The sequence below is a fragment of the Eptesicus fuscus genome, chromosome 13 (genome assembly GCF_027574615.1).
Source record: "Eptesicus fuscus isolate TK198812 chromosome 13, DD_ASM_mEF_20220401, whole genome shotgun sequence".
Classification (NCBI taxonomy): domain Eukaryota; kingdom Metazoa; phylum Chordata; class Mammalia; order Chiroptera; family Vespertilionidae; genus Eptesicus; species Eptesicus fuscus.
In genome coordinates, this window is record NC_072485.1 from 5,820,237 (window position 1) to 6,099,256 (window position 279,020).

The following is a 279,020-nucleotide window of genomic DNA, read 5'->3' on the forward strand; positions in this document are numbered from 1 at the left end:
ACAGAATTATTAGGTATTTTCAAAGGCCCAGATAACTTCTCCCTGGAAGTGTGGTTTTCTCCAGCATGTTAAAAGTCTGAGTGCAGGAGAGGTGAAGATAATGGATTGATGCGATGTTGGGATTTTCCTGAGTGAGTGGAACAGAAGGTAAATGGCCAACAAAGGTATAAGAGACAGTGTCTATTTAATTATTCAAAATGCATTCATTGAGCACCTATTATGTAAGGTAATATGTTAAAGTTTAGGAGCATAGACTCTCCAGCCAAACTGCCTACATTCGAAATATAGCTCCACCACTTATAGATATGTCTTTGGAAAAGTTATTTATTTATGGCCTCCATTTTTTATCTGGGACTCATGTGGATAATAAGCTGTCCTCACAGAGTTATTGAGAGGATTACTTCAAAGAAAGATTTTAGAACAGAAATGTCATTTATGGCCATTGTGGAGTAACAAAGACTGGGATTGCCTTTCACCATAAACAACTGTAAACCTGAACAAAGAGTATGACACAGCTGTTTCTGGGTATGGGACCACAGGCGGTGCACTGCAGTCTCCGAGAGAAGGAAACACATAAAGCAAGTGCAGCATTCACTCGCTGAAGACAGCTTCCCGATTACAGCATAGGTAGGTGGAGCCCAGGAAGAGTCCAGCAATCCCACTGAGCTGAGAAAACAAAGACCAGAGTTTGGAGCTATGAAAGCAAATGGAACTCATGGGGTTGGCTGCAGGGAGGAGGGAGTCATATAGTGGGGACCCCAAAAGCCTATGTGGACGTACATTCATTTTCTAGGGCTGCTGTAGCGAAGTACCACAAACTGGGTGGCTTAAATAACAGAAGTATATTCTGTCACAGTTCTGGAGGCTGGAAGTCTGAGATCAAGGTATCAGCAGGGTTGGTTTGTTTTGAGAGCTGGGAGGAAGAATCTGTTCCATGCCTCTTCCCTGGCATTTGGTGGTTTGCTGTCAATCTTTGACATTCCTTTGCTTGTAGATGTATCACCTTGATCTCTCCCTTCATCTTCACATGGCTTTCTCTCTGTGTACATGTGTTTGGGTCCAATTTTCCCTGTTTGTAAGGACACAAGTTATACTGGTTTAGGTTAGCTGAATGACCTAATTTTATTATAAAGACCCAATTTCCATATAAAGGTCATATTTTGAAGTATTGGGGATTAATACTTCAAAATATATTGAAGGGGGAACACAATTTAACCCATAACAGAAGTTTCCTATTGGTGTTTGGTCAAGAACTGGATTGTATAGGTACAGTCTCAACCTTGTAAGATATTGGTTGCTGGCAGAATGGAAATACTAGAGGTCGCCCAGTGCCAAGAGTCCCTTCCAGCCAAAGCAGAGAAATCTTATTGGCACAGCACATATTATCTCAGCATTAAGCTGAGAAACCAGAAAAGTTAGGCTTTGGGAAGAAGGATCATGTCCTAGATCAGTGGTCAGCAAACTGCGGCTCACGAGCCACATGGGGCTCGTGAGCCGCGGTTTGCCGCTCTGTTGACTAATGAGTTTGCCGACCACTGCGTAAGGCATTACCCTTATCCAGAAGTTTTGACTTCAGGTTAAATACATTAGTACATTATTAAAATGTTTTTTAAGTGTTTTTCCCTAAGGCAGTGGTCGGCAAACTCATTAGTCAACAGAGCGGCAAACCGCAGCTAGCGAGCAGCGTGTGGCTCACGAGCCGCAGTTTGCCGACCACTGTCCTAGATAAAGGCTACTTTAGACTCATCCTAAAGAAGCCTAAAACCGAGATTCCAAAATGGTGGTTACACTGTAAGTGGAAGCTACACTGACATGCTCCCAGGACCAAACTGGAAATACAACTAAAATAAAGAAGAACCACTCCGAAAAACCAACTGAAGACTAGCTGGAGAGAACCCTGATAACCAGGGATGCAAAGTGGAGACCACATAGAGACTGGTAGGCAGTGCAGAAGCACGAGAGGGCTGGCTGGGCTCCCATAGTCAGCAGATAAAGTTCTGGATGGATATCTCAGCCATGGGTCTTCCCACTGAGAACTCTGGGGTCTTACTAAACCCCAATCCGGGCTCCCCATCCCAGAGCACCAGAACTGAGAAAGGTGCACACATAACATCTGGCTGTGAAAAGCAGCAGGGTTGTTGTCTGCAAGCAAGAGGTGAATGGAAATGCAGGCACCCTGTTAAAAGGCCAATTCACAAAATTTGATATGCAGCCACTCATCTTGGGCTCTGGCAGAGGGAGGGCAGAGTGGACTGGAACTGTGTGAGCAGAAGCCATGATTGGGGGGTCTGGGGTTAGAGTTTGGAGGGCAGCCACCCTCGTTTCCTGTGCTGAGCCACTCCCTCATTCTGTGGAGAAAATCTTTCTCTGGTGGCAAAACTTTGCTATCCAGATGGTTTTTGCCTGGGAGGAAGGCAGTTGTCCCACCCTATTGGAAGACCTCTCACCCTACCCTGTGGTCGATAGCCTGAGGCTATTCAATTCTGAGTGTCAATGGGACTACAGCAGAGGCAGGTCTCTGGAGGCTTTGAGTCTTTGCCTAATATAATCTTGGGAATAGGGCTAGAAAAAGCAGACCCTGGTACACATCTTGGTCCTTTCCCCAAGTCCCAGCAGAGGGAGCCACAAGCTGTGGATTGCTGATAGCTCCAAACAGGGCACTCAGGGCCAGTAGCAAACAGCATCTGACATTGTTCTGCACTAGAGATTGGGAGTCAAAGGATATCTACCTAAAACACAGACACAAACCCAATCAGGCAGCCAAAACTGGGAGACAAAGAAACAAGGCCCAATGGAAAGAACAAGAGAATTATCCAGAAGGAGAGATAAATGAAATGGAAATAAGAAAATTTATCAGACATAGAGTTAGAATAATGGCAAAGATGCTCAACAGCATGAGAAAAGATATAGTAACTATGAAGAATGACATGGCACTAATAAAGAGCATAGTGGAAGGAATATACCAAAGATTAGTGGAAGCCAAGGATTGGATCAGTGAATTAGAAGACAGGGTACAAAAAACATCACTCTATCAGAGAATAAAAAGAAACAACAGAAAGACAGCTTAAGGGAGATGTAGTACAACATGAAAAGTAACAATATTCACATAATTGGTGTGCCAGAAGGGGAAGAAAGTGAGCAAGGGATAGAGAATGTGTTTGAAGAAATAGTGGCAAAAAACTTCCCTAACCTGGAAGTAAAAAGTCATACAAATTCAAGAGGCACAGAGAATCCCAAGCAAGAAGAGCCCAAACAGGCCCATGCCCAGACACATCATAATTTAAATGCCAAAAATTAAAGACAAAGAGAGAATCTTAACCTTTTGCACTCGGATGTCGAGTGTGACTCGACATGGTTAGCATCGGTAGCAGCTTGTATGTCGAATTGTATTGAATGTATCAATAATTTGAAATATAAAAAAATTCAAATAAATAAGTTTGTATGAAAAGAAACTCCAGTTTTTTATTCTACTGCCGTGCTTTGTAAAATCTGGGGTATTTAAAAAAGTAAATCCCGAGTAGAATAAAGGAATCGAGAAAAAAGCAAGCGAGTGCAAAGGGTTAAAGGCAGCTAGAGAAAAGCAATTTGTTACATAAAAAGGAGCTCCCATAAGGCTCTCAGCTGATTTCTCATCAGAAACTCTACAGGCCAGAAGGGAATGGCATGAAGTATTCAAGGTAATAAAAAGCAAGGATCTGAAAACAAGATTACTATATCCATAATTCAAAATAGATGGTGAAATAAAGAGCTTCCCAGACAAAACAGGCTAAAAGAGTTTATCACCACCAAACCAGGACTGCAAGAAAAGCTAAAGGGACTGCTGTAATAAGAAGAATAAATATATATAGAGAGAAACCTAGGCATACAGAATTAAAATGGCAATAAATAAGTACTTATCAATAATAACCTTAAATGTAAATGGATTAAATGGTCCAATCAAAAGACAGGGTAGCTAAATGGATAAGAAAACATGACCCAACTATATGTTGTCTATAAGAGACCCACCTCAGAATAAAAGACTCACAGAGGATGAGAGTGAAGGGATGAAAAAAAATTTGCCATGCAAATGGAAACAAAAATAAGCTGGGATAGTCCTAACCAGTTTGGCTCAGTGGATAGAGCGTCGGCCTGTGGACTGAAAGGTCCCAGGTTCGATTCCGGTCAAGGGCATGTACCTTGATTGCGGGCACATCCCCAGTGGGAGGTGTGCAGGAGGCAGCTGATCGATGTTTCTCTCTCATCGATGTTTCTAACTCTCCATCCCTCTCCCTTCCTCTCTGTAAAAAACAATAAAATATATTTTAAAAAAATAAGCTGGGTTAACAATATTCATATCTGACAAAATAGACTTCAAAATGAAGGCCATTACAAAAGACAATAAAGGTCACTACATAATACTAAAGGTAACAATCCAACAAGAGGCAATAACTCTGGTAAACATATATGCACCCAAATGTATAGGAGCATCTAAATGTATAAGGAAACTTCTAGAGGACTTTAAGGGAAAAATTGACAGTAATACAGTCATAGTATGGGACTTTAACACCCTGCTGACTTCATTGGATACATCTTCCAGACAAAAAATAACAAGGAAATAGAGACTCTAAACAATACACTAGATCAGATGGATTTAATTGATATTTATAGAACATTTCACCCCAAAGCTGCAGAATATACATTCTTCTCAAGTGCACTTGGGTCATTCTCAAAGATAGACCACATGTTAGGACACAAAACAAGTCTCTACAAATTCAAGAAAATTGAAATCATATCAAGCAATTTCTCAGATCACAATGGAATGAAATTATAAATCAACTGCAGCAATACCACTCAAAAACACTCATAAACATGGAGGCAAAATAGCACATTAATAAACAATGAATGGGTTAGGACAGTGGTCGGCAAACTGCGGTTTGCGAGCCACATGCAGCTCGCGAGCCGCGGTTTGCCGCTCTGTTGACTAATGAGTTTGCCGACCACTGGGTTTGGAGATCAAGAAAGAAATAAAAAATTTTCTAGAAACAAATGAAAATGGACACACCACAACTCAAAATCTCTGGGACACAGCAAAAGCAGTCCTGAGAGAAAAGTTCATAGCACTATAGGCCTACCTCAAAAAACCAAGAAAAATTTATAATAAACTATTTAATCCTACAACTTAAATAGTTAAAAGGATAACAAAAAGAAAAGCCCAGAGTAAATAGAAGGAAGGAAATAATAAAGATTAGAAGAGAAATAAATTAGAGGCTAAAAAAAAAAATACAAAAAAATCAATGAAATCAAGAGTTGGTTCTTTGAAAAGATAAATAAGATTGATGAACTACTGGCCAGACTCATCAAGAAACAAAGAGAGAGGACCCAAATAAATAAAATCAGAAAGAAAAGCAGTGAAGTAACAACTGACACCACAGAAATACAAAGGATTGTAAGAAAATACTATGAACAACAATATGCCAACAAGCTGGACAATGTAGATGAAATGGAAAAATTCCTTTAAAAATACAATCTTTCAAAACGAAATCAGGAAGAATCAGAAAACTTGAATAGGCCAATAACAAATGACAAAATAGAAGTAGTAATAAAAAAACTCCTGGCAAACAACAGTCCTGGTCCAGACAGCTTCACAGTGCAGTTTTACCAAACCTGGAAACAACAACTAACACCTATCCTCCTCAAATGATTCCAAAAATCCAAGAGGAGGGAACACCTCCAAGCACTTTTTATGAGGCCAGCATTATCCTAATTCCAAAACCAGATAAGAATACTACAAAGAAAGAGAACTACAGGCCAATATCCCTGATGAACATAGATGCTAAAATCCTCAACAAAATATTAGCAAATCGCATCCAGAAATATATTAAAAAGATCATACACCATGACCAAGTGGGATTTATTCCAGGGATACAAGGCTGGTACAATATTCACAAATCAATAAACATGATACATCACAGAAACAAACTGAAATACGAAAATCACCTGATCATATCAATAGATGCAGAAAAAGCATTTGACAAAATACAATGCCCATTTTTATTTAAAAAAAAACACCTCTCAGCAAAGTAGGAAAGAGGGATCATATCTCAACATGATAAAGGCCATACATGACAAAACTACTGTGAACATCATATTTAGTTTCTATGCGCAGAACTAAAAGCATTTCCCCTAAGAAAAGGAACAAGACAGGGATGTCTGCTTTTTCACCACTCTTATTCAACATAGTACTGGAAGTCCTAGCCATAGTGATCAGACACAAAGAAGAAATAAAAGGCATCCAAATTGGAAATGAGGAAGTAAAACTCTCATTTGCAGATGACATGATATTGTACAAAGAAAACCCTAAACATTCCATCAAAAACTACTAGATTTAATAAAGGAATTCGACAATGTAGCAGGATATAAAACTAATACTCAGAAATCAATGTTCTTTTTATAATCAATAATGAATTCCCAGAAAGAGAAACTAAACAAACAATCCTATATACCACTGCAACAACAAAAATTAAGATACTTAGAAATAAACTTAATCAAGGAGGTAAAAGTCTTATACTCAGAAAACTACAGGGTGTTGAAGAAAGAGATAGAGGAAGATATAAACAAATGGAAGAATATACCGTGTTCACAGATTGGTAAAATTAACATCATTAAAATGTCCATACTACCCATAGCAATCTACAGGTTCAATGCAATCCCTATTAAAATTCCAACAGCATATTTCACAGAACTAGAAAAGATATGCCAAAAATTTATATGGAACCCAAAAAGACCCTAAATAGCAGCAGCAATGTTGAGAAAAAAGAACAAAGTTGGAGGATTCACAATTTCAAATATCAAGCTATACTCCAAAGCCACTGTAATCAAAAAACAACCCTGGCACTGGCACAAGAACAGGCACGTAGACCAATGAAACAGCAGAGACCCCAGAAATGGACCCAAGCCATTACTCTCAATTAATATTTGACAAAGGAGGCAAGAACATAAAATGGAGTCAAGACAGTCTCTTCAATAAATGGTGTTGGAAAAATTGGAAAGATACATGCAAAAAAAATGAAACTAAACTACCAACTTACACCATACACAAGAATAAACTCAAAATGAATAAAAGCCTTAAATGTAAGCTGTGAAACCATAAAAATCCTAGAAGAAACCATAGGCAGCAAAATCTCAAACATCTCTTGTAGCAATATGTTTATGGATACATCTCCTAGGGCAAAGGAAACTAAGGAGAAAATAAATAAACGGGACTACATCAAAATAAAAACTTCTGCACAGCAAAAGAAACCATCAACAAAATGAAAAGTGAGCCCACTGTATTGGAGAACATATTTGACAATGACATATCTGATAAAGGGTTAACATCCAAAATATATAAGGAACTCATACAAGTTAACAAAAGGAAGACAATCCAATTAAAAAATGGGTCACTTCTCCAAAAAATAGACACTTCTCCAAAGCAAACATACAGAAGCCAAGAGGCATATGAAAAAATGCTCAAAGTCACTGATCATCAAAGAGGTGCAAATTAAAACAGCAATGAGGTATCATCTCACACCTGTCAGAATGGCGTACCATCAACAACTCAACAAATGACAAGTGCTGGTGAAGATGCGGAGAAAAGGGAACCCTAGTGCACTGCTGGTGGGAATGCAGACTGGTGCAGCTATTATGAAAAACAGTATGGAGTTTCCTCAAAAAATTAAATATGGAACTGCCATTTGACCCAGTGATCCCACTCCTAGGAATATATCCTAAGAAACCCAAAACACCAATCAGAAAGAATGTATGCACACCTATGTTCATAGCAGCACAATTTACAATAGCTAAGATCTGGAAACAGTCCAAGTAAGTGCCCATCAGTAGAAGAGTGGATAAAAAAGCTGTGGTACATTTATACCATGGAATACTATGCAGAAGTAAAAAGAAGGAGGGACCTGGATAGTATTATGAAATAAGTGGATAGATGGGACAACTTCAACCAAGGAACTTGTATGGATATATGCATAACTCATGGATACAGACAATAGGGTGGTGAAGGCCTGGGGTGGGGGACATGGCCGGGCTATGAGGGACCAATGGGAGAAAATAGGGAACATATATAATACTTTCAACAACAAAGATTTAATTAAAGAAGAAGAAGAAGAAGAAGAAGAAGAAGAAGAAGAAGAAGAAGAAGAAGAAGAAGAAGAAGAAGAAGAAGAAGAAGCCTAAAACCAAGCCTTGACAGGGGCAAGGAAACCCTGTGATAGATTAATTGACTGCCAAAACAAAACAAAACACTCTTTAAAGGAAAGCAACACGATCCAGACTCCTTTTGATACGCCACTCACAATATCTAGCCTACAATAAAAAATTACTGAGCCCTAACCAGTTTGGCTCAGTGGATAGAGTGTTGGCCTTTGGACTGAAGGTCCCAGGTTTGATTCCAGTCAAGGGCATGTACCTTGGTTGCAGGCACATCCCCAATAGGGGGTGTGCAGGAGGCAGCTGATCGATGTTTCTCATCAATGTTTCTAACTCTCTATCCCTCTCCCTTCGTCTCTGTAAAAAAAATCAATAAAATATATTCTTAAAAAAATTACTGAATATTCCAAGAAGCAGGAAAATGTTACCCATAAAAAAAAGTTATCAACAGAAACAGACTCTGAGCTCATCTAGATGTTGAAATTAGCAGACTAGGACCTTTTTTATTTATTTATTGCCATTTTATTGTTTATATTATCTACACTAATAAAAGAGAAACATGCAAATTGACTGTACTTTCACAACACCCACAAGCCAATCAGGAGTGAGTATGCAAATAAACCAAACAAAGATGGCGGGTAAATTTGCATACACAGGCACCAAGCAGCCGGGAGTGGGGCGGGACACTTGGGTCATCACCATGGCGACAACACAGACATTCTGCACCACCCCAGCTGCTCCAGGCCTCTGGGCAGCGTGGGAAGGCAGGAAGGCGGGTCCAGGCTGAAGCAAAAAGGCTGCTCCAGCCGGAGCAAAGGCGGTGCTTGGAGCCAGGGGAAGGAAGGCCCATTCTTGCACGAATCTTTGTGCATCGGGCCTCTTGTGTGTGTGTGTGTGTGTGTGTGTGTGTGTGTGTGTACACACACACACAAGAGGCCCGGTGCACAAAATTCGTGCACGGGGGTGGGGTGTCCCTCAGCCCAGCCTGCACCCTCTCCAATCTGGGACCCCTTGAGGGATGTCTGACTGCCCGTTTAGGCCCGATCCTACCAAACGGGCAGTTGGACATCCCTCTCACAATCCAGGACTGCTGGCTCCCAACTGCTCGCCTGCCTGCCTTCCTGATTGTCCCTCACTGCTTCTGCCTGCCAGCCTGATCACCCCCTATCCACTCCCCTGCCAGCCTGTTTGCCCCTAACTGCCCTCCCCTGCAGGCCTGGGTCCCCCCAACTTCCCTTCCCTGTAGGCCCGGTCGCCCCCAACTTCCCTCCTCTGCTGGCCTAGTCACCCTAACTGCCCTCCCCTGCAGGTTTGATTGCCCCCAACTGCCCTCCCCTGCTGGCCTGATTGCCCACAACTGTCCTCCCTTGCAGGCCTAGTCCTTTTCAACTGCCCTCCCCTGCAGGCCATCTTGAGGTGGCCATCTTGTTTCCACATGGGGGCAGCCATCTTTGACCACATGGGGGCAGCCATCTTGTGTGTTGGAGTGTTGGTCAATTTGCATATTACTCTTTCATTAGATAGGGTAGAGGCCTGGTGCACAGGTGGGGGCCAGCTGGTTTGCCCTGAAGGGTGTCCCGGATCAGGGGGGGTTCCCTTGGGGTGTGGGGCTGCCTGGGCGAGGGGCCTGTGTTGGTTTGCAGGCCGGCTCCACCCCCCAGTGACCCAAGTGGAGGCCCTGGGATCTGGGATTTATTTATCTTCTATAATTGAAACTTTGTAGCCTTGAGTGGAGGCCAAGGCAGGCCAGGGCTGCGGAAGCTTGGCTTCCTCCATTGCTGGGGGCAACTCAAGCCTCCTGCTCTCTCCAGCTCTGTGGCTCCTGCCATTTTTGTTGGGATTTATTTATCTTCTATAATTGAAACTTTGTAGCCTTGAGTGGAGGTGGGCCTGGTCATGGTGTGTGGAAAGCTTGGATTCCTCCATTGCTGGGGAAACCCAAGCCTCCTGCTCACTCCGTGGCTGCAGCCATCTTGGTAGGGTTAATTTGAATACTCACTCCTGATTGGCTGGTGTGGTGGCTTGTGGGTGTAGTGGAGTGATGGTTAATTTGCATATTACTCTTTTATTAGATAGGATATATATATCCTATACTAATCCTATATCCTATACTAATATATATGTCCTATATCCTATACTATATCCTATATCCTATACTAATATATATGTATTAGTCCTCACTAATAATCCTATATCCTATACTAATATATATGTATTAGTCCTCACCTAAGAATATTTTTCCCATTAGTTTTTAGAGAGTGGAAGGTATGGGGAGAGACACACAGAGAGAGAAACATTGATGTGAGAGAGACACATCATTTAGTTGCCTCCTTCACACACACCATTAATATTTTTCAATAGAGCTTATTGTTCATAATTTTGATCTTTGTTTTTCTCCTTCTCCTTCTCCTTCTTTTTCTTCTTCTCCTTCTTCTTCTTGTTCTTCTTCTTCAAGAAGACCCTTCAACATTTCATGTAATACTGGTTTGGTGGTAATGAATTCCTTTAGCTTTTTCTTATCTGTGAAGCTCTTTATCTGAACTTCAATTCTAAATTATAGCTTTGCTGGGTAAAGTAATCTTGGTTGTAGATCCTTGCTTTTCATCACTGAATATTTATCTGGCCTGCAAAGTTTCTGTTGAGAAATCACCTAACAATTGTATGGGCACTCCCTTGTAGGTAACTACCTGCTTTTCTCTTGCTGCTTTTAATGTTCTGTCTTTGACTTTATCCCTTGGCATTTTAATCATGATGGGTCTTGGTGTGGGCCTCTTTGGGTTCCAACTGTTTGGGATTCTCTGCACTTCCTGGACTTGTATGTCTATTTCTTTCACCAGGTAGGGAATAGGTTTTCAAGTTCATGCTTCCTCTCTTCTCCTTCTGGCACACTTGAAGTTGTCCAGAGGTTCCTTATACTATCTTCATAGTTCTGGATTATTTTGTCTTTTTGGTCTTCTGGTTGGATGTTTTTTGCTACCTCATATTCCAAATCACTGATTTGATTCTCAGCATCCTCTACTCTACTATTGATTACCTGCAAATTATTTTTCATTTCAGTTAGTATATCCTGCATTTCTGACTGGTCCTTTTGCATGTCTTTGGTGGTCTTACTGGTACTAAGTTCATTGAAATTCTCACTAAGTTCTTTGAAGCTCTCATTAAGTTCCTTGAGCAAACATATAACCATTGTTTTCAACTCTGTATCTAATAGTTTGCTTGATTTCATTTAATTTAGTTCTTTTTCTGGAGATTTCTTCTGTTCATTCATTTGTGACATGTGTCTTTGTCTCTGCATTTTGGCTGTTTCCCTATTTGTTTCTATGTATTAGGTAGAACTGCTATATCTTGGAATGGTAGAGTGGCCTTGTGTAGTAGGTGTCCTGTAGGGCCCAGTGGATTGACCTCTCTGGTCACCTGAGCTGGGCACCCCTGTGTGGGCTGTGTGCACTGCCTTGTAGTTGAGCCTTGATTGTTGTTGGCCTCACTGGGAGGAAATGACCTCCAGGCCAGTTGGCTATGAGGACCAGCTGTGACTACAGTGGAAGAGTTGTTGTGCAGGAGCTGACCCAATGGAGCAGAACTTGCTTCAGTGCGGCTTTGGTGCTCACTGAGTCTGCCCCTTGAGTGTGTCGCTCATGGATGTGTAGAATTGTAATCTGGCATGGTCCAAAACTGTCTTCCAGGTGCACTGGCTCTGGGGCCTTGGGAATATGCAAAGCCAGCCACTGCCTGTGCCCTGCCTGGGGCCACCCAGTACCAGCTACAGAGATATCTACAGATGGCTGCTACTTGTTTTGGACTTGGAGATGCCCAGGAGAGGCCAAGCTGTGAACCTTGGCAAAATGCTGCTAGTACTGGGCCTAGGGCCACGTATTGAGAGGTATGGGGGATGCTGACACCAGTTGCTGCTTATTTGAGAGATTTTAGAAAAGTCTGAAGCCTGAGCCAGGATAGGCCATTCATATGGAAAAGCCATGACAAACAGCTTGGGTGGGGCTGCAAATTGGGTGGGGCAGGTCTCAGAGAATCACCAGGGTGGGGTGACAGTGTAGACCCTGTTGATGGAGACTCAGATATGGCTGCCAGTCAGTTCTATTGAGGGGAGGTCCCAGCACTTCTATCTGGGAGAAAGCTGCCCCTGAATTCTTGCCCTGAAGCCAGACAACTTAGTTCTTCCTTGTATGTCTCTGGATCCTTTCAAACTGCTGCCTCAGCGGTGGAGCTCAGAGGGAGTGAGTTCAAGTAAGTTTGTGTGCAGGCCCTTTAAGGGGAATTTCCTGGGACTCCAGCAGCCTCTGTGTCACTCAGCCACAATCCCCACTGGTTTTTATAGCCCAGAGTTATGGAGACTTCTCTCCCTGGCACTGGAACCCTGGGCTGACAGTTCTGGAGTGGGGCTGGGACCCCTTGTTTTTCACAGGAGGCCTCCTCAGCAGACTAGAAGATATCTCTCCAGATTAAAAACACGACCCATGTGGTGTCAGACCAGCCTAGTCCAAGCCCCTGCCCCTCTTACTAGTCTCAATTTTGCTTTCTTCTTTACTTCTCTAGTTGTAGGACTTCCATTCAGCCAGATGTCAGGTGGTTCTGAATGATAGTCGTTCTGTATTTTAGTTGTAATTTTGATGTGGTTGTGGGAGGATGTGAGTACCAGCATTTACTTATGCTGCCTCAGCAGACTAGGACTTTAAAGCAGTTATACTAAGTATGTGCGAGTTAAAGAAAAATATATTAACAAAAATTTTTAATTGATTTTAGAGAGAAAAAGAGGGAGAGAAAGAGAGAGAGAGAAGAGAGAGAGAGAGAGAGAGAGAGAGATTTGTTGTTCTACTTATTTATGCATTCATTGTTTGATTTTTCTATGTGCCCTGACCAGGTATTAAACCCACAACCTGGGCTACCTGGCCTGGGCCAATAAATATATATATTTTTAATGAGCAGCAAACAGAAAATTTTAACAGAAAAATGAAAACTATTTTTAAAAGGAAATTCTAGACTGAAAAAACAATGTCTGAAGTGAAGAACTCACTGGATGTTTTTTACAGCTGATTGCAGATGGAAGAAGTAAGGGTCCATGAATTGAAGACAAAACCATAAAAATTATCCAATCTGAAGAACAGATATAAAAAGGATTGAAACAAAATAAACAGAACTTCAGTAACCTGTGGGAAAATATAAAGCTGTCTAACATATATGTAATTAGAATCTCTGAAGGAAAGGAGGGAGAGAATTGAGTAGAAAGAATTAAATGAAGATGAAATGGTCAAAACTTTCCCAAATTTGGTGAAACATATCAACCTACAGATCTGGTAAGCTTACAGACCAGGGCACATACCCAGGTTTTGGGTTCAATTCCTGGCTGGGACTTGAACTTCCTCAAGCAAAAAAAGTCACACCTAGGCACATCATAGTCAAACTTCTGAAAATTATGAAATCATCCAGAGAAAAATGACATATTACAGACATGAGAATAATGACACAAATAATGGCTGTGCTCTCATCAGGAACAGTGGAGGCCAGGAGATAAAGGATGACATCCCTAAGGTTCTATACAAACAAAGTAACTGTCAACCCAGAATTCCATATCCAGCAAAAATACCCTTTGTTAATGTGCCCTGACCGGGAATCAAACCAGCGACCTCTTCATGCTGCGGACAACACCCAACCAAGTGAGCTACATTGGCCAGGGCTCAAGCATATTTTTAAAGAAGTAAAATAAAACTCCATGACTTGTGGTGCACAGTTGGTCTGGGAACCATGGTAAGTACAGTGTATGAGGATTGACCTTCTCCTAACAAACTTCAGAGGTAGCAAGAGAAAGAGGGAATTTTGTGAAGACGTGGGAGGGTTGTACAGATGTTCTGCCCACTGGGAGGAGACTGGCAAGTGACTAAAACAAAAGAAACAATGAGCTAATTTAAAGGTTCCTTTCAACTGTCATATCAGAGACCCTATGAGGGGTCCCTCCCCACTGCTCTCATCACTCCTGTGCCTCAAGAAGTCAGTAATGTCGCCACCCTAATGCCTGAAGCAGCATCAACCAAATGACTCTACTCAAGTGGTCTCTTCAGACCGTTTCCTCCTTTTCATCCCCACTGCCCAGTCTCATTTTAGGCCCTCATCATCTCAGCTGAATAGTTCATAATAATCACCCCCTCCTTCAACAAGTCAACAGCTTGGGGAAGGAGACTTAAGAGAAATAACAGATGCAGTGTGTAGACTTGGTCTGGCTTCTAATTCAAACAAATCAACCAGGAAAATCTGAGTATGGTTGTGATGATATTAAGGGGTCATTGCTTATTCTGAAAAATGTATGAGTGCCATGAAGTTATAGAAACATTCATTTAAAATGCACATATGAAAGTATGGATGGCACGAGGCCTGGGATTTCTTTAAAATATTTCAACAAAAACAAAGAAAAGAGAAATGAAAGAAAAAGAAGGAAGAAAAGAAAGAATAGATGAAGCAAGTGTGGCAAAATCTTGATAATGTTGAATCTGAGTGATAGATTTTTATGAGGAGTTTATCATATTCTTTTTTTTTCAAGAAAAATGATTTTAAATAGAATAATGTTACATGCAATAAACATTAATATTTCAAGTATCATATTCTACTTTTGTGTATCTTTGAAATTTTTTATTTCAAAAACTTTCCAAAGAACTAAAGTTGTGCCGGGTACACGGCATTACACAAGTATCGGCACATTGTCATAATGACTGTGTAGCAAGTAACTGCCACCAAAGACTGTGCTCACAGACCAAAGGACTGTGCTCACAAAAGTTCCATGCATGGGGAACGGGACACAGGCCACCACAGGTACAAATAAAGAAGACAGAATCAGGTGGCAGTAAATGCTATGAAAAAATAAACGAGATGGGATGCCTGGGGGAGGCCATGTTTAAGTGGAGACTGAATTACACTGAGTGGCCAGATTATTATGATCTCTGAATGCATAATAATCTGGCCACTCAGTGTATATCCTATATAATAAAAGGCTAATATGCAAATTGTCCCCTTGACCAGGAGTTCGACCAGCAGGCAGGCTGGCCAACCACCCATGTCCCCTCCCCATGGCCAGGCTGGCTGGACCCCACCCATGCACGAATTCATGCACCTGGCTCCTAATACACACACACACACACACACACACACACACACACACACACACACACACACACTGAGTGGCCAGATTATTATGCATTCAGAGATCATAATAATCTGGCCACTCAGTGTATATGTGAAGGGGGATCCAGGCAAAGGTTTAGGGTCAGAGAGCTGTTGGCAGAGGGATCAGCACCTGCAAGGCCTGTCCTGTCTGGGAGCAGGTGGAAGGCAGAGGCTGGTACAGAGGCAGAAGTGGGAGCAAGGAGGTGGGTCAGAGACGTGGGCAGTGGCCACATTACTTAGGACATTGGCTGGCAGCAAGGAGTGCTTGGCTAGAAAAATGGAGTCCCAGGGTAGGCAGGAATAACACAGTTAGGAAAACTCTTGCAATAGCTTGAAAGGCAGACCAAGTGTCCACTGGGCCATAGCTCTATGAGAAACCGGGAAAGAACCAGAATGTCAGTGTATGTTGGTTGTTCTCCAGCGTCTGTGGGAAGATATTATTAGTAAGAGATGAACCCTGGCCGGGTAGCTCAGTTGGTTGGAGCGCTGCCCCGTACACCAAAAGGTCTCGGGTTCAATTCCCAGTCAGGGCACATACCCAGGTTTTGGGTTCAGTTCCCGCCGGGACATGTATGGGAGGCAACCGACCGAAGTTTCTCTCTCTCTCTCTTTCTTTCCCACTCTCTTTCTCTCCCTTCTTCTAAAATCAATTTTAAAAACTTTTCTTTTTAAAGAGATAAGTTCAGAGGGAAAATGACAAGTTTCCAAGAAGAAGTGAAAGAAAATAGGGGGAATCTAGACATTTGTGTTTCTGTGGATATAGGGAAGCTGACTGCTTCTGTGCCCTAAATTACAGGAAGTAAGACTGAAAAAGGCTCCAGGCAATATCCACAAAGGGATTCAGTCCTGTGGCAAACATCCAATTAAGAGAGTTGCCTTTCCTACGTAAGCTCCTTCAGATGGCCCCGAGGTAAGCAACAGGACGATGACAAGGAGGCTTGGATCTGAGGCAGAAAAAGTCGACAACAATAACAATAATAAAAGTAGGTCTGACAACTGTGTCCAGGAAGGAACTTCAGCTTTGGTGGAACGGATTGGAAGCAAATAGACCAAAAGGCTGTTTTAGAAGGAGGGAATTGCCAAAGGACCCATGCACATGGCTGAATAAAGCCTTGGGCTGTTGGAGCCTAAAGGCACACTCAGTACCCCCAACTTGCCCAGGTGGGAATCAGGCTAACGGTGGAAGCTGTGCAGTCCCAAGGGAGGCCCCACCCCCAGGATGTGGCCAGGATAGATGACAAGCAAGAAGCTATTTCCTAGGGACTGGAGCTGGGGACTTCAGAGGACAATAGATAAGAAATTCCTCCAAGACAGAAAGAGTCTGATTAAATTAGTTTCTCCACTACCATGCACAGGTCCTCACAAACACCTGAGGACCATCGTGTAGACTAGGGACTCTTCCATGTGCCCCATTCTTCCCATTGCCAGAGGGGGATTTTTATTGTAAAGGGAGCTTTAGCATATTGGATAGTGTCTCCCAAAAATTCATGTCGGCTGTAACCTCAGACTCTGACCTTACTGGGAATGGGGCCTTTGCAGGTGTGATTAAGGTAAGGACTAAGATGAGAGCATGCTGGATTGTGGTAGGCCCTTTATGAATGAGTGTCCTTAAAGAGACAGAAAACAACACACACAGACACGCAGGGAAGGCCAGGTAAAGGCAGAGACAGATGCTGCCACAGCAGGAAAGCCTGGAGCCACCAGGAGCTGGAAGAGACAAGAAAAAATCCTTACCGAGTCTCCAGAGGGAATGTGGTCCTACCAAACCTTGGTTTTGGATTTCTGGTTCCCACAACTGGAAAAGAATCAGTTTCTGCTTCAAGCCACCAACTAGTGGTAATTTGCCATGGCAGCCTTAAGAAACGATGCGGCGGGGTGCTGCCTCTTAAAGCCTCTGCCCGCCAACAATACACATGATTCCTGCTCACTGTGATTGTTAGAGAGCAGTCCCTGGCCACTCCTAACTGCAAGGAAAAGAATCTTAATTTGTCCCAAAGGAGAAGAGGAAAGCACTGCAGAAAGACGTTTTGTGAAATGGTTCACCGTTGCATAGCACGGGCCGTCAATCATTTCAGTCGTTTACCCAGTGGATGGGGGCGAGGGTGCAGATAACTTGCTCTTAGTTCACAGAGCTGATGGGGGACTGCACATCACCCGGACGGCCTACATTTTGGAACGGCTGCAATGACAGGGTAGAGTTTGGGTTGGTTCTCTTTGGGAGTAGGCGTGTTCTGTGTACCAGAAGAAGAGTGTTAACAAGTATCTGGTGGCTAGAAGGACAGATTGTGGCAGGAACTGCTAGCTCTTTACCAAAAGTCACTATCTCCATCCTCTGAACATAGCTGGAATACATTTCCCAGCCTCCCTTGCAGTTAGGCGTGGCCACGTGACTAAGTACAGTCCAATGCAGTGATGGCGAACCTATGACACACGTGTCAGCACTGACACACGTAGCCATTTCTGATGACACGCGGCCACATGCCGAGGATGAAACATTTGCTGCTCCTGAGGATGAAACATTTGCGACTAGAGTCTTAGAGTTAGTTTTTTTCCTCAAAGTGACACACCACCCGAGTTATGCTCAGTTTTTTGGCGAAGTTTGACACACCAAGCTCAAAAGGTTGCCCATCACTGGTCCAATGGAATGAAAGCAGGAAAGATAATGTCATTACTGGCCCCCAGTTTTTAAAAAGCAGGCAAGCCCCCTTCAAACTCTCTCTCCCCTTCTTCTGGAGAGATGAAGACATGATGGCAAGGCCTCCAGGGATGGCAGAACCACGGGATGTAGGGAAGAGACACCTGCCGACCACACGCGCTCACCTCGGACAGTGAAAGGAGAAGAAAACGTCCATTACATCTGAGCCGCTGCCTATTTCGAATCTGTTTGTTCTAGCAGCTGGCATTATCCTGGGTGCCCAGTCCAAGTGACAGGCCTGGATATGTGTGGACAAGGCTTCTGATAAGGGCATGTTTCGTTGACAATGCCTGTTAGACCTTAAAATGCACGCGTCAACTAAGCAGCTGAGTCAGGAACTCGGTGGAAAACTCAAGGCTGGAGTAAAACATTGTGGCATCAGCACACAGTAAAAGCCACAGAAGTAGACGAGACACCAAAGCGGGGAGCAGGTAGACAGGGAAAGAGGGTCACAGACACGTTGAGAGATCATCGAAATAACATCCACAGCGCCAGCTGAGGAAGACGGAGGAGCCAGCCGGGGAGACTGGGCAGCAGCACATGGCCGGGAGACGCCAGGAGAGTAAGTATCTCCACAGGAGCCAGGTAGGCGGAAGCTGCTGGGAGATCCGGTGAGACAGCGAAGCCGCCAGTGTTCTGGAGGACGGAGCCAGGCCGAGCTTGACAAGACAGTTCCCATCGGGTAAAAGAGATAAAACTCGGGCCAGAAACTGCTGTAGGAACATGAAGAAGACGGTGCCAATCACAGCTCTGCCTAGAATTTTGCTGTTCCAAGGAGAAGGGTTTGGATGGTAACTAACGGGGGATGTGGGGGCCAGGGAAAGGTTTGTAAAATAGATGTTTGTATGCTGATGGGAATAATCAGGTTGAGAGGGAAAAACGGATGCAGCAGAGAGAAGAGAAAAGTGCAGAGCAAAGAGCTAAGACACAGAGGGTGAGACCCAGAGCCCAAGAGACCTTCACTAGGAGGAAGGCCACGGGATTCACCAGACACGTCCCCGCGGGTCTCACTTCCTGGGCTTGGTGCGGGCTGGGACGACAGATGGCCTCTGTTTCCGGAAGGCAGGCAGCGACCGGCTGCTGTTCTGTTGTCCTTGCTGCGCATTTTCATTTGTCGTCCTTGATACCAGAGAAAGTGACTTCCAGTGTCCCAGCCTGCTCTCAGCTGTGCTCTGGGGAATTAGGGAAAGGCTGAGGACCGGTGCTTGGGCTAGATCAGTGGTCGGCAAACTGCGGCTTGCGAGCCACATGCGGCTGGCGAGCCGCAGTTTGCCGCTCTGTTGACTAATGAGTTTGCTGACCTAGACTCTCGATTCCAATAATTACAGGCTGTTGTTGTTCCTTGTGATTAAGCCCCTATCCCACTGGTCGGCAAACTCATTAGTCAACAGAGTGGCAAACCGTGGCCCGCAGTTTGCCGACCACTGGGCTAGGATGTTAAGAAGGAATGTTAATTGGCAAGAGACTTCTGAGAATAAGGTGATTATCAGTCAAGTCAAATTTGTGAGGTCCAGCCCCTCCCACTCCCTACTCTGCTCCGGCCACCTCCTGACTTCCTCCCTTCCCGAAGGGCGTTTATCCGGGAAGGCCCTTTCCTTCCTCTGCCCATCAGATCAGCCTTCATTCATGCATTCCCCTTTCTCACCACCAGGTGTCACCAGAAGCCCACTCTAAGCAGCAGGCCGTGCTGCTCCAGGAGCGGCAGAGACTCACTGCTTTGTAAAGAAGCCCTAGCGGGTGATATGGAGCCAGAGGTACCCTTCGCTCTGAGGATCTTTACAGTTGGCAAGAGTCAGAATCTTAGACGTTCATTGTGGAGAAGGGCCTTCCAAACCATCGAGCTGCATCCATTTGAAATGGCTGGAGGTGCCAAGAGGCAAGAAGAGAGACAAAAATGATCCTTCCTAAGACCATTTCCAACCAAACAACCCTTAGACCCTATGCCCACGGGATGGGGAGTCCACTGTCTCCCGGAGAACTCAGGTGTTAGCTTGAGCATCCCGTGTGAGCGGCCGGAGTGGGGCTGTGGGGGGCTTGGGGACAGGCAGGAGGCTCGCTCCCTGCATGAGAAGGGTAGTTCTATTTTAGAGGCGGGAGCTGGCTTTACCAACCCTCCACTGTGGCTGTCCCAGGCTCGCAGACGTTTCTCAGGAGGAAAGAGATGCTCCATGGCCTCTGGTTCCTAGGGTCACCTCTCAGGCCCCCATGAGCCAGACTGGGGTGCTCTGTGTGACCCTTCGCCCATGGGCCTGCTTCTCTCCCAGTGGCAACACTTTCGAGGGGCTGGGTTCCATCTGAGGTTGGTCTTCTCACAGGAAGATGAGGCCCAGGGATCCCTGGGGTGCGGCCTGGCTGACAGCAACCTCCAACCCAGCCTTGGGGACCGGAGAAGCTGCATTTGACCAGGCCAGTTAGTCCGTGGGGGGGAAGGCGGGAGAAATGGGTCAGGATAGAAATAATAACTAACTCAGGAGAACTTCTAGAAAGTCCGACTGAACTAGCTGCCATGTAGTTTAAGGCGTTTCTTCCCCGGCATCAATCTGGACCACCTTCTCCTCTTACCCACCCGCCTGGTGCAGCAGGGACCCGAACGGAAGCTGGGCTTTCCCACTTCCAGACCCAGCTGAGTAGCAGAAGCACCACAGCCAGTGCCCACCAGGTGGCGACAGAGTCCCAGCGATGCCAGCAGAGGCCGCGTCCACTCCAGACCCCAGGTTCCCGGGTCCTGGCGGAGGGGCTCTTGCCTGGAAATAAGGGTCTAGGCCACCACCCCCTCTCCCTGGCCACCCCTGAGCCGGCCACCATTGGTAACTTTCATTTTTACAGCAGCGTGGTGTTTAGAAAGCCGATTCTTGTGCCTTATATTTCAGTGGGTGGATGTCCTGAGGGCAGAGGGCAGGCATTCCCGCACCCATTTTACAGTTGAGGAAATAGAACCTGAGAGCGACTCTGAGATGTAGTCAAGGCCACACGGTAAATGCAGAGCTGACCTCAGACCAAGGTCGTCTGGATTCTGAACCCCAGGTTTTCTCTGCCAGACCCCACTGCCCCCTTTTCCTTAGGAGTCACGCGTGCTATTTCCAATGGAGCAGAGCCTGGGTGCTTGACCCCATGGATCCATCCGTGCCACCCTTGATGGGGCCCATCTGGTCTTCAGAATGCGGCCACGCCCTCAGTGCAGGGCCCAGCTCTGCCATGGGGCATAGGACGCTGAGGAGGAGGCAGTGCCTGGTGTGGGCACGCATGTCCCCTGGAATAAGAGCACAGGAAGGACCCTATCGCCAGGAAGAGGGAGGTGGGGGTGTGGCTAAGGCTGGACTTGGGTCTGCCCTGGGAAAGGCTGCTGACCATGAAGGAAAGGCTCCAGTACCTGAGCTCCCAGCAAATTCTGGCAAGCATGTAAGCAAGGCAGACAAAGCTGGGAGATAGAGGTTTTGCTTCAACACAGGACCTCTTTCTGGCACAGAGTAGAAGCTATAAGAACATGCAGTGAGTGGCCAGATTATTATGATCTCTAAACGCATTATAATCTGGCCACTCAGTGTGTGTGTGTGTGTGTGTGTGTGTGTGTATGTATATATATATATATATATATATATATATATATAAATATATATAAATTAGAGGCCTGGTGCATGAATTTGTGCATGGGTGGGGTCTGGCCAGCCTAGCCAGGGGGAGGGGACATGGGCGGTTGGCCGGCCTGCCTGCTGGTCAAAATCCTGGTCGAGGGGACAATTTGCATATTAGCCTTTTATTATATAGGATATACACTGAGTGGCCAGATTATTATGCGTTCAGAGATCATAATAATCTGGCAGTCGGCAGACCTGGGTGGGTGGGGCCAGGAGAGGGGAGACAGCTCCTGGGCAGGCAGTGTGCAGAGAGGCCAGACAGAGCTGTTGAAATTCAGTCTGGGCTGCAAGTCTCACCGTCAGCACCAACAGCTCCGGAGTCCCAGCCCCAGCCTCCCAGGCTGTAAGAGGTGTCGGGTGCGCACCCCTCACAGAAGCTGTGGGCGCCGAAGGGCGCTGCGGAGTGTGCGCAGCTAGGTCATCCTGGCGGGCGGGCGGGCGAGCTAGCGAGGAGCCCCCTCCCTCTGGTCTGGAGTCCGTGTGGACAAAGGCAGTGATTTTCTCATTGTTGCCGGGCCCCAGGGACTCGGGGAGGGTGGCAGATTCGGGGGCTCTGTGCCAGGCTGCATCTCTGCACCCCATCTCCCTGGGGAGATGCAGAGGAACGGGGTGCAGCCAGCCGGCACACAGCCGGGAGCAGCTGAAGCAGCGGCTTTGCTATTCATGTAGTCGGTAAATAAGTAAAGGAGGGCTTAAGCTCCGTGCACTGCAGTCAGCTCAGAACCACAGGGCAATTAGCGCAGCGGGGCTGCGGCTGCCAGGCAGGTTGAAATGAGTGAGTTCACTTTCACTGAGGCAGCCCGGAGCGCAGAACACAGCCCCGAGGAGCCCGCCCTCCCGCAGCCCGGGAGGGCCACGGCCTGCGGGCGGGGATGGTGGGCCCAGAACTGCTGAGACCATCGTGGCAGGGGACCAGGTGTCCGCATGCACATGTGTGCGCATGCACACGTGCACACACACACACACACACACACACACACAGCGATGCCCAGGGAGCACCCTGCCTGCGATGAGCAGTGTCCTCTGCTGGCTGCTCCTCCCTTTGCACATGGCAAACGCCGTTCAGGTGTCTGTGCACTGACATGACACATGTGAGGGAAGCAGGAGTGCCTGCGCTGTGGCCTCTGCAGCCGGGGACGCGCATGCACAAGGCCTGGGTGGGCACGTCATGTACACGGAGTAACCCGTTTCACCATCCGTGGCAACTGCAACCTCAGCCCTGGATGCACGTTGCCTCTCTCCTTCCCTCCCTCTCCACCCCCTTCTTCCATTTGTGTATTCAACAAAGGGTCACTGGGTGTGTGCCACGCACCAGACAGCGTTAGGCTCTGGGCACAGGAAGACGTGTGAGACACAATGCTTGCCTGCAGGAAGCTTCAAGCCGGGCAGTGACAGCTCAGAAAGCAGGTGATTGCGGGTGCACAACGGCAGGTGCAGCCTGGAGGCACCATCCGGCTCAGGCCAGCCAAGGTTTCCTGAGAGAAAGGTGTGAGCTGCGACCGGAGTGATGAGACGCTGAGGTGGCCAGGCGGAAGGGAGGGGAGTGTGTGCTTTGGGGCCCTTCCCCCCAGAGGACACAGCGTGTGCAAGGCCCACGGGGGGCGGATCTCCGCGTCTTCAGAATCACCTGTGGTCCAGCTTCCGGAGCAGAGCAGGGGGTGGCCTCGGGCCATGCGGGTGACTCCGAGACAAGGCGGGACGGCGAGCACAGGGCCCTGTCACCACGGGCCTCGCCGGCCTCGTGAGGAGTTCAGATTCCATCCTGAGCCGTGAGGAGCCACCCGGGCCTTTAGCCCGAGGGCTGACAGGATGCGGTTTGCACTTCTGGAGGATCCCTCTGGCTGCTCAGAGGAAGCAGAGGTGGGGCCAGGGGCAGGCGGAGCAGTGTGGCCAGTGCTCCCGCCTGCTCTCCTCCTGGCGGGGGTCAGGGGAGCCTGGCAATGTAGGGCTGGATGGGGAAGGCCGCGGCCTTGGACGACGGCCACACCGTGCTCAGGCCTTCAGCAAGTCTGCTGGCTCCCGGCTTGGGCAGAGGGCAGCCCGCAGAGCGGCTGGAAGGAGGGCTGTTAAGGCCGACAGGATGCGACCCTAGGGCCCACCTGAACCCAATCAGCCTTGGCCAGAGGGACCTTGTGCGGAGGGGGCTCCCACGTAATATCCTTGGAGACACATTCAGGAGGAATGTGGCCCCTCCCCCAGCTGCCTGACCCCTCCTCTGACCCCAGCAGAGTGCCCTTCTGGCAAGTCCTGTCCGGGAGGAGGCTGCCCAGGGCTCGGGGCTGGGGCAGAGGGCAGCTGGGCCAGGGCTCCGGGGGAGGGGGAAGGATGGAGCGGGGCCACGGAGCGTTCTCAGGCCGGCCCCGCCGGGGCCCCTTTCTCTCCATGAGATCATATCTGGGTCAAAGAGCATGTAAAGCAGGCAGACCCTGGCAGCCACACAAAGCCCATTCAGCCAGGGCCTATTCACGCCCCTCCTCTCCCCCAGAGCCTGCACCGCAGCGACCCCAGCGCAGTGCCTAAGCCCCAGCTTTGATGTCCAAGAACAGAAAACGGCGATTAAATGTTGTTTTAAAGAGGCAGTGCTCACTCCCTCCCATCTGTCAGGAGAAAGCTGAGGCCTAAGTGGGGAGGAGTGTGGGGGAGGGACGGGAGCCTTCGGCGGGAGGGAGACCCCAGGAGGGGTGAGGCCTGGGGAGTGCCCAGGACCAGAGAAGAAAGGGATGGATGGATGGCTTGGAGGAGTGGAGACAGGGGCTCAAAATCTAACCCAATATATTCTTGGCAAAGGATTGTTTCCAAGATGAGAAATATGGGGAGAGGGAATGAATGTGAGACAGACACACAAAAGCAAAAACAGAAAAAGAACAACAAAAACACAAGGAGGAGTGGAGACAGAGAAGAAAGATGAGGTGAAAGGAAAAAAGAGAGATGAAGGGAAGGGAAGACGAGAGAGAGAGAGGAGCAGAGAGAAAAGAGAAGGAAGCAGACAGACAGACAAGCCACGGGCTGGAGGGCTGGAGGGCGCCCTGGGTGTTGTTCCTGGGAAGGGCATCCGGCCAGTGTGTTCTCAATTCGGTTCCCTCGGCCCCTCAGGGACAGAGGGGATGGGAGGCCCCTCTTCAAGTCCACGCCCAAGCAGGCAGGTGAGGCCCAGAGCAGGGCCCCTCACAGGCTTCGGTGCCGCAGGGTGCAGGGCGATGGCTCCCAGTGACCCCCCGTAATGCAGGTCAGGTGGGCAATGGTTCTCTGCATCCTGCCCCCCACCCCCCTTCCCCCGCCAAGGCCTGCAGCCATCTCCAGGTCAGGTGGGCCCCGAGCACTGGTTCCCCGCATCCTGCCCCCCGCCCCCCGCCCCCCGCCAAGGCCTGCAGCCATCTCCAGGTCAGGTGGGCCCCGAGCACTGGTTCCCCGAATCCCGCCCCCCTCGCCCCACCAAGGCCTGCAGCCATCTCCAGGTCAGGTGGGCCCCGAGCACTGGTTCCCCACCGGAAGGCGCTGTGTCCTGGGTTGCAGTGAGGAGATGGGTGACTTTGGTCGGAGCAGGGCAGGCGGAAGGCTTTGGGCGGAGGCACTGAGCCAGCAGGTCTAGGACTGGGCAGAACTGGCTTCCCAGCTCAACAACCGGGGCAAAGCTCCCAGCCCCAGGGAGGGGCAAGGAAGGCCTGGAGAGGACGCCTTGGCCCAGAGACAGGGAGAGGAGGCGGGAGGGTGCCCCCGAGTTTTGCGGGAATGCTTTATTTATTCTGCTGGTGGTGACGCTGGGCTTGCACCCCACCTCCCACCTGTGCCTTTCCCTCTGGTCCAATCTCCTTTCTCCATGGGGCTTGGCTGCGACAGACCCAGGGGCCTTAAAAATTGGGGGGCAGCTTCTTGCTGAGAAATTTCTGACGCTTGCTGAAGCTAAGACGTAAAAATGTCTCTCTTAGTAACAGCCCTGCCTCTGGAGTCCCCGAGAGACAAACCTAATTTGGTATCAGGAGATGTGGATGCAAGTTCTGACTCTGCTACTCATCAGCTGTGTGATCCGGAGCAAGCTCTGCCAGCACAGCCCACGGAGCCTCGGCGGGCGGCCGACCAGGCCAGCTCCCCGAGGGCAGGTGCACCGGCTTCCTGCAGCCCCCGGCCAGGCACCTCCCTCAGCCCCCGGCCAGGCACCTCCCTCTGCACCGGGCCAGGCGGCCAGGACTGCCGGCTGAAGGAACGATGAGCCCGTGCCTGCTTCACACGCGGCACCACGGGTCGTGATAGCACCGCGTGCCCGGTTTTCTTTACCGGTTAGAAAACCACGACATGGAGCGGTTCTGTGCCTGGTAAATGGGACATCGAACTGGCGCACGGATACGGCTGAATGTGGCGTCCAGAGCTCTCTCTTCCCTCCGCAGACGGAAATCTCAGTTCCTCTATGTCCCCCCCGCCCAAGAAAAGGCAGAGAAGACAAACCAGTTTTACAAACAGGGACACCTCATGCCAGAGACAACTGAATTAACTTTATTCTCTTCTAACTGCAGATTCAAGGTATACAACTGAACATTGCTATTTTTCTTATGAGACTTATAAATAAAAATACAAAAAAATGTTCACTACAAAAAAATCTACTGTTAGTAGGATGTAAAAAATATTCTCTTTGCTATAGAAGGCACAACTTCACTTAGTGACACATGGAGAGAGAAACCTGCAGCAGTAAATTCATTTTTTCCTTTAAATGTTGTCAGAACACTGGAATTACAGAGAAACGCATCCATCTACACGAAACGAAGGCAGAGGCGCAGAGCTCACCCAGGACCGCACAACTGGGAGGGGACGGCTTCGGGGCTGGGCAGATGGGACTGGCAAGCAAACCTGGGGTCACCAGGCTGGGGCAGGGGTGGGGGTGGGGGGGGGAAAGTGAAACAAACCAACAGAAATGAAAGGGGGTGGGGGGGGGGGAGAGGGACAGAGCAGCGGAAGGGAGAGAGAAGGAGAAAGAGAGATTTGTACAAAAAAGTAACCAGTATAATTGAAGAAACAAAATTGGGCAACCTCCTAAAATTAGGCTAAGAGGAGGTGCTGAGGTAGACATGAACTAGAACAGCAATTAATTAAAACACTATCTGTAACACAGAGCGATCGGACTGGCACTTGTGCTGTCACGACAAAAGACGAGCCACAAAAAACAAACAAACAAACAAAACGGAACACCCAGACCGAAGGCTGGGCTTTGCTTGGTCCAGCAGGGCCGGGGCCCCAGTGCTTTGCTTTACACACATATATGTATATATTTATATAGATTTATCTTTATATAGATGGGGCGGATGTCACGGCGCACCACCACGGCGCCGTCCCCTCACACAGATCATGCCTAACGCTAAGTGAACAAGTTCTAGGACACACGCCAGGGGCAGGTACCCTGTCTGCAAAGGGGGCACCCGGGACTCGGGGAGCAGGGCTGCTGGCTAACAGGGCAGTGGGGCCTGCACCCCTCTCCCCAGCCTACCTCCTGGCCCTCTCCTGGCTGGCTCTGCCTCCCCCCGCCCCCACACCCGCACCCACCCGTTTCCGTGAAGCGTTTGTCTGGCTGTTGAGCTCCCGCTGAATGTCCAGGCAGGCGCTGCCATGAAGCTCCCCAAAGGAGGAAACAGGAGGGGAGGGGAGAACAACGTACCACAGGCCTAGAACAACGAACGGACGGCTTCTTCTTTCTCCGCTTCCGTCTTACATCCCGTGCGCTCACTCCTGCTGGGCTGGCAGGGACCGGCCGCAGACCCGCCCCCCGCCGCTCACTCCCCTGAAGACGGGAGCCCAAAGGCCCGCTCCCTCCCGGGCCTCTGCCCACAGCCCCCGCACCAGCAGCACCCCGAAGGGTGCCACGCACCTTGCGAAAAACTGCAGCAGGTTGTTTTCCTTTTCTTTTTTTCTAAACATGGAAAACTGTTCAGGCACAAACATTCAACAAGCCCACATTGCATCCCTGGATTGTACTGAATCACTGGGTCCCCCAGCCTCCCTCCCCACCCCCGCACCCCAGGTCCACCTTCCTCACATCCGTGGCCTCCTCCAGAGCAGCAGTGATAGTTACTATTTATATCTCTCTTGCTATATATCTCTCTATATATATCTGTCTATCCTACACACGGAGGGTCTTAATGCTTCGAGCGAGTGAAGGAGGGACTGGGGAAGGAGCACGCGTGAGGGCACTGTCACTGGAAGCATCGGGGACACGCCTGCAGGAGTGAGCCCAGGGAAGGGACCGTGGCCAACCTGGACCCTGCAGACTGGAGAGCGTGAGACGCTGGACAAGGTGAGGCCACCGGCCACAGCCAAAGGCCGCAGGTGGCCAAGGGCCAGAGGGCAGAGAGAAGAGGGGAGTCAAGCCACTCAGACCTCACCTGGCGGGGAGCAGCCTCCTCCCGCCTAGTCTCCAAGCCCCCTCTATCCGACACAGCAAAACCTCCAGATGATTCCTGGCCCTCACCTTGCCCTTAGGCCTGGCCACGGCGGCCTTGGCAAGATCAGAATTCTCACCTTCGTGAGCAGGAAGCCGAACAGGAGGCACGCTGGCCTCTGTCCAGGGTGTCTGAGGCTTTGTGGGGGCCGAGGGGGAATAAAGCAAGCTACAGGTCTCCCACCCAGCGCCCTTCAGAAACTGCAGTCCGGGCCCCTCTCCCTGCCTCCCTACTGGGGTTCCCTGGGGCCCGAGGGGCACAGGTCCGACTTAGTACCGTGCAGTGCTGCGCCAGCAGACGCCACACTGCCTGACCTCACACCGCACACAAGCAGCACACGCGCACGCACACACACGCACACACACACACACAAAGGGACATTTTGGTGGTGGTGGTGGTGTTTTTTTTGTCTTTTTTTTTTTCCTATGCACATTACAAAAGGAAAGGGCAAGGGCCTGTAGAAGTGACGAAGGAACTAACGAACATTACAAAAATATTACCATTTGTAAGATTAGCTCCACCCTCTCAGCTTTTACGTAAAGGGAAGGAGACCCCGGCTGCTGGGCGGTGGGGCCAGTGAGAGTGTCAGCCAGGTCTACGGAATAGTTTGATTTCTTTTCCTTCCCCACCGAAGTTCAATGACATCTTGCTGTTAAAACACTGTCTCCTGGGACTGACAGATCCCGGGCCCAGCCAGTCCCCCTTTCTCCCCAGACTGGGGGAGGAAGCCATAGTGCACAACGAATTCCTACAGACGGCTCCTCCCCAGAGATTCCCTCTTCACATTATAAACACAACTGCTCTGGGCTTCAAGTTTAGCTTCTTCCTTCCCCAAGCACTAACTCATTATTATAATTGCAAAGTAGCATCCTCCCTATTTATCACCCCCAACCAACAGTCCAGCGACATGCCCCGCCCCCAACACTATACCCCCAACAGTTTTTAAGGCCTTCAAATTGGGTGGGCAAGACTGGAGGGATGGGGCCAAGGGACAGGGGTGGTCACAGCAGCACCCATCCCTCCGACTTCCCTATACTCCTCACAACGCTTCTCCCCCAACCGCTTCCCTAAACCACTTTTTAAAACCTAAGATAAAAACGCAGCCACGACTTTCTCAGAGAGAGAAAGGAAAGAAAATAACGTGGACAAATAAAGCATGAGATGAAACAGAGGGCCCATCCCACAGTGAACACAAACGCGGCCAATGCGCTTTCCTAAGCTCGGGCGGAGGCTGAGCAGGCAGCGCGCCGCAGGCCAGCAGGAGGGGACAAAGGAACGGGACGAACAGAAGAGGTAGCTTTCAGAAAACAACACCCCACCAGCGCAGCAGAGCCACGACTGGCGCATCCCTCGCAGCCAGGAAACAGACCGATTTTGGCAATGATAATGCACACAGAGGCGGGTCGCACACAGAGGTGGGTGGCACACAGAGGTGGGTCGCACCCAGAGGTGGGGTCGCACACAGAGGCGGGGTTGCGCAGATGCGAGGATCTGAGTAACACAAGCCCTCAGACCCAGCAAACTGTAAGAAAGGGGGGATTGTGTCCAGAGTGTTTTAGGCTGAACCGATGGGGGGCATGATGAGTTCATGCTGTGGGCAGAGCCAACAGTGACTCCAAAGGCCCCCAATACCCCTCCCCCTCCGCCCACCTTCCGGGGACCCAGCCCCCACACCCAGGTCCCGAGGACTCCATCCTTCTGCGCAGCTCCTTCCAGCTGGAAGATGGCTGCTCCGGGATGGGGGCCTTGGCCAGCTAACAGGTACTAAGCCAACTATTAATTTACACAAGAAACAGAAAAGGACTCCCTCCCCATTCTTCCAACCCCCAACCAAAAAGAGAGATGCAGGGGTTACAAAAGCTCACGAGGTCACAAAAAACTGAGGTAATTCAAGCACAGTGTGCTAACAGGGGAACCCGGACACACAAAAGAAGTAACACAAGGCCGAAGCGCTTTCAACAACTCCTCCTCTTCCTGCGGCCTGGCGGGGGTGGGGAGGGGGGGGGCCGGTGAGCCAGGAATTCTGTGCCCTCTCTGGACCTGGGGTTCCCACTGCGCTCACCAGGTCTGGGGTGTTTAAAAGGTCCCCAGAATGACTCAACAGCACCCCCCTTGGCCAGCACCCTGACTCCCGGCAGGTGCCCCCTTCTCCGGGGGAGGGCACACCTGGAGAAGGACATCCAGGGCCTCCCCCGGGACAGCAGCCCTCTCACGGATTCCTTCTCCCAGGGACTGAGGAGGGTGGCAGGGAACCCTGTCCGGGTATTGGGGGACCCATGTATTTGTATATATTTAGCTGTTTTTCCATCTGGGAGGCAAATCTCTCAGGACAGGGCTTTCTGAGGGTGGGTCTTCCCTTTGCTTTGTGTCCTCAGAGGCTAAGGGTGGGAGTGGGGCTCTGGGTTGGAGCTGGGGGTGGTAGTTGGAGGGGCGGGGAGGCTGGGCACTCCCTGAACTGGAGGAGAGGAGGCAGGGGGAGGCAGAGACCAGGAGCTGGGGGAGGGGCAAGAGCCTTGAGGCTCCTGAAGACGGAGAGGGACATGCAGATCAGCAGAGCAGAGGGAAGCAACAGGTGAAATGAGGGAGGGGAAGAGGCTCCCTTCCCCACCCCAATCTGCCCCCAGCAAACCAGCTGCCACTCTGAGTGTCAGCCAGCGCCCCAGTCCAGCCCCACCATCTGCAGCCCCCTGCCCCTGGCCCCCCAGAGCCTCCATCTTCTGAGAAGGCTGAGGATGGCAGGCAGAGACTGGCTCTGACCCGAACACCCTCACCTTCTTCCCAGACTCCATTTCTGGACATAAAAGAGGGTCTGAGCAGAACAAAGCCCCCTCCACCCCCACCCAAGAAATTAGGCCCACCTCCAGCCAGGAGAGGAGGGATGGCGGCCCGGGAAGGGGCCATGGCCGGGCATCCTGGTCACCTGGAGCCCCAGAGAGACCCCAAGGCCAGATCGCTACCAGGTTTCCTTTTTCTTCCTTTTTCCCTTATATATAGACATGTATTTTTTGCACAATCCTTCCTCGACTCCATCCTGCTCTAACTCCTCCTCTCGCTCCTGCTCCTCCGCCCCCGCCCGGCCTGGCTTCACACGTAGCACAGGTACAGGTACGTCTTCTCTATCCTCCAGTCGGGCGGGATCTCCTCGGGCTTGTGGCCCTTCATGTGCTTCTGCATGGAGGACAGGCTGGGGCAGTACTCGGTGCAGATGGTGCACTGGTAGGGCGAGGCACCGTTGTGCGTCCTCAGGTGCTTGATCATGGCCGAGTAGTCCCGGGAGCGCTGGTGGCACAGCTTGCACTCGAAGGGCTTCTCACCTGTGGAAGGAGGGCAGCGGGAGAGCTGTGAGCGCCTCCCCTGGGGCGCGCTGGGCCCTCGCCCACCCTGGTCACACTTCCCAGCACGGTGGGTGCACCTGGCATGGTGGCCCTCGTCACACATGGCAGCTGAGCGCCTGAAATATGCCAGTGCGACTGGGGCCTCGTCTTCATGGTATTTCCTGTCATTAATTGAACAGCTGCATGCAGCCAGCGGCGGCGGTATGCAGCACAACCCTAGTCCCTGGCCTTTCTCTTCTTCTCTCTTCAGAAGGAGGGACATGGGGGTCTGGAAAGGGGGCAGGGACGCCCAGAACTTCCTTGGGGATGGCCCTTCAGCAGTTCCTTCCAGGGGAGCGGGGCTACAGATGGTGGGGAGAAGGGGTGCGGTGAGATGAGGGACCTCGTCCTTCAAACATCTGCATCTGGGCTTGCATATCATCACAGGCTCTTAGAACCTGCACCGGCCCCCGCCTTCCCTCTGGGGCTGGAATGGGGGACAGGACGGCTTGAGGCCTCCTGTTGGAGTCCCCTGGAGCTGAGCTGAGGAGTGAGGGAACCTTGTTCCGATACAGTAATTAACTGGCCAGCCATCTCACTATCGATACTCCTCCATGCAGAGGGCCCAGCAGATAATGAAGTAATGAACAGCCGAAGTGATCTAACTATCGACCTGCTATTTACAATAGCCACTGCCAATGCATTTAATGATCCACCTGCCAGGCCACATCCCCGACAAGGGCTAAGGAGGCCCAGGCCCCTGGGGAATCTCTAGGTCACTCTAGTGGCCAGCAGCGAGCACTCCATCCTCGCCTGTGGCCAATGCAAGAAAGCAGAGCGATGACGACACGAGTCCTCTGCCTCCTGTCCCTCCGCCCTCCTCTGAACAGGGCAGCCACCTCCCCTCGTCACAGGAGGCTTCCCAGGTGGCGAGACTACTACCTTCCACTGCCTCTTCTCAGAGGAAGTCCTTCTGAGGAGCTACCTTCCCCCAACCAGTGGTGGGCTGGTGAAGGAACCTGCAACGAGCGGTTCCCTGCAGGCCTGGATGTGCAGCACTTGCCATGGCCACGCTGTGACTACTCCCACCATGGCCAAGGCGAAGCAGCAGCCCAGGTGACGCCACTGAACTTGCAGTTGGGAAGAGATGTGCAAACCGGGCTTCCACCAGCAGGCGCCCAGCACCCACTGCCCCAGCTGGCAGGCCTGGGCACCGGGCCGCTCCTGCCGGGCCGCCGATGGACCCCAGGGCAACGTGTAGCTCATGTTTCTATTATGTAAAAAGGAACATGAAGTCCCTTTGAAACGGCAAAACATCCCACACTTGGGTTTTTTAAATGTATCTGCTCCTCCAATCTCAGAACCTAACTGTAACTTAGGACTTCTCAACCCTCACCGTAACCTAACTCAATGCCCTCTCATTCCTACTCTGTCAAGTGAAAAACTACCCTAACCATCACTTTCAGCTACTTGGGGAAACCTAATTCGGGATTCACAGACAGACGTCATCCTGCGTGATCTGGGAGCCACTGGTTAGGGCTGCCGGGAGGGCCGGTCTGGGCTTCCTCAGAAGGACTTCCTCTGAGAAGAGGCAGTGGAAGGTAGTCTCGCCCCCTGGGAAGCCTCCTGTGACGAGGGGAGGTGGCTGCCCTGTTCAGAGGAGGGCGGAGGGACAGGAGGCAGAGGACTCGCGTCGTCATCGCTCTGCTTTCTTGCATTGGCCACAGGCGAGGATGGAGTGCTCGTTAGCAATGCCTGCCTCAGTCTTGCAAGGGGCAGTGGCACGCAGGTCAACACACAACCCTTAGCAGAACCTGCCCTACCCTTCCGTTCAGCCCTGGCTTCTCTGGGAGCCACCTGCCCGCCACCCCGCGCACGTTCCAGAGCCAGCTCAGGGCCGCTCTGGCCCTCGGTACCTGTGTGCACCCGGTAGTGCGTCTCCAGCTGGTGCTTGAGGCTGAACTTCTTGCCGCAGCCATTGCACTCGTAGGGCTTCTCGCCCGTGTGGATGCGCTTGTGGCTTTTGAGTGTGCTCTCATCCCGGAAGCAGCTGCCACAGAACTCACACTCGTACGGGTGGTCGCCTGCGGGGACAAGGGGCTGGTTCAGGGCTTTGCCTATCCCGGCCCCCGCTTTAGGGGACAGCAGGAGGATGAGTGCCTGCATTCACCACCTGCAAACACCACTGAAGGTCAGAACCCAACCTCGGCCGGCCCCCAGGGCATCAACAGGGAGCCCCCTTCACACACGTCTGTACCTTACTGTGGCCCAATGGTCACCCACAGGCCACGGGCCACACCCAGGAAGAGAGAGCCCATTTGCTTGAGATAAACAGCAGTCCCCAGAGAGCAGGCCCCCTCGAGGCTAGAGCAGGCGTGGGGGCTCCGAGACCTGGCCTTTCAGCTTCTCACGCTACCTTCCCGTCCTTTCCTCTAGGTCAGGGGCAAAAGCCGCTCCAGCCTGAGGACCTGCCCTTAAGAAATCCCTCCAATTTGGGAACAACGAGAACATTCTTCCAAAATGCCTTCTGCCCCTTCCCTCCTCCACAGTTTTACACAACCATTCTCTCCACTTGATTTTCTCTTCTCTCCCCAGCGAACTCCTAGTCACCCTTCAAAGCCCAGCTCAAAAATCACCTGTTTGGAAGCTTCTCTTCAGTCCCCTCTCCCCCACCCCCCCCCGCCCCCGGCAAAACGAGGTTACACTTTCTTCTCTGTCCCCAAAGAGAAAAAAAAGTCCAGCATTTTGTTCTTTAGCAGCAGTGGTATAGTTTTTATGGCACTTTCTGATGAAAATGGCCCACATTTTTGAGGGCTCACTACTGTATGAAAACTTCACATGGCTCATCTCACGTAATCACTGCAAGGACATTACAAGAAAGGTATTACTCTTATTCTCTTCTTACAGATGAGAAAACGGAGATGTTAGAGATGCTTAAGCATGGTCCTCAAGGTCAAAGAGCTGGTAAGTAGCTGCGTCAGGGGTCAGATTCTGGTCTGTTTTAGTCTGGACATGGGACATCTCAGATTGCTGACTGACCGGCTGTACTGACCCCCCGTCAGGCCCACCAGGCTTCTAAATGGAAGCGCGTCCAGGTAAAGGGGAGCTCCGTTCACCCTGGAGCCTCAGGACGCCTCTGAGGACGCCCCAGAGTGGGCCCTCGGAAACGCTGGGCGCAGGAACCGCGGGGAGAACTGCTTCTCCTCGCCTGGAGTCCACGCCCACAGCTTCCTTTCTGTGCACCCCAGGGTCCCCTGGAAGGTGAGAGGTTGGGGTGGGGTTGTGGGGGTTAACGACTTTTCGTTTTGTACCTGAAGTGGGGGCTCTGGGGCTGCAAGGTGAAGACTTCAGCTACTTATTTATTACAGGAGCGAAGGCACAGACAATAAAGATAGATTGATCACCCCAGACTTTGTTCATGAATATTTAAATATCGCTGATTCGTCTTGTCACTGTAATTACAATTTCTCTGGGCTGCATCTCCCACAACCACAGTTTATGGTAAAGAATGGCCCACTGTATTTCACTTGTCCCCCTGCAGATGTGCGGGGCTGCCAACCGTGTAATGTCCTCTGCATTTCATACATTTTCTTCAGCTGCTGAAGGTTTAAGTCATCCACAATGACCTACGTTTTTTCATTATCCCCATGTCAAACTGCGTGCGTGCCTGGGCATAAATTGTCCCTCTCGTTATAGACTCGCATGCCTGTGCCTTCACTTCCTCTTTAAAATTATATTTTACTCTCTTCCCTCTCTCCCCTCCTCCGGCCGCTACCCCAAGCTCCCCCGTCTTGAATGCTGGCCCCTGTACCCACATAAATTCTCATCGCTTCTGATGGCTCTGGAGGGTTTTTTAAGGCTCTATGGGGAGTGGATGCTGGGGTCTGCCCACTGGCGGGCTCTCTCATGGGTGAAAGATTTGCAAGAAGCCCCCAGGGCATAGAGGGGTGCGGGGGGGGGGGGGGGAGCAACTCCACCGAGGAGTCGGATTGGAAAAGCCCGAGCGGGCAGGTCCAGTGAGGCTCGCACACGCAGACCTGGGGGGTTCTCAGCACCTGCCTGCCGCCAGCCGCCAGCCGCCAGCCGCCAGCCCCATCTGACCCAAGGGGAGGGCCCGCCCACCCAGACCCTGGGCCTCCTTAGCTGGGTGAGGTCAGTCAGTGCCCGCGTGCCACTTTCTGTGCAGACGCTGCACACACAGCCCGTCTGACATCCAACTGCCCCTCCTTACCGAATCCGCAATGATTACGACTTTAATCAAGGATTCAGAATCCTCATCAAGATATAAATAAATAAATAAAGCCAGGGCCACGGGAGACTTCAGCCAGAGCTGGTAATTAAAACGTACACCACAGCCACCCGGCTGGGAAGCCAGCGTCTGCGCCTTCCCCTGCCGGGGGGCCCTACGCGTTTAAAGACACAGGGCGAAGAGAGAGAGGCTTGTTTGATCAGATTTTTATGAATTTAATTATGAAGTGGATCACATGTTAAATAAGCTTAAATAGGAAATCTCCAGAGGCAGCCAGGGAAAAGAATATGAAAAACTTAGAAGACACACACACACACACACACACACACACACACACACACACCTTTGGACACATGGCCTGGACCTGGTCCAAAATCCTTACCCTGAGAGTTAATTGTGTCAGTGTTGCCGTAATGTACACAAAACTGGCTGCACAACTCCAAATCCAATCTGTGGTATATGTTGATTAACTCTGTAGCCTCTTTAATGAGCTTGACATTAAGTACAGGACAAATGAGACTAATTAGGGCCCTCTCCGGCCTGCCCAGTGCACCTGTGACCCCCGCGGCCTGTCCTCACCTGCGGTTTCCCCGGCACCGGCAGGCCCGGCGTCATCCTCCCCATCCCAGCCCCAGCCCATCGGCTCCTCGGGCCCCTCCACGCAGCACAGCTGAGAGCTTATTATATGACGAGCCGCGTGAATCAGGGATCCATCAATGCCAAGAGCGCGGCTGGACTAACTTACCAAACACAGCTGCGGATGCTAAACACCAGGCCCCAGCAGCAAATGGGCCAAGAACAACGGAATATTAATGAGGCATTGTGTGGGGCGTGCTCCGCCTGTGTGTGGCTGTGTGTACCGGGCCTCGCTGGTGGCCATCACTGAGTCTGTGCGTGTGCACAGGCGGGGCTCATGGGCCATGCTTCCGAGATTAAGCAAGCGCTTCTCCCCAACGATGCCTCCTCCCCACAGGTCTGAGCCCCCAACGACACAGACGCCTGCGACAGCTGACAGCCGAGCTCTCTGAAGGGGCCTGAGCCGAGCAGGGCGTAACCCGGGTAGACCTAGCGGGGCTGGGTCCTTCAGTCCCAGGAGGCTCGTGGCTGAAGGTGACTGGCCATCTTGGAGAAGGCTGAACACGGGACCACAGTGGGGGTGGTGTTGACGGGAAGGTGCGTGGACCTGCGAGGGATGCTTACGAGGCGCTGCAGAGACAGTCCTGCCGGCATTCCTTCCGCCCGAGCCCTTCTCGCCAGGCCCCGCTCTCTGGGCCCTCCCCTGCCCCGTGCCAGCAATTCTAAAGCGTTCTCGGCAAATGTGGTGATGCTCGGGCCACATGCTCCCCTGAACAGAGTGGCATCCAGAAGCGAGAGCCCAGGCAGGCTCTTCGGTGAGCACGCCCACGGCTGGCAGGACAGGCTCCTCAGTCCACGGTAAAGAAAGCCCCTCCCTTGCTCCGCTGAGCCTGTCACCCGTGGAAGGCCTGGGCTGCACACGGAGTCCCGGAGCTGTGACAAGACTCGGGGGTGAGGAGAGAAAGTGCCCAACCACCTGTCTGTACACAGTTTCTGTGCCCTGTCCAACAGGCAGGAACGTACACCCTGTCACAAACCAGACAGAGAGCCCGCCTGCCTGTCGCCCTGGCCCCGCCCTCTCATCCCAAACCCAGCACAGAACACACCCAGCAGAGGCGTGGGCAGTCCTTTATCCAGGACAGTCAGCAGGGACCCGATTTTGTCTTAGAGAAAGGAAAGGATTTAGGTCATCCATCCCCTTACGATGGGATCCGGGCCGGTTGCAAGGAAGCAGATGCTCCTGACCCTCAGGGACCGAGCGTGCCACCCCCAAACCTACAGTGTGGTGGCACCTGGTCTAGCCTCGCTGGCGTCTGGAACCGGCTAAGCAGAGACATGTCATGGCTCATCGTTCACTCCCCTAAGCAAGGTGAAGGCCCCGGATAGAAATGGCTTCTGTTATTGTGGAGCAATTGGGACCACTTCTGCAACATTCCCCTCGGAGCCCAAGGCTGACTGGGGAACATGTGTCCATGGGGTGGGGGCCAGGGAGAGCGGAGGGGTGTGTGGTAGAGAGAACCAGAGACCAAGCAGGTAGGTTTTTCTCCAAATGTGTTTGGGTCCACCTGCCTCAGAATCCCTTGGGAATATTTATTAACAACGTTGAAGTCTTGCATCTCAGACCATATGCAACAAATCCAAGTTCCTGAGAGGGGGACCCAAGACTGCATCTCTCATGAGCACCCCTCCTGTTGAGCAAAGAGAGATGGAGAACTCCAGTTCCCCAAGGTGGATGGGAGAACCATCAACATTTACCTGCGCCGCCCAATCCTTGAGCCAAGAGCCGAGGGCTAATTCTGCCCAGCACCCCCACTTTGTGTGTTTGGAGGTAAATCCAGACGCTGGTTCCCAGAGACCCTGACCCGCCCATCACGCGCTGGCCTACCTGTGTGTGAGCGCAGGTGGCGCTTGAGGGCGGTGTGGCTGGGGAAGGTGCGGTTGCACTCGCTGCAGATGTAGCTGCGCACGCCCGCGTGGACCTCCATGTGCTGCTGGAGGGCGCTCTGCGCCTGGAAACGCTTCCCGCACAGCAGACAGAAGACAGCCATGTCTGTGCCTGCGGGAGACAGAGCCGGGAGAGCCTCAGGAAGCTGGAACGCAGGCCATTCTTTACCCATCCGGGCTAGCGCAAGGGCCCGCATCAGGACTGGTGCCCTCAAGCTCCCACTCTCGGGGCGAACCCAGAGGCGGCCCAGGACAACCAATGTGGACGGAGCACCCAGTATGCGATCCAGGGGGACCATGGTACCGCCCGGTACCACGAAACCCGAAGTCTAGTGGAGAAAGGGAAGCAGTGATAAAACACGTCACAGTAGCAAACGGGAGTCGGCAGCTGTACGCAGTGCTGTCGAAGGCACGGCACTAAAACCACATCCATCCGAGGGCCTTTGCGGAGTCTGGGGCAGGAGGTGGGATGTCAGGTGGCCTCTGTGAGGATAACAATAATGGCGATAACATCTGCCAGCCATTGTTCAGCTGTAACTAACTTAAAATCACATCACCAAACCGTAGGCGCTCCGTCCTCACCCTCCAGATGAGGAAAGCGAGAGCGAAGCGCTTGCCCAGGTTCCATGGAGTTCCTGAGCAGCGGAGCCGGTGCGCCCGGCGCCGGGCGGGGGTCCCCTTCCGATGCTGCTTCTACAGACCCGACGCTCCAGTCGTTAAAGCACGTATCTCAAGGGTCCATTTGCTCAACAAAGACTATTTCAGTGTCGTCTGCAAGCAGGACCCTCTTTTTGGCACTGGGGCTGTCACCGTGGGAAAGGATACAAGGCCCTGCTCTCATCACAGATGCTACCCGGCACACGGGGAGGGCGGAGACCATTCCCGGAGGACGGAACAGTAGCTGTGAACACTCCAGGCTGGAGAGAAGCACGCAGGCCGGAGGACCAGGCAGAAGAACGGGGCAGCTGGGAGGCAGGGACAGGGGAGGGAGCCGGAGCAGCAGGCAGGGCCAGGCCGTGTGGGGTCTTGAAAACCGTATTAAGAGCTTTAGGTTTCATCCCAAGACCAAAGGGCAATTTTCAAAGGATTTAAGCTAACGAGGAACATGAGATGTTCATTTAACCCAGTCCAGCCATCCTGTGCCGACCCGGGGCACAGCTAGGTAGGCACCCACGGTGCCCTCCAAGACTGGCCGCCACTTCCTGTGTGTCTGAGCCCCTGCCCAGGGCTGCTCTGAGCCACGGCCTCTCCGGGCGCAGCAGCCCCTGAGGAAGCTACGACCCCCGTCCGGGTCCTAACTGGTGGCTCGTTGCCCACCATTTTGGATTCTGTTTCCATAAGCACATGAGCCCCCCCAGCAAGCCCATCTGCTCGCCTCCCTCTGCTGGCATCTGGGCAGTATCCCCCGTGCCCAGCCCCGTGTGAGGGATAGAGCGGAAAAGGTGGGCAGGCCTGGCATCTGTCCGCCCAGCCCCAGGGGAGGAAGGGGCAGAGCGTTGGCTGCCAGGGGCCTGCTCAGTGTGGAATCGGGGCTCCTGGTGGGAAGTGGGGTGGGGAAGGGTCGCATAAAGAGCCTTGGCTGCCTCTCTGGTCCACCAATGGGAACGGCAAGCAGGAGGTCTGTTCTTGCCTCAGTCCCATTCGTGGCTGGTTTGGGGATGGATTAGTGGGAAGGCAAGACCTCTCACTCCCCATAGTCCTCCACCCCTCACAGCCGCCGGTGTAGACACTCAGAGACAGGCACCTGCAGCCATGCTCAAGTCATGCTGCGCTGCCTGCACCCAGGACCAGGCCAGGCTGAGCAGGGCGACAGCACCCAAGGGCAGGGACTTGCTCCCGGCCTCAACGAGCAGAGGGCAGGGAACTGATCGGGCACTGAGCAAGGCGCTTTATCTGTGCATCGTCTCATTAACACGCGCTGCTCTCCACGGCAGGCATTCGCATCCCTTTTCACAAATGGGAAAACAGAGACGAAATAACTTGCCTAAAGACACACAGTGAGCAAGAGGTAGAGCTGAGGTTTAAAAATGCCGAGGTCTGTCTGGTGTCAGAAACCACAGGGCTGGGCCCATGTCTACCTCTGGGGCTGCCACCTGTCTGCCTGGGCTTCTCCGGGAAGACAAAGCAACACCAGCAGCAGCCAGCGCCAGCCGCGGGTCCAGGAGCTCCATGCGCCCAGCAATGCTCAGGACCTGGGCGGGAGGGGTGGCTGGGGCCGAGTCACGGGCATGGCTCTCTGAAGGCTTCCGAACCCCGGCAGCAGCCAGATCCGAGAGGCAGGGGCACTCAGCTCCCTGATGGAGGGGGCGCACCAGGGGGAGGGCTGTCCATGCAGAAGCGGACCAGCGCTGGGTCCCCAGGGTCCAGTCCATCCTGGCCAGTGCACCCAGGAGTGGGGTCCATCCACATGTCCTGTGACACAGCAGCCCTGGCTGCTTCATCCCGAGGCCCCAACACCAGCAGCCCCTCTGCCCCCAACGTTGCCCACAGAGAACCCGATTAAACCAGATGTCAAACAACTGCTTCAAGTCAGTTAAGGTGGAGCCAGCCTGCGGGGTGAGCCATGCCCAGGTTTTCCCTCAGGCAGCCCCTGGAATCGCCAGGGTGGAGGAGCCTGGGTCAGAGGGAACACGAGGACATTCCCAGTGGGACACCCTGAGCCTAAAGCCGGGCTCAGAGGAGCTCCGAGGGCGGGCACCACCTGGCACGCAGCACTCTGCCCCTTCGGCCTTCCCGCGGCCTGGGAAGCTGCCCCACGATGCCACCCCTCCTTCTCGGGAGGTCTGAACCCGCCTGGGGTCCACCAAGCGGACAGAGAATGCTCCCAGGCGTAGACACTGTGACCAGGGAGATGCTGAGATCAACTAGAGAACGAGGCTTTGAGACGATCTGAGAGACGTTCTCAATGGCTCTGAACAATGAAGAGTACTGAGAAGTGAGGACTGGAGGTGGGGCACGGGACTCGGGCTAAGGAACACCACAAGCAAATCTCAGAGCAGGCGGGGACAGAGGACAGGCCCCGGGAGAGAAAAGCAGGGAAGGTTCCGGGGCCTGATGGCACAGGGCCGTACTGGGGGTGGGACAGATTAGACTTCATTCTGAGGCGACGCAGTGCCGCGAAGGCTGGGGGTGCTGGCATGATCCTTCTAGTAGGTGAGGGCAATTACCCCGGGGGCAGCCTGGGGACCAACAGCAGAGGCAGGTGGCTGGAGGCAGGGAGAGAGCTGATGCTTTTGTGACCCCACTAGAGAAGGGTGGGAACCAGACCAGGGCAGGGGCTGCAAGGACAGGAGTGGAAGAATGACACCCAGGAGGTGGCATGGCAGGACCTGGGGCCCGGGCTCAAGTCAGGAAGCACCGTGGTCACAGGTTTAACATTAGGCAGCCGCCACCCAGGAAGAAAACGCAGCAGAGTCCCTCCCAGGCCCCCCTCCCCGCAACCTTCCTGGGACATCCAGCAAGGCGCGGGGCTCCCTCTGGCCACTGACACACTGCTCTCGGCCCAGAGACACAGACCAGGAGGCTCTCAGGCCCCACGTCCACTCTCCCCAGCCTTGTGTCTGGACACCAACAGCTGAAAGAATGAAAAAATATTTTAAAAGAAAAAAGGAAAGGGCAGGGGAGATGTGGAGGAGACACCAGGAAAGCTGTCGGGGCAGCAAGTTAAAAATCGAGACCAGATCCGAGATATTAACCAATTTGCTATAGTTTCTGCCTAGCTGATTGTCCGCATGTATGATGAGTCAGGGCAGATTCTATTACACTGGGAGATTAGGCAAATAAATGCTGGCTTTTGGAAACACATTGAAATGTGGGACTATGAAAATAAAATTATCTAGAAAATTATATTAGCAATTCATTAGCTGCAGTGGGATGTACGGGGCGGGGGGGAGGGGTGGTTGGAGGGGGCAGCGTCAGAATACGGCTCCGGTCCACGCGGGAGACAAAGGGGGCACGGGCCTCCTGGCTCTGTCACATCCTTGCCCCGTACCCTCAGCAAGTCACTGCACTCCTCTGGGCCAGAGTGTGCCCATCCCCTTGCCCTACTGCCTGTGGTTGTTGAGAGCATCCAATGAGATGCCCGTGTGAAAAAGCTTTACAGCTATAAAGTGGTGGCAGCCGGTGCCAGCCCGGACGACGCCTCTGTCTGAATTAGCAAATTGTGTCTCTTGCTCTGGGCAGACACGGATCCTCGCTCGCCTGGGCGCACAGCTCCGCGAGCAAAGCGGGCTGGATTCCAGCTGCCGCCCCCTCAGCCCGGCGTCCTCAGGCCGCGGACCACCTGGCCACGGCTCACGGCAGCCTGCACAACACACAAGCCCAAGTTGCTTTATCGACTCCGGGCCGCTTCTTCCAGGAAGCTGACCCTGCAGAAGGCATCTTGGCTGAGCGGCACCATTCAGGACTCGGTGCCAAGAACATCTTCCTCTGAGCCCTGGCGCTTACAGCACGTAAAAACCCCGGGTCGCATTTATTTCTGACATGAGGCTCTGCCTGCTGGATTGTAAGCCCTCTAAAGCATGAACTATTCTCTTTATCTTTACAGAGCACAGGGCCTGGCAGGGAGCGGGCACTCACTGCGTGCCAGGAGCAGTACAGAGTGAGGAGCTGTGGGCAATCACAAAGGGCAGAGGGACGGGCGGGAAGCATGGCACAGAGGCAGCGGCTAGAGCTGGGGCAAGTGCAGACCCGCTGCCGAGAGCTTCCCGCCAGACCCTCCTTGAAGTGAGTAATGCAAATCGACCCACAGGCGCTGACTGACCTCTGTGGGCCCCTCATGTCTGTGTGGGTAGGACGCCCCAGTTCTGGCTCCCCGTCTGACTCTACTGCTCAGACCACAGAGGATGGGTTTTACACATCACACAGGAAGGCAGTGAGAAGCCCCTGGTTCCGGCCCAGGGGCGGCCCTCCCTGGCTCCGTGCGGCTGCTGCTGGGCCTCCCATCCTGGCTGAGGAAACAGCGTTCATAACTCGCCTGCCCTCTCCAGCACCACCCACACCGTGCTGTGACGAGGCAACTGACGGGCGCTTCTGAGCCCGCCAATCCTAGAAATGGGTTGTTTCCCATCAATCTGTAAATTTCCATGTAAATCAGATACGCGAGTTCGCCTCGGCCCAAGGAAACCATTTACCAGGTCAAACCATAGCACTTCCTGCCGGGACTCCAAGGCTGTCTGCCAGGAGGGAAGTAGGACGAGGAAGAGGGAATGGGTGAGGCAGGCTGAATCAGGGGGGCTCTAGGGGAGGTGGGCAGGGTCCGGCCAACGCCCGCCCCGTTTGCTTCAGTTCCAGCTCCACCTCCACGGGCAGCAAGCACAGCCAGCGTTGGCTGCACGGCGTGTACGGCTCACAGACTCGCAATTTAAAACGAGTTTAATTTTAGCAAAAAGATGGGAGAAAGCCAAGGCCAGGGTGGAACAGGAGGAGGAGGGGTGACATAGACCCAGGGTGCTTACTTCACCCAGGTGACGCCTGGGTCTGAAATTGTGAGACACAAACACCCTCGTGTTTATACACCTGTACGATTTCCATACCAATTAGCTCTCTCCCAGGAAGGAAGGAGCGGGAGCAGAGGCACACAGCTGGGGAGAGGCTCAGGTGCCTCACCTTCAGCAAGGCTCTTATTACCTCCAGCTATAAGCAGTTTCTTAATCAAAAGAGCAGAGGAATCTAAATATACTCCGGCTTTTTTTGGTAAGCTGGCAGTGACAGCGGCGTGTGCGTATGCCGGAGCGTGTGCCGGAGCGTGTGCGTGTCCATGCACATGGACCACGATGGGCTTCCACATCCGACCCCCGACCACCCCCACCAAAGGAAGAGCTGCTTCCCTGCCACCCCAGGAGCTTCTTCTCCCAGAGGAAGAAAGTATCAAATTTAGGGGTGTTGTGAAAGCCTCGATTCACATTGCCCCCGCTTCCCGCACTGTTGTTAAAGATGAAGTCAAGACAGAGGCATGTCCACTGTGCGGGGGAAAGAGACAGACACAGACAAGCAGCCTGGGGCTGACTCACACTGAAGGCAGGGAGGCTCTGTCTGCATCTCAAGAGGATGGGGAGGACTAGCGGTGTGTGTGGTGGGGGTGGGGGGCGGGGCGGGGAGGGCGGCAGGGAGGAGACAAAAGGAACCAAACACCCAGCCCATGACGCGGGCAGAGGCGCCTGCTGCTTTTGGCTCCCCTGTGCCATCACGTAGGGACTACGGAGAAAGGGCCAAGAGCGCCCCCTCTGGTTTCCTCTGGGGCGTAAGCTGCAGGACCATCTGGGACACGCTCCTGCGCGTCCTCAGCCAGCTAGCTGCGTGCAGCGAGGGCCCAGACTGCCCAGCCCAAGAAGGTGTCCTCCCACCGACCCCTGGAGTGACGGCTGCTGGAGTTCGAGCCAATCCCGCTGTCTCCTTTACTGCCCACCGCCTCCCTCCCGGGAGGGGCAGAGAGGCCGAGCAAACACCTTGGGAGCTTGCCTCCCACCAGCTTAGCTGTAAGCCTGTGCGCGGGTGCGTGTCTCCTGCACACTGTCACGTACTGCTGGGCACTTTCCCACACCCACCCTGACCTGGGCTCACACCTGCAGTACGGGTGTGCCCCTGACCGGGAATGGAACCCGAGACCTTTCGGTGTACAGGGTGACACCAACCAACGGAGCCACACTGGCCAGGGCTGCGGGCACGCTCAACCACGTGCTCAGTTACATCTTTCCAAACCAAGCCAAGAGCTAAAAACCTGAACATTTGTCCTTCTTGACAATTCCAGCCTTGTCGATGCCAGTCTCTTTACCCAACCCTCCCTCCCCCTTTCTCCTTTCATTCTATCTGCTTGGAATCTTGGAAGGCACCCTATACATGTACATAACCTTCTAGTTCCTCAAGGGAGAGGGGGTGGGAATGTTATGGTTTCCTAAGCAGAGAACTCTTAACGAACAGCCCAAAAGGGGAGGAGTTGGAGCAGCTGATTCAAATTTGTTTTAATACTAAGCCATGGAGGGATGTATGATTACGTCTCAAAGCACACACATGTAGGCATGTAGGCAGGCATGCACACACACCCGTGCATGCACACACACCCCTCAGTCTCTAGGGAATGTGGGCTCATCCTCAGGCAGCAGCTAGCACTGGCTCCCAGAGACTGCGTTTGTTCAGCGGCGAGCTGCAGGCCCCAGCACTTTCATTACTCGGCACCTCCAGCTACAGTAAACAAATCTGTCAGCTCGCCAGCTCATTACGGTGCGCCCGGACACGCGGGATTTATTGAGGCCTGCACAATAAAATAACATGAATGGATTTGCTAATTTTGTCAATCACTCCAACAAGCCAGCCAGGAGGGGCAGAAACTGGGGGAGGGGACAAGGAATGGGGTGGGAGTAAAGCAAAGGAGGTGAAAGGAGGGAAAGTGGAGTTTGGTTCGCAAGAGAGAGTCAACGGTGAAGATGGAGCCAGGTCTAGGCTCTGCTGCCTGGTTCAAGGCCATCTCCACCCACTTCCAGCCAGGACACCTTGCTCAGGGTGCAGGCACCGCTGGCCGCAAAGGGGCCGAGGGCAAGTTCAATTGGGAGATGCCACGCCCTGGCCTGGCTCCCGGCAGGCCTCACTGATGGGACAAACTCCTTGTTCCTCCTACTCTGTCTGGGTGAGGATTAAGAAATGGAGGGTGGGAGCCCCCCCCCCCCCCCCAGCCCCGAGGGGAGCAGCAGGTCCTCCACATGAGGAGAGACTAGCCCCTCTTGGCACCTCCCACAGCCCCTTCCGGACACATTCTAGAATGAATCCAAATTTCTACTACAAGAACAAGGAAGGAAAGGGAGTGCGCGCATGCGCGTGCATGTGTGTGTGTGTGTGTGTGTGTGTGTGTGTGTGTACGTGTGCGTGTGTTGGAGGGGCCGGGGTGGGAAGTAAATCCGGAGAAGTATGCAGGCCTATGGTCTGTAACTTTCAAAATGACAGCAGGACTGGGGCAAAGGTCACGAGGTCCCAGGCCTTAAGCACCTCCGCCAGCTGTGGCGGCGCGGCCAGGAGCCCGCAGGACGCCCGCCTGGATAAATCAGCGGCACGCAGCACCCGCTGGGGATGAGGACAATGGGCCCACTGGGGTTGGGAGGCAGGACAATGGGGCCCAGCCAGTGCGCAGGCCCGGAACAAATGTGCCCTGGCACCACGGGGCCCCCACTTGTGAAACTAATTGGCCCCCGGTTGAAAAACTGGACCAACTTCAGCAGGTCCTGGAGCAGAGGGCGCCCGCAGTCACCTAACCTGGGGGACCTGCCACAGCTGCCGCTCTCAGGTAACTCCCTGTGCGGAGGGGTCGGTGCCTTTGAGCCGAGGCCAGTCTGGGAGAAGACGGCTGGGGGGTGGGCATCCTGCTATATTGGGGGACCCACTTCTCCTCCCAAGATGGAGAGGAGAACTACCTTCCTCAGGGTCTCTACGCTGCTTGCTCTGCGGGAATCAAGTTCAGAGGAGAGAGACCAGTCTACTCTCTGGGTTCCCAAGCCAATGGGCTCTGCTTCCCTCATTTGGGGGAGGGGGGTGGGGAGGAGCAAACAGAGCTACAGTGGGTTCCTCCTCAGTGCCCCTCCCTGGTGTGTGCCCAGCTCCGCCTGCGGAGGGTGGAGGCCCACAGCCGGACTGTAAGGAACTGGGGTCCCTCGGTCTCAGACTCATCTGGCCCCCAGGCTTCTGGGCAAAGAACCCTGAGTGTGAGGTGGGCAGTCCGTCTGGCAGGTGAAAGTCAGCGAGGAAAGTCATCCCGCTGCTGTCCTCTTCCCCGTCCTTCCCCGTGACCTTTCACTACAGGCTCCAGCTGAAGGGGTGAGAAGAGTGGAAAGCACTGGAGTCTTCAGCTGGAGACCTGCCTTCGAGTCCTGGCTCAGTGACTAGCTTGCTGTGCATTCTTGGGCAGGTTACTAAACCTCTCTGAGCCTGTGTTTCCTTCACTGGAAAAATAAAGGGGAAGTAAATGCTTCTTAAAGGGCCTCCACCAGACACACTCCAGCAGCCAGTGGTTCTCGGCCTACTGAAGAGGACGCTGAAGACGGAAAGGTCCTTTCTCCCACTGAGAAGTCTGCCTCAACAGCCTTCCTTTAAAGGGATTCTCGAGGTTTCAGTGGGAGCCACCGTCTGGCTCCCAGAGGAGCCGTCATAGGCAAGGCGAAGGAAGACCGAGCTTCACTGAGCATCTGCTAGGGGCCAGTGGGGCCTCTCACTCCGACCCTTCTTGGCAGCCCTGTGAGACAGGTTTTGGGAAGATGGAGAAAGCAAGACTGACAGAACCTGCCATGCCCTCTCTCTCAAGGAACCACCTGTTACCTGCTAGTACCTCCAAGAACCGGCCATACACCCAGAAGGACAATCCTTGAGTCTCGGGGTCTGAGGGTACTTGCTAACCTCTCTGTGCAGGGGCAGGGCCTGGCCTGGCTGCTGGGGTGGGGATGGGGAGTAGGGGCTTTCTCTCTCATAGCCCCAACACTGGGGTGACAGACAGGACACCCAATGACCTGGCATAGAGAGTGAGCCGAGAACTGGCCCCTCTGAATCCAGTGTCAGGTCTTTAGCACAGTGCCCGGCGCTTAGTAGGCACTTGCGTTCTGAGCGGTGGGAGGGCACAGAGGGTCCCCCTGAAGGTGAGCTTCAATTTCCTTATTGGCACACTAAGTACCAGCAGGTCGCTTTCATCTCTGGTTCTGTGCACAGGGCGTTTTCTACAGACACTCGCTGTCTCGGTTCCAGGCACCCACAGTCAGCCTGAGGCCCCTGGGGAGGAACTGGGACCCAGAAGAGGAGTCTTTTGGGGGGACAATGAGGCTGTGGTCTTCTTTAAGATTTCTTGTAACCCCCAGTGTGTTCCCGGGACTGTGAGGTGAAGGCAGAGTGGGGCACATAGAAGAGAAGGGACAGATGAGGACAGACAGAGGCAAGACAAAGACCCCGAGACAGAACAGGGTGGGGAGGGGGTGGGGTTGGGGAGATGGAAATTCAAAATAAAATGAAATACTGATTTCAGAGCCACGTAAAGAGCTGGCAAACATTGGGCAATGAAAAGAAAACCTGCCCCCTATAAACATAACACAACCAAACGAAAAAACAGAGACGGGCGTATTCATTTTACTGACATTTTAATGGTTCCTCTCCTTCCCCCCCAGAAGATGATTACAAATTAAGCAGCATTTAAACGCTTTTTACTGTCAACAATTAAAAGCAGGGCGGTGAGCCTGAGAGTGTGGTGGCCATTCATTCCCACGGTAACCAGGCTATCAGAAGCACCGCCAACCTTCCTGTACTGTACCGCACACAATGGCCAAATGGGGAAAGTGCGCACTCTGCTAATTTTGCAGGACCTTCCGAGCAAATTAAAATATGAAAAGCTCCCGCACAAAGGTTGATACCAAGAGTGAGGGCAGGGCAGGTCAAGCTCACAGAGTTCAAGTCTTAGAAGCCCCGGCGTTTAAGCACAACCTGACCACACCTGTGTATGGAGAGGAGAGAAAGAAAAAGAGAGGGGGGGGGGGAGGAGAGAGCTCTAGGCCTGACCCCCAACCTCAAAACTGGCCAGGGAGTGGGGAGGAGGACAGACACACCGGCCGCCCCATCCTGGGCTTCACCTGGGGGCACCAGTCCAGCAACACCCACCCAGGTCCACCCTGCCAGTAGCTATTTCACGGCCTTCCTGCTGGGCCACAGGTAGAAGCCAGGTGGTTTTAATGTCCCTCTGCTCAGAGGAAAGGATTTCATTGTAGGGTGGACCAAAGGAACAAGTTTAATTTTTCAGAAATCAATTGTTTTTTTTCACTGTCTACACTGTCACTACCAATTCAAGCCCAAACCCTGCCCAATAGCACCAATCCTCACGTCCTTCTGAAAGAAAGATGTAAGAGCACCCAGTCCTGTTACATCCCAGTACATTTTACTGCTAGAACTTTCTGTTAGCCAGCCCAATATGGATTCTAAGGGCCCAAATCATCGCAGGTACCTTTTAGAACAATGGAATCATGAAATCTCACCCCCAGATAGAGGGGGGGAAAGGGACTGAAAAGGGAAAGGAGTGGAGGGGGTGCCTATGGGATGTAGCGACCAGTTTCCTTTCCAGGTCTTCAGAGGGGACGGTGGAAAGCGACAGAAGCGAGCTGGCTACCAGGTGGAGAGGGAGAGGCTGGGCTTAGAAGCGGCGGGTGCATTTCTGTGCCGTAAAGTTTAATATGCAGGAGGGACGACAGAGGAATAAAAGAGACACGTCCCCTTTAAAAGGAAATATAATTTACAGTGTGCAGCCAGGCGGCCCATAGTTTCAATCTCGTTTACTATAGAGAAAACTCTGCTAGCTGTTCTCTATCCCACAAATCCGATTTAATCAGACAAGCCAGCCAGCGTGGCTTGGAGTAAAAACGGATAATTAGTAAACAGAGAGCTACTCCAGTGCTTCATTGGCATTCGAGTTGGGCTACTGTGTCGCATTTAAAATGCAGTCTGATGAAGTTTACAAAATCAAACCATTTGTTACTCCTATTGAAGAGGCTTCAGGCCACTTGCAATTAAATTGGAATTAGTGCTCAGAATGAGACACAGCAAATTCATACTAAAAAGGGGTCTGACTTTGAGACATTCGACTTCAACAGTTTTCTGTGAGCGTGTGGGTGGGTGTTCCTAAAAGACTCCTTGCTCATCCTGACTCGGCAGGGCTCCCCGACTTGGTGAGCTTGGCCCCCACAACCTTCCACTCTCTGGGCTGGCTGTGGGGGAGGAGGCAGCGGGGAGGGGAGGCCAGCTGACTGGGGAGCCAGGCCTGCATCTCCCCGGGAAGAGACTGTACCCGGGAGAATGTGTTCCACAAAGGACCATATGGCTTCCTTCTGCATGGAGCCTTTGGACAAGGGGGTGGGAGGGGAGCGGGAAGCTGCCAGAAGGCACCCTTCCAGGGGGCACTGGCCCTGCCCCCCTCAGACAGCAGGCTGGCGGCTGGGGGAGAACAGGGGCACCTTCCCCCTGTCGGGGGTGGGGGCGGGGGTTCCTGCCATGCTCCTGCCTCCCCTCCCTCCACAGCCTGTGCACAGGGAGGGTTTGTGTCACCGCGTCCTACCCGCCAGGGCCCTCCTGGCCCCGCACGCTGTCCTCCCAGCAGAAAGGGTGGGCAAGCGCTGCCCTGGGGGACTTGTTAACCCAGAGTCCACACACCTCCCGCCTGCCCAGGGTCAGGATCCAGAACGGCGGTGAACTCGAAGGAGAAATCATCACATCTTCATTCCCACCCACCTCTAACCGAGATTTAGCCGTTTCTTCAATGGGGAATGAAAGCAACAAACCAGTCATACAGCCTGTACTTGTGACTTGGTCATCCATATTTTCATAATGCATTGGCAATGTTGCAAATTATCTCCAAATATTTATTCACACCACAGACATCCGAGGAGCTATTAACAGGGTCGCACATACTCATTACACATGGAAAGATATGTTGGTACCTGTAGTTAAGCTCTCCATTGCTGACCACAGGCCACAAACCCTGGTCCCCATGACACAGCCTGCTGCAAACCCCTGGCCTGGGGGCTGGGGGTGGGGGGTTCTTGTCTAATGGGTACAAAGTTTGGGAAGATAAAAAAAAGTTCTGTGGATGGACGGTGGTGAGAGTGACGTGATTGTACTTAATACTACTGAACTATACTCTTAAATATGGTAAAATTGTAAATTATATGATACATATATTTTACCAAATTAAATAAAAAAAAGGACTCCTTAGTCTGGTCAAAAGTTACTTGTTCCTCCCCCACCCCTCTGCTGCCCACAAGTGTGTAGACTGGAATCCTGTTTCATCCGTCTCAGCTGTTCGGCCTGCAGGGGGCAGCACTGAAGGCTGGGGCTCCCAGAAGCGGGCGGGGCTGTCCTGTGGCAGAGGCTGGGGGAAGTCCAGGCTCGCCTGGGATCTGAACCACCAGCCTCGGGAGGGAGAGGCGCTCGCTTGGAGGTCAGCGGTTATGGTCTGTCTCCTCCTCCTCCTTCAACATGAAAGCCACCTGAGAGCAGGGAACGCATTTCTTTCCTAAACCCCGTATCTCGTGGATCCGACAGGTGTTTGGTGAGTATTTGCCGGATGGAAGCAGCTCAAATGGGCAGATGAAGGACTCAATAAAGGGTTTTCTCTCTTTAGACCCCAATCTCATCTGTAACATAAAGAGGGGAGGCTCTGTGATCCTCTAAAACTCCCTCAGCCCTCAGGGGCTCGCCATGCTCTGCCGCTGCCACCCCTGTCCCCCAGAAGGAGACAGTGGGGGGGTGTACACAGGTGGGGGACAGGCTGACGAGGAATCCCGAGGGTGGGGCCATGTTCCTCAGCCAGGACTTGCCTGTGGACCTCAGGGGTGGCCACACTGGCTCATAGGCCTCATCCCTGCCACCCCGGAGGCTAAGCTGGGGGTGGTAGCGGGACGGGGACAGTGAACGTAGATGCGCTGAGCGCACAAGCAAGGAGAGGCGGCCACGTGACGCTTTCATGTGCGTCAGGCGGCCAGCAGTGACTTTTACCACCTGAAGAGAAACCTGCTCTTGGGCAGCGGGCAGAGGGAGGAATCTGAGGCAGATTAAAACCGAAGGGCACTCTGTCTACCAGCCTTTCCCATTTCCCCCAAATCTGAACCTTTCCCAGGGAAAGGAGGCGGGGCATCCGACAGGCATGGCCTGGGCCGCAAGGCCATGCAGGTGGGTGTGTGCCCTGACCACTGAAGGGCACTGGCCCTCCCCTCCATGCCTCACACGCACACACGTGCACACCCCCCCTTACATTCTCTAGGAAAGCATGAGAGAAGCCCCAGCCTCGGGTTCTAAAAAGGAAATAAGCTAAATGTCACTTAGTGGTTTGGGTTCTTCTTTCCGCCCATGTAGGTTTGGGTTCCTAAGTACCTCCCCTTTCAGTTCCTCCTCTGGAGTGTCTGGGCTGCAGCCAAGGTTGGCCCCAGAGCAGATGGGAAACCTTATGGTTCACTCTCTCATGCCACGTCCAGGCACCCCGCACCCTGGCCATAGACAGTAGCCAGAGGACATACCTCTGTTCTCTCTCCCCAAAACTAGCATCACTCGATTGCAGAACCTTCCGGTTCTGTTCTTCCCCTTCCACTGACCTCCATTCCTCTCTCAGGGGGGCAGTACTTTTACTTCCCTTGGGAGATAGTACAGGAATTGCTTGTAGCATCACTCCTCACTCACTCACTCATTTATGCACCTATCATTTCTTGAGTCCCAATTCTGTGCAGGCATCAAATGCCTTAAGAAGACACTTCTTCCCCCAGGAAGCTTATAGTTTAAAAAATATAGAGCAAAAAGCCAGGACTTCGAAGCCAGACAAAACTGGGTTCAGATCCTGGCTCTGCCATTTATTTACTAGCTACAGAACCAGATGCAAATTTCCTACTATTAGTCACAATATCCACCAGGCAAGGTTGCTGGGAAGATTATAGGTAATATATGAAAAGTGTCTACCACAGTGCCAGATGGCAGGGAATCGAGAAATGGCAGCCATTTTTAACTTTTTTCATCTCAGGACACACATAAACTAATTACTAAAATTCTGCGGCGCACCAAAAATTTTCTTTTTTGCTGATCTGACAAAAAAAGGTATAATTTTGATTTATTCACACCAGATGGCTATTGTAGTGTTGGCTGTTGTCATTTCTTTAAATCTGACAGTCTAAGGGAAAAGAGGTCAGTGCCCCTGACTAAATAGGGATTGCATGTTGTGAAGATTCTTGCGGCACACGGGCTGAAAATCGCTGATTCGGTGGAGGGGTTAGCCGTGGAGTCAGGCACGTAAGTAAGGGACCGTGGTACTTGAACGCAGGTGCCATGAACTAAACAGCCCCCTCCAGGAGGTGCTTCTAGAAACACTCCGGCCTTTCACCACCAGTAAGAGCAGCTCCTCCTCAGCATTAAATTTAAACCTCCTCCCCACCCAGTCCTCCCATCCAGTTACTCTCACAGAACCATTCCTGGATTTCCTAACATCCCTCGCAGGCCCTTCCTTCCCTTCCTTTCTCCATTCAGTCCACAGTTCAAGGCCCACGTTTCAACTGCCAGCTGCCGCCTTGCGGATTCCTGAACCTTCTTGCCCATTATCCTTCCAATGCTCCCATCCATCCTGCCAAACCCCAGCTTCCCACACATGTAGCCTCTGCTTCCCAAGCATGTATCCACTCCTCTGCCTTCCATGACCTCATTCCTGCTTCCATCATGCCTCCAAGACCACAGCTGTTTGCTCCGATAACCAGTGATGCCCATGTCACCAAAACCAATGAACATTTCCTAGTGTTCCTCTTGGAAGACTTAACAAAGCATTAGGCTTTTTCATTCTGAAACCTCTTCCTTTAGCTTCCATGACCCCATGGTCCTCTCTTTCCTCCAGGGACCGCTTCTCCTTCTCCGCTGTGGGTTGTGATTGTTCTGGGGGCGGGGGGAACGGGCAGAATATGTTGGGGTTCCTCTAAACTCTGTTCTAAGCTCTATTCTCTTTCTACACCCTCTTGTTTTGCAAACTCACCCACTTTCGGGGCTTCAAGGATCATTGATAAGCTGATGATTCTGAAACAAATACATCCAGCGAGTGTCTTCTGAATCCTACACATAACTGCACATCCACATGCCTCCTGACTCGCTCCTCACCGATGCACACACACATCATTGTGGCCATGGCAGGACTGCTCCTTATCTCAGCAGCGACAGTAAGAAAGCTCTGCCTCTCTTGTTCCCACTCCAGGAAAGAGTGCCTCCATCACCCAAATACCCAGGCAAGTGAAGGGGCCATCAGCTTGAGTCCTTTCTCCCTCACCCCTCAGAACAGATCACCCGATTTCTTCAGCTCGTAAATGTCTTGAATCCCTTCCACTTCTTCCCCATCCCCACCGCAACTACGCTGCTTCGAGCTACCATCACTTCCTACCTAGATCATGGCAATATTGTTCTAACTCATCTCCCCGCCTTCAGTTTAAACCCCTCCAGTCTATATTCACAACCAAATAGTAAAAGTCATTTTTCTAAAATATAATCTGATGCCACTCCCCTAAGCCTGTGCATGGCTCCCCACTGCCCTCAGGAAAAAGAACTACTTCCAGTGGCTGTCGGGCCTTTCGCAGCAAGGCCGCTTCCCTCTCCAGGCCCAGGTCTTGGCCCGCTCGCCCACTCCCGTTTTCAGTGCCATGACCTTGCCTTAATCTCTCCCAGCTCTAGCGTTCACCCATGCTGACCTCAGCCGCCATTCTTCCCTTTTTCTCCATGACACCGCACTCTGCACTTAGCAACTTTTTCTCATCCTTCAGATGACAACTTGGATGATACCACCTCCAGGAAGGCCTTCCATTCCCCGTCCAAGGCAGGGGCCTCCTGTGGGCTCTTGTCACATCCCACACCTCCAACACTTGTCCTGCGTGTGACTTTTCTACTTACGTGTGTGTCTCCCTGGAAGGCATAAGCCCCATGAGGACAGGGGTTCTGATTTGCTCACCATTGTATTCCCAGAGCCTAATATACTACTAGGTACATAATGGGTAGTCAATAAGTATTTCCTGAATGGATAAATAAGTAAATAAATAAATACTTTAAAAATAACCTATTAATACCTTTGGCAAGTTATGCTTTCTAGAGCCCAAGACATTAATATTTGACTCTTACTTACCAACTCTAAGTAAACACACCTCTTTCCTTCTCCAACCATCCACCACCAGCCCAGCTTCCCTGAGAGCAGCAGGCGACTGGGCCCACAGGTTCTTGTACCCTTACCACGCGGATTCCTGAACCTTCTTGCCCATTATCCTTACCACGCGTGACTGTGAGGTGTGCACCCATATCCGCACGCTCTAGAACCAGGGCGTAGCTCACCTGAGCTCAGTTCCTCCTCCCAACCTGGAAGTGCTGGCTCATGTGTGCGGAACCACCCAGACACGTCTCCGTGACCCACACCAACCGGAGGGCTTCAGAGTGCAGTCACCAAACATCACTCCGTGGCCACGCCGTGAGCCGGCGGCCAGCAAGCACCTACAGGCTGGTGCCCAAAGTCACACCTGGCCCCCTCCTGGCCACCGGCCGAACAGGGCCAGGCTGCAGGTGCCTCTGCGGCACACGTCCGACCCCGTTCTCCTCCAAGACCACAGCCAGCCCTCAGCTCTTCCTGCAGCGCCTCTGAGCTGCCCCCAGGCACACAGGCTGGCCCAGACCAGGGCCCTCTATGCCCGGGACATGGCTCCCTAAAAAACCACACTCTTGGTGGGCTTTCATCCCTTTCCAGGTAGCGATTATGTATAACAGACTACTCGGAGATTCAATGTCTACAGCAGATGGAAAACCTCTAAAACAGAGCTGCTTCTGGAAATGCCCAAAGCCACGTCACTAACATGCACGTAAATTGTGTCCTCCATCCATCCTGCGAGGAAAATAAGATTGCTTTTTCTTAAGGAGTTGAACAGGCTTTTGTAAGATTTGGGTCCAATGTTGTTCTCAGCCCTGGCCAGAGACCCTACCCAGTTCTCGCGGGTTTGGGGATGAACTGTCAGGGGTGAATGCAGTGCAAATGTGACAGGACCGGCAGCCCCAAACGTACTAGCTCCCATGCAAAGGCGTCCCCACCCTGCCCATGTCCATTTAGGTCCCTTCCTTTGTCCAAACACCAGGCTCACGCCTACTTCCCGATTCCCCATCTCCCAAGTCAAAGAACCTTTAAAAATGAGAAAGGTAAGCAGTGTCTTCTCAATCACCTTTATGCCTCTTTCCTAGCTTGCTTTTTGGAGGGGAGAGAGCCGTGATTTTTGTTTAGACGAGTACAAGGGGACATAGAGAATTAGAGAACATTGATAGTACTTCCTGTTCATTCCGGTTGGAGTAATTGGGTATTCTGTAGTGATTGGGGGATTTTGAAAAAAGTCAAGAAAGAAGTAGGAAATCTTCAAAATGTTCCTGTTTGAGCTCAGATGGAAGCACTGTGGAGTTTCTGAAGCCTCTAGAATCAGTGTCAACCAAAGGGAAGCAAGAAGGACCCTATCCTTGAGAAGGCGTCTCCCTCAGCACGGCTGCCACCACCCCTCCCCAGACCGGATGTTTCCTGAGTGTTTCCCATGCAGGGAGCATCAGCTACAACCTGCACACACAGCCTGTGGTCACGGCCACTTTTCATAACCTGAGTCTGCCCCGGCCCCAGTTCCTATTCTCCTCGGCTCCTCCATCCTCTGAGCACTCCCCAGGCCACAATTCCCCTCTCCCTCCTTCCCCTCTCCCTCTCCCTCCTCGTGTCACTCACTGCGGTTGTTTTTCTGGAACAATGTCTGTCCAGAGAAGACTGGTTTCCTCCTAATCCCAGCGTGGTCAGAGAACGCTAAGGCCACCTACCTCTTCGCCGGAGGGGCCAGGAGGACCGAGCATGAGGAAAGGCCATGAGGACAGAACAACCCCCAAGTCTCCCCACCGGGACGCTCACGCCTGGGTCTTCCGAAATTCAGGGAGGGCGGCAGAGGCCTTTGTTTAGTATGCACTTAATTTTAGAAAAATCAACTTATTATTATTATTATTATTATTTTAGTTTCACCCAGGGACATTTTCCCATTGTTTTTTAGAGAGAGTAGAAAGGGGGGGAGGAAAACATAGGTGTGAAAGAGACATATCAATCGCTGTTGTCTCCTGCACGTGCAACCCAAGCATGTGCCCTAGACCGGGAACCGAATCTATGACCCCTCAGTGTATGGGCCGGTGCTCGAACCACCGAGAAACACTGGCCAGAGCAAAATCAACTTATTTACTCTGAACAGCAGGGTCTGGCTTGATTCCCCTAAAGAAGCTCATGGTCCCAAGGATCAAGACCCAACAAGGCATCGGCAGCCGCGTACAGTCTGTGCAGAAAGGACAGGCCGTTCATATTAATTAACATCTTCACAGAAAGTAAACTGTCTCCAGGGAGGATCTGCGTGCTTGCTCTTATTTACTCAGGGAGCCTAAGTGGCTGCTGCGAAGCAAAAGGAAACCATGCAGCGCTGGACCGAGGGCGAGGAGAGAGGCCTGGGCCGCCCGCCGCCCGGCCGCCCTGCACGAAGGCTGCCCGGGCACTGTGACCATCACATCTGCGGTCCCAGGTGCACCGCAACCTGCACCCAGGGGACGGGGCTACCCCTGCCAGGGAACGCTGGAGAGGAAGCCTTGCACCACCCCAACTTTCTAAGTGGTTGTGGTGGGGGTCCCCGCCTCATCTCATTCGATCCTCCTAACTGTCCCCAGATGGGAACCCTCTGAGGAATACCTGGACTCGTAGTTGATTTACTTGTGTACTAATAAATTATTAGTTTAATGAATGAATGGGCGGTTACCACACGGCAATAAAAAATTAATATGTTGCTAGAGCTTTCCTCTCATTGATATTTACTAAATAAGCACCTTCAGGAACCGGCCGCTAAGCGGCATGGGGACCGGGGGTACACGGGTGACTCAGACAGGCACAGGCCCTGCCCTCCGAGCTTCCCACCCCTCGGAGGAGACGGACTTAAACAAGCGACTGCCTGTAAGAATCTCCAGCCCGAAGCTAAAGTAGAGAAGGGATGAGGCCTAAGCTTCCCCTCACAGCATAAACCCTCGTACACTCTTCTGGAAGAATGGGAGGCTATAAAATGGCATGTTTACACGCACGCACACGCCATCCCCGGTTCCAATCCACACAGGAGGGAGATGAAGGGCTGCCATCCGGGGCGGGGCCCTGGCTATGTCCCGTAGGACAGCGGGCAAGCAGTGGCTCCAACCTCCTTGTCCTGGAAGTCTCCTCCTGCCTGAGCTGATTTATTCCGAGGACCATCTGGGCACGGAGAACAATGCGCTCTCCTATCTGAATGACCGGCCGTATTAGTCATACCCTCTTAACGCGACCCCTCTGTCCCCTAATCTTCACACTTTCCTTCATTCCCTTTGACGGAGGCCACGACTGGCTTTCTCGCCTCTCCCTGGGCCGGAGAAGTTCGCCCGGGACAAAGAGCTCTGCCCCCGTGCCTGTGGGTCCAGCAGTCAAGCTGGGACAGGCGGCATGAAAGGGACTTGCGGCCCTCGACCCCCACCCCACCCCCACGGCCCTGACTGCCCTGGTTGGACCTGGGGATAAATCCCCCTGACATGCTCACCCCAGCTTCCAGGCCCCAAGCGGGTGGACTCGAGAATTAGCTTAAGACAGTTCACATCCCAAAAGCTCTCCCTGAACTGGCGACACTCCACGCGAGTAACCCCACCCTCGCTAGCACTTGTGCGGATGGCTCATACACCTCCACACCCCAATTCGCACCCGCCTCCCCGTCTTCCAGCTGTTTAACAACAGGAAGCCTCTTATCTGTTTCATTTTCAAGCCACAGTTCCTCCAGAGCAGGGAAGAAAAAGGAACTTCCACCTTTATCTCCCGCACGGCCTAGCATGTAGCTGGGCCCAGCGTCCCACTTGATTTTTGCAGGAGGAGTTAATGACCCAGGACAGAAACCTGGAATCTCTGGCTGCACTAGAGACCAGGATCCCGCTGCACCCACCGCCTGCACTCTCCCAAAAGGCCGGCTTTCTCGGGGGTGGGGAGGGGGATCTCCTGGATCTTTGCTCAGACCCCTCGTCCAGCATCATGCACCTGCTCTGGAAGTTCCTTTGTAGAATTTCACTCGGACGCTATAAGTGGCCGCTTATGTTGATGACCCTGGGGGTTTTGTTGCTGCTTTGTTTTTAATGCAAAACTACAAAGAGTGAAGAAAAGAGAGAATTCTGATCCATGGGGATGGACCAGTCTTCAACCCTTCCTTCCCCACCCAGGCTCCCAAGAGATGCACCCCCGTTGTCGCCACCATTCCAATGAGGTGGGTCTCAGTGCATCTGCCACTCTGCCCCAACCTACCGCACGTGTGTGTACACACACACACACACACACACACACACACACACACACACGGCTTTCACTTTATGCCTCGCCTCGTGCCAAGACAGAATTGATGGTGATGAGCGAAGGAGATGGGAAAAAACTCAAGCGGACGATTAGCTGTTAGGTTTATGGCAACAGGCAGCAAACATTCATTTCATGTTTTGCAGAATATAAAAGCGCTAAAACATTTTAATTTTAAATTCTTATCATTGAATTTACTGCTTTTCTCTCGCCATGATTTGTGTTGCTTTTTAATTTTTACAGTCTCCACAGAAGCCAGATGCGACTGCCTAAGGACAAAATAATAAAAGCCTACTGCAGCCATGAGTTACAAAACAAAAAAGAAACAGGCAGTTGACAGAAGTTAATATCTCAATTTAACAGCGCTGCTTTGCTAATGATCCTTTGATATGTGTTTATTTAGAAAGGTCTGATCTTGACCTTGAAGGCAAACTCAACCACAAAGTCTTTATGAGAAAAGAAAAAGACTTTATTTATAGATTGGCTTTATGTCAATCATTCTGGCAGCTGGTCCCAAAATGCCAGGCCCCTGGAAGAGGGCGCAGAGGAGGGTGGGGCACGAGTCCCGGATGAAGTGCTGGTGTGGGATCCGTGTGGGAGAGGGAGAGTGGAAGAAGGGCTTTTAGGGAAAGGGGCGTCAGAGAGGGGCAGGGTCCAGAGGCCCTGCTCTCTCTTCCTTTGGAGGAGCCGGTGTGCTTATACCCCCTCCAGAAAGTAAGGCGGAACCGGCGCGCTTACCCGCAGGAAGGAGACATGCATGCAAAGGGCTGGTGTGCGAGGCCACGGGGCCCGCGGGAAGTCACCTAGGCGTGTCTTTCAGGAAGGTCCTTCTCTAAGAACTTTCCGGAACTGCATGAACGACTGCCCATCCAGTCCCCGAGAAGCAGGAGGGTCGACTGGTAAGCCCTGAAGATCCCAGCAGTCCTGAGGTTGTTCCTTCACCTGCCAGTTCTTTCCTCCCACCCCAGCCCTGGCCTAGGGAGGTCCCTGGGGTTTGAGGCTGCCCAGAGCTGGGCCATCAGAGCACCTCTCGCCCCGCAGAGCCCCCACCTGTCTGAGGGCGTCCCTGCAGTAGGCCATACCTCAGGTTCTTTTGGAAAAGCCCTCTTCTCCGGAGGCCCAGACAGGCTGAGGCACGTCTCTGCTGAACAGGGCCCCACGTCCTCACAGCATCCTGCCCTCTCCGCTCCCACCCCATCTGTCCCGGGTGACCTCTATGCTCAGGGTCTCAGTGACCATTCCAAGGCTAACACCACACCTCCAGCCCAGACCAAATCCATAAGCCCAAGTGTCCCTGGATGTTCCACAGGCACCTTAAGCTCAATGTGTCCAAACCCAAAACCACATCTTCTGTTCCCAAACCTGCTCCCCTTCCTGGATCTTTGTCTGTTATTAGCACCCACATCCACTCTGTCGCCCAAGCCAGATGCCTGTGTCACCCCAGAGGCCCAGCTCCTCCTCCTCCTATTTCAATCCAGCTCATCTTTTATTATCCAAGTTCTCTCCCTTCCTCCTCATTCCAGAAAGGTGCTGCCGCGTCCAAGCCACCAGCGTCCTCACTGGGATTCCTGCGAGAGGCTCCCAGACACAGCCCAGCCCCTCAGGTGACCCGCACACAACCACCAGGGTGGCCGGTCAGAAACCGATCTGACCTTGTAACTGCCTTTCAAAGGCTTCTCAAGACTCCCCATCACTAAGAATGAAATCTAGGGGCCTTCCAATGGCCTAACAAGACTCTGTGGTCTGGGCCTGCCCACCCCTCCACCCTCATCCTCCGCATCTGCCTCAGATGTGATGCGTATGCCATCAGCACCGCTTCGAGCACACGGTTCCATTTCTGCTGCTGAGGTCTCCCACCATTTGGCTAGTTTCCGTTCTTCTTTAAAAACCTCATGTTGTCTTCTTCTCCAGGAGGCTCAGCGTTCCCTGGGTGTCTGCTATGTACCCCCTTCCTTTGGGTCCCCACATACCCTGTGGACAAATCTCACCACCACTGCACTCAGTACTGTACATTATAATCCCTGCCTATGTGTCTGTCTTCCCGACTCTGAGTCCCCTGAATCAAGATACCAGGATTCATTCATCTTTGTACGCCTGGCGTTTAAGCACCTAGCAGGCATGCAATGAATGTTGAGTGGATGAATGGCCAGTTATCTTGGTTCTTCTGAAAAGAATAGGAGTGGGGGTCATTTAGTGACATGCCAGCTCAGTGAGATTCGGATTTGGGGTGTGTGTGTGTGTGTGGGGGGGGAGGTTCTTATTCCCCTCCATCTCCAGCCTCTCGTAAGCCTAGGAAATGTGTGCGCTCCAGGCTGCCTTCAGTGTAGATATTTTGAGGCTGATAGCACCAAGTTTTGTCACGTTTTTCTGGGGCCCAAGGAGATTTTTCCAAACTAGCCGAGTCCCTCAGTCTCCAAATGCCAGGCTACACCAGCAGTCGTTCTCCCTGTCCCTGTCACCCAGCCGCCTCTGACCAAGCACAATGGCCACGTCAGAGCCCCTATCGACTAACAACAATTCATTAGCCGGGGAGGGTGGGACAAGGGAGAGGAAGGCCCGCCAGCCAGCCCAGCACAAGGCCAGCTGGGGCAACAAGAGTCCCAGCCCACCCCCAGCTCTGCTAGGAAGTGATGGCACCCACTCGGACACGTCTGCACTACCCCGACGACCCCTCCGCCAACGCTGCCTTTACAGGAGCAGGTGTGTTCGAGGGAGGAAGGGGCCTGGGAAGGGAGAGAATGGGGTGTCCACATCTCCTCTCCGCTCAGCAGCCCCATGCAAGGTTCAGGCCGGGCTGCAGGGCCTGTTCTTAGCAGAGGTAAACAGGGGGAGGGATGACAAGCGGATGCACAGCCTCATCCTGGCCTTCCTTCGCTGACACCCCCACACCCACCTGCTGCTCTGTTCAAGGGCTTCCCTCCGCCAAAGCCCCTCCACGTCCGGGCTGCTACGTGGGGGGGCACTGGCCCTGCCTCTGACTCCCAGGGGGGAGGAGCCAGCCTTTCTGAACCTGTATTCATGGATGATGCTTACGTTTTATGTCCATCTATTACTTTTAACATCTGCAATCACAAAGTCATTCAAATTCCACTTTTAAAAAATAAGACGACGAAAATCTGTAAAAGCAAAGGGTGCAAGGATGTTTACATGCTCAATAGCAGCAGCTCCAGAGCTGAAGGCTCCTGTCTCCGGGACAGCTTTGTATCAGCAATTCTCAGCAGCATCTAACCTGAGCTGCTTCTCTCTCTCTCTCTCCCCCCCTCTCTCTCTCTCTCTCTCGTTCACTCACTGACTCTTGTGGGGCACAGATAAAACGAGTTCCTTCTCACATCCCTGCACATCTTCCTCTGCATTCCTATTCTCTTCCCAGCACAGCCAGCAATGTCGAGGTGTGATTAGTTCCCCCCACAGATAGACTGAAATGAGCCCCGTGTCCTCCTCCCCGTTCTGGGGAGAGCTGGTCTGAGAGGTGAGTCCTTGGCATTCTGGTGGGCAGGCCAGGTGGCCCTCCCCCTAACCCCCAGAGGGAGGCCAGGACCTCCCTCCACCAGAGGAGACAGGAGAGGGGAGGCACTACGCCCGGGCTGCTCCTGAGGAACAAGACGGCAACTTTAAAACAAGTCTTCACCGCGGGCAGCCAGCGGCGGGCCGGACTGAGTTACGAGTCCTTTGTGTTGAACTACTACTAGTTATCAGGTAAGTCATAAAGATCATTCATAAAACTAGATTCACCACTTGTTTTTATAGCACTCATTAAGGGACATAAAAGACTGTTCTTTCCAGCATTTGGGTGCTGAATTATCAACTCAATGAGCTGGGCACGGTTAACATCTAGACCCAGAAATCCTTATATAAAGAGGCAGCTCCCGACCACAAGCAGAAAACCGAGGACACTCGGCCCTGGCGCTGCAGGTCCCTGGGCCACATGCTCGGCCTGCAGCCTCGCTCACTCCTGCGGTTCCTCCCTTTCAGCTGGGCCTTCTCCTCTGCTTCGGGAAAGGAAGTAGGGTTTGAAACCAGGGAAAAATAAAAGGCTTTGAAAACTTGGGCATGAAACCGAGCCTTCCCGTTTACTCTGGGGGAATAATAGCCATGGGACTGTTGCAAGGGCTAAACACAGCCTAAGGCACACACCTACTGAGGACCTGACACCTGGTCAGCACAAAACGAAGGGAGAGAGTTTTCAACATCCTTTTCCTCAAACTTACATTCATTTCAACCCCGTCTTCCCCACTAAACCTCCCCAGTAGCTAGACCAGCACTACGGGGACGTCTCATGTGTACTTGGCCCTGGGAATGCAGAGAGGAAGGAGGACCCGGGCCCTTACTGCGGCTTCCACATGTGAGACTCCACACTGTCCTCGTTAGCCTGTCCCTCCTCTGAATGCCTCCCCACGCGCCACCTCGGCTGCCACCTGGTGACACAGTGACCTTCTGCTGGCCGCCGGCTGGTTTACATGTGTCTCTGTGTGGCCCCCGCACGCTGACGTGAGGACAGTGGGAGAAGACCACAATGTGAGTGCTGGCATTACAAAGCCTGGGGTCCCAGCCCAGCTCTGAAACCTCGAGGCAGAGTGTAACACAGTTAAAGTGTGAGCTGTGCAACCGTTCACTGTGGCTCAAATCCAGCTGGGCCACTTACTACTGCTGTGTGACCTCAGGCAAGTTACGTAACTCCTCTGTGCTGGTTTCATCCTCTGCAAAACCATGATAATAGCAGTACCTATCTGATGGGGTTTTATGTGGATTCAAAGAGATTAACACTGCCTATCATAGGGAAATGTTCAGTACATATTAGCTATAATGGCTACACATACTCCATCTTCTTTATCTGGAACTAGAATGTTCACCTTGCAAAGCTGGTATACGGGCTAAGATGATCTCAGTGAGGCATGGGCGCAGTGCATAGCACTCAGCGAATTCTGTAAGAACTCAGCACACACAGGGCTCCCACTCATGAGCAAGAACCAGCTCTCACACAACTTCAGCATCTTCCTCACAGCGGTGCCCCGTCAGTCCAATGAGCATTCACTGGTTTAATGTGAAAGGCAAAGGAGGGCCCTAGCCGGTTTGGCTCAGTTGGATAGAGCATTGGCCTGCAGACTAAAGGGTCCCAGGTTCGATTCTTGCCAAGGGCACATGCCTGGGTTGTGGGCTCGATCCCCAGTGGGGGGGCGTGCTGGAGGCAGCCTATCAATCCCAATCAATGGTTCTCTCTCATCATTGATGCTTCTATCCTCTCTGAAATCAATAAAAATATATTAAAAAAAAAAAAAAGGCAAAGGAGGGGACAGAACGGAACTTAGGATTTCTAAACATATCCTTCAGGAGAGGATTCTTTGTTGTTGTTTTTTAATTTTATTTTTTAGTGGGAAGGTTGGGGAGGCCAAAATCAGGAATACAGGGAGCATGAGTTCCACGTGACTCCAGCAAATAAGTCTATCTAGGCAACTCTTTTCTCCTCCTGGTTTCCACCTGTTTGATGAGCTGAGCGCCAGGGCAGAGCCCCCATCCGGGTCTCACTTTGCTATCCTGGGGCACCACCCAGGGAGGAGGAGCCTCGGTGGGGTTTTCAAGGATAAACTCTCCCCGGTGGCAATGGGGGCGGTGGGGAGCAGCACTGAAGAATGAAGTGTCCTGGCCTGTCCCAGCTCTGGACTGTCCCCTACCGGTGACCAGAGAGAGGGCTCACCCTCAGCCACGACTGAGCCGCAGGAGGTAACTGAGTTAACTGTTCAGGACACCCAGACGCTCAGAGCGACGGGATTTGGGCATGGGGTACTGGTATTTCCTACAAGCAGAGGGCCTGAAGCCCCCTCTCTCTGTGGACGGGGGCACAGAGCAAGTCCCCTGGGACCCATGAGCTAGGACGGCCTGCTGGGGGCAGGGGGATGAGCTGGGTGGTCCCTCAGGAGTGGTTCCCAAGTCTCCAATACCTAGGGCCTAAAATCAACAACAGCCACAGCACGTTTATCTTCACTTGGGTCCTAGCCTTGGGACACAACTCAGTGTGCACGCCGGAGCACGAGAAGGCAGAGGAGGACGGATCCCGGCCCCGACTTGGCTGCCTGACTCCGGGACAGCCTCTTCGCCTGCTAGGGGCACGTTTCTTCATCTACAATAAGCAAGAGTTGGACCAGAGGGACCGAGGTCCCTTTCTGAATGTTATGTCTACACCCCCATGAAGGACAGCCTCTTTCCTCCCGCTCCCCCGAGCCGGGGCCACGCTCTGGCTCCGGGAGCTTTGAAGATGTCTGGGGAGGGGGGGAGACTCAACAAAAACCCTTCCACTCTTTTTCTGCAAGTCACTCCCAGCTTCTTGGGACACAAAAGTATCTGTTAAGGTAAGTTAAACCTCCTCAAGATGAATTTTCCTTCTACTTTTAATTAAAAGTTCTTTAGAATTAAAAGGACACTATTCAGAAAAGGTTGAAAAAAAATTTCATTGACACGCCCCCCACCCCTCCCTCTTTTCCCGAGGCAAAGAAAAAGCTGTTTTGTGCACAGCTCGCCCGTCCACACTGTACAAAAGGAGGTGGACTGGCGGCAAGACACATGAGATGACCCTTTGACCCTGAACCGCTGACAAGTCCTCAATGGCATAAATACCAGATAATCAATCACATGCCAGGAGGGCGCGTCCCCCTGCCCTGGCCAGGGCGGTTTACGAGAGATACACTGTAAATAGACACTGGCTTCTTAAGAGGCCCCAGGCATTCCAGGGTCGCCATAATCCTGGGGCTGGCCAGCCGGATCCTTGACCATCTCGCTTTACAGCTTTCATCGCGAGCTTATAAAGCGCTTCCCGCCCAGTCCCCACTGCAAGTCGGGCTCCTGGTAGGAAATGAAGCAGCGTTCCTCCCCCTCCCGCATCCACGAGGAGACTCCAAAAACGACTGCAAGGGAAGCTGGGGAAGGAAGGGGCAGGCGATGGGACAGGCCACCAACCAAGGCCCACGGGTGGGGTCTCGCAGGATGAATGCAAGAGGCAGGAGCCAGCCCGGACCTGGAGGGCGAGGAGAAACCAACAATGATGATACCGATGACCACGGTAATAATGACACGAGTAGCTAACAGGTGCTAAACACGGAGGAAGTGCCAAGTGCCCTTCTAAGCGCTTCATGTGTATCCTGATACCCATCCTCGGAAAGCACTCCAAGAGGTGGGCACCATTATTCTGAGGCCCATCTTACGGATGAGGAAGCTGCAGCTCAGGTTTCCAATGATCTGCCCGAGGGCAAAATGAGGAAACGACAGGGAGGATGGGATTTAAACCCAGAGAAATGACCCAGGTCCGGATACACCTCCACTCGACCCCCAACCTACAGATCCCTGCAGAGCAAACAGTGCTTTTGGGCCGCTCAGCAGCCGGGTGGAAGGAGGCATTAAAGGAACTTCTGATGAATAAATATCACTACAGCCTCTGAATAGACTCCAGTTTCCAACACAGCCAAGATCGAGGCTGGGTCAGAAGAGAGAGCGTTTTAAAATCCAGTCCATAAATTCCGGCCCCACTGCAGGGCCAGGTTCCGCCTCTGCCCCGGCCCACCTTGGACCCGCCTGCAGTCTCTTGGGCAGCAGCATGCTTCCGGACCCAGACTCTTACTCGGAAGAAGTTCACCAAGATGCTAAACCAGCCCCGGCCAACAGGGACATGGGGGCGGGGAGAGGAAGACAGAGCCTCTTGGTGACTAATTTTGACAATGCTTTTGTGTTGGGGTCAAAGGTTAAATATGGCCACACTAATCCGCTTCTTCCAGAATTAAAACACCAGGGAGACTTTCTGTAGCTTAGCAAGAGGGCTTTTGCCCGTCGCTGGGGAAATGGTACCGACCAGGTCCGCGAACCGGGGACTCCTGGCTGGAGACGCACCCTCGGTTCATCTGGACCGAACATCCCAGCTCCGGGCCTTGCCGTTCGAGTTATTTATTATGGGGGCCAGGGCAAAAGGAATGCCAAGTGGCACTTTAAAAATGTCAGAGTCCCTCCGTCACCTCTCACCCTCTTCTGAATAATGCTTCCTGAAATGCATTCGGAAACAGGAGGGCGAGGAGAATGCTTGGCAAGCCCACGCTCAGGAACAAGACGCAGCCTCGGCTCTGGGAGAAACAGGCCACACGTGTGCGCCACCGTGCAAGGTGCTGGCGTTCACAGCCGTTCAAGGCTTTACTGCGGTCCCATGCGGTCAGTGTAGGTTTTAACCCCATTCTACCGAAGGGCACTGAGCGTCTCACAGGGCAAGCGGCCTGTCCCAAGTCTCGCCCCTAACAAGTAGCAGCGCCAGGGCTGGCGATCGCCTCTGCTCCTGTGGCTGCAGGAGACAAGAGACAGGCATCCTCCCTGGAGACACACGGCTCCCAGGAGAACGTGAGACCCTCCCCAAGCTGGGAGGAACTCCAGGCCAGAAATGTGCCCCTGAACTCTTCCCGAGGCTGGCCCCTGGGGAGGGCGCGCTTCTGAGCTGACAGGTGAGAGGAGAGAACACTGGGGAAGTTGCCTGGGGGGCCGAGACTGAGGAGCCCCCTCCTGTCCTCCCACTCTGGCCCAGAGCTAATTTCCCTCCTCCCTCACCTCCCTCTCCCCTCCTGGCTGGGGGAACAGTCACCACCCCAAGGCAGAGAGAACTCCGGAGGGAGGCAGTTGCCTTGCAAGAAATGATTGTCCAAGTGTCAACAACCTGCTGCTTCCCAGAGCCCCGGGGTCAGAGGCCAGGAGGGCGCACAATGGCCTTCTGGAGCTGAAGGGTCCAGGGAGAGGGGCCCCTGGGGGGTCTCTGGAATGTGGAGGCTCTGAGTCCAAGCACCGGAGTCTCCTGTCTTGCCCTTTTATATCCTCCCTCCCTCCCTCCCTCCCTCCCTCCACAAAGCCAGGCACCACTAGCCCAGAAACAGGAACCCAAGAAAGGAAGGGGATTAGTAACACACAAAGGTTCCTTCTACAAGACGCGCAGAGCAAAGCATTCACCACCCCCACAAAGTAAGTGCACCCCAAAGCAGGAGAGACGAAGGTGAGAAGAAAGCTCTGTTTGAGCCTCCCCTTCGGCCTCCAAACCTCCCTGCCCACTGCCCCCATCAGGGCTGGGTACCTGCCTCCCTGCATGCTACCAGGGCACGCCTCTATCACAGCCCTCTTCCAAGCCCCGGGGGGGGGGGGGGGGGAGGCTATTTTGGATGCTGGCACCGATGCCCTCAGTGGGTGCTCTAATCCTCGCTGATGAATGAGGAAAGAGTGATCATCTAGGGCAGTGGTCGGCAAACTGCACCTCTCGAGCCACATGCGGCTCTTTGGCCCCTAGAGTGTGGCTCTTCCACAAAATACCACGGCCTGGGCGAGTCTATTTTGAAGAAGTGGTGTTAGAAGAAGTTTAAAAAATTTGACTCTCAAAAGAAATTTCCATCGTTGTACTGTTGATATTTGGCTCTGTTGACTAATGAGTTTGCCGACCACTGGTCTAGGGAATCTCTTCCTTCTGAAACCTTCTCTACACTAGAGGTTATGGAGGTGGAATGGCTTGCGGGTGGAGTCTGTCTCACTGTCCTACTCCGACCACATTTAGTCAAACATCCTAGGATACTGCTCCTCCAAACTTCTGCCCCTCAGTGACTGAACAGTTAACTACTGAATGGAACAGCCTGCTTCCGTTTCTTTTCTCTGTAATTAAAAATATGCTATAATGCTTTCATACAGCATTCCTTGTACGTGCAGGAGAGCACGGCAGGTGCAACAGGGGAAGCCAGAGAAGGGGAGGGCCTGAGAGGACAGGATGGGAGGCGGTGCAGAGGGCACAGGCTGGGGCCCTGGCCTAGTAGGGCATCCTGAAGCCACAGCCCTGAGGGTAGCAAGAGACATCGCAGTTATAACCACACCTCCAATGTGAATTGTACTTTACACCTTGCAAAGATGTTACTTCTGTCCAAGATCATTCTGGCCTCACACCCACCTTTGGGGTCTATAGATAAAGGGTGGTGCTCTAACGCTTCAGACAAGGAATGTGAACCTTGCAAATGTTGAGCGAGTTGTCCAAGACCACACAGCTGGCTAGTAAAGAGCAAAACTCAGAATTCAGACGAGAACAGATTCTACTTTCTGGCTTCCAACCAGGAAGCTCACTTTACTGCTTTTGGTTAAACACACAATAGGTACTGACTGAGTGACTATGTATCCTGACACAGCACAAGGGCTCAGGGACCAATGCTCTAGACCCAAAGTCATGGAGCAGCAAGATGGCCCCGTGCAGGAGACCAAAGGAGGAAACGCGTTCGCTGCTTAGTTGGGGGAAAAGTGTGACACACGGTCTTCTCTGCTCCAGCTGCTGTAACAAACACCATGATGGCTTCACCAACAGGCCTTTCTCTCTCCCAGTTCTGGGGGCTGGAAGTCTGAGATCCGGGGGCCAGCATGGTTGGGTTCTCGGTGAGGCTCTCCTCCTGGCTTGCCAGCAACCACGTTCCAGCTGTGCCTCGCATGGCAGAGAGAGCGCGCTTCAGGCTCTTCCTCTTCACATAAGGGCACTAATTCACTGAGAGGGCCCCCCGCCCCATGACCTCATCTCCATCTGCCTAAAGGCCTCACCCCTGCAAATCCATCCCATTGGAGGTTAGGGTTCAACATGAATCGAGGGGAGGAGGTGCAAACATCAGTCCGTCACGGAAACATCTGAGCTACGAATAGGGCAGGCAGACCAGACACGTGCGAGTGTGGGGTAGGGAAGATGTGGAGGAGACAACAGATAACAGTAGCAGAGAATGGGAAATTGTCCGTGGCTCTTTATGAACACACTGTAGGGGACGACAGAGGGAAGGCCCAACTCTGATTGTGACACCCTTTCGGGGCACACAGTGGTCTCCGATCTCCCCCATCCGGAAGTTCTCCCCTTGGCCAGGCGCCCTGGGGTCTCCCGGGAGCTGTGAAACACCACCTCTCACCTGGGGCCAGATTCTGACTTAACAGGTTTGGAGGGGGAGCCCTTGGTTGTGTTTTCAAAGCTCCCCCAAATGATTTCAATGTGCAGCTGGGGTAAGACAATGAGGGTATTTTGAAGGCTACGCATAGGAGAGGCAACATTGGGTGGGCACATAAGATGCCAGCGACATCTGTACTTAGAATCTAGGGCACGAGGCCAAGCACTCACCCTGCCTGGGCCCACTGAGTCGCATCCACCTCTCCACGCCACCCGGTCTGGTGGGAATGAGGCGGGAATTAAAGACAATGGGCATTGCACGGCACCAGCCTGGGGTCTTAAATGTCAAATAAACCTGTCATCTGGGGTCCTTTCCAGAGTCGGCTGCCTTCAGACCAAGGCTGCAGCCATCCAATGGCAGGTGCCCAGGTGATCGGCAGAGATGCCAGGTGGGCAAACGTGGGACCAGGGGTTTCGGGCGGCAGAAGGTAGGATCTCAGGTTGACAAAGGGACGTGTCCCACTACACACACTACACTAACCCCCAGCGCACGCCACGTTTGGCTGCCCTGTAGCATTACTTATCTTTTTAGGTACATGTGTGTTTTCCTCCCTAGCATTGGTTAGCAGTCTGAGGGCAGGATTTGGGTCTGATTTTCCTATTTTGAAATATTTCAGAGTGCTCAGAACAGCACGGCTGGTAGACAGAGGAGGTCTGAGGCGGTTGAGAGTGTCAGCATTGGGCTCGCTCTGGGCTCCTCAAGCCCTCAGGGGCCCTGGCGGCTCTCCCTGGGGGCGGACCCTGACTAACGGGTTGCCAAGGAGACCACAAGGGGACAGCATCTCCTACTCTGGAGATTTCCAGGAAAGATGAGGATTATTGTCTGGGGGACAGGCGGGCTGGTCCAAGACCAAGACTCCTGGGATCCAGTGCACAGTGTGTCTCTCGAACGTGCCGTGTGACTCTGGACAAGTCCCTGGACCTCGCTGAGGCTCAGGGTCACCCTCCCTGTGCCCTCTGCTCCAGCCGTGAAGTCGAGGAGCCTCCCCATGTTAGAAGCCTGGACCATGAGTTAGTCTTTCCCAACCTGGGCCTGGTATATGGACATGATCCTTCCAGGCTCTCCTTTTGGAAGGTGGATGAGGCAAGTCCTCTGAGTAGCACCAGGCCCCCTCCTGGCATGCAGGAGCATAAAACGGGAGCCCAAAAGTATTCCAGAACGAGAATGCAAGCTAGGGGGCCTGCTGAAGTCAGGCCCAGACCCCGCCTTCTGGAGCCACCTCTCTGGAGCCGGAGCCGGAGCCATTTCAAAATAGAAAAACACTCGGCACTCATTCATTTGTCAAAAACCTCAAGTGTGCGTCCCAGAGGAGAGAAGGCCCAGCGACTCCAGGGCCCAGGGGGCAGCTTTCAGATGCAAAGTCTCCCCCTTTTCAATTCCTGTAACTAAAATGAATATGGAAAAGATAATTACCTTTAAAACATACTTAATACTCCAACACATTATCTCTACCTGCAGAAAAAGAATGTTATCTGATGGGATCTTCCCCATAAGCTTAATCAAATTGCTATCTTAAAACTCTCTGGAGTCCTGTGAAACAGTAATAGAAAATTCGAGCCGGGGCTGGAACATGTTATATTTGTTTGGTTGAGGGGAATGAGCATCCCATCTGACAATGGGCACTTAGAGACAAAGCCATTTCCAATCTGAAATGGATCTTCTCCTAGTGGGGAGCAGGGAACATTGCGTCTGACCCAAACCTGCAACCCTCCGTGAAGTTACTTTTCCGACTGTTCAGAGAAGGAAATTCGGAAAGAAAAGCCCTTTCCTGACACCAGTTGGGGTGTCCTGCAGGAGAGCTCCCCTGAATGGGCCTGGGACACTTAACATGTGGAGACGCTTAACTTGGTACTTAACTCTGGGTTTTAACTTGGCAAGGACATCGATGGGCGCAGTGCCATTCCTTAACTTCGCAGAGGAGGTGAATTACCTGCCCAGGTCCTGCCCGGGCGAGTGGCCATTTGCAAGGCTAGAAAACCAAAGGGGAACAGCTTCTGTGAAGATGGAATGGGAGGACCGGGGACATTCCCAGCACCTCCAGTTTGCCTAGAATGGCCGAGTGAACGCTGCCTCTAGCGCGCCTGGCCAGCGCAGCTTGTCTTGTGGACAGAGCAGAGCAGTGGCAGGTCAGAGGTGGTATCGTGCTGCCTCTGTCAGTTTCCGCTCCTGCCTGCAGTCCCTGGAAGGTCCTTCAGACATGAGGCCTGGCCCCCGCAAAGCAAGGAGGGCAAAGGGGCGTCCCAGCACTCAAGCCAGCACTCGAGGCCTACAGAAAAAGGTGAACGGGGCTGGGGAGACTGCTTAGGAAACCACGAAAATACACCAGCAAGACCCAGGTTTGCTGGCACTCGAGGAACGGATTACGAAACACCTGAGTATTGTTTACGAAAAAACTGAAAAAGACGGTGGGACTTCAGGGGACACATTTCTTTTGTTTGCATATATTTTCTACGTTCTCTACACTAAACACATGTTACCTGGCTGAGTGATTCTTTTCTTAAAACCGGCCCAGGCTGTCCCGTCCTGCCTATGGCCAGAGCGCTCCGCCAGGCACGAGGAGGGCCGGCTTTTCTCCCTGAGACCTACACGGAAGGCAGCTCCCTGCCCCCTGGCTTTGCGGACGTCGGAGGCACATCCTTCTCCCATCGATGGTCCTGACCCGATTCTCTCCTCCTTCCCAGTTCTGAAAATGGAGGACGGGGGTACCTGAGCCACCCTACTTCTTGCAAGGACAGACTGGTTCCAAAGGCCCCACACTGGCTGGAAGGTCGCCCACCGGTATAGAAACCGCCCCCGTCCAGACAGACCTGTGGTGCAGCAGCATTAGGGTTAGGGCCAGGCTCGTGCTGAGTCTGTGAAATCCAACAAATACCTGGAATCTGTTTCTCCATTTTAGTTTAAATATAATTCACAAATCACAAAATCCACCTTTTTAAGTAAAAGTATATGGTTCAATGGCTTTGAATGTACTCACAAAGTTGTACAAACACCAGCAACACTATCTAACTCCAGAACATTTTCACCCCAAAAGAAACCACACGCATCCGTTGTCACTCTCCATTCTCCCCTTCCCTCCTCCCTAGCGACTACTAATGTGCTGCATCTCTAGAGGTTTGCCTACTCTGAACATCTCATACACATGGAATCATACGGTGCGTAGCCTTCTGTGCTCAGCTTCTTCCATGCTGGTTTCAACATTCGTCATGTTGTAATATGTATCGGTACTGAGCCCTTTTTATGGCTGAACTAGAGGCCCGGTGCATGACATTTGTGCACTGGGGGGGAGGGTCCCCTCAGCCCAGCCTGCGCCCTATTCACAGTCCGGGACCCCTCGGGGGATGTCCACCTGTGGGGAGTGGGCCTAAGCTGGCAGGCGGACATCCCTTGAGGGGTCCTTAGCACTGCTGCGGAGGCAGGCAAGGCTCCAGCCACCGCCACTGTGCTCGCCAGCCGTGAGCCCAGCTTCTAGCTGAGCGGTGCTCCCCGTGGTCAGTGCGTGTCATAGGGACCGGTCGTTCCACCGTTCGGTTGATTTGCATATTAGCCTAGCGTAATATTCCATTGTGTGGATAGACCACATTTGTTTATCTGTTCATCAGTTGATGGACATTTGAATAGTTTCTATTTTTTTTTTTTTTTTGTCTACTATGAACCTATGAACACTCAGGTATAAGTTTTTATGTATTAGTATGGTCTCAATTCTTTTGGGTTGAAAGTTGCTTTTTGAAAATAAAATCTTGTTATTAGGTTGTCATTTGTGTCTCACATTAAAGAAAAACACAGGGTATTTAACAAGGCTTAAAAAATCTGAGACTCCCAACTACTTGGGTTCCTGGTAACTGAGAGCTGCCTTCGTTGCACCCCTATCTCATACACATACGTGTACTGCAAAGTATTATTCTACCGCCAAGTTTCCTACTCCTCTGCCCCTCTACCCGGGCTCTACCGCATCCCCACCTTCCCCCACGGCCTCACCAGTCCTGTTCATCCCCTGAGCAGGAATCTGAGCTGCAGCATATGAAATATTTACGCTGCTTTTCTAAATATAAGCATATTTAGCTTACAGTCTATAAAATATTCACCTTGTTGCCCCTTACAGACCCAAACACCTGCATTATTTACAGTACAATCATGGAAACGGACTTGCGCATTTTCCCGTTCCTGTGTGTCCCTGGTGTGCACCAGCCGTGAGAAGCAATCAGTGAGTTCTCTTTGCCCAAGTCACAGAACAGGCCCTGGGACGCAGGAGAGAGCATGGTGTCCACAGCCAGGCAGACAGGCCGCAGCCACACCTGCCACCCACATGGGGCCAGGGGACATACACCACAGAATTTCTGGGGGGTCGTTTTAGATGTCAAGCTCCGTGACATTTAGCTGCTCCCAGAATTCCCCATTCTGAGGAGTGGGAGCTCACTGCTATTTACCCCGGGCCTGTCACCCATCCAGGTGTGACCTGTCCTCACTGAGGTGTAAGGACAGTCTCTGCTACGCACTCCCTCTGCCCGGCCCTTGGTGAGCTGGGACAGCTGCTGGGACCTGAGAGTGCTGGCACGGGCCCATTCCCAGGGCACCGAGTTCTCCCTCTGGCATTTACCTGTCCTCACAGTGGGGAAACTGAGGCATTTGCCAGTGTTTTGAGTCTCTAAAATGATGTGACAGAGATATTGATGTGCTGGATCTCTCTGAAAAGCGCTCTAGTTGCACTTGTAGCCTTTGTTTTAAAAAGTCCTTCTCCATGGAAAAAATGAGACTCAAGGGTGATATTTTTCTTATTTATAGTGTGAAGTTACTTTTTAAATTTATATAAATGATACGTGCCTGTAACTAATGATCATATAATAAATAAAAATAAATGTTTATTATATTTTGTTTTTTTTTTTAAATCCCACCAGAGAGTATTTTTTCCATTGATTTCTAGAGAGAATGAAAGGGAGGGAGGAGAGGGAGAAAGAGAAGCATCCATGTGAGAGAGACACATTGATTAGTTGCCTCCCGCAAGGGCTGGAGAACCTGCAACCTAGGTACGTGGCCTTGACCAGGAATCGAGCCCGAGACCCTTCGATCCGCGGGCTGACAGTCTAACCACTGAGCAAAACGGGCCAGGGCAATACTAATAATGATTATCCAGAAGTAGATAAAGCAAAGTAAAACCCTCTTTGCTCTGTAATTCCATTCTCTAAAGATAATCACTGTTAACAGATAGAGTCTTCCATAATCTTACAGGAAGGCTCCGTATTTCATATTAAATGGGATCACACTATATAACTGTTTCCTCTAACCAGCTTTTATCACCCAAACACCATGGGCATCTTTCTAACTCAGGTACCATAATCAACAGATTCCTTACCTTTGGACAGGTGGGCTGTTCTCCATGCGTTGTAATTACATGTCATGTTGTACTCAGCATCCCTAAGGGAAGCTAGAAAATTGGTCTTTGGTCCCTGAAGGCCAACGCTGGGAATGAGAGGGCCACCAAGGGTTCGGAGCACCTGCCGCACGGGCCCAGGGCTGGCACAGCTCTGCAGCGCACACCTTCACTCACTCAGACGCCCCCGTGCAACGCCAAGACTGAAACCAACCCTCACCTCCTGTGGTTTAACTCAGGAGGGGTTCCCTCCTCCTCACCTGCCCCCTCCCGCCACCCCCACCCCTCTGGTACCTCTACTTACCCTGCTTCTGTTTTGAGTCTCTAAAATGATGTGACAAGTTAATGATGGTGCAATTATCTAAATGTTTAACAGACATGTTATCTAAGTGAGTGGGAGCGAGATTCCATCCCGCCGACAATAAACATCAATGGCGGAGCAGAAAGCGATAGGCAAATTATAGCAAACCCTGCAATTTCAATGCCATTAAATTTGGAGGAATAACAGCCTTGAGGCCTGTAAACTCTGAATAAAATAGGCCCTTGTGTTTGTCCAACTATTAAATCAAAATGCTACCAACATCCTAGAAAAAACAAGGCGATTTATGGGTTTTCAAGTTTCGGTTACACATTGGTTTTTATTAACTCCTTTCTGTCACGGGGCAGCAGTGGTGTCTCGAGGGAGAAGGGGGGCAGCGGGGAGGAAGGGGCAGGAGCTGGAAGGCAGCAGAGAAGGGAGACAGGAGAGCTGCGGGGCTGGGTGTGGGCGCGGAGGGCTGAGTGGGCGCGGAGGGCTGAGTGGGTGGGGAGGGCGCAGAGGGCTGAGTGGGCGCGGAGGGCACAGAGAGCTCAGTGGGTGGGGAGGGCGCAGAGGGCTGAGTGGGCGCGGAGGGCTGAGTGGGCGGGGAGGGCGCGGAGAGCTGAGTGGGCGCGGAGAGCTGAGTGGGTGGGGAGGGCACGGAGAGCTGAGTGGGTGGGGAGGGCGCAGAGGGCTGAGTAGGCTGGCGTCCGGCCTGAGCACAGGCGGGAGCTGGAGCGAGGACGATGCTGCGAGGGAAGGAGCAGCTCTGCACAGCGAGGACACTGGGTACCCAGAAAGTCCCACTGGACTCACCACTGTCCCCAAACCGGGACCCCAGTCCTTCTGTGAGCCCCATGCCTGCCAGCCAGGCAGTGACCCGCCCTGGAGGTGCAGCGACAAGGGCTGCCTCAGACCGTCTCCAGCAGGCAGAAGTCTGGGCACAGTCCCAGCCCCAGGCAACAGTCCTCGGGTCACATTCTGTCATTCCCCTCAAATTCTAGACTAGGTTTAAAAGGCAAAAGACTGCCCGGCGGCGTGACTCAGTGGTTGAGCGTCAACCTAGGAACCAGGAGGTCACAGTTCAATTCCCGGTCAGGGCATGTGCCTGGGTTGGGGGCTCAATCCCCGACAGGGGGTGTGCAGCAGGCAGCCGATCCATGCTTCTCTCTCATATTGATGTTTCTCTCCCCCTTCCTCTCTGAAGTCAATAAAAATATATAAAAAATAAAAGGCAAAAGGTCATCTTTAGTCCCTTCGTCACTCACAGTGTGCACTTAAATTTTTACTGAAAAAGCTTCTAAATACAATGAAGCACATACTTACCTGCTGAGGAGGGACAGAGACGGAGACATTGAAAGGAATGACCGAGCAGCCGCACTGAAGGCAGGTGCGCTGCCTCCCAGCCACGGGGCTGAGCTCTGTCCACGCGTTATTTCACACAGTCCTTATGACGGCCCATATTGTTAACATGGCTTACAAATGTGAAAACCGAGGCTGAGAAAAATGCAGACCATCATACAAGGTCAGGATCTCAGGCTGTGCTTGGAACCGCAAAACCCCCAAACAGCACTTCCCCCTAATTCCTACACCCAACATTTGAGAGGCAGATAAACAAAGGGTTTTGTCCCACGTCATAAAGCAGGCCTGTGACAAGGCCAGGGTGAGAACTCGGTTCTCCTCTTCCTCCTACTGCATCATCGTTTCCCAACGCCGCGCTGCCCCCACGACCATGCTCCTGCCATTTCTGCCGCGAAGGGCGCTGGTGAGGATGCGGCTGCGGGACTCTGACCGCCCAGCACACGTCTGGCACTAAGCAGACACTCGTTTCTACGAGTGTGTGAGTTACAACCTCTTCTTAACCAAACCCGCCTGGGGCCAGTTTTCCTCCTCAGACCTCAAGATCAGCGACCCGCCGATGCCCAAAGCAGTGACGCGTCACATAAAAACCACTGGGGTGTGAACAGAGCAAGGAGGGTTTTTAGGACGGCCGAACTGTCCTGTAGGATGCAACTATGGCGGGTACAAGACGAAACCGTAATGTAAACTATTGACTTTGGGGGGAGGGGGGTGACGTGCCCCTCGGGGGAGGATGCTGATGGCGGGGAGGCTGGGCAGGAGTGGGGCGGGGGCCTGAGGCCTCGGCACCTTCCGCTCAGTTTTAGTTTCCCATACAGGAGCAAACTTAAAACTGCCCTAAAAATAGTTTATTCACTTCACAGCAGCACCAGGGCGCCATCCAGAAGGTGGCTAGAAGGGCCCGGGAGCCACTAGGGCGAACAGCAGAGAAGGTCTTGTCTGGGCCGGCAGGTGACAGCTGGCTGTCCTGCCCTAGCCCACAGCGGGCGGCTCAGCAGAGCCGAGCACCCCGTGCTGGGAAGGGAAAGTCTATATTAGGCAGGAAGCATGCCTTTATGGTCACAGCATCCATCGAGGTCACGACGGGTCTACGGCGCACACTGTTGGCAGCACATGACTCTCCTCCCCAAGCGCCTCTGACGTCCCGCGGCCGCCCGAGCTCCGGCTTTCTCAGGTTCGATTTCTTGGCGCACCACATGAAACGCTATACAAATCACCCTTGATATTTAGAAAAGTCAAACGCTATTATGTTTTCAATGAGGAGGTCACGCCGACCTGCATGGAGCCCACGTGTCTACGGATGACCTTGCCCTCCGGCACGGGCAGGGGAAGCCCGCCCTGCCTTTTTCTCCACGTAAAGTTTTAAGTAGATTAACTTGTTTCTCATCAGCTGGCCCCTCTCCCTTCCCCAGCTTCTCTGGGGCCGGGCACCAGGAGGCTGACCTTGGGAGGAGGGGCCAGAACAGTTGCTGGTTTTCCTACCGCTGTGGGACCGGGGCCAGCCGCCCTCGCTCAGTGCCAGGGCTGCCCCTCATGCCAGGGCCTGGGCAGGAGAGGAGCAGAGCTGGCAGCCACCCCGAGGGAAGGAATGCTACTGCTACCCTTCAGGTCCCCTCCCCGCCTGCTGCTCCTGCCGCCCCTCCCACGCTCACCTGCCACAGAAAGTCCTCCAGACAAGGACTTCACTTTCCACTCTGGACTTCGGAGCCAGAGACTGACCCCGAAGCTTTTCTGAAGCACCGTTAACATGTCAGGAGAGAGGGGGGGGGGGTAAGCAGGTAGCACACACAGAGTGGGGTGCCGCTCTGCTCCTTCCACGGGGTGGTCACACAGCTGTGGGGTGTGTGCCTCGCCGCCGCCTCCGTCCAATGCTGCGGGAAGGTGCCTCCTAGCCTCCCTCGCAGGGCAAGCGTGAGGGCCCTGGGCAGGCCTCCCTCCAGCCCCTGCTCCCTGCCCGAGGGCCGGCAGATCCCACAGCACAGCTGCTGGCCCTCGCCAGGTGTGTTAGCGGTTTCTGGTCTGCAGGACCCTCTTGCAGACAACATAGAGAGGGGAGAACCAGCATCTAAACATTTGCATCTGCCTGAATGGCTTCCTGTGTGACACAGGATTGTGGGAACTCAGCAACCTTTTCTAGGCCAGTAGAAGAAAGCCCTTACTTTGTAGTCAGGGTGGAGAGAATCTTGGACTGGAAGAACTCGTGGGTCCTAACTCTTGCTTGGCTTGTTTGTTCTTAACTGACCCCTTTTGCAAATATGGGCTTCTGAGCCCTGGCTCCCTAGGCTGTTGGCCGGGCAGAGTTGACCCCCTGGTCTGCACATTAGGTTCAATGCTCACACCCCATGGGGAGGGCTAACACGGGCTCTGGGGTGCAGGAGCCCGAGGCCCGCTTTCTAGCTCCCTCCTGGGCTGGCCTTCCTTAACATGTCCAGGTCTGTTTTCTGTAGCGAAGAATAGGGAGAAAAGAGTGTCTATGTTTTAGGGCTGCCGTGAGGCCTTAATAAATCTAACTCCTTAGTGTCCATGAGAGTACAGCTATGCACTATCTGTTCCCAAGGCAGGTTCACCCTGCACGTTCATTTCCCTCACCGCACTGTAACCCTCAGAAAGGCAGCTTTGTTCACCGTTAGGTATTGGGTTTACCAAGGCCCTTCACATAGTAGGTACTTTGAAACTTGGGAAGTAAGTGAATGAGAAATAACGAAATGAACCAGCTGCATAGAGTACTCTGATAGGCAGCAAATCCAGGTTACTAACTGCGGGCCAATGGGGCAAATGAGGGGCTGGAGGAGAGAGTGGTTTACTGTGTCCCCCTGAGGGGCTGGAGGAGAGAGTGGTTTATGGTCCCCCTGGGCACTCCACGCACCAGAGCCTTAAAATAAGAATCTGCTCTGTGAGACTGTTCAACATGTAGAAGAACTTCATTCTGCCCTCACCTCTCCCAACGGCACGTGGATGGGCCCGGTGGCTGTTAGGTCTGTGGGCACAGGGGACACGGCCCAGTCAGAGGACAAGTCATGGATCCAGGAGATCCCACCGATCCTGTTCCTCCACCGCCACTGCCACCAACCTGGCCCTTCACCGCTCCCGCCCGGTGGTGGGGAACGGGTGCCCTCCACGGCCGCCGATGGAGCATGATGATGATACCACCACACCAGTGTTTACTCCGCACCAGGCCTACACTGAACTGTCAAGTTAATCCTCACAATACGCCTTACAGGACAGACGCCATCATTGCCCACACGACGAAGAGGAAACCAGGGCTTAGAGAAGTTAAGCAACCTCCCCAAGATCATACACCGAGAAAGTGATGGGGCTAGCATTTGCCTAAATGAAGTACAGGCTCCCAAGTTCAGGCGTCACCATGCACAGAAGATCTGAACTTCACACTCTGACATCAGCTCCTGGGTCCCTCTTCCCTGAGGCCTGCCAGACAAACCTGCTCTGCCCTGTTAGGGCCCACACTTGTCCGGGAGCAAAGCGCTCTAGAGACCATCCAATCCACTCCCTTCCTTTGGGCAGGTCCATTGTCCCCCAGGAGCCGTGTGCACACCTGCCTCTCCTCCTCCATGGGCGCCGGCCCGGCCTACCACCAGCACTGGCCCATCTCCCCACGTTCAGGTCACAGGAAGGGTGGCTGCTCTGAGTCCCCTACATATGGATTAAAAGAGTTGAAGGCTCCTACAGGTCACCCCCAAGGCCTCCTTGCTGACCCCCCTCCCCCACCCCACAGGGCATGCTGAAGACTGCTCCAGCCCCTCACGTTCACTCAACTGCCTCTAATTCATGCCACCCAGTCCGTCTGCTGCCCCCAGGTCTGTTCAAGTCCCCCATGGGGATGTACAGTGGCCTAGACAACGTTATGATTTGTAAAAACCACTCCTCATTAGTTTGACTTTGAATAAAGAGGGTAATTATTTTTAAATTTATTAACTGCTGCCTGGCCAGAGAAGTTTCCAGATCAAATGACATGGAGAAGCTATTTCTGTGCAGTGATGCAGCAATTTATATTACTGATCGGTCATTAAAACCTCTGGCACAAACCCACTTGTGTTTCCTGAGCCAAGATAGTGTCCATGTGTCAAATTTCAAACCCAGAGTATAAATTAAGCCATTAATGGTATTTATCAGTTTATCTGCACTTAAAGAACTCCTTCCTAATTTAAGACCTTCCTGATATAGAATCTAAGTGGTGCGCTGGGCGTGTGTGTGTGCATGTGTGCGTGTGTGTATGTGCGTGCATGTGTGTGCGTGTATGTGTGCTTTCTCACTTTTTATTTTGCTGGAAAGTGTAAAAAAGTTCTGATGTGTGAATGAAGTACGAGCATCTCGGGAGCTGCGTAGCTGCTAATTCCTCGCTGCTCTGCCACCCAAACATTTTGGAAGCAGCAGTGTTTTGCAATATGTATTTGTCATAACATAAAAGGTGTAAAGTGATCTCTGTTTACCTCCTCCATGTCTTCCCTGTACCAAAACAGAAAACTGCAGTGTGGCAACAACGCTGAGCCCGCCCAACCACAGTGTGGCCTCCCAGGGCCCCAGCTGGAGCTCACCAAGACCTTGGAGGGAGGGGACAGGGTGGGTCACACACACCGTGACAGAGAGCCAGGCTCAGTGGCGTCAAAAGGGTCAGATGTGGCCCTGGCCGGTTTGGCTCAGTGGATAGTGTCGGCCCTCAGACTGAAGGGTCCTGGGTTCGATTCTGGTCAAGGGCACGTACCTTGGTTGCAGGCTCAATCTCTGGGGCCGCCTGCGGGATGCAACCAGTCGATACGTTTCTCTCTGTCTCTCCCTCTCCCTTCCACTCTCTCTAAATATCAATGGGAAAAAATATCCTCAGGTGAGGATTAACAACAACAACAAAAGGGTCAAAAGATGACAGTCTTTTGGCTAAAATGTAAAAGAAAATACTTTTTACTAAATTCACTTTCCAGTGTCAAGAATACCTGTACGGCCCACCATCACCCATCTGACACAATGCTACGCTAGCTCTGTGAACCCGCCACGGCGGCCTTAGGCAGGGAACTCCAGACCCAGTCTGTTGCAGGGAATCTGTATCCTCTCAGGAGGGGCACATGGGCATCAGGGTGCTGAAGATTCTTTTTTTTTTTTTAATCCTCACCCCAGGATAGTTTTCATTGATATTTTTAGAGAGAGTGGAAGAGGGAGGGAAAGACAGAGAGAAACATCGATGTGAGAGAAACATTGATTGGTTGCCTCCTGCACACACCCCAACCAAGGCCCGGGCCGGGGAGGAGCCTGCAACCGAGGTATGTGCCCTTGACGAAAATCGAACCCAGGACCCTTCGGTCTTCAGGCCGACGACACTCTATCCACTAAGCCAAACCGGCTAGGGCACGTTGAGGATTCTTAATCAAACGGATCAGAGATCAATGAGCTAAATGGTCTCTGACATGCTCTCTTTAAACAGTAAATCAATGTGCAGGCAGCTGAGGAGTCGTGGGAAGAGCACTGACGTTGGAGTTGGGTCAAGTTCCAGCTCTCCACCTCCTAGTGGGTGGCTTCTAGACCTTCGTTTTCTCATCTGTTAAATGGGTTTACTACAGGAAAGAGTTTTATAAACTAAGGTGTCAGAAGTATAAGGTGGCACTACCATTACTTTACTCTCCGGGGTCTCGATTCCTCCTCCTTTCCGGAGCTCTCTCCCTGCTCTCTTGTTGGCTCTCCACAGCCCGGGCACCCGCTGGCTTCCCCAGCACCCCTACCAGCATTCCTCACCATCAGGCCTCTCCCTGTGCTGGGGTCCCTTTTTGAGAACAGAGATGACAACCGGATTTTAAGTTGCGTTCGTCCAATGACTGGTTATAGAGAAGTCTGAAGCCGTGTGGGGGTTCCGTGGAAACGGCGCTAGAAGTGACACGCGAGCTCTGCCACGTGTCAGGAAGAGCCGCCTGGGTGCCAGCCCTCCGCTGAGGATAAGGCCGCTGTTGCACCTCTGCCCAGGAGAGCCCAGCCCGGTGGCACTAGGAGGCGCTCCTCTCCGCTGGGGGAGCGTGCCCACACTCACACCCCGGCGGGGAGGGCACCTTTCTCAGAGCACCCACCTCGGTCTCTCGTCCTTAGTCGGGATTCAACTGTTTTCCCCCTTCATGAGCTCCAAGCACTCAGCTTGGAGGAGAAGCAAAAGCAGGCTGAGTGGGCTGGGGTCATTAGTTAAAAACGGTTAAAATGACAAATTTATATTATAGCTGTTTTACCACTGCCTTAAAAATTAACAGAGTAATATACCAAAAACACTGAACTGTACACTTTAAACAGGTGAGCTGTACGGTGAGTTATATTTCAAGAAAGCTGTCGGGGGGCGGGGGGGGGGGAGGCAGGGAGGTGTCTGTGTTGGTCACCGTCAGGTCCCTAACGAGTGCCAGGCCAGAAGGTGCGGGGTCCGCTTGCGAACAGAGCCCCCTCTGCTGCCCCCGCGGGCCTGTGCCTCTTCCCCAGGCCTGGCGGAGCGGCAGCTTGCTCCCTGCTCGGCACACGAACCCGATGGACAGGATGCGCTGCCTGGCACACTGGCCCGCACGCAGCCTCCCAGCCCCAGAGCACGTCCAGAGCGGGATCCTCGGTGACGTGAGGACCAGAAACTGGCTGGGCCGGGGAGACCTGGGTCCTCCTCTGCCTTTCAAGATAAGCAGCTCTGGGACCCTGAGCAAAATCATCTGGTCCAGTCACTGTCTCCAACGGAGCCAGGCAGGCGCCGGAGGAGTCCTAGCCGGCCTAGAAGGCTCTCCTCCCGCTGCCACAGGCCAAGGCCCGTGGCACCAGCCCACGCAGGAGAGCAGACCTGGTGAGGAGGCAGGACGAGGACGTACTTGCAACAATAACTGTAACGGCAGCAGCTCACGGGGCTCCCCTCTTCCACTGCAGTCCCCCCACCCCCCTTTGGTGGCTCAGCCCTGAGTCCAAAGACGACTGCCATCGGCTCCTCTCCGTCTCCCTGCCTGCCATCCCTCCGAGAAGGGACTCTCGTCGTCCGCCCGGAACCTGGGCTGACCTGTGGCTGCTGTAATCACTAAACAAGGCGGAGCGATGCCATGTCTCCGCCCAGCTTTAGGGGGGCTGCCCGGCGCTGTCATGAAGTCCAGGCTGCTCGGCTCTGGAGGGCACATGGGGGAGCACCGAGAGCCTGCGAGGGGCTGAGGAGGCCACTGGACACCCAGGCCGGCCGAGTCTGCACAATACCCCAGGCAGACACTCCCTGACTGCAACCGCACGCGAGACCCCAGGTGAAAAGTGCCCGGCTGACCGCGGTCAACCCACAGAACTGCCCAAGATAAAAGATACTGTTGCTGTAATCAACTGCTGTACAGCAGCTGACAACGAAAACCCTCCTGTGGTCCCCATCGACCCAGGGGTGAGGGCTCTCCCAGACACATAAATCGAGTCATGCCACCCTCCCATTCTAGCCCTGTGGTGAGCTACTGTCCCCTTCTCTATATGTGTGTGTGCAGGTGCATGTGGTATGCGTGTATGCAGCGTTACCGAGATGTAATTCATGTACCACACAATGTACAATTCATGCTTTTAAAGCACAGCTAACCTTTGACCAATGGGGGATTAGGGGCGCTGACCTTCCATTGCAGTTGAAAATCCGTGTATAACTCTTGACTCCCCAAAACTTGGTTGTCCCTCAGAACCCACGATCCTTAAGTCCCCTATAAAGTGGCATAGATCAATGCCTACTGCCAGCCCTCCGTGTCCGCGGACTCCCAACCACAGAGCACAAACAGTACAGCTATTTCCTGAAAAAGATCGTGTGTGAGTGGACACGCAGTTCCAACCCATATTAAGAGTGACTGTATACAGTTCAATAGTTTCTAATACATTCAGAGTTGTGTAACCATCACAGTTTTAGAACATTTTCACTTGAAAAGGAACCCCCACTTCCTTTCTGTCTATGGACTTCCTGCCTCTTCTGGGTGTTTCACATAAATGAAATCGGACACCATGCGGCCTTTGTGTCTGGCTTCTTTCGCAGAGCGTGATGTTTTTAAGGTGCATCTGTGCTGTGGAATGCATCAGTACCTCGTTCCTTTTCATAGCCGAATAATACTCCATGGGATGTTCATCCATTCATCAGTGGGCCGACATGGGTTAGTGCTACCTTCTGACGACCATGAATAATGCTCTATAAACGTGTGCGTAAGTTCTTGTGTACCCGTGTGTGTTCGTTTCTCCTGGGTGCATCCCTAGGAGTGGCGCTGCCCTGTCATACGGTGGCTTTAACCTTTGGAGGAGCTACCAGGCGTTTCCCAAAGTGCCCGCACCATTCCGCACTCCCATCAGCAGCGTGGGGTTCTGACTTCTCCACATCCTCGCCAACCCTCCTCGCCGTCGTATTTTTGTTACAGCCACATCCTGCCCCGTGGGAAGCAGGACCTCGCTGAGATTTTGATCTGTACTTTCTGACGCTCACAGTGCTGAGCATCCCTCCCTGTGCTATCTATTTTTGGAGAAATGTCTATCAGATCCTTTGTCCATTTTTAATGTAGGTTATTTGTATTTTTATTACTGAGACATAGGAGTTCTTTATATTTTATAACTACAAGTCTCTGATCAGCTTGTGGTCTGCAAGCATTTGAAAGCTCTGTGCGGCTCCCTCCCTCCCTTTAGGACTCCGCTCAGATGCCACCTTCTCAGAGAGGCCTTCCCTGACCATTTGATTAAAACACCGCTTTCCCCCCATCACTCCCTACCTGTATCCTGCTTTATATGTTCTTACCGGCACTTATGATAACGTGGCAGGATATCAGACACCTATTTGCCTGTACGCTCGCCCTGTTAGGGTCACAGTTCCATGAGAAGCGCCGCCTGTCACCGATGTTACTATCCCTAAATGGCCCAACAGTGCCAGGAATGTTGTAGGGACGCAACACATACTTACTAAATTAAATACATCTACTACTATGTACTGAATGCTTACGAAGAGCCAAACATCCTGCAAAGCACCCCAAATAAAACATCTTATTTAATCCCTACAACTCTCTATGCTGTGAGGTAGGGACTATCATTACTCCACTTTCCTAACAGGTGAGGAAACCAAAATTGAGGGAATTTAAGTAACTTTCCCATGGTCCCGCAAACAGGAAGTGGCAGAGCTAAGAGGTTAGCTGGGTTTAATCCCAGGCGGTCTAAGCTGTACCACTCCCGTCCTCACTCAGGCAAGTCACCTTCTGTCCTCTGAGCCTCAGTTTCCTCATCTCTGACCTGGGAGTTGCCTCCAACCTTACACGTTTACTGAGAGACTGGCCAGGTGAGGTCAGGGACACTGAGACAGGTGCCTGGCACCTCAGGAGTGTCCAGTGAGCGGTAGGCACACCCACGATGAGGACAGTGCTGGTCACAGGGATGAGATGAGGCTGATGCTGTGAAATCAATGCTTCGAAGTCAAATAACGTGGAACAGTTGCTTGTTCACCCTGTGTGCAGACTGACTGCTTTCTTGTAGACCATGACTCTACCCTCGCAGACGGGGGACCAGCCACTGGGCCACGCAAGGGTGTCAGAGTTGGTCACGGGATAAAGGGTTTCCTGACCCTTCAGAGGAAGGGGATGCTTAGACAACATCACGGACTTTCAAAGATCCTGACAAGAGTACAAGAGGTCTCTGAGAAGACGGAGCTCAGTGGCCTGTTAGAGAGAGATTTGGGCCTAATCCAGGGCAATGCTCTTAGGGGGCAAAGTCACACCTGCCCAGCCACCCCCACCGGTCCCCAGGAGATGACTGGATATCGCCTTGCTGGAAGCGGGTGCGGCCGAGATGCCTTACCTCCATGTGCTATCACACGGTGGAGGAGCTGGAGAATGGGGATCGAAGTCGACTCACCTGTATGGGTCTGCCTGTGTGTCTCCAGGGCATCCTCCTTCGAGAACTGGGCACCGCACTGATCGCAGACAAAGGCTTTGGCGCCCGCTGAAAGAAAGGGGAAGCGGTTACTAATTTCCCAGAGTGACATTCCATTAGGAGGTGGGGTCCTGGGCCCAAACCGTGCAGGTGGACCTGGGGCAGGGGGTGAACACCTGTGACATGTCAGGGGGAATCCAAGGCCCTAGCAGCCAGCCTGGCTCAGCCCTCAAAGATGTAACCACCACCCACATGAACTCCAAGTACCCCGTCCAGGGCCCTCCCAGCGAGAAGAAGGAACAAAATCAGAATAACCAAGACAAACAGAGACGGGCTCCTGGTGAGAAGGGACTTGGGGGCTGCTCCAGGTGCGGATGGGGAGGAGTGAGTGGTGCATGCTCTGCTGCCTAGATTATACTTTAAGGGAATTACTGACATACCTCTACTTGGATAAACCCCTACCTCCGTGTGTCCAAAACTAAACCCACAGCTCCCCCAGCCACCTCCTGCAGCTGACCACTTAAAAACTGAATGACTCCCTAGTGTCTTCTGGGTAAAGTCCAACCGCCTCCTGATAGCTCACAAAGCGCTTCTTTTTTTTGTTTGTCTGTCTGTTAATCCTCACCCGGGACATCCTTCCCCTCGACTTTTTAGAGAGTGGAAGGCAAGGAAGGAGGAGGGGAGAGAGCAATGTTGATGTGAGAGAGACCCATCAATTGGTTGCCTTCCGCCCGTGCCCTGACCGGGGCCAGGATGGAATCCACAATCCAGGTACGTGCCCCTGACTGGGAATCAAACAAGGTGACCTTTCGGTGCTGGGGCCAGCGCTCTAACCACTGAGCAACCGGCCAGGGCACAAAGCACTTCTGGGTGTGCTTCGCTTTCCTGCTTCGTCTCTGCTTCCTCACTCTGCTCTCCAGGCTCCAGCCCGGCTGCAGGAGGAGCTGTGTCCTCCTCATCACACTGTCTCTGCACACCCTCTGCACCCCCGTCTCTGACATTCTCGCCCCTCGCCCTGGCCCCTCGGTACAGCGGTCTCTACTCCTCATTCACGCATCAGCTTCCCTACCCTTGTCCCCGTCTGGGGGAGGGAGCCCTTCTTTCTGCTCCGACGCACCCCGTACGGTCCAGTCCCATCTCGGGACACTTGCTCCCGAGGGAGGGAGCACGCACCTGCTCCGCCCCAGGGGGACCTATGCCTGTACATACTTGTGGAAGAAACTCATCAATTCAGTGCAATTCCATTTGGTAAACTTTTTTGGAACCACTATTCACAAGGCTCCAAGCGACCATGTCACAACGTCAAGTTAAACAGGACTTTTTACCGCTTGCTCATCGTCTTCAAGATGTTATCTCACCCAGGGAGCACCTGTGTGAGCCTTGGCCGTTTTCCCTCAAATGTCTGCTAGATGCCTCTTCTTCTGCCTGTCCATCATCTCTGTCCCAACCAGGCCCTTGTGGGGCCGTGCCCAGGACACCGAGGACTCAGGGTGGCCGCCACACCACCAGCGGCCCTCGGAGCCTACCAGCAGACGCAGGCCCCTTGAAGGTCACGTGACTCCTCACACTTCCTTGCTCAAGAAGATCCAGTGGCCCTCACTGATTCTCAATCCCTCTCCTCGGCTTCCCGGCCTCCGCAGGGAGCTGTCCTCACTGGCCCCTGTGCGCCACTCGACCCTCCCTGAGTCTGTGGGCTTGAGTGACGCCTGGTCTCACTCCTCGTCTATTCCAGGCCCTTTCTATTTTCAAAACTGGAGAATCACGCACCGAGCACCCCGGCCCTCGCTGCTCTGCCCTCCCCTGCCGCTGCCTTTGCTCCTCTCGGCATGACTTAGCAGCTCCCTAAGGGTGCCCGTGCTTCAGTTTTCTGTCGGGGTTGATAAGAGGCAGAATGCTGTAGCAGAAACAATCCAGTGCGTTTTCAAAGCATCTCAGATTTCCCGAGACTTTATCATACACTGCAGGGTGCTAAGTCCTTAGGACATACCATTTCAGTTGATCCTAAAAACCTTTTAAAGCGCATACCATTACTACCCCTTTAGCATCTGAGAACCTCAAGCTCGGCAGGGTAAGCAGCTGGCCCCGGGTCCCACAGGAGCAGCAGAGGTGGAGCCGAAGCTGGCAGCCCATGTCAGAGCCTCTGCTCTGCAGCCCAGTGCCCTCCAGCCTCCTGGTGCCACCTGCAGACATGCCTCCTGGGCAGGGAGGTGAGCTCTGGGCTGCCTTCTCTCAAATCAAAGAAGTGAAAATCCAACTTACCCCTTGACTATATCAAGGTTCTGTGTAAAATTCTATTTGGGGAAAAATGGTTCTACTGCTCTTTAAAAGTTGAAAACCAGGAGTATTAGCACACCCTTAAGGGCTAGAACTCAGAATGTAAGGTGTGCCTTCAGTCTTAAACTAAACACCAGTAACCGGTTCTCACCAGTGAAGGGGATAAGGAGCCTGAGGAGATCTGGACTGTCAGGCCCTATAGGGCGCTGACCTTCAGTAGGTGCTCAGGAAATATTAGTTGGCCGACAGAATGAGCGCGTGATAAAGTGCCCCAGGGGCGATACGAAGGAACTTTTCCTTCGGGGCTTTATAGCAAGCACTGCCATCTGTTCTAGGTGGCCGGAGCCGAGTTCTGCAGGAGGCAGGGAGAACAGCATGACCCCTCTGGCTTTCCCTTCAAGCTGGAGGGCATCCCTGGGCCCCAGGACCTAGGAGGGGCTTACAGAGCTTTGAAGAAAGCCAGGAAGCCTGATGTCCACCAGCCACCCTGTGTCACAGAGCTGGAGACACTGAGCCTGGAGATGCAGCGTGAGCCTCAGAGAGGAGACGGGCCAGAGCGGGAAGACCGGGGCGGGGCGGCCCCAGCCCTTCACCAAGAGAAGCTGCCCCAGCCCCAAATCGTTAGCCAGGATGGTTTTCCGTGGGTCTGTGAGGGATCTGATTTTAACTGTATTTCTTTCTTTGGTTCTAGCCGTTCTCATGGCTCCCGAGAGAAGGGGAAGGGGCCGGAGGAGGGAAGTGGGGACTAGAAAGAAAGGGCTCCCTGTGGGGCCGGGAAGCCCCAGGAAGCCAGAGCTCCGCTTCAAAGGGATGTGGTAGGAGGAGTTCCTAGAAGACAGCCCTGGATGTGGTGTCTGGGCTGCTTTACTGACCGAGAGAAGGGAAGGAGGCAGGTAGGACATCAAGGGCCGGATGTGTGCACCAGACAGTGCAGAGGAAGGCAGCACAACAGCGCTCGCTGCCGAGGCAGCCGCTGGCTTGGCTCAACCTGACCACAGCTGGCGTCCTGCGAGCCCCCCTCCACGCCTGTCTTGCTGGAGTCACAAAATTGAGCTGAGTGTGTGCAAGTTCCTGTCCGCAGCCACTCGGTCAGAGCCTTCCTCACACACGGAGGCCCTGGACATCAGCTCCCGTTCATCGAGCCCAGCACACCCCAACCCAGCGCCAACTCCCCCCAGGGTAGCCCAATAGCTCAGGCAGGCAGTCCCAGGACACACAGGCCAGCAGAGAGAGGCAGCAGCCCCCTCTCCCAGGGAGGCCTGCACCTTTAAATTGTCTCTGTAATGGCTGGCTCAGAGGCAGAAATATTTGGCATCCCTGAAATTAAAAGTGATAAATGTCCTCGGCAAGCGCTGATCGATAATAGAGGCCTCATCTGTTAATCAATAAGACAGTCTCTGCCTGTTCACTGTGCACATGCTGTTCGCTGCTGCCTTCCGTATGATGTCAGGTTTGCATTCAGAGCAACTCAAGTGTCTATGAACCACATGACAATTCCCAAAATGCATCACGGTGACATCACTCAGCCACTAGTGCACGGACACAGCCTCACTGGGAGGGTGCCGGGGGAAGGGAGGAGGTGGTGCCCGTGCCACACAGCGGGTTCATATGGACACATGAGCAGCATTCACCCCCACAGCACTGCCGGGGGCTCCTCCTGGAGCGGGAGAACTCCCGGGCACGGCTCGGGGATGGCCACTCCTGGCCACATCCTCCCTGTAAGCAGGGGATGTCCATTAAATCTATGCCAAAGGGGAACTGCAGTCAGGCACTCAGAGGCAAATCCCTGTCTGCAAGGAGCTTACATTCTAGAGAGGAAGGCACATTTTTTTATTTTAATTTTAATATACTTTATTGATTTTTTACAGAGAGGAAGGGAGAGGGACAGAGAGTTAGAAACATCAATGAGAGAGAAACATCGATCAGCTGCCTCCTGCACACCCCCTACTGGGGATGTGCCCGCAACCAAGGTACATGCCCTTGACCGGAATCAAACCTGGGACCCTTGAGTCCGCTCTATCCACTGAGCCAAACTGGTTAGGGCAAGGAAGGCACATTTTTTAAAGTAAAAGAAACATAACGTAGGTGGTGACGAGTGATAAAAAGAGAAATGAATTTAAGTGAAGAGGGGCTGAGAGTGCCGGGGTGCCACTTCACACGGCGTGGCCAGGGAAGAGCGCGTGGGAGCTGCCGGTGATGCAGAAGGGCAGGCAGGGGACACGGACGCACGCCACTACGTGGGAACCCCAGCACAGCACGGGGAGGGCGAGGAGGCCGCTGGTGGGAATGGAGCCGCTGGAGAGCGAGCGACGGGGTCAAGTCAGGGATGGGCTGCAGAGAGAGAAATTAAATAGCAAGGAGGGAGAAGCACAGGATGAGGTGGGCTAGACCCGGGCTCTCCGCCCTGGCAATCGCGGGTCTTAGTGAACTAAAGGAGATGACGGCACGTTCTGGGTGGGGAGGGCCGGGTCCCAGGCCCGGCTCAGCCGCACGCCGCTGTGGACACCACACTGGTCATCACACTTCAATGAAAGAGCTCCGTCTGTAAGATGGGATGGCCGTACCTGCCCGCCCCGCTCACAGCTGGTGTAAGGATGGGAGGAGATCACGGACATTAATAAACGTACCACGCGGTTCCTCCCCACGCACTCGCAGGTGTAAGAGCCCTGATGCCATTTCTACCCCAGGAAGCAGCAGTGTCTGGCTAAGAGCTCGGATTCGGGTCAGAGAGATCAGAGTTCAAATCCCAGCCAAGCTCATCACCAGTGTGACCCTCAGCAGGCGGCCTAACCTCCACGGGCTGTCGCCTCACCTGGGATGCGGGAGCAGCAGGAATCAGTCCCAGAGGGCAGTGCGAGGTGGGAAAGGGCCGGCCTGCCTGAGGGCAGAGGCGCAGAGCCAGGGGCAGCAGCCCCTCGGCACCGCCGGGGCCACGGCTCCTGGAAGAACGCCTGCGTGCAGAGCACGGCTGCTTCCCTGACGCGATGTACAGTTATCTGGGGGTCGTTCATCTTTTGTGAGGTGAGGCTCACATTTGTAAAGACATATTTCACTATAATCTCCCTCACACACCTTGTCCTCTGACTTAAAGGTGAGTGGCTGTCTTGTTGAGGGAGCAGGACTATCTGTCACAGGACCAACCTGCCTGCACTGGCAGCTCCTCAGCGCCGAGCCTGGGAGCCCCTCTGCCGCCTGCCTGCTGGGCTCCGCTCCATCCCCCGGCAGACGGCAAGCCCCGAGAGGCCTGGCCCATCTTGTTCGCTCTCTATCCCCCGTGCCCTGCTCCATGCCGGACGCAGTTTCTGTCCACTAAGTGCCTGATAAACCCTCAGCCAGGCTCCTGGGAGCAGAACTGATCTGGGAAGGGACAGTGGCCATTCCGGGCACTGCCAGGCTGTCCCCTAGGGGGTGGCAGAGTCCTTCTTCTACACACTCTCCTGGGTTCTCTGCTGCCCCCTTTTCACAGCTCACGGTCCACAGTCTCTGGCTGGAACCCAGGCCACTGAGGCGAGAAGAAAGGAGAGGCTCGGAAGTGGGGCCGTCTTCCTCCTCTGGAGCAAGATCTCCCTCTCATCAGCCCTCGGCCCCCCGCCCCGTTGCCCAGGACTCACGCCCTTGCAGCAAAGAAGCAACCCTCCCTCCAGTCCACGCAGGAGCCACCTGTCCAAGGAGCCCGCCTGCACCCAGAGTGGATCCTCTCCGGGCGGGCAGGGCGCTGCTGTGACCGCCACTCCCAGCCCCGGCGCCGAGTTTATCTGAGAGTCGGTGTTGCAGAAGAGGCAGGTGGCTCAGTTGGATGGAGTGTTGTTCTGAGCACCTAAAGGTTGCAGGTTCCATGCCCGGTCAGGGCATGTATGGGAGGCAACCGATCCAAGTTTCTCTCTTCCCCTCTCTCTCTCTAAAAATCAACAAAACATATCCTCGGGTGACTTTTAAAAAAGAGCCAGGCACCGCCTGACCAAGTGCATTTCCTAGGCCTCTTCGTCTCCCTCCTTCCTGATGCTTCCAGAAAGCTAGACGGGGGCTACAGGAAGGAGGGGGTTCAAGCAGGAGGAGGGGGTTCGAGCAGGTGAAGAGGAAGGAGGCGGTCGCTGCCGCCCACAGGGAGGCTGGAGCTGGTCTAAGGCCTCCTTGTGCGGCAGCCGCGTTCACGCCGGGCTAAGGATCACCCGACCCGCAGGAACCAGAGGGACATGCCAGGAAAGCACTCTCAGAGCCATAAAGCTTTCTCTAAATGGCCAGCATTCCAAGGGCAACAGAGCTGAAATCCAGCAGAAGGCGGGGCGTCGAGCTCCCCGCACTCCCTCCCCGCACACCTCTGGCCTCCCCCCTTCTTGGCAAAGGACAAGGGCCCTCCTCCTGCTTGCTTCCCCACCAGAACCGGGGTGGGGGGCGGGGGGAGGGGGTCCCCAAGCATCTAGGAAGGGAGAAGATGCTGAACGCAAGCAGATGTGGACCGCTGTCTCTCTATAATAAATAAGGCAGAAGCCAATGAGAGAAGAAAAAAGCTTGAAACCCCTCCCTCTCCACCCCCCCCCAATAAAAAGGGGCGGGGAACCAGTGAAAAAAACACCCGAGGTCTGCCAGCATCTAATGTTGAGTAATGTGTCCTTTTTCTTTTAATTCCTTGAGATTTTAAAATAAACATCTTGAATGTTCTGATGAGATATGCATGCCTGCTTACATAAGGAAGTACAGAGTGTACCAAAACAGCAGGCCCAAAAAAAGCATAAGCTGTCAGAACAATGAGTACAGAGCCGGGCACTCGGCGGCGGGCCGTGGCGTACAGTTTTATTTACAGTACCTCTTATCAGACAGAACACACGCTGGCTGCCAGCTCCAGCGAGGCCGGCACTGCGTGTTCTTTCACGCGGGGAGACGCGTGCCCCGGGAGGAGCTGGGAGGCATGCTCTCCCCGACACTCTCCTTTATCAGCCAAACAAAAACTGATTCGGAACCAGAGCCTCCGTAAGGTACACACATTCAGGGGACAGGGAGGAGGGAGGCAGGCGGGCAGAGGAGGGCTGAGTGGACAACAGCAGGCCCTGTCGATGGGCCCAGGACATGGATGACAACAGAGCGGGAGACAGGCCTGCGCCTGGCCTCGCTGCGGGACGGAGGGTGAAGGCGCTCAGGTGCAGGGCCTCCTCAGAGGCAGGACTGAGGAAGCCGCCTGGGCGGGCTCGGCCGGGCAGCAGAGATAGGGAGTCACCGGGGCGGCAGGCGGCAGGGTTTCAGATCTCTAGAATCGCATTCCCATCGGGGAACTGGTAAGTGGCTGGACACCTCACCCTGGGCGGAATGTCCATTCTGTAGAAGATAAGCCCTTGGAAAGGATCAAAAGACAACACCGAGGCAGCTCTAGTGCGAGAGAACATTCCTTACCCCCTAATAACGCTCGTTCTACCAGGAGGTTCCGTGCTGCCCTGGGGCCGCTGGTTTTCCCTGGGGTCCTGGGGTCCTGCTCTCCTGTCCCACAGAGAAAGCAGAGGTCCACCTTGTCCCTTATTCCTGCACTCAGTCCTCAGCCCGGAGAGCCTTGGGCGGCTCCTCTGTTCCCACTGCCAGCACCAGGTAACCCAATAGGCTCGGGGACACGGCCCTGCCAGCGCGCCCTCTCCAGCCGCACGCAGGAAGCTGCGAATCCTTCACTCCAACAAACCCGGGCTCAGGCCCTGGGTCTACCATTTCTACTACCGCCCTGGGCAAGCGAGTTCTCTTCTCTGGGCCTTTCTCACCTGTAAAACCGGCACACAGTAGGTATTTCCCAGGGCTGAGTAATGAGGAATTTCAATAGCACATGGGAAGTCCTTACCACCGCGCCCAGCACGCAATACTGCTCAGTAAGTGCTAGCTGTCAGGAAGATCATCATACCATTACTCTCTCCCCAGTGCCGATGCCTGAGACCCATGGCCATAAGTGCATGCCACAAACACAGCATGTAGAATATTCTTACCACCCCAGCCAAAGCACAAAGGGAAAAAGAGGGGAGGAAGGCCACCCACATGCTGGACACGTCTTCGGCAGGTTTTCTCCAGGGCGTGGAAGATCAAGAAAGGCAGATGACACTGACAACTGGCATCTCCAAGACACCTGTCCACAAACCAACAGTGCACAAGTAAAGACGGGCCCGCTCACCCTGCCCTGGGAGGAGATCAAAGACATGACACCGCTCCAGCCAGCACCCAACACTCATGGCCAAGTTCTGATGGCATTATCCTCCTCCTACTGAGATGAGTATAAACCTACCTCAGGTGAATTATGTTAAATACAATACAAGTAGGATGGTGAGTTTGTTGCAGTGAAAACAACAACATACAGCCCAGCCAGTGTGGCTCAGGTGGTTGGGTGTCGCCTCAGGCACCAGGAGGCTGCCAGTTTGATTCCCAGTCAGGGCGCATGCCCGGGTTTCAGGCTTCATCCCCAGTAGGGGCATGCAGGAGGCAGCGATTGATGTTTCTATCTCTCTCTCCCTCTCCCTTCCTTTCTCTGAAATCAATAAAAACAGTAAAGGCAGAGAGAGAGAGAGAGAACAACATACAAATCTTCCTGAGGCCTGAGCACTGATTTGGAGGGTCTCCTTACCACTGCCTATACCCATTTCTTCCCCAGCTACTTCCGTGACTGGCTAATCAGGGCACTGTGGTGATCAATGCCATGGAACAAAACCTCTTACAATGGGATGAGCCCTGCCATGACGGACTCGGCTGGCTCCCAGACACTCTGGCCAACTTGGAGACCTCCCCGAGAGGAAGTCCTACAGCGGCTTGGGCTTCTTCTGCCACGGGTGGTATGGCCCTGGCACCAGCTTTGTAGCCTCACGTCCCTCCTTAAAATGGGGTTATGAATCCTCAGACAGTTTAAACAAGAACCTACATGAAGTCCCCAGCACACACTGGGCGCCTGAATAGTGACTATGAAATCATTTCACTTCATCAAGTCGATGAGCTCTAGGCGACCAGCCTCCAGCCCGAGCCTTCAAGAACTCCAGCCCATAATATCCCTGCCCCACAGTTCCTGGGGAAAGGCCCACTCAGTGAGTAAACGGCCTAGGGAGGCAGGAGTGCCCGCTCCAGGGCTCCTGAGCCCGTGTTATTCAGCTGTTTGGGATGACAGAGGGGTCACCGTCAGAGGAGGGAGGCGGACACCTGGCTCAAGGAGGGCTCTGTTGCTCAGGAGCACCCAAGAGCTCCTGAAGCACCACAAGGCTCAGTGCCCCCCCACCCCCGCCCCTGCCCGTGTGTGGCCTTGGCTGAGTCACCTCTTCATCTCTAAATGACAAGTTTTAAGTCGGGACAACTCTAAAGAAAAGACGAATGGTGTTGTGTAAGAAGCAGCTGGAAGCAGGCGACAAAGACAGTAACAGTGGCTGTACAGGAGCTCAGGGGCTCACAACTGGGTGACGGGAAGGAGGTGGCTGGACTGCGGGGGCTGGGCTCCTGGTTCAGCCAGGGATTCCTCTCAGGCAGGCAGAGTGGAACAGCGAGTCCAGATGCTGGGGATCCTCAGCCAGATGAGCCACCCTGAGCCCAGGAGCCTGAGGCGGAGGCTGACCCTGAGTTCCAGGGAGCGGTGACAATCTCCGGTCTTCACAGCTTTGCTTTGTTTTAAAAAGGCAGCGCTTGGCATTTGAAAGGAGACGAGGTTAAAGGGCCATGATTTAGTGGGACATCCCCTCGACCCGCGGGCACCAACAATCCTCTTCCTCCAGGTCCCAACTTGGGGATTCTCAGGTGGAGGTTCAGCAGGTAGCAGTCTCAAAGCTGTTGGTACCTGAGCCTCTGGCCTCCTCCTCTCCACCTCACTCTCCCTGCTCCTTTCTCCCCAAGCACCTCCGAGTTCTCTGTCACAGGCCTTCCCTGGAATTGGGGGGCGGAGGCTCCCACATGAATATTGAACAGTGGAGAAAAGCAAAACCAGGCTGCTGGGCGGGGAGGGGCGGGGCAGGAGGGGGAAAGGCCAGAATCAAAACCCTGCCCACCCACACATTTCAAGCTCATGTCTGCCACTGCCTGGCCCCTAACATCCCCCAACCCACTTGCCCATTGTTTTCACTCGAGGCATCTTCTGAGGGAGGGGGCCAGCCCTTCCTCAGCCTACCTGCACTCTGGGCCCCCCTCTGTCCTGGCAGGAGCCTCCCTCCCCCTCCCCGCCCCCCTCCCCGGCTCACTAACCAAAAGTGTGCCAAGTCTTCTCCAAACACTGGGATCCCTTTGGGGTCCCTGTAGTGACAATTCCCCCCTCCCCTCTTCTCAGAACCTCCTGCTCTCTCCCGATTCCTAGCACATCTCTTTAATTCCACTTCCCACCATGGGTGTGTGTACTTTGTTTTCAAGTTGAATCACCATCGGTAACCGTATTTCTTTTTCATTTTTAAATGTTAGTTTTCAATTAATTGGACCTAATTTTATGTGAGTTTCAGGTGTGCAGCATGGTGGTTCGACGTTTATATAATTCACAGAGTGACCCCCGATTCTAGTATCCACATCACTTTTCAACAAGTGACCAGAAGCCAAGCGTTTCAGGGGCCTCAATGCTGTCGCACGTGTGATGACAGGGCACCTCCTGGAAACTGGGAGCAGGGGTCGGCGTGCCGTCTGTTGACCGTTCCTTTGGCTGGGAACAGACGGGACGGGAGCTCCTCTGCCAGCTCCCCCGGGAAGCCACACGCGGCCCCCTCCCAGACACCCAGGCCAGGCTGCTGGCAAAAGGCAGGGCTCTGTCAGCAGAGGAGCCTCGCAGTCAAGCCCATCCCTGGCTCTGATGTCAACAGATCCAAGATTTCAGCTCAGATACCCACCAGCTACATCAAGAGCATGAGCAATCTGACCTCTCTGAGCCTCGGTTTCCTCACCTGTGAAGAGGTAATGATACATTCCTCCTATCCTCCAAGTGGGACTTTGAAGTTGCACAACTCCAGGGAGCAGCACTCACTCAGAAACGAGGCCACAGGTTGCCGGGGGTTTAAACGAGGTGCCGCACATACACATGACGGTGCCTTACAATGGGAACTGGCACTTGGCAACTGCACCCTAACGCTTCCCTTCCGAGGGCCCTAGGGGTCCCACAGGGCTGCCCTGTGGTGAGGATCAATGCTGCTGCTGCTGTATCGATAGTAATAATATGAGTATTAATAGTATGTATTGAGCATTTATTATGAAATGAGAACTGCACTGCTTTACACGCGATATGCTATTTAATTCTCCCTTTAATTCTAAGGTTATGCCCATTTTATAGATGTGAAAATTGCTTTTGGAAAAGCTTGGTTCACTTGTCCAAGGAGTCATGGATAGTAAGAGTCAACAGTAAAGAAACCAACTTAAACAGGTGGTAGCAGGGAAAGCCCAGCTAACTAGAAGGCCCTTTAATTATATAAAAGGTTAAAGAGTAACAAGTTCATAGTAAGGGGAGTAGAAAAAGGTCCCAGAGGCAGTGTGCCCGCGTCCTCTGCTCTTCTCCACTCTCGGGCTCACTCCTTGGAGCTAGGGGAGCATTCCCCAGGCGCTGAGGCCACCCACCTCAGTGTGTACCCTCTTCTCTGAGCACTTCCCTATTCAGAACTCTCGCCTCTTGGTCCAGGAATATAGCATCACTGTCCATGAGAGAGGGTCTGAACTGGAAGCCAGCAGCACAGGGTCTAGATCTGGCTCTGCTGTGCCCTTTGGTGTCTTCCAGAATCCTGCTTTATTGGCCTCCATTTATCCATCTGTAAATTGGCCATCATTTTCCTAGCCACTTCCTACCACCTAAAGCTGTTATGGAGAGGAATGAGTTCCAGGACATGAAAACATGTAGGGCTTTACAGAAGAAAAGACACAGTCAATCTTCAAAACGGACTTACATCACTCTCAACAGTGGATAGATAATCCAAACAGAGAATCAATAAGTAAATAGCAGATCTGAACAACACTATAGATCAAATTAACCTAATAGACATAAATAGAACATTCTATCCAACAACAGCAGAATACACATTCTTCTCAAGCACACATGCAATATTTTCTAAGACAGACCCTATGTCAGGCCATAAAACAAGTCTCAACAAATTCAAGACTGAAATCATACCACGAATCTTCTCTGACCATGATGGCATGAAACTAGAAATCAATAAAAGGAAAACTGGAAAATTCACGAACACATGGAAATTACACAACACTCCTATGGACAACCAATGAATCAAAAAAGAAATTAGAAGGAAAAACAAAGTTTCTTGAAACAAACAAAACTAGAAAAGCAACACTGCAGCAAAATTATGGGATGCAGCAAAAGCAGTTCTAAGAGAAAAATTCATAGCAATACATGCATATATTAAGAAACAAGAAAGATCTCAAATAAACAACCTAACTCTATGCCTGAAGGAGCTAGAAAAAAAAAAATAACAAGCCGAAAGTTGGCAGAAGAAAGGCAGAAATAAATATCAGAGCAGAAATAAATGAAATACAGAATAGAAAAGATTAACCAAATTAAGAGTTGGGTCTTTGAACATAAACAAAATTGAAAAACCCTTAGCTAGACCAAGGAGAAAAGAGAGAAGACTCAAATCAACAAAATTATAAGTGAAAGAGGAGACATGACAACTAATAACACAGGAATGCAAGTGATCATAAGAGGGTACTGTAAGTAACTATATGCCAACATATTGAACAACCTAGGAGAAATGAAAAAATTCTTAGGAACATACAACTTACCAAGATTGAATCAGGAAGAAATAGAAAATCTGAATACACCAATTACTGTAAGCGGATTGAATCAATAATAAAAAAATCCCCCAATGAAGAAAAGTCCAGGACCAGATGGTTTCACTGGTGAATTTTACCAAACATTTAAAGAAAAATTAACACCACTCTTTATCAAACTTCCAAATATTTGAAGAGGACGAAAAATTCCAAAACCCATTTTACAAGGCCACTATTCTGATACCAAAGCCAGAAAAGGACACTACTAGAAAAGAAACTACTGGCCAATATCCCTGTTGATACAGATGCAAAATTTCTCAATGAAATACTAACAAACTGAATACCACAGCACATTACAAGGATCATTCGCCATCATCAAGTGAGATTTATTCCTGAGATGCAAGGATGATTCAACATATACAAATCAATAAATCTGATACATCAAATAAAGAATCATATGATCATCTTAACAGATGCAGAAAGAGCATTTGACAAATTCAACATCCATTCATGATGAAAACTCTTAACAAATTAGGCAAAGAAAGAACATATCTTAACACAATAAAGGCCATATATGATAAGCCCAAGCTAATATCATATCAACAGTGAAAGGTTGAAAGCTTTCCTTATAAGATCAGAAACAAGACAAGGGCACCCTCTCATCATTCCTATTCAACATAGAACTGGAAGCCCTAGCTAGAGCAATTAGTAGAGAAAAATAAAGGCTATCAGAAATGGAAAGAAAGAAGTAAAACTGGCTCTATTTGCAGATGACATATAAAACCAGTAAGATACTTAGACATAAATTTCACCAAGGAGGTGAAAGATCTATCCTGTAAAAAGTGTGAAACACTGACGAAAGAAACTCAAGACACAAATAAATGAAAAGATACCCTGTGTTCATGGATTGGAAGAATTATATTGCTAAAATGTCAATACTATCAAAGCCATCGAGAGATTCAATGCAATCCCTATCAAGATTCCAATGGCAATTTTCACAGTAGGAAAAAACACTCCTAAAATTTATATGGACCACAAAAGACCCTGAATAGCCAAAGAATTTCTGAAAAAGAGCAAAACAGGAGGCATTGCATTCCACAAAAAGACAAATAGATCATAAGAACAGAACTGAGAGCCCAGAAATAAACCCAGGCATATATGGTCAACTAGGATTTGACAAGGGAGCCAATAATACTCAATGGAAAAAAGACAGACTCGCCAATAAGTGGTGCTGAGATCATTGAATATTCACATGTGAAAAAAATGAAACCAGACTCCTGTCTTACACCATTCACAAAAATTAACTCAAAATAGATTAAAAACAAGAAAGACCTGAAACCACGTAAAAACAAAACAAAACAGGAATAAAGCTCCTTGACATGGGCCTTCGAAATAATTTTTTGATATGACACCTAAAGCACAAGCAAAAAAAAAAAAAAATCATAAACAAACACTTGGGACTACATCAAACTAAAAAACCTCTGTACAGCAAAAGAAACCAGCAACGAAGTGAAAAAAAACCTACAGAATGAAAAAAATTATTTGCACACCATAGCTCTGATAAGGGATTAATACCTAAAATATATAAAGAACTCATACAACTCAGTAGCCAAAACAACAAAAAAACTCCCAATTTAAAAATGGGCAAAGGATCTAAATGGACATTTTTCCAAAGAAGAGATATGAAAGGTCACAAGTACATGAAAAGATGTTCAACATCACTAATCATTATGGAAATGCAAATTAAAACCAGAATGAGGTATCGCCTCATGCCAGTTAGAATGGCCATCATCACAAAGATAAGAGGTAAAGATGCTGGCGCAGATGTGGAGAAAGGGACCTCCCTGGGCACCATTGATGGACTGTAACTTGGTGCAGCCCCTATGGAGAACAACAGTATGGAGGTTCCTCAAAAAATTAAAAATAGAACTACTATCTGACCCAGCGCTCCCACTCCTGGCGATATATCCAAAGGGAACAGAAGCACTAACTTAAAAGATATCTGCGCTCCCATGTTCACTGCAGCATTATTTACCACAGCCAAGAGATGGAAACAGCCTAAGTGTCCGCCAGTGAATGAGTGGATAAGTGAGGAGGCTGTGGTACACACACACACTTACACACATACACACACACAACACACACACACACACAAACACACACACTGGAAAAACCATCCAGCCATAAAAATAAGAAAATCCTATCATTCTCGACAACATGGATGGAACTTGAAGACATTATGACATGTGAAGCAAGTCAGGCAGAGAAAGACAAATGCTGTATGATCTCACTTCTATGTGGAATCTCGTATAAAAAGAGCTTAGACTTGTGGTTACCAGAGGCGGAGGGTGGGAGAGGAAGGTGGTCAAAAGGTACAAATTTCCAGTTATATGATAAATAAGTACGAGGGACGGCATGTACAACATAATGACTACAGTTAACACTGCTGTATGGTGTACAGGAAAGTTGTTGAGAGTTCTCGGCATAATAAGAAATTTATTTTATTTTCTTCTTCCATCTCTTTATATCGAACCTATATGAGATGACGGATGTTAGCTGAAGCTGTTGTGATAATCATTTTGCAACATATGTAAATCAAACCATCATGCTGGCCTGGCTAGTGGCTCAGCTGGTTGGAGCATCGTCCCATACACCGAAATGTTGTAGGTTCGATTCCTGGTTGGGGAGCATACGGGATCGATGTTTCTCTCTTACATCAATGTCTGTCGTTGCTCTCTCTTTTTTTCCTCTCGAGTGAGTATATATATATATATATATATATATCCTGCTGTATGCCTTAAACTTATCTTAAACTTATACCGTGACATTTGTCAATTATTTCTCAATAAAACTGGAAAAAATATACTTCTGAAGCAAAATACAATGAATTCTTTTTGCTCACACACATACAAAGACTGACTTATAACAAAACCCCAATTAAGAACACCCTTCCATGACTGGCTCTCCTCCTGAGCATTCTCCTTTTGACTTCTAAGCAAGCATCTGTCATAAAAAACAATCAACTGTATTCACTTAAAGTAGAAAAAATGGACCCTCATAATGATGAATGACAGCAGACTACAAAGACTGAAACAGACAAGGTTCTTGGTTGACCTTCAGTTAACCAAAAAGTCCCCTATTCCGCGCTCCTGGAGCATCCTAGCTACCCATGGGTTTGCAGAACAGATGCTCACCTGCCTTCCCCACCTCTCTCTGTAAATGCCCCTTATAACTGGCTTTTACCCACTGCCCAAATTGGACCCCTCTCCCCAAGAACACCAAGTAAATATAGTAACTTTGGGGCGAATATGTAAATTTTAGGCTGAGGTGTTCATCCTAGTCTATTGCGTTGTCAGTTACTTTAAATTCATTAATACACACACACACACACACACACACACACACACACACATATACACACCCTGGAGGTTTCTTCAAACTAAGGCAGAAGTGACCCATCCATAGCTTTCCCTGACACTCCATTCTTGATGACAGCTGTGAAAGACACCCGTCACCTGGCTCGCTGTCACATCGACCCATCACCCCACCTCCCTCAGACCCAGGGGACTGCCCCCTCCCTCCCCTCCTCAGTGGCACCTCAAGGCTTCGGACCGCTCCAGGCCTGCTGTGGCTTTCTGAAAACAGCATTTCTATTTTTAGCCCTTCTCAGCCCAATAATGCTCCCCACACCCATTCAGCTTAATCACTTTATTGAGGACAAGCAGCAGGCTCTGCAGCCTGGGTGCTTCTGATGTTAGGAAGTAGTAAAATGTTCAAACTGGTTAAAAATGACACTCATTGGCTTGCCTTTGGTGTTTCTGAAACCGTAATTGTGGCTCAGGCTGCGGATCTAAAGAACCTTGCAGGTTTCAGGGCCTCTCTTTCCTACCCCTGCACCGTAATTGAGGTGTTACATTACAACTACAGCACTGACATTTTCAGGCTCAAATTTCAGAAGCATTAAGGACTCCACACTTTTCAAAACAGAAATACTGCCTGTCACGTGTAATGCCCACTCTTAGCATGAACCATCCTGTCCTTGGAAAACAAAACAAAAACAACAAAAAAACTGATCTTTTCTGGCTGACCTCAAGCAAAAGACTTTCCCATGTTAAGCGTTATTCAAGTGCATCTAACAACTAAAATGACATTGGCTAGCTGTTCGGGAACAGGAAGGTTTGTCTGGTGTGATTACGGGACCTGAGAACAGGTGTGTGCAGAAAGTAGCCCGTGAGCAGGTCTTCTGCACGCACCCTTGAGGCAGAACTTCCAAAGCTTTCAGGTGAGTGTCTGCAAGTGTGTACTCTGCCTGAACTCTGCGGGGAGAGGGGGCTGCCTGCAAAGGGATGGGAGCAACTCTGCCTCGGGGCGAAGACCAAGGGCTTTGGAGGCAGGCAGCCCAACTCTGCCTCTTACTCGTTGAGGGATCTGGGCCAAGGAAACTCAGTTTCCTCATCTGTCAAATGGACACAATAACACCAACCTTACAGAGGTCTCGTGGGGATCAAATGAGACCGTGGGGCACAGCGGCTGGCACCTGTCGGCACTCAGCAGGTGTTAACTGCAGTTGTGATTGTTCTCTTTGGTCTTCCTTCTGCATGGAAGCCTTCTGAGGCAGAGAGTTTGGTCCTTGTGTCTTCAGCCTTACACATGAGACAAAAGAGGAATTTGCGGCGCGCGTGGCCAACCACAGCCAGTTGCGTGCAGCCTCGAGATGTCCTTGGACCTGGGGAGGGAGCTCCTATGGATTCAAAGTGGCTGATGGAGGCTGAAAGCAGAAGCTCTGAGGGGATGACTCCCCAGGTCCTTCCAGCTAAGCAGCAGGCCACAGCGGGTCCCAGGCCTGCGGACTCCCCTGCACGGAGCTCTTCCTCAGGCCTGGCCACTCCCTCTGGTCCTCTCCCGTCTCAGAGACGGTGCTCGGAGCACCTTCATAAACTCCCGCTCTGCGGAAGGCAGAGGCAGGACGCCTCATTAACTTCCCTAGCTAATTTTACAATTTAACCAAACACCACATTCCCGCCTCAATGCAGCCAGCCTCTGACTGTGACAAACTTTTATAGTTGTGAGATGGAGGTAGAAGATGGCCCGGCAGAGTCTTGAAGATGAAAGTGGGAGGTGGAGAAGATTAAAAAATAAAAGGGCCAAAACCAGCTCTCCGTGTGTTTCAGAGCAGAGTCCTGGCTGTGCAGGGCAGTGAGGAAGGAAGCTGTGTGGGGTGTGAGGCGGCAGAAGATGGAGTGCTCCCTGACAATGACTCCTCTTGTCCCCCGGGCCTGGGGCTATATCTGGAAGCACAGTTACATGCTGTCCTCAAGAGGCATGATTCAATGCTGACGGGCGGCAGGCCAGAGGCCAGGCAGGGCCACCCAGAGGACACGTTGGCTTGGCAAGTCCCTAGGGTCCCTGCCAGAGGGCGCTGAGAAGCCCTTGCCCAGCCCACTTAGCCCAGGACCTCCTCCCGACCCTCTCCCCATGGCAGGTTCAGGGTCCCATCTCCTGATTATATGCTTGTGTGGGAGGGGCGGGAGGAGGGTAGGAGGAGGATAGCATGTTTAAGAGAGTGTCACCATAAAGAATCCTCTGGGATAGAAAGGAGCCCCAGGAATTGTCTGGTCCCATTTTCAGGCCCACACCTCACCCACCCAGGACAGACAGATCCCCATGGAGACCGAGCGGGTGATTCTGGCCTTGTTACCTGTGGTCAGGCCTTGCTCTTAGTGTATTGGTCAAATATGATGACACTGGCCTGAGAGTCTCCCTGCCCCTGGTCAGTTGTCCCCAGGCTTCCAAAGGCCGCACCTGTCCCTCTCCATCCTATATTCCAGGGCGTCTGACTCTGGATTCCAAATCTCAATCAATGCAAACGCAGTCCAGCAGGGCTCTCCCAGATGGCTGGGCGGTTCCCATCAGGCCCTAACAGAGGGAGCAGGAGATCTGGGCTGTTCAGGCAGAAGGCCCTCATGGACAGCAGCCTCCTGAAAGGCCTGGTCTCTGGGCCTTTGTCCTGGGCTCATATTAACGAGACAACTGAGGAAGACTCCAGCAAATCCAGAGTTTCAGGGAGTTCTCTCTGTACCTGGAGTTACCTTGTTACTGCAAACGACGGTGGCCTTGCATAATTACTCCAGCAAAATGTTCATTGCAGCCGCCAATGAGCTCGCGGTGCTCAATTAGCTTGTAATAGTAAGAGCTGCGGAGGTTTCATCCAACTACCCCAGAAGACTTCTTATTCCAACTACCTAATGAAAAGTGTAGGAGACTTACTTTCATTTTTCTCTTCCCTGGCAAGTGAAAGAATCCCAATAAAAGTGTGTGTGTGTGGTGGGGGGGGGGGGGGGAGAGGGCGGGGAGAGCGCATGTTAACTATAGGGGAAAAGTCTACAAGACGCGTCCTTGTCAGGTTGAATCAAGGAGAGTCCAGGAAGGGAGCCCTAACTACGGAAGCACCCACCCCTCTCCCTGGCTTCCCAACCTACAGGGAAGGTCCTTCATGAAAGACAGACCCAAGGGCTCCATTCGTGTGGTCCAAGAACATGGGCCGGGGCCCTGGGTGTGTCAGCCCTCCTGCCAAGTCCCAGGCCTCAGCCTCACCAAGGCGCTGCCCTCAACCTGGCTTCGGGGAGCCCTGAGCACTCATGACATATCTTGGGGTTCATCGAGTCATGGATGAGAAAGGCTAATACTCTGGATCTACATCCAATTTTAAGCCTCACTTTCACAACTGTTGGTCTCGCGGACAGCTCACAGGGAAGGGCCAGCTGCGGGCCGCTGCTCACGCTCAGGCAGTGTTTCTGAACCTGCAGGCAAGGAGGGTCGGACCTCCTAGAGCTGAGGACTCAGACACTGGGCTCCGCGTGGGCCCTTTCCCACCACAAAGCCCCACCTGGACATTCTGGCCGGAAAGAGCCCATCAAAATCCCACGAAGCTCCCGGGCCTCATCACCCGCCCCGGAAGTTCCTCTCCCCTGTGAACCCTGCTGCGCTCACTCCTTCCCCTGTGAGGATGGTGAGCTCACCCAGCCTGGCCTGTTTCTCCCCTCACTGGGGGCTCACATCACCCGCTCAACCTGACCACAGCCCCCGGCAGGCGAGGGCCCTGGCTGGCCGCAGCCCGTCTGTCCTGCCTGGCTTTGCCTGCCACTGGCCCTCAGTTCATAGCTGCGAACTGATGAATTCATTCATGGACAGTTTTCCCCCAAGAGAGCCATGGAGTGACCCAGAACAGTCATCGAGGCTGCTCTGCTGCCTGACCTTCCCCATCTGCTCCCATTTGGTGGATGACTTGGTCCCCAGAGAAGGCTCCAGCATCCCCAGCACTTGTCTGGGAAGATGCGGTTGTTGGAGAACAGACATGTGAGCCTCATGCCAAGTGGCCCACCTTCACTGGGCAGCATCCACAAGGTCAGGAAGGCCGCGATCCTTCTGACGTGTCCCACTCAGAGGCACTGGAAGTCTTGGGAGCTAGTGACAATCCAAGTCGTCCCAGCGCCCACATTCCTGGGACACGGCAGCCCCTTTCCCTCTTTTTTTTTTTTTTTTTTTATTGTCAATGACAATTTACTTTCAGAGGGCCTGCACCCTTAAATCTGTCTCATTTTTTAAAAATTTCTTTATTGCCCTAACCGGTTTGGCTCAGTGGATAGAGCATCAGCCTGTGGACTGAAAGGTCCCGGGTTCGATTCCGGTCAAGGGCATGTACCTTGGTTGCGGGCACATCCCCAGTAGAAGGTGTGCAGGAGGCAGCTGGTCGATGTTTCTCTCTCATTGATGTTTCTAACTCTCTATTCCTCTCCCTTCCTCTCTCTGTAAAACATCAATAAAATTATTATAAAATAAATAAATAAATAAAAAAATAAAAATTTCTTTATTGATTAAGGTATCACATATTTGTCCTCATCCCCCATTCCCATCCCAAACCCCTCCCCACACATGCCCCCACCCCCCTGTTGTCCATGACCACTGGTTAGGCTTATATGCATACACACAAGTCCTTTGGTTGATCTCTCCCCCTTACCCCCACCCTCCACTACCTTCCCTCTGAGGTTTGACAGTCTGATCGATGCTTCCCTGTCTCCCTTTCCCTCTTGACTCAGCACCACAGCACAGACACCCCTTCCCCCCGGAGCAGAGCACCCAGCTGGGTCACCAGGCAGGAGGGACCACGGGCAGCATCTGGTCCTGCCCCTCCTCTCTCAGGGACAATGGTGGGGAGCAGGAGTGGGGAAAGGACACAGCCAAGCTCTTGCCAGGGTGAGAGGGCCAAACATTCACCCACAGACCCTCAAGCAAAGCTCCCAGAGCCCTACAAGGCGGAGGGGTGCACAATGACCATGATGGAGTGGTAAGTGAGCCCCTGGGACTCGGGCGGAGCAGGAGAGGCTAAAACGTATGCTCCTGCTCCTGGGGGGCCAGGGGCAATGCCCTGAGCATCAGCCGAGTGCTGTGCTGCCCCACCCGCCCCAGGACCTTCTCAGTTCTCCCTCCCTCAGCTCCCCAGTCTCTGAGACATTAGTTATCTCTCCATTAGGAAGAGCAAGCATTCGGGCCAGGTTCAGCAGTATGGCATACCAGACAAGCAAGAGTGTGGGGGCAGAGAGCCCTGGCTAGGAGCTTAAGGAAGCTTCAATTCCTTAAGTCCAGTGTCCTCACCTGCAAAATGAAATCAGCGTATCTGCCTCCTAAGGCCAATGTCAGATTAGGTTAGTTCAGACATGCGGAGCGCCAAGCACCGTGCCTGGAACACAGGAGGCATCTGGTAAATGTAAGGGCACCTCCCTCCTTCCCTATCCCTGCTGTCCACCCCGAGCCCTTCATTCCTTCCGCAGATATTCCCCGAGAGCCTGCTATGTGCGAGGCTGTGGGAACGCACCGGAGCACGCTGCCAGGAAGGCCCTGCCTCTGATCCTGGTCTTCTCGGCGGACTGCTGACGCCCGGGGCTGGAAGGAAGCAGGCTATCCACACACTCACCCACTCATCCACTAGTTTATTCAAAAAACGACTGAGTTATAACCACCTTGCAGGTTACTCTATTATGGGGGAGGTGGGAATAAGTCACGTGTTCTGCTTAGACCTAGCAGGCGAAAAAGGACAAGCAAATAAACAGCCATGACACAAAGAAGGTGACAGGTGCCGTAAGAGCAGGTAGATAAATGGCTATGAGCCATCAGCTGGGGGCGGCCTCTTTTTCTGCGCAGACAGATGCATCCATGGTGAGCCGGCCGACTTTAAAAAGAGAAAAAGAGCCCTCGCGGGCTGGCGCCCGCCCTAGCATGGGAATCAGGCGGGATCTACTTAGACCGACTAGAGGCACCTTTCCTGGCAGTTCCCCGAACTCGTGCTTCCTCGAGCTGATGGGGTAGCTGGGCAGAACCAATCCTGTCCAAGTCCTACAGATCGGATAAAAGAGGCCGGCATTCAAAGGGTCCGGTCCACACTGGGAGGAAGCGGGGCTGGTGGGGCAGAGGAGGAGGACTCTGGGAAAAATGGGAAACGCCCCGAAAAATGAATGAGGGCAACAAGCAAAGAAAATGTATGGTATGCGTCGTAGTTGCTTTACTAGCTAATTAATTCAGTAATTTCAAAAACAATTTTATTTATGTTCCATTTACCACATCAAAAGTAAAATAAAAAAAAATCGTACTGATGCTAAAATAATACCTCAAGGCATCTATTTATAATCGCTTTGAAAAAGGGGGTGGGGTGATAAAAAGCAGCCCTGGTTTCTATACAACCTCTCCCGGGCAGACCACCAACCCCAGAGAGAGGGGGAGCGGGCACAGCCAAGCCTCTCGGAGCGAGCGAGAGCCTTCCTGGCTGCTGAAAACCGAGCTTGTCAAAAAAAACAAATCCATAATGGCCCGAGGCTCCTCTCCAATCTATTTTCTGCTCAGCTGGTTTTAAATGAAGTTATTATGAGTCATTAAAACACCCGCAAGCCAGTGGAAGTCAGCCAATTACAATTTTAAATTTAGCCTGTTCTCTGCCCCATTCTCTTGTTTTCTTCCTTTGCCCACAGAATGCTGCTGCTGCTATTTCTTCCCTCCCTTCCTTTACCCAAAGTGGAAGAGACAGCTATGAAAACGCAGAGCACTGCACAGAACACAGGATCATTCATGGGAAACTCAAATCACTAAATAAAAAATGCAAAACTTCAGCCCCCTCCAGAGTCAACCTGTGTCCACCTCCGGGCACTGGACTCCCGGGAACTCCAGGCACAGCCCTAGAGGTCACGGGGCTATTTTTAAAATGAAAAGGTTCTTCTGTGGGGTCCTGTTGAAAACATTTCCCATCCATCACACAAAAATCAACATGTTCATGGTCGAATCCAATAAGGGGAATTGCACCTCCAATATCTGAGAATTAATAACAATGAAGTTGAAATTCAAAGGTAACATGGGCTTTGCAATCAAGCATGAATGTCGGTGGAAGTCGCTAGATATGATGAGCTCATTTAGTTTTAAATCTGCAAGGTAATGGTCTGTGCGGGGCCATTACCGCAAGGAACAATTCTGAGTACTTCATGTAAACGCTTCTTCACAATCTCTTTTTCTCATGCGTGCATACACCAACATGCACTCGCACTCACACGGCCGCCCCTCAGTTCTAGGAACATAAATCTCAGCTTTTCCGCATCTTCAGGGAGGAAGTAGCATCCTTCCCAAAGAAGTGTCCGATCCTGCTTCCTCCGCTGACTCATTAACGGATGAGTCTGAGTCTGGAAGCTCCGAAGAACAGACCCTTAGAAGTCTATGCATACTTCCCACCACCTCCAGGACTCCTCGCTCTCAGGGCTCCTCTCCAAGACACACACATGCAACCACATGCACACACACAGGCGTGCACGTGCGCACGCACACACATGCACACACCAGGAGACCAGTGCTCTGCCCCCATCAGACACAGCTCGACTGCCCACAGAGCCAGGCCAGGGGAGCACCTAGGAGAGGGATGGCTGTTGAGTCGGCTCATGGAGAGCCACTGAAGGCCAGTGTGGAGGCCTAGACGCTGCCATGTGTCTCTATCCGCCGGTGGCTCTGAGGTAGAGGGGGCCTCGGGTCTACCCATACCAGCCAGCTTTGCTGAGAAGAGTGCGTAAGACACAGGCTTCCAGGTCCACTGGGAGTCTCCCACAGCGGGTGGCTTGTCCTGGCCCCGGTAGAAAGCAGGCCTGAGGCCTGGGAACGGGCCTGCCCCACCCTCTGAGGGCCCTGCCGTGAGCAGATGCCCCACCACATCCTTATCCTTGACTCCCCACTCGGTTGCTGCAGCTGTGGGGCCTGCACTGGCGGCTCCTCAGGTGGCTCACAAAGGCCTGTTCTCCCTGAAGGTATCCCAGTTGGGGTTCAGGCCCCGCCCTTACACCAGCCCACTTCCTGGGAGGGGCTCTGACGCCGGATAGACACCTTCTTTTTTGAGAGAGGGCACCCGAAATTGTGTAAGTCTCTGAGCCGACCACAGTATGATGTGCCCAGAGCGCAAACACTTCAGTAAAGGGTACTCACTTAGTCAACAAAAACGTACCGAAGAGCCTCTGTGTGCCGGGCGCTGTGCCAGGCATGGCATGTGAAGGTGAAGAAAGCACGTGGCGCCAGCAGCCTCGGCACTCTGCTCGGGATAGACCTCCTCGAACAAGTGCCACAAGACGTGCTTTTTAGTAGCAAAGGCCGACAGGACCTTGCAGACCTGAATCCTGCTCATCCACATGACCACACATTCAGCTCAACTTAAGGAAACGAGGGGCCTCGAGCCAAGCCAGGGAGCCCCGCTCTGGGCCCTGAGAGGCAGGGGACAGAGCACACAGGCAGCAGGTGCTGCGAGCTCTCGGGGTGTTTGCTCAACAGTGCGCCCCCCCCCCAGGCATTCTGACATTTCGTTCCCCATCCCAATCCCCACCCAACTTCCCAGAGAAGAGTTTGAGAGGGGTGAGAGGGGAGAAGACCAACCGTGACGATGGAGACTAAGACGCATGAAGACCTAAGCAGGAGGGCGGGAAACACACAGGGGCGTAAGAAAAGGCCGAGGGTCACCAGAGAGGGGCGAAGGACAGGGCCGAAGAGCTGGGCTAGGTGACAGGAGAGAAGGACAAAGCTGAAAATGAGCCCCTGCCACCACAGAGCCCAGAGGGTACGGAGGATGACAGCCCGCCGGCAGCGCGGCGGCCCGTGGGTGGCTGGATCTGGTCTCTGGGGCACAGCCCTGCACCCTGGGGCCCAGGCACGGCCTGGTCAGGGGGCCGGTGCATGCGGGCTGAGGAGAGAAGAGGATGATCAGCAGAGAGTCGAGGTGGGTGCATGTCTGGGAAGCAAAAGGAAGGTGAAAGGCCCTGGAGGTAAGAAAATGACCTGCCTTTGGGCGGGTCCCACACAAACATCCCCACCTAGAGCCTCTGAAAACACAAGAGCAGCAAAGCGGCCAGAACTGGGGAGGATGGGGAGGCCAGTGCAGAGGAAAGGAGAGAGAGGAGAAGAAGCAGCAGCTACACGGAGCCAATCATTTCCTGATAATAATGTCATCATCCAGCTCCACAAAATCATATGGTGGAATGACAGGGGGTGAGGATAGAAGAATCAAAGGAGGAGAGAGGCGCGCACACACACAGAGGAAGACACACAGAGAAACAGAGAGGAAGGGAGACAGAGAGAAGAGAAGGTTATTACATAATTTCCACTTTCTTCCCTCCACCCTTAAAGTAATGTTCTATCAGAGAGACAGGCTCCTCTCCGAGGGGGGAAAATGACAAATCCAATCCAAAATTCAACAGCCTGTGTTCTGTTCGGAGAGCACACAGTGTACTGTACAGCCCATAAAACTCCAAACAGCCTCCAGACACTGCCGCAATCGTCCTCCATCAAAACACTTTGTCTTGCATACAAAAATAAGATCCAGCGCTGAACAGAATACGAAATCAGCCCATTACAGTACAGGGAGACTGCTACTTAGCAACGAGGGGGCTCTAAAGCCTCGATGCTCTACAGGAAGCAAAATCTGTCGAGCCTGTTGGGCAAATGATAAACATTAGCAGTATTAAAAAACACAAGAGCCATGTAAATGGATAGACATAATGCGGAAACGAATTTATAGAATAAATGGGGATGGGGGACTTGAGTGTAGGGGGAAAGGCTGGGATCCAGAGGGGCCGAGGCAACGAGCTTCCCAAACCCCTGCTAGGGCACCAGATGGAGGTAGAGACGTGTATTTGGGGGGGGGGGGCTATGTGAACCCCCTCTTCACACAGGGGCTGTATGGGAAGGGGTAGGAGGGAAGTGATGGAAACACTGTTTAATACAATGACCTGCCATGAACTTTCCAAACTTTCTCTGCTCAGCTGGCCTGACGGGAGTGGAATCTTCAGGGCGGGGGGGGGGGGGGGGGCGGGCACACACCTCCAGCAGAGAGGCAGGGGAGGGGCGCCTTCTACCCTGGGTGGGCATCACACCCAGCACCGGCACAGAACCTGTCCCTTGCTGTAAACAAAACCCCTGGCCAAGAAAGAAAAGTTAAAAAAATAAAAACCCAGATAACAAAACCAGCACCACCCCATCTGGGCTGGAAAAATCAGTGTATTTCATCAGGTAAAGGGGAAAACTACCCTGGCTGTGCACCAGCAGCAGGGGTCCGGATCCGAGCCAGAACAGGAGCGAAAAAGCAAAACCGCGGCCTCCTGGTCTCCATTTAGGTTCTGGAGGCAGAGACTGCGGAGGGAGGGGTGGGGGCGGCGAGCAGGGTGGGGGGAGGGGGGAGAATGTATTTTTCATCAGCCAGTGTATAATTTATAAACAGCATTAAACAGTTTTTGTTTTCCTTCTCCTCTCCCGCGGATGGGCTTGGACAGCAGTCAAGCCTGCATTAATTTCTGCTCTGGGTACAGTGTGTTCTTGGAGGCACATCTGCAAGCGATCATAAACTCTCTGGAATGCTGGCAGAACATCCAGACCTGCCGGCAGGCCAGTGACGACACCGCTCTGGGAAAAAGTTCGGGAAGCGGGCCAAAGTCAAAGCAGGGAGGGGAGAGGGAGAGCGCTCCATGCGAGCCCAGGAGAGTGGCTTTTCCTCGCCCGTGTCCCCTCGCCACACCTGGCATCCACACGGAACAAAGGGGAGGCGGTGGGGGCTCTGAGCCACGCACCGCACACTGGCCTTCTCTCCATCATGCCCAGCCCCCCATCGTGCCCCCTGAAGGCGTGCGGGGGAGTGAAAGGGCCTGAGGAAGGTCCCTCCTGGCTCCCTCCTGGCTCTGCCCTGAGGGGAAAGCTAACCAGAGGGAGCAGTGACAGTCACTGGACAGAGGGCCTGCCTGGACAGCCCCCAATCTCTCGCTCTCAGGAGACACCTCGTCTGGGAGAAGAGGTGAATGAGAGAGAAGCTGCAGGTCCTGAGAGCCTCCTGTGCACCCTAAGGGGCTTCTCCCAGTTCATCTCCTCACCCGCGCAGTCCCAGGGACTCCTCCAGCTATTCTGCCCCCCCCCCCACACACACACACCTTCCTTGACTTTGGGAAGAAGAACCCCGAACCCCAAATCTACGTGTTCCAAAAACAAGAAAAAAGGGAACAAGTGCAATCCACACATCTTTAACATTTTGTAATTTTCCTTCCGATCCGAACAGGGGAAAGCAATCTGGTTTTTGGCCCCAACCCCTACTGCCCCTTCCTGCCAGATGGATGGCCCAGGCCCCAGGTGATGTGCCCTGGCCACCCCACCCCACCCCACCCCACACTGCAGCTGGCATCCGACAGTCATCACCCAACTCCATATTCTTCTGTCCCAGTGGCTCTGACTATGGGAAGGGGGTATTAAGGGAGATTTCTCAATGGCCATGGCTGCTTACAGTGCCCGGAGAGGGGCACAGAGGAGTGGGCACAGGAACAGGCTCTGAGAGCACTGGGCTCTCAGGCAGGTGTGTGCCCCTCACCCGTGCAAGAGGCACCAGCCTCTCTCTACTCCAGCCATGTCCCCAGATAGCCTGCCAGTCATGCCATTTCTCCATGGGCTCGTATAAATCCTATACTCCTGCCTAGTCTACATCAAAAAGCCCGCAGTCCTTTCTATTCCGGGGCGGGGAGGGCGGCTTAATCCCTTATTCAGGCTTTCCAGGGATGCAGGTAAAATGCATATCGTTTGGCTACTCAAGGCCCTCCACAACCTTGCCCTATCCCTTCCTTCTCCCACCCCCACCACACAGCCTACACCCCAACTACATGCATATCACTCTGGGTGAGCTGGCCTTCCCCTACCAGCTCCTTTCAGAATCCCCTTCTCACCATCCATTAAGTTCTACCACCCTACAACCCCTCCGCCTCTGAATGCCGCCCAGAACTCTTCCTTTGCACACGCTCCCTTCTTTCCCCACCTAGAGTCAAACATCTCTCCTACTGGACGGAAGCTCCCTGAGGGCAGGGGTGCTGTGGCTTCTCCAGGGTCAAGTACATTTGCTAAGTAAATGTCCGCTGGCTCCAGAAATGAAGGGCACTCCCAGAATACAAGCAGGCCACAGAAATACGCAAACCTCTAAATAGTACACAGCCAAGTCAAAAATAGGGGCCGGCAGTTCTGGGTGTGCTCACTTGTAATCCACCAGGATGGTAAGCCAAGCTGTGGGAGATATTACCCAATAGGAAACCATACACTCGCGAATCGCAGAACCAACTGGAGTCACCGCCCGAGGCTGTGGCTTCGCATGGACACCCCAGAGCTAGGAATCACCTCTCAAGTGAGAACAAGGCGCGCCAAAGAGACAGCATCCACCCCTACCGCTCCCGCAGCCGTGGGGCAGCCACGTGTGAGGAAGGGGACTGCGGAGTGACCCTGGAACCCCAAGGGGCTGGGCTCCTCCCTGCTCACTGCCACCATCCTGTACCCAAGGTTCATGCTGTAGGAGGACCAGCTCCGCAAAGCCTGGGGGTGACCACTCTTCTGGCCCCAGCCTCTTTCCCAGTCCTCAAACCCTCCTGGAGCCCCCAAACTGTCTCTGAGAATTCGGGGCCTCGCCAGATCAGTCTCATTAGTTAATGAGTGAGGTTAATGTTGGTTAATTTAAACTTATTGTTATCATCAGGTACATCTTGTAAACACTTGACTAGTTAACACACTCAAATCGAAACCAAAGCTTCAATTAAACTGAGCATTCACTACTACCATTGAGGGTCTCAGAAAAGAAAAAAAGGAGGAGAGTGGAAGAGAGAGGAAGAGAAAGAAGGAATTGTCTCTAGGAAGGGCCTCCTACAGGGCAAACTTCTAATTAAACAAATTGTCAATTTCCACACAATGAAAACTGATTTAGGAATGTAAATTTAGCAGTCTAGTCACTGACAGACTCACACAGGCTGATTTCCGAGGCTCAGGAAATGGAGAGAAGAGGAGAGAAAGGGGGAAACGCTGAGGGATAAGCAAGCCAGAGCCATCAGCCTTCACAAATAACAGCTCCGCAGATTCCATGTGGGCTCGTCTCAAGCATGGGAGAAACTCTTGCCTTGCCTCCTCCTTCACCCCACCCCTTCCCGATTAGAAAAAAAAAAAAAAATTAATCGTGTATGATGACAAACTTGGCTCAGCACTCACTGTACACACTGTACCCACAAGGCTGGCTCCCAGCCAGGCCTGGCCCAGTGCCAGAGCTACAATAACAAACACCCCCATGCTAGCCAAGAGGGGGTGGGGACCGCTAGCACGCAGAGCAAGAGAGGGAGCGAGGGAGGGCATGCTGTTCTGCTCTGCTGAGCAGGAGACAACAACAGGAATGTGCCTGTGCGAGAGACAGCAATGACATTCAGGGGAAGCCAGGACGCCACGACCCCACCCGGGCCCCAGACTCGCTTCTCCATGACCTGGCCCTTTAAAAAAACCAGTCCCCAGGGTTCTGGAGCCCCAGCCAGCCCTGGGGCATCTTCTGCAAAATGGGTCTGCACTGCAGCCCCTCAGGGAACACGCTTGCTGTCAGCTTCCAGCATGGAGCCTTCAACACAGCGCAGCAAGAACATCTTGCACATCTCCTCTAAACATCACACGGCTCTGTTATCCAGCAACTAGAGCAGGAGCCAGGAGATGGAGACCCAGCGAGGGCCGCCAGGATCTGAGGGAGAGAACGCCTGGCACCCCCAGCCCAGCCCCCGCAACGCCAGGTCTCTGCCGTCACTGTTTCACGATTCAGGAAGTGGTCTTGCCTCACTAAGCCCTCGTTGCTTTTTATTTTCAAGGCATCCCTGCGAAGGGCGAGAGGTCTGTGGGTCAGAACTGTCTCCAAGCAGCTTACCGTCTGTTAGAGAAGCGGAGGGAAGGGCAGGCTACCTACGCTGAGCACCTGCCACGCGCCAGGCACAGCGCTAAGAATCTGATGTGAGCCGCAGCCTCTCCGAGGCAGGCGAATCCTCACCTGGCAGATGAGGACAGGGAGGCTCACAGAGCTTACATCCCCCACCCACGGGCCCCTGGTCAGGAGGTAGGTGCACAAATTCCTAACCCTGACTCCCAAGGAGAAGAGACAAGGCAAGTCCACAAATAGCCACGATCTGAAGAAGGAAGAATGTGCCCAAAGACGCTCCAGATAAAGACATGTCGCCCAGAAGAAGGCACAACTGTCCTGCTGGCGGTGGGAGGAGGCAAGGACGCCTTGCAGAAGGGGCCTGGAAGGTCTGGGAAGACGGGGCCGGTTATTCCACGCAGAGGGAGCGAGGAGTTTGCAGGTTGAGCAAACCCAGAGGTAAGAACAGCCTTGCTGGCAGGCAGCTCATGAAACCCACACTGAACCCCAAACAGCATGAAACGCTGACGGGAAGCAAGAAGATAGACGATGCAAGTAATAGAAACAGAACAAAAGGAGTCACGAGTGCCGAGCAGACGCTGAGTGCGGGGACACCTGGACTCGGGATGCCGGCCAGCATGGGACAGGCAGGCGGCACGAGGACGGTCAGGGAGCCGGGTGTGGGGTGGAAAGGCCGGACGGGAAGGAGGAAGGGGACACACAAAGACAGGCGGACGGAGGGGACATGCCAAGACAGACAGCCCCCTGGGTGTGGCCCGACCCCTGGATGTGGGAGAGGGAAGAGCAGGAAGCGAGAAGGGGTGAGGGCCCTTCAGGCAAGGCAGTGAGCCGAGGCACTGAAACCACCACGCGGCACCTGCACGACTGTCCGGGCGGGAGACGGAGTGAGGACAGGCCGCAGCCCGCCACCGACCGGAGCTCTGGGGTCCGCTGAGAGGAACACGCCCAGGTGACGTCACAGCGGCGGCAAAGAGGAAGGTGGAAGCAGAAGCAATCGCCATTCGTTACACAGCAACTGTATGCCAGGGAGCGAGCTACAGATGCCTTCCACATACCTCCCACCACCTCATACTGAAAGGAAGTATACGAGTGAGCAACACCTGCATTTACAGATGTGGAAACTGGGGCTCAGAAGGCCGATCTGCCCAAGGTCCCACAGTCAGCACACATCGCAGACAAGATGGAACCTACATCTGCCCAACCCAAAGCCCATGCTCATTTCACAGAGGCTAAGCTGGGGGGTCAGCCGCCGAAGCAATCTGGGGAAGAACCAGCAGACGCTGACAGCTGTTACGAGGGGAGAGCAGGACCAGATAAGAAGGTAGTCCCTTCCTCTCCCCCAAAATGAACTGCCGAAGCTGAAGGCAGGGAACGAGAAGGAAGCGTGCACAGGCCGGGCAGGGGACCGGGGCGGGGCGGCGTGGGGCCGGGCTCTGCAACTGAAGGGGTGACCCTGGGCCTCCAGCAGCACCAGGGGGGGCTGCTGTGTCCTTCCTCGCACCATGAACACCCAGCCCCCCCTGAGTCAGGGCTTCTCCCCTTTTTAAACCGAATGGGGCAGAGCAGCGTTGCCCAAACACGAGAAAAACTGCCGACCGCCGCCTAGGCGACCCCACTGGAACTGGGTAAAATTAACTTGCAAAACACAGCACGGCGTAACTAGCTTTGTGTTCCAACCTTTCTATATCTATTTAATTAAAGGCTCCTGTATAATGTGAACCCAATAGTCAGATTCATTAGAGAGCGAGAACCTAATTCCACAACTGTTTTGCTAATGAGGCCGCATTCTGCTGTGGGAGGGGGAGCACAGCGGCAGGATGGACTTTCTGCTCCATGAACCTGGAGGGAGCACCCACGGGACAAGGTGGAGCAGGGCCCGGCGGGACGTCCCTACCCTGAGTGGAGGCGAGAGGGCAGGCGGGGGCCGGCCGTGCGGGGAGGGGCAGTCGAGGCATCCGTGCCTACCTGAGTGAGCCAGTAAGTGCATTCTCAGTCGCAAACTATCCAGGAACCGCTTGCCGCAGAGCTCACACCCGTACGTCTTCATCCCGCTGTGCAGCTTCCTGTGGGAAAAGGAGAAGACAGGTTGCCGCTGCTCTGGCTGGACCGGAGGCCCTCCCTCGGGCAGGTGACAGGAGGAAGGAGGTGCGGGAGTGGGAGCCGGAGCTGGGCACTGATGGAGACAGGTTGCCTAAAGCGCCCCTTTTCCCTACGGACCCCTGCAAGGAAGCACCTGTTCCTGGTCTTGTCCGGGGCGGGGGGAAGGAGGGAGAGGAAAACAGGACCCCTCCTACTGCTCACTCACTGGCACATACACACACACACACACACAACAACACACACACACACAAAAAAAAAAAAAAACCACCCCAAAATCAGATCCAACTTCAGAGGGTGGAGGGAAAAAGCCCGGTACAGTCAGACAGACTGGGCCTCGGCCAGAGCACTGGACCCAGGAGGGCCAGACCTGCAGCCTGCCCCACTCCAGCTCCACTCCAGCGGATGCCGCAGGCAGTGAACGCGCTCCGTAGTGAGCTGTGTGGACACAAGATGCTTCTCTCTCCGGGCTTCCAGATGTTCTCAGAACCACGGCGGCTCCCCAACATGCATGCCTTCCCCTAAGCCCAGCTTTAGGTCTTCCCGCTAGTCTTGCTGCAGGGTGAGCCTGACAGAAAGAGAGGCTTCGAGAAACAGGGAACAGTCTATGAATGAAAGGTGGCCGTGGTCGTTTTTGGTTTTCCGAAGGACCGTCATACACGTTATCTCGTCGCACCATCGCTGCAGTTCTGAGAGGTGGGTTTGGCACATGGGATCGCCCAGGAGACAGAGGCCCTGTCAACAAGTGACCGCAGGCCCAGCTGACACGGTGCCCGGCCCCTTCTCCCGAACCCAGGGCCTTTCCCACCGGCCCCACTGCCCCATCAGGAGCCAGCAACGGAGCCACCACAACGCAGGGAAGCAGGCGGGCTAGTGGGAGCTGAGCACTGGGGAGGGTCCGGGCGCACACGGCTGGGCTCTGAGCGGCTGGCTGGTGTGTGGGCCATCTGGCCCAGACACGGACTTTCCTCCCACCCACACTCCTCAGGCCTTTCCACCTCGACCCACCTCTGCCCCTCACCTGCCCAGGGGCCTGGCCCCGAGGAAGAGGGTGGGCAGTGGCAGCCAAGGGCAGGAGCCAGGTTGGTGGGGCAGGCAGCAGGCATACAGGTCCCTTAGGAACAACACACTATTGCAGTCAGAATGCCGATGCGTTAAGGCCGTAGTGAAAGGCTGGAGAGAGAGCTGCTGGTACTGACACTAGATAAACGCGGGAGGCGAGGGAGTGTTATACACTCGAGCCAGCAGCGCACCGTCTGGGCCCAGATCATGGCAACTACACTAAGCCACCCTCTGCCATCGCCTTCCAAACCCCACAATGAGAACCAGCAGTGTGAGAACCCTGGGGCCCAGGTGAGCCTCCTCGGCGCAGTCCCGGCCTGAGGCACGTGGTGTCCAGGGTGCACGATCCCACAGCAGGCGCGCCCAGTCCCAAGCAGGGCTCTTTCTCAATCACAGCGCTGTTGCTGGCTTTCCCTTTACTCCTTGCCAAAGACAACAACTGATTTCTCAATCACACACACACACACACACACACACACACACACACACACACCCTTGTCCATGATAGTGCAGTGCACCCCACCCCCATGTTATCTTACTCCAGGCCGCGATGATCCGTCCCAATTGAGAAATAGTAACAGTACAGAACATTTTAACTGAACATTCTTGATGCTGAAAGTGCATTTCACAATGCTGGGCGCTGGGACATGTCTTAGCAGCATTCTGGGCAAAGCATGTTTTGGAACACAGTAGCCTAGCCCCCCTTATCCATGAGGGATATGTTTCAGGGATGCTGAAACCGATAGCACCAAACCCTGTATGTACTATGTTTTCTCTCCATACATACCTCCCTAGAATAAAGCTTAATTTATAAATGAGGCAAAGTAAGTGATTAACAACTATTAATAAAATAGAACAATTACAACAACATCTATCTATATAGTAGAGGAATATGCAAATTAGCCAGGAGGCCATAATGTCACAACCAAACAGTAGGGACCTGAGGCTGCATGGCGCCTGGCTTGGGTGAGGGACCTCAGGCCACGCCCCCTGCCCCGTGGGGCTTGATGGGGGACCTCAGGCCATGCCCCCCCTGCCCCAGTGCTGGGCTGGGGGACCTCAGGCCATGCCCCCCCACCTGGCAGGGCTTGACAGGGGAACTCAGGCTGCGCCGGGGCCCCGGTGGGGCTTGACGGGGGACCTGAGACTGCACCCCCCACCCAGCACCGGGCCAGGGGACCTGAGGGGCTTGACGGGTGGAGCTGGCCGGGTCTGGGTCTCACCCAGTGGGGGTGGGGCCAGCCAGGTCTGGGTCTCCTGCGTTTTCCAAGTGCGTGCGGGTGGTGGGCAGGGATTTGACTGTAGGTCCCGCAGTGCACCCCGGACTCTGACAGGAGGGAGATTTTCATATACATTTTACTAATTTTCTTTCATCTCTGACACTTCTATTATACAGAAAGGGCAAATAGCAATATTAAAATATTTCCTCTAATTAATTCCCTTTTAATGTGCACAAATTTCATGCACCGGGCCACTAGTACTATAATAAAAGTTATGGAAATGTGGTCTCACTTTTAAAATATCTCCCTATTCTCTACTCACCATTCTTCTGATGGTGAAAGGTGAGAAATCCCTATGTGGTAAGATGAAGTGAAGTCAACATTGTGACACAGTGTTAGGCTGCTGTTGACCTTCTGAACATACGTCAGAAGGAGGGTCACCTGCTTCAGGTGATCCTGGAGCACCCAGCCATGACGATGTGAATGGTTGGATGTCAGGAGCAGACAGTGTCAATGGCTGGAAAAACTTAGTATTTTAGGACCATGGTTGACTGTGGGTCCCTGAAACCGTGAATAAGGGGAGACCGCTGTACAGCTCCGGGCACACAAGTGTGTGCACGCACAAGGAGCACATGCATGCATGATGACTGAGTGTCCTGTTGTCTGCAGACATGACAGATATGTGCTTCTCTAACAGGCGGTCCCGGGAGTGGCCAAAGCTCTATTCACACGTGGTTCAGCAAGTGAACCTCTTGCCCATGTTCATGGTCAGGGTGGTGGCTGGCAGAGTAGGAGTTTCAGTCTTATGATGTTCGTCCTTCCCTTCACTGGTGATTTCCTAGTGCCCAGGGGTGCCCACTCCTCAGGACGTGGCTGTCAGGAGGAATGGGGAGGACAAGCACCATTCGGCTTTCTTTTCCCAAAAGGACTCTGGAGGACTGGTCTTCGGTTTCAGCAGCCACTACCGGGGTAAATGCCCTCTACCGGCCCTTGCACTCCCACCTCCTTTTCACACCAAGTTCTTCACCAAGATGAACACTTTCTGGGTAACCTCCTGCCTTTTTTCTAGATGAGAGTATCTGATGGGCAACTGGGGGCACTGGCTTTCTTGGCCAACTGCACTGGGGTGGTGCGAGAGGTGTCGTGCTCCAGCCTTCCACTGCCCCGCGAGCAGCCCCAAGACCTGGCTCCTTATCCCGACTCGGCCATTAAAGTGCTCTCTGACCTTGGACAAGTCATGCTACGGCAATCTCTGCAGTGTTATCACCTGTAAAGTGATGTGGGTGCTATCTAAGGTTCTGATATGAGCTTCCACCTGGAGCCAAACGTTTATTATTCAAAAGTCTTATCCACATCCTTGTTCCTAGCCTCCCCGGCCACTGTTTATTCTCTCAGAGCCACGCTTCCACGCGGGTGATGTCCCGTGACACCCACTAGTCAGAACAGGAGAGCCCAAGCAAAAATCGACACCCAATCTCAGAAATCTGTTCATTTAAAAACATTCTAATACAACACCTCCTTTCCTCACTTGTGGGCTACCTTTCGGTGAAAGTCTCTTCCAGAACTCATCACCAGCCTCTCTTCTGGTGCCAGCCTTCGGAGACTCAGGTGTCCTATCCTGTCCAATCCTTGGGGTAAGGACACCGGCCTGCACCTGACCCACTAACTCAGTGCCCCACACAGCTTACCAGAGGCGCCCATGTGACCCCACAGGAGTGTAAGAACAAAGGTCCTTCCCGCAGCAGAGTGACCAGGGCCAAGCACAGAGTCCAGAAGAGAGAAGGGACACCTCCCAGGCCTGGTCGCTCAGTGGAGCCCAGCACTGGTCTGCTCATAGCTTTCACTGTTGTTCAGACACCAGGGAAGACTGTGAGGAGGTGGAGCCTTCTCCTAATTCAGAGGAAAAGAACCTGGGTTCATTCAAGGGACTGGCGACTGACAGACTCCACGGCACAGGCTGCAGCATGGCCAGTGTGGAACTGGAATTCCAGCCGGCTTTGAAGTACAGGACACGTTTGTATGAGCTCACAGTCTGTCGCTCTTTAGACCACAACCTTCACTGCCATGACCACATTCGGCAACTGAAAAGCATTTTGATTAAAATGGAAATTCTGTCACCTCTTCCCACGCACACTCATATTTCCCCAGTCTGGTCCTGTCTTTTCACAAAGTCCAACTGCTCCTGGCCATTGGAAGTCATCAGGGAGGAAGGACAGCAGGGGACATCTTTCTGAATATTGCTTGGTTTTCACACTCCTCTGGGAAGCAACATTGCCCTGGCCGGTGTTCCCAGTGGTTAGAGCACCGGCCTGCACATGGAAGGGTCTTGGGTTCCTGCTCAAGGGCACGTACCTGGGTTGAGGTTCAATCCCTGGCCCCAGTTGGAGTGTGTGCAGGAGGCAACCAATCCATGTGTCTCTCTCTCACATCCACGTTTCTTTATTTCTCTCCGTCATGCGTGCACGATCTCTCTCTCTCTCTCCCTCTCTCTCTCTCTCTCTTCCTCCCTCTCTCTCTCTCCCTCCATCCCTCTCCCCCTCTTCTCCCCTTCCTCTTCTCTCCCCTTCCTCTTTCTTCTCCTCCCTTCTTTCTCTAAATATCAATGGGGAAAATATCCTCAGGTGAGGATTAACAAAACAAAACAGCAGCAGCAACACTGCTGAACACCATACTGAAAGCAGCCCCGCTCCAGGGGGCCCACGCACCTCCACTCCGTACTCAGTGCAGGATCATTCTCCCCCATACGCTCAGGTCCTCTCCATCCACTTTTGGGGAGCAGGCTCAAGTTCTCCTCACCCCTAGAACTTCCCCTTCCCAGACCATACCTGGCCCATCGGGTAAGCTCACCTTGAATTCAACAGATTTTCACTTGTATCCAGAAAGACCAAGAAAAAATGAACAGGTTTCTAGCTATTTGCTCAAGAGAACTGCATCTTTATGAGAAATTAAGTCTAAGCAAGTCTGAACCTTTTAACAAGTACCCAGAGAGAAAGGCTCATTCCTTCTCACAGACTCTCAACCACACCATTCTCACCCAGGGAGCAAGGCCACGCTCCCCCAAACCACTGCGTGCCATCGTGAGTCTGAAAATGTAGAGAGATTCCATCTGCTCTAACCTGCACGTGATATAACGGCAGAATATAATGTTGATGTACAGCCGGTGTAATGTTTATTTTTCCTTTTCTCAGAGGCCTAGTTGAGAAGGGATTGTCAGTTCTGCTAAAGAGGTTCCTCTGTCTAAGGTGGGGTCTAGGCACCCTCCTCTCATCCTGGCAACATCCCAAGTACAAGAGCTTCCTGGGCAGCCCCGCCGAGTGCTGGGCCCGTCCGGTGGCTCCTGAGGTCCACACAGGGAAGGCGATGGCTCTTCCATCGCTGCATGAAGCCTGAGCTTCAGACCTCCCCAGGCCACCTGCAACAGCAGCTCAGGGAGTGGCAGCAAGGAGACCCATCGTCACCCCTCGGCTCCAGGCACAGCTGCTCCCTAAGGGGTGCAGAAGGGGCTCGCCCATCTCTGTCCCCACAGCCAGGACCAGGGGGCAAGGCTAGGAGGACGAACAGCAGCACCTCGCACCTGAGAGCGCGGTTCAAGGCCCAGTGCCTCCAATGCTCCATTTCCCCCCAAGTTCCTCTGCCCAGAGACACTTACTAGTAGAGCAGACCAATGGGCAGGGGACGTTTAGGGGGGAAATTCGGTTCCAGTAACCCAAGGTGTGCTCCTGATCTCCTCCCAGGAGCTGAGGCTGTCTGAGTCCCGCGGGCAGACCAGCACGGAGATGCAGGAGCTGTCCCTGGGGGAAAGCAGTGGGAGGGAACCCGCAGCTGGACCACCCACCTTTAAATGAAGTAAAAATAAAAGAGTAAGGGCTTCGATAAGGACATGTTTTCCTTGTTCTCAGTTTAGCTGACTCCATCCCCTGGACCAGCACCCAGCTCCCTGGTCTGAGGGCTCCACGAGCGGAAGTCATCGGGGCCTGGGGCTGCTTTCTGGTCCCGGACCATCAACGTGACCTCGCAGTGCTTCTAGGGGAACTCAGCACAGACATGGACGAGACAGGACATTCTGTGAACCAGATCCAAACCCAAGTCTAGATGACCCTCTTTTTGACAAAGCCTGCTGCCGTCCTGGCCAGTTTTGCTCAGTGTTTAGAGTACTGGCCCGAGCACCGAAGGGTGCTGGGTTTGAATCCCGGTCAAGGGCACATATCTGGGTTGCAGGTTTGATCGCTGGCCTGGTCGAGGCACGTGCAGGAGGCAACCGATCAAGGTGTTTTTGTCACATCGATGTTTCTCTTTCTCTCTTTCTCCGCCTCCCTCTCTTCCACTCTCTCTCTCTCTAAAAATCAATGTGGGAAAAAACCCTCGGCTGAGGCTTAACAACAACAACAACAAAAATTCTGTTGCTGCCCACAGGGGAGCCTCCTGCTCCTCTCTGAGCAGGACCTGGCCGAGTGGCACTGACCTGCCGGGGCCCCTTCAAGGCGCACTGCCTCTTGAAATGCTCTCCATCTCCAAAGCGACCAGTGACTTCTAAACCCAGTGGGCAGAGAAGCTTCCCCCCCCGACCTCGCTCAGCTCTCCAAGCAGAAACAGAACTGAAAAGGGACGAACGGACATCCTTCAGCAATGGGCTTACACTTTCTCCCCAGGCCCTTACTTTCAAAAGATACCTTCAGTGTCTCTCTACCCTTAATTCAAATGGCGAGGGGGAGGCCAAAGAGTCCGTGACACTGGTTATGCCCAGTGCCATTCTCCTTCTGTGCTTTCTTGGAATATCAAGTCCATGACTCAAGACTAAGCCAATTATACATCCTTCCCAACTGTATGAATCTACATCTGCCTCCCAGCCCTCAGCACGCGCAGGCACACACGAGAGGCTGCTGCTGACACTGCTGTCACCCTCCCCAGGGCAAAGGCTGCCTGACCGAGGAAACGCTGCCTGGGACCAGAGCGGAGGCCTGCTACCTCCGGGAAGGACAGTGAAGGGATGGTTCTGATCTTGGCTGCAGAACGGGTCACCTTCATTTTCTCCAGGCGTAACGGAAATTATCCTTCCCCCCACTTTTCCCCGTATTGAGATTATAGTCATTATAAGCTACAAATGCTTAGCTGGTATTACCACAAATTATCCTTCTAGCAATAGAGTTTGCTGCTCCCTGACTTGTCAATATTAATAAACATTACCAAATGCTTTTACAACACAATTTATTTTTTAATATAGCTCTTTATGTATGCCATAAAGTAAATTTTACCAATAAAAAGGCAAGGATTTCAAGCAACGGATTAAAAAAAGCAATCAGGAACTGACAGTGATGGTTAACACTTTATGTGCTGCGGACTGGGGGCGGGGTGGGGGAAGACAGGCAAGCGCCGCTCTGCTGGCGTCCGGACCAGGGCAGCGATGGAAGACGTGGCTATGCGGTTGCTGTGGAGCCCGTTAAAGGACGGGGAGAGAATAGCAAAGAAGGCACTTTCTCAAGGGTCACCTAGAGTAAAGGCGTGACACTAACTGAAATACTGGGCGGAGGGCAGGAGACTCGGTGCTCACCCAGCTCGGCCATGACCAGCCAGTGACCTTGGTGAGGCCAGTCACCCCGTTCACCCCTTTGTGACACTGCAAGGGTTGGGTCCCTTCCAATCGGGTTATGACACAGAGAGGCTGTGGGGCGGACATGGGCCTGTGTGAGCCGGACCATAACCTCCCCCGTGAAGGAGCCAGCCAGAGCCATCCCCTCAGCCTCCGGCACCGAGTCCAGGACAGAGCGGCACTCGGTGCATTTTTGTTGAGTGAATGAGCCAACATGAACGGGAATCCGGAGGGAAAGATGCAGAGGTGAAAACGCCCACCCCCTCTACGCACACCAACACACAAACCCATCCCAGTACAATTACAGCAGTCCCCGTTGCCCCAGGGCCAAGGCCTCCACGGGTTCTTAGAACGAAAGCCGTGCGACCCGCCTTGGCCTGGGATCGAGGCCGACCTGGAGCTGCCCGAAGAGTGGCGGGAGCTGTCCCCAGCTTTGAAAATAGGAGGAAGGACAATGGCATTCCCCGCGGCCATGGCCACACCAAGTACAGTGCTTTCAGATAAGGCTGCCCGAGTGTTCAAATAAGATGGCAGGCGTGACAAAGGCCGGCTAATCTCCCCGCAGCAACTGCTCAAAGAAGGATCTTCAGGGCTGAGGAGCACCGGGAGGCCTGGGCTTCTGGCGGTGACGTAACTGGGCCTTTGTTTTAAAATGCCGAGCTCTCCTAAGTCATTTATTTGAAATATCTCTATCAACAAATTTCACCAAGAACAAAAGTTTTTCATTTGTGCGCTGGGCTTTAGGATGATCTTATCGCACACAGTCTCATACAGTCTCTTTCAACAAGGTTTTAGCGAGCTTATCTGCGAAGTTCCTGGTAGCCAAATATGATTGAAATGTTCTATTTATGCTCACTGGATTAAGGCGATGTTGCAAAAACTGCACAAAACCTGGCAGATGTAAGCAAGGTATTACAGCCTGGCCAGTTAAGATCTGAGGGAAAGGGATCAATACACACTTTTGTAGTTTTCTCTCTCTCTCTCTTTTTTTTTAAGAAACCAGAAAAGTTGTGCTTGTAGGGAAGGGAAGAGAAAAAATAGTAAAATGCCTCAAGATTTATAGCTTCTCAGAGCTTTTTCCAAACCCAAAACAGAGCACCATGATGCATGCTTGATGATGTCAGCCCAAGGGAAACAAAAATAAATTCAAAATTCTCTCTCCAGGCCCTAAAAGGCCGGGAAAGGGAAACGAACTATGGTTCATATTGATGAACGACATTTTTTGCTTTTTCTCTCTCACACCCATATGAGGCATCAAACCAGCACAAATAGTCAATTTCTGAGAAAACAGTTTTCAAAAAGCTACAGATTCCTCCTGTGCCTCCCTGTTCTGCCTGGAGTGAGGAGCGGCATCTCCTGGTTGTCGGGCTCGTCTTTGCGGGTTCTCATTCAGCCGGGAAGCCCTGATGCTACCTCACACCCCCCAGACCAGCCGGGTCCTCGGAGGCTGCTGAAGGTAACGGAGGCTCATTAAGGACCTAAGAAGGAAGTTCCTGTGATTAAACCCTCCTGAAAGCGTCCGCAATGCAGACTGCCTCATTCTTTCTACCTCTGTACATTGAAAATTACACTCCTTTCCTATGAAGAGTCTGAGCTGTAGAGCCACCATCCTAAACATCAGCTATGAACACACAATAAGAGGTTGGGCAGATTAACCTGTACGAACACCAAATCGCACAGTGGAAGTTGCCATTTTAGTAAAGGAAAAAGGCAAAAACCAAAGAGATCTGTCTCATTTCTTTGTGGTTATTATTTTTCTTTTAGCAACAATGCAAAATATAAATAAATCTAGTTCACCGAGGTTTTGTAATAATAATGCTCATACATCACATGTGCCGTTGAAAGGACGTCCTGAGGATCACAGCAACCTCCGTGTGGTGGGGGAAGAGAGTGCTGTCCCCATTTGGTGGATGAGGAAAACTGAGACTGACTTACTATCCCATGTAAGCAGGTGGAGTCTCCAGGCTTTTCGCCTCGGGATCCACATTCACATTTCCCCACCTGAGAGACTATGCACCCTGTCCATAATGTCCTCCCAGAGCTGCCGTCTAAAAGTCACAGGGAAACCATCAGCAAGAAAGATACACTGAGAGAGAGAGAGGACACACCTGATAGTCCCCTGGTCCCAACCAAAGAGAAGCAAAAACAGAGGAGCTAAGAAGACAGGCAAGCCCAATGATGGCACCCAGAGTCCACGGCCAGGCCGGGTCTCCAGGGGACTAGATAACCTCCTACAGGGAAGGCACACTGCCTCGTCCCCTACTGCCGTTTCCTCACTATCTATTAAGCCCCTACTGTGTGCCAGGCTCTGGGAAGCAGACTGCACTTGAACTGCAGTCTAAGTAGGTTCTACATCAACACTGTTCTCCATTATTGCACTTTATTGACTTCTCTTCTAACACAACGCAATGTACAGGTATATATTGCTGTTGTTTTTTACTAGTATTCTTTATCCCTGCTAGACTGCAACCTACATGAAGGCAGAAACTATCTTCTGTGCCCTCAGAGTCTGGAACAGTGCCTGGTATATGTATATATACACACACACATATATATATATACACACACGTACATATAATATATATGTATACATACGTATATATAATATATATGTATACATATATTATATATATAGCTTTTATCATTTTTTCTTTTTTTATTGTTTAAAATATTACAAATAGTAGTACATATGTCTCCTTTTTTTCCCCCCCAATTGACCTTCCCCCAGCCTCCCCTACCTCCCGGCACATGCCCTCACCCCCCTCCCAGTGTCTTGCGTCCATTGGTTATGCTTACATGCATGCATACAAGTCCTTCGGTTGATTTCTTACCTCCCCCCGCCCCCCAACCCTCCCCAGCCTTCCCACTCTCGTTTGACAGTCTGTTCGACGCTGCTCTGCCTCTGTATCTATTTTTGTTCATCAGTTTATAATGTTCTTTATTATCCATAAATGAGTGAGATCATGTGGTATTTTTCTTTCACTGCCTGGCTTATTTCACTTAGCATAATGCTCTCCAGTTCCATCCATGCTGTGTATTTTTAAGTAACAGGTTTACTGAGATACTATGCACATACCACAAAAGTCACCCTAGTGAAGTGTACACTCTGTGATTTTTAGTATTTTCACAGAGCTTTGTAACCATCACCCTTAGCTAATGTCAGAACACTTAGCAGTCACTCCCTACGCCTCTATCTCCCAGTCTCTGGCAACCACTGATCTGCCTCCCTCTGTGTATTTACCTGTTCTGAACATTTCATAGCAATGCAGTCATACAACACGTGGCCTTTTGTGCCTGCCTTCTTCCACTTAGCACGATGTCTTCAGAGTTCGGCCATGTTGTTTCCACCTTTTGGCAATTATGAATAATGTGGCTATGACCATGTGTGTACGAGTTTTACCCGTGGACGTATGCTTCACGTCCCCTGGGTATACGCCCAGGCGTAGTTGCTGGGTCAATGGTAACTCTGTACCTAACCTTTTAAGGAACTGCCAGGCTGTTTCCGAAGGCAGCTGCACCACTTTACATTCCCATCAGCCATGAGTGAGGGTCTGATTGCTCAATACATTTTCGGACTAAATGAATAAATGAATGAAGATTCTGCTGCTGGGAGAGCCCACAGAGAAGGGCATAAGTGTCCAAGGCTCCTCCGGTAAACTCGCATCTTCATCTGTAGACATGACATGCCACACTCGTGTTTAACAGAAACCCCCATGTTTAACAGAAGGCTATTTATATTTAGTTCATCCTAGAGAGGGAAGCAAATGAAAAATCAAGACAGGAAAATAAAACCCCAGACAGCTCCGAGTGGGCACTGCCTTCGCATGTAATTCCAAACCCCCACCCCACCCCATGTCCAGACTCTATAATGTAATGGCGCACAATCCTCAAGTAGATGGAGTTGAAAAATATGAGCAGGATCCCAGCTTCGGTGCAGCTGACTCTGATGTGGTCAGCAATGAGGGGAGCTTTATTTGACAGCCTTGCTTTTCTGACGGGAAGTTTGAAAGTATATTTAATGATACTTAAAATAAAAATACACAAATATCCCGGGCAAAGCCAAGGAGAGGGACCCACGGTGCTGAGACATGGGCCGGCCGAGAGCAAGGCTGGCTTCCGTCCTGAGCCCCTTCGAGTGGGCGGGTGTTCAGAGCAGGCTGTAGGGAAAATCGCGACTAGGGGTCCCCCAAACTTCTTTATCCCCCTCTTCTTTCTTTGTATAAAAAGGCCACCGTATTCCTTTCTGCACAGACTCCTTGCAAAGAACAAACAAACAAAGGCTGGGACAGAGCAAGGCCCCTCGCAAGCTGCGGGTAATTAAAACGGCCTGTAAATGCCCCAGCAGAAAGCACTTCAAAGAGACAGCAATTCCAGCGACGGCCAGGCCAGGCTCTGTGGTGTAAAAATTATGAGTTTTCCCAACGGGGAGCTTTGAAAAGGACAGGGGTTGGTGGCAAAGGGAGGCTGAGCCACACAGAGGAGGCTTACAATTGGTGTCCACACCCCATGTCCTGGGGACCGCGTGCGTGTGTTTGTGCGTGTGTGTGGCACGCAGGCGGGCAAAGAGAAAGAGGGGCAGCGTGCATGTGTTTGTGAGGGCACACATTTGTCAGCGCCAGAGGCTCCAAGCGTGCGGGCATGGAGATAAAAGGGAAAACAAAATAAAAGCAACAAATATGCATCCTCTCCCCCTGCTGGGCTGGCTTTCACGGGGGAAGGACCGGCTGGCAGCGGCTTGCGGGCTCCTCCAGCGCCTCACGTGCAAGCCTGGGAGCTGGCGGGCACGAGATGCCCGATTCCAGCTCCTCGGGCCCAGAACAGCCAGGCCCAGCGGCTCTCTGGATATGCTGGGACTTTCCGACTCAGAGACAAACCCGGCGATGGCACGCCGCAAGCTATGTTATCTTAAAGGGGAGGATGGAGAATAAAAGGAGATTCTTAACCTTGACTTTTGACAGCCTTCGTTAAACCCTCCGAGCTGCCTGCCTGGCACCCCTGCCCGCCCCCCAGGCCCCCCGGGACGCGATGACCAGGCCGTGGCACAGAGCTGATGCACAGAGAACAGAGTGGCAGCCTCGGAGCAGGGGGACTCTGGCCTCACTCTTACAATATATGATGCAGAAAACCCACCTGACACACATCAGTGATCACCTGACCGTACGCTGCACATCTTGTTAAAAGCCTATCAGTGGCGTATTTGTTCTGTATTCTCTCTGAAGGGACCGAATGCCCACAAGGGGACATTTTGCCAGGCAGGAGAGTCCATGGCATCGTTAGAGGCCTCCCCCGACCCCTCCGCTCCCAAAGCTAGTCTGCTTTAGCCCGTGGTGTGCGTTTGCTGCAGCGACGGCACGGGGGCTGCCTCTGCCTGCCTGTGTGTCTCTCCAACTCGATGGGAAACTACCTGAAGACGGAGCGCTTCCTCACTTCTGGGTCTCCAGCCTCGACAAGGCCATGTGGGTGCTCGAGACGTGCTGTGGGTGAGTGTGTAGCGTAGGAGTGTGCCTCTTGGCCACGCTGCAGGTAACAAGTCAGGACTGGATGGGGCATACAGCACAGTGCACCAGGCCCGGGCCCGGCTGTTCCTCCCCTCACCCTCACCCTCACCCTCACCAGGCAGCCAGCAGTGCCTGCGGCCCACAGCAGCCTCGGGGCCTGCCAGCAAGCCCAAGCTGGCCGGCCGGCCGAGGTGGCAAAGAAACCTCTGCGGGCCGCTGGCTTTATTTCCCCATAAACAAAACCCTGCTCTGCCTCCCTCGCAGCCGCACTCACTAACTCCTCCCTGACATCACTGGCTTTAAGCCTGCACATAAAAATGTCCTTTACTATTTTTATTTAATGAGCTTTCATTTTCCTCCCCTTCTTTGTAAATGAGAAAGGAAAGCCCACCTCCTAATGGGGATGGGGGAGAGGAAGCGAAGTGGGATCTTTTTAAAATGGGCCATAACTCCATGGAAAGCTTTCTCCCAGCCCACCCCCACCCTCTGCAAGTCCGCCCTCCTTCCCGCCCCCTCCCTTCTCACACTCAAAACAAGATGCATGGATTTTAGACATTTGATTACTTTTAAGTATATATTTTCTCCTCAAACAGACTAAATACAATGGTTAGGAAATGTGACAGAAAACTATTCGGAGCCATTTATTGCCTTAATACCCACCTTTGTCCAACAGGCAGTTTTGACAACAGCGATAAATTCCAAATTTATGTCAACAGAGCATATGTTGGACACCTCATTTCTGAGCTAAAGCGGCATGCTGCCTTATAAATCACCGTTCTGTTTGAAATGAAAGTAGATTACAGGCCTGTGTTATTGAGCAGTTACAGCTATAGCCATATAAATCAGAACTTTTAACTCTAGGCAATCCGTTGTGCAATTAACTAAAGGGTGCTTTGTCATTTCAAGGCTTCTGCACAGACTTGGCAGGGCTCAGAGCTACCGGCGAAGGGGGCGGGAAGGAAGGAGAAAAGTTTTTAGGCGACAGAAGGGTTCTCGATTGCAGCGTCCATCACACCCCACACAGCCTGCGGCCGAAGCAGCCGGACAAGAGCCTGGACTGTACCCTGGCAAAGGCCAGCTCTTCGTCAGCAACCGCCACAGAGACAACATCACGCCCAGCACGTGCCACCCAGTCACCTCCGCAAGCCCAAGTGCCTTCTCCTTCGTTAAGGAGGCATTTCCTGAGCACCAGCCACGTGCACAACATTGTCTCCGGCGCTAAGACGATGCCGGGGACACCGAGGTAGTAACAGTAATTCAAGCGACAGCATTAAGATGATGCTGAGAATGAAGAAGAACAAATGTGTACAAGACATAACGCCATGCGCCAGGCACTATGCGGTGCGTGTTCACGCGCTATCTCATCCGATCCTTGCAACGACCTTATGAGGCGGCGATTATTTTTATTTCTGTTTTGCTGAGGAAGACACTGAGGCAAAAAGGAAGTGAACAACTTGCTCAAGGTCATAGAGCTTGTAGGCGGCAGAGCCTGATACAAACCGAGTTAGTAGAGGAAAGAGTTGAAGAACTCAGACTGAGACCAGCCCTGATTGCAAATTCCAGGTTACAACGTACTAGCCTTAACACGCGGGGGTTATGTAAACCTCAGTTTTCTCATCTGTCAAGTGGGATCATAATATTGTTACCTCGGAAGGTAGAAAAAAGGCAGCACAATGTTAAGAACAACGTGTTAATAAACAATGAGCTAAATAAGGCTGCAGAAAAAGAAAGACAGACCCTGTCCCCTGGCCAGTCTACTAGTGTAACCTAGCTGGTGAGAAACAGAGGAAGAATCCTGAGAGGAGGATGGGGTGATGTGCCAAGTGTCAACAAATAACCAACACATGGGTGCTCAGGAGAGCAGCTGATCAACAGTGGGTGGGGTGGCTAGAGGTGGCTGGAGGCTGAGCGGTCCTTTTGGGGGCTGTGCAAACTCTGAAGGCCTCTATCGATTCACCCAGGTCAGGGGAGAATGTACGCCTTGGGTAAGGGAAAGAGTTCCCTGTGATGGAGGCATCGCACGAGCCAAGACTTGCCGTTAGGAGCGAGCAAGTCATTCCAGAGGAGACTGGCCTGGTTTATCCAGACTGGCCCGGGGGCAGCGTGGGTGGGGATACGCTTGCGGAGGCCTTAGCACGGCTGGGGTATGAGCGTCCTAAAGTGGAGGCTGACTTTGACCTCAGCGCTACTGTCCTTGAGCAGCCCCCCAGGTCCTCCCTGGAGCAATGGAGCTGCCTGGGAGTGGCCGGCTCCGTGTGGGCAGGGACCACTGAAGGAGAGGGACGGAGAGAAGTGTCCCCGGTCGTATTGAGGATGTGGACATTTCCACAGACAGCAGTTAGGTCGGCCTCCCAGACAAAATGCCAACATGATATCCTCGCCAGGCATCAGTGAGATACCTGTGCTTCCCAAAAGAAAAGAGACGGAAACCAACCACCTATCCTATCTGCTGCCCGGCACAGGTGCCTGGCTCTGTGGAGTAAGGGCCCAGGGGTGGGAAACCCTTCTGTTTGCTACCTGGCAGCAATCCACCCATCCAACAGGCCCCGCCCACTGGAGGACGCAGGTGGCAGCAAGGGCGTGCGGTGGCACTGCTTCCCTTAGTCACCTGGGGCGTGACGGCTGGGGGGCAGGATATCAGGGCCCCTTTCTCCCATGAGCTTAGGCAGATTGAGAACCAATTGTGTCTTTACTTGGCAAAGTGAAATATACAACGAAAGCAGAGGGCAACAACCCATCCCCGTAACTCTTGCCATCTGGCTGGAGAGAGAAGACAAAACACAAAGTCATACAAAGTAGTTCTCACTCATGTGCTCAAATGTCGGCCCGATTACAATCACCACACCCAGAAACTCAGAGGTCTCCCCGAGGAGGTGGCCTCCAGGCTGGGATCCCAGGACACCAAGGAAGCAGCAGGGAGAGAAGAGAAGACACGTCAGACGAGGGCGATGCAGGCCCGAGAGGAGCGTGGTTCCTGCGCGGGGAGCAGCCAGCCCAGAGCAGGGGAGCTGGAGCGGAGGCGGGTGCTGTGGAGCCACGTGCAATGACTTCAGACCAGCACGCTAGTGGGCACACACGCAGGCACAGAGGGCCGCTCAGGTGTGGGACAGAGGGAAGGGGACCCAAGGATGGTGGTGGCACCAGAGCAGAGTCGGGCACGCTCTAGAAGCCCTCATGCCCACCCCTCCTACAGGACATACGCCCTGAGGGACAGCTGGCCGTGGAGATGGGCCGGACACTTGCTCTCCGGCCTCCTCCGCCCTCCCATTCACGACAAGTGGATGCCTCACAGGGACATCAGGCCTTCCTGCCACCCTCTGCGTCTGGGCACTGGTCAGGGTGCTCTGTCCTGCCTCGTGGCTGGATGCCAATAAGGCAAGAAAACGCTGGACAGAAACCAGCCACCCTGCGAGTCTCCTGCTCACACACGTGGATGAGCGGGCACGTCCCCACCACACACCCTCCATCACCATCTGGCTGAGCAAACTGCCGGTGTCTGAGGAAAAAGGGGGGGAAGAGAACGTCTTACAGATATTTGTTTAATATCTGAAAAGTGGGGAGCAGATGAAGTACACGAGTTTAATTTAGAAAATCATTGAGGAACTATTATAGTAAAATGAGGCTTCCAGTTTCTAAATAAAACCGAAACAATCCCGCTGAGCAGACGGGCAGAGCTGGCGGGTGAAGGCGCTGTGGAGAGGAGCGGCAAGGAAGGGAGGAAGTGCGATAAAAATAATGGAAAGGAGGAAGTGAGATAAAAATAATAACTGGAGGCGAAGAGGAAAGCGTGAGCCCCTCCCCTGCGGACAGAGGGTCAGCTGGACCAGTGAGAATGGGAAGTCCACGAATCAGAGTGACAGCCTGGAGAAGGCCCCCTCAGTCTCCACACTCCAGTGACCCCTCGTTCCCACGTGTCCATCGGCACCTACAGTTTTCATCTTGTAAGTCTTCACGAAACCCCTCTTAGGAGGGAGAGGCTGGGGTGAAACTGGGCACGGGGACAGGCGAGAGCAGCTCTCCTCAGGGGACGGGAGCAGGGAGTGGCCGTCAAAGCTGACACACAGGTGCCACCTACTACATGCCAGGCACAGTGCTGGCCACTGCGAAAGGTTCAAGGAGCTGGAACACACGGGCTCTCCCTCAAGGACCTTAAACTTAGCAGGCGGCACAAGTCATATGCATGTAAAGATTAAACACCAGTTCAAGAGTAACCGGGACAGCAAAGGACATGAGGGCTAACCACCAGAGGAACAGCAGCGAGAGTTCTGCATTCACACTCCAAGCAGCCAAACAGCCCCTTTCCCACCCAAGGTTTCTTTTTTTTTAAATATATTTTATTGATTTTTTACAGAGAGGAAGAGAGAGGGATAGAGAGCCAGAAACATCGATGAGAGAGGAACATCGATCAGCTGCCTCTTACACACCCCCTACTGGGGATGTGCCCGCAACCAAGGTACATGCCTTGACCGGAATCGAACCCGGGACCCTTGAGTCCGCAGGCCGACGCTCTATCCACTGAGCCAAACCGGTTTCGGCCCCACCCAAGGTTTCTTGCTCTCTGGGAACACCCCACCCATCTCCACCCCAGGCCTCCCTCCTGCGGCTCTTCCATTCTGTCCTCGCTCTGTCACAAAGGTCTAAGTCTATCAAGCTGGAAATACTCACCCCACCCACTCTTCAGTCATACAGCCCCAGGGTCAAACCCCACATCAGCCTCCTGTCCTCCTATGCCACCTGCTTTTCTGACGGTGTGGGAACGGAGGACCGGGGGGGTGGGGGGGGGGGGGGGTGGGGGGGGGGGGGCTTGTCTAGCTGCCAGGCACCCTTTCATCCTGGTCTCTGACGGGCTGCTCCCCTAAGGTCCTCCAGGTCGCTCCTCACTCACTGCCTTCTTCATGAGCCAGCAAGGAGTGCTCACCTGAGTGTCCCCTCCGCACCTCTGGCCAATGCAGGACATGGGGGTGAGCGCACCCAGCACCAGCCAGGCGGTGTGCGCAGGGCTGAGGGAGACCATCTGTAGAGCAGGTTTCTGATGCACTTGTTTCTCCACAGAATCCCCCCTTACTCTGCCCAAAGCCAGGGACATGGTCGACCTTAATGAAATAAACTGTAATAGAGTGGGCAGGGGACTTCATCTCCCTTCCAGAAGACACAATCTAATTCATGCACTAATTGTCTTGCCGGGAGCCTCCAGGCCTCTCTGCACATGCGCTGGATAGATCGGGAAGTGTCATGGTCTGGAAATCCTCGGGTCTAGTCATACAAACACTTGCTTGCCATCTGAACATCCACATCGTGTCGCTTCGGTACACCCAACGAGTGTGTGGCCACGTTCCTTCTCCAGTGAGGGTAAGAGAAAGTACTACAAGCAGCCTTTTTATCTTTCTCATTTGCTCTCCACTCCCTTTTCTTCCCAAGACACTGCATCTTGGAGAGGCCAGGAGAACTGGGGAGAGGAGAGCAGTAAGTGTGAGTAGGGGCAATGCCTTCTGCAACTGACTCTTGGTTGTGACCTCAGTCATGACAACGAGGTTAGTTTCTCTTTGGTAGAGAGATGAGAACAGCAGACTTAACGGGTAGATAGGACACCCTGCATATGCAAGAAATAAGAGAAGACACAGTCGTGGTGTCTGCTTCCATAATCATTTAACCTTCTAAGAACCAGAGAGCTGAGAGGGCCTGGGAGGACCTTGGCCTTCTAGGCATCCAGGAATAAGTTTACTCAATCATTACAGACAGAGCACCTAAAATAAAAATTCTAGGTGACCCCAGAAAATATATGCCACATGGAACACAGGGAACTTGTGGAGATCTAGGGGCAGGAGAATGGGACAATAAGACAGAGTATAGGACATGGCACCTAGCAAAAAGAGGTAAGTCACAGCCCCCAGATTCAGCATGACATGCCCCTCAAAGGGGCTAATGCCCTTCAGTCATCTTTGGTAGACATTACTCTCGGGTTCCAAGATAAGGAGTAAAACCTCCCAAACCAAACCCTTTGGGAGGCGGTATTCTGCCTGATGATTGGTTTCATGTATCTCTTCCGGGGAACTCTGGAAAGATGATCTCTGTACCTACCACCACAATTCACCCCAGCCCCCAAACTGACAACAAGAGATAGCAAGAACCTCAGAACATTCCCAAGCCAGTAGGGCAAAGTTCACAGGCAGGCTGGAAATTTTAAGATCTTCCACAGACCATCTGAGCCCTCTAGGCCTCCGTTTCCCCACCTATAAAATGATCATGTTCTTTCCAACTTTGACAGCCTACGGACACATCTGTCATCTATGAGCTCATGAGCCCCTCTCCCTTATGGGGGCAAGATCCCATCTCCACAGTTGCTCTTGGGTGGCCCTAAATGCAGGGCACTCTTACCCTCCAAACAGTGGTAAATAAGCTTCGAAAAATGTCAAGGCAGTACTTGAAGGCCAATTGCTATTTTTAGCTCTTCCGGGGCGAATCTACTTATTTTTAAAACTTCACCCAGGTTGCTTCCACAAAGAAGACAAGTTAAAAGAAGGACATGAACAAGGGAATGACTTTAGAGCCCCAGACCTCACTCTCACCTGGTCCAAGCCTACAGTTGTCTCCCAAGACAGAAGAATTTCTGCTGAGTTCCATGCAACCTTCTTCCCTCACTTAGCCAGAGCCCTGCCGTGAGCTCCGCACCCACACAGTGAATTCACAGCACTGCATAGAAGGGAGGAGCTGTCCCCCAAGAAGGAACTGGGGTTCAGAGAAGAGCAGAGTGGCTCTGTGAGCTACACCAGAAGCTGGGTCAGTGCTGCTGTGCTTCCCAGGGAGGGAATGAAGGTCATTTCCCGCGGAGGGCGCTCTTGAGAACAGTAAAGGAAGCGCACTGGCTCCCATTTCCCGAGGACCCGCCCGTCAGGTTCCTTCCGCCCTGCTGTATCAGTGTCCTCTGGCTGCTGTAACAAATTACCACACAGTTAGCAGCTTAGAACAACGCAAAGGTATTATCTCACAGTTCTGGAGGCAAGAAGTTCGAAGCGGGTCTCACTGGGGTAAAATAAAGGTGTGGGCAGTCCTGGTGCCTTCTGGAGGGTCTGGGTGAGCATCTCTCCCTGACCTTTTCCAGCTTCTAGAGGCCGCTCGCATTCCTTGGCCCATGGCCCCTTCTCTGTCTTCAAAGCCAGCAAGATCAGGCTGGGTTTCTGCCAGGCCGCCATCTCTCTGCCTCCCTGCTTCCATCCTCACCGCTCCCTCTCGGACTGACGCTGACTCGTCCGCCTCCCTCTTCCACATTTGAACACTGTGATCACATCAACTGCACTGCACTGGACCACTTGGATAATCCAGATAACCTACCTTAACGTCAGCGGATTAGCAACCGTGATTCCTTTCGGCCAGTAACCTAACACAGTGACAGGCTCCAGGGATTAGGATGCGGGCATCTCTGTGGGGCCACGATTCTGCCTACACGCTCACTAACCATACACCTTCAGGAGCTGGTTTTCCTGTTCTCATCTTCGGCCTGATGCCCTGAGGCTGCCCCACCTTCCACCACGGCAGCCCGCACGGCTTCGCTAAGGAGGCAGAATGTCTCGCATCACTTTCCTGACACCCCGTCAGTGCCCTGTGTATTTCTGGAGCACTGGGATGTATAGCTTGCACTGGCATGACCCACGAGCAGTATCTACCTCTGGGTATACACATGTGTATATGTGCACATGTGCATAACCTTCACAGGGGTGTGGTCTCAACCCTGGAGGGAATAGACTACATATACGTTCTTGAATTTTCCATGGGATCTAGACACCAAATGAAACACTCAACACTGGTGGCTTATCTGATCCTAGGACCAATAATCCCATCTATGGATTATGCAGGACCCAGAACCAGGCACTTCCCAAATCTTAGCTTCGCAACTGACCTGCCAGGTACCGATTTAAAAGTACACAGCACTGTCTACTGTACAACAGGCACTTAACAAAAAGTTTTCTCTCTTCCCTCTCTGGTTCCATTTCTTTGATCCATCTTCACTGTTTACTTCAGATGGGGAGGACGAGTTAAAATACGAGTAAGGACCAGTAACAAAGCTTGAGGACACTGGAGGATTTTCAATTCGTTGAGCCTTGCCTATGTCCCACCAACAAGTGGGTGGTCAGAAGAACCCCAAATGTCATCTGTGTTAACGACCCTAACTGTGTGGTCGATCCCAATATAAAACGCTGTGCAGTGAGCCATCGGCTAATCCCACTGCCATTTATTAAAAATAATAAGTAACCCTTTCCTCACCTTGACCACTGCAGACATGACAGCCTGTGAGCCTACAAAACTGAGCCCGAAGAGCAGAAAGCAGGAAGGGAGCAGGCGAGCAGGCAGAGCGAGGCTCGGGACAAAGGTGTAGCGAGGAAATACAGCTCCATTTGGCAGGAACACAACCGAAGTGGGAGATGAGACAAAAGCCGCTGGCGGCCTGCAAATCAGTCTCCCTGTGCCTACTCTGACACAGGACGACGCCAGACGCAGACGGAAGGCAACGCAGCGACACTGCGGGCTCCCAGAGCATCAGTGAGCGCAGCGTGGAATCCATATTCAGAGTAGGCCACCCATTTCTCACACACCTCCCCGCCTTGCTGAGGAAGGGACTGTCCTGAGCCAGTGACAGCACAGCCAGCTCTGCTCCTGTGCGTCTCAGAAGCCACACTTCACACCTACCACCCCCCCCCCACGCCCCCCATCCCCCCACCACCAGTAAAAAGACCCAGGCCACTGGGCCCACATCCGTGGGACGCCTGGGTGTTTTGCCAGCCTGTGGGGCCTCTGAAGAGCCCGGTGCGGCCGGGTGTCCTCTGACTCCGTAATCCGGCCGTGAACAGCGCTGTGCTACTGCTGTGGTCACAACAGGCTCCTGAGCACCACCAGGCCGGCCCAGCGGAGCCCGTGCGGGGATGGCCCTGCTCTCAGAGGAGTCCTTTCCATGGATGCCGATGGCCAGGAGGCCCATTTCCTCACTTACGGTCCTGGACCTCAAGCCAGAGCCAGTGCTGCTGAGGCCCCGCTTCCTGCCGTACACACGGGGTCACCGAAAGGACCTCGTAAAGGGCGCCGACAGGCAATCCCCGCAGCTCGGTGCTGCCCTGGGGGAGCCGGCCCGAAGCTCGGGCCTTGCCAGGGGAAAGCCGAATGGGCTCGGCCGGGCTCAGGCTCACCTACTGCTTTTTAAAATCAACATCACAGTGGACTTGGGAAAGGCTGGGCCACGTCCTGCTGTGGCTACTGGGCACTCCGCAAAGCAGGCCTGGCGGCAAATGCCGAGACACCCGGGGGCATGCTGCCAGGACAACCCTCCCAGTGCTGGCCAGCACCACAGGTGCCAGCAGGGGTGGGCCGGCCCGGCGAGCAGCCAGCTCCCCTTGTTCAGGGCATTAATTAGCTTGGAATCTGTACCCCACGAATTTGGTAATTGGACCCATTCACCACGAGAGCACGGACACTTCAGCAAGGCAGGGCACCGGCGGGTTTCTGTGAAGGAAGGAGACACTGACAGGCAACAATTTGATTTTGGAGATTTCTGGAAGGTTACCAGCCTGTGAGTAGCTGCGCTATAAAAAGAGTCAGACACTAAGTATTTCCTTTCCCATAAAATATTCATTGCCGCATGGAAGAGCCCAGAACCCGAAACCTCAGGCACTGCTCACTCTGTCCGGCAGTGATAGCGGAGTTGTACAGGAGCCTCTGGTTGTATGTACACCAGGCTGTGAACACGCGTGCACCCAAGACAGCGGCGAGGAGGCTCAGCGAGCCCCTCAGAGTGCCCCGCAAGGCAAAGACCCCAGGTACACCCACAGCCATGGAACGGCAGATGGACTGACGGTGACACCGGCTCTTAAAGGTGACACCGGCTCTTAAAGGAACGCGTGCGGAGAGGCTCTGGCTCCTCTCACGAGCAATGCTGGGGATGCTATCAAAACCTGCTTTGCAGATGGCACTGCTCCTGCTTAACAAGGGACCTTGTCGGGAGTGCGTGATATTTACTCAGCTCTGCAATTCACAGAGTGCCTTCCCAGCCGAGAGCCTGAAAACACGCCTGCGGGGGGCGAGGGGCGGTGGATGCTGCTGTCCCGAGGAGGTTGTCGTCAGAGAGGTTGGCCACGTGTCCCGGTCACACAGCTAGAAGGCAGCAGGGCCAGGCTGAGAACCTGGGCCATCGGACACCACCTCCAGTCCTCCTTCCCGGCAGCCACCTCTACTGATGTTCACTGTAAGGCAAAACTCTAAAAGCTTCGGCTGCACAACCCCACCCTCGGTGGCTGATCTTTAAGAGCCGTCAGCCTAGCCCTAGCCGTTTTGGCTCAGTGGATAGAGCGTGGGCCTGTGGACTGAAGGGTCCCAGGTTCAATTCCGGTCAAGGGCACATGCCCGGGTTGCGGGCTCAGTCCCCAGTTGGGGTCGTGCAAGAGGCAGCCAATCAATGATTCTTTCTCATCATTGATATGTCTCTCTCTCTATCCCACTCCCTTCCTCTCTGAAATCAATAAAAAAGTATTTAAAAAAAAAAAAAAAGAGCTGTCAGCCTTGCAGGGGCAGTTCTGGCCTTTTTAGTTTGTATGAAATGATGGCCTCTGCCAGAGGTTACCTCGGACTGGCAATCTGGACATTCAACCAAGCGCTGAACGCTCCCGAACTGCTCAGGCCTTCCCCTGCCACACGGATCTCCTCTCCCTGGCTCTTTCACAGTCCTGGGCAGGAAAGGTGCAGGTTAACGAAACGATGCCGAACAGTTCCAGAGCATTTGACACGGAAGTTCCATGTGAGATCAAGTTCACAGTATGTTTAAAAAAAAAAAAAAAGTTCACAGTGTAAGTTTTCCCTTTATCCTGATGAAGGAGGGCCTCCAGTCTTCCTAGCGCCCCCAAACCAGTTAGATCCTGCTTAAAAGAATGGTTTAGTATGTGAACCCCTCGCTGCCTTGCAGTGATGCCTTTGAAGAAAAGTCAAAGAGGCAGAGAGTGCAGGCCTCCCCAGCTGCCCTCTGGTGCACTCATCACACCAAACCCAGAAGGATTACGCCAAAGGCTCGCTCGGGGCGCTCAAAGCCAATGAACACATCTACCGGTTCTAGACGCACTTTTAAGTGTCTAGGCCAGGGCCTCTCCAACCTGCACTATGCAGAATAAACCTGGTATCATCAGAAGGTTCTGATGGAAGACTCTGACAACACTATAGTTTGGGTTACAGAGACAGAGAAAAAAGAATAAACTACAGTCCCCCCTGGGATTAGTTATTCTGCTTAGTTCAATTTAAAGCTACGGTGGCCCTAATGGTTTCTAATGGTCCTAAATGATTCAATGAATCTGGGCATTCAGTGGCGGGCCATCTGGGGACAGGCCTGCCTATCTGCAAACTGGCAGCTTCCCTATTTGTCCTGTGCAACAATACATGCCAATGAATGCGGGGCTTCACTTATTCAGAACATTTCCAGCACCTGACTCTTAGGAAAAACCAGGCCAGTGAAAACATAGTATTTTACGTGCAAGAATTTAGTAAAATTCTGTGGGCAGAAAATTGTAAAGATATATCCTAAAGTGGGTGTCTTTAATCCCAGCAAGGCTGACATTTTAGGCCAGTGATTATCTGTAATGGGGTGAGGCTGGGGCGGGGGGATGTCCTAATCATTTAGCCAGTTCAGAAGCATCTGGGGCTTCTGCCCACTACATACCAGCAACAACCTCCCTCAGTTGTGACAAAGTGTCTCCGGACATGTGCCCTGGGAACGAAACTGTCCCTGCTTGAGAACTACCGTCCTAGGGTAAACACGAATTCAAGCCAGGTCAACCCCTTTCATGTGGCATGTGCAATGATAAGTGATAACCCAAATACTAGCCTTCACGTGCTGCAAGCTCATAACATGTCCAAGGTTCCATTATTTCACTATTTGGTGCTTACATTACAAAAGCAGGAAAATACAACTATTTTGTTTTGCAAAGCATTTCAGCAGAGCTTATGACCAAAAGGGTTTTCTCGTTGAGCCTCAGTTGGCCAGAAAATGTAATGAATCACCATAGCTTCATCCTCAAATATTCGAGTTAGCTGTGTTTTATTGCATGAGCTACCCATACACGCTCAGCATCACCTTAAGCTATGCTTATTTAGCCCCATAAAAAGATTCAGCTATCAGCTCACTTCTCGGATCGAATCAAGGGCTGAAAGCATCTATTTTATTTAAGAGCAGTTGGGAGAGGGAATTGGGAAAGCAATTGCAGAGAAGAGAAAATGAAGTTTTGATCACCTCACTGGATACTGGCCCTTTGGTCATCTAAAGCTCCCTAATAAAAGCCAGTGCAAGCCGGAGACTGCTGCTACCTGCTTCCACACCCTCCCCATACATGGCTCACCAGGATCCTTATGTGTGTGTACCTGCAAGCACACACACAGACCAACGCCCACCCGCTGACGCTGAAACATGCATTATACCTGGTCAGGCACACTGCCCTGGCTCCCTGGGGCCACGGCGTCAGTCCTGGATTCACAAATGCCACATATTAACTAACCTGACAAAGGAAGGTGGGAAGTGGCCAGGGGGGAGGGCATGAAGATCACATGCAAATTCATCTCCGCCTCGAAGACGCTCCACGCTGCTGGGTGCACGTGGCCTTCCACATGCCCAGGAGTTTCTCGGCTCTTGCCAATGACAGAGTAGCTGGGGACGTACAGGTGCTTGTTCATCCCTAAGAGCCAGGCCGTCTCGGGGACAGCACAGCCCTCTCTGCGGTTGGGTCACACTCTGGCGACATCTGCTCTTTCCTCCGGGAGAGAGGGGCAGCCTGTAACGCAGAGGACTCGCTCCCGAGCTCACAGGCAGAAACTTGTCCGAAGTGAAAAAAAATGAAGGCTGCTTCTTCCTCGGAGGCCTGCCTCTCTCTAGAGCTACCCTTCAGAGACACTTCATTTCCATACACACCTTGCTCGTCCCAGGAAATCAATATGAAAATCAATTCATCCACTGATATATTTTATCAAGACACATGTGGCAATGCCACATTTCATTTACAGTGCAGCACTCGGGGAAGCCAAGGTCACTGGGTAGAAAGCGGGCTGCAGGCGGCCGGGAGGGGGGAAGCCCCTGTTCTGCGCTGGCTGCAAATAGAAAAGTGAGTGAAATAGGAACAGAGATAGAGCAGGGAGCCTGGGGATGCAGCAATCACGGTATGTAGGAGACGCGGCGCCGGCCGAGCTCGCCAGCGTGTTTAAATGTGAAATTGTCGGTAGGTTTAGAATCCTAAGTGTTTTTCTTCTGACCACGGGAAACAAAACACAAGACAAAAAGGCTTCACTAGTGTGCCGGTCAGTCGGATATAAAATAGTTTTGTCAGGAAATGAAGAGGGAGAAAGAAAAAGGGGCGGGGCAGAGCAGAGGGTAGGAGAGGGCGGACAGAATCTGGCCACCAAGGCCAAGGCACAGAATGGGAGGGAGCAGGGGCAGGGCCCAGGAACGTGCTGGGAGCAAGTGTGTGGCAGGGGGCCACCGGGAATTTCCACAGGCCTCCGGGAGGGAAATTATGATATCGGCATGGCTGCGAAGGGGCGTGTTGTTAGTAAATTCGGAAGTGATTTGCCGCACGCGGCCCCGTCCCGCTCGGGGGCTCTCCGCCGGCTCCGGTAGCTGCTCCGTGGATCAAATGTACTCAGTAATTGCAGAGTCACTGCTACCCTCTTACCTCTAAACAGAGCAGATTAAAAATAGCATGAACAGCTATAATAACAGGTTTGGGACTCAGCTTTTTACAGCCAGAAAAAATGCTTATGGAAATAAGGATTTGCTGACTCTTTTCCAAGTGAAGAGAGCCGAGTAGCCCCTGTAGCTGAGAGTGAGCTGTGTGCCTGGTCCCTCTGGCCTGAGCCGCGCGTGCCACTCCCATGCAGCCAAGGCTAAAAATACAGGCTGAAGAACAGACTCTCGGCGCCATGCACACGGGGACCTGGCCCTCTCCTGCCCACCCCCCCCCACACTGGGGCCTGTCCCTGCCCCATCCCCTCCTGCTCCAGGGCTCCAGGTGCCCGCTTATAACCAAAAGGGTTTGTCTCAGCCTTCCCTTGCCTGCTCCAATGCCCCAAGGAACAGAGCTTGGGTAGGACAAGTGGCACTCCGGGGGCAGATGACAGGCCGTGCCCGCTTCTACAGAAGGCAAAGCAAACTGACTGCACTAGCCCAGACCCCTTACACCAGCCCAGACCCAGCCCAGACACTGGTGCTCTGGGGGCCCGAGCTTCCCTTTACGAGACGACGAACACAACCACCTTGGCCGGCCGGCGCTCATTTAGCACCTGCTGTGGGCCAGGTGCTCATACGGGGTTTCTTGGCTTCCCTCACCCAATCCTCCTCTCACACCTTAGGAGCTCGCTGCTGGGTTTAGCCCTTTTGCAGGTGAGAAAACGAAGGGTCAGATGGTGACGTCACCTGCCCAGAGACTCCACGGCTAGCAAGTGGAAGTCGGGATGCAAACCCAGTCTTGCCTGATCGCAGAGGCTGAGCTTTCCCGCCCGCCTCACCGTGCCCGGGTGGTGGCATCACCCTTCCTCAGACTACGGCTCAGCCACCTCCCACGTGGCCCCAAAGCGGCTGGGGGCTGCGGCTGAGAGAGCAAGAACCGGTAAGGCGCTGACTGCCCTCCCTCAGCCGGGGGGGGGGGGGGGGGGGGGGGAAGGGGGGGGGAGGGGGGGGGGGGGCCCGGAAGAGGTGCTCCGGGTGGCGATGCCGGCGCAGCACCAGCACGCGGGCGAGTGGACAGGGCATCACCCTCCAAATGACCAACACCTGGGGGCCCCCCAGGCCTTCCCGAGGAAGCCACGCAGCTCCAGTGGTTTCTCACTGCTCCCCGTAGCCGTGGACACTGCTAAAGCCAGGACCAGATGGATGGGAGTAAGGACACTGAGCTCCCAAAGTTGGAAAGAAATTTTCCAAAGTCGGACCAGAACTCAGCAAGAAAGGCTTAGATCCAGAAGGGCCGGACTCCCAGCCCCATCCCACCCCCCCCCCCCCCCCTCAGATCTCTAACTTGCCTCACGCGCTAGTGCTGCAGTTAGGATGCTGGGGTAGGGAGGACTCCCCTACTCTAAGCACCCGGTCTCCAGCCTTCCGAGGAGGCAGCTCCATCCTAGACACGTGCTGAGCCGCGTTCTCAGGCGCAAGAGTAATCACACAGCCCCTCCCAAAGGCCCGCTTCAGGGCTGCCAAGGGAGCACATGAGGCATGTGAGAGTCAGATCCGCACGGCCGCGGGCTGGCCACGTGCACGGTGGCCTCAGGCTTCCCGGAGATGGAGCAGGCCGCTCCCTAAGCCCCCTCCTCCCCAGCAGCCCACAAGAACCCCTTTTCCTGTCCTTGCCCCCTAACCCCTGATACAAGTCCTAGTTGAGCCCATGTGACTCCACACTCAGGCTCTCCCTCCTCCCCACAGACGCCTGGAAGGCAGCGCATTCTCAGCGGCCGTTGAGCGGGGGTGGGAGGGTGGGCATGTTTAGGGGGTGGGGTGGGGGCTTCAGACCAGCCCGCTGGTCCTCTAACTTCAGGGCACATCAGAATGATCTGAAGAGCTTACTTAATAGAGATTTCTGCTCTCACTCCAGGGATTCTGATTCCAGCCCATCGTGTGGCCAAGGTACTTCGCCATGAGACCCGTGGCTCAGCAGGTCGCTTTGGGGACCCCTTGCCCCGTGGGCTGCGGTGGAAGAGGAGAGCAGCTGAGGTGGGCTTCTCATGAGAGGAGCTGCACCCGAGGGCACAGGGCACACGAAGGGCTTTAAAAACACACACATCATGCGCTCGTCCCTCCCCCGCCCCCCGCCCCCTCTCCCACGCTCACCATTATCCTGAGACAGGGTTTGACTCTAGGGAGACACTGCTATCACCAGCCTGTGTGGCCCAAGGGAGTAGGTTGAATTACAGGGGGAGGGGGTGCAGGGAGGAGAGCAGGTAAGAAAGCGCAGGGCAACCCTGACTTGGAGCCAGGGAGCACGCTACAGGGCTGGTGGAGGGCGGGGGGGGGGGTGGTGGTGGTCAGGAGCCAGCATTCCCTGCCCCTGCTGCATGGGAAGGAGAAAGGACGGTCCTGGCCTTCCGGATGCTGCTGTCCCACCTCGGGGAGATGAGGCATTCACACTGGACAATCCAGGGCTACCACGGCTGCTCTCAAAATACCAGTAAGTGTCATTCTGTGGAGCAGAGATTCTGCTGCGGGTTGGGAGGTGGAGAGATCAGGTGGCACCTGATCAGGCACAAGCAGCTCACTGGGCCCTCAGGCCAGGAGTGGACCCCTGCCAAGGTCATAGCCCTTGGGCCCCTGAGGACACACAGGGCCTCCCTCCCGTGTGTAAGGTCTCTGGGGACTAGCTTTCAGAACATCCCCAAGAGGCAGCAACGTCTGGCCCCCGCCCAGCGCTCACCTCACTGCTGTCGCTGCAGAGCAGTCTCCAGTCCCCCCTTGACAGAGGAGGCCAGGTCCACTCTTAACACTCAGCTCCCTCAAATCGGATGGAGGGGCTCACTACCTCCCCATCCCAGACTACTTCGCCAGCCCCTTCATGGCCACAATTCCTGGGACCATCCCACAGGACCCAGACTTACATCACACCAGGGCCCCTGCCACCCCAGTCACCTGACACGTCCCCTCAGAGAGAATCGAGGCGAGAGGCGCAGCTGCCAGCAAAGCTCTGCATGGATAACGGCGCAGGGAGAAGGGCCGCAAGGCTCCCTTCTAGGCATGCCGATACCGAGCTCGAGTCACCTCGTTGCAAGACCAGCTGGGCAGAGCTGACATCAGATAAGAGCACTTTCCACGCCCGGGCCAAATGACGGATTCCGATGAGATCAGAGAAGCAAACGGTTCAGAGCCGGAAAGAGCCTGAAAGTGGCAGGACCTTTGGGCACGACGTGTTCCAACCCTCCACCCAGGAGCTCACCCTCAGCGGGGCTGGAGGCCTGGGGTATAACCGAGGACTCGTCCTCTCCCTTCAAGGACACATCAGTCCCCAGAGTCTGAGTGACAAACCCGGATTGTCAAAAGGCACCGGCAATTTCGACTCTCTGAGGGAAGGGCCGCTTTCTTGTGCTGTCCTGTTGTCTCCATGGAAAACAGGTGCATTCGTGAGGTGCATTTCCTTGATGCAGTTTAGGCTGGATCCTGAAAGACCTCATCTGGCTGTCCAAAGCAAAAAGGGTCTGAGGGAAGGTGCCCCTCCCACAACAAGCGGCACCTGGACCCCCTCCCAGCCAGCCAGTCTGTCCCCCAGGGAAACCACACAATGGAGGAGACGGAGCTCATTGGTGAGGGAGGACCATGGCGGGGGGCGGGGGGGGGGACTTCCACCTGATCCTGTTCCGTAGCATCCCCTCCCTGTGGAAGAAATGGAGGTAGTCTATTTTTCAGTCAACCCGTATTTATTAAATAGTAATTCTGTATTCATAGTATCCCAGGATTTGCATTTGTCTGACTATGTAGGTGGCTTAGCTCTCCTCATTTGCTTCTTTTTTCTTTTTATTCTATTCTTTTCAGCTTTATAAAGGCATAACTGACAAATCCTATATAATAAAAGGCTAATATGCAAATTGTACCCTTGACTGAGAGTTCTACCTGGAATTTGACCAGGGGGTGGGGCCAGCCAAAGGCCGGAGGCCCCTCCCTCCTGGCCGGCCCCACCCCCGATCAGCCCCCCCACTCCAATCGGGAGTGGGCCTGGCCGGACCCCACCTGTGCATGAATTCATGCACCGGGCCTCTAGTACAATTATAAGATACTTAAAATGTACGTCCTGATGACTTACTATACATATGCACTGTGAAAGGATTCCTCCCCTTTAGTTAACACTTCCAGGACCTCACATGTTTTCCCCCTTCGGTGAGAATATTTAAGTTCTATTCTCTTAGCAAATGTCAGTTATACAACAGTGTTACCAACTGCAGTCCCATGTGACACTTTAGCCCTCAGACCTTACTCATCTTACAGCTGAAAGCTTGCACCCCGTACCACCTCTGCCTCTTCCCCCACCTCCAGCCTCTGGCCACCACTTTTCTACTCTCTCTTTGAGTTCGACTAGAAGTCGTCCTAGGAGGAAAGACAAAAACTGAAACACAAGTGACGTCACGGGGAAGGCGCTGGAAGCCTGCCGTGCCACCTGAGAGCTGTGTGACTGTCGGCACATTGCGCCACGGTGTGGGCCAGCCTCCGTGTCTAAATGCAGGAGAATGCCGCCTGCCTCGTGCCTCGTGCCACCGAAGGCTGCCTGTGGGTAGGTTGGATGCAGAAGAAACCCAGCAGGCAAATGGCAAAAAATGGTAAACCCCAAACTGGTAAATGCGAAATCAGAGCCCTATATATTTTTTGAAACGTCTCTGTAAGTTTGAAATTATTTCATAAAAATAAAACAAGGGTGTCCTGAGAGTAGGGTTGAGAAGCAGGGGGATGCAGGATATTGTTAGCTCTTTACATATCTTCGTATTGCTTCATTTCTTAAAATGTGCATGCTACTGTTGTCTTTCTTGTAAACTCCAACTGAAGTCTGGAGGACAACAGTTCAGTGGTCTAGGCTCTGAGCCTGGCACAGAGAAGCGGCCCCTCGCCGTGCGTGCCCTCCCGCCCCACATGCTGGGCCTGCACCTGCAGTGCTGGGCGGGCAGGAGAGGGACACGCCCGGGCACAGGTCACAGGTGAGCTCCCTGCAGACCCGATGGCCTCTCTGCTGCTCTGAGCCTCCCTCCTGCACAGCCCCTCACTCTGCGGCGTGCGTGTCCCCACCAGCGAGGACGAGTGAGAGGCTGGAACAGGTGTGCAGCGGAGTCACTGAGGACAGAGTTTCCATCGCCTGCCTTGGCTTAGCTGTCTCCTGGGTGCAGCGCTCGGGTTTCAGGGGGGTGGCCAAGAGACGCGGACTGGCCGGCGGCCGAAATGGCCAGGCCTCTCTGCTCCGGGTCCAAGGGGTTAATGTCCGAGTGCTTTTCCCTCTGCCATCGGCCCATCTCCAAATGCCTGGCCCTAATCCCAGAGCCAGGGAGGGTGAATTCCAAGCACCTCCGCTCAGACCTTGTTTGGTAGGAGGGACCTGGTTTGGTGGGAGGGACCTGGTTTGGTGGGAGGGACCTGGTTTGGTAGGAGGGACCTGGTTTGGTGGGAGGGACCTGGTTTGGTGGGAGGGACCTGGTTTGGTAAGAGGGAAGCTGGGGGAAGAGAAGAAGGGAGATGCTAAGAGACCGGAGCCAGCGGGGAGGCATCTGGGTAAACCTGAGAACTCTGCTCAGACGTTTCGGCCAGCACCGCCATGGACACGTCCACCGGAGACCGTCTTCCCCTCACAGCCTCTGCTGTAAGCGCTGCTGACACCGACGTATTGAAAAATAAAGCAGGCGGCTGGCTTCCGTGCGAGAGCCTGACCCCGCGGCGATGTGCCTCGCATGATACTTACAGTGACTGGTAAATGGAGCAAACGTGACATGGATGTCCTAAGAGTCACGGGAAGAATCAAGCTGGTCTTTGCTCCCCGTCACCCCCAACCTCTCTCCAGAGAAAAGTGATCTTAAAAGCGGAGCACATCTGCTGAAACCCTGTCGAGATTATCCCCATTCTGGTTGCTAATTCAGAAATAATCTGTGGTTCATGGATTCCACGTTTCAAAAATACTCATCATCTGATCTATACACACACAGACACACAGGCACTTTCCATGGCAGAGCCACACCCCAAATGCAGACAATGCGTCAACAATGAGGTGCGGATTCTGACCTGGCATGTGGCGTTATCCTGGCATTGTGTTCAGCCTTCCCATCTTCTGGGGGCCCCTTCCAGTCCACAGGACTCAAGGGTCAATCCCAGCAGCCATTTTATACTATAGGATTCTATGGTCTGTACTGTGTCCCCCCCCAAATTCATATGCTGAAGCCCTAACCCCCAGTGTGACTATACTGTATTTAGGAGGTAATTAAGGTTAAATGAGGTCATAAGGGTGATGTCCTGACCCAACAGGATTAGTGTCCTTCTAAGAAGAGAGACCAGGGAGGCTGGTACATGCACTCCCGCACCGCCATGTGGGGACATGGGCGAAGGCAGGCCAAGAAGAGAGCTCTCCCCAGATGCGGACCATGCTGATATCGATCTTGGACTTTCCAGTCTCCAGATTGTGATAAATAAATTCTGTTGACGAAGCCGTCCAGCCTGTGGTGGCATGTGTTACGGCAGCCCAAGCTCAGACAGGGCCCTCACCAAAAAGCCTGCAGCCAGTGGCTGGCTGGGGCGGACACCTGGGCAAGCTCCCCAGGCAGATTCCTCCTCCTCTTCTAGAAGTTGGGGCACGTGCAGGGACAGTGCAATCAGTTCTTGTCACATGGGACCCTGGGAGTCCTGGGGTCATCGCTTTTAGACTCTGGTCTGCAGAGGGATGAACACGAAACTGGACACACAGACCCGCATATTGCTGGCTGGCTGCCAGTTCCGTTCCCCTCACTCACCTTCTGAAGGTGGCTACCTGCCCGCCTCTGGGTTCCATGAAACACTCCCGTATTATGACAAGTCCTCTCGTTAAGCTAAAGCTGGCACAGTTTTTAGTTTTTATTTACAATAAAAAAGCTCTAAGTAATATACATGAACATAGACTTTGAGATCTTTATGAGCCAAGACAGTGTCTTCTCCATGTTCATTTAACTGCCCTACCGCCCCCACCCCGCCCCGTGGTAAGTGTCCACATTCTACAGAAACTGGAGTGATAAACATCCACTGAACTGAAACCAACAGGTGCATCTGCCAAAAATGTTCCTTAAAAAACAGAAACTAAATACAGCCCAACTCAAGCTCCAGACAAAAACCAGTCTTAAACAAGTACCTCCTCGCTGGGCCACAGATCCTACAGACTCCCGGATGCCATGCTTTCGCTCTTACGTGCGTCACACACAGGGTGTGGGTTCCGCACGTGAAGAATAAAAGGCCGTTTCCATTTCTGATCCCACCTTCTGCCAACCATACCAGGCACACATCTGCTAGAATACATGGTTGCCATAGAGATCACCATTTTTGGAACAGGAAAACCCAGTGACTATGAAGAATGCAGCCATATCAGTCCTCGGTGAAATCTGTAAGCTGGGGCTCAGAAGCGTCTTGGAGGACAGCCAGTTCCTTGCAACCAAACTGACCAAGGACGGGGTCGTAACACCGCGCATCTCAGAGAATCTACCTTGACAGCCCAAAATGAAGAGCCGCCATCAGGAGCTGAGGTTTTTGCTAGAGGGCTGTCTCTTGGGAGTCAAGTCACACTTGGCGACGTCTGTGATACTTTATAAAGCTGGCAGCAGAATATAGTGGGTGAAGGTTTGGGATCTGGGGTCAGACAGCCCTGGTTTCAAATTCTGGCTCTCTACTTAGAGGCTCTGTCACCCTGAGCAAGCTACTTATTATCCATTCTGTGTCTGTTTCCTCATCTGTAAAATTGGGGCAATACTGGCTCCCATTGCGTTGGGATTATTGCAAGATTCGATGAGATAATGTACATAAGTTTCTAAATAATGACAACCATGTACACAGTAAAAGTACTTTCTCCCCACAGTGCTGGCAAGAACCAAGAACCACCCGTAGGAAAGCAGAGACAACGAACAGAGCCAGGGGTTTCATGTTTGGATTTGGTGAGGAATTCATCTCCCTCATCGTCCTGGCAGCCCAAACTAAGGATCGGACCTCCATTCTGGAGTCTGACTAGGCTGCTCGTATTCCAGTGCTCGTATCCAGGGGCTGTGGCGTCCCAGAGCCAGCCCACGCCACGGGGGCACCTCTTCCCAACGCTGCTTCAGTGATTTCACACAGCAGCTTGACATCAGCCAAGGTGGGAGCTTTATACCATGGAAACTAGTCAATGCCACAAACTAGGTGCTTTTATCCTGGAGAACTCGTGTTGAACAGTTCTCACGGCATCAATGGGAAAGCTTCCTCACCAGGAACACGTGGTGGGAACGACATGTTGTACCTCAGACTCCTTACAATCCCAAGGCTCCTCTGAACATGGGTCAGGGAGGTTTCACAGGACCAAGACCTGCAACTGGGCACCCCGCTGGCCCACTATTTTTCCAACCTTTGAACTATGGAGATTGGCCCTGTCCGAGGGGGTGCAGCTGGAGAAGCTAAGGCCACGTGAGTCCCCAGCAGAGGGGAGAGTCCTGAGGGGCCAGGAAAGATGTAGAGATGAAGGCCAATGAGGAGACAGGCACCCCAGGTCCATGCTGGCCCTTCCCCTTGCCACCGTTTTTGTTCAACTCCCAGCACTTCACCTCAATTCCAGACCAATCACCATCACCATCATCTACAGAGTCAGACAAAGGCCCTCAGTCCCTGGAAGGCCCGGACTCAGATCCCAACAGGGCACTGCCACCCTCTACGGCCTGTGATTGAGTTGAATAGATAAAGCTCCCAAAGAGTAAGAGAAAGAACGTCAAGGAACTCAGACCCAGCAGTTCCCTGGGGTGAATGTGGAGCCCGTACCAAGAGGGGGGGGGGGGGCAGGTGAAGAAAATGGGGCAGCTAAGAAGAGAACTCTCTCCCACTGCAGAAGACAGCACGTTTAGAGAATCCAGTTTCATTTATTTTTAAAATATATTTTTATTGATTGTTTACAGAGAAGGGAGAGATAATTAGAAACATTGATCAGCTGCCTCCTGCATGCCCCCTACTGGGGATCGAGCCTGCAGCCAAGGTACATGCCCTTGACCAGAATTGAACCCAGGACCCTTCAGTTCACAGGCCGACGCTCTATCCACTGAGCCAAAGCAGTTAGGGCTAAAGAGAACCCAGTTTTAAAGGATGAGATACAGAACGGACTGAAGAAAAGAAGGTCTAAAACAGCAGGGAGAAGGGAGTTGGAGATGAATGAAGCTGTAGGGAGCTTATCGGAAGTGTGTGGACGGAGAGCCTCCACCCTACTCCCAGCCTGCAGCCTGCATCCTGTCCCCGTTGTTCATTAGAAGTGCTGGTTCTGCCTCCAGAGAGGAGTGGTGGGAGGAGGGGCCACCAGGCTCTCTGGTCCCTGGGAAAGCCTCGCTGGCCTCTGGTACCGCGACCTGATTGGATGCAGGGCCTCACCCTACCTCTTACACTGCTCCTCCTGCAAAGGCCCCAAGAGGCTGCCAGCTCATTCCTCCGCCTCCAAGACCCTCTACCTGTGCCCACAGGACTCTGCCCTTCTTGAATCAGTAGAGGAAACTGTAAGCTTTCCTCTGAGTAACCCCTCCTCTGAAGAGTGAACCACCAGGTGACCAGAGCTTTCCTCACGAGCAGCGTCCCAGGCAACGGGCCAGCCAGGGCATCACAGTCAAGATCCCGGCATCACAGTCAAGATCCCAGCGCCACCGCTTCCTGGCTGAGTGACACCGGGCAAGGCCTTAACCCTCCGAGTTCCAGTTTCTTATCTGTCCTCTGATTTAATGATACCACAAACCTGCTGCGATGATTAAATCCAATGTGGCTGCTAGAGCCTAACACAGGATGACATACAGCAGAGCTCTCCGTGGAGAGCTGTTGCTCTGGTTGTAAAACCCACACCCCCATCACTGCAGAGACCCAAACCAGTGTTCTATCCAGATGGGACCAGAGGGGTCCTCCACCATGCTGGCCAGCTCTCAACTTCTGACCCACCCCCCACACTGCACCTTGGGTGTCACCTCTCGCTAGCCTCACAGGGAGAGAGACTTGCGCATCATTCAGAAGAGCAATGGATGTGGAACGAAAGGGTCCCTAATGGGAATCCTTCAAAGGAAACCTTACAAGTAAGTCCCAGGTGGTGGAGAGTGACCCTGTGCACCCACACAGACACACACACACTTTCTTTCGTACACACATACCCACCCCCTGCATTCTTCATCACAAAGGTCAACCTGAACTGTCAACTGAACTCCAAGCCACTGTCTGGGTGATCTGTGCACCCCTATTCATTGTTACTCCAACCCCAAGTCTGTTGCACTGAGATCAGTAAAACTATGAAAGCCAGAACGCTCTCATCACAGACACACCCACCCTCCTTTTATTACAAACATGGCTCTCCCCCTCACCCCTCCCTAGCGACTGATTCTCTGCAGGCTATTCTCCTAGGGGCGAGAGAGAAGAACTGGACTGTGAAGCAAGAGGCACACTGCCAGCCCTTCAGTTCTCAGGACCTACGTTTCCCCAGGTAAGCGAACTGTGTGATCGCCGCGTTCTAAGATTCCATACCTCTGAGAATTAGCCTCGACTATAAAAAATAAATCTTCCCCCAAACCCTGGGCCTGTTTTCTCCAGATTCTCTGGATTTTATGGAATAATAAAATATACAATAGATTCAACACACTAATTTCAGACACACACCTGAGTTCCTGCGATAAATTCAGTTTTGTCTATACAGCCAAGGATTAAAATTTCAGAGTCTGGTTTCATCCATCACTGACTGCAAAGGATTGACTAGGAGTGAGGGAAGAGCTCTTGGCCCGGGAATCCAGACCTAAGGAAAGTATCTATCTCTACTCCCCAGATGTCAGCGCACACATGAATACAGGCCTTTGATGAAAACACTTTTCATTATTCAGGGGACTCCAAAATTACTTCTTTCTGCTATGGAATTAAAATACTTCTGGTTCTTGTATACTCTAAAGTGTCATCAAAAGTCAGTGAACACACCCTAGCTGGTTTGGCTCAGTGGACAGAGTGTCGGCCTGAGGACTGAATGGCTCTGGGTTCGATTCTGTCAAGGCCACGTACCTCGGTTGCACACTTGATCCCCAGTAGGGGGCATCCAGGAGGCAACCGATCAATGACTCTCATTGATGTTTCTATCACTCTCTCCCTCTCCCTTTCCTCTCTGAAGTCAATAAAAAATATATTTTTTTAAAGTCAATGAACACAATGGGATTGGTAGACAGACAACTTCTACTTGTCAAAATAGCTTGACCCACTGCGAATACATAGACTACCTCTTCATAGTTTTTCCAAGATCTCCCTCAAACAGCAGGTCCAAAACATAGACTTAATGATTTCTCCACCCAGAACTTTTATATCCTATCCACCAGTTATCCAACAGAAACTCAGGAGTCTCTCTCAACTCCTTCTCATAACCCTCCCACCCGGTCAGCGAGACCTAACCCTTCACCCCTGGAATCTACACCCCCTCCCCACCTTCTTTGCGACTGCCATAATTCAGCCTGCATTATCTCTTATCCAAACCACTCAACAGGCTCCTAAGTGCTCCCCTCGACTCCAGGATGACTCCCACATATCCATTCTCAATGCCACGCTCGGAGTGCTCTTTTCTAAAATGTACCTCCTGTTATTTCACCCACCTGATGAAAATCTTTCAACATCTCACCCCAAATGTATAAAATAAAATTTAGGTCTCTTTGCCAAGCAAGCAAAACCTTCCTAATAGGCTCAACATCGCCTCCACCTCTACCTACCTCTACCTACCTCTTTACACATCGCAAGCTCCAGTGAAACCAAACGGCCTGCTCTTCTCTGCTCCTTTCTGCCCCTGGGCCTTTGCACACGCTGTTTCTTCTACGCGGAAAGCCTTTTCCTCTTGTCTAACCAGCGATCTTCTCTCATCTTTCAAAACCCTGCTCAGATGTCACCTTCTCAGCTCAGCCCTGTCTGCAGTCCCTCCCGAAGCACAGCCAATCACTGCTTTGCCTCCATTCCCTCTATTCCATGCTGGTCGCTTCATTACCACTTTTATTATACTACAAGGTATTGTGATGTCTGTGGCTTTGCCTCCCCCTGTTAGCTTGTAAGATTCTTCAGGGCAAGGACCACATCTTGGGATCCCTTATCCCCACTGTCTGGTGTATAGTAGAACTCAATAAATACTTGTTGAATGAGTAAGTCAGATATGACCATGACCTTCTTGGAGCTTCCAATGCATTTTCCAATTATCTTGGAAAACATGTTTTAGTCTATCTTTTATTACAGCTATTTGTGTACTAGGACCAACCCCAAATTAAGAGCCAGGAAAAGAGATATACCTCACCATTACTTCTCCATCTGAGCCAGACACATCCCGTAGGTATTCAGTAAATATTTGATGAATTGAATAGAGTTCAAAGCTACTCCCCACTGGAGACCTAGCTTTCAAACACACACACACACACACACACACACACACACACACACACACACTGCTCAATCACCTACTTATGAGGCCCTGAGAGGTTTCCAAATGCCCAAATACCTTCTGAGCTGAGGGTTACAGAAGGTCAGATTCCGACCTAAGAATGAGGAGAAGTTCGGCAAAGCTGAAAAGGAAGACTGACCATTTCAGGTCACTGGTTCCCAGGTATTAATGTCCCCATCACCCTTCACTCCGCCTAGAATGTCCATTAAACGCACTCAAACACATGCATCCATACTCATTTCTTTCTTCTAGCGCTTTCTGCCCCAGATTTCAGCAATCCTTGGGGCTGGAAGTTAGAAGTGGAAATTTTCTCAGCAAATAAAAAGAGGAGGCCAGGTAAAGCCATCTCCGGGGGCTATTGTCAGTAGTTTTAATCCCCTGCTGGGTGGACAGGTCAGGGCACGGTGCAGCCTGCAGCCCACCACTCTGAGCAAAACCGTGAAAGGCAACATGGGAACACACGCATGATGCTAGGGGCAGGCGTGGCGATCGTTCCTTAGAGCAGCGACCTGCCCCTCTGTCCTCTCCCCTCCCTCCTCCAGGAAAGATAAATTAGCAGGCGGTCAGCAGAGGACAGCCGAAGCAGTTGTGTTTCTGTAAAGGGGCAGTGGAAGTGTCTTTGATTAATGAAACCTTAACACGCGGCTGTTAGACAACCTCTCTTCAGGCGCTCTGAAGGAAGACAGATCCCTGGACGGGCTTTAAAAAGACGGGGAGAAAGTTCTGGTGCACACCCACCACCCCACCCAGAGACCTGCTCCGCAGCCTAGGGCCGGCATGGGGACTCCTGCTCCCCCTGAATGAGGGGAAGAGGCCAGGAAGGAATGTGGGACCGCTCGCTCCCCTGGAAGAATGCGGGACTCTCGCCTGCTCACTAAAACCAACACCTGCCCATGTGCTAAGAGTCTTCTTGAAGTCCCAACAAAAGACATCAAAGCTGGTGTTTGGAAGTTGAGATAACAAGAAAGGGAGTAAAAAAAGAAAAAGAGCGGGGAGGAAAACAACCCCAGCAAAAAGTCTGTCTCACCTCTGACCTCTGGAGAGACTACAGACTCCAAACACTTTAAATTGTGCTGGAGGACGCACATTCCCCTTGTCCCCATCACACCCACATATGAAAGCAATGGCTCCTTTCCCTAAGGTCCCTCCCAGAGGGAACACCACAGCTCCTCAGGTGCAGACAGAGCAATGAAATGGGTGCACAGGCTGCAGCAACACCCACCCTCCCACAACCTCGCCTCCTCCCCTGAACAGAAGGAGGAAAGAAGAGGTCTCAGGACGGGCATTGGACCTCTTTACCTTCCACCCTGATCTCCATCCCAGGCACTAAGAAGTAACTTACCGTATTTTTCCATGTATAAGACGCTATTTTTTTCTAAAATTGTTAGACTGAAAATCAACGGAAGTCGGCTGAGAAGGGAGCCCAGTGGGTGAGTAGAAGCCCAGACTTGTCAAACAGGCTTCCTCCAATCATGAGCTTTATTGTTACTGACGTCAACTGATTCTGTAATTGGAGGTGGAGGGTGCGCAGATGCAACAGGAACCAGAGCGTTCTGAGCCCATAAAGATGTCAAAAAATAAAAAGATAAATACCAGTAAGTGATTGTCTTACTCTGCAAAATTCAAACTGGATGTAATCAGCTCTGCAAAAGAGCATGGAAATAGAGCTGCAGAGAGACAATTTGGACCTCCTCCCACTGAGTGTATGATCAGACAGTGGAGAAAACAGGAAGAACAACTCCTTAAGATGCCAAAAAAGAAAGAAGGCCTTAAGAGGAAAACCAGCAAAATGTTTAAAATATTGATTTCTTCATTTTGGGTTGGAAAAGTGGGGGGGGTGTCTTATACACGGAAAAATATGGTATGTTGTTTCCCTGAAAGAACTCTTAAGAACTGAAGCAAATGTTTTTTCACAAACACTACAGCTTAAATATGCTCCCTCTGTAGCGCTCAGGCTGGACCAGCAGCAATCAAACAGGTGGGAAAATAGTGAGAAATTTAAAAAATAGGTTAGCTGCCCTAACCGGTTTGGCTCAGTGGATAGAACGTCGGCCTGTGTACTGAAAGGTCCCAGGTTCGATTCCGGTCAAGGGCATGTACCTTGGTTGTGGGCACATCCCCAGTAGGAGGTATGCAGGAGGCAGCTGATAGATGTTTCTCTCTGATGGATGTTTCTAACTCTCTATCCCTCTCCCTTCCTCTGTAAAGTTTGTGAAAAAATCAATAAAATATATTTTTTAAAAATAGTTTAGCTACTCAAAAGGTCTAAAAATATTGCAACAAACCACCCACACGCAATGCAGCCCCCAGTGTGCACCTCCCCAATCAGATTCCCTGCCATACCCCTTACCCCAAAGTAACTGCTCTCATCAACTCCGACCTCCGGTCTTCATCCATTATTCTGTCTCAGCAAACACTTACTGGTTCCCTACTTTGTGGCAGATACTGTGCTGAGAATCAGTGACACATACTCCAGAAATAATCTCAAATTAGAACATCAGTTTATTCTAGACCCCAAAGAGAAGAAACCCAGGATTTCTACTTATTTTCTAAAAATATGTCATGGAGACAGAAATAGTACTGTTTCTACAGAATCACCTAGAGTTTGTAAGACAGCCCATGGGGGCTGAGGTTTTCAGTAACAATTTTATCCCTGTCATCCATTATTTCCACGAATAAGTCATCATTATAATAGAAAAATAGTGGGAGCTTATGTACTTAAAACTTGACTAAGATAGCCAAAATTGATTGAACAACTTTGTGTTGAATGACTGGCTGAATGAATAAATGAATACACACAAAGGAAGAAACGCCGCGTTTCAGAGATGGCTAACGAGACGGCTACATAACTAACTTGTGGCTGCCCCCAATAACCTCAATGGAGATGGTCTGGGAAAAGACAAGCCGTAATTTTGATGACTGGTGGGGCTTCATTTAGACAGGAAAAGAGAGGATAGGTCATCAAAATAGAATGAGGGATAGCATGGAAGGGTCATTCACAGAAGGTCTGCATTTTTAAAGTCCCCTTTCCTGAACAAATCCCAAACTATGGAATACTTCACAGGAGCAAAGACCGTGACTTACCTGTATCTGTGCTACATCAACTCACTCAAAGCAAAACACTTGTCAGGTATTCAGCAAGTTATCTGTTGAATACGCTGCCACCAACGCACCTCTGGGAAAAGGTCATATCAAATGTGTTTTATACTGGAATATCCTAGCAGCTCTCGAATTCCTTCTTCCCTGGTTCTCTCCCCTTTGTTCTTCCCAGTACACTCCATCCAGTTTCTAATACCTCTAAGTCAACCTTATTGATGCAAATACATGCAATGTTGGACACCAAGGCCCCAATACCTCTTTTTAAGGATGTAGTGGTCTCAGAAGAGTGTATAGAAAATAGGAATGGGTGAGAGTTGTTCTGTTTGGTCTACTACCCATTCATAAACGATTATTATACACTGACTGCTAAAGACAGCTCAGAATTCAAAGAAGAGTAAGACAGTAAGGTCTTTGCTCTCAAAGAAGGCAGGTTAGATATGCAAAACTATTTCTGCCATGAGCTAGAATGCTTTGAGAGGTGAAAAGGAAGTGTATGGAAACAGGTGGCTTTATGGAGTCTTCATTGAACTAGGTCTTAAAGGCTGGGGAGGACTAGAACAAGAACAGGATGAGGCTGTCTTCTGTGACCAGATTACTCTCTTAGGGTCTCTTCAGAATAGCAAATCTCAGTGCTGCAAGTGCATGCTAAAGCACCGGAACACAATCCCCTTAGAGCAGTGGTTCTCAACCTGTGGGTCACAACCCCTTTGGGGGTCGAACGACCCTTTCAGAGGGGTCGCCTAAGACCATCGGAAAACACAGATATTTACATTATGATTCATCATAACAGTAGCAAAATTACAGTTATGAAGTAGCAATGAAAATAATTTTATGGTTGGGGGTCACCACAACATGAGGAACTGTATTAAAGGGTCGCGGCATTAGGAAGGTTGAGAACCACTGCCTTAGAGGAAGAGACGGGTCCTCAGAAGACAGTGCACTTCTTTCCCGAAGGGAGGGGGAAACAATCTTTTTTTAAAACATCATTCATCAATTCTTCCCTCTTTTCTCTCACTCCCTCTCTCTCAATTTTCTGAATACTCTTCCCAAATTCAAACGGTAAAATACGACCGTTAAAGGCTTTATACCATCCATTCTACAGACATCACTGCGACATTTTAAAATTAAATAAATTATAAAAATATGATAAAAACATGATATAATTTTAAATAAATTATAAATTAAGAGCCATAATCAAAATTACAGGACAGATGATAGCCTGGGAAAAATACTTTCTATGCATTCAGTAGATAAAGAATTAACATTTCTGATTTATATAGAAAGAGAACCAAAAAACATATAAGGAAAAAACAAAACCCCAAAAGAAAAGCAGGCAAAATGTTTTAAATTTTTTATGTAGTCAAGCTTATCCATCTTCTCCTCTATATACACTTTGGGTTTTGCATATGACTTTTAAAAATATATATTATATTGCCCTAGCTGGGTTTGCTCAATGGATAGGGAGTCCAGCCTGCAAACTGAAGGGTCCCAGGTTCGATTCCAGTCAAGGGCACATGCCCAGGGTTATGGGCTCGATCCCGAGTGGGGGGTGTGCAGGAAGCAGCCAATCAATGATCCTCCTCATTGATGTTTTTATCTCTCTCCCTCTACCTTCCTCTCTGAAATCAATAAAAATATAAAAAAATTTAAAATAATAATATATTATATTATTTAAAATCTCTATTTCTCCCCAGACACACCCAAGAAAACACACGTGACAACTGCTCACAAGAGAGATTCTTTCTTCGTTGAAGTAGGTCTGGGAGCTTCCAAAAAGAAGAGAGGGTAAAAAGGGAAGAGGAAAAACGTGTCTCAACAGTAGCCAACAAAAACACTAGAGATAAATAAATTCAGCATCTGGCATCTGTGCGCCCTGAAAACCTAGACCACAGATTAAATTAATTAGGAAAACCACCCACAACAAACCAATAGCACCGGAGAGGGAGCCGAAGGAGAAGGAAGGGCTGAGTGCTGTCAAAACAGAGGCGTCAGAACAGCGCGTGCAAAATCACTCCCCGAGGAACTTCCCGGCCTTCAGAGGACACGGTGGTCTCTAGCTCATTCATAATGTTTGCCTTGGCTGAGGTTCTAAACCACAAGAACATCTGTGCAGAAGGAAGCAAATGATTTCAATGAAATCATTCTGGAAACTTCTCACATGTTCAGAGTCATTTCGTGAGAGGACAATGCAGTTAATGTCACACACTGGAAGGACAATCTTGTGGTTAGCAGCACCAGCCAGTTTCGCTCTCTCTGTCCACTCCCTGCTGGTGCAGAAATGAAAGGAAGAGGGAAGGGGGTGGGGTGGGTGGGTCAGAGATGGAGAAGGGAGGAGATAAACAATTTAAGGAGCACAGCCAATTAAATAGGTTGTTTTTAATTTTGAAACTAGTGCTTAACTACCAATGGTATTGCCTTCAGCTCTCTGGAAACTACAGTGTAATTAGGCTCACTCAACTTAAAACAGGACCAGTCATTAAAATGTTTCTTGATCCAGTCAAGTTATTACACACACACACACACACACACACATACACACAAACACATCTCTAAGCCAAAAGTACATCAAGTCCCCAAGAAACAGCAAAAACATGTCATTGCTTTCCAGAAACCCTGCTCGGGTTTCATGACCTGCCTTAAAGAAAATGTTCTCACGATTAATTAATTTATGAATAGTCCCTCCCCACAACATGCACAACAGGTTCCGTGCAAATTCTTAAGCTTTTAAATTATACTGTTAATGAAAGCAAATAAAGGCAGTTAAAAGGCAATTTGCTCAATTGGTGTTAATATTTAAGCACAGCATGTGTAAAAACAAGATCAAAGAATTCCATTTTTACCAAGAAAACTTTAACCCAACTTCCCTTCCAAAAGATCAGACACATTACCAAGAATCTTTTTTCCTTCCCTCTACCCTTCAGCATCAGGTAATGAGGCTTTTTTATTAAGTTAATATTTCACATTAACCTTATCAGTTTCTATCACTTAGAAATTCCAATCTATAAAATCAAATCAGCTTAATCATGCTTAGATTAGATCCCACATCCTGAAGGCGAACTAAATTGTTTACACCTTCCCTCTCCTCGGCACACTCCAGCACCGAGATTCCGAGATGCCAGAACAGGAAGGTTCGTGCTGTGGTCTCCCCTGATGCCGGACCCTCAATCCTGGAACCCGCACCAGTGACAGTCCCTGCAGCCAATGCTTTTAAACCAGCTTCACACAAAAGCCCTGAAAGGTGACTAGCCGGGCACGAGCGCTGGCTGTGGCTTTGCCTGGAGTGTGCCCAAACTCCCGGCAAAACAGAAAACTACCCAGGGCAGATTAGCAACATGGAACTTCCCCTCGGTGACCCCGGAGAGCTGCTTTGGCAAGAAGAAAGGGGTATACGCACAGGTGCTGCAGAAGGCCACTCTGTGCCATCCTTCCACCTTAGGGTGTGGGTGAGTACCCAGAATCTCCCAGAACCCCTATGCCCCTCCCTCAAAGGAGACGAAAAGAAGTGGACACAGTGAAGGCCAGCCTCCCTGTGACATCAGGTCCTCACCAAAAGTTCTAAGCTCTCCCATCACATACACACACACACACACACACACACACACACACACACACACACAATTCTCCCACATCCTCAGACCCCTTCTCTGGGAGTCTAGTTTCCTCAAAACATCGTGTGTCAAAGTGGTACAATTTTGACTATGATGCTGAAGGCCCCGGACATGTTGAGTTAGTAGTAGGCACCCTCCAGCAGTACTCGTGCGGCCCGCACCAGCTCTTTCCCAAGTCCTGGCTCTTCCTGAACACCTCAGTTTCCCTCTCCGCTCGTCCAGCTGCTCAATAAATCACACTGTCTAACAGAACCAGCTGGTCTGCACTGCACCAGCTCCGGAAGCGAGTCCCTGTCCTGCAACTGCCTGAGACCCCACTGGGAGAACAGGCCCATATCATCCAACCCCCCACCCCCAGCCCCAGTTTCTGAATTCAATCGCTAAATCTCTCCCCTCTCCTCTGTCCCTTTCTTCCCTGCCCCACCTCCAAGCCCACTCATCCTCACACCATTTCTATTCTATTAAGGGACTGGCCTCTGCAAGGATGTTTACCAGTACATTAGGCTCACTTCCAGGCCATAACCCGTCCTGAGGGAACACATTCCTGACCAGGGCAATGGAAAACGTATGCAAAACATCTGGGCCTCTCTGTGCTCCCAACTCCGGCCTAGGGAACTCCATCCACCTCCAGGTCTCTCCAAGAGTGAGCGGCACCGGGCATGGGGGACAGGGCCTGGCTTCAAGGGTCAGGGTGGCAGGCACTTTCTGTCCAGCCAAAGATCTGGCAAAGAACCAACCACAGACCAGCTGTTACTTCTGGGGAACCAGCATTTTCCAGGCTAGTCAGCACTGGAACAAGGAGCCTTAGGCAACTGCCACATTCAAATGGAGAGCTACTGAGAGGCCAACAGGAGTCCCGGGGGAAGAAGCGACATCTTGGTGACGGGGAGGTACCCCATAGGCCCCCTCTACCTCGCTCCTCCCAAAGCCTCCCCTCCCAAGTGCCAGGTCTCAGCTCAACTAAGTCTGTCGTGGGTTAGGACCCCGTGTGCCCCACCTCCAGCTCCAAATGGGACTGACCCACTGAAGAAGCAAATGCTGGAGGTAGCCATAACTGGAGTTTAGTGGAGCCAGTTCTGACTAGATATCCCTGTCTACCCATCAACGCTGAAGCCAGTCGATCCCAACATCCAGAGGAAATCCAAGAAGGTGGTAAGAGCACAGGCTAAGCAATTAGCCCTGGGTTTGCTTTCCAGCTCCCAACACAAAAGCATGGGCTAAATAGCAAACCTCTTTGAACTTCTCCTGCGTCCAAATGAGGCTTCTCATCTCTAACACCGGGATGCCAAAGGCCTGTCCTGGGGACTGAATGAGGTCACGTGTACCAACGCTGGGCTCAGAGCCGGCCACACCACAGGCGGCCCGCCCACGGGAGGCACCGACCCCACGCGGAAAGAACTCGGCCACCGCCATCTACCCTCATCAGCTCCTACCGGCATTTCCCTAACAGCTAGGTGTCTTTTAGAGAGTTCAGTGAGGAAGGGGAGAGAAGGGGAGGAAGAAGAGCTCAAGGTTTCCCCATGATGTTAAAGAGAAGTCCTTCCAGAACAGAAGCCAGAGAGCAGTGACTGCCGACAGCCGCACGCAAGCACAGGGCCATCAATTCCACGCTCAGGTCAGAGACTGTGACCGACCACTTGTCTGTAATGGAAGCTGACTTAGCAATTCACGCTGGGCTTCTTATGAAAAGGGGGGAAGACAAGGAAAAAGATTCCCAAGATGCTGGAGACCATAGGCGTTCCAGCTCCTGCGTGCCCGACTCGAGGCTGCGTGCTGATGGCTGCGAGCATTTAGTACACTCAGCTGCTCCGTGCCCTCTGCCGGGCCTGGGGTCTCGGCGCTAACGCTTGCACCAAAAGACCGTCTGAGCTGCCGTCTCACACACAGGAGCTTAAACAGCTCACTGAATGAGCCCAGGAATTAATGAATGATAAAGCCGTATGGTCCCCATCAACCTCTCCTCTCACAGCAGCATTCAAAACCACGGCAGCGTCTTCTACCACGGATGCTTCCTAAGAATAAAGCGATGGCAATAATAATAACAAGGTGAGAGTGGAAGAGGGGTCCCATTACCAGGAAGGCAGATTTTTTAAAAACCTGGACCCATCTCTCCTGCTATCTTCTCTATTCATTCCAGGTTAATTTGAAAATCTGTCTCCCCAAATAGGACAGAAAACAAAACAACCAAAGTGCTGTACTGCACACTGGCCCCATCTCCAGCCTCTCACACTAGCCCTGTTCCTCTTGGGGAAACACCCACCTCCCAGGTCATTCTCACCAACACAGCGCAGAATGGAGGGCACACTACACTAGCACACTTCTCCCAAGATGCGCGTGTGTCCACAGCAGACAGCTGAGGAAATGCTACACACCCAACCGCAGGAAAGAAGCCCTTCCCGTCGCTCCTGAAACTGTCTGGTCGCTTCTATACAACTGTTTTCCCGGGTGGGAATTTTAGCACCGCAATCACTTTGGGAGACACAAATCGTGCTCTTTGGAGAAGAGACACCATGGGAGAGAGGATCCCTTTGAAGAGTGACCTGCACCGAAATACAGGCAAACGGGCCGAGTGCTTCATCGCCAGGGAGGCCAGAGCCTGAGTAAGCGGGTGAATCAAGAGAATTAAATCAGATCTAAACGCAAAGTGTTTCATAGTGCGTGCGGCAAGGTCTAAACGCTCTTCCCCGGACACACAAGCAGCCTTCCAGGCAGCTGAGTGAGTCACGTGATTCCCAGGTCCTTCCCAAGAGCTGGTCATAAGCCGAGCTCATCCCGGCTCCGACCTGGTGGCAGCGAGAAGTCCTGGCCCTCTGGGGCGCCATGCTTATCTCATCTCCAAGCCCCTCCACCATAATACACGTGTGTCTCCTGCGTGCACTCCTGCCCCTCCCCAAGCCCACTGGTGTAGATAAAACTTGTCAGAACAACCTCCCTTTCAAAAACCCATCTACTGGGGACTCGGCTATGAGGGCTGGTCTGAAGGGTAAAATTCTGGCTCTCAGAACCTCCAACAGAGAAGCAGACAGACCAAAGACACGAGGAATTCACCACCTTTCTGGTGGTGGCGATGGAATGAAAAAGGAGTGAGAAAGAGCTGGGTTCTTTTCCCTCAGAAAAGAGATGGTGAAATCATCAACCCTCAGGCCAAGGGGTCAGGGCCAAGTTAGGGTTTTCTTTTTTTCTTTTTCCTACGAAAGCCATCATAATGATCTTCGGTTTTGTTTTTTTCCTGTCCTCACCTGAGGGTACGTTTATTGATGTGAGAGAGTGCAAGAGAAAGAAAGAAACACTGGTCAGTTGCCTCCTGTACATGCCCCAACTGGGAACCAAACCAGCAACCTTCTGGTGCACAGGACAACGCCACAACCGACTGAGCCACCCGGCCAGGGCATCATGGTTGTTTTTGAGGGGGCGTGACCTACCTCCCAAGTGGGTAGAATTAGCCGTGAATCAGGCCAAGGCAAACGGATGAGTCCTTCCTCTTCACCGACGACACAGGACATTTGAAAAGGCGTGGCGGCGGTGGCGCTGTTGAGTACTCAGGGGCAAGTGGGGGCTGATGCCCCCTCCAGACCAGCTTTCTCCTCCCACCACCCCTCAGCGGTGAAAGGAACACGGAGCGGAGGGGTGGGGTGGAGAAGGGAGAGAGTGAGGGGAACGGAAAACATTATGCAATGCTAGAATGCTACTTTTATTTTAAAAGCCATCATGTGTAAAGCATTAGTGTTTTTGAAATTGCATTCCTGAGTTAATTAAATGGACAATCTTTTATACATAAAAGTGAGAGAAAGCAATTAAAAGCTAAACGAAGAAAAACTGCCTTCCCCTGGTGATCTGGGCTACCCCAGTCCCGCTGTATTAACACAGAGCAAAGACGAGGCTCCCCGGCACCACTGCCCCGACGTCTCCTTTATGGCACCCTCGGTGACAGTTTGAGAAGAATTTGTCTTCTAAGTTTACCTCTGAGACTATCAGGATGAGAGGAGGAGAGGGCAGCGAGAGCAGGAAAGGGCCTCATTGAAGCACAGTTTATAAACAAACAAGGGAGCCCAGGAGAGGCCAGATCTGGGCCTGAATGAAACCTAAATAGATACCACACCTCTTTACGGTCACCTACACCAAAGGCAGCCACACCCGGGGCTTCACCCCGGGAAGCAATTCAGAGTGTGGGGCTGCGCAGCCAGCCTCAGCTCACAGGTCTGTTGTAAGCATCAGAGAATATTCCGATTACAACAAGAGAAACTAAGGTTAGTTATCAGGAGGAACTTCCTAAATGCACTGCTATGTCCACCTCGCAGGTGCCAAAACGCCCACGGGTCTAATTCTCTACAAACGTGTCTTCCCTGGATGGGTGCATGGGGACGGGGGAAGGCTGCTAGCTCCCTGAGCGACAGCCATCCTGGGCTCAGGGGAAACGTGATGACAAACGCCCCTTCTGATGCCCAAACAGACTCAATCCTGTCACCCTCAGAGGCTGAGCTTACCCTGGTGCCCGGACAAGAATGTTCCAATGACAAGAGGCACCACCTTTCTCCTTGGCGTCAGCAAGAAGGAAAACACGAAGTCGGCCATGTCCATTCAACAGAATGGCTTTTCAATGGAGACGTGATGCAGAACTAGAATGGTGTTCTCTGCTTGGAGGCCAGTTGCTCCCAGGCCACAAGATCTCCTACCTCTGGGCTTAACAGCACCCACCCACTCTCCCAACCCCGCTCACCCATCACCCCAGTAACGGTGCTGACTGCTGGCTGTTCCCGGGTGCTGCTCTGTCTGTTCCTGCTTTGGGGAAGGGAGAGGTGGGGAGAAAAAGCACAGCAGGGATGGCCAGGCCCAGGGCAAGTGAGGGATGCTGATATCTCGGGCGCTGGACGTGAAGGCTGATGGCTCTCACCAGCTGCGTCCTTCCCAGCTCTTAGGCCGCGTCTGCAGGCCAGCCATGCCTGCTGTTTGCTCCCAAAGCCAGGCTAAGCCACTCTCTATTTCGGTGCCATCATTTCTACCTTCAAAGGAGGAACTCTCGTGGGGCTGGAAAGTAGAACATGGTTAGTTGCCAGTTTTCTATGCGTGTTCAGCCTGGGATCAGACAGGAAATATAAACCACCTAATCCAAGTGCGTCAGTGCAGAGAAGGGCTCGCGCTGCGGCAGCGGCGCCCACCCCTGCGCACCCTCGGCAAATGGGCTCAAACTGAGCACCTTGCCCGAAATGCTGGTCCGAAAGGAAAGGAGGATGAGAAGAGAGAAGAAACTGGCCTGGCTATCCCACAAATTCAATTATTCGGCCCCCACACAAGAAAGAAACGTTTATTAAATTTCTCTTTGATTCCCCAGGCTCCAAACCCACACTCTGGTGTCAGGGAGGGGTGTTAAGTCAGCCACCGAAATGCAGCTCTCGGTGCCACCCCACCACAGGCGCCCACGCCGCCCTTTGAGATAGAAAGAACCAGCATCTTTTGCTCCAGCCAAACCCTCCCTCTGTTCTGTGGCTGAGTTCACCTCGGCCCCTACTCTTGAAAGGAATTCAGGATGGGTTAAACGTTACCTCTATCTCCGCCCAGCATCTCCTAAGCCATCTGATAAGCGCTAGAGAAAACATCCTGTGTACAGAGGCTGCGATGCTGACACAGGGTGGGGGAGCACCAACGACGACAGGGAGGGGGGGCGGGGGGGGGGGACAGGAGGAGTTAATCCTCCGAGAGATAGGGGCTCACTCTCTGGAAAGTTCAGAGAAAGCAAAGAGAAGAAAGATTCCACCGACTGTTACATGTGGTCACCAAAACTCAAAGCAAGTAGAGCCTTCTATGTCCCAAAGTTAAAAAGAAGAAAAAACAAAAACAGCCTCCTCAGTCCCAGTAGACGGCGCACCCTAGAAGAGAAAAAAGAAGTGCTGAACAGAATCTCAGCCACCGCAGGCTGCTGCGCCTGTGCCTGCAACTGTGCTTTGGTCTCAGGCTGGGGGTGAGTTGTTGCTGGGGGGGGGAGGGGGGGTCCCCTTCTGAATTCCAGGCATTTTCTAATGTTCCTCCCTGCACAGTCTACCATCTCCTTCCCTCAACACAGGGCCTGGCCTAGAGGCAAGAGAATGCCCTACCTTTTGGCCTCAACACCCAGTGTGACGGCCTCGCGCAGGAATAACTCCCAGTGCAGCTGAGCTGCTGCTTCACAGATCTCCACGCTCGGCATCCCTGGTCCAGTGAGGTCTGCCTGAATCACACCTTCTACTGCTCCCAGCCGCTGAGAGGAGCAAGCCGTGATGGTGCGGAGGGCCCCCACATTGGACCGGATCTGTTACCATGAGTGTGTGAAATGCAAGCGCTTTGGCTGACTCTGGTCCCCGGGCCACGGTAAATGCCAGGCAGCATCAAGGGCTTCAGGCCCAAGAAGGGAGTCGCAGGAGAGGCTCCGGGACTGGCTTTGTTTCTAGAACTGCCCTCGGCTCTTCTGCCTGTAAAACCCCCAGGTTATAAACAATTAAGTGACTGTTTACCTCTTCCTCAACCACACCTCAGGGATACAGGACCAGCCACAGGGCTGCGGCAAGAAGCATCCCTCTTCCGACATACACCAAGATCATCCCGGAAACAACGACCCAGGCATTTCCCAAGCGGCTCACTTCCAGGGAGTACCCAGAAGGGAAAAGTGAACATCCGGGCCCACCTCGTCACTCCAACTACTCTCACTGCAGCTGTGATGGACGGGGAGCGTGATGATGAGCGACAAGCCTTCCTCCTGAACACCCCAGAGTGAACAGTGCACCAAGGAGCCCGAGGACAGCCCAGCCCGCGCCTCAGAGGCAAGAGCGTGTCAGGAGTAGCAGTTGCGCCTCGAACCCCAGGAAGAGTCAAACCCCAGCTGGGCTGCCCACCGTGCACCAGCACTCACAGCCCATCAAAGAACGCCTTCCCAAAGCATTTGAAAGCGTTTCTTTTTTCCTGGAAAGGGAAATCGCACTGAGAGCAAGTCTGCAAGGTGAGGCAGCTGCCGCCGTGTCTCAGGCCTGTGAGGGAGAGGGAGACCACCATCGGGTGCTCAGTGCCAACCCAGCAAGCTCCCGAGACCCACACAGCTGCACAGACACCCCGAAACCAAGGACGAGGTCCCTGCTGCTGAGTCAAAGGCAAGGAGAGACACGACCACCCGGGGGTTTTAGCCCTGTAGGCAGCCCCCGTTTCATAAGGAAGAGCAATAAAAAGCCACTGCTAGAACCCTGCCTGCCCCTCCCCATCAGGGTGCCACCAACTCCTCTCTCACCACCACGATGTATATAAAAATGAGGCACAGACACAGGGATGTGTCTCCATTGTGGGCAGGGATGTGAAAAACACCAAGAAATAAAAGCGGGTCCTCTTCTCTCCAGAAGAGAAAGGAGGATGAGGAAACTGATGTTTATTGGGCACTAGGTAACAACAAGGAAATCGACATGTTTCTCATTCATTTGCAATCATCTCAGAAGTTACATCCTATCAGCCCCATCCCACAGGAGCCTCAGAATGTGTACGTGACATGACGCATCTAAGGACACACAATTTAAAAAGCGGCCCAGCTCTCAACTTAGGTCTCTCCTGACTCCATATTAAGGCTCTTTCTACCACATCATGTTCCTTTCTTCAGTCACTCAAGTTATCAAGGAACCTCTCAAGTAAACCTGGTTAAACAGACAAATTAACCAGCAGAACGAAACATGCCTCTTCAGCCCGACACCCGTGAGAACTGGAGAGTCCTGGGAGGGCAGGGCCACAACTGAGTGAATATTCCAAACCCCTCACAGGAGGTAACTGCCCAAAATAAACAAAAACAAAAGGCCCCGTGTGCAATGTTCCGGCAGTAAGGGGCCCCCTCTGGATCCCCGGAGATGCTGCTGACCTGAATATCTCATTAAAAGGCACGCGAGGGCCTTGGCCCATGTGCTCAGTGGTTAGAGTGTTGGCCCACACACTGAAGTTCAATTACCAGTCAAGGGCATGTACCTGGGTTGTGGGTCTCTCTTCTCTCTTTCTCTTTCTCTCTTTCTCTCTCTCTCTCTCTCTCTCTCTCTCTCTCCCCCTCCCCTTTCCCTCCCTCCCTTTCACTCTCTCTGTTCTCTCTGAAAAAGCAATTGAAAAAATGTCCTCAGGTAAGGATTTACAGAAAAAATAAAATAAAAATAAAAACCCACACTAGGGTCTCTCACTATCCTGGGAGTCCTTCCGGTTCCCCACATCAGCATTAACCCTTTGCACTCGCTTGCTTTTTTCTCAATTCCTTTATTCTACTCGGATTTAATGCTAACCGTGTCGAGTCACACTCGACATCCGAGTGCAAAAGGTTAAGTTCTGTGAAAGCAGTAAATACTTGATCTTCTGAGGTGAGGAATCTGACAGCTGTGGTCTGGCTTCAGTCTACATTTATAATCATCTCAAGTCTTATAAAAGGCTAATAATTTCATAAAGCCAGATGTGCCTGATCTCGCAAAAGGGTCTATCAGAAAGGGCAAGGCCCAGCCGGCGTGGCTCAGTGGTTGAGCATCAACCTATGAACCAAGAGATCATGGTTCGCTTCCCAGTCAGGGCACATGCCCAGGTTGTGGGCTCAATCCCCAGTGTGGGGCATGCAGGAGGCAGCTGATCAATTATTCTCTCTCATCATTGATATTTCTCTCTCTCTCCCTCTCCCTTCCTCTCTGAAATAAAAAAAGAAAAGAAAGCAGTCACTTCCGTTCTCACCATTGCTTGCTGAGAAAACTCTCCGGGAAAACTAAAACCACGAGAAGGCTCCTCCTGCAGTTCCATCCTTTCCTGTCTGTAGCTGAGTAAACTCGGAGGAAAGAGGCCAGCTTGCCGATACCCACAAATTAGCACACTGTGCTATGACCGTACCCCCTCTCAAGCAGGATGGAAGGAGATACTTGCTTGAATAGGTCTTGGTTTAGACACTTTTATCATTCAGCCAGGCCAGAACCGCAAACATTAAATAAATATCAAATATGCAGTAGCCTCCTCAAAATAAGTCAACAATCACACCTCCTACATTATTGGGGAAGAAGGGCTGGGGAATGGTTCGACTTGAAAAACCTGATCATGAACCTTTCATTCAGCTTCGGAGACACAGCTTCAGCGCCCCCCCCCCCCACCCCATCCCCACCCCGCCAGCACCCCTGGGGTTTGGGCTGGTGGGGCACCACTCACCAAGCACTCCTCCAAGCCACCTCCGTCCAATGTGGAGTCACCTTGGGCTGAGCCAGAGCAGAGACTGATGGTTGGACAAGCCTCATACCATCACGTGGGAAACAGAAAGGAAAGCAACACTTTGCCCCTAGTGATTAAGGAGAACCCGGCAATCTGGGTTAGAAGGCACACAAACAAAAATCGGTCTCAGAATAGATCAGGGTCATCAAGAGATCGACTCCCCAGTTCACAGGAATCCCAGCGCAAGGCACCACCTCAGCCCAATAAGCAAGCTCATGTTTCTTTTTAAACCTTTAACTCACTTTTCAGCAAAACAAAGCAGAACTGACTGTTTATGTGTCAGTCCATCTGAAGCCACGGAACACTCGGGGGGGGGGGGGGCGGGGGACAGATGAATACTTCTCAGGAAGGTGCAGAAACACGCCGGGGAGGGGGTGTGCCACCGGCACCGCACGTACACCAGCACAGCAAGGTTTCACACCGACACCCAAGCGTGCTTGAAAATGTATTTCATACTACTGAATGTAAGGCAGCGATTCTCAGCCTTTCATCTCGTGGCACACATAAACTAATTACTAAAACCCGAGGCACACCAAAACATATATCCTATTGTTGGCCGAACTGACCAAAAGGTATCATCATTTTGATTCGCTGACACAGGACGGCTATGGTTGTGTTGGCTGTTGTCATTTTCTGATTTGACAATCTAAGGGAAAAGAGGTCAGCGCCCCTCACTCACAGTCAGGTACTGCCCGTTTTACAAGTTCCTGCAGCACTCAAGTGAAAATCGCTGCTCTAAGGCTATTGCTGCTCTTTTCCAAAATGGACAGCCAAGTGGATCGGGCTGCCTCCCTGGTCTCTCCAAAGCTGACTACCTCATGCCCCCTCACCCCCACTCACACTCATACTCACACACACACACACACACACACACACACTCGCTCACACTCATGCACACACACACACACCCATACTCATACACACATTCACTCATACACACTCGCTCACACACACTCGCACACATTCACTCATACACTCACACACACACACACACTCTCGCTCACTCCAGTTGACATTGCACAGCTCTAAAACCAATGAATCACCAGCAGGCTGGATCCCAAGACAACAGTATCACCCACTAGTTAAAATAAAACCCTACTGGAGACTTATGTCCAGAATGCTTGTTTACCAGCTGTGTTTCTTGTTGCTTTCTGTAGTTGTTGGAAAAGCACTTATCAGGGAAGATCAGGAGTTTGGTGGGAGCCAGGTACCCGGAAGAGATCAATCTAAACAACACCTCAACTTCCTTATTATAAGCTACACGCCTTCTTTTACTGACCACATCATAAACATTGTAAAAGAGATTTATGATAGGCCCACATTCAGAGCATCCACCTCCCCTGCTCAAGGGGCAAAAGCATCCCAGGCTGTGACACCGCTGCTCAGAAGCGCAATCCCACACTCGGAAAAACTAAAATCAGTATCTGCTGTGGCACCTCTCTCCCCCAGTAAGAGCATGGCTGTTTCAGGAGGATACAAGCTTCTGAAACGCAGCCTTAACAAACAGAACATTGCTCAACTGTTCCAGAGGCAGGTGTCATAAACAAGCAGCCACATGGCAAACATATTGATTTCCCAGCCCTTATCTCACAGCAACCAGTGCTCAGTTACCAGGCTACTATAATATGTAATTTACTGCAGGGGAAGGAGATGGGGCCCGGGATATCTGAAATATTTACTGGAGAATTCTGGAGGCTTCCCCCAAGGGTGGCGATGTGCAAGCAGAGAGGAAGAATTTTGGGCTGGAAACCACAAATGAGCACGAGCATTTCCAAACTGTCCAGTGAAAAGGCCGGACTCCCGCCCTCTCCCCAGCCAAGAACCCCTAACTCGGGCGAGGATCAACTGTTTCTCCGCTATGAAAAACCCCGCTCAACGCCGCCGCTATGTGAATACAGATGTTTAGTTTCTGCCAAAACAGTACAAGGAAATTACCTCCCTCTATTCTGTGGGTTACAGCGGACTCTTCACTCATTCCCCAGCCCACCTGACTCAGATAAAAATAAAGAGAACAGGGAAGTTAGAATTTTAGAAGCTCCCGTGCTGGCTGGCTTCTGCGGGACTCGTGAGAACGCAGAGAGTTTGCTTTTTTCTCTCTCCTATTTTTAAAAATTTAAGTCAGACTTTTTATATATCCCAAGCTGCAAAACACCAAGAGAGAGCCAACACTAATTAAAAGCAATCGATGTATAGCTACATTAAGTGGGAAAGACGCGCTGTGTCTGGCGTTAAAGGTTGTAGGTTTAAAATTAGACCTAGAAATGCCAAAGTTAAGCTTTTGCGGATCAGCGCCAAGGCGCCCACACGCCTGGCACTATATATACGGGGAGCCCCATACCTTCAGATGCTGCCCATTAAACCCTCAGCAGCACCGACAAGGCCGCTGGGGCGATGCCACCAACAGGCAGAGGAAACTTCCAGCTCCGGGACTTACATCTCCATTGAAATTCTAACCTATTTGGGCATAGATTTTCACTTTTAATTTCCTTAGGAGTTTTTTTTTTTTAATTGCATTTAAATAAAAACCAAGCCCTCGCTGGTTTGGCTCAGTGGATAGAGTATTGGCCTGTGGACCGAAGGGTCCCGGGTTCGAGTCCGGTCAAGGGCACTTACTGCAGTTGCAGGCTCCTCCCCGGCCCGGGCCCTGGTTGGGGTGAGCGCAGGAGGCAACCAATCGATGTGCTTCTCCCACATCGACATTTCTCTCGGTCTTCCCCTCTCTCTTCCACTCTCCTTAAAAATCAATAGAAAAAAATATCCTCGGGTGAGGATTCAAAAAAAGTTTTTTTAAGTAAATAAACAGATGCCAAGCTATGAGGAAGGAAGAAGCTGAAAAGGTTTCTGTTCAGAAGCTCCCAGAATCCCTGGCTACGCCTGCCACCAGCCGCAGGGGCAAGGCCACCACAGACGGTGAACATCAAGCCTCTGGAAAGCTGACCACGAGGGACCGAGTCTGAACACATCAACAGCCCTCCAATAATTTTCAGAAACTCTGCAAACCGACAGTTTCCTTCCTCACTGAAACCTCCGTGTGCGGTACAGCCGCAGTCATTTTTGAAATTATTTAAGTCGGATAAAAATCAGAGTGGAAGATTTCCCTGACTCCCCTCGGAAGAGGCCAACTAGACGGGATCTCAAGACCCAAAGAGGGGGAGACTTTCTAGAATCATATTACTGAACACACACAGGGCCTCAACAAGGCATCACACCACGTGACAGGCAGCATCTGAGGAAAATTTAAACTTCACCGAGTGACAGTAACGATGCTTAGAGGTAACGATAGGCTGATGACTGATACTCAAGGCTCTAGAGGTAACTGGGTTTTTTAATTTAGCAAAGGGTTGTTGTGTTTTAACGGTACGGTTTTCCAAGAAATCTGCCTCAAACAGTATCACAATTACCATAAAGTGCTCTCAGTGGTAAAACAGACGTAACATAAAATGTACTTATTATTTTAACCATTTTTTAAGTGCACAGGTTCAGCAGCATTAAGTACATTCACATCATCCATCATAGAGCTTTTGCATCATCAAAATTCTGCACCCATTAAACACCAACTCCCCAGCCCCTGGCGACCTCTATTCTATTCTCTCTCTCTATGAATTTGCTTCATGTAAGTGTAGGTGCCTCACATAAATGGAACCATACAATGCTTACCCCTCTCGTGTGTGGCTTAATTTCACTCGGCATAATGCCTTCAAGGTCCAACCATGCTATAGCAGTGGACGTCAGCATCTCATTCCTTTTTAAGGCTGATTCATATTCCAGTCTATGTATTTGTCACATTTTTATCTATCCATCCATCCGTCAGTGGACATTGGTTGTTTCCACCTTTTTGTGATTGTGAATAATGCTGCTGTGAACATGGGGGTACAAGTAAGTTACCGGCTCAAGTCCCTACTTTCAATTCTTTGGGGTACATACCCAGAAGTGGCACTGCTCACACAACGTATTTTTGTTCCTTTAAAAGTAATTCGTTGTTTGCATTTTGGCATCTAAGACCTTCATCAGACCCCAAAAAAGTAAAAAAACAACACACACACAGAATTAGGTTGGAAAAGTAAATGTCTACAATGTTGCTGAAGCAGAAAGCCACAGAGTGCATATGTGGCCGCAGCACGGGGGCTGCAGCCCAAAGCCCCCACTTCCTTTCTTGATGGGGGGAGGGTGCAAATTTTGAGTTCAATACCAGAAGTGCTTATAGGGTAGAAGGAATGCAGCTGACCAGCTTAATGGCGATCTGAATGGGCCATTACTGCCTGGCACCTTTGTGAGCCAACAGTGTTAAAAACAGGCGTGTTTTTTGACACGACCTTCTTTAAACCTGCCGGTCTCACTGCGCTAGGCAGCAGGTGACCTGTGGCTGACATCTTAGGACATGCAACCATACTGGAGACCACAGGTCTGTCTTCCCACCTCCCAACAGCTTCACGTAAAACGCCAAGAGAAAAACTGCATGCATGTCTTTCAGGGAGGCCTGTTGAGAAGTTTACGTCTAACCACAAATCAGAAATAACAGATAATCCACACCCTGCAAATGTTAATGAAAACCGAGACCACCTCAGCTTTCCACCACCCAAAGCCTGGCAACCTATGACTCAGAAGTTCAATTGGAGATAAAAACTGAGACAAGAAAAAAAGGCAATTTTAGGTCTGCAGCTTTAATACTAAGATGTCCACGCGATGCTTAAACCATGAGGAATTTACTTTTTCATAGAATAAACTTTTCTTTTAAACTCCTTTTTTTTTTTTTAAATATAGTGACTTAAGTAGATCTTTTGGAATTTACAAGATAAATACTAGTAATTTGATTCTTATCTTCTCTAAATCCAATTCTAAGCCAATTTTGTGTAAAGGACACTAATTATAGCCTACAGGGAGAGAAAAGGTAACCTATCAGAGAGAATACACTTGAAACATTTAAAAGGCTTCGGGACCCTGAAAGTTAAATAGATTTCAAATCTATTGGAGTAAGAATAATAATTAGTTAAATGGAAATGACTCTCAGGCCCTGGTCTACTTACCATGGGCACTCGGAGTCTTGGCAACAGCATCCAATGTGCTCAGGCTAAAGGGACCTCGAGTTCACTCTCATGCCCCAGGCCTAGGCCAAGCAGTCACTTTAGAAAGCCCCAGCCCTGGAGAGCAAAACTAGGAGAAAAGGGCGGAGAGAATCGGCTCTCCTTGCAAAGGGCTGACTTCTGCCTCTTACGGGGTCTCTTTCCCCGGCTCCGTATCTGTGTAGACGACACTGGTTGCGTTAAGATGCTGCGCTTTTTCCAAGCTCAACCCTAAAGGCTGCAATGACGGTGGCCGCCGAGTGCGTGCATGTGTGCCTTCTTCACCACGCCTGCCCCTTGCCTGTTGTCTTTTCTTGGCCTTGGTCACAAGAGACAGTTACGCTGAAAAGATGCCATAAACTCCACTGGATTCTCCGGCAGCTTTAGCGAGGGTGGAACGGCGCGGAGAGGCCCGCGCCTCCGTGGAGTGGAGCCTGCAGCCTGGTGCAAGCGCTCCGGGGAGCTCTGGGCTCGTGGGAGCACACGGGCGGGTTGAGGGAGCAGTGAAACAGATGCCAGGAGGCCTGGGCCTTTGGAAACTGTCGCTTCCACCCACAGACACCCAGGGAGCTGACGGTTCCAAGCCTCTCACCAGCCCCTGGCTCGAGTGCTCGGTTGGTTGGAGCATCGTCCCTTACACCAAAGAGGTTGCGGGTTCGATCCCCGGTCAGGGCCAGTGAGGGAGGCAACTGATTAATGTTTTTCTCTCACATCGATGTTTCTCTCCCTCCTCCTCCCCTCCTCTCTATTAAAAAAAATAATATTAACAACAACAAAGACAATCTTTAAAAAATCTCACCAGAACAGCTTTCATTTAAGGACCTCTCTAACCACTGTGTTCCTGACTGAGGGGCAAGCAGGTCTGAAGTCCAGCCCCATCCTGGCTCACCAGGCATGGGTCCTGGGCCCAGGTAGGAGCCACATTCTCCCACAAGAAGGGGCGCCTTCTCTAAATGACACTGAAGTGACATGTGGACCACTAGCAACCATACTTGAGCCCACAGAAACTTCCAGAGCAGCAATGGCTCTCTATGGAAGCCATCACCTCCTTCCCATTACCTGCATGTCCAAGTTTCCCAATGACCCCAGAAGCCGGTGTCCAAAAAGCCACAGCATTGCAATTCAGCCCAAGCCCTCACCAACGAGCGAAACTTTCCAGTGGCTTGCTCCAGTATCCCAGTGGGGAAATGAACCAACCTCTCAAATGATCAGTGGGATCTCTTGGTTTTGTTTTACCAGAGTCCAAAAACAAACAATTTTATGGGCCTATTTTAAAGACTTTGACCAGAGAAAGGCTCCAAATCTGAACCAACGATGCCATCACCATTTCAAATACAGAAAGAAAAAGTATCACTTGAGAATGCAAAAACCATCCAGAACCAACCCTCGCATATGGCATACTGTCTCAAAGAGCTAGTGTGATGCCCTTGCCGTAAACCATCTACAAACGGACATGGGTTACATGGTGGGAATCGGGTCCTCCTAGAATCCCAGAGAAACGTGGCAGCAGAGAAATCAGTGCTAGCCAAAAGCGAAAACGCCCTTTACTGCATCTCCCCAGTCTCTGTACAGGCTCTGGCTGCTTCCAGCGGCTGGGCCAGGACACAGAAACGGCCCGAGGTGAGTACATGGTACAGAGTTCCTGAGACTTGGATTCTTCTCTTCAACCAATGCTCCACCATCCTTATCTGGACCTTTCACTCGTGTCCTTCCAGGCGTCTTCCACTCGTCCCACTGTTTATGAACGGCCTCTCTGGAAAATGCGCAAGGACAGGGCAGGGCTACCCCTCGGGTAACATGGCGGGGAGGAGGGAGATCTGGAGGACAAAAGGCTGAAAGGCAGACCAGCCCTCTGAGCTGGGGTAGCAACTCCATCACCTCCCACAGCAACCGCCCAGGGCTTCGGAACGGCCCACGTGGGATGGGCTGGGATTTCCCCTTTCTGTACCACGGTTAGTCTGTGGCCCTGATCTTCGCTTCTGAACATATGGTCTCAAAGATACAATTAAGGGGCAAAGACCAAAACCTGCGAGGCTTCCCCATCCATCGGTCTCGGCTGCTGGAAGTCAGTGAGTCGGGGAAGGGTGTCGGCCAGGCCCCGTGCTGTTTATCTTCTTTTAAAGGACAGTTTTTGTGTTTTTGGTTTTTTTTTTGGGGGGGGGGTGCTGTGGTGTAGGAGTGTCTTTGTACATTCTATGTCCTCCAACTTTAGTCCTTTGAATGTTCTTCTGGAAAACTCCTCTTCCCTTTACCACATAATGCAGGTCGGAGAGTGACAAGTACAAAGAACCCCAAGAGTCGGGGAAGGCTGGAGGAAGGTGAGGGGCACCACAAAGTGGAGTCCCCAGTGCGGCTCCTCAGACTCCCCAAGGGGCCAGGGCCTGATCAGCTGGAAAGGAAGGAGCCCTGTGCAAGCCAATCTCATGTGCTATCTGACCGAACCCTCACAGCCACCTGTATGTGAGAGGCAGGTGCTGTCACCACCACCCCCATTTTAGAGATGGGCAAACTAAGGCTCAGAAAGGTAATACGGGGAGAGGAAGGACCGGGAAATGGCAGCTGTAAGGACCACAGAACTCAGAAGTTCATCGCTGACCATGAAACTGCTCTTTGGAGAGAGGAGAATGAGGGAGGAGAGTGGGGACCCCTCCACTCTTTACCCCCAACGGCAGCTCAAGTGAGGACAACTGGACCCTCAGGAGGAACATCAGGCAGAAAGGAATCACTTGCTTCAACCAAATAAGAGGATCAAGACAGAGTGCCCCCACCCCCACCCCAGAACCACAAAATTCGTTTTAAGGAGAAGCTTCGCGCTGCCCACACACACGCCTGCTCACAACCCTGGCAGCGGCCCCTGCACTCTTGCCCTTCTTCCACCCCGAGCCAACTGCCAGTGACAAAAAGCCCCTCAGGCCCCGGGGCCCCCTGCCGCAGCAAGTCCTGGAAGGCCTGCGCGCACACACAGTGCCCTTTCACGGCAGCCTGGGCTCCTGTTCCCGCGGCGGTGAAAGGAGCACTGTGAGCGAGAGGCCTGTCTGACCTGCCCCCCAGCCCCCGACCCCTCTACTGTACTCTGACCGCTGCTGGTCAGCACAGCCCCAGCGCTCTGCTCGGCCCGCGGCCTGCGCCCACCGGGCACCAGGGGCCAGAAGGCAAAAGGCTACGGCCCTGGCTGATTTGGGGGTGACAGTGGACTGTATGGGCCTGGTCACCCCCAATGACTTTCAAGCATCTAAACACTTTTACAAATGGTTCCAGGAAAACCACCGCAGCCACCACGGCCTGGCTGGTTTCGGAGATGGGGGAGGGGAGGTCATCTGCCTTTGTTCTCTCTGTCCAGCCAGCTGGACAAAAACAAGGAGAAGGGGAGTGGGCTGAGTGGCTGAAGTCCTCCCTCGATCGCAGCCACAGGTCACTGGCCCAGCAAGTTGGAGAAGCAGACAGGAACTACGTCGCACTGGGCGTAGCCACGTACTTTAAAAAAAGGAAAGACGAGAAAGAAGGAAACATAAGAGTGGAGGAAAGAAAAAAGGCACCAGGAAATGCAGAAGTAGCAACTCAACTCACATACACACAGAAAACTAGGCTAGACTCCCAGGTCCACTCAGCCACCTGCCATCCACTCAGCACTGGCATTGCAGAAGCTGGCGTGCACAGGTGTTCGCTTATGGGTGGTCCTGCTGGGCTTGGGGGCGGGGAGGACAGGGAAAGACACGAGATTATGATTAAAGGTTCTTTATTAAATGTCCATCGCCTGTGCTCTCTGCAGCCAGTAGGAGGATACACGGACCTTTAACCACCTCATTGCACCCAGGTGCTTCTCACTAAGACCACCTTAGGGCGGGCAGGGTGGAGGCAGGATGAAATCTGAAACTTGGAGGAGAAAACAAGTAAGCAAAAAACACAAGGCCATGCACATGTTTCTTAAATGTCCTACAAAGATAAAATTCTACAGAAAGAAACAATCCGAGAGTTTGGTAGAGATGTTAGTATTTCATGAGAAAGGGCACGCCGCCTCGGGGCACGCCCTCCTGGTGGGAAAGCAGAAGTGGCCTGGGACCTCTCCAATGACAGCCCAGCGTGGCCCACAGCGTCCAACAGCATGCAGTCCTTGGGGATGTTTTAAATGAGTCTCCCCGGATCCAGGAACAAAACGGCTGGGTCTCTAAAGCACGATCTGGAAGTTGTCACCCAGATAGGCCTCAGCAGCACAGATCCCAAAACTACCTTCTCGCCCCCCAGAAATCCCAGGCATTTCTGTGGTGTGGGGTTAGCGAGGGGAGCCTGGGCACTCTCTGACTAAGCGAGGCATCCTTACTCTGCTTCCCAAGCCACCAACAGCCTCCAGGGCTAGCCAGACAAGGCCTCAACTCGAGAAACCCCAAAGTCTTCCCACCACCCTCCCTGCATTAGCAGGCCACTAGGAATAAAGCCTGACCCTCTAGGAATAAAGCCTGACCCTCAGATGCCTCACCCTCCTAGAAAACGCACCTCCCTCCCCCACCATCCAAAGCATATCCTGGCAGGAACACAGAAGAGAAGTTCATAGGAGCCACACTGAATGACCTGAGGGCCACTCTGTCACCCTGGGCCTGTTACTTGTCCATGAAATGATGCCACTTCTTGCCTGGAAGCTGTGCGCTGAACTGGATGACCTCCTCATGTGCCCTCCGATTCTCAGTTCCTTGATTATAGGAACAATCTCAGCGGCAAACGAGAGCAGCCAAGTGACCCAGAATCTGCCACTTCCTGCCCCGAGCCTGGCAGCTGCCCCAGGGAGGCCCCGAGCAGAGTCGCAGACTCACACCTGCCACCTGGATGCCTGTAAAACCTGCACCCGGAACCTACACGCTGCACACGCAGTGGGGTTTACCGGCAACGCCTAAAGGAGGGAAAGGGGAGCAGCAGGCCTCCCTGCCCCTCTCGTCCCCAGATCCAGCTCATGCCTGCACCAGGTTCACAAATCCAACAGAAAGCCCACAGCATCCGCAAGCACGGCTGCAAAAGGATGCTTCCCAATGGGCACTGTAGGGCTGGAGCAACATCACCAGCCCCTCTGCCTCCCGGCCAGCTTCTTCAGCAGCCGCTGGCTCCCTCTCCAAGCCCCAGCTGGGAAGGGGATGATTTCTAGGGGCCTGCAGAGGGCAGATGCCTGGGTCCCAAAGACAATTCAACCCACTGAACACATCATGGATCGTTACTGCCTTGTGCTCCCTGCCAGTGGGGCACTGGGACAAAGAAGGGACAAAGCCACAGTCCCTGGCCTCAGAGAGCTCCCAGTCTCCCGGGAGAATGGCATGGCTATACACACGCTGGTGCGGAAGTGCCCGTCTGAGTCCGTGCCCTCAGGACCTGCCCCGCACAGGGCCTTCAATGCGAGGAAAACCCGATGGTGGAACCAGCAAATGTTCGTTTCGCCCCTTAAGTCAGGCCACCCCCTCTGCAAAGCTCCCCGACGGGCTTTTCCTCAAGAGCTGTTTCTCAATGGGACGTGGCCCGGCAGAGTGGGTCCTGGGCTGGAGGGCGGGAAGGGGACACAGGACCCAGCTGCAGGGCTCTCGGTCCTTGGCCCAGGGAAGCCGGCCCGCTGTCGCCCGCCCAGTAGGCCTGCGCAATAGGCTCTGTGTGAATGGCCCCTGCCCACCTCCCTCACTCTGCATTCACTCCCCAGCTTCCCCTCTTGCCTGGATTATCCCAGCCACAATCAAGTTGCCAATTAAAACAAATTTTCCACTGATAATAGAGAAAAGAAAGAGAAAAGAAAAAGCCCCAAAGCACAGATGGTTCTGCTCTGACGATACCAGAGGCTGAGTCCCTTACTGCCAGCTCGGCCCTGGTGGTTACCACGCTGCCGACTCAGGAAGCCAGCCCACCCTGCCGCACAGACACTGCTGTGTGCCGACAGCCTCCGTTCCCCCCGCCCACGCGGTCACAGAACACCTCCACATCCAGGCCCCCAAGCGGACTCGGGAGGGAGGCATGGAGAGGGAGGGATGGATGGAACTGAGAGGACCCAGATCCTACCCACAAAAGCACCGTGTGTCACCGGAAAGAAGTGAACAGAAGTACCGATAATAAGAGGTCACGTTTTCTCTACACCTCTTGGGCACGGGCGTGCAAAGGATGGAGATATTATTTCCGATTGGAAGAAAAAGAAGGAATGCATCAAGACAGGCTCTGAGAGGAGACACTTCGGCTGGAGCCGGAAGCTTTGCCTCGTTTCTATGGGTGGAGGAGGAGATGGCAAGTGGAGGAAAGAATATGCCCTTGACCGGAATTGAAATGCCACAGTGCTAGCTAGCATGGCATTCACAGCGCTCCACGGCCCGGCCAACTCACTCGGGCTCCTCAATGGCTCTGAACACCGAGCTGAGAATTTTCTACTTGATTCTCTGGGCCACATAACAGAGACCCACGGCAGCCGTGGTCAGAGCTGCTCGAGAGGATGGGTGAGAGCCAGCCAGGGGCACTGCAGGAAGGCTGGTCAGGAGACCGGGACAACCATGTGGCAGGTGAGAGGAGGAAATAAGGCTGGGGAGGCAATGGCGACGGGGAAGGCGAAGTAACGCAGGGCCACCGAGGACGCCAGGCCGGGGGAAGAGGGCAGGACCGCTGCGGAACCTGAGGCACAGAAGAAGGTAAGAGAGGAACAGTGCGGAACTCACTGGACACACACCATGTTCTAGTTCTGGCAGGACTGGTGTACCCAGCAGGCAGCTAGAAAGGAATGTGGGGGGGGAGGAGAGGGGAGGGGAGAGAAGGGAAGGGAGAGAGGGAGGAAAAATCTAGAGACAGAGATCTGGACGTCGTCACAGAGAGGTCAGCACGGGAACCATGAACTGCCCAGGAGGAGACTGGAGAGAGAGGAGAACTGGCAAGGACATCTTCCTAGGAAGCACCCAGTGGGAGGTCAGGGTCACATTCGGCGTCAACTGACTCACTGATAACCCATCACCTTCCCTGTGAAGAGAAACGACCAGCATTCTGCAGATGAGGAAACAGACTGGGGGCCAAGGTGCTTGCCGCTCAGAAAGAGGCGGCATGGCATTCACACCCAGGTCCGCAGAGCTCCAGGCCCAGGTCGCACGGCCTCCGGTGAGAGCACTTCAGGAAGCACCAGAGGTAGAAGGACAGAGGAGGGGATCAGTGCTGGAGTCCAGAGGAGCTGCTGTCTGGACCAGGAGGTCAGAGCGGCCCTGGAAAGAACAGTGCCCGCAGTCACCCTGAGGAAAACCAGACCGCAAAGGACTGAGGAGCTCCTGGGGCAAACGCAAGTTCAAGGTTGGGGAGAGTAAGCTTGTGAGCACCCACCGATGGGCGGCTGTGAGGATGAAATGTGCGCATGACAAGAAGCGCTTAGTGCGTAGTGAATGCTCACCTCGCTGTTATTTCCTGAGCACCTACTATGCGGGCACGGCGTCAGCGCAGGAGGAGGAGGGATGAAGCACAAGCGCTGTCCTCACGGAGCCCGTTTTAGTTAGGGAGACAGAAACGAGCTCCAACAGTTTAATAAGAAGGCGGAGAGCTCGTCGTCAAATGACGCAACTGTAGATGCTGCAGGACACCCAAGCGAGGCCAGACTGCCCAGACAGTGGGGCCGTGCTGTCCACGGAAGCCTGACCTGAGTGGGTGTTGGCTGGGACCAGGAGGCCAGGGAGCAGGGGAAGGCCCAGCGGGTGGGGGTAGGGAGGGGGTTGAATGCCAACAACAAGAGCACTGTCATTCCCAACCTGCTCTGCTGGCGCTGGCGGCTCCTCAGAGCCCCGGGGTGGAGTGTGCACTGCTGCCGTGTGCACAGGCAGAGCGTGAATGTGGGAAAGGACAGGTGTATGCCGAGTCCAATGTGTCCCCACTCAATTTTGCTGGCATCCCCCTAAGTGGAGCGTGATATGCAAGCGGGCGTTTGGACCCGGGGGGTGGGGGGGACTTCAGAAAAAGAGCAAGCATCCAATCAATCCAGGCAGCCTGCAAAGTTGTTTAGCACCCCCACCCCCACCCACTCAGAGAAGCTGAATGACAAGAGAGAGGTGCAGCTTTCTAAGCAGGCGCACTGCCTTGTCTTCCGAACCTCAGTTATCCAGCCTCCAGCCAACCAAGCCCGGCAAATGCCCACAGTGCTAGCTAGCATGGCATTCACAGCGCTCCACGGCCTGGCCCCAACTCACTCTCCTGCCTGTGTCCCAAACCCACCCATGCCCCCCCACTCTGCCACACTGTGTATGGGCCTCCCACCCCCACTCACACACGGCTACACCTTTGCTCATCTCCTAGCTAGAAATGACAGCTCCTACCTCCACTTGTCTAAAGCCTAGCCATCCTCCAAAGACTGGCCAACTGCCACCTGCTCCATAAAGCCCTCCCGAAGCTCCAATCAGAAGCACTCAGCCCTCCCCGGCCCGCACTTACATAACCGAGCACAGGATGATGCGCACACAGCCATGCGCAGGGGGTGTATTAATATCCCTGCACTGCCCACAGTGCTCTGCTATGACCTAGCACACATCAGGTGCCAGTACACGTTCTCTGGACTGAATACCCATGGCGAGGGCCTCACAGTGTTGGGGTGCTCTTCAAACTGTGGGTGGCAGTCCATTAGTGGGTCTTAATTAACATCTTAAAATAAAACGGGCCCTAGCCGGTTTGGCTCAGTCGATAGAGCACTGGCCTGCGGACCAAAGGGTCCGAGTTCAATTCTGGTTCCGGGCACGTACTGCGGTTGCAGGCTCCTCCCCGGCCTGGGCCCTGGTCTGGGCTAGTGCAGGAGGCAACCAATCGATGTGTTTCTCTCACATTGATGTTTCTCTCTGTCTTTCCCTCGCTCTCCCACTCTCCCTAAAAATCAATGGAAAAATATCCTCGGGTGAGGATTAACAAAAAATAAATAAAAATAAACAAACAGGAGGCAGAACAGAAGAGCACCTATCAGAGTCCATAGCATCTATTAAAGATAAAGTGACTTCTCTGAACCTTTGCTTGAGGGATTTTTGTGTGTGCGCTGGGTTAGAATGAACACACACTGTTCACTGTGGGCCACAGCCTCCATTCTAGGAAAACCCACAAATAAAAAAGTCGTGGAGAAACCTGGGGGTTGGGAGGGTCACTACATGCTCTGTTCATTTGCCGATACCTCCCAGCTTCAGAACAGAACCGTCAAGGAAGGGGTTTTTGGGAATTTGGACCAGAGTCCTCGCTCACTGATTATTCCAGCAAGTCCCCCAGACACACTGACCACGGCTGGACGGCACAGAGCTCCGTGGAAGGTGACCACGCAGGAAGACACAGAGCTGTGTGGAAGGTGACCACGCAGGAAGGCACAGAGCTCCGTGGAAGGTGACCACGCAGGAAGGCACAGAGCTCCGTGAAGGGTGACCACGCAGGAAGGCACAGAGCTCCGTGAAGGGTGACCACGCAGGAAGGCACAGAGCTGTGTGGAAGGTGACCACGCAGGAAGGCACAGAGCTGTGTGGAAGGTGACCACGCAGGAAGGCACAGAGCTCCGTGAAGGGTGACCACGCAGGAAGGCACTAGCTCCGTGAAGGGTGACCACGCAGGAAGGCACAGAGCTCCGTGGAAGGTGACCACGCAGGAAGGCACAGAGCTGTGTGGAAGGTGACCACGCAGGAAGGCACAGAGCTCCGTGAAGGGTGACCACGCAGGAAGGCACAGAGCTCCGTGGAAGGTGACCACGCAGGAAGGCACAGAGCTCCATGGAAGGTGATCACACAGGAAGGCACAGAGCTCCGTGAAGGGTGACCACGCAGGAAGGCACAGAGCTCCGTGGAAGGTGACCACGCAGGAAGGCACAGAGCTCCGTGAAGGGTGACCACGCAGGAAGGCACAGAGCTGTGTGGAAGGTGACCACGCAGGAAGGCACAGAGCTCCGTGAAGGGTGACCACGCAGGAAGGCACAGAGCTCCGTGGAAGGTGACCATGCAGGAAGGCACAGAGCTCCGTGGAGGGTGACCACGCAGGAAGGCACAGAGCTCCGTGGAGGGTGACCACGCAGGAAGGCACAGAGCTCCGTGGAAGGTGACCACGCAGGAAGGCACAGAGCTGTGTGGAAGGTGACCACGCAGGAAGGCACAGAGCTCCGTGGAGGGTGACCACGCAGGAAGGCACAGAGCTCCGTGGAGGGTGACCACGCAGGAAGGCACAGAGCTCCGTGGAAGGTGGCCACGCAGGAAGGCACAGAGCTGTGTGGAAGGCCCTCTGTGACTAGCTTTATGGCCAATAGGGACGTAGAAGTTAACCCTCGGTTAACCAGACCACATTCCTGAGTTAATCTAAACATTGTATTTTAAACTCAGAAAGCAACATCCCTAGAAGATCCAGGGCAAGGAAAGCTGCTCCCAGGACTGCTAACTTGGGGACCCCTCTGGGAAGGGCATCTCATCTGGGTTGGCTGCCCGGGCTCTGGGGTGAGTCCCCTTGCCTCGCCTTCCTGACCAGCATCACTCGTTTCCACCCCTCACCTCTCATCACCTCCTTCCCCCAACCTGTTACCCAGGAATCACACAGCCTGGGCCCAGATATCTCAATTGGTTCAAAAGCCGCCCTCCTCATGAGCTCTTATCCTTCTCAATAATGAATTTCCCAGCCCTAAGTATGCAAAGAAGAAATGATATACATTTCTCGGTTGCTCTAAGTTACAGTTAGTTAGACACCTTGAGGGAAGAGCAGCCTCTAGCTAAAAGGTCAGATAAGCTAAAATCAATATAAGCCACCGCCTCCTCAATCTTTTAAATCACCGCCTTTCCTCCCCTGACCATCCCTGAGCCACAACCTTGCAGTGGGCCTGGCGCAACCTCCAAGCCTGCAAATGACCATCCACTCAGGGAAATCGGAAGAGTGATCATCTCCTTATTCTTGTCAACCCCCAGTTCCTTTCCCAGGTAAAAATAAATAAATAAATAAAATCACTGCCATCGGTGGCAGCGATCAGAGAGCCAAAAACAAGGAAAATAATGACAGCGCACACAATGGAAGCACCAGAAGGGAGGTTCTCAGAAGACACGATTAACCTAAGTGCAGCATCTTAAACAACGGCGTGGGAGTCTGGTTCTTCTCCAGGTGGGTCAAGCCTACCTGGTTATGCCACTGCAGATCAACACCCTGACATGATCCCATGCACAGCGACAGCAAATGTACACACATCTGGAAGTATCTAAAAGAGGGGGAGAGGACCTGACCCTGTGGGCTAGGAGAACCCACTGCCTAAATGGGGACTCCATGCAGCTTCCTTACAAATATCTCAAGGGCTGTGGCTCAGCGTCCGTGACTAGAGAGCAGAATTAGTGGGGGCATTAAGCACTCTTGGGAAACAGAACTAGCTGCTCAGAAAACAGTACTATCCCTACTGTTGGGGGGGCGGGGGGTCCAAGCAGAGGCTAGGTGGCACAGAGCACATGGGGGCCGGCCACAAATGTCCCTTTTCTAGCCCATCATCCGACGGGGCAACACCAAAAGCCAGGGTCCTGGTCCATCACCCCTAAAGGGGCAGGGCACAAAGGGAAGAGGGGGAAGATAGAAGGAAGAAGGTAAACAACGCACAAGATACTCTTTACTGCCACTCCCTGGGCCCAGCCGCCGGGATATTAAAATGCTGGCAAAGCCTGGCTGGCATGGGTCGGTGGTTTGAGCATCGACCTAGGAACCAGGAGGTCATGGTTTGATTCCCGGTCAGGGCACATGCCCAGGTTGTGGGCTCGATCCCCAGTGTGGGGTGTGCAGGAGGCAACCGACCAATGATTCTCTCTCATCATTGATGTTTCTCTCTCTCTCTCTACCTCTCTCTCTTTCCCTCTCTTCCTCTCTGAAATCAATAAAAATGTATTTTTTTTAAATGTTGGCATTGCCGGCTGGCATGGCTCAGTGGTTGAGCATCAACCTAGGAACCAGAAGGTCAGTTTGATTCCTGATCAGGGTACATGCCCGGGTTGCAGGCTCGATCCCCAGTGGGAGGTGTGCAGGAGGCAGCTGATTAATGATTTTTTCTCATCATTGACGTTCTCTCTCTCTCCCTCTCCCTTCCTCTCTGAAAATCAATTTTTTTAAAAAAAATTTATAAACATTGGCATGGAGTTAACATTCCAGGACAGGGGCTTCTAGCCAAGACCCAGAGTCCCCCAAACCAACGTCGAACGCCGGCCTCTCGGGACCAGTGGGTGTCACGCAGCGGAGGACAACGTCTCTACCGCCTTTGGGTTGTAACTGCCGTTCAGGAATTGTGTGTTTTATGTTGTTTTGGGTTATGGGTGGCAGTAGGTGCCGAGCAAGACTGTCCCCCTTTCAGCTTCTCTTTTTTAAGAAAGACAAAGAAAAGAGAAAAACAAAACAACCAAACACCGCAGCCCAAGCCCCTGTCTGTGCTGTGGGCGGCCGACACGAGTTTCCTTTATCCAACCACAAAAAGGCATCAGCGAGCCGGCGAGGGGCCCTGGAACGGCCTTGCCAAGCCAGGGCCTGCCCCTCCGTTGAGGTTAGCAGTTAGCCGGGGCCAGAGCCACTCGGGCAAACAGACCGGCTCCCGTTGCACAAGGCCGGCCTTATCTCGCGCCACGGTCGGTTTGCAATTGCGCAGCACGGCAACCACAGCCCAGACCCGGGGAGATAGCCGGCTCCCCGCTTGCTATCGCGAGGCACGGGGGCGTCCGGACGGTTAGCCTGGATTCAGACAGTCGCCTTTCTCCTAAGAGAGAGTCAGGGAACCGGGAAACAGTCCAGTGGCCAGCGTCACTGCGTCCCTTCCTGGGAACCTGATGCCGAAGCCCCTCCCCAGCCCACCTCCCTCCCCCAGGCCCGCCAACCAATGAGAAGAGGTGGCAAGGGTCCATTTCGTGTCAGGTCAGCAAATCTTGGTAGAGCACCAGGTACAGGATGCGGGGAGAGGGGCTGGTGGGCGCCCCTGAACTCCTTCTCAGACAGGCTGTGGGAGGCAGGCCAGGTGCAGGGGCGGCAGGCCAGGCTCGGGACCCTGTCACCGTGGGAGCGCCGCTGTCCCTCCTCAGGCGCCTTCAAAGCCGCCCAACTGCCCCAGAATGAAGTCTAAAACTAACAGCAGTGACAGTTCTTGAGCAACAGCCTGGCTCCAGGCTCTGGGCAGACGTATTGCTGCACTCCATGAGATCCCCCCATGACACCCTCAGGCTGCCCCACACAAGCGCCATTCGGGGTGAGGAAAGTGCGGCTCCCGGTGCTTAGATCATGCAGTCTGCCCGCGGCAGCGTGAGAACCTGCCCATGGTTTCCCCACTTCTCCACGCTGCCATCTCCCCTGCCCGGTCTGGCATTTAGGGCACCACCCTCCGAGCCCATCCCACCATTGCAGCGTCAACCATCCTCATTCCAGTCAAAGGAAGGGACAGTATCGGGGGTCCCAGCTAAGCTTATGGTCACTGCCATGTCGTCGTTTTTTGCAGCACTGCTGGGGAAGTCTCTCTCCCCTAAGGAAAGCCCGCAGGCAGAGGCCCCGCCTGCCTTGCTCATCACTGAATTCCCAGGGCCCAGCCACAGTAAGTGTTACATTTTTTTAACTAAAAAGGAATCCCTCCAGGTGGAAGGCATTGCATATCTGAGTGTCTTGTGCTTTCTCTGTACATCTACCAGAATCTTTCCATTGTCTACTTTCTATCAGAGTTATCAACATGCGCATACACGTTGTTTTAAGTACTTTAACTTCTCTGTTCAAATTTAACTTCTCTGCTCCATAAGAGTTAAGTCCCGTGTCTTCCTCATCTTTGTCTCTTAAACCCCCGGATACAGTGTATCACCTATAAATCTAAGGACTCGGTACATTAGCCGACTCCGGGTGAGCAGCAGACAGGTTAATGAATTCCCCAAGAGGTGAGTCGCCATGCCAAAATCCTCCCGGCACCCCTCACCCAAAGATTTGAAACTGCTCTAAAGTCAGACACTCCCTACCTCCTCCTCGGTGGAAGTGGGGAGCAGACCTGGGTAGTCATGGACAAGTTTGTGAGGGAGGAATTAAAGCAGGCAGGGAATGAGAAGGAAATGGGTTCTAGTCCTGGTCTTGCCAGTAGTTCGCTGTGTGACCTTGGACAAATCACAGGGCCTCTCTGGGCCTTCACGTACTTTCCCCTCAATGATCATGTTGAAATGGACCATTTGATGGGCCCTCCCAGCTTTACCATCCTATGGTCCGTTGGCGAGAACCTATACAAAGCAGGTGGCGAGCTATGCATGCCTCCTTCAACAAGCAGTAAGAAGAGGGTAGAGGGCACTTAGGTCCCCCTTACACTGCTCCTCAACCCTCCGAACCCCTGCTAGTGAATAAGCCAGTCGGCCCCCCTCATTAGAAAGGATGACAACCTTGATTTTAACGTGGATCTGAAGTAAATAAAAGAGAGAAAGCAGAGACTGAAATGGGTTTTCAATAAATAACCTCTCTCTAGTTAAACCTGAATTTTTCCCACATAGGTAGACTTTCACAGATCCAGTTTGGGAGCATTCAAATTAGCACACCCTGGTCTTAAATACTGTGCAAAACACATAGTAAGCATTTTGCTTTTATTTATGTCATCAATGGTTTCAATGGGCATGACTCACCCTTCCTCTTTCACACTCTGTTCTAATATGGTTACTATAAATACTGCGGCAGGGGGAGGGGGGGGGAAGGAAAGAGATAGGGGGGACAGACTCTGAGCGACTGAGCCCTGCCTGGGCCTCTGCACAGCAGGTCACAAAGCATCCAGGTCTGACAGGCAATCCCAAGGCGAATGGGAGCTCACCTGGCAGCCCAGGGCGGTTATCAGCAAGAGGAAAGGCAAACATTGTTCCCTCCACGCTCCAGGTGTTCAGGGCGCGTTAGGAAAGGGGCTATTACACACGAGGAGGGCTCCTGTCACCTCCCCGAGCCTTCCCAACAGATCGAGGAGGGGTGAGATCCGGCCACCGTGCCCCCCACGCCTACTCCCTTAGAGTCAGTTCGTGTGTCTAAACTCAGGCCGTTCTTTCTGAAGCCAAGCTACATCTACTGGTCTCGATTTTTTTTAACAACAGAAATGCCCCTCAGGACCCCAAACTCACAGGAAGCCAAACCACAAATGCAAACCATTTCGGCAGGAGGAGACATCTGCCCGGGAGCGGCAATTCCTTCCAACCGGAGCAGCCGGGAAGCACGTGCCTGCCCGCCTCCCACCGAAGCGGTGAGGCCAATGTTCCCCGGGGGCTGTGCCGGCAAGTCCCCTACACATTCTTTCCAGAACCTACCGTCAGGGTCAGACAGGCATCCCAAGTCATCATCGCTCTAGTCACCAGATTTGTCACCGAATTATTTTGACCATTTCCAACAGCCTAACCTATCCTCCCCAAGGACAAGGCAAAAGAAGGAGGCACAGGCTTCAGAAACGATTCCGAATAAAGATTTCCAAAATGTGCGGGGCCGTGGCCACAGCACTGGATTACGGGGCCCCTTATTCGGTCCGTGGGCCTCTTCAGGATCTCGGCCACACTTCCCAGACAAGGCCTCTGCACTCGTGACGTGCTCACATCATCCATCTACTAGCTCACCTGCTGGCGGTGAGCACAGGGTCAGTGTGTTATCAAGGCCCGGTGCCCAAAGCAGCAGCTCTCACTAGCTCCGTTCGGAGTGTCTCCCGGGGCCAAAGCAACAGGCTTCCAAGGGCCTGCTCCACGCTCACTGGCGCCCGTTTACCACGGACGTCCCTTGTGCCGTGCGCTTTATACATATTTCATTCCCGTCACCGCCTTAAAGGTGCTGGCCTCATTTTTCACAGAACAAGGATACCGGCTCAGAAAGGCTGCGACTTGCTCAAGGCACGCAGTGCCTGCTGGGCCCGGTCTTCACCCAGGATGCCTCGCTCTCAAGCCTGAGCTCTCCTGATCACTTCACACGCTGTCCCTAGACACCAGCACCTCCCAGAGAGCCTCCTCCGTGCGCGAGGGCACCCCTCCCCAACACGTCCTGGGCTGCAGACCCCTATCTGCAGCCTCTCGTGGACTTTGGGCTAGCTGTTTCAACTTCCCGGTAAGCCTACTTCAGCAGGTACTCCTGCTCTCAATAGCACCTCCGCGATCTGCAAACATTACAAGGACATCAAAACAAAGCTATCAGTTGTGTTCCTAGCTCGAGCAGCCAGTCCAAACTCTTTTGTTTGATTCTCAGAAAGCTTATTGACTAGGGGATGGGGTCAGAAGTTTCCCCTGCACCTAGCCTCTTCCAGAACCAGGCACCCTGCTTGAAGGAGCAAATGCAGGGCAGATGGGAAAAGTCCACCCATGTAAGATTTCAGATTTACACCTTTTTTTTTTTTTTGTAAGCACCCATTATTTACCGGCCAACAACGTGGGGGAGCGAGAGCTGGGGGAGGGAGAGAGGGTTAAGGGAGAAGAAGATCGGAACTAAAAGGAGCCAAGATTACCTACATCCTTTCCCCTCGTGTATTAGCACAGGCATCCGCAACCCACTCAGTGAAACGTTCTCAGACTCTGCATGTCCACATAAAGGAGGAGAAAAGTGGGTGAGGGCAGGAAACTGATAAACCGTGCGATAAACGCAGCTGCGTGCCTTACCAGGTACCTGTTTTCTTCCATCAGGTGCTTTCACACATCTCCACCCCCATCTGCAAGAGGGTCCTGTCTGCCCCGCTGGTCCCTCCTTCCTAACTCACCACCCCTCGCCCTGACCCCAACAGTTTATCTTTGCATATTGGAAAACCGGCATTTATCAAGTAATCTACTCCTCATAGATTGTTAAACAGACCACAGGGGTTATCAGTGGAGTTGATACAGAAAGATAAACAGCAACCCCTTATGCAAATAGCACTAAGAATGTGGGGCTGGCCACAGGACAAAATCGGAATTCAGGAGAGCATGAGTCTTAACACTTTTCCTCGGCTTCAACCCTGGAAACCCGCAGGAACCCGGAGAAGATTCCCTGGGTGGAGTTTCCTCTCCGTCTCTTACAGAGAGAGGCAGGTGCGTGTGTGGGTCCCACCTGTTCTGCAAAGAAGAGTGGTGGCTTCCTGTGTAATATGCCTCTTTCCTGGGACTGCAAGCTTCTCCTCCTCGCCACAGCCGTTTCGTTTTTCTGGGCTTTCAGGCCCCCTGGAATGTGCTTTGTTCAGAAAGGGAGAAAGGGGTATTCTCCAAATTGGGAGTAGAGGTCAGAGGGCAGGGGTGAGAAAAGCCATGGAAAACCAGGAGTTCTGGGTTCCGAAACACAATCCGCGTGACCGGGACGCGCGCCTGCCCCCGGGCCCCGCGGGGCTGCCTCGCGCAGAAAGAAGCAGGTCCGGTGGCATCTTTTCAAACTCTTCTCGCTATTTTAAGGGCAAAGTCACATCAAGAAGCAAGAGGTGAATGGCTCCAAGTGACAAAAGAATTGCACCCAGAGGGACGGACAAGCTGCTTCTCACACCAGGCTGCAGGCTGGGAGGGGAAATGGGAGAATGACAGAATCCAGGGCTGATGAGAATGAAAGACTGAATGGAATAGGCTAATTTACACAGGAAGCAAGCACTTACCAGACCCTTCATCTCAACACACAAAACCCTCGGCCATATCTGGAAGCAATTACATCCAGTTAACATGATCTGCTCGCCACTAAAATTAACTGCAAACAGAAATATTTTTCACTTTTGCAACAGGGGATGCCAAGGTCTGGCCTCTCCCCTCCAGCCACCCTCCCTGCCTCATTGAATCAACTGCTAGAGAAGATTTAGCAGCTACTCAGCTCGAACAACAAAAATCACTCTTGCAGCTGTGAGAACACGAAAAGTACGAGAGTGGATGGTTATGAAGGGGAAAGAGGGGAGACCGGGCAGTGAAAACCACGGTGTTAAAAACTGAGGGGCGGGGCAGGCACACGGGCCCTACGGGGTCTGCGGCGCTCACCCGGCCAGCCCTGGGTTTCCACACTCAACGTCCAAGAAAGAAACTTGTTTTTAGAGTCACTCGATTTAGCAGCCGCTTCACGTTCTTTTTAGGTACCATCTTTATCCCCTCTGCCAAGGGGAAGGGGGCGGGGGTATGTGGGGAGGTAGACTCACAAATGTTAGCAGATCCTTAATTTAGCAGAGCATTTAGGGGACAACTGCCATGGTTTAGCTTTGCATTGAACATTTCCAGTCCCTACTCCACCAACGCTTCGAAGCAACTTTCACCTGCTATTTAATCGAGACATGCACTGCTTTCCACGGGGAGGATAAAGGAACGGCCGAGAGGAGGCGAGAGCGTGCTCCCCTCCAGGGTGTGTACCCTGAAATGGGCCAGTAACCCGCTCTCCAAAACTCCGGGTCCAGCTGCCTCGACAGGCTGTCCTTGCCCTTGCGCCCAACCGTGCAATCAGATGATAACGTTTTTCCCCCCCTTGCACTACTGCTGACGATTCCCTAAATACGGGCAGATGTTTTCAGGTTCCTGAAGGAGGTGTCATCTCTGGCCCGGCCCCCCACAGGCCCATCTTTCCGGGCCACACTCTGCACGCTTCCCCGAGAGCTCGGTTCACTCCTTTGTCACCAGGGGCCTTCAAAACGGCAGCAGCAGCAAAAGGAACGCATCCGTTTGCCAGACAACTCACAAACACCTCTCCGTAAGAAGAGGGAGGCAAAAGTTTCCCTCAAGAATAAGGTCAAACACTGCTGTTCCCTGCAAAATTCACATTTAGAAACAGTACTCACAGGCCAAAAAAAGAAAGAAGAAAAAAAAAGGAACAACGTAAGTAGCCTTTCTTTAATGACTCTAAGGCTACGATGAGAGAAAGAAATGGTCTCGGTAAATTAAACAGGAAAAAGTGCTATGCCATTCTTTCCAATGTTTAAAACAAATTTATGTTGAGAGAGAGAAGAAAAAGAGAAAAAACAACAAACACGCACATCCTCTCAAACACTATAACCTGACACCACCCAGCGTTCCGAGCTGGGCTGCGTATCCCGTCTGCATCGTCCTATGGACAATGTCACAGCAACACTACAACGTCGAGGCTGTGACCGCCCCTCCCAGACGAGGCAGCGGGCGCTTGGGAATCTTGCCGCAAGACAGAGCTTGCAAGACGCAGAGGATGAATTCAAACCCAGGTTCAGCGTAGTGCTTCCCCGTTTCCCATCACTGTGCCCAACACCCCCAGAAAATTTTGAAGCTGCAGGAATGCAAAAGCAAGCAGATAATGACACCCCCCTCCCCCGCCCCCCCCGCCCCCGCCCCAGGTCCCCCCTCACAGAGATGACCCCTGCCGGCATGACTCCTCGCACACATCTCCGCACGGTCACCCGGCTCTGTCACCACACAGCCGTCCGGCATGGCAACAGTTAAGTGGCCCTCAGCAAATAAATCAAAAGTTCAAGGCTGCAACATACCACAGTGATTCCCTCTTTACCTATGACAAGAACCAGAGAGGGGCTGAAATCCCAAGCATCCTGCGCGGGTCTCCCCGGCCAGCACAGGTTACACCGCCAGGGTCAGGGCCGCGGACCTTTAGCCGCAACATTCATTTCCTGAACAGGACAAGTTCTCCCGACCATAAAGCTAATAGGAACTTCCTCGCACGGCGAGCCCCGGCTGACAGGGCTACTTGTCACTGGCCACGCAGGAGGAGAGCGCTGGTTCCCATTAGTGGGTTATGATGCCAGGTGCTACTAATAAGGTACATCGGCAAGAAACAAGAGCCTGCTAAGTTGTCTCTCCAACTCTGGAAGTCATCAGGCCTGGGCTTCGGGGTTGGGGAGGGGCCTTACTTAAAGAGAGGGGTGTGGGGGCTGGGCCGTTCAGCCACCGTAGACCCCGGCAGCATCTAACCTGCTGAAGGGCTTAAATCAATACATTTCAAACACTCCCTCCACGTTTCCCCAGCTACCAGAAGAGACTCCCCCAAATTAACACTCGTAATGCTTCCCCCGGCACTCCAGGCCTGATGGATCACCGAGGGCCATTACGGTCGGCCACATCTGCTTCTCACTATGGCAAGGAGAACTGTGCCAACAGGCCTAATGACATTAAGATCACAACGCTCTGCTAATCCGCTTAGAGACCGGCGCTGGGCGAGGGTGTGACGGCTCAGAGAGCGACTCCGTGGTCCCGAGTCACGGGAGAAGCGGGAAGCAGGGAGGCGGCCTCACGTGGAGTCCCTGCTGTGTGCTTTATGTTGGTACCGGCACTCACATGTTTAAAAGCACGTTGAGCGGGAAGAGGCTAACCTACTTCACAGGAGAGGAGCCTGACATCCACACAGGTGAGAGAGTTCCCAAGGTCACAGCGCAGCTCTCACATGCAACGGGACCCAAGGCCAGTCTTCGTGCCTCGCCCCACTTCCCTCTGGTCTGGTGGTGCACATGGCTTGTTCTTGGTGGGCCTGGTGGTGCTGGTTTATTTGTGTGTCTAAGTCCTTACTTATTATATCGGGAGGATCTATAAGACCCTAAAGCGGGAAAAAACTCTAAAAACCATTTCCGACTGGCCCACAATTCTCCTCTTCCTCAAAATTTCTGTGACCAAGTCTAGTAACTTCACCACTAATCCTCCACGGTTTCGGGAAGTTCTTTCTCTCGTCTAACTTGGATTCTTCCTATTGCAAAGCTGAACACAGTCTCTTCCTGGTCAAGAAAAATCACGCCTTGAGGACAAGAGTCAAAAGTGAGCTAGGAATTAAGAATTAAGCAAGTTTTTGCAAAGTTTTCAGCCAAAGTTTCCGTGCTGATAATCAATTCCCTCCTTGCAGCTGCAGAGCTAAACCTCACGTAGGCAAAACCCAGCCACAGTTTTCCCAGACTGAGCCAGTATACTAAGCACACCGGGGCTTTTAAGGGGAAATGGTAGCAAGGGGAATTTCTGATTAGGCTGGCAAGAAATAACAGCATGGAATTTTCATTTTTGCGAGTGGGTTTCTTTTTCTCTCCCTTTTTTGTTTTTTGATGTGTGTTTTTTTTCTTTTTCTTTTTTTTCAGGCAGCACAAAAGGCCTCTATCTGGAGAAGCTGGTCTCGGTGTCAGTAAGAGACAGTGTAGTAGATGCAGGTCCTTGGGCCTCGCTGGCCCCAACCACCTCACACCTGGACCCCGGGCAGAAGCAGCACTCACAGCTTCGCTCCGCGGCAGCCCCAAGAGGCAGCCAGGCCGGAGCAGGCCGAGCAGCGCGAGCCTCCTGGTCTCTGGCTGCAGGAGCACGAGCTGAGCTGGCCGTCCGCATTCCCCTCCCCTCTGATCCCACCAGGGGCCGAAGGGCCAAGCAGTGCGTTATGGAGAGAAGGGGGCGAGTGGAGCCCGAGGCCTGGGCACAAGCCCTGTGCCACTCTTGCCTGTCTTACCACGGACAAGTCCACTAACCACTTGTGCTTCCCCCTGCCCATCTGAGATGCAAAATTAATACCCACCTTACAGGGTGGCTCTAGGGTTTGGGAAGATTCTGACCACGGATGCGCTTAGCACAGAACCTGATATGCATCAAGCACTCAAAAGAGCGTTTGCTGAATTCACCCTTAGAACCCTGCTGCACTGGGGTGGGGAAAGGGAGGGCGCTCTGGAACACGCAGCACCCACAGCCCGGACTTCCTAGGTGGGTGGTGTTGTGCCCCCCGTCTCTGCACGCCTGGCCATGCGGGCAGGCAACAGGACACTGCCCCCGTGAGCTGCCTGGGCACGGGGAGCTGGGGATGCTGGAGAGCGGCCCAGCTAAATTTAAATGAGAACTGGAATGACTCATCAGGCCTCGGGTCAATGGGACAAAGCGTACCCTGGCCACCAAGGTACAAGAGATCGATTTCTGGGGAAAACGCCGGCGCTCACGGTGTACCAGCCCCACACGGTGCCCGCGGCAGCAGCTTCTATGGTGCTGAAGGAACCAACGCCTCTGGGGCGAAGTAGGACCTGGACCAACACAAACATGTTCTTCGCCTTGCACCACAGTGTACCCGCTGCACAACAATGGCAACAAACACACAGTAGCAGCCCTGGCGGGGTGCCCAGTGGTTAGAGCATCGGCCCGCACACCGAAGGGTCGTGGGTTTGAATGCCCCGTCAAGGACATGTACTTGGGTTTGCATGTTCGATCACCGGCCCCAGTCAGGGTGCATGCAAGAGGCAGCCAATCGATGCGTCTCTCTCACATTGATGTTTCTCTCCTTCTCTCCCTCCCTCCCTTCTACTCTTTCTAAAAAAAAAAAAATCAATGGAGAAAATATCCTCAGGTGAGGATTAAAAACACACACAAAACAATAGCCAACACATATGCAGCACTCACCCTGTGCCACATTCCTTGCACTTTACAAATACTTATTAATTGATCCTTATAACAAACCAAGTGTTTGTTATTATCCCCATTTTACAAACATTCAAGCAGGCACAGAGAGGTCAGGTAAGGTAACCTGAGTCACACAGCTGGCAAATGGCAAAATTGGGATTCTGAGCCAAAAGTAGTCTCATTTGCTCAAAATATGCATTTACACTGTATAAAATGTGGGGTGGCCCTGGCTTCGGTGGCTCAGTGGTTGAGCGTCGACCTATGAACCAGAAGGTCACAGTTCGATTCCCAGTCAGGGCACATGCCCGGGTTGTGGGCTCAATCCCTAGTCGTGCAGGAGGCAGCCAACCAATGATTCTCTCTTACTACTGATGTTTCTATCTCTTTCTCCCTCTCTCTTCCTCTCTAAAAATCAATAAAAATATATTTAAAAATCAATCAATCAATCAATAAAAGGTGGGGTGGGAGGTGGGGCAGTGGGGATGCCACATTTTTCTTTCTATCAGAATAACTGCCATGGAGTCAGGGTTCGCCAACACAGAACCTGACTAAGAGAACCTTCTGTTACCGTGGAAAATCCAGAAACCCTCCACTGGACAAACTGAGACACACCTGTATTTATTTAGCAAGACGCTGAAGTCTCACACTTGGGCTTTCCGTTGGACGTGTTTTAAAGTCATTAATTTACAAAACTGAAGTGATTGGAAATGTTTTTCTCCAGAATTAGCAACAAATCAAAGAGTTGTGAATGGAGTTTAATTTTAACAGTTTAGGATAATCACTACCTTAGATTCATAAATGGTGTTCTTAGAACAAGCGGGAGGGAAAGTGTGGCTGAGCTAAAGCTGTCTCCCCACTCCCTCCCGCAGCTCACGGCACCAGCCAACAGCGACAGCAAATCAAACTGAGACTTCTCACTGAGAGGAAAGAGCATACAAGCTTCCTCCCCTGGAAATAAAATAAATCATCTTCAAAATTTCCAAGAGTTCAGCCTCGATCCCAGGTGGCTCAGAAGCCCTAAGCAGGCTTCAGTGTGTAGAAACGACGTCAGAGCGGACAGACTCGAATCTAACTGGCCCCCTATTGTAGCTGGAATCCAGACTCCAAACCAGAGCAAAATGCAATGAACCAAGAGGACTTCATGAAGATGAAAGTGGGTACACTGGTGGTGAAAGAACTACTTTTTAAAGAGCTCAACAATCCAGAAACAGTGTGTCCAAGTGCCTAAGTTTACAAATGAAGAAATCAAAGCTCAGGATGAAAAAAAGACTGACCATGGTGACCAGAGTTTTAAAAAAAAAATAAAGAAAATAAAAGAAAAAGTAAAAAAATAAATAAAGGGCTGGGCCTCAAGGCCTGCCTCTCCGCGGCTGCACACCCCACACACAGTCTCCCATCGGGACACCCCAGGCCCTCTCCCAAAGACTGGATTTCCAGGAGCTCAGGAGGTTATAAACTTGAGTCATTCATCACCCCCAAAAGGATACTTCCTGGAAATAGAAATGGATTCAGAAAGGATTTGGGCAAATCTGTGAATGACAGAACAGCCATAAATAGATCCTAAGAGGAGCTGGACGCCACCTGACCTTTAGGATTGACGTCAAGGAAGATAGCTGTAGCCTCCTATGGTGGCATCTCAGGGACAGGGTTGGCAACCGAAGACTAGGTCAGATGGAACTGACCCAAAATGGCATGCACATGTTCTTATATGGCCTGGCGGAGAGCACCCGGGGCTGTGAAGTAGGCAGGGCCGGTCCTATCCATTTATAGCGATGCAACCTGGGGCAAGTCGCTTACTGGCTCCAAGGCTCGCTCTCCTCATCTGTGAACTGGGACTGCTAATGGCCCTCGGCCCCTTATCCCAAACCCTGGGGCGCTTCAGAAATCCAAACTGGTACGATTTTACAAAGGAACTACGGGGCTGATAGTGTTTGCCCAGTCCCAGAGGCGTCTAAGGAAGCACTCTGTAATCAAACACATTAATATTTTTGCAGCAAAACAAATGAATATTCAAAATAGACAGGATAAATATAGCCTCACATCAGTTCAGATCAGGTTTTGCCACTAAATGAGTTTGCGGCAAACTTACAAAGAACCCATCAGCGGCGTGCAGCGTTCTCCAGACTTCATAATCACAGATATGGAATGATGGACCCGTCTCCCCTTGGGGGAGGATTGAAGTTAAGAAACACAAAGTCATTCAAGATGCTTTGCAAAGGCGTAAGTGCTACAACCGATAAAAGGCATTAGCAACATTATTGCTGTTGCTACCATTACTCCACAGCATACTCCTTTCCAAACAGAACTCGGTTTGACCTCACAGGTGCCTAAAGCTGGTAGGATGATGAAAAGGGGCCAAGAGTTCAGGGCAACTTCTAAACTCCCCAAACTGGCCAAAACCAAGGTCAACGGCTATTGGCCCTCTACATGGTCAACCACTGAAAACAGAGCAACTGGCCACCCGAGAGAGACCAAGGCCAAGGGCCAGGCAGAGCTCTGACATCTCTGCTATATGGCTCAGGCACCCTAGAGCTGGGCCTAGGGAGCTGGCTGAGACCATTCCTTTTGGTTCCTGAGCATCTCTGCAAGAGCCAGGCAAGAGATCCCACTTGGTGTGCAGGACACACACTGTAGCTGGCCTAAGGGTTTGTCTGCAGAAGACCCAGCACTCCTAGGAAGCCAGATCCCAGCCTGATCCTGCAGCGTTGAATTCAGAAACATGACCAGGCTGTATGAGCCTGGGGAGGCTGAGGGCTACAAATGATGACTGTGTTCACACTTAAGTCAACATGCATATCACATATGTATGCAACTCTGAGAATGAGAAGGTGCGTCTGGCCCACAAGCCTACGTGCAGAACTGCTCCAGCCTTTCAGAAGAGAAAGAGAAAGAGAGACTGAGCCTAGAGTGAGATTCCAGTCTTCCAGAAGCGTACTGTGACCCTCCCAACATCACCCTCCCTCCCTCAGTCGTATCTTCTATAACGTGGGCCTCCTGGGGAAGGTTTTGGGGCCCAGAGCTTGCTCCTCCGTCTGCCTGAGAATGCTGCCGATCAGGTCTTCTAACTGTTCTGACTTCCTTCTGATGGTAGTAGTGTCTTTGTCTGGCCTCTCCTCCAATCCATGACTACATCTGACATTGTTTTTACATCTCGCCGTGCACTGTGGGGACCACCACTTCACTACTAAGTTTCATTCCAACTTTCTGTCATGCTAACAGGCTCCTCTCTCACCAGCTTGGGGCCAAGTCCTGAGGAATCCTACTGATGGCATCCCATAACAAGCTCTCCTTTCTGCCCCACTTCCCAGCAACCTCCCCTTCCTTCCTCTCCATGCCCTTCTGCTCCCCAACAACTGAAGGTACTTAACCTTTACCAACACTCTAGCCCATGGGCCTAAAAATAAAATGGGGGGCGGAGGCAGGGTAAGAGATCAACCAAAGGACTCGTATGCATGCACATGAACATAACCAATGGACACAAACAGTAGGGGGGTGAGAGCATGTGCTGGGGGGTGGGAGTGGCTGGGGAGAGGTCAATGCGGGGGGGGAAGAAAACTTATGTAATACTTTAAACAATAAAGAATTTAAATAAAGTTTTTTTAAAAGACTAAATAAATAAATAAAATAAGACCTGCCCAACTGGCATGGCTCAGTGGTTGCGCCTCAACCTGTGAACCAGGAGGTCACAGTTCGATTCCCGACCAGGGCACACGCCCGGGTTGTGGGCTCCATCCCCAATTCGGTGATCATCACTGATGTTTCTATCTCCCTCTCCCTTCCTCTCTGAAATCAATAAAAATATATTTAAAAGTAAAATAAATCTGTCGCCTCTTATTTCACTATGTTCATCACTGTTATATTATTGCCAATTCCAGTCTCCTGATGTCCAAGTCTCCCACTGATTGTGTTGTGTTGTTTCTCTGTTTTTACTGGTAGCTGGGAGGTGGGGGAGGAACAGAGAGCCTAGGAAGTAGGGAAGTAGCACCTTAATCCAGGAGCTGAGGGAGGGGCGTGGGGGGGGGGGGTAAGGCCGTCTGACCGGAGCTGAGGGGCTGCCAGCCTGAGGAGGGCCGGGCAGTGCAGGAGCATGGTGCCCCTCCTTGGTCTCTTTAGACCCTCATAGCTTTCCACCGGCACTGCCCCAGCCTCTGGGTTCCTGGGTTGCAGCAGCTTACTCTCCACCCTGAGTCAGTCAAAGCGCATTCTCCAAGTCAGCAGCCCACAGCGTGACACCAAGGGCCCAGGACCAGCGCCTCAGCACCCCAAGTCCGCGGACAGGGCCGCTCCCCACAACGCCCGCAGCCAGCACAGCCCCACGGACGCCGCGCTGTGGACACCAGCACTGGAGCTCGGATCCAATGGGGTCAGGCAGACGTGAGACCCAAACAAGGCGGGGACACAGGGTCAGTTCTTCTCCTTCACAGTTACTGGGTGCTGTCACAGCTCTAGGGACTCCTAGCTATCACTTCATTGATTCAGCACCACACCCTGCCAACCACCTCCATTTAAAAAAGTAACACAAGTATTTTTTTAATAAATAAGTAAAAAGTAACACAAGGCTCAGAAAGGGTTCCTAAACTCCAGTTTCACCACCTCGCTTCGTGGAGTATCGCACCGCCAGGCCCCAGCCCCTCCCAGGGGGGTGGAGGGTCCCGCAGGACGGGAACTTGGGGGTCCTGGGAGGGTGGCGGCTGTGGCGGCCTCTCCGGTAGAGAGGCAGCCGGGCCTGGAGAGCCAGCAAAGCGTTTCCTATCCACCGGAGCCCACTTCTCACGGCACATCACTGAAACTATTCACATCCGGAGAAGACGAGAAGCCGGCCTGGTCAGGTTTGAGGAGGGGGTTTCCTCTTCAGGAAAGTCTGAGCAAAAACAAACACTAACTCGGTCGACTTCTGAGCGGCACAAGCATCGAGACACACCTTAGCGGCGGTTGTTTTTCCGCAGCCACCGGAAAAATCGGCTAACATTGAGCTCAGCAGCACTTTCCACAAGGTAAGTCACGCTCAGAGCCACGATGAGGTACTGTCACTGTCGGAATCCGGCTCAGCTTGGGGTCATCAGACAAACCTCAGACGCCTCCCCCTTTCCCCACACCCCCTCAGTCACATCCCCTCCTACACTAATGAGAAATGGAGGAACGGGGTAGACAGAGAGGGGTGCCAAAGTGCGGATCCCCCAAGAACAGACCAAGAGCAGGCAAGAGGGCACACAGGCCAATGTAACCACAGTGACGACAGAAACCGGACTTCTCCATCCCACTTACCAGCCCCGGGGCGGGAGGGGAAAGTGAAAGTGATGGGCATGCCCTTATGACAGATGCAGGCTAACGCCAAACCCTACTGGTGAGCAATTCTCAGAACGCTCTGTGCTAGCGGCACAATCCTCTTCAGGACTGAATGACTCCAAAAGGCAGCAACGTGCAAAGGGGTGAGGAGCTGAATTTGAATCCAGCTCTGCCTCCTACTCTCTCTGCGATCCTGGTAAACAGTCTCAGTGTCTCACCATGTGAAAGCAGCACATGGCCTACACACCTCAGAGGGTCGTAACAAAAACGTGCCTCCTCAGCAAGCACTTAGTATTGGACCAGACATGTCCTCGGAGCGCGGTGGATGGTTATTTCACAGAGAAGGGACAGAAGCCAGGGGAAGCCAATGCTGGCCCCAAGTCTCTCATACCCATCCTTCCCCCTCGATTAATATGTAAATCGGCTCCTTCTAAATGTGCTTCTGGAAAGAGGGAATGAGAAGGGAGAGAGGAAGCCACGTTCCTGGTGATGAACGTTCACCAGGAATGACGTTGGGACCGGCAGCGGCTCTAGCGCCCTAAGCAGCATCCGGCCCCTCCCATCCTCCGGAGCTGCAGCCGGCCTGCCTTGGCAGAGACCACTGATGGGAACCGAGTACCTGAAACCGGGCGACATGGCCAGATCCGGGCCGTGGGAGACCTTCATCCTCAACCCCACCTTCCTTCTTCCTCCCTCCACTTTCAGTCACTCCAGGCAAAAGAGAACCGTCCAACAGCAGAACAAGCAAACGGGAGCCCGAAAGCAGAAAGAGCGAAAGCCTAGTAAGATCTGGGTCCAGGCGTTCCCCAACACTTAGGAAAAACCCTAGGCCCCTCACCACACGTGGAAAGCATACCCCAGTCCCAAGACTTAGAAAGACGTGGTTTTTTTTTACCAATAGCAGGGAGCACAGGGGAGTCGGGCGCCAGGACTCGGGAGCGGCCAGGTATGAAGGCCGGCTGCCAGGGCCGGAGGTTCGGGCCGGGTGACCGTGGGGCTGGGGAGGGACCTACCTGTGCTGCTCTACGGCCTCGTTGTCAGGAAGATCCACCCCACACACGCTGCACGGCTCCCCGAGGGTCCGGCTCTCCGACTTCATGCCCACGGCCAGCTCACCCAGCTTGCTGAACAGCTCCCTCTGGATGAAGCCCTGCGGCAGCAGGCTCCCGTAGGTGCTGAAGTCCATGGACACGGCCAGAGCGGGCTGCACCTGCACGTGGAGCCCAGAGGACACCGACGACGGCATGTTCAGCACAGAGTCAGCCTTGTGGTTGGGCAACACGGAGTAGACGCCCAGATGTTTCTCTGCGGGGGGCGCCAGGTGCTCCTGTCGGCCTGGGGGGCCCTGGCCAGCCTCCGCGGGGGTCGGCAGCGGCTCGGCACTCTCCTCGCGCCCGTAGTGCAGCTCCCTTGCACTGGTAATGACGCTGCTCCGAGTTGGGGTCCCGGGCCCCTCTTTGCCCCTTTCCTCCACCTTGTCCCCCAATCCGCCCGAAATGCTGGACTCGGCTGTCCCGGGGCTGTCCTGGCTGGGCACCTCATCCACCTGCATCATCTCTGTCTTCACCTCAGCTACCCCGGGGAGCCGCCCGGCCCCAGCCAGAGCAGGTTCGTCAGGCCCTGCGGGGGGCTGAAGAGTTCCCTGCAGGAGAGACTGCCCTATGGTCATCAAACTGTCCACGGCGGCCTTGGTGGGACTCATGGCTGAAAGGCCAAACGAGGTGGACACGGACGGGCTCTGGTCCGCCATGGGCCCGGGGAGGCTCTGCGCAGCCACACTGGCATACCCACTCTCCTCGCTGGAATGCTTCGAGATGAAGATGTTCTTGAGGTACCGGGCCTTGCGGTCCTCTTCTTCCTCCACCCCACCGTCCGCCATGGTGGCCTCCGTGTCATTGTCGTCTGTGGCCTGGATGGTCTCCAGGATCTTCAGGCACTGCTCCTCCAAGTACTCGATCTCCAAGATCTCGGCGGCGTACAGCAGGTCATCCAGGTCCTCCGCCTTGGCTTGCAGCGTGGCCGTGTAGGCATACTCCAGGATCTGCTGGAAAGTCTTTGGCGAGAGGAAGTCCAGAGTGTAGTGCTGGCTGTTGCGGTGGAAGAGGATCTCAAACATCTTGCTGGTGCAGGCCAGCACGGTCCGGTGGGCATGGAACTCCTGGCTGTCCACCATGATGACCACATCGCACAGCGTCCCGGCCAGCCGCATCTGGTTGGCCTTGCACAGGAGCCCCGAGGGGTGGCTGGGGTTCTGCAGCTGGATCATGCCCATCTTCGTCAGATCCATGGTGCTCCCCGCGGCTTAGGCATGAGGCTCTCTTTCCTTCCGGGCTCCGCGTGGTGGGGCAGGCTGAGTCTCGTGGGCCAGTGGAGAGGGCTAGAAGGGAGAAAGGGGGAAGGGGCGAAAGAGATGACAGAACAAAAGGTAGGTTAGTCAGTGTCCCCAAAAGTAAGCATTCAAACAATACAACCCCACCCTCGTTCAGCCGGCAAGAGCATCCTGGAGATGTTACCGGAGGGGAAGGGGCTTCCTAGAAATCTAGGAGTCTGCCTTCACAAACCCACCAACGAGAGCAAAGACAAACTTCTGCCACAGCACATGCCTAATTCACTGTCTGATGAAGTAAAATGAAAATTACAACGGAGTCCTCGGAGCCCTGGTCTTAAGTCTAAGAGTGGGGGCGGGCGGGGGGTCCTGTGCCAGGCCAACATGTTAGGAGGAGGTGCCAGCACTTAACTGAAAATCGGTAAGAACTGAGCCACTTCCTTTGGTCAATGTGAGCCCTCAGTTTCCCTCTGAACCGCCCCCCGAGCAGCAAACTTCATCTTCAAAACAATATTTGTCTGAACCCTGCTTCACTGGGGTAGCCCCGGGAGCAAAGCCAAGCCTAGCTGGGCTAGCAGCCTGCAGTCTGGCCCACACAAATCCAAGGGCAAGGGCTCTTCCAGGCCCATCCTAACACCTGGGCGCACGCTTATGTAAGATGCCTCACTAACCCCGCCCACAGTGCCCAGAGGACAAGAGGATCTATAAAAGGTAGGACAGGCTGTGGAGGGCCTAAGAGAGACGATAGGAAATATGGACCCTTGGAGCCAGGAGTGTAATCTAGGCATATGAACTCCAAGTGGGTCCCACAGGGTCTCTGGAGTGGGCAAGTCCTGTCACCAGGAGCAGCAACTGCCGCTGGGCATGGCTCCCGGTGCTAGAAGTGACACTGGCACCAGCATTTAAGGTGCGAATTACAACCAGTATGAAGGGAAGACAGGGCTGGGAGACAAAGGCCTCCCCCACAGCAAGCTGTTCAGGATCAATAACAGGGCTCTGGAACTCTGGGGATCCCCCACACACACACACACACACAACGGTTTCAAGACTTAAAAGACCTCGAAGGCCCAGTTCCCTCCAGCCTCTGCCTTGCTGTGGTCAAGAAATGAACTGGGAGCAAAGGTTCTGCCGAAATCTCCCAACGCTACTTGCTTCTGCCCCCAGAAGGAGCCCTCCGGGTTCCAGAGCCAAAAGCTCCCGCAGAAAGGGTAGTAATATGTCTCATCAAAACCGTTGGCTGCCCAGCCTGGGGTGGGGACTGGGGCCATTCATCCTCGCCTATGGCTTTTCCACAGACTACTTAGGGGTTTCCGAGAGCAATGCAAAGAATGTTAGCTGGGCTACTGAATTCCTTCCCCAAAACAAGCTCCTTGGGTCCCAAGGGAAATCAGGGTGCCCTCAGTCAGCCGTCCCTCCGGCCCGCGGCGATCCTGGCGGCGCCGGCTGCAGCGCCCACCCCGGCGGAGCGGTGGAAAGCTGGCGCTAACCCGCCCGAGCTCCAGGGATCCACCGCGCTCTCCCACCCCCCGTTCCCAGCCACCCCCACGGAGACTAGGAGACGACTTCGGCAAACTTGGAGAAGCAACTTTTCCCGGGGATCCAGGCGGCAGAAAGGAAGGGAGCCGGTCTAGGGAAGAGGAAAAGCAAAAGGGACCCGGACGAAAAGCTCGAGTCCGGGCGGGCCGGGCTCCGGGGCAAGAGCCGGGAGGAGGTGGACCGCCTGGCCGCTAAGGGGAAACACAAAAGCCCCACCGAGAGTTGTGGGAGGACAGGCAAGAAGGGGTCGGCCGGCCCTCCCTCGCCGACCCTGGGCCGTGACCCCCGGGAGCGAAGGGCAGGATCCCCGGCCGCGAGCCGGCGCCGCCAGCAGCGGTGAGCCCGGCCCAGGCACCGTGCGCGCGTCCCGGGGAGCGGGCGAGGGAGTCCGCGCTGAGCACGGCTGGGCGCTCCCGCGGGTCCGCCGGCGGGGGAGACCGTGCGCATTTCCAACGCCCGCGGGAGTGTCCCGGGGCTGTGAGGGCGAGCTGCGGGCGCGCCGGGTGGGAAAGGCGCCCGCACGCATCAGGTGCAGAGCCTGGCACCCACCGAGTGCGGCCGGGAGCGCACCGCCAGTTCCGGCGTCACGGCCAGTCCCGCCGGGAGCCGAAGAGGGCCCGGAGCCCCGGGCGCTGCGGAGCTCCGCCGCGGCCGCCCACCTCCTAAAAAGAGGGGACCAAGTCTAACCAAGAAAAAAGGGCCCACCACGTTTTCCAAAGAGAAACAAAACCCAAGCGAGTCCCAGTCCTGCTCCCCTCCGGCCCCAGATTCACTCCTCGGATCCTCCGATTATAGCTTCCCAGCCGACCGGCGAATAAACACACAAATAAGCCACAACCCTCTCTCGCGCCCGCGCACCGGTCCGCATACATATGAGCACCCACCGCTCCCGGCACCCCCGCCGGCCCCCCGCGGTACAAAGCCTCGCGATCCCCAGCCCTCCGCTCCCGCCCTCAGTCCCCGAAGACCGCTCGGCCCCCACCTCTCACCCCGACCGTGCCCTGGAGTGGAAAGGTTGGGGTGGCAGCTGTGCCCAAGCTGACAGCCGGGGCTCCCCCTTCTAGAACCCGACCCCAACCGGCGGCGGCGGCGGCGGCTGCAGCGGCAGGAAGGGAACCAGCCGAATAAAATCGGGCGCAAGCCCAGCGGCCGAGCGGCCGAAGCGAACGCGCCCCCCAGACCTCTGCAACCCCGGCGCCTCGGCAGAGGCTCTCCCTGGGCAGCGCGCCCCTCCCCGACCCCCCAACTCACCGCTGCCACGCCGGGCGCCGTGGGGTGGGCGTGCGTGCCTCCGGGGGTGTGCCAGTGTCGGGGAGCGGGGCTGCTGGAGAACTGTTGCTCTCGGGATCACGGCGGCAGCGGCGGCGTCGCCCGGCAGTTCGCAGTACCCGCTCTCATCGCCCTCAACTCCTCTCTGCTGTGAGGTTAGCAAATCACCACCGGCTTCGGCGCCTCCGCCGCGTCCCACGTCAACGCCGAGCCCCCTCCCCTGCGAGGCCCCGGCGCCTCTCCATCTTTAGTGCTGGCGGCGGAGCCGGGCTCCCTGCCCACAGCTCCCCCCTCCCGCTGTCCCCCGGCTCAGCCCGTCCCCACCCCCCGCACACCTCCCCCGCACTGGGCGCACGCTCCCGCCCCACCCCTTCCCTCCCTTCCCACCCCCTCCCTTCCGCGCGCCGGGCTCCGGGCTTCGCCTGACATCTAGCTGCTGCTGGGGCGCCGGCGGCCGCCGTCACCGGCCAGGCGGGGAGGAAAGGCGCTCACGGAGGAGAGCGCCAGGGGCTCGGAGCCCTCCGTGGGGCAGTAGAGATGCGGTGCGGGGGCCAGCCCCCGCTTTCCACCCCCAGGTTTTTCATTTCCCCTGGACACGGTTTCGCCCCTGCTGCTCCAGGAGGGGAGTTTCGTCCCGGGCTCCAATGTTTGCCCCAGTTCCGTGCGTGTCATCTCGCCTTTCACTTTTGCTCCAGGCTCAGGGCTGCACCCCCTGTAACCCGAGGTCGGTTTGGGAAGGTCGCCTTCCCCGCCCAAGCTCAGGCCCTGCGTGCCTGCCGGCCGCCGTGGGTCTCGGCGAGGAGCTACCGAACTGCGAGAAGTCTCCGGGCGCAGGATTCGCGGGCCAGAGGGTCCGCGGGACCCGTCCCTGGAGGCAGACGTCCGAGTTGGGCTTTCGCGATCCCTGGGGACTGAGGTGGGAGCCTGAGAGAAACTTTTATCCTTCTCAGTCTTACGCGTGCCCTCGGCTGTGCCCCCCAAGTGACCTGGTTGGAAACAGTTCCCGGGAGCTGCGCCCCGCTCAGCGCCGTCTCCAGGAGGCGGTGGCAGCTTGCCGCAGTCCAGGCCCGCACAGCGCCCCCTCTCGGCGGGCCGCTCCACTTCAGAGTGGAGATCACTAACCTGGGGGTAGAGCAACCAGAAGAAATCTGTCCTCCTCCGCGGCGGGGAGCCCCCTTCTGCCCCTTCCCCTGGAGCGTGGCGAAGGTAGGGGGCAAAAGAGTGGGAAGCGCGCAGCTGCGTGAAGGCAGGGGTGACCGACTAACGTTCAGGACCAGAGGCTGGGGTGGGGGTGGGGGAGAGAGTGGGGTGGGGAGGGCTATCTCTGGGTCTGTGGACAGGCAGCCCCCGAGGTCATGCAGCCTTAGCAAAGCCGGGTTTCAATCAGGGAGTCCGGGGTCTCCACATTCCGTCCCTGGCACGCGGGCGGGTCAAAGGTCTTCCGCAATACTCACGTCTAATCGCCTCCCGATGTGAGCCTCTGGCACCGCGCCAGGCGGAGAGTCCGGCCCAGGAACTGCAGGGTCAAGGAAGGTGGCAGAAGCCAACTAGAGACAAAAATCCGCTTCCGGGTGCGAAAGGCCAGAAGGCAGAGAGAGTTTACATACAAATCAACTGATCTGGGTTCCCGGGACTTACTAATGGGGTAGTCCCAGGACAGGCAGTTCCATCCCGGCCAGCACCGCTCCTGCCTCTCTTCTCTCCAGGGCAGTGCTGGGACCTGCAGGGTCCGGGAAGGGGAGAGGGCAGCCGGGGGCAGAGAAGCCACTTGGAACCGCAGTGCCTACCTGGTGCCCGGGAAAGCCCAGGCCGTGGGTGTCCCTTTTCATTAACAATAAAGAGCAATCCTGTCAGAGACGACTTTTCTAGCCAAAGACTATGCAGTCTGCAAGAGGAAGGAGATTTCAAGAAAGTTAAGAAAACTGGTCTGCAAGGAGAGCAAGTGGAGAGAGGTGTCAGAAGAGGAGAAAAGGCCCGCCTGCTGCCTCCCAGGGAAAGAGGGAATCCTTACACTTGTGCTCCTGGTGCCTGCTGAAGGGTGTGGCCTGGCTGTCCACACCACTGCCAGCCGCTCCCAAAGGCAGTCGCAGGAGAAGCACACGCTGAGCCCTTGGTCCGAGGCCTATTAATCCTCAAATCAGAGAAAATATTCTCTGCGAACAATGGGAGAGAAGAACCATTCCTCCGTGGCTCGGACTCCCCCACCGCCATACCGTACTCACTCTATGTGAAAAGCTCCCTTGCTTCATAAACTCTGCCATTAAAAAGCCCAGCCCTTGTTAGTAAGTGTTAAAGAGAGATTAATGTCTGAGTTTAAGAGGTGGAGAAGGTAACAAGAAGGAGGAAGGCAGGCTGCGTGCCAGCGCCGGGCTCTGAGCATTGCCACTTAGCACTGGAGGCTGGCGGCACCGCAGTTTGATAAGGTTTGTTGGGCCCAGATAACGCGACAGCAGCTCCACCACCAAAACTGGCACCGTTTACAGCCAGAGCTACGTCCTTGGGGCCCAGGAAGGCTGATGAGAAGCCCCAGTTCAGAGATTTCATATGGCAGCACCTAAAGCAAGCAGGATGGAAAATTACAAGCGTTCTCTCTTTCTCTCTCTCTCTCTCTCCCTCTCATATATATTTGTACTGATTTCTTTTTTCTTTTTTATTTATTTGAGGGAGAGAGAGAAACATGGATTGGCTGACACCGTACACACCCAACTGGGATGGAACCCGAAACCTGACCAGGAATTAAACCCCCGACCTCTTGGTAGTGGGGACGACACCCTGACCAACTGAGCCACACCAGCCAGGGCTTCCCTTTTTTTCTTGAAGGGAAAGGGAAGGGAAGCTGGGACATCGGTCCTAAAAATAGAAGAGCCCTCAGTCTGGAGGGAGGTCATGCTGGAGACAAGGGAACAGATGATTTCACCTTTGGATGGAATTCCATTGCTAAATCTTCCTCTTTTATTCACATACCTCCCACTGGCAGCAACCGGCCAGAGCTCCGCTTGTGGAAAAGGAGGGTGGGTAGGTCTAAGGGATCTTACAGGGAGGAGACAGTAGGAACAATAACGCCTTCTGAGCACTGACTAGGAACCTCAACACATTACCTATGCTGTTTTATTTAATGCATGTAACAGCCCTATTCAGGCAGGTCCTATTATTTCCCCCATTTCTGCAGATAAGAGGCTCAAAGAGATGAAGAAGTGTGTTATCCAAGACTACAGAATTTATGAAACATCAGAGCTGAGATTTAAAATCCAACCATTCTGGCCGAAGCCGGTTTGGCTCAGTGGATAGAGCGTCGGCCTGCGGACTGAAAGGTCCCAGGTTCGATTCCGGTCAAGGGCATGTACCTTGGTTGCAGGCACATCCCCAGTAGGGGGTGTGCAGGAGGCAGCTGATCAATGTTTCTCTCTCATCTATGTTTCTAACTCTCTATCCCTTTCCCTTCCTCTCTGTAAAAAATCAATAAAATATATTTTAAAAATAAAAAATAAAAAAAAATAAAATCCAACCATTCTGACTGCAAAGTTCTTGACCTTAGATTATACGGCCTCCAGTGGGGTAGAATAGGGGAGCCAGGGCTTTTCATTTCCTCCTCTTCTCCAAGTGCTGTGCTGCAGAGGGCCCAACAGTTCTCCGTCGAATCAGGCCCCCGGGTAAATAGACTCACATCCACCAGGATCTCTGCTCTTTCCCTCCTTCCTCAAAATCGCAGACGGAAGTTGAGGAGGAAGTTTTGAATTACAATAAAACTTGACCTAAACAGATACCCAGGAAGAAGGCTATAGGGGTGTTTTGAGTATTCTGATTGAGTATTAATGGACTATAGCAACTCATTTTATTCCAGCTCCTCATTTGGAAATAGTTTTTAAAAAGGTAAGCTTTCTGACCGTGATAAATAAGTCAAGGACTCCTACCTTTGGGGAGAAAAAGCTACTTTGCATTTCCCCAAACCTCGTGATGAGCGGGGCAGGAAGCATCTGCAGAGGAAGACGCAGGCGGTGGAGCCGAGTGAAGGCAGTGCCCACTACAGCGGAGCGCTCCGGGCTGCCACTGCGGGGGACCTGGCTTCTCCTGCTCTCAGATCACCTCACTGGGGCCCCTGCGGAAGACACAGCAGACCTTTTCTGGCGGCAAAGGACCTTACAGTACTTCAAGGTCATCATTGCAGATATCTCCTAGCTAGAGGCAGATGAGGTGAAAAATTAGACAGTCTGCTCAGTGTGGCTCATTGGTTGAGCGCCTCCGGTTCAATTCCAGATCTCAGGGCACATGCCTGGATTTCGGGCTTGATCCCCAGTAGGGGGCATGCAGGGGAGGCAGTCGATGTTTCTCTCTCTCCTTCTCCCTTCCTCTCTGTGAAATCAATAAGAAACATTTTTTTTTTTAATTAGGCAGAGTCCTGGCCTGTAGCTCAGTGGTTAGAGCGTCAGCCCGTGGACCAAAAGGTGGCAGGGTTCGATTCCGGTCAAAGGCACGTACTTCGGTTGCAGGTCCCCTAGCCCCCGGCAGGGGCACATGTGGGAGACAATGAATGTTTCTCTCTCCCCCTCCTGCCTCCCTTTTGCTCTGTCTAGAAATCAATGGGAAAGATATCCTCACATAAGGATTATGTTTTAAAAATTAGGAAGAGTCGATTTTGCCCTCAATGCATTTAGGATGGGGCAAAAGTAGGCTTACAGTTGCTCATATGGAAAATAATACAACAATAAACTGTTTCATGTACTCATAACTGTGAACCTACTTTTGCCCTACTCGGCTGTTAATATGTTTCTTTGGTGTTTGCTTTTTTTAAAATGTTAATTCTTTTTTTAAATATATTTTTATTGATTTCAGAGAGAAAAGGAGATGGAGAGAGAGAGAGAAAAAAACATCAATGATGAGAGACACATTAATTGGTTGCCTTCTGCATGTACCCCAACCAGGGTAGGGGCTGGAGCCTGGAACCAAGGTATGCGCCCTTGACTGGAATCGAACCCAGTACCCTTCAGTCTGCAGGCCAACGCTCTATTCACTGAGCCAAACCATCCAGGGCTAAATGTTAATTCTCTTATGTCACTTCCTTAGATCCCCTCTCCAAAAAAACAGAGGAGGAAATAATCCAATGACTTGTGGATTCTGGTTAGTTGAAGCCCAGAAGAGCAAATAAGCAGATGATTTCTTTGATTGATAATAGCCATCTTTTCCCCCGGGGAGTCCTGGTTAGCGGTGTTTACAAACGTGCGCTTCTTCTCCGGGTTCTGAGGACACCCTTCCTCTCACCTTCAGGGCAGAGTGACTTTTCAAAGGGGGACAAGAGGAGTTATTTCTCTTAGCCCCTGAGGCCTTGGCTTACTGCGACCCCAGATCTTGTGCTTGAGGAAGAGAAAGCGTTTTCTACCCTCTCTCTGGCATATTGCAAATGGTGTTGGGACCTCATGTTGTCAACTCAAATAGCAAATCTGAGTTGTTATTAGTGCAAAGATGCCCTGAAGGGGTAGGCGGTGTGGATGAAATCTGCAGCGGATGTTGTGGGGAAGTGTGTTTATAATTATCATGGAATTTAATGTATACTGGGACCAGATGATGGCTGCCATTTAAAAAAGAGATGCTTCATAAGAGAGGTCCCTTAATGGCAGGCAGCAGGGCTCAGGTTGCTATGGAAGAAGCACAGGGTTTCACTGGGTGTCACAAACCATGGGCCAGGTTTGACGGGGCTCCTAACAAAGCTTTGGGGTGAGACAGAGCAGCCATTGCTGCCAGCTGCTGGGCATCGTGTCTCCGTGTTGTCTTTGAAACGTCATTTGCACGGAAGAGAAGGGCATTTTCTCCCTTTGCAGACACAGAAGCGCCAACACACAGATCCTGGGCCAACGTTTAGTAGTTTTTGGTGATTCTGGAAATGTGCTTTGTCCTGAGAAAGTCAGCTTCACTTTTAAAACTACAATTTTGCAGCTGTCCAGGGGTGCGGTTCCATACAGTGTGCATGAATTGGAGCCCCCTGGCACCGCGCCGAAAATGAACCCCCAAGTCCTCAGCAGAAACGGGGGCTTTTCTGACACTCGGGTGCGTCACCGTGGGGAGGCCAGGAAGAGGAAAGTATGTAACATTTCCTTAGGCTAGTTCACTTTAAACAGCTAGCTGTTGAACATGGGAGGTGTTTGCAGGTACAGATTTCAGTTCCTATAGATTTCAATCCGTGGCAGCTGTGTTCCAACAGGAGTGCCACAGTTACGTACAACGCCTGGCGGGACGTGCAGGGGAGGGTCACGCTCATTGGAGGTGCCCCGGAAGCACCACAGTCCATAAAGACAACGTGTGTCTCCATTGCACTATTCTATATGTTTCTCCCCTGACGGACCGGACTGCCGTATGTGCATCCTGACCACCCCCTGCACGGTGGGTTTCTGGAAGACAATGTCTCAATCTTGTTCAATTTAGTATTCCCATTCCCAACCCTCAGAGTAGAGTATATGTCTGCTCTGAATGAACTAATTGAATGAATGAATGAACATATACACCAATTCAGGAGAGGAGGTACTATTCTGTATCCCAATATTTAGGGCAGAATTTTTTATAGCTATGTGTTTTTTACGCACCCTTGAAAAATCAGTGGGATATAAATAAGGATTGGGGGAAGCTGTTGAACTGAATTGTATACAGCTCCTTAAGGATATAACAGGGTTCTACTCCAATTTATGTCTCCGTTAGGGGCCTAGGACCAAGCTTTTCTCAGTATTCTAGGGACATTAATAAATACTTATTAAATTGCATTGAATAAAATGAAGTGATTTGAATTGCACCACTCATTACTCCCACAGGGACCTTGTACTCCAGCCCCACGTAGCTATTAGTTACCCAGCCAGGCCTGAGAAGAGAGCCTCTGGCCTCCTGCTAAGGACACCAGTGGGTGTAGGACTGCTGACCGGACCCAGCACTAGACTATAAACAGTGATGGCGAACCTATGACACGCGTGTCAGCACTGACACGCGTAGCCATTTCTGATGACACGCGGCCGCATGCTGAGGATGAAACATTTGCTGCTCCTGAGGATGAAACATTTGCGACTAGTGTCTTGGAGTTAGTTTTTTTCTCAAAGTGACCCACTACCCGAGTTATGCTCAGTTTTTTGGCGAAGTTTGACACACCAAGCTCAAAAGGTTGCCCATCACTGCTGTAAGACATGCGTGTGCACAAGTTAGCGCTGCTGTTACCAGGTGTGGCAGAGCCTGGCCAGCCGTCCTGCACAGGCCTTCCCGAGCGCACATGGGTTACATTTTCCAGTTGACCTTGCTGTTAGGGACAGGCCATGTGACTGAGTTCTGGCCAACGTACGAATTGTGAGCAGACGTCCAGTGTGCCACTTCCAGGACTGGCCCACAAACCTCCCACGTGGAACCCTCTATGCCCTTCTCCTTCTGTGACTTGGCCCCCTGACCGTATAGATAGTTACCTTGGAAGTTAAGTGATGAAGATGGCAGAGCCACGATGGAAAAAGCCTGGATCCCTGGATTGCAGTTTGGATGATAGCTGCTTGCCTACTAAGAACACCCGTTGTGGACTTGATATAAACAAGAAATAACTCCAATGTGGTGTGTGGAGTAGGGTTTGCCAAATAAAACTCAGGATACCCAGTTTAATTTTAATTTTAGACAAATGATAATTTTTTAGTATAAGTATGTCCCAAATACTACACAGAGCAGTTACACTAAAAAACACCAAAAACCAAGAAGAAAACCAAAAACGGTATCTGAAATAAAAATTTAAATTTGTCTTTTTAAAAAATCCGGCTACCCTAGTTTTGTTTTTTTTTTCCATTTTTTTTATTAAGGTATTACATGTGTACATATCTTCCCGTTGCCCCCTCCCATACCCTAGCTTTTTAGCTATTATATATTGGGGGTTGTTTATTATAGAAGCTGGCATTGCCTTAATGATCACTTTGTTTCATTTGATAGAAGCAGCAGGGACACCGGGTCTGAGCTGGAATTCTGGCCTCGTCACAGTTTGGTTATACATACGGCAGGTCCATCCAGAGACCGGAGCATCCTGTGTGGACAGGGCCAAGGCGGAAACTGGGAAATATCCTACCAGTTCCCATGAACCTATTTCTCTCCACTTGCCCCTTCCCCTAGGCCAGTGGTCGGCAAACTCATTGGTCAACAGAGCCAAATATCAACAGTACAACGATTGAAATTTCTTTTTGAGAGCCAAATTTTTTAAACTTAAACTTCTTCTAACGCCACTTCTTCAAAATAGACTCGCCCAGGCCGTGGTATTTTGTGGAAGAGCCACACTCAAGGGGCCGAAGAGCCGCATGTAGCTCGCGAGCCGCAGTTTGCCGACCATGGCCCTAGACTAGGAGCTCTGTGGGGACAGGGTGACTATGGGTTTTACCTCTGTGTCTGCTGCACTTGGCACACGTACAAGTCGAGAGTTTCGTTTGTGATGGGAAAGCAGATAGGAAGGCATCTTAATGAGGATCTCTCTGAGACCGTAGGGAATAAAGTTAGAACAGTTGAGAACACTGTCAAGTCAGTGATCCCCTCATCCTCCACTTCCTGCTTTGTCCTTAAACACCCAGTGCAGCATAAAGGCTGAGAGCCTGGGCTCTGACTCACTCACAGGGCTCTCTGTTCAGATACCACCACCTCTTAGGTCCTGGGTCATCTTGGGTCAATTACTTGAGCTCCCTGAGTGGAGGTGTCCTCATCTGTATTCTGGGGACAATAATGGTCCCACCTCACTACACGTGCCAGGAAGATGCCCAAGGGGTGCTTGGCCCACAATAAAAGATCTGGAAACGTTAGCTGTTCTTAGCAATGACGTCAGGTAACCTTTCTTTCCACCCTCCTCCTACAAAATGCCTTAGGAAAATCAGGAGTAAGGTCTTGTGGTAAATTTTAAATCTTTTTAAGAGTGAAAGGTGATCTGTGAGTATTGACATAATCAGAGCTTTGAGCATCTGTTTGTGGCCTTATTCTCCCACTCTTGTCCCCTTCATTGGGTTGGGATGAGGCCAACAGGCAAATGCAGAGGGAGGCGGGGAATGCAGGAGGTGGTGGTAATTTTCACCTTGTCGCATGACGTGTTTATTAGTGTGTATGTACGTTAAGCACAGCAGCCTGGTTTCCTTGCGTTAAATAGCAGTCATGCCCAACTGGCTCTCCATGTACCATTACTCCAAGTGATTGAGCCAATTTCTCTCTCTGCCATGACTTTAAGTTGTAAACTTCTCAGCCAGATGGGGGGCAATGCTGGGCTGCCTCTTGTGATCATTATTAACCTTTAGGGTTATGCTTACAAGACCCAGGGGTCTGTGGAGAAGCCAGGATGAGGCAGGTGCGGACTGCGGACTCCCCCCCACCCCCTGAGTCCAGCCTACACATGTGCGTGCACTCTGGCCTTGCAAAGAGGCTGCCGCCTGCCAGCCGGATGTGTGGTCCCTTGTGAGGGGGCCTGGTGGTATGCTGGTGTCCTGTGCTCCGTTTGGCTGGAGATAGGAAGGGGAGTGGGGAAAGCTGGAAAAACTGTAAAAAGCTGGGTGCCTCGATACTCAGAAGTCATTTGCCAGCTGTAATTTTGTCTCTTTTCCATAGATTTATTAGCCAGATCTTAAATTATCCAGCGGAGACCTGCAGGGACAGGGGCCACCTCCTAGTTGCCTGCTAATTCACCCGGACCAAGTATATTTTGCATAAGATACAGGGGAGCCAAGAGTGACAGGGAGCTACAGGGCTGTTAGAAAGCGTATAATGGGTCTCAGATCCAAACCTGTCACTTTGTAGCATGTAAATTTGGCAGATTTCCTAAGTCTTGACTGCAATGAGGATACCTAGGATACCTAACGTCTCTGTGACAACAAAGAAGTTAAGAAACTTGGCCATGATCCCACAGCTCCTAAGGGACAAAGCTGGCATAGAAACCTAAATCTAACAGATTCCCAAACCTATCTCTTTCCTGGGTACCTTCTCCTGCACCCCATGTTTAGGGGAGCAGGAGGCAATTCCCAGTGAGGAAGGTGCCACTAGGACTGGAGAGGAGGGAGACATCAATATGAGAAACAGCGATCAGTTGCCTCCCACACACATGCTCCAGCCCAGGACCACCGAACCACAACCTGGGCACCTGCCTGACCCAAATGGAACCGGCGACCTTTTGGTGCGTGGGAAGATGTTCACCAACTGAATCACACCAGCCAGGGCCCGGTGGTGCTTTTTAAAGCCGCCTCTTCTACCCTGTGTGAAAGAAGCAGTAGGCTAAGATCACATATGATTTCAGTAAAAAAAAAAAAAAAAAAGCCGCCCATGTCTAAAATTAAAATGCCGAAAGTGCTACCAGGAAGAGAAATTTGGTGAAAAGCGGGAAAGACAATGAGCTGACTGCAGGTCAGGGTTTCTCTGGTTGACAAGCCCCGTTCCGCAGGAGCTCCGAGGGAAAGCACTGTGAACTGTACACACGTTTGAGTGTTTGGAAGCTCTTTTCAAAGACTTCGAGTCTCCCCAGAAAGAGACTTTTCCTTCTGTGGAGTTTACTGCCTACTGAGTGCCCGCAGTAACAAGGAAAAAACGTAATCATGGAGGACGGTCCTTCTTTCTCCCCCAACATCTCTTTGGAATGTTCAGGAATGGTTACCTCTTGATTGGTTTTCTCTTAGGCGGATTGGAGAGAACAGGTGAAATCATAAAAACCGCTGGCTTTCTGGTCCGAAGACCTGGATTCAAGGCCAGCTCTGCCCAACTTCCTGTCTAAGTAACCTGGCTGAGCGCTTCTGTGTCGTCCTCCTCCCAGATGGCGATGTCACAGGGGAACGGTTCTCACCATTTCTAAGCGCTTGCCCAGCTCTCTGAGAGGAGCCCTCAGGCCGTCTCTGGTGTCCTGCCTGGCCTTGAGCAAGTTGCTTTCCCCCCTTGGGGCCCAGGTACCTGGTGGAAAACATGAAGATACTGGACCCTCTCATGGCCACGCGCACTCTAGCTTCTGCCGTTCTATAATGCCCTGTGAACGCCGTCAGCAGCACCAGAACTAGGTGCTAGCACCTTCTGGCTGAGGCACGTTCTGATGTGGGTGTTTAAAGTAAGGGGTCTCCCCCAGCCGGTTTGGCTTGATGGATAGAGCAACGGCCTGCGGACCAAAGGGTCCCAGGTTTGATTCCGGTCAAGGGCTCATACCTTGTTCACAGGTTCCTCCCCAGAGGCAACCAGTCGATGTGTTTCTCTCACATCAATGTTTCTCTCTGCCTTCCCTTCTCTCTTCCACTCTCCCTAAAAATCAATGGAAAAATATCCTCGGGTGAGGATTAACAAAAGAATTTTTTTTAAAAAATAAAGGAAGTGGTCTCTCTTTATTATAGCTTCGATTCCTATCATGAGGGAACCGAAGTGTTGGGAAACCACCTACCTCCACACAGGAACCAGCAAAGTGGAGGAGGAAAGAGAGAGTGCCCTGGGCTTCAGCTTGGGCAGGAAATGGCAAGGTGCTTCTGCCGGGGAGGGCTCTCTGTGGTTCTAAAAAGGAAAGGAAATATCAGTGGTGAAGCCATGGCCAGGTCAGAGAGGAAGGAGGGGGGTGGGGCATGGCAACTGTAGTTAGGGGAATGTTTAGCTGTGACCCAAATAAGGTGTCCTGGGTACAGAGAGGGGGATGGAGAATTAGGCACAGATACAGATACAGATATAGACCTGCCACTTTGAATCAGGTCTAGAGACGCATTTGTCCCTCTGGTGCAGAAATCATGTCCGAAATTGTACACCTGACGCTGAGCAGGTAACATAACTGAAGGGTGCTAGTTCCCACCTCGGCCTTTGCACTTGACGTCTCATCCTCCCCCTCCCACCATGCAAGTCTCTCCTCCCAGAGACATCCTGCAGCTGCCTGGGCTGAGCCTCCTGCCCCCGGGAGCCTCTGGGGGGTGAGGGGGGCGGGGGGAGAAGCTGTTTCCTTTGTTTGTGGACCTGCTTGTTTGTTTCCTGGCCCCCTCCCTGGAGCCCCCTAACTTCCCTCTGGTTAATGTAAGTTGCACCAGGGCAGGGGTGGATTCTTCCCCTTTGTATCCACAGCACCTGGAATGACTATGCCTGCGTATAGTGGACTCCTAACAAATGTTTGTTCAAAGAATGAAAGAAGACAGCAAGGTAGATGTTTAAACAAACAGGCCGCTGTTGCGGAGAATGAGGGATCTGAGCCCAGATGAACAGGCTGGGAAGTGAGAGGAGTGTGTGCTTCCCCAGGCTCCGAGGTGCCCTCGCTGACTGAGCTGCACCTATTTTTACTGCCGCTGCTTCCAAAGGCAACACTGAGGCGGCTGACATCCCGCTCTCCCAGGGTGTGCCGGCCAAGGCCAAGGCAAAACAAGCGGCAGTGCCTGGAATTGGAGCAGCCCTGTGCCCAGTGCTTTCACATCATTTTACCGTTTTACAGATGAGGACACCCAAGCTCATGAAGAGTTAGGACCTGAGAGCGTTGACCTGAGGACTGAAGGGTCTCAGGTTTGATCCCAGCCAGGCCGGGGTGTCTCTCTCCGTCTCTTCCTCTCCCTTCCACTTCTCTCTAAAAATCAACAGAAAAACATCCTCAGGTGAGGATTAATAAAAAAAAAAAAAAAAAGATTTAGGGCTTAGATCCAGGTCTGCCCACAGCTACTGTTCTTGCCTTTGCATTTAAGCATTTTACAAATGAACACAGGCGGGCTGCCTCCTGGGCTGGTTATCAGGCCAGGACTAGATGAAGCACCCAGGATGCAGAGTTTGAGGAGGCATCACCTCCGGGCATTTGCCTGATTCTCAGAGTGGCGCCTGCTTAGATGTTGCGCTCTAGGCACCACGCTGGCCCTGCTCATTGGAGCGTCCTGCAAATTTCCTCTCGCGTCCTATGGAACTTCTTTGTCTAGAAACATCGGCAAAATAGCTAGAAGGCAGATTGATCTGGGGAGGATTGGGCGCACTTTGTCTATTTGCTTCTAGCTGCTTCTTAGCAACCTTTCCTTCAAATGGCCACTGGAATTGTTTTTCTAAGGACAGGTCTGTGTCCCTCCCGGAATGAAAACCCTTCAGTGGTTCTTCTCGTGGCCTACACGTAAGAAAAGAAAGGCCGTGGCATGGCCTTAAGACCTTGACAGGTGGGCACCATTCTGCCTCCTGAGCGATGTCCTGCTTCCAGGGCTTCGGACAGGGTGTGCCGCCTGCCCTTTCCTGTGTGTCTGAGACAAGGCCATTGCCCTTCAAAGTGTACTCTCAAGGTCACCTGTGCTCGAGATGGCTCAGGAATTAGAGCAAAGCTGATGTGAACTTAGCTCCTCACTGGTGGCCGCATGGGTAGTCTGGTCTAGGAGTGTACGTAGTCCAAGGCGAAAGGCTGAGACCTAGCAAGTCAGCCAGGGCCTCCCAGGGCTCCTTCCCCACATCCCTGCGCTGAGGGGTGGGAGGGCACCTCCAGAACCCAGCCGGGCAGTGCTAACTTTACAGCCCGGCTAAGTGTGACTGCAGCCTTTGAACCAACTGGTTTATATTTTCCTGTGACAATGAGGCTCCGTGTTGCTGGTAATGAAATGAAAGCAGCTTTCCAAGCGCCCTGAGACCTCCCCATCCACGGAGGGCCTGTTTGTGGATTTTGTCCTTCGTCATCCAGGCTCCCCAAAGCCGCCAGGGTCAGGGATGCGGAACTGTTGTGTAGCTTTAATAAGTGGGCTGGGCCCGGCCTTCCTGGCTCCTCCTCCTCCTCACTTTTGGTCCAAGTCAGGGGTGGGGAACCTTTTTTCTACCAAGGGCCATTTGGATGTTTATAACACCATTCTTGGGCCACACAAAATTATCAACTTAAAAATTAGCCTGCCGTAGTTGGTCAAGCATGTCATTAACGCACTCACTCCTAATGCCTTGGCAGGGCCAGACCAAATGATTTTGCAGGCCTTATACATCCCTCGGGCCAGACGATCCCCACCCCTGGTCTAAATGCTCATCTATCCGTTTTCCTTCCTCTTTTGTGTCTTAACTTATCTGTCTCCTTTTCATGATCTTGAGAATCATGCAAATCTGGCTGACATTTTGGCCTGGTCTCCCCAAGGAACTCAGATCTGAGATCTTCATTCCAGGGAAGAAAATTTATGTGTGTGTTGGTTTGGGAGAGGCATTAGCGAAGAAAGAATATGCATCTATGTTGTAATAATAACTATAATAATAAACAATAAGGACACCCACATTATGTGCTGAGTAATTTTTCATGCTTTTCTTATGGAGCCTCCTAGCAATCCTAAAGGATAGGAAGTGCCAAGCTGGTGGAGCTCTGTGGTTGAGCATCGACCCACGTACCAAGAGGTCATCAGTTCAATTCCCAATCAGGGCACAAGCCCAGGTTGCATGCTGGATCCCTGAGGCCATACAGGAAGATATTTCTCTCTCACCGATGTTTCTATCTCTCTCTCCCCCTCTCTCTAAAATCAATAAAAACATATATTTTTTAAAAACATAGGTTGAGACTGCTGTATACCCATTTTAAAGTGATTCTTGTTATACCCATTTCCAAATGAGAACATTTAGGCCCAGAGCGTTACCTAATTAGCCTAAGGGGGTCTGGTGTCCAGGTGGGCCTGACAGGCGTTAGCTCCAACTGTTTGGGAGTCCCTGAACTAGTCATTTCACCTCTCTGCACCTGTGACAGAAATAAGAAGAGACAGCCCTCTTACTTTATAGGACAGGATGGATACCTAGGATAAGGAATGTGAAGTGCTCTAGTATTAGTAATTATCCTTACTAAATATTGTTTAAAAATATTTTTATTATTTCAGAGAGGAAGGGAGAGGGAGAGAGAGATAGAAACATCAACCAGGGCATGTGCCCTGACCAGGAATTGAACCGTGATCTCCTGGTTCATAGGTTGATTCTCAACCACTGAGCCACACCAGCTGGACTATCCTTATTAAATCTGAAACCCCATGAGATCTGGGATAGGAGAGAAGTACATAAGACACTGGACATTTTTTATTACTTGTGAAACTTATTTATGTGTCTTTGTTTTAATTTGAGCCTGTATTTTCCATCTGGAGAGATCCTTTACATTCTAGGATCTTCGGTTTGTCTGTGGAACTTTGTGCTCCTCCAAAGATGTTTCTTTTTGAACCTCTGACTACTCGGGAGTTAGGTAGACAAATACATGATCCCCATTCTGCAAGCAGGAAAACTAAAATCAGAAGTTGCTTCAGGAGATTGCTCAGAGCGGGGATATCCTGACATCTCCTCTGGGCAGGGACCATGAGTATAGATGGGCAGGGCCAGGTGGGGTGGGGATAGGGAGCCACTCCCAGTTCATCAGAATATGCATATGCCCCTCATTAAACATCACTTGTATCAAACTCTGAGATGAGCTGTGGTTAACTACTTGTCATAATGTGTGTTGTTGTCATTTAAATAAGTGGTTTTAAACATTTTTACTTTGTCTTTTTCTCTTTGTATTTTGGAGCCAATGCAGCTTTTCAGTGTCAAGCAGTTTCTGAGACCTCCGTTGGCCCTCGGGCACTTTGCCTGGAGACATCCCCAGGGAAAGGAATGCCATTACCTTCTCTTCCATTTTGAGGTGGAGGTTTGGAGCTTTGGCCAGACAGATCTGAATTCAAATCCTACCTCTGTCACTTACTCTACACTGAGTGGCCAGATTGTTATGATCTCTGAACGCATAATAATCTGGCCACTCAGTGTATTTGTATCTCAAATGGGTACCAAAAGTATTCTAGACCTTTGCTGGAGATCAACCACCTGTTTGCCCTGAGCTTTCTATCAGCCAGTGCAAAGGGGAAAACTGATCAGGTGCACGATTTATAGTATCTTTGATATAAAATAAATGAGGTACTCAAGAGAAGTACACTGAGTGGCCAGATTATTATGCGTTCAGAGATCATAATAATCTGGCCACTCAGTGTATAACTCTGTGTCCTGGGAAATTGTTTAACTTCTCTGACTCATCACCGAGCAGGTGTGGCTCAGTGGTTGGTCTATAAACCAGGAGGTCAGGGTTCGATTCCCGGTCAGGGCACATGCCCAGGGTACAGGCTCGACCTCCAGTGTGGGACATGCAGGAGGCAGCCGATCAATGAATCTCTCTCATTATTGATGTTTCTATCTCTCTCTTCCCCTCTCCCTTCCTCTCTGAAATCAATTAAAAAATGTTTTTTAAATAAATAAATTCTCAGACTCATCTGTAAAACTGAGAGAGTGGTATATGTGTGGCTACTTTTCGGTGTTGGTATATGTATGTTTTTATGTAATGTATATTAAGTCCAATGTCTGCAATGCAGTAAGTGATCAATAATTGAAGTTATTTTACTGTGGCTTTTTGTCTCCGCTCTGCCCCCACCCCGCTGAGAGGTGGCCTGTGGACAGTGCCTTTGTGAGAAGGGAGAGTGGGCTGTGGAACTCGTCCTTGTCCTGTCTCTTTGGAGTGGTTACGAAGAGGACAGTGGCCAGGTGAGTACCAGGCTGCTGGTTGAACTTTAGGCCCCCAGGCTCCTCTCTCGCCTCTGGCTGCCCTGAATCCCTTCATGCCATTAAAGGCCAGGCTAACACCTGGAACCATATCCATAGAGCCCCAAGTTCAGCCCACAAGTCAAGTCCCAGAATCCCACACAGTAGTCTCCTACTTGGTGGGATAGGGGCCTGGCACGTCCGTCCTGCCCCCTGGGATTGGTAAGGAAACCGAGGGAAGGAGTGACATAAAATAGGGGAGAAAAGAAAGCTGTGCCTGGAGAGAACCAGACCAGGTGGAGCAGAAGAGAACCCTCATTGCTCTCTGCTGGAGGCCACGACAGCTCCCAGCATGCCTTGCTAGGGGGACAAATGGACAGAAGTCCCTCGGGGTGCATCGAAAGCTGCCCTGGCCTGTCTCCCTGGTCTTCACACTCTGGTGAAGTCAGGGCTGGGGACAAGCCCAGCCAGGAGGTGCGGGTGGGGCTGAGGAGGGGAAGGCTCCTCCCCCTAACCATTCAGAAGCACCTGAGGCCCTTGTCAAAAATGCCTGTTCCTGACTCCACCCCAACACCTACCCAGTCACTGCCTCTTGAGGTTCAGTAACCTGCATTTTTAACAAATTTCCCCCAAATGTTTTAGGATTAAGTATGGAGGGTGGTGGCCTTTTGGGCAGAATAGAGAAGGATCTAGAAACATTTCTCTGTGGGTTGATTTTAAATACTATTCAAGATAATATTGGCAACAAACGTTTTTAAAAATATGTTTTTACTGATTTTTAGAGAGAGAGGAATAGACCGATAGAAACAGCGATGAGAGAGGAACATCATCAATTGGCAGCCTCCTGCATGCCCCTACTGGGGATTGAGCCCGCAACCCCAGCACGTGCCCAGACCGGGAATTGAACCTGCAGCCTCTTGGGTCCTGTGTTGATGCTCAACCGCTGAGCCACACTAGCCGGGCCAAACATTCTGATTTGACAGATGTTTACTGCACACCTTCTATGTGCCAAGAACTTATCCTTCCACCAAGTAGCCCGGCAGTTTAGAGGGGACGGTGGGCTTGTAAAGGGCAATCGTGACACCGTGTCATGGGCAGTGCTAGGAGCACGCATGTGCAGTGCCCCAAGGTTTCCCTGGCGGGAACTGGGAACCAGGAGTAAAGCAAGGAGGCCTCCAGTTTTCATTTGTGAAGTCAACTACCGTCAATACCTGCTTTCATTTTCCTTAAGCCGAAACGTAGGAAAGCCTCCTTTTTCCTACCCCTGACATTCTTCTCAGAGATGATGAAAGATTGGACCACTGGCTCACTTCTATTTGCGCTTCTGAAATGGGGGCTCTGCTGCGTTCCTTGTGTGTGCCACATCTTAGCCAAAGTCAAGGAACTCTCTGCTTTGCTCTTTTCCAGCCCAAATAACAGTTGAGTCAAAACAAACAGCCCTTGAAATCCAAACGCTGGCTTGTCCCACGGAAAAGGCAAAACATTTCTCTTTTCTGTTGATGTTGGCCCCCCTAATTGCCGGGCACGGTGTGTGCGCACAGGGTACCTGGCAGTGACCACGTGGGAAATTCTGGTGCAGAGAGGCGCTGGCTGCCACAGGCCTGGATTGTGAGGTTTTATTGGGGATACTGTTTTAAAAGCATGTAAGTGAAGTTGACTCTGGCTCGCAGGCCTGGCTCCTGCCAGCAGGCCGCCTCCGCCCCTTGCGGTGCCCGAGCTCAGCCCAGGGCGCAGTGGCGCCCGCCCTCCGTCCCCGCAGAGCCCACAGCCGCGAGAGGGCTGGGCCGCCCGCCGCTCACCCAGAGCTGGGCGGGCGCTCTGGGCCGGGGCCACCGCGGCCACTTCCCCCAGGCCCTGCTGACCTCTAGTGGTCACAAGGCAGAACTGACCAGGACGCTGGGCGAGGGCGGGAAGCGCAGGCTCCTCGCCCGCCTCCGCGGTTCCCACCCTGGCTGTGCACATTAGCTTCACCTGGGAGCTTGGAAAATACCCCTGTCCAGCCCCACCACGGTCCAGTTAAGTCAACATCTCCACCGGTCGAACCTTGTCGTAGGCTTTGTCTTTAAAGCTCTCCAGGCAGATTCTAAAGTGCAGCCAGGATCCAGAGCCCTTGGTCAGAACCAGCACTTGCTGGCTTCTAATTTGCGTGTGCTGAGTGGACGGCGGGTGTGTGTGTGTGTGTGTGTGTGTGTGTGTGTGTGTGTGTGAATATGGCTGAGTCCTCAGGTGTGTCTGAGCCCTGGTTTGGGCTTTCATGCCCCCACTCCACCCCCAGCCTGTCCCTGATCCCCGTGCCTGTGCCTGACTATGGTGGTGCGTTCGGTAAGAGCAAGGGACCCTGTCAGCATCCCTCTGTCCCTAAGAGTAAAAGGAGCCGGTTGCAGTCTCTGTCCCCCATTCGCAGAGCTCACACTCTGCTCCTGGGAGTTCTTCCTGTTGTCTCACCGCAGTCCCTTCTCAATAAGAGAAAGGTCTAGATTGAAAAAAATATATACTAGTTTAGTGAAGTCCCCAAGGCTGCAATACCCAAGGCTGCCTGGGCGGGGAGGGGGCTGGGGGAGCACTAGGGCTCTGCACCCTTCAGGCCCTCAGTGCAATGGGTGGAGAGGGAGAAGAGCCAGCACCAGCAGTTAAATTCATCTCCAGCAGCTGCACCAGATTGAAATTACCCACTTCTCTCTGGTCTCTGTCTAACGTTCCTGAAAACAACCTCCCGATCCTCTCCATGTTTCTCTTCCTCACAGCCGCAGCTTTGGGCCAGTTTACTCCTGATTGCTCTGCCCGTCCTCCCTCTAGGCTAGGCTGGAGGGCGCAGTCCTGGAGACCTACCCCAGGTCTGACAGCCTTGACCTTCCCCTTCCCAGACGCGCGGAGGGAGTTCCGGGAGTGACAGCTGGGAACAGCATGACCCCCAGGAGTGGGCCAGGCTGGGATGCGCCTCAGTCCGTAGGGAGTTCCCAGGGGAAGTGGAGCCTTGCACGCCCCATGCCTGCCCGTGCAGGGAGCAGAGGAAAGGCAATGCCCTGTGTTAGAAGGAGCACCGACTTAGGGTGACGGGTGCTGCTTGAATGCCTGGGCTCTCATTACCTAGCTGTCTCCTCTGAGCCTTCGTCTTGCCTTCTGTAAAATGGAGGAGAGAATACTCGTACAGGTTGCTGTGCCGACTAAATAAGATCATACATAGGAAAATACATAATGTCGATAGATAGAACCTGATCCATGGCAGATGGTCATACATGATACTAATGGTTCTGGTGATCGCTAGCACTTACGGGGGCACGTTACAGGACAATGGCTTGAGCTTTTCCCATGTATTGCGTAACCATCACAGCGATGCTCTGAAGCGACTCCCTTTTATTTCCCCACTTACAAATGGGAAAATGAAGGAGGGAAGTATTGGGAGATGTGCCCAGAGACACTTGCTTTGTGCCAGCGGCTGCCCCGGCCCCATCGGGGGACCTGACAAGTGAAAAGTGAGCTCTGGAAACCTGATGGCCTGTCCCGGAGAATTAGCACGTGGCGGTGCACACCCTGAGGCTAGGACTTGCTGGTATCTGTGCATGTGGTAACGTGTGCATGTTGTCACTGCATAACCCCAGGCCCTACACTTGTCCCCCTAAAAGAGTTTCCCCAAGGGGGCCACCGCTTGGAGAAGCAAAGGGGGAAAAACTAGTCTCTGCAACCAGTAGGAGCAAACCAGCAGGAAGGGAAGCCAGGTGCCTTTGGACAGAGGGGGAGTCACTGGACAGGAGCAGTCCTACAGGGTGGGCGCTGTTATATCCCCGTTTCACAGATGAAGACGTTGCGGAAGCTGCTGGGCCGACAGCCTGGGCAGGAAGTGACCCACGCCGGGAACTGTCCAGATTAGCCTGTCTCCTTCCAGGGACCGTGCCCAGCAGGTTGAGCACGAGGAGCAGCTCTCCTGCGGCTGCCCTGCTGCAGGCAGCTCATCCCAGACTCCTGTAATTGACACGTAATGGGGTTTGTTTAATTTTGAGTTCTCCTCTGCTGCCCTCTGTTCCCACCCTCACCGACGTGCTGAGTGGCGCCAGGGGATGGGAACTTTGACGAGGGCCTTGTTTCTGCCCTTCCCTGGCTGTATGACCGTGGCCACATCACCTCCTTCTCTGGTCATGTCTGAGGTCTCATCCAGTCTGGCATTCTTCGTCCATGTCCATGATTCCAATCAGGTCACCCAGCCTAACCCGTCATGGCGGTAGGGTGAGCAGGTAGGGTGTGCAGGGGTGTCATTGCATTTGGGATCCCCAGATGACAGACAGGGTGTGATCACAGCAGAGGAAATGGTGTGTGGGTGGGGGCAGATGGCCCCCTGGCACTGCCCCTGCCCACATGGCTTGATCTCAGGCCTAGAATCAGGATTGGGGCCGAGGCTGTGGTTATAGAGTGGGGGTGGTCCCCCTCCCAGATGCCTTAAAGCATCAAAGGAAATATCAGAGCAGAGAAGAGGGATGGTCTAACACAACTGTTTCTAGTCACAGCTGTCCCCTGTGTAGTGCTTGCTTTGTGCCAGCTGCTGTCCTAGGTCCTTCGAGAGGCCAACTTATTTAGTCTTTGGAACAACCCTACAGGGTTGGTACTATTATGATCCCTACTAGAGGCCCAATGCGCGAATTCGTGCATGGGTGGAGTCCGGCGGGCTGGGCCCCAATTGGGGCAGATCAGGGCCAGGACGGTGGGGGGAGGGGCCACAGGCAATTGGCTGGCGAGCCCTGCCTCTGATTAGAGTTGGGAGGCCAATCAGGGGTGGAGCTGGCTGGGGGGAGGGGCCGTGGTTCTGATGGGGTGGTGGGGGCCCATTGGGGACAGGGCCTGCTGGGGGGAGGGGCCACAGGCAGTTGGCCAGTGGACCTGCCCCTGATCAGGGTGAGGGTGCTGATCTGGGGTGGGGCCGGACAAGGGGAGGGGCTACAGGAGGTTGGCCAGCCAGCCCGCCCCTTATGGGGGGGGGGGGGAATCAGGGGCAGGGCCAGCCGGGGGAGGGGCTTCAGGCTGATTGGGGTGGTGGGGGCCCATCAGGGGTGGGGCCGGCCGTGGGGAGGGGCTGCAGGAGGTTGGCCAGCTGGCCCCACCCCCCAATCAGCCGGTTCGCTGGCCGAAGTTGGCGTCATAGCGACCTCATTACAGTCAGTCCGGGGTTCTGGTTGCTGGCTTTTTATATATATAGATTTTACAGATGAAGACACAGCTAGCATGACAACTTATGTATTCAAAACTAGGAAGTCCAGTCTTAGTGTTTGTCATTTAACCTTATCTTGCTTCCCAAGGAGTGTCTCAGGTCTAAGAAGTCGTTGGAGAGAAGGTAAATCACAGTCTACCTGGAACCTGCACTGACTACCCAGACCGACCTCACTCAGAGGAGGGCTGTGGCGTGGGGCGGGGGCGGGGGAGCTCACAGCTGCAGGACCTGCTCACTGCACACTGAAGACTGGCAGAGAGCACCTCCTCTATGTACCTTTTGCTTGTAGTCCCCAGACATAGGCCCAGCCTCCCACAGCCAGGGGACAGGGAACGGGGGTGCTTTGTCCTTCCACGATGGCGTTCTCAGGCGGGCCCTTTGAGGTGCGCCTCTCCCATCCTCCTGAGGTCTTCATCCCCTGCTCCGGCCTTCCCAGACCCACCCTCCACGGTGGGAGACTGGCAGAGCCTGGGCCGCAGGACGCCTGCTCACACTGGCACGTGCACGACTTACCCATTTCTGCTGGAAATACCAGCTGAAGCTAGAACTGGGAGAGAGAACCCTGAGGCAGGATTCGAGCAGGGCGGGCAGCAGGCCCAGGTGGGAGCTGTGTCAGACCCTGAGGGCAGGTGAATTGTGGGAGGATCCCATGGGCAGCCCTCACCCGCCCAGCAGTGTGCCCCTGACCTTAGGGAGTGTTGGCCCCGTGACACAGAAGTAGAGGAATAAGATGGGGAAAGCGAAAGTGAAGAGAACCCCAAAGGAGAGTGGAGAGGAAGATGAGTGAAGTCCTAGCTGATGCAAATATTGGCATAACCATTACAAGAGTAAATAAAACTCCCACGGGTGTTATGCAAGGGCTACAGTCTTTGAATACTTCTGTCTTGAGGAAGTTTTTATTTTGCATGGAAGAAAAATGTTTTCATATTCTCTCCCTCCGCTCAGACCCGGAACCCAGTGAGGCCTTGTGCCCCCAAGAGCCATAATATTATTTGTTAACATTTTTATGATGCCAAATGGTCTGTAGGAGAGCGGGCGCCATCCTTTAGCTGGGAAACCATATGGCACGACGAGTAATAAATAAGGTATTGTGATAGTTAATGAACCTAATTGCCAGCAAAGGCTTTAATGCAGAGACTGTGCTGCTGAGAATTTAGCACCGCATTAGGGATGCTGCGGAGCTCCCCTGACTTCTGAGGCTTAATTTAAGTTCTATATTGCAAACTCCAGAAAATAATTCCAAACCCTCCTGCTGGAAAAGCAACCTGCTGGTAGACTGTGATTATACCGAATTACTAAAATCGCAATCAATTTTATGCACACAGTTAACCCGTGCCAGGAAGGACTCCTGGAAAGGAGAGGAGAGGACCGGACAGGAGAGGAGAGGAGAGAACAGGACAGGACAGGACAGGAGAGGAGAGGAGAGGACACGACAGGAGAGGAGCGGACAGGACAGGAGAGGACAGGACAGGACAGGAGAGGACAGGAGAGGACAGGAGAGGACAGGAGAGGAGAGGAGAGGACAGGAGAGGACAGGACAGGAGAGGACAGGACAGGAGAGGGCAGGACAGGAGAGGAGAGGACAGGAGAAGAGAGGACAGGAGAGGACAGGAGAGGAGAGGACAGGACAGAAGAGGAGAGGAGAGGACACAACAGGAGAGGACAGGACAGGAGTGGAGAGGGCAGGAGAGGACAGGACAGGAGAGGAGAGGAGAGAACAGGAGAGGACAGGACAGGAGAGGAGAGGACAGGACAAGACAGGACAGGACAGGACAGGAGAGGAGAGGAGAGGACACGACAGGAGAGGAGCGGACAGAACAGGAGAGGACAAGAGAGGAGAGGACAGGAGAAGAGAGGACAGGAGAGGAGAGGGCAGGACAGGAGAGGAGAGGAGAGGACACGATAGAAGAGGAGAGGACAGGACAGGAGCGGACAGGAGTGGAGAGGACAGGAGAGGAGAGGAGAGGAGAGGAGAGGGATCGATATTTCAGCCGCTCTACCTGTGGCTCTGGACTGAGGAGGACAGTGAGAGGCAGTCAGAGGTGGTATCTGAAGAAAGGGCCCAGGGCCCAGGCTCTTGTTCCAAAGGGATGAAGAAGGGAGGTGCTGATGGAAGGCCTGGGCATCGGCGAGGCCTGTTGGGCTTCCCTTGTCCTGCAGGGCCCCTTCCCTGTGGGACAAGAAGGCAGGGGTCTTGGAAAGAAGGGTCTGTGTTCACCCACCACTCCCAGCAGCAGGAACTTGTGGCAGGGAAAGGAGCTGAGCCATTGCTGCTACCATTCCTTAAGACAAGGTTATTGACTAGAGACGATCAAATCATGGCAGTCACATAGCCTGGCACTGTGTACATGTAAATATCAAACAGCTGCTGCTGCACTTTCCGTGGGGCCTGGAGGTTCCTGGGCGAGAAGAGCACGCCACAACAAGGAGAGGAGGCGGGAATGGCATGTCTTCCTTTGGTCTTTTTTTTTTTTTTTTTTTGGCGCTTGCAACAGGCCTTGCTCGCCTCCGGCCCTGCCGAGATGGAGCTGAATGGTCAGCCACGAAAGAGAGTCCTCTAGAGCAGGACAAGCCCCGCGGAGGAGAGCGGGCTCCGGGGACGCGGCCTCCCGAGCAGGTGGGATCCCAGGGCACGGCTCATCCACCAGCCACACGCACAGCGGTGCCCACGCTGTGGCTTGGAGCTCAGAAATAGCCTTTTCAGAAAAAGATGGGAAACCTCATTAGTTGCTCCCTGTGCTAAACCCTCTTGCATTTGTGAGAATAAACAAGTCATCTTTTCTGTCAAAGAACAGTTTAGACAGCCGCCATTTTGGACTGTGTGACTTGGTGGCCGCCACGTTGGCTCATGACTTGAAGCTCCCTGGGGACCACCATCTTGAAATGGCAAAGGCCAACCCCTCCCTTTGAATTAGCCAATCGCGAAAGACTGTGCGCCTGAGCTCCAATCAAGAGTGAGGGACAGGTCACGTGCGTCAGGGATTATAAAGCCAAGCAGACCGCCTGCTCGGGGTGCACGTGCCTCCAGACCGTGTGCTGCGCACTCTTCTACGTGGAAGTAAAGATGTTTGCCTTGCTGCCTGGCTCCCGAGTATGCTTTGTGTTCTACCAGGACCCCGGAATTTGGGGGCTCGCCTTATTTCTCACACACTGAGAGAGGGGCGAGTGGAGCAGGTGGGGAGGCAGGAGTGGGGAGGAGGTGGGGAGGCGGGAGTGGGTACAGGAAATAAGGAATCTTCCCATAAGTCATGAAGACAATGGAAGAAGCTCAGGCCTAAGAACTGGCAAAGCCAAAAATGGACAGAAGAATCCGGAAGGTCATTGAGACCAGGTAAGAAGCAGAGGGAAGCATAGAAGAGGGGTCTGGCCCAAGATGTGAGGTCCTATCAGGGGTGACCACGTGTGGCCATGTGGCTCCTTCCCAGAGGGTGCAGGACAAAGCACACCTCTGCTGTGGACCAGGGTCGACTCGGCTCATCTGGGCTCCCGGGTGGACCATGGAGTCCCAGCCGGAGGGTGTGTAGGAGACAGGCCTCATGAGCCCTGGACTGGGCGTTCTGTGCACACAGCAGAGTCCAAGGCAGGAGGTGGGATGGAAGATGAGACCTTGCTGTCAGGGTTAAGCTTCTTGGAGTGAGGAAAACTGTCTGGTCTTCACAGCTAGCCTGCATACACTCAGGAACTTGCATGAGGTCGGTGTCAGAAGAGCAAACTCCACAGTGACCAGGACAGGAATCCCGCCAGCCCCTGAGCCAATCCACCCAGCCTGGGGGTTAGTGTGGGTGATAGCTCCCCCCAGTGGAGCTGGCAGGGCATGAGATCACCAGGGTCTTCTCGAGAGGCCAAGGGCAGCCTCAGCCAGCCCCACTCGGTGCAGGCCCATCCCTGCTGCCCTGGGCTTGTCTCAGCCCAGGTGCCCAGCCATGGCCCTGAAGCGGATGCTGTCAGCCGCCTTGTCCATAAGTCCTGCTCCGCAGTCCAATGACAGGAGAAGCTGGGGCCCCAGAGGCTTCTCCCGCCCCTGCCTATGGGCTTAGGGAGCCACGGGACCCCCACAGGCCCTCTGTGATCCTGACGGAGCTTCGGAATTGACCAGGGAGCTTTTTAAAAAGCCACAGATTCAGGGACCCAAACCCCAGCCGCTCTGATGCAGCAGACCCAAGGTGGTCCTGATGTGGAATTGGATGGAGAAGGGTCAAGGGCACAGGAAAGAGTGTTGAATTTCCACCTGTGGCAGCCTTTCCAGAGTGGATACATACACATCTGGGGGCAGAGGGATGAGCCCGCCGGCCACTGGATCTTTGGCTTGTGTAACACTGTGGAATGTTATAAGCATTTCCATACTTGGTAGGTGAGGAAATGAAGGCCAGAAAGGTCTGTGGCTCTCAGAAGGGCAGTGAGGGAACTGACTAGCATGCAGGTGTCTTGACTCCAAGTCTGTGCTCTTTCTAGAACACTTTGCTGCTTCTTGCTTCAAGTTGTGCAATCTGGGCGCCGAGAAGATAGAACAAGAGCAGAAAACCTCATTCATAGGTTGGATATGAAGGGGACGGAGGGACCCCTGAGGAGACTGCCAGCCGGAGAGGGTAAGATGTTGCAGGCGCTTCTCATCTAGTTGGAGAGAGTCTTGCAACATTGTAAAGCCGTTTATTAACTATGCACGTTCATGTGGTGTGAGGGGCACAGAAGGAAGGGCCTTATCGGAGCAACTTCCTGGAAAGGGACTCAAAGCCGTAGGACTGAGTAGGAATTGCGAGTTGATCCCCAGCTCTGTGCGAAAGGCTCTGGGAAAACCAAGAGAGGGAAAGCTATGGTGCTGCCCACAGGGAGCTTTCTGTCAGGCTAGGGAAGCAACAGGCACAAGAACAGCCGGGAGGCTCCAAAGCAAGCGGGCAGCTGAGCCCTGGCTGTGGGGCCCAGGTGCTGGCTCCCAGGGGGGGCCCTCGCTTCCTCTAGGTCCTGAGAAGTGGGAAAAGTTTGACCAAGTTGGACAAGACTCCTCGTGGCCGAGGGGGCTCACTGGGGATCCTGGGCAAAGAGGTTAAGGTCAGAGCATGCTGAGGTGCAGCTGGACATAGGCTCCTGAGCTGGCATCCCCATGCCCGCGGGGCCTGTGGGCGGAGACGATGGCTTCAACGACCCCAGCTCTCCGTCTCCCGACAGGAGGTGGTGGGACCACTGCAGGCCCGGAGCCCTGCCAGATGCAGCCAGTGCTGAGATAAAGAACTACTGGGCGTGGGTTTAGTACTGGACATAAATACACTTTACAATCACAGAGGAGGCTGCTACTCAGGGGAGACCATCTATTATTGTACAGCAATGCAGATCAAGCGAAAAGGAGAATAAATAGAGGGAAGATAGTTATTTGATGGCGTTGTCTTAGGATATGCCACAGCAGGAAATTCTTACAAGGAGTGCGTATTACTAGAGAGACACAGCTATTCAAGCATCCAACTAACCTATAAATTGTCAGAAGTGAGACTGGGAGGAAAGGCTGAGAGAGACGTGGGCGCCCATCACACCGTCCGCTCTGGGGTTCGCATTCCACCTTGCTGGCGGCCACTCCGCGCCAGCCGCAGCGCAGTCCCGCAGAAGGAGACGCGCCTAATAAACGTCTCCGCAGAATTACGACTGTACCGCTACAGTAACAGGATGGCGCCGTTCATCTCCGCACCATCTGCCCAGGCTCGTTTGTGGCTCCCGAGGCAGCCCACCCGCACCCAGGGAGTTTGCAACTCTCCAACACTCGGCGTGTTTGCTTCACCAGGATGCTGAGGGGCTCACAGTGCTAATTCCTCTGGCTCGGCGGCGTGGTCAGCAGGGGAGGAGCTGGCAGAGGCCGCACCTGGACCTGCTGGCTGCATGAGCCCCCCCACTGCAACGTCAGCCTGGACCCCGGTGGAGCCCGGAATCCTTTCCATGCGGGGGAACAGGAGCCCAGGGCAGCGTTTGTTGTTTGTTTATTCCTTCATCTACTCCTCCGACCGCACGGAGCACCTGCTCTGTGCCGGACCGGGGGTGGACATGAGGGATACCTGCAGAGCTTGCTCGTGCTTCCTGCAGGTTGTTATTCAAATGTCATCTCCTCAACGAGGCCTTCCTGCCCCGCATCTAAAATGGCAACAACCCCTTTAGCAGCCGCGCTGCCCTGCTCTGCCAGTCTCCTCTCAGATCCCTTTGCCATCGCTGTGTGCACAGCCCCCTGGTGTGCTCACGCCCAGCAGCCAGCACCGGTGTCTCTGTTTAGGCCTGTCCTCGGGCTGCGGATCCTGCTTTGCTGCAAGTTCCTGGGAACATATAACCCGACTCCTGCCCCATTGCGGGGACCCGCTACCAATGGCCGGTGGATACAAGCCTATAAACACTCGAGCACCCTTGCCCCCAATGGCTGCAACACTGCGATGGGTTTGGTATTGTTGAAACATAAAATATTGAGGAGAGGGTGAGTGGTTATGAGACTAGGACTATGCAACTGCTGTACTGTACAGGGTCTGTGGGCCTTTAAAGGGCTGGTCGAGCTCAGTGGCAGCTGAGAGGGGGCATTGCTGGAAGCGGCAGGCTGAAACAGGCAAGGTCCGGGTGGGTCCGGAGGGGGCCACAGTCTCTGTGTGGGCCTCAGGCCATTTCCCACCTGCCGGGAAGACACAGGCTGCTCTCGCATCCCTTGTAGTCTCTTCTTCCGTGGGCTTCTCTGCCCACACTGAAGTGGAAACCTCTCTCTTCTCCCTCTGCGTTCTCTCCTCTCTCCTCACACTCAGCCCAAGAACCTGAACTGGACACAGAAACACCCACCTTCACTGCCTTCAGGAGAAAGAAGCACTCTTCTCCCTGTATGTGTAGAAGCCCCTCCCAGACGGCGCTGGGACTCAGTAAACTAGTGATGCCAAGGCAGGAGTTGACACTGGAGCAGGGAGGGAGTCTGATGAGGCTGGGCTGGGCTGGGCTGGGCTGGGCTTTCTCAGGAGGATGCAAAAGTGATAGCATCAACCCGGGCCAGACCTGATGGGAGCTGCACACGGAGAATGAACCAGCTTGAGCCCAAGCTGGTGGTGGGAAGTCCGACAAGGGGGCTCTGGAGTAACCCGGACGACTGTGTGTGGTGACGATGGTGTTACCCAGGAGCCTGGGAAGTAGCACTGTCGGGAGGGGGGAGGTGGGGGCTGACGAATATTCAGGAAGTTTAATGAACAGAATTTAGTGACTGGTTATAAACACCTAAGCTCCGTGGGGAGGAGAAGTCTGAGAGGAGAGCAGGGTTTTGTGGGAAAGAGAATGAAGGACAGAGACAGAGACTGAGGAAGGGAAATGGACAGGGAGGGACAAGGAATATTGGCAGGATTATAGAAAGACATACAGAACAACAGAAACCAAAAGATGGGAAAGAAGCAGTCAGGGTTCAATGAAACTCCTAGTGAGACTTCTTTTTTTTTTTTTTTATGTTTCCAATGACATTTTATTTTTTTATCTTCTTTTTTAAAAATCTTATTATTTTGAACTGATTTTAGACTTACAGAAAAGTTAAAAAAATAATACAGAGAATTCCCACATACCGCTTCCGCAGCTTCCCCTAATGTTAACATTTTACATAACCACAGCCAAGTTATCCAGACCAGAACATTAACATCGGGGCAACAGTACTAGCTACACTACACACTGTTTAGCCCTCAGCACCTTCCTAGGGAGGTCTGCAGAGGGAGAAGCAGGAATACACAGCCAGAGAGGGGGGAGGGGCTGATAAAAGTCCAAGTCCCTCCTCCCAGAGAGAGTTCAGGGAGTTGCCCCATCAGAGCCTGAGGAACATATAGTTGGTGCCTCCTATGTGGCTATTTAGTAAATGAATGGATGGAAGTGCTCCAGGCACAGAACCAGAGTCACTACGTGAGCGTCACATACAACCAACCGTGTCTGTTCGAAGCTTCCAGTGTCCAGGCTCCGCAGCTTCACCTGCAGACATTTTCAAGGGGCTTATGGGAAGGGCTTCTTCTGATGTCAGGTTCTCAGCTTCATCCTCCAGAGAAACGTCCCTCTATCAATGCCCTCCACCGAGCCTTTCTCCTTAAATCAGTGGTCGGCAAACTGCGGCTCGAGAGCCACATGCGGCTCGCGAGCCGCAGGTTTGCTGCTCTGTTGACTAATGAGTTTGCCGACCACTGCCTTAAATGCCTCCTGTGGCACATCCATGGCAGCCAGGGTCTCAATTGGATCGTTTTGAACCTATGACTTAGGGGCTTAGGAGAAGTTTATTGCTGTCATGCAGGAAGAAAGCGGGCTTTTACCCATCACTGGGGTCCTGGGCAACCTTGTGCCCGTAATTTGGGAGCCAGGCAGCCTAGGGGTAGGTGGACTGTCAATCACTGGGAAGTTCATTAGCTCTCCACGCCCCACCCCCACCCCCAATCAAGCTTGGAGGAAAGCCAGCCCCAGCAGAGAGCAGGTGTTGAAATAGCAGCCTCGTTGGGGCTCATAATGCCCCCTTCTCAGGCCAACTCCAAAAGCCCATAAAACAGCCCCAAGGACAAGCCAGCCTGTTTCCATAACAATGACACTTCCAAGTCTTTCTGAACAAGACCCATTTCTGCAGCTCTTTGTTGCATTGAAGGGAACAAATCTGCCGTTTTGTTCCCTCTTGACTTTCTTATTTTCACCCCTAGTGACTGGGAAGCCCTTAGAGTCTCTAGAAAGCTAAGGGCAGCTCTTAGGGGCCGGGGCCAGAGGACAGCTAATGTAAGACTTGGATCAGCAGCAGACCGCAGGGCAAAGCTGTCACATGTCCCCAACACCAAAGGAACAGTGATCCCAGACCAATACAGATTGCCATTGCTGGACCTCCTAGTCCATTTGCGAACAGACTGTCTTCCCTTTTCTCTTTCTTTTTTCTTTTTCTTTCCTTCCCTTTCTTTCCCTTCCCCTTCCTTCCTTCCTTCCTTCCTTCCTTCCTTCCTTCCTTCCTTCCTTCCTTCCTTCCTTCCTGTCTTTGCATGATTAGGGGAAGAAAGGGACTAGGAACACCATTAGTTGGAAGATGTTTAGATAAACTTAAATGAAACGTTATCTCACACCCCTCCAGACTCGAGGAGTGTGCCTTCTCATCCTAGCACTTGACCTTTGGGTGATTCCCCTATATATTTATAGCTAATTCTGATCTATCTCCCAACCTTGTGGAGATATGTGCAGAAATAACAAACGAGGGAATTAAGGACTGGAAACAAAATTTTTCAGATTTTCCATGTTCCCACCTCTGACTCAAGGCCCCAAATAATCAATACTTTGGCCAACTTGCATCTTTCCTGCTAATACATGGGTAAGGAAGAGCTAGTTTATATAGAAAAGACAGAATTCAGTTTAGCTTAGCTATAGTGCCCAGCACATTGCTTGGCACATAATCAGTGCTCAAAAAAATATGGTAACTGTAAGGTAGCTGAATGGATAAGAAAACAAGACCAATATTTTTGCTATCTACAAGAGACTCACCTCAGAACAGAAGATACACACAGACTGAAAGTAAATAGATGGAAAAAGACATTTCATGCAAATAGAAACAACAATAACAACAAAAGCTGGAGTACCAATACTTATATCAGACAAAATAGACTTCAAAATAAAGGCTATAATGAGACAAAGACATTACTTAATGCTAACCAGATCAATCTAACAAGAGGATATAAGCCTTGTAAGCATATATGCATCCAACATAGGAGCACTTAAATACATAAAGCAAGTCTTGATGGATATAAAGGGAGAGATAGACTGTAATACAGCCATAGCAGAAGATTTTAACACCCCTTTGACATCAATGGATAGATCTTCCAGACAGAAAATCAACAAGGAAACAGCAACCTTAAATGACACATTAGATCTTTTTGGGTTTAATTGATATTTTTCAGAGCATTTCACCCCAAAGCAGCAGAATATATATTCTTATCAAGTGCACCTGGAATAGTCTCTAGGATAGACCACAAAAAAGTCTTAAACAATTCAAGAAGATTGGAATCATATCAAGCATCTTCTCTGACCACAATGGTATGAAACTAGAAGTCTATTATGAGAGAGAAAAAACACCTGAAAAACACGTAAACACATGGAGGCTAAATAACATGTTATAAACAATGAATGAGTGAATAATAAGATCAAGGAAGAAATCAAAAGATACCTTGACTCAGATGAAAATGAAACACAACAACCCAAAATCTATGGGACACAGCAAAGCAGTCCTAACAGGAAAATTCATAGCAATACAGACCTACCTCAAGAAGCAAGAAAAATCTCTAATAAGCAACCTAACCTTAGGAACTAGAGGAACTAGAAAAAGAACAGCAAATAAAGCCCAAGGTAAGTAGAAGGAAAGAAATAATAAACATCAGAATGCAAATGAATGAAATAGAGTCTAAAAAGAAATACAAAAGATCAATGAAATTGAGCTGATTCTTTGAAAAGATAAATAACAACTGACACCAAAGAAAAATACAAAGGCTTATAATAAAACATGATGAACAACTATATGCCTACAATTTGGACAATGTGGATGAAATGAATAAGTTCCTAGAAATATGCAATCTTCCAAAACTGAATCAAGAAGAGACAAAAAAATCTGAATAGACTGATTACAACTAATGAAATTGAAGCAATAATCAAAAGACTCCAAACAAACAAAAGTCCTGTATCAGATGGCTTCACAGGTGAATTTTACCAAACATTCAAAGAAGAATTAACATCAATCCTTCTCAAACTATTCAAAAAAATTCAAGAGGAGGGAAGACCCCCCAACCTCATTTTACATAGCCAGCATTATCCTAATTCCAAAACCAGATAAAGACACTACAAAGAAAGAAATTTATAGGCCAATTTCCCTGATGAACATAGATTTTAAAATCTTCAACAGAATACTAACAATGCATTAAAAAGAGAATACACCATTATCAAATGGGATTTATTCTGGAGATGCAAGGTTGGCACAATATCCACAAATCAATTAACGTAATATGCCACATAAACAAAGTGTGGTGTAAAAATCATATGACCTATCAATAGATGCAGAAAAAGAATTTGACAAAATCCACCACCCACTTATGCTAAAAACTCTGAGCAAAGTGGGAACAGAGGGACCATACCTCAACATAATAAAAGCCATATCTGACAAACCTACAGCCAATATCACACTCAACAAACAAAAACTAAAAGCCATTCCCTTAAGATCAGACAAATGACAGGGATGTCTGATTTCACCACTCTTATTAAGTGTAGTTCTGGAAGTTCTAGTCATAGCAATCAGACATGAAGAAATAAAAGGCATCCAAATTGAAAAGGAAGAAGTATAACGGTCATTATTTGCAGATGACTGTATATAGAGAACCCTAAACCTCCACCAAAAAAAACAAAAAAAAAAACTACTAGAACTGATAAATGAATTCAGTAAAGTAGCAGGAAACAAAATTAATATTCAGAGATCAGTGGCATTTTTATACACCAATAATGAACTATTAAAAAGAGAATCTTCCCTGGCTGGTGTGGCTCAGTTAATTGGAGTGTTATCCCATGCACCAAAATGTTGCCAGTTCAATTTCTGGTCAGGGCACATACCTAGCTTGTGGGTTCAATCCCTGATGGGGGTGCATATGGGGAGAAGCCAATTGATGTTTCCCTTATATATTGATGTTTCTCTCTGTCTCCCTTCCCCTCTCTCTAAAACCAATAAAAACATATACTCTGGTGAGGATTTGAAAAAAAGAAAAGAAAGAGAAACTATGAAAACAATCCCATTTACAATTGCATTTTTTTAAAAAAGAAAAGGTACCTAGGAATAAATTTAACCAAGGAAGTCAATTACCTGTACTGAAGAAAGAAATTGAAGAAGATACAAATACATGTAAATGGAGCATGTACCATGTTCATGAATAGGAAGAATTAACCTCATTAAAATGTCCATACTACCCAAAGCAATCTATAGACTCAATGAAAATGCCTATCGCCTTAACCGGTTTGGCTCAGTGGATAGAGCATCAGCCTGCAGACTCAAGGGTCCCAGGTTGGATTCCTGTTAAGGGCATATACCTTGGTTGCTGGCACATCCCCAGTAGGGGATGCGCAGGAGGCAGCTGATTGATGTTTCTCTCTCATCGATGTTTCTAACTCTATCCCTCTCCCTTCTTCTCTGTAAAAAATCAATAAAAATATATTTAAAAGAAAATGCCTATCAAAATGCCAATGACATATTCCACAGAACTAGAACAAATAATACAAAAATTTATATGGAACCATAAAAGATCCTGAATAGCCTCAGCAATCTTGAGAAAGAAGAACAAAGTTGGAGATATCACACTACCTGATATCAAGCTTTATTACAAGGCAATAGTAATCAAATAGCATGGTATTGGCATAAAAACAGGTATATAGATCAATGGAACAGAATAGAGAGCCCAGAAATAAACCCATGTTTATATGGTCAATTAATATTTGACAAAGGAGGCAAGAACATACAATGGGGTAAAGACAATCTCTTCAATAAATGATGTTGGGTAAATTGGACAGATACATACAAAAAATGAAACAAACGGTCTTCTTACAGCATACACAAGAATAAATTCAACATGGATTAAAGACTTAAATGTTGGACTCGAAACCATAAAAATCCTGGATGAAAATATAGGCATAAAATCTTGGACATTTCTCATAGCAACATTTTTTTCTGATATATATCCTCAGGCAAGGGAAACAAAAGAAAAATAAGCAAATGGGACTGACTATATCAAACTAAAAAGTTTTTGCACAGCAAAGGAAACCATCATCAAAACAAAAGGACAACCTACATAATGGAAGAAGATATTTGCCAATGATACATCTGATAAGGGGTTAATATCCAAAATTTATAAAGAACTGACAACTTAACACCAGAAAATCAAACAACCCAATGAAAAAGTGGGCAGAAGACCTGAATAGATACTGCTCCAAGGAAGACATACATACGGCCAATAGACATATGAAAAGTTGCTCGACATCACTAATCATCAGAGTGATGCAAATCAAAAGCACAATGAGAAACCACCTCACACCTGTCAGAATGGTTATCATCAATAAATCAACAAACAATAAATGTTGGCACAGATATGGAGAAAAGGGAACCTAGTGCACTGTTTATGGGAGTGCAGATTGGTGTAACCACTATGGAAAACGGTATTGAGGTTCCTAAAAAAAAAAATTGGAATTGCCTTATGACCCAGAGATTCCACTTCTGAGAATCTATTTGAGGGAACCCAAAACACTAATTTGAAATGATACATGCACACCTATGTTCATTGCAGTATTATTTAAAACTAGAGGCCCAATGAACAAAGATTCATGCAAGAATGGGCCTTCCTTCCCCAGGCTGCCGGCACTGCCTTTGCTTGGGCCGAGCCACCTTTTCGCTCCGGCCCAAAGCCACCTTTCCACCTTCCCACACTGTCCAGAGGTCTGCCTATTCTTCCCCCCTAAGCCCCTGGGGCTGTGTGGAATGCCTGTGTTATCGCCATGGCGACGACACAAGCGTCCCACCCCGCCCCCGGTTGCTGGGCTCCTGTGTATGCAAATTAACTCACCATCTTTGTTGGGTTAATTTGCATACTCACTCCTGATTGGCTGGTGGGTGTCACGAAGGTACAGTCAATTTGCATCTTACTCTTTTATTAGTGTAGATAGCCAAGATTTAGAAACAACGAAATTGCCCATCAGTAGATGAGTGGGTAAAAAAAAAGTTAAGGTACACTTGCATAAGGCAATACTACTTGGCTGTAAAAAAGAAGGCAATCTTACCTTTTGCGACAGCATGGATGGACTTCGAGGGCATTATGCTAAGTGAAATAAGTCAGTCAGAGAAAGACAAATACCATATGATTTCACTCATATTTGGAATCTAATGAACAAAATAAACAAATAAGCAAAACAGAAACAGACTAATAGATACAGAGAACAGAATAACAGTTGTCGGAGGTGGTTGGGAGCACAAGAGAACGGACAATTCTCTTCCAAGATTATTTGCAGACAGCCCTGCGCAGAGGCAGAGGACAGGTGAAGACTGTAGCCCAGACTTCCTTGGGATTCCATGGTCTGGAGCCCCCTGGCCTATGGGAGGTGCTTGCTTCTAACATCTATGTGATGTCTGCTGAGGTTCAGTCTGGCCTCGGAATCCCTCACAGACAGAACCAAATGAGAGACACCCTCCTCCAGAGACTGTGGGTGAGGGCTCAGGTGCCAGTCTACTTGGACCCTCCGCCCTCCAGCACAGCAACACTTGTGGGGTACCTTCTGTGTGACAAGGTGTGGTGCCAGGCACTTGAATATACTGTAACCTCATCTAATGCAACAACCCCACAGAATAGAAGTTTTCTCCCCATTTTTTTGGATGAAGACAAGGGAAATGACTTCAGACAGTGGCTTCAAACTTTTAGTGTGCACCGATAGGGCTTGTTAAAACACACCGCTGGGCTTCTGCCTGAATTTCTGATCCCCCAGGCCTGGGGCAGGGCCTGATAACTGGCATTTCTCTAAGTTTCTAAGTGACCCGGATGCTACTGCTCAGGGCCCAGACTTTGAGGACCACCACCTCCGGGGTCGTGGCTAGGAAGCGGCAGGCAATGAAGCCCGTCCACCTCCCCTGCAGGGTGCCTGGGTGGCACCGTCATCAACGCTTTGAAATCCCTCCACCTGGAAGTCGGGGAGACAGGCTGGGCCGCCGTAAATCTGCAGGGCCCCGGGAAGTGGGCTAGCGCAGAAATGAGCTCCACGTGCTCTGGGCTCCAGCACAAAGGGAGAAAGTCCGGACGGAGACCCAGGCACCACCTTGGCTCGCTGGCCCCTAGAGCTTCGTTTACGGGGTGTTTTATGGGCAGGTTGTCAGTGCCAGCTCGGAGGCGGGGGAGTGAGGGGCTCGGCCCTGCCAGAGTCAACAGCAGCCTGAACAGGCGGGGAGGTTTAGCCCTTGGGGTCCCCCATTGCAGGGCAGTTTTAAATTGCTACTGTATTTAATTTTTAACCAACCTGCTTAATTGGCTGAGGGAGTGGGAGAAGGGGGAGGCGGGCAAGCTGTAGAAGGAGCTGTGAGAAGGTGTATTTCTCCCCAGTTGGGGCTCTCAGGGACTCTGCACATAGCAGCCCCTTGGGGCTCAATGCTGAAGTTTATGTCAATCCCAGTGCTTGATGGGTTTGAGGTTCGTGCCTCCTGGTTAGTGGCACCCAGGGGGCTGGGAACCCAGCTGCTCCCAGCATGCATCTCACCATTTCTGAAGGCAGGGACTGACTTTGACTTTTGTGGGTCCTGAAATAGAAGCCAGAGCTGGCATGAAGCACCATGAAGCTTCTCGGCAGCCACACGCTGTCGCCCAGCTCTTCAGGCCTCACACGAGCGGGGAGTATACAAAAGGGCCTCCTGCAGGCCCAGGGGTGGCCACAGGGGTCTTTCCAGGGCACTGCCAGCCTGGCGTCCCAAGGATCTTCATGGCCCACAGGTATCATTGCCCCTGAGAGCAGGGCGTGTTCCAAACACTCATCATTCTCTGCCTATTCTTCCCCCGTAAGCCCCCGGCAGGAATCTGCTCTACTCCTGCCTCGGAGCAGTTTAGCCCAGCTGAGCAGTGTGACTCGGGCCTGAGGAACCCACCCCTGGAAAATGGTAGTAATAATAACTATTGCTCTAACTCACTCAGGGCATGCTAAGGGCTGGCCACTATTTACATATTGATTCATTTCATCATCTCCATAACAATGACTTGTACTGTTATTATCTCCATTTTGCAGTTGGGAAAACTGTGGCACTGAGGGGCTAAATAACTTTGCCAAGACCACACAGCTAGAGAATGAGTGAGCCTACATTTGAACTTGGGTAGTTTGGCTCCAAATGATGTACCCCTGACCTCTCCTTTTTACTGCAGCCCAGCCCCACCCCACCCCCCACTGCAGCTGCCCAGGCAGTCTCAGGAACTCCCAATCCCAATGCCCTCCAATATGTGTCATGGTTGCCAGTGTCCAATGGCATGTAGACATATGTCACTTTGCAGAAAATGAAGTGGCAGAGAGATGGCAATGGGGACAGAGAGCTCTAGATAAGACCAGGGGCTGGGGGCTGGGGGCTGTGGCCCTGGAGACTGTGGAATGCAGCAGAACCCACCAGGACTTGATTCAGACGACCTAGCGGCTCAACGTGCTGCCTGAGTGACCATGGGCAAGTGCCATAGACTGAATGTTTGTGTCCTCCCCTAATTCATATGTTGAAGCCAGATTCCCCACATGGTGGTATTTGATAGTGGAGCCTTTGGGAGGTGATTAGGTCATGAGGGTGGATCCCTTAGGAATGGGATTAGTGCCCTTATTGGATAAAATATAAGAGACACGATCCCCTTCTTGGCCATGTGAGGACACAGGGAGAAGGCAGCTATCTACAAGGAAATGGGCCCTCACCACACATTGGAACTGTGAGCACCTTGATTTCAGACTTCGCAGCCCCCAGAACAGTGAGAAATACTGTTTGTTGTTTAAGCCACGCAGTTGACAGTAGTTCTGTTGTAGCAGTCCCGGATGCACTGAGACAACACGTTATTGAACTCCTTTGGGTATCAGTTTCCTGCTATATAAAATGAGGATAACTCTGCTATGGGCTGAATTGCTCCCCTACCCCCAGTTCATATGTTAAAGGGCTAACCCCCAGGGCCTCAGAATGTGACTGTATTTGAAGATAGGTTCTTTAAAGAGGTAATTGCAATAAAACAAGGTCATATGAGTGGGCCCTAATCCAAGATGTCTGGTGTCCTTATAAGAAGAGGAGATTAGGACACAGACACACACCGAGGGAAGAGCACAGGAGAAGGTGGCCATCTGCACCCAGGGAGAGAGGCTTCAGCAGAAGCTAACCCTGCTGACATCTGGATTTTGGACTTCCAGCCTCCAGAACGGTGAGGAAATAAACTTCTGTTGTTTAAGCCACCCAGTCCGTGGTGCTTTGTTGTGGCAGCCCTAGAAAGGTATCACAGCTACCTGCAGAAAATGCACGAGAAGTGATAGAGAGTAAGTAAAGGCTCTTACCAGAGTGGGTGGCATGTAAAGGTCAGGAACCAGAATGGATTAGGGCAAACGAGAATAGAAAATGGAACCACCTTTGTCTGAAGGAACCAGGACTGAGCGATGTAGGGTTCCTGTGAGGGGGGCAACCCAGGAATCAGAGGAGGAAGAGTTTATTTCAGATGGAACTCAGGAGTCCACTGTAACCAACCAAAAAGGATGTATTTTTCTAGGGGCAGAGGGGACTAATTTGATGGCTCAGCTTCATTCATTCATTCATTCACTCACTCACTCACTCGTTCATTACATATTTAAGCAACAGTTATTGAATGTCTGCTCTGTGTGGGCAGCCAGCCTTGGCTGAGGGCATCCAGGAAGGCTTCCCAGTGATACCTGAGATAAATCCTGAAAGATGAACAGGACTGAGTCAGATGAAGGAGTTGGTGACAGCTGTATGGCCACATTAGGTTTGGGCTGAGAAAAATAGCCAAGTGCAGATTCCATTTGGGTAAATCAAATAGGGTTTCCTTATTTACAGAGTAGGAGAGAACTCAGGACACATGGCAGACACCAATCACCTTCCCTAGGGCAATGGCCCACAGTTGCAGGTGAGGACTTCTGAATAAATGAGGGTCACAGATATTTTTTTGGAAGCCTGTTTACTTCTAGCAAGGACATATTTCTAGGTTTTTGTTTTTTTTTTATAATTTTTTTAAATTGATTTCAGAGAGGAAGGGAGAGGGAGAGAGATAGAAACATCAATGATGAGAGGGAATCATTGATTGGCTGCCTCCTGCATGCCCCCTACTGGGGTTCGAGCCCACAACCCAGGTATGTGCCCTTGACCAGAATTGAACTTGGGACCCTTCAGTCCGCAGGCGGACGCTCTATCCATTGAGCCAAACCGGCTAGGGTATATTTCTAGGTTTTATGGGCATGAAGCTTATACAGTTTGGAAGGGCCTTCTTTAAGAAAAATAATAAAATTATGATTTACAATTAGGTACAAAAGAAATATTTATTTAGAATGAAAAAAGAAATCAGAGTAAATTACACATTTTAAAAAGCTAGTAAATAGAGCCAACATCCAGGGCATTGGAAGGAGCTGTGCAAATGAGGGATCCTGAAGCTTAGCCTCCAGTACATCTGCAGACGAAACATGTACCCATGTCTAGACATGAGGCTAGAGCATACAGTACCCGATCTACACAGCATTCTTGCCAGAGTCCCCTCACCTGGGCCAGGTGCACGGCCATCTCAGAGTACATTGGCTGCAGTGTATATACACGGGGCAGTACGGCATAATCAAAGCCTGATTCAGACTCTCCAGCACAACTGTGTGTGGAATTAGAACAAGGCCTAGCCACCCAGCAGGCTCTGAGTCAGACCATCAAGCCCTTGGCCCAGCTGTGCGGCCTGCCCGGCCCGGGTATTCCAGGCAGGAGGCAAAGCCTGGGCAGATACCTGAGGAAGGGGTGGCAAGGCCCTTCTGACGGACACCTGGTTCAGTGAGGCTAGAGTGTGTGCGTGTGGGCCAAGGGGTAGAAGTGTACGGAGAAAGGGACACTTGGGAAGGGGCCAGTCCTAACGAATTTTGCAGGGATGTTAAAGAGTTTTAATTTTATCGAAGACAATGGGAACTCATTGAGGAAAGCTAAACATGTGCACGGCATACTCAGATTATGTTCTGGGGAAACCACTCTGAACGCAGTGTGAAAGGTCCAGGTGCCTTAGTAAGGCAGGAAGCCTTCAGGCGGCTTAAGAAAGCAGCCTGCTGGGCTGTCGGAAGGGGAGCACCCTTGCCACTCAGGCTGTGAGGCTGTGTGCAGTGAGTCACCTCCACTCGCAGAGCCTCGTGCATTCCTGCCATCCCTGGGTTCCGCGGGTTCTTCCAAACCATTTGCCATGCAGCCTGTGCCTGGATCAGTAGCTGGGTCACCGGCCCCCTTTGATCAAGAGCCTCAAGAGCTGCTGTGAGAATTGCTTTGGGATTTCGGGAGCAGAATTGCTGGCTTGTTATTTACGTCAGCAGTGTCAAGTTACGCTCCAAAATTTGCCTTACTCTTTGTGAGTGCTGTATACATTTCAGCCCCAGCCCACCTGGCACACCTGGGGAAGAAAAAGAAGGCTGAGAACAGAAATCATGGAAGCACAGAATTCAGGGAGTGAGCAAAAGGAGTGGTAAATGTTAGGTATTTTCTTTTCTTTCTTTTTTTAATCCTCACCTGAGGGTATTTTTTTCCATTGGTTTTTAGTGAGAGTGGAAGCAGAGAGAGGCTGGGGGAAAAGAGGAGAGAGAGAGGCCCAGGATTGAGCCTACAACCCAGGTATATGCCCTTGACCGGGAATCCAACCTGCCACCTTTCAGTGCGTGGGCTGATGCTCTAACCACTTAGCACACCGGTCAAGGCAGGTATTTTATTTTTTAACTAGAGGCTCGATAGACAAAATTCGTGCAATCGGAGGCAGGGGGTCCCTCAGCCTGGCCTGCACCCTCTCGCAGTCCAGGAGCCCTCAGGGGATGGACCCAAGCCGTCAATCGGACATCCTTAGTGCTGCCACGGAGGTGGGAGAGGCTCCCACCAACTCCGCTGCGCTCACCAGCCGTGAGACTGGCTTCTGGCTGAGTGGCGCTCCACCTGTGGGAGCGCACTGACCACCAGGGGGCAGCTCCTGCATTGAGCATCTGCCCCCTGGTGGTCAGTGCACATTATAGTGACTGGTTGTTCCACCCTTTGGTCGATTTGTATATTAGCCTTTTATTATATAGGATAGCTTTTCATTCAAGCACTTCTCAGAGTTTGTGGTTATATTGTCATTGACTATCTGATTAATATATGTATCCTTCACTAAATTGTATACTATATCACGGTAGAGACCTTGTCTGTTTGATTATGATTTTAAATTATGATTTAATACAGTGCCTGGGACAGAGGAAACACAATAAATATTTATTGAATTAATTAATGGGTAAAATACAGAGGATAATTATGGATTGTAGCAAGTGCAACAAAGGAAAAGACAGCATGCTGTGTTAGGGAATAACTGAGATGAGGGAAGAAGCTAGATAGGTCTGCAAGGAAGGCTTCTTTGAGAAGGTGATATGAACTAAGAGAGAAAAGTAGAGAATGGACCGTCCATCTTGAAGGAAGAGCATTTCAAGCAGAAGGACAGCATGTTCAAAGGTCCTGAGGCAGGTGAGGTTTTGGCACACTATGGGAAGTCAATGAGGGATCTTAGTCAGGAAAGTGATATAATAAGCAAAGAGAACAGTTAGGAGGCTGTTGCAGTTGGGAGATGATAGTGTCTTATACTGAGCAGGTGATGAAAAGATGAAAATGTGGTGGGTTTGATATGCCTTTTAGAAGTGTAGGTCAGGACAAAAATACATAAATCAAAGTTGACTTGGGCAATTGTGTGAGTGGTGGTGCCATTTATTGGAAGAGAAAAGCTAGGAAGAAATTATTGACTACTGGAAGACCATGAAGATAGTCTATGTTTTCTTTTAAAAGCTTTATTGATTTGTCTTTCACATTCAGATCTACCATCCATATAGAATAGATGTTTGTGATCGATATGAAGTAGGAGTCAAGATTCAATTTTTTCCCATGTGGACACCCAATATTTTCAAAAGACCATTCTTTTACCATTACTGTGCAGTGCCATCTTTGTCAGAAACCAATTATCCATATATGTTTGAGCTTATGTCTGGGCTTTCTATTTTGTTCCATTGGTATATTTTTCTATGCCTGCCCATATTTCAATCTGTCTTGTTAGTTTAATTATGTAAAAAGTCTTAATAACCAGTAATATAAATTTTCCAATTTTGTTATTCTTCTTATAAGATTTTCTTGGCTTTTAGCATTTAAAACAGTGGTTCTCAACCTTTCTAATGCTGCGACCCTTTAATACAGTTCCTCATGTTGTGGTGACCCCCAACCATAAAATTATTTTCGTTGCTACTTCATAACTGTAATTTTGCTACTGTTATGAATCGTAATGTAAATATCTGTGTTTTCTGATGGTCTTAGGCGACCCTGCTAGCGGTTCTCAACCTGTGGGTCACAACCTGAGACCCCACCCCATCCAATGTGCAGTCCCACCCAACCTGTTTGCAGTGGCTTTTGCATATGAATGGCCTGTCCTAACTCAGGCTTCTGTCACAACCCACAGGTTGAGAACTGCTGCTGTAGAGCCTAAGACCATCGGAAAACACAGATATTTACATTATGATTCATAACAGTAGCAAAATTACAGTTATGAAGTAGCAACGAAAATAATTTTATGGTTTGGGGTCACCACAACATGAGGAACTGTATTAAAGGGTTGCGGCATTAGAAAGGTTGAGAACCACTGATTTAAAAGAAGTGAATGAATTGAGAACCAAGATGATAGCATAGGTAAATGCCAATACTTGCCGCCTCCCACAACCATATCAAAATTACAACTAAAATACAGAACAACCATCATTCAGAACCCCCTGAAAGCTGGCTGAATGGAAGTCCTACAACTAGAGAAGTAAAGAAGAAATACACTGAGACTGGTGGGAGGGCAGAGGCCTAGAAAGGGCTGATCTTACATCTACATGGGCTGCTTTCCTAATGGGGAGGAAGGTCATCTCTGCAGAGACTGCCCATGAGGATCAAGGGTTTTTAGTCACACACGAGACCCTCAGCCCAGGTTCCCAAAGCTGGGAAAAGAAGTCCCCATAACTTTGGGCTGTAAAAACCAGCAGGGATTGGGGCTCAGTGACATAGAGGCTGCTGGAGACCAGGTGTTCCTTTCAAAGAACCAGAGCACAAACTGAACTTACAAGGTCCCGCTTTCTTTGAGCTTCAGCACCAGGGCGAGGCTCTGGAGGATCCAAGCACATAGGAGGAGCAACTGGCATCGGGGCAGGAACTCAGGGGCCTCTTCCTCCTAGATGGCGATAGGGGTCATTGTTCCTGTGCTGGGACCTGCCCAGTCATAGGGCTGTCTGGCAGCAATATCTGTTTGCTCCACCCTGGAAATTCCCTGAGACCCCACCCCATCCAATTTGCAGTCCCACCCAACCTGTTTGCAGTGGCTTTTGCATATGAATGGCCTGTCCTAACTCAGGCTTCAGACTTTGCCAAAATCTCTCAAACAAGCAGCGTTCCCCAAACCTATCAATAAAAGGCCCAAGACCCTGTACTAGCATGAGCCTGTCATGCTTCACAGCTGGGCCTTGCCTGGGCACCTCCAAGCCCAATACAAATAGCCCCTGCAAGGTGGCCCCAGGCAGTGGCTAACTTTGCACCTCCCTGGAGGCCCTAGAGCCAGTGTATCCACTGGACAGCTTCAGGCCATACCAGATTACAACTCTACATATCCACAAATGATACACTCAAGGGGCAGACGCAGTGAGCACCAAAGCCCCACTGAAGCAAGTCCTGCTCCATAGGGGTGTTTCCTGCACAGCAGCTCTCCCACTGTAGCCACAGCTGGACCTCACAGCCAATTGGCCTGGAGGTCAACTCCTCCCAGAGACACCAACAGCATCCAAGGCTCAACTACAAGACTGTGCACACAGCCCACAGAGGGATGCACCTAGAGCTCCCAGCTCAGGTGACTGGGGAGGCTGAGCCACTGTGTCCTACAGGACACCTACTACACAAGGCCACTCTACCAATTCCAGGAGACATAGCACATCTACCTAATACATAGAAACAAACACAGGGAAGCTGCCAAAATGTGGAGGCAAAGAAACATGTCACAAATGGAAGAAATGGAAGCAAGCAAACTACTGGATACAGAATTCAAAACCATGGTCATAAGGTTTCTCAAGGATCTTCATGAGACTTTCAAGGATCTTAGCGAGAAGGTCAAAGACATGAAAAAGTATCAGTAAGAAATTAAGTGTACACTAACTGAAATAAAAATAATTTACAGAGATTCAACAATAGAGTAGTAGAGGAGTCCAAGAATCAAATCAACTATGTGGAATATGAGGAAGTAAAACACACCCAATTAGAAAAGAAAAAAGTATAAAGAAATATGACAATAGTGTAAGGAGCTTCTGGAACAGCTTCAAGCGTACCAACATTCGCATTATGGGAGTGCCAGAAGGAGATGAGAGAAAGCAAGATATTGAAAACCTATTTGAAGAAATAATGACAGAAAACTTTCTCTACTTGGTGAAAGAAATAGACTTACATGTTCAGGAAGTGCAGAGAGTCCCAAACAATAAGAACCCAAAGAGGCCCATATCAAAACACATCATAATTAAAATGCCAAGGGATAATCTTAAGACAGAATCTTAAAAGCAGCAAGAGAAAAGCAGTTAGTTACCTACAAGGGAGCACCCATAAAATTGTCAGCTGATTTCTCAACAGAAACTTTGCAGGCCAGAAGGGAGTGGCAAGAAATATTCAAAGTGATAAAAAGCAAGGACCTACAACCAAGATTACTCTACCCAGCAAAGCTATCATTTAGAATTTAAGGTCAGATAAAGAGCTTCACAAACAAGAAAAACTAAAGGAGTTCATCACCACCAAACCAGGATTACATGAAATGTTGAAGGGTATTCTTTAAGAAGAAGAAGAGATTAAAAATATGAACAATAAAATGGCAACAAATACATATCTATCAACGATTTAATCTAAAAATCAAAATAAACAAACAAGAAATTTAATGAGCAAAATAAACTGGTGAATAAAATAGAATCATAGGCATAGAAGCATGGAACAGACTGATGAATCTCAGAGGGAAGAGGGGAAGGGGGTGGAAAGAGATTAACCCTTTGGACACAGACAGTGTCCTGGGTGGGAACTGGGTGGAGGGGGACATCTGTAACACTCTCAACAATGAAGATTTTAAACTAATAAATAAAATAAGTGCATGAAAACAAAATAATTTAAAAAAACACACAAGATTGTTATGGATTGAATTGTGTCCCCCCCAAAAGATATATTGAAAACCTAATTCCCAGTTTCTCATAATGTGACCTTATTTGGAAACTGGGTCTTTGCAGATATGATCAAGTTAAGATAAGGTCATACTGGAGTAGAGTGGGTTCTACTCCAATGACTGGTGTCCTTATACGAAGAGAAGACACAGATACAGGGAGAAGGCCATGTGACAACAGAGGCAGAGATTGGAGTGATGCAGCTGTAAGCCAAGGAACAGCAAACACTGATGACCAAAAGCAAGGAAGAGACAAGAAAAGATTCTCCCGACAAGTTCCAGAAGGAGCATGACCTGCTGACACCTTGACTTCAATCTTCTAGTCCTCAGAACTGAGAGACAGTGCATTCCTGTTGTTTGAAGCCACCCATTTTGTGAGATTTTGTCACAGTAGCCCTAGGAAACTAATATAAAGATGTTATGACAAAAAACTTTATCTCAGTAATTAATTTGTAATATTCAATGAAATAGACAAATTCATAGGACAATACAACTTACAAAATTAACACAAAAAAGACATTTGGAAAAATTATATATATATTAAATAAGTCAGATCTATAATTATAAAAAATTATCCATAAAGAAAACTACAGACCCATATGACTTCATCATTAAATATTATCAAACTCAAAGAGATACATTTACAAAAATATATGTTTTTATTTATTTTAGAGCGACAGGGAGGGAGAGAGAGAAACATTGATTTGAGAAACATCAATCAACTGCCTCCTGCACTGGGGATCCAGCCCGAAACCCGGGCATGTGCCTGACCGGGAATCAAACCTGAGACCTTTTGGTGCATGGGATGACACTCAACCAACTGAGCCACCCCAGCCCAGGGTAAGAGATGCATTTAAATCCTCAGTAATATGGAGAAATGTTTAAGGCTAGAGTTACAATATCCCAGGTGAAAACCTATGAGAACGATGAGAACTTACATTTTATTTCAGTGAAAATGGGGATGGTAAAGAGAAGATAGATACAAGAGATTATAGGGAGAAAGGAAGAATCAACAGAACTTGGGGATGTTCTAAACATGAGAGGGAGATGACAGAATGACACCTGGTCAATAGTTGGACATCTGAGGGAACAGTTGTGACATTCTTTAAAACTGAAAACACAGAAGCTCTAATAGCTTGAAGGAGGGGTTGATAGGGAATTGAAATTTGACATGTTGAGTTTTGATCTCCAAGGAGGGGTGTTCACTACATGCTAGGTATGTAACTCCAGAGTGCAGTGTGGGTTGGGGATACATGCTTAGAAGTTAGGTACCCATTGAGTAATACAGTCAAACCTTGTTTCTTGAACATCTCCCACCTTGAATTATTCAGTTCTTGACCAAGTTGTCCACAGAAAAAAATGTCTCGGTTGTCCACCAAAGCTTCAGTTTTTGACCTGACAGCCCTTTCATGCTGATACCTCAGCATGACAAAAAGTGTGTCTCAGGCAACAAACAAAAGAGAGAATGTTTTTGTTGCTGGCTAAATCAAAGATTAGCACAATTTTAAAACATAAAGAGGCCCTCAAGAGTGCTAATGTTGTTAAGGGTGTGAAAGTGTTCACAAAACAACAATCACAGGCAATTGAAGAGGTAGAAAAGCTATTGTTGACTTGGATAAATAAAAAGCAGTTAGCCTGTGATAACATTTCCCAGGTAGTGATATGAAAAATTCATTTAAGGCTAGTAGGGGGTGGTTCCATAAATTTAAGAAAGGACGCGTATTTATAGATTAATAGTACATTAGACAGGTACATAAGAAAGGTTAAAATGGAATCATTTGGGGGTCTGGAAAGGATTAATTCAATTTATATTATTTCTTTTTTTTTTTAATTTCTTTATTGATTAAGGTGTCACATATTTGTCCTCATTTCCCCATTCCCATCCCACCCCTCTCCCCACGCATGCCCCAATCCCCTTTTGAACTTAACCGTTGGATAGGCTTATATGCATGCATACAGGTCCTTTGGTTGAACTCTCCCCCTTCCCCCACCCTCCCCCTACCCTCCCCTATCCTCCCTCTGAGGCCCGATAGTCCGATCGATGCCTCCTTGCTTCTGGTTCTATTCTTGTTCCTCAGTCTATGTTGTTCATCATTTCCCCTAGATGAGCGAGATCATATGTCACTAGATATATACTAATAAGAACTGAATGTGAGACGAGCAATAATAGTTATGTTGACAGGCAAATGAATCAATCTGTAGCGAGCTTCCCCCTGGACCAACAGTTCTTTTGAGACCCAATTTCAATGTCCAGTAGTTCCTTATGTGTACATGTCAGCACTGACCCCTCAGTTCTGGATGGTGGACAAATGGTGGTAATGGAGGTCCGACTCCCTCTGGTTTGGTCTCGGCCGAACCCAGGGGCACGGCGTCACCCGGACTAAGGGGCACGTGGCCTCACCCATACCCAAGGGGCGCGTGGTCTCACCCGGGCCTGGGACCCAGCCTCACCCGCATGGATCCAGGGGCTCACGGCCTCACCCGGACCCAGGATCTGGCTTCACCCGTACCCAGGGACGCTTGGCCTCTCCCAGACCCAGGGGCACGTGGCCTCACCCGGGCTTAGTTGCACAAGGCCTCACCTGGTTCCAGGGACACATGGTCTCTCCCGGACCCAGGGACGCTTGGCCTCTCCCAGACCCAGGGCCACTTGGGCTCACCCGGGCCTAGGTGCACGAGGCCTCATCCGGATCCAGGGACGCATGGTCTCACCCGGACCCAGGGACGCTTGGCCTCTCCCAGACCCAGGGGCACGTGGCCTCACCCGGGCCTAGGTGCACGAGGCCTCACCCGGATCCAGGGACACATGGTCTCACCCGGACCCAGGGATGCTTGGCCTCTCCCAGACCCAGGGCCACTTGGGCTCACCCGGGCCTAGGTGCACGAGGCCTCACCCGGATCCAGGGACACATGGTCTCACCCGGACCCAGGGACGCTTGGCCTCTCCCAGACCCAGGGCCACTTGGGCTCACCCGGGCCTAGGTGCACGAGGCCTCACCCGGATCCTGGGACACATGGTCTCACCCGGACCCAGGGACGCTTGGGCTCTCCCAGACCCAGGGCCACTTGGGCTCACCCGGGCCTAGGTGCACGAGGCCTCACCCGGATCCAGGGACACATGGTCTCACCCGGATCCAGGGACGCTTGGGCTCTCCCAGACCCAGGGCCACTTGGGCTCACCCGGGCCTAGGTGCACGAGGCCTCACCCGGATCCTGGGACACATGGTCTCACCCGGACCCAGGGACGCTTGGCCTCTCCCAGACCCAGGGGCACGTGGCCTCACCTGGACCCAGGTGCACGAAGCCACCCGGACCCAGGGGCGCGTTACCTCTCTCAGACCCCTGGTCGCGTGGTCTCACCCGGATCCAGGGGCTCACGGCCTCACCCGTACTCGGGACCCAGCCTTACCTGGATCCAGGGGCCCACGGCCTCACCCGGACCCAGGGTTCAGATTCGCCCGAACCCAGGGGCACATGGCCTCACCCGAACCCGGAATCCAGCTTCACCTGGACCCAGGGGCGCGTGGCCTCACCCAAACCCAGGGGCGTGAGGCCTCACCTAGACCCAGAGGCGTGTGACCACATCTGAGCCCAGAGGCTCGCAGGCTCGCCTGGACTCGGGTCTCAGTGGGGTTTCGTCTTCTTGATCCCAATTCCTGTTGGTCAATTCCCTCTCAGCAATTCCTTCGGTCATTTTCTCAGAGCTCCAGGGCGGCTGCCGCAGAACTCGTTGGGCGGCGGGCTCGGCAAGGCTCCGGTGTGCCCGGTGCCCGGCGGTGGACTGGTCCGGTGTCGCTGCGTCGGCCCTTGGGTCTGCAACGGTGGCCAGTCGCTGAGCGTGCACACCTGGCCACTTCGGGGCATTGAGATTCTTGAAGGACTCGGAGGTCAGCAAGCACGGAGTCTCCCACCCCATGTCTCCCAGGGGCTCGTCTGTCCGTGCTCGGCAGCGAGTGGAGCCGTCCCCTCAGCCGGAGACCGCCGGGGGAACTGCGCCGAGCACGTTCCAGGCCACCATTGTGTCGCCTGAGCCATAGTTCTTAAAGTGTGGACTTTGGGTCACCGGCATCAGCATCATCCTGCGTACCCCTCTCTTTTATTCTAGTTGTAGAGCATCTGCTCAGCCAGCCCCCCGGTCTTTCTGGCTGGTGTCTGCTCTGCTCTCCCGTCGTAGTCTCAATATTGTTGTGGTAGGCAACGATCAGGCTGCCGCCCTATGTCTCCATCTTGGTCCTCCTTTGTACAGTTAAGTCTTGATTGTTGTTGGTGTCACTGGGAGGAATTGTCCTCCAGGCCAATTGGCCGTGAGGACCCTCTTTGTCTATATAGGAAGAGTTGCTGTGCAGGAGACATGTTTGTGGGCCGGGTCTTGATGCAGCAATGCCTTGGCGCTCACTCAGTCTGCCTCTAGAATGCCTCCCTTATGCAAGTGATTGAAATCTGGTGTCATCTCCCACCAACCACTAGATGCCCTCGTTTCTGGGTCTCCAATGTAGTGTGGGTCAGCCACTACCTGAGGCACTCAGCAGGAAAAAGCTTCTGCTCAGCTTGGCTGGGGCGGAGCTACAGGGTGGAGCCTACAACCTTGGCTTCCTGTCAGCCCCGCCCTATGAGGCTCCTGTGTCTGTATTCCTTGCAAACACCTCTGAGAGAAACGCGCCCTGGAGTTTCGCCCACTGCCAAACAGTCCAGTCCCTCCCCTAATGAATCTAGACTCCCAGATTCTCGCCTGGAACTGGGTTTCAGTGTAGTTGGAACTGGGTCTCAGCGCAGTCTGGCGTCCCTGTCTCCTTCCCAGCAGGGCCACCCAGTGGCGCAGGCAAAAGTCCGTCCTCTGCGCACCTTCCAGTGCGCGCGTCTGGAGCCGCCGCTTCTCTGTGCCTCCGCCACCACAGCCCAAATTCATTCCCCCAGCGTGCGCCTGGCTTCCCAGGGTTTCGCCCGGAACTGGGGTTCAGTGCAGTCGGAACTGGGGTTCAGCACGGTCCTGAGCTTATGTCTCCTTCCCGCTAGGGCAGTTCAGTGGCGCAGGCAACAGTCCGTCCTTTGCGCCCCTTCCCGTGCGCGCCTCTGGGGCTCTGCCTTCCCCCGCTCCTCTGTGCCTGCGCCCCACAGCCTAGATTCATTCCCCCAGCCTGCGCCTGGCTTCCCAGGGTTTCGCCCGGAACTGGCGCTCAGTGCAGTCGGAGCCGGCGCTTATCGCACTCCGGAGCCTTTATCTCCTTCCTGCCAGTGAACGCCGGCCAGGCCGTCAGCCGCCCCTTCCTCTCCGGCTCCATCCTCCCCGCAGGCGCGCGTGCTCGTGTCTCCGCCAGTTTCTCCATACCTCAGGCTTTTACGGCTCCCCCGATTGTCCCCGTGGCCTTCTCCTTCCCCCCAGCTGTGGGCATTTCAGTCCGCCAGCTCTCCTGTGGTTCTGGACGATGTCCGTTCTGACCTCTAGTTGTGCCTTTGAAATTGTTGTGCCCGGCTGCAGGTTAGGTGTTTCACCTATGCCGCCATCTTGGTTTTCCTCCTTCTTCCTGTTTCTCTCAATTTATATTATTTCTAATGGGAAAAATGATTCCGTTTTCGAACAAGTTGCTTCTTGAACAGCCTTCTGGGATGAATTAAGTTTGAGAAATGAAGTCCCACTGTATTTGAAGCTATGAGCATGGATGAGCTCTCCTCAGAAAGGAGGGTGAAGTTAGAAGAGAAGAGGGCCAATGTAAGACTTAATGGTTATCAGTCACGCCTGGCCGGTGTTGCTCAGTGTTTGATAGTGTCAACCAGTGAACCAGGAGGTCACGGTTGGATTCCCAGTCAGGACACATGCCCAAGCTGTGGGCTCGATATCCAGTGTGGGGCATACAGGATGTAACCGATCAATGATTCTTTCTCAACATTGATGTTTCTATCTCTCTCTCCCTCTCCCTTCTTTTCTGACATAAATAAAAATATATAATAAAAAAATGGTTATCAGTCATGAAGCTGTTGCAATCTAAAAACACAGACAAAAATCCCTATCCAACTATATTAAATGATAAAGGAAAATTGTTATTTCATATAGCAAGTGATTTTAGGGTAGGGCAGCTGTAGGTCAGTGGATAGGTTGGAATGGTCCTGTATTACTCTCCTAGGGCTGCATCACAATGTCACAATCACTGGATGGCTTAAAGTAATAGAAATGTATTTCTTACACTTCTGGAGGGTAGAAGTCCAAAATCAAGTAATCAGCAGAACCATACTTCCTCCGTAACCTATAAGAGAGACTCCAGTGTCTGCCGCATAGCCATCTTCTTTCTGTGTGCCCCCTCTTCTCGTAAGAATGCCATTCATATTAGATTTAGGGCCCATCCTACTCCATTATGACCTTACTAGAGGCCCGGTGCACGGATTCATGCACTGGTGGGGTCTCTTAGCGTAGCCTGCGGGGATCAGGCCGAAACTGGTGTCCAATGCCAACTGCCACTCCTGCCTGCTGCTCCTGCTCATCCTGGTCCCACTGCACCTGCCACTGCTGCCTCTCCAGGCTGCAGCGGCCAGCTGTGAGCCCTGCATCTGGTGTCCATCTGTCAGCTGAGGAGCGCTCCAGCTGTGGGAGCGCACTGACCACTAGGGGGTAGCTCCTGTGTTGAGCGTCTACCCCCTGGTGGTCAGTGCGTGTCATAGCGACCAGTCGACCAGTCATTCAGTTGTTCAGTCATTCGGTCACTTAGGCATATATATATATATATATATATTTTAACTAATTACATCTGCAACGACACATTTCCAAATAAGGTCACATTCTGAGGCACTGGGGGCAAAGGCTTCAATCTGTCTTTTTAGGGAACACAGTTCAGTCCATGCAGACCCTTTCCATCTTTTTGCTCTGCCATTCTCCACCTGCCGCTGGTCTTTATGCTGCTCTCCGCATGGTCAAACCTGGCCCCGTGGTCCCAGGCATCACATCAGCAGCACAGTGTCTGTCAGACACAAAGGGACCATCTCTTTCTTGTATCTCTTTTAGAGGCCAAGAGGCCTTTCAAGACCCTCTCTCCTGCAGACTTCCTCTCATTTCTCTTTAGTAAACACTTCATCACACATGCACGCCTAATTCAATCACTGGGAAGGGGAACAAGGCGATTGGCTTGAACCAGTGGTTCTCAAATTTGACATGCATTGGGATCGGCTGGAGAGCTTGTTAAAACAGGTTGCTGGGCTGCACTCCCAGAGATTTCCGTTCGGTGGGTCTGGAGTGAGGTGTGAGGATTTGAATTTTTACTGAGTTCCCAGGTAAGGCTGGTGCTCCTGGTCCTGGGACCACACGTTGAGAACCAGTGGTTTGGACTGATCAGGATTCATCTCAGAGGACAGCACTCAACCCCTGGGAAATGCGCTGCCACAAGGAGGAAGGGGAATACCCAAACAAAAGGAGGTTTTTATCAGAAAGGAGTGAGGGGAGAAAACTGTGGGGGCTAGTGGCCAAAGAACAGTCTGGAAGAGCCTGAGAAGGAGTGTGTCCAGAAAGGCAAGAAGAAAGTCAGAATGAAGTGATGTCAGGGGTCGTGGAGCAGAGATTCAGGGAGAGAGTGGCCAGCGCTGTTAGTGTCGCCAAGAGGCCAGGAAGGAGAGACTGAAATGTGACCATTGGATTGGACAATGAGGTCTTCATTGATCTTAGCAAGAGCAGCTTTATTTTGAAAACCAGACATGGCAACACTTATACAAAACACAAAGTTATACATATATCATTGTCTGCTACTGATGCCAAGTGCTAGAGCTAATTCCTAGAGTCGGGATTGGCTTTCCTGGAATCCAGATAACTAGGTGAGTGATAAGGAGTAATGGGTTTTGATTTGCTGCTAAGCAGTAAAATAAACTTACTGAGACAGAACTCAGTGTTCTGAGCTCAGATTCAAACAGCTATATTCTGAGTCCTGAGTTCCAGACAAGAGGGAAAGGTTGGCACATTCTCATTTATTTGCTGATCCACACATCTGTCTCCACATGTGTTCAGATATGTCTACTTACCCAGCAATTCCCACATACTTCTGTCTATCTATGCACATTTATTGTCTAGCTTCACATATGTACTTTCTACTGGAATGCCTCTCTTGGTCTCCATTTCACATCTGTGAGATAGAGGTAGAATTGCACCTCTCATAGATCTGTTGTGAGAATTAAGTGAGATCATGTCAACAAATAAAAATGTGTATGTATGTAAGATTGTTATTATGACTACACATCCGTTACTCTCTCTACACACAACATCATCAGCTAACTAGCAATTGATTCCCAAGTGTTGGATGAGTACAATTTTAAAAGTATATTTATCAGGTATGATTCCAACTATATGGTATTCTGGGAAATTAAAAACTATGGAGACAATAAAAATATCAGTGGTTTCCAGGAGTTGTGGGGGTTGTGGGGGGGGGGGACGGACGAGTAGGTGGAGCACAGAGGATCTTTAGGATGGTGAAACTCCTCTGTAGGACACTATAATGGTGGATACATGTCATTATTCATTTGTCCAAACCCATAGCATGTGCAACAGGAAGAGTGAACCCTAATGCAAACTATGAACCCTGGGTGATCGTAGGTCCATTAATTGTAACAAATACACAGTCTGGTGGGAGATGTTGATATGGGGAGGCCATGTGTGTGTGTGTGTGTGTGTGTGGTGGGGGGGCTATCTGGGAAATCTCTGTACCTTCCACTGAATTTTGCTATGAATCTAAAACTGTTCTAAAATAATAAAGTATTTTTTTAAAAGTATATTTATAGCCCTAGCCGGCTTGGCTCAGTGGATAGAGCGTCGGCCTGTGGACCAAAGGTTCCCAGGTTCAATTCCGGTCAAGGGCACATACTTTGGTTGCAGGGTCCTCTCCGGCCCGGGCCCTGGCCGGGGGGCTCGTGCAGGAGGCAACCAATCTCTCACATCAATGTTTCTCTCTGTCTTTCCTCTCTCTTCCACTCTCTCTAAAAATCAATGGGAAAAAATCCTTGGGTAGAGATTAAGCAAAAATAAAATAAAATAATCCATTGATGATCCTGTAATTTTTTAAAAGTATATTTATAGCTATCAACTTATACCCACCTACATATGCTATACCCAGAGGTACACATAAATTTGCTTCTAGCATTGCATGTACACATACTCCCATGTATTCTACCTGTGTAGTGTCCGTTTAGCAGCTATCTGCATAAATAACATGAGGCACAGAGTTTCCATCCCAGACACTGATGTATACAACTCTCTCCTTCGGTAAATTAGAAGTGTGCTAGTCCTGGTCCTCTGAGAATCAGATGCCAATATGGGATTAAATGTGCGAGCATTTTATTAGGGGAAATGCCTGTTAGGGAAAGATGGAGAGGGAGCCAGCATAGGCCAGGGGACTTTTGATTGCTCTACAAGTCTGGTTTCAGTGAAGGAGGAAGGGAGGGAGGGAGGGAGGGCTGGGCGGAAGCTTCATAGATTGCCATGCAGTGTAAGAAAGGTTTGGCAAGGCTGTTGGGGAGTCCTCCATCCAGTCAGCGTCAGAGGAACCCCGCCTCCCGGGAGTGGGCCTCTCTTAGCATCCCTGACACACTCAGTCACTGGCTATGAGCAGCCCACTGAGGGTTCCAAAAGCTGCCATGGAGTTCAGAGCAGCAGTTGGAGCCCTTGATCAGTTACCCCCAGTGCAGCTGGAGGTCCGGGGCGGTGCAGTCTCTTGGCCACCAAATGAGGTGCTATCCATTTTTGCATTTGACCCAAACAGTCAGATTTAAAAAACAGAAGACCAGCTCCAACTTGGAGAATTCACCTGGGGACTGAGTGCCTATATGATCCTCATTACCGCGGCTGTTCTAGACAGAGCCTCTGCTCAGAGAGGCCCTTGGGCTGGCGCCTCAGGAAGGCCAGGGCGGGGCTGCCCATGAACTTGGCTTGCCTCTGCTCCAAGCATGCCTCGTGGAGCTCTGGCTGAGTTTATTGCTGCTGCTTCCCAGCTACGTCCTGCGAGGACTTCTTACCCAAGGATGGGAGCAGCCAGGACACTCTTACCAGTGTCTGCAGCGGCTCAAACCTCAGATAAGGCACCAGGCAAGTGGGCACCATCCCCTCTGCGATTCCTCCTGTAGTCTCCCTCTACCTGGTCCATGACCTCCTTCGTGGCAGGGCTGCTGGGTCAGCCTGATCAGAGGACAAGGAGGGTGGCCACCCAGCCCAGCGGCTCCGTGTGTCACCTTGTGTTCTAGGCCAAGTCCCACCGATGAAATCATGGAGAGCCTCAGTGGCCTGAGCCCAGTGCTGTACAGACGGAAGTCATATTTATGGGAAAGATATCTCTGCAGAGGGAACAATAAACTGCAAAGTATGACGGTTTGCAGCAAACGCTGTAAAGTTTTATATTCCTGAAAACGAGGGATAAAAGATATAACCATTTAAAGCAAAGTAGATAAAAGGGCTTCCACACAATTGTAAAACAGCCTTCTAGTAGTTAATTGCTGGCTTCTTATTATAGCAGAGTCAAAATAGCCTTTAAAATACCCGTGGTTGGAAAAGGAAAGGAGAGAAGAAGAGGACAGGAGGGGTGACCTACCAGAAAGAGGGTTTGGGCCCCCGCTCCCAAGTGTTCTCAGAACAGGGACCATTGCTCTTCCTACTAGCCCACCCTGGCCCCAGCTCCGAGGGGCTGATCGCTGCCCGAGCCTCTCGCACATTCCCATCACCGCCACAAAGACCTGAGTGACTGTGCAATTGCCTTGCTAAAAGGAGAGATGGATCTGCGTCTCCCCTGGCTTCCTGACCACTCCCAGGGGATCCCCACAGTTTGGGGGTTTTACTTCCTTGGGCCACAGCATCTTCTTTACGACCAAAGGTCCTCCCAGCTGACCGCTGAGTCCACACGGTCCCCTCAGTGACGCTGCTCCCGGCACGGGGAGGTGGGGGAGGAAGGTTGGAGGAGAGCAGTGGGAACAGAACTGACGGTGCTGCCCGTCCATCTGTGCAGGACGCTGTGAGCAGAGGCGGTGAAGGTGTGGTGGGTGCCCAGGGAAGGAGGCCCTCAGAACTCAGGAGACGAAATCTAAGCTGGGCCTGGTAGGTTGCAGGGAAGCTTGCCAGAGTGACCTTCTAGGTACAGGACTTACGTGTAAAGGCTCGTGACCAGAGCTTCTGGGTGGCACACTGGGGTCCACGGACGTGGTGCCCCTGAGGTTGTACCGCGCATCACTTGCACGTCCCAACACAGCAGCCTTGTCCACCCGGGCCTGGCTGCAGGCAGGGGATGGGGATGGGACCCCCAATCCAGCACACAACACAGTTCAGGCTTGGACCTCTCACCCCACCCCCACTTCCCACCTCATGGGCTACTGCTTAGGTATGGCCAGGCCCCAGGGGGTTTCTGCTCTACTCCCAAACTGTGGGGACCCCCAGGGAGTGGACAGGAAGCTATGGGAGACTCAGATCCATCTGTCCCCTTAGCAACGCAATTGCACTTCCTGTCTACTCCTCAGGGGAACACACGGGTGTTTGTGGATCTCCTCCACGAAAGGGGTTCCTAATGGAAGGCACACCTCAAAGGCAATGGCTTACCTGGCATTCCTGTCAGTCCAGCCCAGTTCAGCCAGCGTTCAACCCCATGGGCATGTCCCTTCTGCCAGCAGCGACCGTCCACACTGCACCCCACTCCACTGTCCTTCTCCATCTCCCACGGGAGGGAGCCCCCAGAGCCATGGCCTCGGGGGGTGTGGCCCGGAGCCTGGCCTGCCTGCCTCGGCCTGACCAGCGCTGCTTCCTGCTCCCGAAGCAGCTCATCCCTCTTCCTGGGGCCAGAGTGCAGACGCCCAGCTGGCCCTCCACACAGCTCTGCTGAGACAGGCGGCCTTTGACCTGTGACCCCACAGGAAATTCTTCCGACCTCCGAGGTGAAGCTCAGGAGGAAACCATGACCCCACAGTGGACAGGGCAGCGCCAAGGCCTCCCCGCCCAGCCTGAGGTCTCCTGACTTTAGAATCTGTGGGGCAGACGCACTGCTGGCTTGACCGGCTGGGGTAGGAGAGAAGAGGACAGGAGGGGTGACCTACCAGAAAGAGGGTTTCGGAGGGGCTGTGGGAGGGGCCAGGGAGACCCTAAGGAGGTAGGGTGGCCGTACACCCGGCTGGCCTGGGACAGCCCCAGGGTACAGCGTGTTGTTCGTGAGCGATGATGAACAGAAATGCTCTGGTCTGGACAGTAAATTATATCCTCATCCAGGAAAAAGGGACTCGGGTAGAATCTACACACCTCTTTCATTCAACAAGTAAGGAGCTTGCGTCCCGTCCCCCTCCCGCCCCCCCCCGCCCCCCCCACCCAAGGTGCACCCCTGGCCCTGCAGACAGAGCCGAGGAAGAAGCTGCCCTGGAGCTCCCGACTTGAGCAGATTCAGCCCCAAACAGTTACACCACAATGTGGACATTCTGCGGGGAGATATTTGTTCCCTCAAAGGATTTCAGAGAAGGTTCACTGAGGAAGGGGCATCAGGGGCTCCAGTGGCCACCCAGCCTCCGAAGCCCCCCTCATGCCCCGGGATCCCCAGGGCCTCAGGGCCCAGGTCTCTCTTGCCTTCCTCCCACTCCCACCCACAGGCAGTGTCCTCGGGGCTGAGGAGCAGGTTCGAGAAAGAACCTCGGAGAAGGGCTTCCCTCTGCATGGTGAAGGTCTCGTTCCCCTCGTTCATGCACTGATTTGCTCCCCAAATGCAAGGCATGGACTAATGTCAGCACTGTGAGCGTGAATGGGACGAGACATGCCTGCCTCTGGGAACTCACAGGAGTCAGGACAAATGTTAAACAAGTCATCTGACAATAAATAAATGAATTAATGACTGTTGTGAGTAAAGATATTGGGAGGGTGTTGAATGAGCACATACTGGGTGAGGCTAAGGTAATAGGAGAAACACTACTCACCTTCAGAAGACTTAAAAATGATTTGAGAGAGAAAGAAAGGGAGAGAGACTGTGTATGAGAGAGAGAGAGAGAGAAGAGAGAAACATGCCGTACTCAGGGACTGAACCCACAACCTGGGTATGTGCCCTGACCTGGAGTCGAGCCTGCAACCCTTTGGTGTACAGGACGATGCTCCAGCCAATTGAGCCACTCCAGCCAGAAGACTTTTGAGGAATGAACCCTGCCGGAAACCAATCACTGTTTCGCTAATAGAGAGATGTGGACAGGAAGCTGGGAAGGCTGGTCAACAACCTTAATTGCTAACCACTCACTGTTTAGTTGAGACATTGTTAGCTGAAGCAGCCTCCACCTGTTTGTCTTATGTAAATTTCTGTTATTTCCTGCCTAAGGGCTATGGGCATTTCCCATAGCCTCAATAAAAGGGATAGCAGGGCCAGAGCAGTGTGTAGTCCTCCCACTAGAGGTGGGCTCCCGCCTGGCCCCCAATATCACCAAATTAATACATTTTCTAGTCTCTTTTAATTTGTGTGCGGCCTTCTCCAGAACCCGAACCCTGAACCGGAACCCTGAACCACGCGGGACGTGAAAGGGGCTCCCACAGAACCCCTTAGTGGGGATTTTAGGTTGATGACAAACCCAGATGGCAGGTTTGAGTTTCATCAGTGAGAACCAGAAAAATGAGTCCTTAGGTGAGAAGGGCAGGGGGTGACCATGTCAGCAAAGAGAAAGGGACAGAGCCCAGAGCTGGCAACTTGCTCCACGGTTAAGTGTCACCTGGATGGACAGGCAGGACTTCCTGGTCCTTGAGCTGGGAAGGGCCTCCCGGGGTTTCCTGTCCCTCCTCCTCTCGCACCACTTCCCCAGGCAAAGGCAGTGAGTCAGAGGAGAAGGCGTGGTGTCTCTGTTAAAGGCTCTGAGGGAAGTGATTCTGCACTCCTTCTGCGTGACACCTCTTGCCTCAGGAAGCCCTTAGCACTGCCAAGCATCTCTCCCCGGAGGAGGTTGGGCAGCCCTTGGTGTGGGGCAGAGAGAGGAAAGAGAGAGGCTGCCCCCAGCCGGTGCTATACCTCCAGCCAGGCTGGCGTCTTGGACTCATTGCCGCCAGGCTTCTGCTTTCCTATCCTCCGTCTCTTAAGGTTATAAAGCAGCTCAGTATTCATCACCCTCATGCTATTGCACACATGAATGTTGCCTACTAGAAACTACTGTCTTACATAGTACTAATTAGATGGCTGTGAGATGGACCACATCTCAATTTTGCCGTGCAGGGCTAGGCAGGAAGCCTCTAATTTATGCATAAGAGCAATGATGCAGCCTGTGGACCCTGAGGAAGAAGATACCTACTAAAGAGGCTCCCAGTGGCTAACTGGGCTCCAATTTAAAAAACAAACAGCCTGGCCAGTGTGTCTCAGTGGTTGAGTGTCGACCTATGAACCAGGAGGTCACGGTTCAATTCCCAGTCAGGGCTCATGCCCGCGTTGTGGACTCGTGGAGCATACAGGAGGCAGCCCAATGATGATCCTCTCTCATCATTGGTGTTTCTGTCTTTATCTGCTTCTTCCTTCCTCTCTGAAATCAATAAAAATATACTTTAAAAATAAATATAAATAAAAAAATAAAAACAAACAGTGCCTAGCAGCCATTTCTACACAAGGGCCTCTCATGCAAACTGCACTTCAGGGATAAGCCAGCATTGAACTGCCTGCCTCTGCACTTGTTTTTGCCATCAGAGCCAGGCCTTATAAAGCAGTTCCTGAAATCCTATCTGAACCAATAGGACTGAAGCTTTCCCCATCCAATCAAAGCTGTGCAGCTATAGGCCAATCGGCTTCTTCACTGACCAATCAGAGCAGCTCTATTCTGACCAATCAGGACAGTGCCTTTTGGACCAATCAAACTGTGAGGATTTGAGTCTTCATTTGCATGAGGACAGACCAATCAGGAACCAGGAGCAGGGACTTCTGTTTATATAAGTCAGCTCCTCTATGGCTCTAAAAATGCATTTTTCCTTTCCAAGGAAGTGTGTGTTTTCTAAGCTGGTGCTGAAACAGCAAAGATGTCTGCCCCAGCAGAGCTGCCTGGCCAGAGAAGGGCCTGGCCCTGGGCCACCTTGCCCCAGCGCTGCCTCACAGCCAGTGCTGTCACAATTGAGCCATTTTGCATTGAATAAAGTTTCCTTCTTCCTGCATCCCAAATTGGAGGTTCCTGTTGGCCTTGAATTGGCAACAATGATTGCCCAACCATAGTAGAAATTTATCAAGTGTTGACTTGCTGCTCGACCCTTTACTTGTGTTGCCTTTCAAAACATTCCCAAGTGTTTGGTGCTTTTTCCATGCTCATTGAATAAAAGTAGGAACTGTTACTGTATGTATTTTATAGATGAGGAAACTGAGGCACAAAGGAAGTTAAGCAACTTGCCCAAAATCTCAGAGTAGTAGACAGAATGATGCGCCGCCCCCCCCCCCCCCCCCCCCCCCCGCATTACAAAGTTTATATAAACAGAAGTCCCTGCTCCTGGTTCCTGATTGGTCTATCCTCATGCAAATGAAGACTCAAATCCTCACAGTTTGATTGGTTCAAAAGGGACTTTATAAATGTGACTAATTTAAGGATCTTGAGATGGGACATTATTCTGATGATCTGAGTGGGCCCATTATTATCACAAAAGGAAAGAGGGAAGCAGAAGAGTCAGAGGAGGTGTGAGAAAGCAGAAAAATCTGAAGATATTACACTCCTGGCCTTGAAGAGGCGGGAATGGGAATATAGGCAGCCTCTAGAATCTAGAAAAGGCAAGGAGCTTCCAGAAAGAACATAGCCTTGCCAATCCATTTTGGACTTCTGACCTCCAGAACTATACTATAATAGCTTTGTGTTTTAAGTTGGTAATTTGTTACAGCAGCAGCCAGAAACTAAGATGCACAGCTAGCATGTGGCATCAGTAAAGTTATGAGCAGTGCCCTGGAACGGGTAAAAAATATCATGCCATTTAACCCCCATGTCATTGAAGGCAACTTCACCTCTTCAGTCCTTACCCTGGAGCCAGTGGGTGAGTATCTCCCAGCAACCACCCTCCCGATCTAACTACTGCTCCTACCCACCTCCCCAGCTCCTAGTCTGGGCAGCACCTTACTCTCACCCTTCTTTCCTAAGGACCATTGATGTCCATCTCAGAGCCAGTGTGGGATGAGCTCCATGGGCCCATGTATGTACGGGTTTTGGGTAAAAGAGTTTCTTCACCTTAAGGCATCAATATCTTCCTCGCATAAGCAGAAAGTAGAAAAGCAACTAAATGTGTGCTGGGGGTGGGGCCCATGACTGAGCACAAAAGCAAGAGGGGCAGTTGCTCAGGGATCAGTGTGGGCACAGCTATGTGATGGGGGAGGGGCACCAAGCATTCTGGAACATGCTCCGTAGTGCTGCCCAAAGGAAAAGGCTGCCCTAGAGGGAAGGGGGCTTCAGATCCCTGTGGAGAGACATGGGGGCAAGAAAATATTTCATAGGGTCTCCTCCATAGAACCTCTGGACTTTGCTGCCACCTTGTGGACATAACTAGAAGGACAGGGTTGTGACTGCCCTTGGCCGAAGGTAGATACCAATAGTTTAGCTCTCTTTGCCAGCAGGGAGACAGGAGGCATTGAGCAGGAGAGACCCAGCCACCATAAGCTAGGGCACCCAGGTTTTGCTAGCATCTATGCACATTTCTAGAGCAGGAACTCAAAGCTGTGGTTGTAGGGAAGAACTCCTTGGAAAGGAGCTGAAAATGTGCAGAGCCGAGGTGGGGGGAGAGAGGAATGGGAGAAAATGACATGGAGGAATGGGATGCAGAGGTCTGAATCCAGCCTGGCGGGGACAGGAACTTTAGGCCTCACTGCCCTGTGGTGCATGGCCAGTTCACCTTGCCCTGCCCATATCTGAAATGGGGACGAGAAGGACAAAGGCTCTCCTCCGCCCTCCCCTGGGACAAGTTCTCACCCATTCAGAGTGCGATGTGAGCAGAGGGGGGGAAGGGCTGACACGCCACTGGACATCTCTCTCCTCCAGCCTCCTGATTCCCTGGGCTTCTGCCCCATTTGGGAGCATGATGCCCCGCACCACCCATGAGGCAGGTGCTGATGTGATAGCCATGTGACAGGTGAGAGGATTGAGGCACAGAAGACTCCGTACTCGTCCGAGGTTTCACAGCTAGCATGTGATGGGAGAAAAATCCAATGTTTGGGTAGCTCACTCTTATATTGTTCCCAATAAACGTGCTGCAGAAAGGAATGAGAGTGGCCAAACTTCAGAGGTCCAAGCTCTGGAGCGCCCGCCCTCCCAAGCCCAGTGTAGTAGTGGGACTTGAGGCAAGTCTTCTCTCCAACCTGGTCTGCCCCTTCCCAACCTAAATAAAGGTTTCCCTTTTAAAGGCTTCCGGGAAATGAGATTCCACTCCTTTCCTTCCGGAGTCCCAATCTAATTCATGTCGGGAATATGAGTATCAGGAGGTTCTTCCTACAGTCTAACCTACACACCTCCTCCTGCAGGTCAGGTCCATTTATAAGGTCTGTTAAACAAAAAATTGAACTTTCATGGCTGAAAGTCTTTTTAAGAGAAAGGGTTTATTAGGCCATTGCTGGCAAAAGGAGGAGGAGGAGGAACTCTTCTTTTTTTTAAATATATTTTGTATTGATTTCAGAGAGGAAGAGAGAGAGAGAGAGAGAGAGAGAGAGAGAGAGAGAGAGAGAGAGAGAAACATCAATGATGAGAATCATTGATTGGCTGTCTCCTGCACACCCCCCACTGGGGATTGAACCCACAACCCGGGCATGTGCCCTTGACCAGAATTGAACCCGGGACCCTTCAGTCCGCAGGCTGACGCTCTATCCACTGAGCCAAACCAGCCGGGGCAGGAGGAGACTCTTCTGCTGCTGGGCGCTGGGCACGGAGTCCGTGTCACAGCAGCTTGGCCAGCTAGGAAGGCATCGGTGCGTTGCCTGGAGTTCTGTGTTTGTACATCAAGTAGAGGGCGAGATGTAAGCCTTTCTGGAAGGACTGACGTTGCGGCTGAGGCAGGCAGTTCAGGGGCAGGCGCGGAGCGGGGAAGAGGAGTGCCCTCTCGGCAGGTTGTAGCCAAGGCTGGGAAGTTCACTGTAACTCAGAAGCAGAGGCTCCTGGGGTTCAGAGGTGCCTGGCGGTTCTCTCTGAATGATCGCGGCCACGGCCACCTGGACATGAATCTGACATTCCTGCATACACTGGGGAGTGTGAGCAGCCTTTTGTCAGAGCTGGCCCACAGCTGCGGACCGGCCACAGTTCTGTCTCTTTCTCTCACTCTGGCCGCTGGGATGGTAATTTAGAACATCTCAGGGGGGAAAAAGTTTTTTGTTTTTGTTTTTGTTTTTGGTCAGGTCCTAGATGGAAGAGATAGGGGATGTGGAAGCAGGCTTCTATTTCAGAGAGGGTATTCATGGTCTCTAAAACCAGGGTTTAATTCTCTAACCATGCAGTCAGGGCTGGCCAATCACAGGCCTTCATGGGAGAGCTTAAATTATAGAGGACCAAGTTAGAGGAAAGAAAAAAGCAGCAAAGCCCACCCCACTCCCAGCCACTGGGCTGCAGCTGATAGGCAATTATCTGCTGCTGGCGTGCACTGCTGGCTCCCCGTCCTGACTGCCGGGTGGACAGTGTGGCTGGGGGAGGAGGCCAGTGAGTGCGTGTCAGGTCAAGACAATTGTGTGGGGGCGTCCAGACCCCTCTCCACTTCTTCCCCCTTTCACCCTTGCACTCACCTCCAATCAGGAGAGGAGCTGCCCTCTCTTGCCCACCGCCCCTCCCCAACCCTCGGAGGAGAGGGGAGTGATTAGCATGGGGCATTGTCCCGATAATGGGCCCCAGCTGCCGCTTCAAAGAAGAGACAAAGCGCCTGGCGCTGCACACGCATCATTCCCTCGTTAAATCTCTGTTATTAGATTAGATTCCAAATGTATTGATTTGGAGGCTGGAGGGCGATGGGGGAGGGAGGAGAATCTGGCTGGGGATTGCTGAAACACCTCTCCTCAAGCTCGCCCTCCCCGCTGCCGTCCTTCCAGGCAGCCTGTCCCCCTATTCTCTCAGGGAAATCGCCCTTAAGCCCATCTCCTAACTCCGAGCTCAGCCACTCCCCCTGGACCACTCCTGCGAGGGGCCCTGGATCACTGAGCGAGGCTGCCATCTTCCAGTGGGAAAGGCGGCCTCCTGGGATACGGGCCACTGGCTCCGCTGCTTGGAGCACTACAGAGGGCTGGGCACTTCCAAGACCTTTAATGGGAGCTTTTGAGTAGAACTGACAGGTTTTGGAAAGCAGGTAAGTGGGAAAGGCAAAAAGGCGGCTGAGAGCGGGGATTCTTCCTATGTGAATAGAAAGGAGTAGAGATGAGATGGAGAACCAACAAGGTTCTCAGAAGAAGGAAGGAAGCAGATTCCGGGAAATATAACAGTTGGGAGAGTTGTTCTGGGCCTTCTCATGTCCCGGGCAGGGTGAAGGTCTCCTTGGGAGAAGTCCAAGGTCAATACTGATGACAAGAGTTAGTGCACTGGGATTCCCTGGCCCTGGCCTCAGTTTCCCATCCCTGGGTAGCACAGCCTGGATATGGATCGATGAGCTGATTGGCTGTGGTTAGTGGGGCAGAAGATGTTACACGTGGCAGCTCATTCTTAAGGTGGTTAATTGGCTGCCGCAGTGCTGGGCTCTGTTGCTCCAACGATTGTGGATGAAGGATGGGGAGGGAGAGATGAGGAATCAATAGGTTGATTAGTGTCTCACTAGCTCTCTGGTTGGACACTTTGTCAATAGCCACCCTCTTACTGACCTGACCAGTGGGGCATCAACAGTGCCAGAAGCATGACTGGCCCAGCAAGTCCAAGTGCAGTGAGCAGCTCTTTCCCAAGACCAGGCTCTGAGGTGCTGCTGCAGGGACCATCCTGGGAGTGTCAGGGTGAGCCATCTCTACTCATCAGGAAGCAACCATTGTGAGTGGGGCTACTCTCCAGCCCCACAATCTCCTGCTTTTTGTTGGGAGACCCTGATACCTACCCACCAACAAAACAAAGATAAACATAAAGCCCTTAGCTAATCCTAAAGCCCGCATGCCTGGATGGAAGTATCAGATGAACTCCCTGGGCAGTTCTCCCTCTGTGAGTTCTTGCTCCACGCTGGAGACCTGGGGTGAGAAGCCGAGAGAAGCCGAACCAGACAAGCCCCCTTCCTCAGCCTCAGGCTCTTCCAGACATGACGCCCCAAGGTTTTGCCCAGGATGGTCTACTAACTAGAACTGCAGAGTGTGGGGTCAAGGGAAGGCATAGCTTCAGGTGTTTGTTACTGAACCCTTCTAATTGGCCAGCCTGGTGTGTTCAGTCCCTGTCCACACGTCTTCCCCTGAGAGACGAGCAGCCGAAGGCAGGGAGAGGGGTGCGCTGGACTGAGAGAGAGCGGCAGAGCCAGCCTCAGGCGTCCATGGAGGACACTGAGGTGGTCACCTCGGTGGGCTCTGGCAATCCTCTCCTCTGAATGCCTGCTAAGTGGGTGGAGTGATAGAGTTGGGGTGCCGCTCAGCACGTCTTGAACCCCAATGTCTGGGAGAGGAAGCCACAAGATCAAAGGCCACCCTTCTGCCTGCCTCCCTCGTGGTCCTGCTTGCTGGTGGACGTGCCAGTGGCTGGCCGCTGGGTTCCCAAAGGCAATTAAAAAAGCAAAACGAGACACAATCTCAAACCAGAGCTTTCTGTCTTTCAAAAACCAAACCTGTTGGCGCTGGCCGTGGTGCTGATGTTCTGATTTGCACTGCAGGGTCCTCGCGCAGGGAGGACACTGGGTCCATCCAGCATCTTGCCAGAGATCAAGAGCTGAGCTTCCCCCTCCCCACCTCTCCATTGCTCTGTTCACGGTCCTGACCTTCCCATTTTAAATCCCACCTCCTAGTATTTCTTCTTCATAACAGCCACCATTCCTTGGGGGCAGGAAGCACCAAACAGCTGAAACCACAGATACTCTCCAACCTCACTTTCACCAGTAACTTTAACCCTCTTCATCCTCATGCACCTCCTGACAAATGGTCAAGAAGAGAGGTTATGGATTTATCCAATTTTATTTCCCCACCCCTGCCATCTGATGAAACGTGAGTGTTCAGGGAAGTGGTCACAGGTGAGGTGAGGAAGGCAACGTTAGTGTTGGATAAACCTAAAGCAGTTATCAGGCCCGTATATTAGAGAG

General features: G+C 51.9%; 1 protein-coding gene and 1 long non-coding RNA gene across 3 annotated transcripts; one reads left to right on the forward strand and one right to left on the reverse strand.

Annotated features, from left to right (window-relative positions):
- Positions 1–26,142: 26,142 nt before the first annotated feature.
- On the reverse strand, positions 26,143–212,594 carry ZBTB16 (zinc finger and BTB domain containing 16). 2 transcript variants are annotated; one of them, XM_008150146.3, is made up of 7 exons: positions 212,315–212,594; positions 208,215–209,578; positions 119,097–119,194; positions 86,903–86,989; positions 38,122–38,292; positions 33,328–33,495; positions 26,143–31,411 (listed from the first exon to the last, which is right to left on the reverse strand). In XM_008150146.3, exons 2-7 carry the CDS (start codon positions 209,486–209,488, stop codon positions 31,182–31,184), a joined length of 2,028 nt encoding a protein of 675 aa, XP_008148368.1. In that variant the 5' UTR covers positions 209,489–209,578; positions 212,315–212,594; the 3' UTR covers positions 26,143–31,181. The 2 variants fall into 2 exon arrangements, with proteins under 2 accessions (XP_008148368.1, XP_054580733.1); XM_054724758.1 differs by lacking the exon at positions 86,903–86,989.
- Positions 212,595–223,980: 11,386 nt separating this feature from the next.
- On the forward strand, positions 223,981–229,922 carry LOC129151243 (uncharacterized). The gene is made up of 4 exons (XR_008557978.1): positions 223,981–224,072; positions 224,366–224,440; positions 228,662–228,760; positions 229,540–229,922. It is a non-coding gene; the product is annotated as an uncharacterized LOC129151243 (long non-coding RNA).
- Positions 229,923–279,020: the final 49,098 nt, after the last annotated feature.

Bases quoted from the DNA above. Each gene is read 5' to 3' on its own strand.
- ZBTB16 (XM_008150146.3), bottom strand. From the start codon at position 209,488: ATGGATCTGACGAAGATGGGCATGATCCAGCTGCAGAACCCCAGCCAC. The intron at 86,990-119,096 runs GTAGGCACGGAT...CCTTTCTTTCAG, and splicing joins GCACTTACTGGCTCACTCAG to CGGGCGCCAAAGCCTTTGTC. The intron at 31,412-33,327 runs GTACCGAGGGCC...CTCCTTCCACAG, and splicing joins GCACTACCGGGTGCACACAG to GTGAGAAGCCCTTCGAGTGC.